The sequence below is a fragment of the Lampetra planeri genome, chromosome 30 (assembly GCF_965212315.1).
Source record: "Lampetra planeri chromosome 30, kcLamPlan1.2.h2, whole genome shotgun sequence".
NCBI lineage: Eukaryota > Metazoa > Chordata > Hyperoartia > Petromyzontiformes > Petromyzontidae > Lampetra > Lampetra planeri.
In genome coordinates this window covers 8,652,807-8,887,652 of record NC_136136.1, presented here as the reverse complement: position 1 = coordinate 8,887,652, position 234,846 = coordinate 8,652,807, and the positions used below count along the sequence as shown (strand labels likewise).

The following is a 234,846-nucleotide window of genomic DNA, read 5'->3' as shown; positions in this document are numbered from 1 at the left end:
ATTTAGTTGTTTTCATTTTATTTTTTACCTACGTGACTTTACAAAAAAAAAGTACGGACCCTTGCAGTCACGAAAACTTCAAATCGCTCATGATAGTGTTGAGGATTTCTGGGTCTGGGCCTTCAGGGGTTTTAGGCGGCTCCCTCCTCAAACAAGCACCGAGGTAACACCAGGGTCACCACCACCTTTGCCACGCGACTGAATCCGGTTATGTTTCTGAGTCGGCCCTCGTTCTATCAACACATTCCTGCGGAGGGAGCTGGTAGGAACGTTGGGTTGCTCGGTCAATGGCCAGGGTCAACGGCGGCGTGGTGTATTCCGCAAATATGCCCGACTGTGAGGGCGGGCACAAGCCGGCGTGAGTAGGTTAAACGTTGAGTTTTATAAGGGCACCACGGGGTGACCAGCCCCATCCCACCCAGCCCCTCCCCACCCAGCCCCTCCCTCCCTGCATGACGGGCACAATAATCCCCTGTGGGCTGGTGTAACCAGGAGTTTCCTACCAGTATAAACTGTGCAGTAAGGTGTTATGAAGTTCAATACGATGCCGCCAGATCTCGGCCCAAATTAACTCCTGCCTCCCAAACGCAGATGGCAATTCCCAGACTGTCCGGGTCAAATTTCTCCACGTGATGACCACCGTTATTTCCGACAAAGTGGGTTTTCATTTTAACGAATCAATCACGGAGTTGACCTCTGCCATTTGAAAATGCAGTCCTCTCAATTGCGCACCTAAATCTCTGTAACCACAGTGCTACCTGGGGCAGGATTTCATCATGTACATCACTTGGTCGATTCACTATTCACTGCTGGATGAGGGCCTCCGTAATCCGCGCGGGGTTATTTGACCATAGAGGTGGGGGGGGGGAGCACAAGACTTGGAGCAGAGACATCACAACAACAGCTGCCGATGTAGCGAGACTTCAGAAAACTACACAAAAACAAATATTTACTTATCGTTGGTCAGTAGATGAAAGCGAAGAAATGCATGAATGTGTCGTGTAAAAACCTGGGCACCACTGCCTATCCACCAGGGCATGTGTGCGCACATTTTTTTTTTACTGCTGTTACAAAAGTGATTTTAAAAAACCCAAGCAACTTGAAATTCGTTCTCTCCTTTAATTTTCATCAACCGCGTACTCTGCCATGTAAGCAGCGTGTGCACATAAATAATAACAATAGTAATTTAAATTTGTACTTGCAGATTAAAAAACTACCGAGATGCGTGAACAGGATTGTGCAATACAGCATTATTGTAAGATCAGAGTAATGCTGCGATCCTGTTTAACTACATTTTCAGGATGTAATCAGATTACTCCTCCGCATAAACGCATTTATCACTTTATTCCAATTGATTATACATTTCGACCCACTTAAATTATGGTGTCAGCAGATTTAATTAATGAAAACGGTAGCAGCTAATGGGTCACTCCACACAAGCTATGATCAGATCATCTTACTGCTGTTTGAGGTTTCAGCAAACTGTTTTTTAAGGTCAGCAGCGATCATGTAATCGATTACATTGCTTTGAAAATGTGGCATTACATTAAATTGGTTAGTAACGTAGTACATTACTAATAAATTCCGGCACGCATGTTCGCCTATTATTTCACTCTTGCATTATGGTTGGCACTGCTTCTGACCTTACTTGTGTTGGGAAAGTCATCAAGGCACAGACTCTACACCAGGGATTACAAAAGTCCAGTTGTCGCTCCCATTGCTCTGCAACACTGACCAATCTTGTGTTCAAATTCTTCAATTTCCCATTCCATTGAAATTTGCGAAATAAGTAGGTTTTATGAAGGATAGTAAGGGATCTTTAATGCAATTAAATATGAAAGTGAAATTAGCATCTACTGGCATTTACAATAACAATTAAAATTCTGAATTATAGCAAATGTTGATTCCTTTGCAGCCGAGAACTATAATAACAATAGTAAACACAATTGGGCATCACCGTTTTATTAATTATTGCAGTACTCAAGAGTGCAAGACATTATGGCACATTTATGTAAAAGGCTAAAGGTCAATACCCTAAACAGGATTTGAACAGCTCATACTCAATATGGTGCGGCGAAAGGCGTGGGCCCAAGGCTTAATCTTAAAAGGTGTTAGAAAGTGAGGGGCAATGATGTTGGCGACACCGCATCTTATCGCTTCTTTCCTTCTGCGAGATCCCTTAACTGTTACGCGGTCGAACACCTGATGTCCAAGGTTTGCTCTTAAGAGTGCCATCAATAATACCATCTGGTTTTTTTTCTCCTTTGCTGACCAACCATTGCCTCGGTAACCAGTCCTCCGTCCTGCATACACGCTCGCCCTACCAGAACCTCCTTTTCCTGCTACTTCTACAACGCTCTATCAGAACTTCCAAGTAGCTTACATTGTATTACACTGCCCAATAAGACAGACCAGGGAACTTCTGTAATACAAGGCAAGGCTCACAACTAGCTACATGTGCCAGCAGCCATACACACGTGCACTGCAAATTCCAAGGAAAACCATGTGGTTGAGAGGTTTGATATTTCTAGGTATTTAATTATGACCACGTTTGTTCATATAATTATTACATAATGGCTGTCAAATATTACCAATTACAAATCACGTAAGTGCTACACCGGATTTGGAAATAATATAAAGTGCATCTTCTTGGTTCTTTCGGTAAAGTCACGTAGAAGGGAAGTAATAAAATAATAAAAATAAAACATAATAAAACAATTGTTTTATTTTTATTTTTATTATTTTATTACTTCCCTTCTACGTGACTTTACCGAAAGAACCAAGAAGATGAATCCCTGCAGTCACGAAAGCTTTAAATCGAAATTTTATTATGTTTTATTTTTATTATTTTATTACTTCCCTTCTACGTGACTTTACCGAAAGAACCAAGAAGATGAATCCCTGCAGTCACGAAAGCTTTAAATCGAAATATAAAGTGCGTTTAAATTAGATTTTTGCATAAGGCACTGCATAGGTATCACTATAATATTACTATTATTATTATTAAATATTAACCAAGGCAAGTTACCCAACATTAAAAAGATATTGGTATGGAAAAATATGTAGTATACTGGTGGGAAGTACACGTGATGCGTTGGCAATCTGTGCAGGTAATGTTAGAAATGAATATAAACTAAAAATGTGATATTTTACCAGGTAAGGCCCACTGATACAACTCTTTTTTAGAAGCGACCTGGCCACAGATGACATCTCAAAAGTGTTTTTTTCACGTGGAAATTTATAGCAGCCAAATACTCTAAAAGCATGTTTCCAATGCGGAGAGAAAAACCCCAAAGGACCCGGACGAAAATCCACACGACCACGGGGAGAGAGAACATGCAAACTCCAAATATACAGCAGGCAGGCATCAGGGTCGGGATCGGACCCACGACTTCCTGCACACCAGGTGAGATAGTTAACATCTCGCCAACGTGGCGTCCATATTGGCGAGAGGTGCACGTCACGGGCCCTGCCCTCCCCATAGACACCCTGGGGTTCGTTGGTGGATGGGCCCGACCCAGTAGAGCAGGGGGGTCCCCAACCCCCGGGCCGCCGACTGGTACCGGTCCGTGGCCTGCTAGGAACCAGGCCGCACAGCAGCAGGAGGTGAGCGGTGAGTCCGCGTGTGTACACACTCTACACACCGCATAGTGGTGAGCGGTGAGTCCGCGTGTGTACACACTCTACACACCGCATAGTGGTGAGCGGTGAGTCCGCGTGTGTACACACTCTACACACCGCATAGTGGTGAGCGGTGAGTCCACGCGTGGCCCAGACCATTATTTTATTATTCACCACTTCCGTCCGCGCCTCTTTCCCGCACTGCGCACTTGTCTCGGTCACAGTGTTGGTGAGCCCACAAGCTGCTAACCCCTAGCCAACATGAGTCAAAAACAAACGTCGCTGGAGAGCTTCTTTGAAAAGGGGGAACGACCCAATGATGAACCCCCCCCCCCCCCCCCTGGTCCGTGAAAAAATTGTCTTCCACGAAACCGGTCCCTGGTGCCAAAAAGGTTGGAGACCTCTGCAGTACAGGATGCCCTGGGACTCATCAGTTCTTCCCCGGCTGCCCCTAACCGTCAATCTGCCCATCACCCCCTCCCCACCACCACCCCACTCTACCCCTCAGAGCGTCTTCAGATGCGGTTGCATTTAGACGCGATATAATTTGAAACGGTTGTTACTGTTGTTGTCGTCGCAGTGTGTAAGGAGCGCATGCAATGTGTAAGGAGTACTGTGACGTTGGTAAGAATTGCGGATCATCCGTTTCGTGGGCAGAAGGTGTAATGTGCATGTAGCGTGCGTTAATAAAGCGCACAGGTCAGGCGAGGTGTTAGCAAGTGGTGGGCGGTAATGTGTACGAGGATCAGCAGGTAGATATGGCGGGTGCCATCTTGAGAAAAAGATGGCACCCGCCAAAAGAAATAAGTCCTCCGAAGCAAGAAAGCATCGATGCAACGCACAAAGCGAGCGAGCGAGCTGCGTGGAGGGGCCAACCAGCAAAGCGGAGAAAGAACGAGGGACAGCCATGCCAAGGCAGTGCTGTAAGAAAAGTGGCGTTAAACCTCCGCACCAACTGCTTCTCCAAAACTGACTCGAAGTTAACGTTCACTGTGACCCACTAAAGTGGTAGTCAATCATGCGACCTCATTGGAGCCAAAACGGCATTCACAAAAGTCACGGAACAATCGCATTGGCTTGTCGACCTTAAATTGTCGAAAAATGTAAAACTACGCAGAGGAGTGGCATGGAGTGTTCCAAATGTTGATTCTATTATCACATCAGAGTCAAAGTCAGGCAAAAGTGAAAGTCTCTCCCTGCTTAGACAAGCCACGGGGTGATCCTGGTCTGTTGACAGCCCTGCACCAAGGTGTAAATTCCACGTTAATTTGTCAGGGGACCAGCTCTGAATAGGACGAGTGCTGTCAAACTCACAAAAGAAGTGACTTGTTTTAACCGGCCCAACAGCGATTATGAAGATTTGACCCCGATGTGAACCCTTCAATCTTCCAGTGCCGTGAGCACAGTGCCACCAGCTGCAGCAGCACTGATATATACAGTCGGCTGGCCGATTGTTTCGGATTTAGTCTGACTGAAAGCGAATGAGCGGGGGGAGGGGGCACAATGCAGTGGTTTTGAAAACGTTCACTTGCCAGTGCTGTGAACACGAGCAAAAAGAGAATAAACTCTAACAAGGCCGTGTTTGGAAAGAGGGGTAGATGAACAACCACGTGAACATGTGGAGTTCACTACCCAACCAAGCACAGTCTCTACCCCTAATCGATCTAATTGCAATTGAGACCGATCTGGTCTCTTGAGATCTCACCCGATGAAACAAAATAAACTTAAACGTGAATCCGAACGAACTCTCCAGACACGAGCCCGAACCTTATTCGCACTCGGCACTTTCTCTTATCATAACCCTCAAATTGTAACAAACTACCTCAACACTAACCTGACCACGCTGTAGCCAACCAGACCAGCACTCGACCCAGAGCACGAACTCGCCATCTACTTCCTCGCACTATCCCTAAACCTAACCACACTCGCCAACCAGACCCAAGTCCGAACCCGTCAGCGCGATGGACTGCATGTGTCCAGAAGAGCCTCATTAGGCATGTGAATACTGCCCACGAGTATCCAAGCAGGCTGAGCCGCGCGAAGCGTGCAACACCACGACGACCTGAGCGACCTACTTAGGAAGGAACTCCTGAACGCGGCTCCCACCTCTGGGGCAGTACGGCGGTGGTAGTGGCTCGTGAAACGGCGTCGGCACGTCAAGGCAGGCTGTATTAATATCATATTCAGATGCGATATGATGTAATATCATATTATTTACATTGTTACGCAACATAATATATATTCGGCCCTTTTTGTTAAGCCACTTCCCGATTAGGGCTTGCCCACGCCACGTCGGTTATGGAGGTTGGCAATACCTCACCCCGAAGGACAGTGTGGGATGGTGAAGGGAGGGACCGGTTTGAATATCACTCTCCATTGATGACAGCCGCGGGCTGGGAACCAGAATCGGATGTCCGGGTTTGTAACACTGTGCGTAAACCACTGCACCATCACCACTTCACCCCGAAACAACTAATGTCTTGATTTCTAATAATTTGTTGCATAAGAGAAGATACGCGTAATATGATGCCTGCGGTAATTACAATAAGTTCCATCATCCATTTTACTTCATCTAAATTGTATTTCGAGCGAACATCCTTCGTGGTGTAGCAAGTGCAGATGCTAGTTTGAATAATCACCAGACCAGCCGAATCTCAAGACTCGTTTTCAGTCGGGTTCTGCCTGGAATGGTTGGCCAATCTCATCAGAGCTTTGCATGTGGTAGGAAACCAGAGTACTGATGAGAAAAACCACATTTAGCGAGGGAACAGCAATTAATCAAACGTCCACACAGATGGATTCAGAAATCCTTTTGCTGTCCTGCAATTTCGTGGTCACCTTGCAACTCATCTAGTTTGCACGTTTCGCATCGTCTATATGATACACCGACCCCTTGTCTCCGAAAGCGGTGCATTAGAGGCGTGTGCCACTTCGCCCAGCAAACCCTATCCCTCACGGAAAAAAAAGCCTCTAGCCCAATCCCTGACGCATAACCCAAACCCCAGCCCCACCTCTGACGCTTCAACCAGCGAGTGGGGAGCACACCCACCCACCCCCCCCCCTTGCAAGCCTGAGAGCTGTGTGGTATTTAATTGATATTTACCAGAGAAAATACATTTTATGTTGGGTTTTTTCATATTTATGTCAGGCCCCCCAACTTTAAAATCTTGACATTTCAGGGACTGCCACCCCCCCCCCGCCCTGGGCTAACATGGGAAGTTTTTAGATCCACCCTCTGCAACCTGCCCCCCCCCCTCCCCCTTTTCATTTTGTTTGCTTTTCCCTCTTGGTATTTGCGATGCCCTCCCAATGCAGTGAGTGGGGTTCGGGCAGCAACTGGCTTTGCTGGCTTGACGGTGGTCGGTGGGCGGTGGGGATCACGTGACGGTGGGAATCACGTGACGGTGGGGATCACGTGACGGTGGCGATCACGTGACGGTGGCGATCACGTGACGGTGGCGATCACGTGACGGTGGCGATCACGTGACGGTGGCGATCACGTGACGGTGGCGATCACGTGACGGTGGCGATCACGTGACGGTGGGGCTGAGGATGGGGGTGTGCTCCCCGACGGAGCTCTCGCTCCACGACGCCGGAGCGGGCAGCGAGGAAAAGGGTGGCTCCCCGTGCACGCGGCCCCGCACGGCCAGAAGCACCACGCACCCCACCCACACCAGCAGGTCCACCCACACCGCCGTCTATGAGAGATAAATACAAGACACGCCAGTGGGTTCATGTATGTATGTATGTACAACTTCTTTCACACCGTACTTATCCAACCGGCAGGTCCATCCATACCGCCGTCTGAGAGACAGCGCCATACGGCATGCACATACACATGAACCGCACGAAGAAGCAGGTCCACAAATAAAGCTGTATGGGGCAGACACAACACACTTCTTTTCACGTTACACAATATGCCATGCACGCAATATGCCAAGCACACCTCCGATTAGCACAATTGGCTACGTACGGTGCAAAAGAAGTTCAACATATATACATATAAGTACACACCGCACCTCATATGTCAATCAAACCAGCAGGTCCACGCATGCAAAAACAGCGTGTACATTGTATCGCGAATTGGGACAATTAGTGAAGCCAAATAATGGACTGAAAATTGTGATCAACCCCCTTACTAGTCACGCTTAGCGTAATAAAACTGACCACGCCGATGATATCGCCAAGTCTTGCAAAACACTTCACGGTAAGCGGTGCACGCGGGAACAGAGGCGACTCGTTTGCCCCCAATTATTTTCCTGTTCACGGATTCGTTGAGGAATCGATCCGATAATTATGAGTCGTGTCATTAGTTACTTGTATATAACCAGTGTCACTCCAGCTAAAGGCATTGTCAGGCTTACAGACAGCACTGTGTGTACAGCAGGTACACACGCGTGCGCAACACCACCACCGCCATTCGCCACTAAGCGGTGGCGACGTCACCAAGGCACTTGTGCCAAGGTAGATGCGCTTTGAGGTCACGTGAGGTGTTGAAGGATTCACCGACAGCTCACAGGTCAGGCCCGCATACGTACCAGGTCGCAAACGGATTTTGATTCCTTACCCGTACCTGTACCCGGCCGCACCAGGGTCGCAAATGGGTATCGGGTAGGGTACGGGTATCGGGTACCCGATTGCGACCTCTGGGATGAAGCCATGTTGCAGGCGCGGGTGGGTTGATTCAAGGAACTTGAATTGTGAGAACAGACAAGACGTTGGGAAATGAGTGACAAACGGTTACTCACCAGTGACTCACGGCCTACCCGTACCTGGCCGCACCAGGGTCGCAAACGGGTACCCGTACCCGGCTGGGTACCCGGCTGGGTACGGGTAACAGAGTATTGGATCAGGTACGGGTATCGGGTACCCGATTGCGACCTCTGATACGTACACACGTACAGTCACACAAACAACAGCCACCATTCGGCACGAAGTGGCGTCACCACAGCGCACAGACACACACTCACAGCTGCCAAGCCAGCTCACCTCCCCAGAGATGACGTTATCGTAGAACCGTGCTCCATTGTGGCTGTCGGTCCAGTTCAACGCCTGTGCGTCCCTGCAGCTGTGTGGACACACGTGCATGCACCAACAGGCTGTTAAAGTCTATGCAGTGGGGGGGGGAGTTGTAGGGTGTTTGCCTTTGTTGCGCGTGTTAAGTGTGCGCACATGAGCGCGTGTGTGCGTGCTGGTGCCGTTACCTGTGCAGCGGGTGCACCTTGGCGGAGGCGGTGATGAGAGACTCGCACCAGCGGCCCAGCCCCACACGCAGCACACAGCCGCTCACCAGCAACAGCAGCGCCAACACCCCCGCCACCACGCTCGCCACACCACCCCACCACGCCGGCCTGCAAAGACAAACATTCCCCAGACAGCCTTTAACGAAACTTAAGGGCAAGTGCTGTTATCGAGCACCTATGAAGGCCGGCACACGAGGGGGTGGGTGGCCAACACCACGCCCCGGCGCCTTTTTCTCCCCAGTGGCGATGTTTACACACCACACCAGGTAGTCATTTGAGGCTGAATCGACCTAGAAGACCGGTTCAGATAATCGTCACTGGTGTTGGCTGTGAGCGGGAATAGAACTCGGGTTACTGGGTTCGTAGCACAATGTGCAAACTGCTCCACTACCGCTCCCCACACCGGCCTATGCACACGCACGCATGACAACATAAACCGAGACACGCCAACGCCTCTAACTAGGATTTGAACTCGCGACATCTCAATTCTGAGCTCAATGCTCTGACCAAAGTGCCACTGGCCGGCTATTTATCAAGTGGCACATTGATACATGAGCCAGCGAATGAGCTTTCATCGGCTCTCCCAGTTGGAATCTAGCCAATGATAAACTGTGCAGTTTGCCCAGATCACCGGACATCTGTGGAAAAATAGCTTCGTGCTCATCATATTTCTCCAGGATAAATAAAGATTCTGATTAAACATACCATGCAGAAGAAACGCAAAACACAATCGGCCTTTGTTCCGGCGTTGTGGCGCACGCATGTAACCCAGCCCAGAGTCGGAGGATCAATTGGAGATCACTGCACACTGCGAGACTCTTTACCTGCAGAGCTACGAGGCAGCCACGAGGTGGAAGTATGGCAAGAGGCTTCACGATCCTACGCATTATCTGCTCATATGCGTGGGATTTTCTCCGAACACTCCAGTTTCTCCCACAAGCATGACATTATCAAGAAGATTTTTTTCAATAAGTTTGAATAGATATTATTTATTGGTATTCAGGAGGTGCTGACCAAACATCATCCCCATTGTAACGACCGTCTGAAATTAGTCTTGAATCTCAGTTGGTATATCCTAGATACTTAAATAAATGGCACTACCAAAGTAGCGAACCCATGGAAAAAGAGACTTTTAGTCACCCATGGAAAGGTTATAATTAAAGGTCACTTAATTGCTCTTAAAAAAGTGTGTGAGGGGCACTGACCACCCCTGCATATCGTTATACGAACAGACACCGCCACAATACGTTGGCTACTACAATTGCAGCAGTACATCGGACATCGCCCTCTCCCCCAGTGCAAGCCCTGTAAACATTTCCCCGTGTTGGTATCATGTACTGCTGCGCTCGCAAGAGACAGAGTAATGTGGCAGCATCTGCAGGCATGCAGTGTAACACATGCACCGTGTGAGATCACAGGGTGGCTTAAGGGTCAAAACACTAGGCCAGCAACACTACTGATGTTTGAATCCATCTTTAAGCGGCGGCCTGCAATTAAACCAGGTTTAATCGCAATCGTCAATGACTGCAAATATTTCGCTTTCATTCGGTTTTTCACTTCACTCCAACAAAAAAAATATTAATTTCACTCCCATGCGTCAAACATTGATATATCGCATGACACGCGGGACTATTCAGCGCCACTAGTGGACAAGTGGTGAATTCAATCTCAGAACTAGTTCTGTGATATTAACTTCTACAGGATCACCTTTAGCAAAATGTACTCCTCTGCAAACTTTCAAATGTATACTTTCTCTCGTGATAAGACACCGATTTTGAGATTGGAAATAAACCGGGGTAAAAGACACTTTTTGTTCAACACACGGCGGCTGCACCTGCGTGCGTCCTCCGTGCAGGCGGCGTGCAGCCAGTAGAGGATGCTGCAGAAGGCGTAGACGGCACCCATGACCCCCGCCGCCAGCGGGAAGGTGCAGGCCGACACGTTCCCAAAGTGCGCGACGCTCGCCACGCCTCCCGCCTTCACCTCCGCCTCCCCGTAGAGAACGCACCCGCCAGAAAACGCTCCCTGCTCGCACACGCATGCGCCACAGGCGGGGAACCTTATACGTATGTTGAAGATTTGGAATTTGTTTACTTTTATTTTCACCAAAGGCGAGCCCGATATGCAAGCGGACAGCTTGCAAATCCGGGAATCGACGATCGTGGAGAACCGTCCGGACGCAGCTGAGCCGTAAATGGGGCGGGGGAGTGGGTAAAAGGAGGGGATATTGAACCAGGATTTGAACTCGCAACCTTCAAACTGCGATGCACTCACTCTGCCGCTGATCCACCTGGCCAGCTATGAATGACAAGCAATCTCCGACCTCACTTTGGCTTGTCGAGACTTGCACTTTTGTGCACTCTCGGGTATTCGTTAAATTCTGTACAGCCTGGCAGCATCCACAGTCATTACTGCCATAGGCATCTTCCCTGGGTGTCGACCAGGCGGTGCACATAAGTGTTGCACGTATGTTGAACTTCCTTCGCACCTTACGTATATCCAACTGTAATAATCGGGTGGTGCGGGGGAAGACCAACAAACTAAACACAAAAGCGGTTCTAAAGAAATTAGTTCTAAATCTATTTTTAAAAGTGCACATAGCTCCAGTGGCTTTCTAATATCGGAAGGAAGAGCGTTCCAGACGGTCGCGGAAGCGCATCTGAAAGCGCGCGATGCACTGGCTAGCAAAAGCTGCTTGCGAGGATGACTGGAGTTCCCTTAGCGGGCCAAATAGGGACTAAGTACCTTTGGTGAGACAGGCATTAACACACCTCAGCAGTGTCCAGTCTATAATATATTGACGGATACTTTTTTAACCTACCCCCCCCCCCCAGAGGGATGAATGGCTTGGTCAAAAACAAAGACTCTTCGTGGCGAGCTCTGAATTTAACCAAAATTGCAGGACGTGCACAGGTTTCCCATTTTGACCGCCATAACTGAGTCGACTCAATTTTTATTTTTAACGCAGGGTACATTCATCAGAAAATAAAGCCTACGCCAAAAACCTTCCATGCCGCAGGCTTGAAAAATATGTGATGTGAGCTAAGGCTGTGTTGCATGTGAACACAAAACAGCTCTTGTCCTGAAACAGGGCCGCCTCAGTCGGTCACATTGCGGCTGCAGTGTATGGGCACTCTGTTCGGCTTTGGGATGTGGGTGCAATTGGCCTATGAAAGTGTTATTAATTTTAAAACTCAGCTGAATGTAACAAATGTGGAAACTGCTGTCACAAAGTCAACTTCAAAATGTCTCCCTGGTGAAACGGGTGCTGCGGTGGTGCTCATCTCCACTGCCAGTGGTGGAATTCCACAATTCCTTGGTAAATGGACACGATGCTGTGCAGTACCCACAAAGTGGTAACCATTTACAATCCCCTGGTGGGGGGGGGTAATGTGCTCGTCTCGATTCATGGCTGGTATACGAACTCACCACCTTCCACTTGTGAGTCGAGTACCATAGGGCCACCCGGCTAGGTTAGTACCACGATGCAAATAATGTTCAGCCCTTTGTTAATCTAAACACATTTTTTTTATTTTACCAGGTAAGGCCCACTGAGCTACATAGCTCTTTTAAAGAAGTGACCTGGCCACACATGATAGCCCAACGAAGTGGCTTATCGTCCTGAAATTTATAGAAGCCAAATACTCTAAACGCATGCTGATTCTAAATCTGGAGGAAAAACCCAGAGGAAAATCCATGCGATCAAGAGAGACATGCAAACAGCAATGATACAGGCGTCAGGGTCGGGATCAAACCCACGACCTCCTGTATACCAGGTGAGGAAGTTAACGTCTTGTCATCGGGGCGCCCTTACTAATGCTGGATGCAGCCCTCACCATGTCACGTGGGTTAGGGAGGTCGTGCGACCATAGTTCACTACATTGCAACAATGCAGGTAGAATGTGGGGCCGAGGATTGGTTGAGATATCACTCGCCAATTATGTTAGCCGTCACTGGAATTCAAATTCAGGTCGCCGCGAAGATGGTGCACTGCACTGTCCATTGTGCCACTGCTCTGTTGCAAGTACCACAATATGACAACCAAACCAGGTTGTGAAAATGTTTTAGTTTAAGGAAAAGGTAACGAAATCTTAACTGTCAGATGTGGTCTTTGCGCAAGCCAGTTATCCGGAGCTTGACGGATTGTGCAGAGATTAGAATGTGTTGGAAGACTACCAATCGAAGGGGAGATAAAAGGGAAGAGGAGATAGCAGTAGGGCAAGTGGAGGGTTGTTAAAACATTGCTGCGGAGCCTTGAGTGTTCATCCACTGTTGGATGAAGCGCTCCCCCCACCCTGGGTTGATGAGGTGGGGATCAAAGACGGTGTAGTTGTTGCGGCGCAATGTATGAATCCGAGGCAGGTTTCGTTAGAGGCTCACCCCAAGTTTATCGAGGGCTCACGCAGAATCAAAACCACCCTAGCCTATAACTCCCCAGGAGACAGGGTACCGTGATCCCTACAACTCCGGCTAACTCGGCTCTCCACCCTGCCCCGGGCCGGGACTACCCCCAACCTCGGCCGGTCGGGCGGAGTAGCCTCCCCTAGCCTCGTGTGAGGATCAACTACCCCGAGTCCCCACTCCTACCCCCGACGAACCCCGGTTACATCCCGGGTCCCCCTTTAAATACCCCCCCCCGGGCATGACGTCACCATCCCCCAAGGCCCGCCTGACGTCACGTTTTGCGACGCCACTCTCTCCGAGGGCGAGCGTGACGTGACGTCACCCACTACTCCCCTACACAAGTATAGTTCAGCACAATGGGTTTTTCTGCACTGCCTTGGATTACAATGGAGCCTCGCAACAGCGTGCAATGCCTGTTCTATGCATCGTGTCGTAAATTCAAGAAGCACCAAGGCTCAACTCTGCTTAGCTTCTGAGAAGTGGTGAGATCAATCACATTCTGGGTGGTTTATTCACATTCAGTCATACTGATACGCCTTCAAATACCAAATTCTGGAAACAGCTATTTATGATGCTTTGTGTTACACAAGCGCAACAAGTCACAGTTTCCTCACTGAGCAATTCATACTGCGAGGGAAAGTCCTGTTAGAGAGTACCTATTAAGGTCAGCAGAACACATGTGGCCAGCACCATGCATACTCAAAAATGTGTCTATCATGTGATGATTTTCAAGCCATGGGGTTTAATATGGCCAGAAACACCACCTATGTCCCTGCCAATGCCCATTTTGTTTTCACTGCACCGGGTACTCGTTTAAGGTCGAGTCAATCTAAGGAAGGGCCAGATCTGGTGCTAGATCAGGGGTTGTAAACCCGTAACAGACCAAGAGCCAAAATGTACCCATAAGTGTATGTATATTGACAGTTTTCGGCACAGCACAGGAGACATTCATTATTCTTTGCTACTGTGATAGTAGTTTCTACATTATGCCACTTGGATAGAGCCGCACGTGGTGGATTACAGAGCCTCATGCGGCTCGGGAGATGCCAGTTGGCTACCGACATTGTAGATAATCACCACTAACATCAGTTATGACTGTAAATAAAACTCAAGCGGGCCGGGTTTATAGTGCAGTGTGCCAACTACGACGCTACTACCACAAAGACCGTCGGGGCAAGTACTGCTAGCGAGTCCCGATGAAGGTCGGAACGGCACACGAGGGGGTGGTTGGTCAACACCACGCTTGGCACCCTTTGTCAGCCTAGGAGAGGCCTAGGACCGATTCAGATAATCGCTACCTATGTTGGCTGTGAGCAGGAATCGAATTCGGGTCGCCGGGTTTGTAGCACAGCGTGCTAACCTCTACACCAGGGGTCCCCAACCCCCGGGCCGTGGACCGGTACCGTTCCATGGCCTGTTCGGAACCAGGCCGCACAGCAGGAGGCGAGAGCAGTGAGTCCGCGCGTGGTCTGCCCCCATTGTTTTATTATTGACCACTTCCATCCGCGCCTCTTTCTCGCACTGCGCACTTGTCTCAGTCACAGTGTTGGCGAGCCCACAAGCTCTCACCCCTAGTAGCCACAATGAGTAAAAAAACAAACGTTGCTGGAGAGCGTCTTTGAAAAGGGGGAAAAGACCCAAAGATTAACCCCCCCCCACCCGGTCCGTGAAAACATTGTCTTCCACGAAACCGGTCCCTGGTGCCAAAAAGGTTGGGGACCACCGCTCTACACTACCGCTCCTCACTACTACCACAAAGATCCCCCATGTAGCCATAACAGACTGTTGGGGCAAGTGCTGTTAGGGGAGCACCTATGAAGGCCGGCACGGCACAAGAGGGGGTGGGTGGCCACCAAACACGCGTACGCACGCAGACACGTGCACACGTGCGCACGTGCGCACGTGCACACGTGCACACGTGCACACGTGCACACGTGCACACGTACACACGTACACACGTACACACGTACCTGCGTTATCGCCATGGCCGTAGCCACGATGAGGCCGGATAGGAAGGCGGCGGCATAGAGAGTGTTCTCCAACACGAGGAAGAGGTGGTTCGTCATCCCTCAGTTCCTCCTTCTCCTCTTCTCCCCCAGGGAGAGCAGAGCCTGTCCTGGACTTTCCTGCCCAACCGCACCTGTCCACATTCAGAAACATTCATTGAGAGTATTTCGCTGCTATACATTTCCACATGAAGAGCCACTTTGTTGAGCTAGTATTTGTGGCCAGGGCGCTTCTGAAAAATAAGTTAACACCTCAGTGGGCTGTACCTGGTAAGAAAAAACAATTGTTTATTTTTTTTGTAAGCAATTTGTTTACCTTTCTTATACTTTGCACTCCTATCGTGTTTCTGTATCGAATGTTTCTGTAACGTTCTGACCCGCCCCGACTGGACATCTGTGAAAATCAGCTTCATAGCTCATCGGATTCTTCCAGTTTAAATATTCTGATTCTAACAATGTGAATTAAACTCCTCCAAACCGCAACCACCTCACCATATACTCTACGTCCTCCATTACTCAATGAAACCCGACCTTACTTGACTTGGCCATACCTGAAAGGCTCCTCAAATACCTGACCTGGTCATCTTTCTCTGACTTACTTCACCTGACCGGACCAAGCACTCAAAATGTTACTATTTTTTATTTTACCAGGTAAGGCCCACTGAGCTATATAGAGTCGCGCTTTTTAATAAGCGGCCTTTATTACAAATTATAGATGAACGAAGTGGATTCTCACGTGGAAATTTATAGTAGCAGCCAAATACTCCACATTTAGAAACATGCGTTTAAGAGGGAAAAATCTGAAAACCCAGAGAATAATCCACGCGACCACGGGGAGAACATGCAAACTTCAAATATACAGGCGTCAGAGGTTCGGGATCTAATCCACAACCTCCTGTATACTTGGCGAGGAAGTTAACATATCGCAAGTAAACCTCCCCAACCCAACCAAAGGCATTCCTTCCCTACATAACCCCACAACCCAACCAGATCAGACCAGTGGCCAGCAGCATAAAACACGCAAGCAATGTCTCTTCTTTTGTAATTTAAAGCTGTTACAAGGGAATTAAAAAACAACCACTCAAGCTTTTATGCAACGACTAGCGGTAAGGACACGGCGTTGCTCGGGCAAAAAAGGCAGACACACACATGGACTTACACACAGACATTAACCCACACACATAGAAACACATCGACTTAAGACGCACACACACACATATATATGGTTAAACCCAGGATGGATCGTTAGCAGGCCAGCCTAAATGTTTCTAACCGGCGAAGATGTTCCATTAGGGGGGTGCACGTTTCGCAACGATATCACCGGTTCCTCTTTTCATACCCTCAACAACACATGCATTTCTTTCAGCTACATACCCAAGCTATGCCTCGATTCATTTGTCAAACTAAAATATTTGACCGTGACGCCCAACGAAAACAACTTGCGTGTGAATGTGTGTACACACGTGTTGCCACGTGTTTGCGATTGCATGCGTCCATCGATCCCGTGGGATTTTTCAGCCGACATATCTTGAGAGAGAAAAAAAAAAGTACGTGTAACACGGTCAGCGCAGTGATGTCACTGGAATGATCGCTACTTTAAATAAATGTTCTCCTGATTAAGGAAGCTTCTAACTCAGGGGTCAGCAACCAACATAACAAACAATAAAACACTCAAAATGTCAAGAGCCACCATGCACTGTGTGGTGAATACGAGATGGTGGTGATCTTTTATAAAACAACGGCAAGAAGCAGTCCTTGAAGAGACGCAGGTCGCTGACTCCTGCCCATGGTAAACGGGACTCTCATGGTAAACTAGACTCCTATGGTAAACGGGACCCCCCCCCCCCCATGGTAAACGGGACTCCCATGGTAAACTGAACTCCCATGGTAAACAGAACTCCCATGGTAAACGGGACCCCCCATGGTAAACTGAACTCCCATGGTAAACAGAACTCCCATGGTAAACGGGACCCCCCCCCCATGGTAAACGGGACCCCATGGTAAACGGGACCCCATGGTAAATGGGACCCCCCCCATGATAAACTGAACTCCCATGGTAAACGGGACCCCCCCCCCCCATGGTAAACGGGACTCCCCCATGGTAAACAGAACTCCCATGGTAAACAGAACTCCCATGGTAAACGGGACCCCCCCCCCATGGTAAACAGAACTCCCATGGTAAACAGAACTCCCATGGTAAACGGGACCCCCCCCCCCCATGGTAAACGGGACTCCCCCATGGTAAACTGAACTCCCATGGTAAACGGGACCCCCCATGGTAAACTGAACTCCCATGGTAAACAGAACTCCCATGGTAAACGGGACCCCCCCCCCATGGTAAACGGGACCCCATGGTAAATGGGACCCCCTCATGGTAAACTGAACTCCCATGGTAAACGGGACCCCCCTATGGTAAATGGGACCCCCATGGTAAACGGGACTCCCATGGTAAACGGGACTCCCATGGTAAACGGGACCCCCCCTATGGTAAACGGGACTCCCATGGTAAACGGGACCCCCCCTATGGTAAACGGGACCCCCATGGTAAATGGGACCCCCCCATGGTAAACTTAACTCCCATGGTAAACGGGACCCCCCCCCCCCATGGTAAACGGGACTCCCCCATGGTAAACTGAACTCCCATGGTAAACGGGACCCCCCATGGTAAACTGAACTCCCATGGTAAACAGAACTCCCATGGTAAACGGGACCCCCCCCCATGGTAAACGGGACCCCATGGTAAATGGGACCCCCTCATGGTAAACTGAACTCCCATGGTAAACGGGACCCCCCTATGGTAAATGGGACCCCCATGGTAAACGGGACTCCCATGGTAAACGGGACCCCCCCTATGGTAAACTGAACTCCCATGGTAAACGGGACCCCCTCATGGTAAACTGAACTCCCATGGTAAACTGAACTCCCATGGTAAACGGGACCCCCCTATGGTAAACGGGACTCCCATGGTAAACGGGACCCCCCCATGGTAAACTGAACTCCCATGGTAAACGGGACCCCCCCTATGGTAAACGGGACCCCCATGGTAAACGGGACTCCCATGGTAAACGGGACCCCCCCTATGGTAAACGGGACTCCCATGGTAAACGGGACCCCCCCTATGGTAAACGGGACCCCCATGGTAAATGGGACCCCCCCATGGTAAACTTAACTCCCATGGTAAACGGGACCCCCCCTATGGTAAACGGGACCCCCATGGTAAACTGAACTCCCATGGTCAGGGATAGGCAACCAAAATAACAAAAGACATTTTATCGAATTCGGTAAAGAAAAAAAACCCTCAATATTTCAAGAGCCGCAATGTGGTCCGTAACAAAGCCCGCGGGTGTCCGCCGACCCCTGTTCTAACTCATCCGTCAGAGCACAGAACCCCGGTGTACTGGCTGGTGCAGCTGCGGAGATCATATCTCTCTTTGGGTGGCATCACCCTTTACCTAGGGGGGTTTATCCTCAACCTCTCAGGGACCTTGAGGCCACCCCGTCAAACCCTTGAACAACTTTTCGCACGCCAATATACAAGCTTATCAAAATGAAAACCCGTCTACACAAGCACCGCCAAATGTGAATTTTAAAAAGATCCGCGAATACCATTAGCTGATTAAGAATAGGGTTTTTACTTTTCTGGCAATAAAACAGGACGTGTTAAGATGTTCTAACACCAAACAGAAACATTTTGCAAGGAATCATGTCTGCATTAACCACACGTACTTGTGATGAACATGCAAACAAAAACATGCTCTGCTAATATGTAGAATTGTCTTTGAAACGGATTGGTCTACACCAGAGACAGTCTTCTTTAGGGCCTAGACCACATAACGCCAAAAGTAGAACAGCCATTAGGGGCCGTCCATAAATGACGTCACGCACCTGGGGGGGGGGGGGTCAGACATTTGTGACGATGTGACGAGGGGGGGGGTTTGAGAAATGTGATGTCACATCAAAATGCGCAACTTTAAATAAATATAGACAACACGTTCTACTTAATTAAATAGACTTTTTGATACATGTTTTCTCCTACAACATCAAAGTGCAGCGCCAAATTAAATACGCACTACAATGACAATAGTTTAAAGCGATTTGAAGCATGTTTTATTTTTTGGGGAGGAGGGGGCAGAGCTTTGTGACGTCATATTTGAGGGGGGGTCTGACTTTTTGTAACGCCGTGTGACGAAGGGGGGGGGGGGGTAAAAAAATCGTCCAAAATCACGTGACGTCATTTATGGACGGCCCCTTAACTGTTATTTGTTAATATTTGTACCTTCCGAGATGCTTACGGGGCCACAACCCAAATCCGCATGCTGATGACGCATAAATTGGAAAATCAATTAAAACTCTCCGGTCAGGTATGCAGAGGCTGAGGGGGGTAAACCAGTCAGAACAGAAACCGTGGAACAAAATACTACAGGACTCAAAAGCCCGATTTCCACCACGCTGCTCCGAACGCAATTACAGGTAGTCCCCGAGTTACGATGGGGTCCGACTTACGATATTTCGATCTTACGATGCGATACGAAAAAATTGTAAAATATTTTACATTTCACGCGGCAGGCAAACGCAGCAGCGTACGAGGTACGATCTTGTACGTTCAACGCATGTTAAAAGTTTTTTTTTATAGCAGATAGGATTGTGTTTCCTGAAAAAAACTTTCTATTAAATTGCAGTTCATATAGGCAGGCTAAGAATTTACCTTGTTTTTTTTACTTTACATTTTACTGTGCAATACAGTGTTGTAATTAATAAATACATGCAGTAAATAGTTTATACAGTACGGTACTGTAAATTGCTCTGTTTTGCTAAATTACCACCATTCTTTAAGACTCCTGGGTAGGCTAGGCCATCTTCGACTTACGATATTTTTGACTTACGATGGGGTCGTCGTAACGCATCTCCGTCGTAAGTAGAGGACTGGCGTCATCTGGTCCAACACCAATGGAGACTAGGCTCTAAGAAAGGCTGTCTCAGGTGTGGACCAATCAACTTCAAGGACAGTGCATATCATTATCATCATCAAAGTTTCGATTTAGAGCGTTCGTGACTGCAGGGATTCATCTTCTTGGTTCTTTCGGTAAAGTCAAGTAGAAGGGAAATAAAAAAATAAAAAAAATAAAACATAATAAAATAATTCTCACGACGTTTTGGCCACATGTTTTATTTATATTATTATATTATTTCCCTTGTACATTACTTTACCGAAAGAACCAAGAAGATCATCAGCGTTGTTTCTTTTTGTTTGCATTTTGACTTCTTGTGTTGTGGTTATTGCAAACATGATGCCTTGTATAAAGGTGTCAGTTTTTGTACCAGTTGAAAGGGTAAAACCTATTACTAGAGGACTACCTGTATTCCGCTCAGTAAACCACCTCGATGCAACACCGTGATGCTGCCGTTGCTGGCACACCAGGGGTCGTCGGGCATTAAAACACAACAAGCGGAAACGTTTGTTGTCGGAACGGGCATGCGAGTTTCGAGATAGCATGGTCCTTTAAAGGACCGCATGAGGCTCTGGAACCAACACGTTTCCCCGACGCCTCGTAGCCATATACACAACGACGGATCATAAATAAGAGCGGTCTAAATAGATGTACGCAATGTCGGCGAACCTTGCATGGGTGGTTTTGTGGTTGGTAGATACGACTGAACTTAGGAAAAAACGAAACAAGAATTGGGTTTTACCCTTTCTGGCAAATCAAACTCGGTAGGTGTGAAGACGTTCAAACGCCAAATCGAAACCTTTTGCAAGGAAACCAAGTTAGCGCATTGGCCACGCGGACCCGTGCTGCACGTGCAGACAAAACACATTGTCCTGCGGAAGGAGCTGGTAGGAACGTTGGGTTGCTCGGTCAATGGCCAGGGTCAACGGCGGCGTGGTGTATTCCGCAAATATGGCCGACTGTGAGGGCGGGTACAAGTCAGCGTGAGTAGGTTAAACGTTGAGTTTTATAAGGGCACCACGGGGTGACCAGCCCCTCCCCACCCAGCCCCACCCCACCCCTCCCCACCCAGCCCCTCCCCACCCAGCCCCGCCTCACCCAGCCCCACCCTCCCCTCCCTGCACGACGGACGGACACAATAATCCCCTGTGGGCAGGTGTAACCAGGAGGTTCCTACCAGTAAAACATGCTGTGATAAATATATGCACCGTCTTTTGAAAACGGGCTTACTGCCAGACAGGGTAAACATTCTTATGTTTCCATACTTTGATACTGCCAAAAATGTATCCCATGTTGACTGTACTTCTATGCTGCTGCTGCACCGAGGTGTGGACCTCCCTTCCCCTCCCAGCCCAGGTCCAGGCTCAAGAACCCCTTCCTCCATCAATCTCGATTTGAAGTTGTCGTGACTGCACGGATCCATACTCTTTGGTTCTTTCGGTAAAGTCACGTAGGTAGAAAATAAAATACATTAAATCACGAAGTTTCGGGCGCAACACAAGCGTCCGTCATCAGGTGGGAGGACAACCACAGCAAGAAACAACTGCTGGTGTTGCGCCCGAAACGTCGTGGTCTAATGTTTATTTTATACCTTCGTGACTTTACCGAAATAACCAAAGAGTCTGAACCACTTCCTCCTCTGGCCCATCGTCGCTTTCCCTCTAAAACAAACAAACACGCCGTGTCCACGACCACAGCTGCTGCTGCTGCCGCACCACGCTGTTACACCCTTCACACACACACACAATGTGTGTGTAGGGTTGTCCTACACACACACACCATGTGTGACCTACACACCATGTGTGTGTGTGTAGGGTTGCCCTTCACACACACACCATGTGCGTGTGTTTAGGGTTGTCCTACGCCCTCCATGTGTGTGTGTAAGACAACCCTACACAAGGCTACCTACACACACACACCATGTGTGAGCTACACACCATGTGTGTGTAGGGTTGTGCTACACACACACCTACACACCGTGCGTGTGTGTAGGGTTGTCCTACACACACACCTACACACCGTGCGTGTGTGTGTGTAGGGTTGTCCTACGCCCTCCATGTGTGTGTGTAAGACAACCCTACACAAGGCTACCTACACACACACACCATGTGTGAGCTACACACCATGTGTGTGTAGGGTTGTGCTACACACACACACCATGTGTGAGCTACACACCATGTGTGTGTGTGTAGGGTTGTGCTACACACACACACCATGTGTGAGCTACACACCATGTGTGTGTGTGTAGGGTTGTGCTACACACACACACCATGTGTGAGCTACATACCATGTGTGTGTGTGTAGGGTTGTCCTACACACACACCTACACACCGTGCGTGTGTAGATGTGTAGGGTTGTCCTACACACACACCGTGTGTCCCCTACACACCATGTGTGTGTGTAGGTCGCCTTCGTCGTGGGGCGCGGCCAATCCACTGCTGGATGAATGCCCCCCCCCCCCCCAGCAACAATCCGCGCACACGGAGGCGATTTCGCCGCTCCGTCTCCCTGGGGCTCGGACTTCCATCTCGAAACGCGTTCCCTTCTGCCCCCCACCACCACCAACATCACCAATGAATACTTATTTGATTGTCGGCCCCCTAAACGGTGCTCTCGCAACAAGTTAACGATAGTGTCGGCGTGTCGTGCCTCCCCCCCCCACCACCAGCAGCAGCACCGTCGTGTTTGTTGATCTACGACGGGGTGAAAGTTGCAACTTAAAAGTCTTCGTACAAACATCGCGGATGGCGTCGCCTTACCCAACAACCACCACCACCAGCAGCACCAGCACGAAGCAGCAGCAACACGGCGTAGACAAACAGCGGGCGGTTGTTGTTGTTGTTTAAACAATCGCGATGTCAATTCGCGTTGTTGTTGTTGCTGCTGCAGGGAAACTCGGAGGCCGAGCGATGGACGACGCGGTGGAGACGGATGAGGGTTGCCGATCCTCTTGGGAGGCCGCCAACCGCGGCGCGTGACCCGTGGGGGGGGGGGGGTGTATTTATAAAACGCGTTTTGTGTGGTTTTTAAACGTCACGACTCACGCGCTGCGCGGTCGCGTCCCTACGCGGCCACCGTACGACGTCATAGTCGACGTCCGGGACGAATTTATCAATGGGAGCCGGAAGTTGTTTTGGTTGAACAAATTGCGTTTTTTTAATTGGCATTTTAATTCGCCGAGACAATTATATATATTTTACGGGGTCTGCGGTGACTTGTTTGGGGTTTAACCGAACGAGTGGAATTGTTTACGGGGCCTGGCGGGTGGACAAAAACAAACTACTGGACATCTGTGAAAAAGAGCTTTATAGCTAATCGGATTCCTCGCGCAGTATTTGAATCAAGATTCTGAATGCCCCCAGGCTGACGATGCAGCGAGTGGACGCATCAGCACGTCGATTCGATTCCTCGAATCGTTGACAGCAACGATTCCTAATACTCGCCTTATTCACATGCATCAACGGCCGCAACACTCAAACGTACACACGCACAACTCCACTAACGCACGACTGTTGTATCAACTCACACAAACAACCCCCCTCCTCCCCGACATTCGCTGCGTACTGACAAAACTACAAAACGCCACCAACCGAGGCATCGATCCTCGAATCGATCCGGGCGATACAGGGAGGCAATCGACATCGGCGCGCTACGGGTAGCCGCGCTTGCCGCGACGCCGCCGTTTCGCGATTGTTAAATCGCTGCCTGCACCCCCCACGTGCCCCCCCCCCCCCACGTGCCCCCCACCCTCCTCACATCACGTCGCGAGCCACCCAAATGGCGCGGCTCCGTCTCAAGAGCCTCTTCCTCCTCTACTTCGTGGCGTCGTGCGGCGGCCTCCTCTACGCCCTCTCGCAGCTCGGTAACGGACACCAACTGCACCCCCCCCCACCCCCCCGCCATTCGCCACGAAGCGGCGGACAAACGCCGACACGGCGCCCGTGCCAGGCTAGGTGCACGTAGAGGCCGCCACGTGAAGTGTCCCAAGGTGTCGCTGGCAAGGAGGTCTCCTGCAGGTGTCGTGGGGTTAGCTGACTGAGATGACCGGTAGATGCACCAGCTGTACCCCCTACTGTGCCAGGCTAGGTGCAGGAGGTCTCAGGACAGACCCTGCAGGTGTCATGGGGTTAGCTGACTGAGATGACCGGTAGATGCACCACCAGCCGTGCCCCTACTGTGCCAGGCTAGGTGCAGGAGGTCTCAGGACAGACCCTGCAGGTGTCATGGGGTTAGCTGACTGAGATGACCGGTAGATGCACCGCCAGCTGTACCCCTACTGTGCCAGGCTAGGTGCAGGAGGTCTCGGGACAGACCCTGCAGGTGTCATGGGGTTAGCTGACTGAGATGACCGGTAGATGCACCTCCACTAACTGTATGTACCCCCTACTGTGCCAGGCTAGGTGCAGGAGGTCTCAGGACAGACCCTGCAGGTGCCATGCGTTGGCTGAGATGACCGGTAGATGCACCACCACCAGCTGTACCCCCCGACTGTGCCAACTTGGTGCGTTTTTTTCCGCCCGGCGCTCCGCTCGTTGTTGTGAGCGTCGCTCCTCTACCCTCCGTCGTTGCTGGAGGGCGACTGCTTCCAATTGCCCAGTAGCAGCAGCATCCCCCCCATAGGCGATACGCTCTCAATAAAGTCATAGGTCAGTGTGTCAAAAGGGTCATCTTCAGGTGCTGGCTAACAGCAGGAGACCCAACAACCTACGTAGACTATGCGAGAGATCGTTGTGGCAGTGGGGAGCACAGACGGTTGAATCCAGAGGTGGGACAAAGTCATTGTTATGCAAGTCCAAGTCGAGTCGCAAGTCATCAAATTCATGACTCGAGTCTGACTCGAGTCCAAGTCACATGACTCGAGTCCACATCTCATAGGTGGGACAAAGTCATTGTTATGCAAGTCCAAGTCGAGTCGCAAGTCATCAAATTCATGACTCGAGTCTGACTCGAGTCCAAGTCACATGACTCGAGTCCACACCTCTGGTTGAATCTGCTAGTGATCTCGCTGGGTCAAAAGGGTCATCCCAATCCACGTGGGCAGGTAGGTGGGCCCGGAGGTGTCCACTGCGAATTTCGTCATCTGTTTCCACTTTCCTCCTCTTGCCTTGCAGTGCCAACATCATACCTGTCAACTCCTTATCAGTGTCCTACCTTATTGCAGAGCAGTTCAGAACTTATTGGTCACCCCGTGCCCTGATGGATCTCAACGTTCATCTCGACAGTCAGTCCCATCACAAGGGAGAAAGACAACAAAATGTTTGCCCGTATTGAAACGGCTGTATGCCGTATGGACCTGAAAACTCAATTTCCCTGTACAAGAGTACGGAGTTAAACCGTATGGGTTGACAGCTATGCAATATTCTCAAGTAGTGCTCACGTCTTTCTTGCACCAATCTCTTATGTCGCCGTAAAGCCCATTCATTCTCTCTGTTAGGTCTTTCTCCCTCTCCGGATCGTTTAATTTTTACGAACAACACGCGTTTTAAATCCTTTATATTAAGTTAATTTGTTTGCTTGCTTGCTTGCTTACGACCGTGCAAATCTTTCGGTCGTTTTTTAACCCACTTCCCGTGATCCAATCGAGCTGACATTTTGCACACATACTCGTTGTGCGTGACAATTTATTTTCGTGAAACATTTTTTCCAAAATGTTCCACTTTTTAGGAATTTTTTTTTTCATATTTAATTTTAAATACCAATGTGATAAAAATGAAACTCTTACTCAAGAAAAACAGAAATGAATAATAAAATAAAACCGATGCCACGCATATAAAGGATTTATAGTGAAAAACTTTGTTTTTACGGGTTAATTTTTGATGTTTCTGTTGTTGTCCAATGGGTAGATAGCCAATAAACAATGACCAGCCGGCAATTACCGTAGACGGTCGCCGATAGGCAATAGTTTTAGCCAGTGAGCTTAACCATTTTGCGATAATCATAGCCAATTGTCGATCGGCAAGAACAAAAGCCGATAGGCAATTGCCATAGCGATATAGTCCAGTGTTCTTAATGCATTTTCAGATGGGGGCCACTTTCGCCGATAAGATATCATTAGTGTGAGGGAATATGCTACATTAAAGGAAAGCGAGGGTTGCCCAAAACAGTTATTTGCCTTCACGGCAGTGCACTCACTGCATCCCTGTGATGTGTCTTAGGTGGCACGGGTTTGAACTGGAAGCATCAAACCATATTTGCTGCAAGTCCCGAGAAAGTCACGTAGAGAAATTCTGTATGGCAAAACGTATATTTCTCCTGCTGACAGTGACCGAAAACCAGATTCGGATGTTGAATAGTTGGAACTCAAGACGAATCAATAGGCTGAATGATACATTGGGTTTAGTTGATCCAAGGTCGAATTGACGTTCGCCCTGTAAATTATGTCACCGTAGTCAACGAAGGCAAAACGTCGAACGAGGCGGAGCGTTTCCGAGCGCATTTCAAACATTGCGGCTGAACCCAGGGACGACATTCCGTCTCGCCGTCCGGTGCTGACTCGTCGTGCGCACCTTGTGCGCGCTCGCATGCCCCCCACCCCCGCCGCTCTCTCTTGCAGGCCAGTCGTGCGACTGCCGCACGCACCTGGTGGCGGCCGAACAGCGCGAGTCGGAGCTTCTCTCCGAGCTGCGACGCGTGCGCAGGGCGGCGCGCGCTCGCGACCGCGTCGGTGCCGGGCGCCGTGACGACGACGGCGGCGACGACGACGGCGGCGACGATGACGGGCGGCCGCTGCCCACGATCTACGTGGTGACGCCCACGTATGCCCGCCTCGTGCAAAAGGCTGAGCTGACCCGCCTGGCGCACACGCTGGCGCTCGTGCCCGCGCTCCACTGGGTGCTGGTGGAGGACGCGGAGGAGCCGTCGGCGTTGGTGCGGCGTCTGCTGGAGGGTACGACGGCGGGCGCTGCAGCTGCTACTGCTGCTGCAGCCGCAGCCGCCAATTGCAGTTTGGCGACAATTTTGTCAGATGACTCCAGTTGTGTTGCAGGCATGGTCACGAGATGGGCATTATGGTGACGAGATGTGAACTCCCTCGCCTGGTATGCAGGAGGTCGTGGGTTCCATCACAACCCGGATGCCTGTAATTTGGAGTTTGCATGTTCTATTTTTCCAGGTCCTCCGGTTTTCCCCTCCACATTTAGAAACATGCATTTAGAGTATATGGCTGCTAAAAATGTCCACATGATAAGCCACTTGCGCTATCATTTGTGGCCAGGTCGCTCTGAAAAAGAACTATGTAGCTCAGTGGGCTTTACCTGGTAGGTCGGCTAATTTAGTTTTGGCAGTCGGTCCAACTTTCTTTCCCAAATCTGCAGTTGTTCTGTCTGGTGCAGGATGAAATATTATTCCAGCTTCAGTTCCTGAAGAAGCTTCCCGGCACGTAGAGCAAAGTTTCAGACGTCGTGTGGAACAACACGCGGTTCAACCCGAAAATACATTGCAGAGCTACACAGCACCAGCAACAGAATCCTACGCAGTTGTATGATTCCAATTGGTCAAGTTTTTAAATTAGCAGACCTATTCACTATATTATTTCGTACAGAAATGAAATACCCCAATTATGGTCCCTCAATAACTTCCTCTGTCTCGTAAAGTAGACGAAATTGACTTGAATAATCACATTCAATTAGCCTTTTATCACATCGTCATAAATTAATCACAAATATTAACGGGAACTGAATTATGGATATTTTAAAGGCCAACTAACTTTGTGACCAAGCTGGATTAAAAAATTAAAGTTCACCACAAACTGTCAGGCATTTCCTAGAATAAGAAAACATGAGACAGGAAGGTGTTCATTCATCCCTGTCATTACCGAAATGAAGAAGTAATATAGAGCTGCTGTTTTGGGTCCCATAGGGGCACGGTAATGGGAGAAACACAAACATGAATGTGAAAACAGGTGGATGGATAAGGGTTGGGGTTAGGGAACGGATGTGCTCTGCTGATTGGCTGCAACATTGGTTTTTAGAGCGGCAGTGTTTTGCACTGCATTGCGCATGCATGAACACACAAACATGCAGAAACACATGCACCTGCTAGCAGACGCTTTTACAAACTCGTTCACAGAATAAGACATGCACGGACAAATCCACAGTCGCAGTCGTACACAAGCATGCAGACACACGCACATAAGCACGGACATATACAAGCACGATAACACACTGACACAAGCGTACAATCTTAAAGATGCAACGAAAATAAAGACAAAGATCCCCTGTATAGCCTTAACAGACTGTTGGGGCAAATGCTGTTAGCGAGCACCGATGAAGCCGGCACGGCACACGAGGGGGAGGGTGGCCAGCACCACACCACACCAGGTACTCATTTGAGGCTGAGTTGACTTAGGGGAGGCCCAAGACCGGTTGAAATAATTGTCACTAGCGGTGGCCGTGAGCGGGACTTGAACCCGGGGCCACCATGTTCGTAGTGCAGCGCGCTAACCACGACACTGCCGCCACCCCAAACATACAACAACCACAGATTTGCACGCACGCACATTATAGCGCGGTGCTTTTTTTTGTCGTCTTCTCCCACTCTCCGCCACCCCGACCAGGCTCCGGACTCGAGCACACGCAGCTGCACGCAGCGACTCCTTCGCGGATGAAGCTCGCGGATTCGGACCCGCGCTGGCTGAAGCCACGGGGGGTCCTGCAGCGCAATCGCGGCATCGCTTGGCTCCGCGAGCACCGCGCCGCCGACACCGGTGCCGTCGTCTACTTTGCCGACGATGACAATACATACAGCCTGGAGCTCTTCGAGGAGGTGTGTGTGTTTGTGCGCGTCCATACATCATGCCAGTGGCGTCAAGGTGGAGGAGGCTCGTTCGGGACGATGCTAGGCAGTGGAGGTGGCTGGCTGCCTTCTAACATCAAAAAGTAGGAGCGAGACGGACAGCGAGCAGAGATCTAAAACGCAGCAAGGTGGCACAATGGGAAAGACAGGTGGTGCATCTGTCATCTCGGTTACTCTAAAACGCATGTTTTTAAATGTGGAAGGAAAAACCGGAGGACCCAGAGAATAATCCACGCAACCACGGGGAGAACATGCAAATGACAAATATACATCTTCTTGGTTCTTTCGGTAAAGTCACGTAGAAGGGAAGTAATAAAATAATAAACCTGTTCTTCACCTGAGGACGGCTGCTTGCGTTGTGGCCGAAACGTGACAATTATTTTATTATGTTTTATTTTTATTATTTTATTACTTCCCTTCTACGTGACTTTACCGAAAGAACCAAGAAGATGAATCCCTGCAGTCACGAAAGCTTTAAATCGAAAGACAAATATACAGTTCGTCAGGGTCAGGATCGAACCCACGACTTCCTGTGTACCAGGCAAGGAAGCTAACATGTCGCCACCATGGCGCCCATGAAATATTATAACGACTGGGTCCCTGTGATCTCTTACTAACGAGCCTTCAATCCACCAGCTGCCATTTGCCACTAAAGTGGCGGTGACATCACCACCATACTGGTGCCAACTTGGGTGTACTTTGAGGCCACGTGAAGTGTTGAACGCTCGATAGCAGGTCACAGAACGGACCCAGTGAGATCACTGTGCTCCCCACTTCCACAAAGATCCCTCGTATAGTCTACTTAGGCTGTTGGGTCTCCTGTTGTTAGCGATCACCTGTAATTGGTGTACGAGGGGGTGGTGTGACCATCACCATGCCTGGCTCCCTTTGTCTGCTCGGTGCTTATGTTTACACAACCGCACCAGCTACTCATTTAAGGCTAAATTGACTTCGGGGAGGCCCAAGGCACAGGTTCAGGTATTCACTGTTAGCCATGAGCAGTAATACTGATGTTTACACATCTGTACCAGGTACTAATTTAAGACTGAATCGACCTTGGCGAGGCCAAGGGGCAGGTTCAGACATTCGCTGCTGGCCATGAGCGGTAATGAATCTCGGGTTGTCGGGTTTGTAGCGCGGCGTGTTAACCACCACACCACCGCTCGCTCCCCCCCCCACCGCCACACCCCCAGATGCGCTGGACTCGCGGCGTGTCGGTGTGGCCGGTCGGGTTGGTGGGCGGCCTGCGCTTCGAGGGCCCCGTGGTGGTGGAGGGCCGCGTCGCGTCGTTCCACACGGCGTGGCGGCCGGAGCGTCCGTTCCCCATCGACATGGCCGGGTTCGCCGTGAGTCTGAGCCTCCTCGTGTCGCACCCGCAAGCCGCCTTCGACCCGGACGCGGCGCGCGGGGACCTGGAGTCGAGCCTGCTCGTGTCGCTCACCTCGGCCGAGCAGCTCGAGCCGCGAGCGAGAAACTGCACCGAGGTGCAGGACGCAGCGCTCACCTGGAGACAACACACCCACGCAGAGAACACAGCCACGCAGAGAACACACCCACACAGACAACACACCCACACAGACAACACACCCACACAGACAACACAGCCACACAGACAACACACCCACACAGACAACACACCCACATAGACAACACACCCACACAGACAACACACCCACACAGACAACACACCCACACAGACAACACAGCCACACAGACAACACACCCACACAGACAACACACCCACGCAGAGAACACACCCACACAGACAACACACCCACACAGACAACACACCCACACAGACAACACACCCACACAGACAACACAGCCACACAGACAACACACCCACACAGACAACACACCCACACAGACAACACACCCACACAGACAACACACCCACACAGACAACACACCCACACAAACACACCCACACAGACAACACACCCACACAAACACACCCACACAGACAACACACCCACACAGACAACACACCCACACAGACAACACACCCACACAGACAACACACACAGACAACACACCCACACAGACAACACACCCACATGGGCAGCTACTCACAGGGTCACAGACAACACACCCACATGGGCAGCACACTCACAGGCATACAACCACCAGATCCCTGTGGCATGACCATCAAAGGTTGGACAGGCACAATCCACACACATGTACAGGCATGCACACTTCACTCGCTTGATGGCGCATATTTCACTTACATGAGCATATTCTTGCCAGGTCACATGGGTATAATCACATCAGATCACATGAATAATAACACGAGATGACAGGGAGGGATAGCACGAGGTCACGCGAGCATTAGCAACATGCTTGCATAGGCATGAAGCAACTCAATCGTACAAGTCATGTCTACACAGACACGCCACACTCGCCGTCACACAGCCCTCCCACACAAAGGCAGTCGCACTGCCGCTGACACGCACACACACACGCGCGCAAACCTTGCACTGACACACGCACAAACTAATACAGGCATAACCCCGCACTCACAAAGGCACACACAAATGCTGCGTGTTGGTGTATGCATGTTGAACTTCATTCGCACCACCGTACGTAGCCAACTGCTAATCGGAGGTATAAAGTTAGGAGAACGAACTCAACACAAAAAGCAGTTCTAAAGAAATGTACGCACCAGCAGGGATGCTCCATAACACGTCCGTGTAAAGGTGTTTGGACTCGCACAAGTACAAGTATTACAACGCGGAAAAGTGCACCTGCAAGACGGGGCGCGTGCACATGCACGCACTCCGTTGCTGTCTGGGGGTCGTGCAGGAGCAACGCTGTGTCTGTGTGTGGGCAGGTGCTGGTGTGGCACACACGCACGGAGCGGCCCAAGATGAAGCAGGAGGAGGTGTTGGTGAAACAGGGCAAGGGGTCTAACCCGGCCGTAGAAGTGTGAGGTCCGCAGGCGGCCGCTGCGGACTAGAGTAGATGTGTGTGTGTGTGGAGCGGCGGTGCGGTGGGTATCGCACCGCGCTACAAACCCGGCGAACCGAGTTCGATTCCCGCTCAAGGCCAAGATCACCGACATATATAAACTGGTCCTGGGCCTCCCTGAGGTTGGCTCGGGCTTAAATGAGCACCTGGTGCGGTGTGTAAACGTGAGCATTGGGGATACAAAGGTGGCCGAGTGCTGACCACTCAACCCCTCGCGTGCCATACTTGTAGGTGCTCGCTAACAGCACTTGCCTCGACAGCCTGTTAAAGGCGATACGGTGTTTAGCGCACCGCGCTATGATCCTGACAACCTTGTTTGATTGCTGGCCATGTTGCACGACTGGTGCAACATGGCCAGCAATCACTCCTCTAGGTCAACTCAGCTGTAAATTTGTATCTAAAGAAGTCCGTAACATACCAACAGACGGAACGAGGGTGACGACATGGTGTTGGCCACACCACCTTTTTGCCATTTGCCGCGTCAGCCTCAGCACTTGTCTGTACGAGACAAAGCAGAAATCCTGTCTGTTAACCACAGTTGTCAACATATATGACCAACAGGGGTGGCGGGGAACAGATGGCATTATTTCAGACATCGAGAATGCATTGTTGACATCCTGCGTTCACGCCTTGTATGTGGGTCTGGGTGGTGAAACGCCTGGAGGTGGGATTGGTGGACCATGCAAAGATCATGCGAGACATGAGGTGCATGACCATGAGGTGGTGCCTCCAAGAGGCAGTACAGAAAGTGGGCTTCCGACTTGCCACAGTATTGTTCTCTTGTAGATGTGGATTGTTTACCACCTGCATGCAACGATCCTCAAAAAGTAATTGGCTAAAGCTCCCATGCAGGAACCTTTTAGAATGTTTGTTTAAGATACAGGCCATGCTGAGTTAAGAGATACATGATTTAAGTTTGCACTCGGTGTGCAAGATGTCTCATGCGCAGCAAGTTCTGTCGCCGACGGCTTTGGAAATATTTCATGGGCGCCATGGTGGCGACATGTTAACTTCCTTGCCCGGTACACAGGAGGTCGTGGGTTCGATCCTGACCCTGACGAACTGTATATTTGTAAAGTCACGTAGAAGGGAAGTAATCAAATAATAAAAATAAAACATAATAAAATAATTCTCACAACGTTTCGGCCACAACGCAAGCAGCCGTCCTCAGGTGAAACCAGGTCTGTCGAGGCGACAGCGTCTGAATGAAACAGCACACGTGCTTGGAGCATATATATAAGCTGGGTTGGAAGGGGGGGAAAGGGCGCCTTATATATATGCTCCAAGCACGTGTGCTGTTTCATTCAGACGCTGTCGCCTCGACAGACCTGGTTTCACCTGAGGATGGCTGCTTGCGTTGTGGCCGAAACGTCGTGAGAATTATTTTATTTTTATTATTTTATTATTTCCCTTCTACATGACTTTACCGAAAGAACCAAGAAGATGAATCCCTGCAGTCACGAAAGCTTGAAATCGAAAAATGTATATTTGTAATTTGCATGTACTCCCCGTGGTCGCGTGGATTATTCTCTGGGTCCTCCGGCTTTTCCTTCCACATTTAGAAACAACGTGCGTTTTAGAGTATTTGGCTACTACTATAAGTTTCCACGTGATGAGCCACTTCGTTGGGCTATCACTTGCCGCCAGGTCGCTTCTGAAAAATAGCTCAGTGGGCCTTACCTGGTAAAATAATAAAGTTTAGTTTTAGTTTAGTTCGTCTTCACACGACGCAGTGCGCTACTGTCGTTGACCTTCGAGCCATTGATGACAATTTCACAATCTTATGCCAGGGACCGTTTCCTCCACAAAACCACGGTAGACTTTCCACATCGTACTTATTGTACCGACCCCAGAGAGATGATGGGCTGAGTTTAACCCCAACTGGGTCGTAACCCCACCAGTTTAAACACCGACTTTCTCCTAGTTGGATTTCCCGTGGTCAAAACACTCGACAACCAGGCTATAAAGTTTAACTCCTGCGAATTAACTCAACCCAGTGTTGCTCCAGGATCAATAAAACGGTGGTTGTCCTATAGGGCGATTGGTCTTCGCATTGGGAATGTGGAACTCCCATCATTAGGTCAGGGCCACTCATTTGAACAACAGGGGAGACGCTTTGGACTTGGTTACGAGAGCCCAATTGCTCATCTCCCTTGCGCGACCGTTCTGTAACCGAGATTACACAATCGTCTTCCTGCAAGCCGTGGAAGATTGCCCGTCGAGACGAGCCACGTGGAGTTTCAAAGACGCGGCAGCGCGAGAGGCGTTGCCGTTGATGCTTTCCTCGAAGGTGGCGAGTTCGTTTGTTGTTTTAAACCGTTTGCACTGCCGGGTCACGAATGCCATTCAAAAGGTATGCGTCTTGGCCGTGGCACTGGTCTGATTGCAATTTGTAAATACTGCACCGTGCTGTAATTTTAATTTAAGGAATAAAGTAATTGCTGAGTGGCTTTGTCAATTCAGTTCGTTTCGGAGCCAATGTGTCTCGGTGTTTATATGAACATTGGGCAGAGCCCATCTCTGTAAAGTGGCCGTCTCTTTTTATTGATAGGAGCACCACCTCGGATACTTTAAACAGAATCAATGCCACGTCGCTCTCTCTCTCTTGCACTGTCAAAGCATCGTTATACTGGGGGATTCATCTGCAAGGCATCACCTGGCATCAGAACACGTTGCTCAATTTGTTTTTACATCTCAGCTCTGAAAACAATTCCGAACACAGGTAACAATCATATACACCCCCCCCCCCATTACACATTTGTCCAACATGATGTATCACCAGCGACACTCATAATATCGGCTAAAAAACAATGTTCCTCCCAGTGTTTTCCTATTTTATTCTCAAAAGTTACGTCTCATCAAAGCGCTTAATGTTTTTATTCCTTTTAAGGGTTTTACGGTTAACTTTGAAATAGATTTTAATATTATTTATACGCATTACATTTAGCCTCGAGTTTGATTTATTTTGCTGTTCATTTTGTGTCCAGGGCCGACTTGCGTTGCCCGAGCTGTGGCATTGTGGGACCGTGACAGACTGGACCAGAGGGCAGACACTGGTTCGCCTATGACCCTATGTGGACCGTTCAGGGACAGGATGAAAAACAAAAGCTCTTACAAAGTAGACCGACAGAAGAAACTACCTTTAACTGGAAATTACAAACCGATTTTATTGAGCTGTGACCACAACGGTGCATCGACAGATTATTGGGGGCGGATCGGGGATTTGTAGGCAATTAAACAACTGGCATTGTAAGTGCCCATCTCCAGTTATGATTCTAGGAATAATAGATTGCAGGTGCTCCTAAATTAATCATGGCTAGAACCATATAAAAGTGAGGCTTCGGTCTGCAGCTCAGAGGACCTCGCTCCATTTCATGCAGGACACTCGGTGATTTCTGAAAACCTCTTATTGTATGAAACTCTGTTTCCGCAGCATTATGTGATGCAGGAGAATATTGGAATATAAAAACATTTTCCAAAGCCTACTTTAGGAGCTGCTGTTGCTGTTCGAAAGAGAAGAGACACAACTCGATAGCGGGTAAACTTGTATAATTAACAACTTTGACCTTGAGAAGGGTGTGAACTGAGATGTGTTGTGGTTAAAGAAAGATGGGAGTGGTAGTGTAGCGGTTAGCGCGCTGCACTACAAACTCATCGACCCGAGCTCGATTCCCACTCAGAACCAACACCAGTGACAGTTATCAGAACTGGTCATAGCCCTCACCTAGGTCGACTCGGCCTCAAATGAGTACCTGGTGTGCTGTGTAAATATCACCACTGGGGAGACAAAGGCGGCTAGGCTTGGTGCTGGACACACACCCCCTCGTGTACTGTTCCGGCCTTCATAGGTGCTCGCTAACAGCACTTGTCCCAACAGTTTGTTCAGGCTATACAGGGGGGTCTTTGTTAAAGAACGACTAATTGTGCTATGTGGCCGCTCAAAGCTGGGAGAATGCTCACAGCCAACAACCGGAGTCAAGCAGCAAAATGTAGAGGCAGCCAAGGAGCCGAGAGGTCACCGAGGAGACAGTGTCTGGAACGAGAGGCTGCGTCTATCCCAGAGGCAGGCTGTGTCCTTCAGGCCCAAGGCTGTACCGGCGCGAGACGACACGAGTTCTCTTGACGCTGCGAGCGGGCAAGCTCTCACTACTTTAAGTAGGGTGTGTTTCTCTGTAGCCAGGGTACCCCAAGCCATTTTGTGCTCTGCCCACTGCCTTAAGGACGTTCCCAATAAAACGCGGTTTTGGCCTCAAAAATGTTTGCGTCCTGGTCACTGAGCAATACCAGTCATCTACTGTGCATCTCCCACCCCACAGCCAGCTTGTAACGTTGACAACATAGGGGAGGCCTTTATTTAGCAGTGGATCATAGTGGAATGACGAGAGCACAGATGTAACTGACAGATTGTACAGCTTAACCAGCCTTGACACATTGTTGACCATCTGGAAAAATATTATTTTAATTTGAAAAACGTTGTTCTCTCTTGAACTTTGACAACTGTGACATCGATATCAATCGGACGGTTCAGCTTCCGCTTTCTCATCGTACGTTCCATCTCGCTACCTCCGATCTGCCCCCAGTGGCCTCCATGTCAAGCCCCGTCTCTCGAACCGGACGAAGCGAACGTCGTTTCTCCGTCACAGCTCGTCGCCTGGAATTAAATCTACTTCTCACTCGACCACACATTGGCGTTGGTGTTGTCCTTCTGTCGGAATCTGGAGACTTTGCTATTCTCCGTGCCTCTTAAAGTTCAATCCGCGAGCGTGAAAATTTTTATAATGAATGATTGTCATTTGATGAAATTTCGAATTTCTTGCTGCGTCATCGTATAATTAAAGCGAGCGGACCATGGCAAATGGGATCACGGAACTACTTTCTGAATTAAGTCTTGTCAAATCGCCTCATAAGAGGTGGACCTTCTCATGTCCTGCTAAAGAGGCACTTGTGGGCATGAATATCAAATCGAAATATTCTATTCTCAGAGCTGGAATCTGGAACACTGAATGCAAACCACATTGACCGCGATGGGATTAAAACATAAATGGTGACCAGGATGAAACCATGAGCTTCCGTGAATTATAAAACCTGGTTGAAATCGTGGGAAGCCTCAACCTAGACTTAAACCCAAGATCTTCGTAGCAGTGCCAGACGCCGAGCCTCCCGACCACGACCAGAAAGGGACATCTCTCTCTTGGCCGCTTTTTCCCTCCACATTTACAAACACGCACGCGTACTTGGCTCCTATAAATTTCCGCGTGACGAGAAGCCATTTTTGTTGAGCTATCAATTGCGACAGCCAGGTCACTTCTGAAACAGAGCTACGTAAGCTCAAAGTTGTTGTTATTCATATTCAACGTGGAAGCCCGTCGTCGTCAGGCCTGCCCAGCGGCAACGCCGGCGGAGGAATCGTCGCCGGTGACGAAGAGGTGCGTCTTCTTGGAGGAGGCGAGCATGTGAGCGGCGCGGGCGGCGCCGACTACGGCGGCCAGACGCGTCGCCTCGTAGCGCGAGTAGAGCACCGTGCAGGTCCACGCGGCGTCGGCCGCACGCGACTCCGCGTCGGCCGCCGACGCCACGCGCAGCATGTTGCACACCTCGCTGTAGAAGTGCGGGTACGTGGGCAGCTCGTAGAAGATGAGGTGGCGCACGCCACGGATCGAGTAGCTGCAGGGATTTGGGGGTGGGGCGGGGGGGGAGGAGACATCGCGCGTTAGCGTGGACAGACGGACGGTCGGACGGAATGGATGTTACGACGAATGGATGGAAAGGCAATTGGGCAGATGAAGAGACGGACGTGAACACACAGGTGCATGGATGTTGGTGCAGACAGATGGATGGAGAGATACGTGTGGCTGCATATTGAAGTTCAGTGCAGTGCACTGGTATGCGAGTGGTATTGCAGCGCGGTGCAGCAGATTGTGTACGTGCACACGCACAGTCCACCGCTAGCCGAGGGTCACCACGTCGGTCAGTGCGGAATGGTGAAGGCAGCAAGCACAGACGTGCGTGTATAGTAGAATACTACAATATATATTGCCACACTGCTGGTCACAGCATAGCCCCAGCGGCCTATTAAAGCCTATTTAATTGCATGGTTGGGTCGCCCATCCAAGTACTATCCCGGTTTAAAACGGTGTTCAGCTTCCGAGATGCGACAAAGTCTCGGGGCTCGTTGCGGGCGGTTTGGTCGAGGTCAAGGTAGGCACGGCTAAATTGGCGTGTGGCGTGCTGCGTTCTGCGCGCCGCGTGTGGCGAGCGGGTGCGGCTGCTTCGCCCCACCGCTTGTAGAAGTGGAAGCGCTCCGTGTAGAGCAGGAAGGGCCGCACGCCGCGCAGGAAGCTCTTGCGGGCGCGCACGACGCGCACGGACGGCGTGTACTCGCACACGTGCGCCGCGCGCACGCCCTCGCGCGCCAGGTGGTTTCGCAGGCGCACGTAGTCGAAGTAAGACGGCACGAACACCATCGTGTGCGCCATGACAGCGTCGCGGTACTGGGGCAGCACGTGCTCCACGAAGTAAGCGAACCTGCGGATGGCAGCACGTGACTATTGTGCTCCGCGCGACAGCGATTCGACGAATGCGTACACGTGCCCGCGTACGCGTACGTGTGTGCGTGTGAATAAACCTGTGTGACAAGTGTCAATGTGTGCGTCGTGCCTGGCGTTGGCAATCTCAGTGGCGCTGTCGGCCTCGATTCGCTGAAACACGTGCGGGAGCTGCACCACGACCTGGCTGATGGAGCCCAGCAATGGAGTGTTCCTCACTTGCACCTGCACACACACACACAGACCACGTCGTCATGTGTGTGCTCCTATTGTCTGCGTGCTCGTATCTGCATGTATCTGCCCGTGTGACCACGTGTATGCCCCAGCGTGTCCATGTTTGCGTGCGTCTCCATGTATCGTTATGCTCCCCCTCCCCCCACACCCCCGAGTGTTCGTGCGCATTTCCCCAAGAGTCCCCGCGCGCCCGCGTCACCTGGCCGCGGTAGTTGCTGGCGTGCCGTGACACGAGCGCGTGCAGCAGCGGGTGGGGCAGCGCGCTCAGCAGCAGCGTCTGGCGGTAGTGGCGCGCGTGGCCGTCCAGGCTCCAGGGCCGCACGCGCGAGAAGTCCACGCCGTGCGGCTCCAGCGGCTGCAGGTTCACGTGCGCTGCCAAGTGCTGCCGGAGCGGAGGGTGGGTTGGGGGGGGGGCACGGCGACAGTCACGTATGTGTACATCATGGAAACGAAACCAGAAAACTAAAATAACATTATTGGTACCGAGGCTCCCACAAGGCAATGCAGGAGGGCGTGTGGGGCACAGTTTGGCGCCAGCTATCGTAGAGTGCCGTCATGTCACTACGGTTCTCTGCGCCGAGTACAATGTCATCAAAAACCACGGCGCTAAGTCTCTCTAAATAAAATCAATGCCGAGCCGAGATTCAGGTGCGTCAGGCAGCTTCTCAGTCAGCGATGGCCATTCCACATTTCTGTGCCATGTTTTCGTGCCTCCTCCATAATCGTTGAATAATTACTCACAAACCACTCAAATGGGATTACACATTGCAATATCGCCCCCTTTTAGTAAAATGACTGCACTACTATCTGTGAAACACAGCGCCTTCACGAGAGCTAAGAATGACGCTCGTACCAACTGTACTCAATAATTCGTAACGTGCGTTTCTGCGTGCGTGCATAGGTGCGTGGGTCACCATGACGTGCTCCCAGTTCTGCATGAGGTAGACGTCGGTTTGGTCCAGCACGAGCAGCTCGATGGACGAAAGGAAGTCAAAGTCTCGCGTCGCCTCCCCCGGCGCCCCCAGCACCGTGCGTAGGCCCAGGGGCGACGCCACCACCACGTCCGACGCGTAGAATGGCGCGTAGAGACGCACGCCTCGTTTCAGCAGCGCCATCCCTGTGCGTGCGTGCGTGCGTGCGTCATCGGTCACTATATCATTTTTCATTTGTGGTTGCCGCGATAGCGAGATGTTAACGACCTCAACTGGTATACAGGAAGAGGTGGGTACGGTCCTGACCCGGACGCCTGCTGCTGTATATTTGGAGTTTACGTGTTCTCTCTCCCCGTGGTCACGTGGATTTTTCTCCGTGTCCTCCGGTTTTTCCCTCCACATTTATTTGGCTGCTATAAATTTCCACATAAGCCACTTCGTTGAGCTATCATTTGTGGCCTGGTCACTTCTGAAAAATAACTATATAGCTTAGTGGGCCTTATCTGCTAAAAGAAAAAAAAGAAAAGTTTTTTTTTCGTTTCAAATGGCAATGCGCATTTTTTTGCGTGTACGACACGATAATTTTATCGCCGCGATCATCGGAGGCCACGCACCGAAGCGGAAGTGGTCGTCGTTGTTGCCAGAGAAGATGGCGAGGTAGTCGTCGGGCCGGCGCAGATTGTGCGGCTGCTCCTCGCCGGGGTCGCGGCCGAACTCGCGGGTGAAGCGAGCGCGGTGGCTCACCTCGACGCGGGGCGCTCCCTCGCGGCCATCCCCACCCAGCAGCGCCACCAGCGTGGTCACCACACGCCACGCCGCGTCGCGCGTCGGCACCACCACCAGCACCTGCAAGCGGCGGGAGTTCGGACGCGTGCGGGAAAAGATGTGATCACACAAAAATAAAAAAAAAATTTAAAACAAAGATAAAAATTTTCCCATATAGCTTTAACAGACTGTCGGGGCAAGTGCTGTTAGCGAGCACCTATGAAGGCCGGTACGGCACACGAGGGGGTGGGTGGCCGACGCCATGCCGCCTTCGTCTCCCCAGTGATGATGTTTACACACCACACCAGGTACTCATTTGAGACAGAGTAGACCTAGGGGAGGCCCATGAGCGGTTCAGATATTTTTCACTGGTGTTGGCCATGAATTGGAATCGAACTCGGGACGCCAGGTTCATAGTGCAGTACGCTAACCGCGACACTACCGCACACATGCAAGCTCACATACACGCAAAAAACAAGGCTACACAGACATGCGTGCATGCCAAAATACATCAACACACTCGCAGACACACATATACACAGACACAAGCACACACATTGATAGGCACGGACACACACACACGTGCACACTGACACACACAGACACGCATACACATGGTGGTCACTTTGAATTGGAACATTCAATGTGGCCGTAATGGTGAATGGAGTCATGCATAAGGTGGAAGGTCAGGACTCGAATAAGCCGGGTTTTCTCGTGCAGTGAATTGACGGTCAGAATATTTTTGGGTTTTCAATTAATATGGCCACACGTCAGCTAGAGAATTGTACATGTAGCTTTGACCACTTTTCTAGAACAGGATACATTAGAAAGTTCAGTGGGCACTAAGAGGTCATTGGAAAATGTTTCTCATAAGAATATCAACCCGTTGATAAATTTGGCAGCTTTCAGTTGGGCAAGTCCCAAATAGCGACGCAAATTCACACTTAAGTTTGGTACGTATTGGATCATCTTCACGAGACTTATCATGGCCCTATAGGATGCGACAGAGCTAATGCATACACGCTCTCAACCTTAAGACACATGGGGTTCACTTTCACCTTCGGACGGGTGAGGCCCTGGTCCCGGAACTCATCATCATCATCGACGTCGTTTGTGTCTTCCGCTTTATCCTCAAGTTGTCCGGCACCGCCCTCTGCGGCGACGTCCCTCCTGGCTCCGCCGCCTCTCCGCTTGCGCCCGCCGCGGCCTCGTCTGCTGCTCTCGGCCTCGCGGCGCCGTTCGGCGCGCCGCTGCAGCACGCCGTTGTTGGCGAGCACGCGGCCGTTGGCCTTGAGCACGTGGTTGAGCACGTGCAGGCAGTAGAGGCGGCGCACGTCCTCGCCGGAGCCCAGCGGCGAGCGCTCGGGGTAGAAGAGGTCACGGTACGACGTGAACAGCGACCACAGCTCCTGCTGCAGCGGCGTGAAGAACGGCGCAGGAGAGTCCGGCTTCACCGGCTTTCCGTCGCCTACCGGGGAGAGAACAGATGAGGAATGCGGCCGAGTTGTTTGTCATCGCGGACCAGTGGCCCTCTCTTCTGCCCCTTATCTGCACGTGGCAGTACTCGAGTGCCCGTGTGTGCGTGATAATTCTCGTGTTTGTACACACATGTATGCGTGGGGAACGGTAGTGTAGTGCTCAGCGCACTGCGCTACAAACCCGATGACCTGAGTTCGATTCCCGCTCACGGCCATCAACACCAGTGACGATAATCTGAACCGGTCCTGGACCGCCGCTTGGTCGACTCAGCCTCAAATGAGTACCTGTGTGGCGTGTGTAAACATCGCCACTGGGGAGACGAAGGCGGGCCGGGCGTGATGCTGGCCACCCACCCCGTCGTGTGCCGTGCCGGCCGTAATAGGTGCTCGCTAACAGCACTTGCCACCCTACCAGTCTGCTAAAGGCTACGTGGGGGAACATTAGTCTTGCGCACGCACCGTGAGCCTGCGCGTTCACGTGTCTCCACGTGCGCTCGAGGGGGGGGTGCAGGGCGAGCGGCGCTGCCCCCGTTCCCAAGCGGGGGGCCCCGGCCTGCTTCTCCAGGCTCCACGAGCAGTGCAGCTGCCCCAGGCACGGCCACTGATGAAACACACGCACACGCACACGCACGCACACACGCACGCACACACACGCACACACACACACGCACGCACACGCACACACACGCACGCACGCACACACACACACGCACACACGCACACACACACACACGTACACACACACGAGCACCCACTTATCCCCTTCACCCTATTAATAATATAAAACACAATAATCATGAGCATAGTGGTGGTGTATATTAGTAACACATAAATAACCCCCCCTTCACATATCTGCCCCTCCACGGTGATTTTCTGTCTTGTTTTAGTTTGCGTCAAACTTTGACCCATAACAACTGAGAGCGGGTCCTTCCCTATAAGCACTTGGCAGTTCATCAGCATTGGTTCAAGCCAGCCTGACTTTGCTGACCAGACACTGAATGTTAAACCTGGTTCAGTTTGCTTGTGTAGAACCAATGCTGCTGAAATTACGTAATCCCAGGCCGTGTTACGGGAGGTGTAAAATCACTTCACGCCAAGAGACGGATGTGTGAAGGATGTGTATTGTCTGCTTATTTATTTATCAGAATTTTTAATTTGCGATCAGATGCTTTGCGCCTTAATAATAATAAACTCAGGCGATTCCCTGTGAATGCATCACACTTCCTGTTGACTCAACTTCTTTCTCTGGGTAATTCCTGGCCTCTAACCCAGGAGAATTCCAGAGAACCACCATTGACTGTGGTGGTTGATATGTTGGAGGTGGTGGTGGTGATAGCAGTGGTGAAACGAGTGGTGGCAATGGAAAGTGTTTGTGGTGGCTGTGATGACCGCAGTGTTGGTTGAAGTACGCTGTTCGGATCGGTAGCTCTGGGGTTCACGCGCTGTGCTAACACCGCAGCAACCCAAGCCATTGCCCGGGCCACGAGCACCAACACTGTCACGACCACTTGACAGGCTCCACCCAACTTAATTCTAGCTTTGAAGCTTTCGTGACTGCAAGCATTCATATTCTTAGGTTTTTTTCGTTAAAGTCACGTAGGTAAAAAATTAAAATTAATAAAAGTATTTGCGCAAGTTGGGTGGATATTCTTAGGTTTTTTCCGGTAAAGTCACGTAGGTAAAAAAATACAAATTAATAAAAGTAAAATAAAAATATCATTATTTTATTTTAATTTTACTTTTGTTAATTTCATTTTTTTACCTACGTGACTTTACCGGAAAAAACCTAAGAATATCCACCCAACTTGCGCAAATAAACGACGGTCCGTTTCAAGCGCAGTCGCAGCACAAACCTTCACGATCTCCGTGCTCCGGTTGCCTCGGTCGAGCAGCGTCTTAACCTCCCCCGGCTCCAGCTCGTACGCCAGGTGCTGCACGAACGGGTCTGAAGCCACGGCACAGCGTGGCACAGCACGGCACAGCGTGGCACAGCACGGCACAGCGTCAGGCTCCAGACACACGCTGCCGCAAGTCAATTGACTGGCCCCACCTTCCTGTGTGTCCAGTCGTGGTTACAGCGCTCAACTGACAATCGGAAGGTTACGGCTTTCAATACCAGTTGAGGGATTGACCCGTCCCAACACCGTTTTTCCTCTGGGGTCGATAAAAGAACTACCGCTTTGCGGGAGCTGACAGCAGTAGTCCTATGGAGAGCATCTCTTTGCCTTGTCATAGGAATGTGCAATTTCCTTCAATGGCTTAGGGCTGTGAGAAATAAAACGAATGCTATGACATATCAGCGGAAAAATACTATCCTGGTGCCTACCATGTGACAGCACGGAGCAAAAATTGAGGTGTAACACGAGGACACCTGTAAGGTGATCACTATATTTAATGCACATTTTAAAGCAGCAGGATACCATCATGTAGTATATGATGTACATTATATGCACGAGAATAAATTAAGTAACGTATCAAGTGTCTTGTACAATAAATGCATTTGGATACCTTTTGCCGTATAGTTACGTAGCATGGTTTTTCTGTGCATACCAGCATCTTTATGAAGCCACGTTAACAATTATCAATGTGCGCCATACCCCCTTCCCCACCTAGCCCCCCGCCCCCCACCAGCCCCCCCCACGCACGGTTTAACGCAACAGCCTCCTCCGCTCACCATCTGAAGACACCTGCATCACGTCTCCCTCCACCTTCTCCTCCTCCGCGCCACTCTGGACTGGGACGACCGTGTCCAGGCTGAAGGCCTCGGCGTGCACGCGATCCACAAACTGGCCCTCGAAGCCCGCCAAGTCGCCCGCCTCCACCTCTGGCGACTCCTTCTTCCCCTTCTGCTGCGCGGCCTTCAAGCTGCGGCCGCCCCCCTTTGAGTTGGCGACGCCATTTTTAGTTTTCGTGCTGCCCAGTTTCGCCTTGACGGCTTCATCCTCTGCGTCGGTGCTGCCCCTTTTTCCTTTACCGTCGCCTCGGTTGGCTTCCGTGCTGCCCTCTTCTGCATCAGTGCTGAGAACATCGTCCTCCTCTTCATCTTCCCCTTCATCTTCCTCCTCCTCCTCCTCCTCCTCAGCGGAATCGTCGACCTGCAGAGACGGTGTGCGTGACTGTTTACGGTCAAAAGCTGGAGGACGTTTAAACAAATTTTGGAAACCGCCTGATGATGCTCGTTCTAACTACCAGCAACACGTCCGTACCCAATAGTTGTGTGTGGACTGTTCTGCAACATACTACTGGTGGTGCTGCTGAAGCAGGAAAAATTAACCCGTAAAAACAACGTTTTTCACTATACATCCTTTATATGCGTGGCATCGGGGCGGCTAGAGTCTTCTCGTCCTCTGGCTTGAGATGGCTGCCACCTATGGGTCAGATGATTGTCTGGCAGCATTAACCAATTGGTAAATAAATATTTTTAAAAAATTCCCTAAAACAGTGTAAAATTTTTGAATTGTTTTTCACGAACATTAATTGTCACGCACAACGAGTCTGTGTGCAAAATGTCAGCTCGATTGGATCACGGGAAGTGGGTTAAAAAGAAAGATTTCCATGGTCCTAAGCAAGCAAGCGAACTTAATATAAAGGATTTAAAAAACGTGGCACGTTCATTCACGTGACAACTTTATTAGTTGTCTGTGTCAAAATAACATCCACCTTCAAGGATCTCCCCTGGTCAAACAAGTATGAGGTGGTGTTGATTCCGGTTGGAGACTCCCACCCCCCTGCCCCCATGCAGTGGTGAAAATTTTACAGTTGAGCCATACGATCGTGATAATAATTGTTACAGTAACAACTGAATAACTGTGAAGGAGACAGGGATACAGCAACATTTGTCGCTGCAGATATATTTCCAGCCCTGAAATTAGTGGCTTCCCACCATAAGAAACACTAAGACAAATGAGTGATGGACGCCTGGAGCATCTCCTCATCACCACTCACCACTGCCTCCTCCTCCTCCTCTTCCTCCTCCTCTTCCTCCTCCTCCTCCTCCTCGTCGCTGGTCTCGGGATCGGCTTCGTTGCCACCCAGCAAGCCGATCAGCTGCTGGTAGTGTGAGGGCGCCGCTGCTGCCTCCAACTCCTCGTCCACCTCGTCTGAAGCGCTCGAATCGCCCTCGTCCAAAAGTGTCTCCTTCATCCGTACACGCGGGTGAATCGGGGACGGAAGATAACCAGGGCATGAGTTAGCAGAAACAAAGATCCCCCGTGTAGCCTGAGACAAGTGTTGTGTGTGAACACCCTTGAAGACCAACATGGCTCACGAGGGGGTGGTGTGGACAGAAACACACCTGGCTGCCTTTATATCCCTAGTGATGATGTTTACACACCGCACCAGGTACTCATTTAAGGCTGAGTCAACCTAGGAAAGGCCCAGGAACGGTTTAGATAGTTGCCATTATTGGTCGTGAGCGGGCACCGAACTCAGGTCACCGGGCTTATAGCATAATCTTCCAACCACTGCACCACCGCTCCACCCGATCCGCCAATACAAAAAAAAGATCCCCGTATAACCTTAACAAACTGTTAGGGCAAGTGCTGTTAGCGAGGCCGACACAGCATACGAGGGGGTGGGTGACCAGCACCACGCCCGGCCGACTTTGTCTTCTTCGTGGCAATGTTTACATATTGCACCAGGTACTGATTTAAGGCCGAGTCAACCTATCCGCCATACACCCATACCAACAAAGACAAAGATCCCCCGTATAGCCTTAACAGACTGTAGGGGCAAGTGCTGTTAGCGAGCACCTATGAAGGCCGGAACGGTACACGAGGGGGTGGGTTGCCAGCACCACGCCCGACCGCCTTTGTCTCCCCAGTGGCGATGTTTACACACCGCACCAGGTACTCATTTCAGGCTGAGTCGACCTAGGGGAGGCCCAGAACCGGTTCAGATAATCGTCACTGGGTGTTGGCCGTGAGCGAGAATCGAACCCGGGTCGCAAGGTTCATAGCGCAGCGCGCTAATCGCTACACTACCACTCCCCATACCAACACACACACACCCAGCTGCAAGCTGCATGCATCCATTCCTGACAATGCCACCCCTCCATTCACTCATGTGTATGGCCGGGATTCTCATCACATCCTCACTGCTCCACATTTCCTATAAACCCAGCAGCATCCGGGCGCATGCAAGGGGATTTTATAAACCCCGACTAACTTACTCACCACTTTAGGGGCAGCATCAGAAAACGCTCGCTTGGAAGCCCTGGTGGGAAGAAAAAAAACAGCGGATGTTAAACGTTATTCTTTACAAGAGAAATCATTCGTTTGGGTATATCCGGGGGTCTTCCTGCTCACACGAGTAAAGGAGTCGTGCTCATCTCATTCTCTGTTGGCTACCCTGCGTAGTAGCACTGTAGTAGTGGAAATTCCACATTGTTATGGCAGGGCCAGTCATTCACTATGAAAGACAATTGACTCACGTGAACACATTTAAGTTGTGCAGTACAGTGTTGGCAGTGATGCTCAAGAACAAAAAAACCCCAAAAATTACACATTTGAACCTTATGTCGGGACCCCGGGGTCCCGAATAAACGAAAGTCAAAATCGTAATTAATTATTGTATTTTTGGCGACTCCATCCCACCGCGCACATAAACGCCGCGACCCGCTTGGCGCGGATCATTCTGTTGTCATGTCGAATGCAAGAATGCACAGAAGAAACAAAACTTTTAAACTTTGATTAGCGCATCGTGTAGAGTGCATCGAGAGGAACAGATTGCGATATTGCTTGCCTTCAACAGACATAAAATGCCGTCGCAACGCAGTTTATGTGAGAGCCGGGGACTTATGGGACCCTGGGGTCCTGCCATAAGGTTCATTTGTGAGTAACACTGCCCTAAGAAGAAGAAAATACGAAAGGTAACGTTTTGGCAATGTCTCTTCTTTAGGAATCTGAAAAGAATCTCTCAGAAGCCTAAGAAATAACCTCTCAGGACCCCGTACCTCCGATGAGGACAGATGGATACGTTCGGTTGCGAAAGAATTTGAACATACATACGTGTTAACTATAGTGTGGAGTTTTGGTTATCTGCCCTTGTAAGTGGACCTCGTTTGAGTTTGCTGGCGTTACCAAGCGGGGCTGTTGTACTACACGACACACACACACATGCTTCATGCTCACAAATCTCAAGAATGGTGCGGACCTGTACTGTTTTCCCCGCAACTTGCACTGCATTTTAACAACTCGTTCCGCTGTACGCAGCCACCATAGCCTACAATACACGTTAGATATGCTGGTCACCCATCAAAGCCCCTATCTATACAAACCTGCTTAGCTTCCCAGACATTAAAACTAAACAGTACTATGTTTTGAAATAAAGACTCTGTCTACTCGACAGACCTGCTCTCCACCTGAGGACGGCTGCTTGCGTTGTGGCCGAAACGTCGTGAGAATTATTTATTATGTTTTATTTTTATTATTTTATTACTTCCCTTCTACGTGACTTTACCGAAAGAACCAAGAAGATGAATCCCTGCAGTCACGAAAGCTTTAAATCGAAATTTAGTACTATGTTTATTTTACCAGGTAAGGCCTACTGAGCTGTAGAGATATTTTTCAGAAGCGACTTGGCTACAAATGACAGCTCAATAAAGTGGCTCATCGCGTGTAAATCTATAGGAGCCAAATACTGTACTCGCTTCAAATATGAGGTTTCTTTACAGAAAGTGACGGTAAAAAATAAATCTACGCAGCACACTGCTACATGCGTGCGTGACGTCACTGCACAAGAGCCCCCCCTTGATTAATAGTCATGCACCACGCGTGGAAATTTACATGAACGCAAAAGGTCGCGCACTCCACATGCTGCACCCCTCCCCTCCTTAATAATCATGAGCGGGTGACGTCACTCCACATGCCGCACCCCTCCCCAATAACCATTAGCGTTTGACGTCACTCCACATGCCGCACCCCTCCCCAATAACCATTAGCGGGTGACGTCACTCCACATGCCGCACCCCTCCCCAATAACCATTAGCGGGTGACGTCACTCCACATGCCGCACCCCTCCCCAATAACCATTAGCGGGTGACGTCACTCCACATGCCGCACCCCTCCCCAATAACCATTAGCGGGTGACGTCACTCCACGTGGGACAACACCCCCCCCCCCACCCTCATTAATAATGAGCTGAACAACTTATTTCCATTTAATATTTCAGACTTACTGCAACATACACCGGTCATAGGACGGGTAAATAAAGCTACTGTAGTTACAAATAAAAACCTCATCAACGACCCCCCCCCCACCCCACGATTTCCATGCTCGGCGTTGATCTTCCACGAAAACTACGGCGCTCCGTCCACCGTTTTGAGAACAGCACACCTCCTCCCAAGAGGAGAATTAAAGACGACCCACGGCGTGTGACTGCGGCCACCAAGAAGCGGACAACGAACGACCACGTTGCGAGCAAATACATCCTCCGCCGGGCTCCACGTGGAGGACTGAGCGGTCCAAGTCGCGCGAGTCGTGCATGGGTCACACGCAGACTTCAACTTTGACGTGCGATTTGCACATAATTGCCACACGCTCGAGCGAGAGAGAGATAACTCGTGATAGCAAGGTCGCTTCTGAAAACAGATGTATAATATAAAAACAAACTTTTGATCTAAAGCTTTCGTGACTGCAGGGATTCATATTCTTGGTTCTTTCGGTAAAGTCGAAACGTCGTGAGAATTTTTATTGTTTAATATTTTTTATTTTATTATTTCCCTACTAGGTGACTTTACCGAAAGAACCAAGAATATAAAAAAAAAATTTAGTTTTAAAGCGCTGTACTCAATCGGTATATGTTAGTGGGGGGGGGGGGGGGTGTGGTACGGCCACGCCGCCCAACTCGACGCACCGCAGCCCGGCCCGGAGGCGCTAGGCGAGGTCGGTGCTTCACCGCCGGCCTCGCAAAAGCGCCTCGATCGACTGACCCCTCGGTGACCGGGTGCTCCTCCCCGAACTGCTTGAGGTGCTTGCGCTGCCGCTTGGACAGCGACTTGACGATGTCCGCCCTCTTCATTCCCCGGCGGCGCTTCATTGTGAACGAAAAAAAACACGAGCGAACGACTGAAACCAACACAACCCTCACCCAGCCACCACGTGTCGCACGCGTGGTGGTGGTGAACGCGCCTTGAGTCTAGCGCCCCCTCTGGACTTGGTGGACACGAGTGGTATTGCAGGTAGTCCCCGAGTTACGACGGTTCGACTTACGCTATTTTCGACTTACGATGGGGGAGTCGGAACGCATCTCCATCGTAAGTAGAGGACTGTCTGTATTTTGATTTGAAGCTTTCGTGACTGCAGGAATTTATACTTTTTGGTTCTTTCGGTAAAGTCACGTAGGTATAAAATAAATCGCAACACAAGCGTCTGATGATTTATTTTAGATATATTTGTTTAATATGCAGGGTTGTCTCTCCCATAAGTCTGGAATCATAGGGAAAATAATACAATAAAAGGCAATAGCAACGCTTTTATTCACAGAACGTGCTCAACGTGTCAAGAGTATTGTTCCTGATACACAACTCCAGCGAGCACACGGTTTAATTGGCGACTATAATGCGTCGCCGCAAATGGTTCGACACTGAATTTGGATGCTCGCGATCTGGATGCAGTCTGTTCAAGTCAACGGAAACCTTCCTCTGACTCCGATTTCCGATGAGTAGAATTATCTAGACTCGTTCTTCCTTACTCGGAGGCATCTTGGGTTTGCAGTAACAAATAAAAAAAATATGAATTCGTTATTTCCCCGATTCCAGACTTACGTATGTAGGAGATTGAACAGCATCATCATCAATTCGCGTCGTCACAACATCATGAGCCGTCAATTCATGCCGGTTTACTCCGTATTCTTGTACGAGCAAATTTGAGTTTTCGAGTCCAAACGGCGTATAGACGCTTCAATTCGGGCAAAAAAGTGTTTTTGTCTGTTTTGTGTTTCTCCCTTGTGATGGGACTGTGTTGGATGAATATTGAGATTTATAAGTGCACGAGGTTACCAATAAAGTCTGAATTCGTCTGTAATAAGTTAGACATTGATAAGGGGTTCACAGGTATGCAACATCATCATCATCACGATCCATGTGGGCAATAGACCCGTACGTGTCCACTGTACATTTCGCAATTAGTTTCCACTTTCCTCCTTTGTCTTGTGCCAATGTGCTCGAATAGCGCCACGTTTTTCTGGCACAAATCTCTTGTGTCGCCAAGTCATTCACTGTTAGGTCTTCCTTAACATTTTTACACACTTTTCATTTTCCTGTTGTCCATCCTACGTGTGTCCAAATAGTGCCAATTTCCTTCTCATCACTGCCTGTGTATCAGCTCTTATTTGCGCAAACTTTGTCTTACCTTTACGTTGGTAACTCTTTGGGTCCGTCTTAGATGCAGTATCCTTCTGTAGCAATACATTTTGAGTGGCAATATCTATAAATAAATGTACTTCTTCTTCGGACGGCTGATGTAGATGCAGGAGCAACGACTACAGTTTCACATTCATGTGGTCTGAGCCAGAAAACAGCGCAACAGGAGTAATCGGACTGCATCCCTGTGATGTGTCTCCTTCGTAGTTGCGGATCGGGCATTGCATCGTGAAATGTTGTATGGTCTCTTCCGGATGACCACAGTCGCACACGACTGGAGTTTTTAATGTCCATGTGGGCATCAGGTATCCGCATCTGCCGTGGTTTGTGAAGTGGATGCGGTTTAGCGTGGACCAGAGTCCACATCCCGACGTCTCCGGCAGGAATCCTCCAGCTCCGCCTCTTGTCTCACGCCAGCCTCAAAACCTGGGTCATGTCTCTCCCCTCTAACCCCTCTTCCTCACCTGTCTCACCCCTCTCACTCCCCTCTAGCCCTCTCCCTCACCACACCCCCACTCTACCTGCCTCACCCCTATCCCTAAACTGTCTCACTCCTTTAATTCTAGATTTGAAGCTTTCGTGACTGCAAGGATTCATACTCTTAGGGTTTTTTCGGTAAAGTCACGTAGGTAAAAATTAATAGAAGTAATAATTGAAATAATAATAGCCCCGCCCACCACCCCCACGTTCCATTCCCTGGTTACCACATTCAGATAAGCCCCTCCCCCCTTAACTTGTATTTAAAGGCTGGTCTCTTGGAATTTTGCCTCACTTGATGCAGTAAATTTAGCTGACGGTCCCACCTGATGACGGAGACTTGTGTTGCCTCCGAAACGTCGTGATTTATTATTTTATTTCTATTATTACTTCTATTGATTAAAATTTTTACCTACGTGACTTTACCGAAAAAACCTAAGAGTATGTCTCACTCCTCTCACGCACAAGCCTCTCCCATCTCAAGCACCTCTAACCCTTCTCCCTCACCTCTCTCACCCCACTCCCACACTTGTCTCATCTCATGTACTCACCCCCTCCTCACGCCTACTCCTCTCACACCTCACGGCCGTCTCACGCGGTCTCTCGCCTTTCGAATAAAAAGGCAGCGGATAGCGCGCCAGTGGTTCAACACGGAATCGAACCCAGGTCAAGGATTTCTCAATCCCAAGGCAGCAGCTGGTCGGATCACGTGGATTCGCACACACGAGACATTACAACTGGACATGTGAAAAAGAGCCTCATAGCTCATCAGATTCCTCAAGACAGCTGACGACAACACAATCATTGGCGTCAGCGTAGACAATCGGCCTCCTTCCAATGTCCTTAAACACATTTAGCTTACAAATTCCATCAACCGCACGGCCTCATGGGAGTGCATATTTTCAACAGCATTGGTTCAACACAATCAAAACTTTGCACCGTTTCCACATTAAGTGTCTCATCATTAGTCAGGCTTGCTTGAAGCAATGATTGTGAACTGCAAGATGTTTATAAGGACCCCTCTGTTAGATATGGGTCCACGTTCAACAAAACCCCACGTAATAACCCAAAACACAAAACGGGCAGTCATCGACTTACGAACCAGTCTCGTTCAAGATATATGTTCGCAAGTCGATCAGTTTGTAAATCGGAATGTGCTGTATTTAAATGCATACGGTCTGTTATAAAATGTGCTGCGGTTAAACAAAGGGAAGCATTGTTAAACCCATAACTAATATTGCATTTTTGCATGTAATACTTAATACTGATGCTGGCTTGCTTGTAACCCTGGGCGTAATGAGTCTCCACAGATATCCCCCGTATAGCCTTAACAGACTGTTGGGGCAATTGCTGTTAGCGATCAGCGCCTATGAAGGCCGGCACCATACACGAGGGGGTGGGTGGCCAATACCACGTTCGGCCGTCTTGGTCTCCCCCGTGGTAATATTTACACAGGTACTCATTTGCGGCTGAGTCGACTTAGGGGTGGCCCAGGACCGGTGCAGATAATCGTCACTGGTGTGGGCCGTGAGCGGTTGCAAGGACGCTCAAACGCACAAAAGCACTCAAGCCCAGTGGGAGGCCGCGACTCATGACATCTCGCTCCTCTGAACATAATAGTTCACCGTGCAGTTCGCAAGTGCGAGTTTGCGATCGAAAGCCGATGTAAAAAATATATTTCATGGCAGTGCGGATGCTCGAAACTCTGGTGTTCCTATGCCGAGGACTGCCTGTAAACAAAACTACTCTTAACCGTGGTCATGTACTGAAACAATATCAAGAATCCTGCAATCCGTGGTGTTATGCTAATATTGGCGACTTGACTCCACTTATCTGCAAGGAAAACCACTAAGGCAGGAAAGGGACGAAGATAGTTTGCGGACCCCACAACTCCCACGGATAAGTCGCTCGTAATGGTCTAGTAATTCAATATTCGATGACCGTATTGTTGGGTGTTCTTGCCAGCGGACCATTAATTTTTATTCAAAAACTAGCTGTCGGAAGTGTTACACTTGACACCATTTTTACATTTAGCCATTGAACAGTTTTTTAAAAATTAATTGATCCACACGTTCGTGTAAATTTTCTCTATGAACATTTTATTGTTTAATTTGTGTCTCCGTTTCTTATCCTTGTCATGATGTTAGTTGCAGCTCACACAAATGCATTCCCAAGGTTCATAAACACCTGAAGTTTGCTACCGTACCTCCGATGAGCAGTTGACTACGTACGGTGTGAAAGAAGTTGAACATACATAGTCCATTATACTTTACCCCTCCTGTTCCCCCATCCCACTCCGTCTGACCATACGCTGTACCTTACCGTTTTATTCCTTTCAATAAAATACTTCTGGAAAAGTCAATTATGTATACGTTGCACTAGTGCATTAAAAATAAAACCTAACAATATGAATCCTTGCAGTCACGAAAGCTTCAAATCTAGAAATTAATAAAAACCTAAAATCTCGTTAGAACGTTTCTTTTAAAACATGTCTACTCCGAGTGAAAGAAACACTCTGTACGAGGTCAAATTGCAGTTTTGAATATAAATGTATTTCTGAAAACAATGCATATTTAGAGGTGCGATTGAGTTTTACATCACAGGACCCACAACAGAAGGTGGATGTGCCTGGGATTTTAATAGAAGTTTCAACATTGCAGACTTCAAATGCTCCAATGGCCACTTTATGAGCACCCCTAGCCATCCAACCACCCACGTGTGTACTTTGTACATGACCAGCCAGATAAATTGGGTTTTTATCAGCGATTAAGGTGGGTGATACATTTAGAAATTTCACATTCCCATTGTAGGGGCCAGTACGTATGGAGGGCAACCACAACTTCCCACAAACAGGGTATTTATTGACCTCAGGGGAATGGTGGTAGAGGCAATTCTGACCCAGTATATGAATACAACTTTTGGTTTGTGTTAACCACAAAGTAACAATATAGGATTAACTGCTACCTGTGGTAATCCAACAACAGTAACAAGTAACGCATTACATTTTACTCTCAGTACATCAGATAGTGTGCCGAGCCTGTACTTGGTTTTCCCATATCTCTCTGCAATAATCGCCGCGTGAATGGCTCATGCTTTAGCGGACTGAGCAGTCAGTGATTCTTGTAAAAAGACCCCTCGTGTGCAGGAGGGATGAGGCGGGAGAGGACTTGGCTGGGTCGGGGGTCTTCACGACACGAGTTCAGGTTTGGCGCCTTCTTGCTGTGCTCCTTTTTTCCACTCGGGGTTGGCGATGTGTTCCGGGATCTGCTCAATCGTGTGCTGCACAAACACGTGACACAACGAGAAAGGAGGACTTTATAATAATTCGAGTTGTGTCAGTGTCTCCCTGTAAGAGCAGGGAAATGGAATAGCACTCGTTTTCATTTACGGCTGTAGCTCAGCAGTTAGAGCGTTCAAATGGTAATCAGAAGGTCGCGATTACAAATACTGGGAGTAGGTCGACTTGGCCCATCATCTCTCTGCAATCGATAAAATGAGCACCACTTTTGGAAGTCAACAGCGGTAGTACTGTGGAGAGAATGACTACTGTCACGGAAAAAAAAAAAATTGAATTTGTAATTTCCACAGTTGGCTTATAGCTGCCAAAGGAGACACGTGCTGTCCCACTACTCGTTTGTGCATAGGTAATTTAACGTTTGTGTAGCAGGATTGAACCATTGACTCGGTATGCATTTTTTTAAATTAAATTCATAAAATACGATCACTTGTTGGTGGCAGGCCAGCTTAGCCTCGTAGATTTGCCCACCTTGGCAGAGCAAATAAAAACAGTGATCCACCAGGCTTAAATATCCCTCCACCAACACGTAAGGTTTTTAATTCCCACTAATGTAATACAATTGATGAAGCAACTGTGTTTACAAATTTAGGTATTTGTGAGTCATCACATTTGAAAATGCTGCATTCAACTATATATATCAAGATTCTGCCCGTCTATCCTAAAGGGCCAGTGCTAAAAACATTAGCTTAGATTGTATACAATTATAACGCAGTGATGACACTGATGATAATAATAATAGTAACAGATTTCACTTCTCCCAGAGCGAAGAACAAACTTGCCAAGTCTCACAATTTTTTCAGGATGTTCCTGCTAGGATGTTATAATGAGATTCCCCAAGGCTTTTTGTATATATGACAGTATTTTCAGCCCGTGAGTCTACATTCCCTGCAAACACAGGGGCCATAAATTATCTCCTGAGGTTAACCATGTGTGCGAGTTGTCCGCTGACTGACCCGTGTAACCTCCATGGCCACTCCCTCTGGCAGGTTCCTCTGGATGTACTCCAGGTACACATTAGCCGTGCTACCAGTCAGGTACTTAAGCTGAAAAAAAAAATAGAAATGTGTGGTTAAAATAACGCAACCATCACTACGCCAACAACAGACCAATTAAATCATCACCATTATTACAATTCCTAACATCGGCAGTATTCCCATAATCACCAATGTGACCATCATCATCATTACCACCAGCGTCAACACCAAAACAATGAAATCCAAAGAGCATCCTTTCATCAGCGGAAGAAAACAGGTTTTCAGCTTTCACTCATTGGGAGAATATAAATTATTTGCACATTTCCAGTTAGGAATAAACAGGCCGATCCTGGAAGGACAAGAGCTGGCTTGCCCGTGCAGTTGTTGCATCTGTAATGGACTGTGGTCACATCATGGCTGCTGACATTCCATTGGACAAGTCCAGTGGTTCCCTGCTCGATACGCATGCGGCGCCCGTCCCAGAGCTGTTGAAACCATCTCACGTCGTCGTAGTCCCGTGCGCTTACCCTCCACCGGTTATGATGGAAAACAAACTCGATTGGCACGTTTGTCCAAGTCACAGTTCAATTTGTTTGAATGTGTTGGGTGGTGGAGGAATGCGCAGCTCTAATTTATATTATACCGACATGATCGAACCCAAAACACGAATTAAGAATGACATTATTCGTCGAGAAAACCTAAGTATGGTCTTCTTTGAAAGAATGACGTTTGCGGAGTAAAATGATATATATTGGGGCACACCACAGGTGATTTGCCCGGTATTTTGAGGACACACGGCACTGTAGTGTAGCGCCACGCGGCTGTGAGCCCTGCGTACCTCTATGACGCGAAAATGCGTGCGCATCTCGTACTGCACGCGGTGCTTCTTATAGATGTGAACCGACTTGAGTACGGTGAGGCGCTCGATCTTGCGGCGTGGCTCATAGCTGTGGTGCATGGCAACAGTAGCAACAGTCAACGGCTGCAGCCCGTGGCAGCAAGACACATCAAAGCAGCATTCAACACTCAGTACCGAGTCAGTAATTCGTACTACTTGAGTTGTAGACTAGTGGTTGAATGTTTAAGTGAAATAACAGATGAGTGATCAAATTAATTATTGACCGTGTTAGCACATTGGGGGAGTAAGCGGTTATTAGCGGATAAGTTATTTCATTCGTGTTTTAATAGAAGAGTTAGGGAAGTGGTTATGTGGATGGGTGAATTAATTGGTCGTTGAGAATGTCATTTAGTTGAGTAGGGGGTTATATGACGAAAAGTTAAGGAATTAGTGTTTGCTTAGGTTAGTTAAGTAGGCATAATAGGTGATGTGGATGAGTGCAGGGTGAGTGCATCCAGCCAGTGTCCCCGCCCCCACGTACACAGTGTGGATCGGGATGTTGAGGAACTGCGCCGTGCGCGTGATGAAGAACTCGTAGCTGTCGAGTAGTGGGCGCTCGTGAGCCTTGACCCGCACGATGAGCCGCTTGTACAGCACATCCGGCTCCTCCGATACGTGCACCTACGAGTATGATACCATGCTTATTATGCACCCAAAACAATGCGTCAATTATTAATTAGGTGTGGCGCTGGCCATACCACCGCCTCGTGTGGTGTGCGGGTCTTAATAGGTGCCCCAACAGCCATGTTTGCTATTAGGGGAATTTTTTTGCGTGTGTAGGTGTGCGTATATGTGACTAGTCGACTCAGGTCGACTCAGCCTTAAATGAGTACCTGGTGCGGTGTAAACATCACCACTGGGGAGACAAAGGCGGCCAGGCGTGGTGCTGGCCACCCACCCCCTCGTTCGTGTACCGTTCCGGCCTTCATAGGTGCTCGCTAACAGCACTTGCCCCTACAGTCTGTTAAGGCTATACGGGGGATCTTTATAAGTGACTAGAAATGCATGTGAATGTGTATGGTATGGCTTACCAGGGATGTTGCACTAGACAGAGTGCGGACTGCTCCCAACGAGAACCCCAGCGGTGCCGATACCTGGGAGCTAGAGACAAGACGACAAAGAACTCGCTCACTCAAATACCCAACCGATCACCAATCCACTGAACCACTCCCTCAGTCAACCACTCACTTATGCATTCAGTCACTCCATTGCTCAACCATACAACCATTCAATCACTCTCATTCACTCAACCACTTAACTTCTCAATGACTACTACATGCACTCAATCACTTACTAAACCACACGCTCAAAATATTCAATCATTTACCAGCTCACTCACCGTATCACTAAAATCACTCACAAAACGACCTATCCATTCACACGTTTACTTAGCAATGTATCCATTTAATCAGAATAGCATCCACTTACTAATTTCCTCTTCCACTTACTTACTTACCCATACTCCCACTCATCCACTCACCCACCCAAGCATTAACTCACTCCGTAAACTGCTTACCCAACCAACCACTGAGCCCACAGTCCTAGTAACTACTTGGTCACCAACTCAAATTCCCACCTTCAAAATCAATTGCTCAGTTTACTCACCAACTCAACATGTCACCAAACCATCTACCCAACCACCACCAACCCACCGCCCATTTTAGTCTCTGAACTATTCACCCAGATACCAAATTACTTACCTACTCAGGCTCTCACCCACGCACTCCAAGTGGCTATTTGGCTGAGTGGGTGATTGAGAGCACGCACAACACTCCCCACTACCCACCCCCGTGAAGTGGGAAAGACCCACAGGTTGGTTCCCTGGGGTAACTCACGCAGGTGCAGGAGCCAGCGCCGTGTGAGCCACACATGTCCGCACTACCTGCTGCACACGTGGAGGACACATGCACACACACCGCGGATCAGCTTTGCAGACAGACGCAGCATGACGCCGTGCTGAAAGGTCAAAGGGTCTCTACTCAAGCACGCGTGAGACATTTATTCTGATGGAACTAATCCAGAAATGTCACATCCCGTAAGACAACCATTGTTGGATTCTCACAGTGACACTAATCACGAGTCATGTTTATAACGCGCACATAATTTGCGCATCTAATCGACGACACGCGTCAGAGGCTCGGGACTACTCATTTTATGCACCACAGAGAGAGAGAGATGATGGATGGGCTGAGATTACCTCCCCCATCACTGGGATTCACACTCACGTCTGGAGACGCCGTTCAACAACTATGGATCAACAGCGCATTCCATCGCCGTGAACTCGAGCCACGGCTGCCACCAACAGGGCACATTGGGTCAGCTGAACATCACATTGATAATGTCACAGACACACCACGTGACAGCACAGCATAGCAATGCGATACGCAATTACACACATGCACGGCGGGTTGTTTTGTTTGTCCAGACACTGTTTGACGGCCTTCCCGTGGGGGTTATGTGACCATACTTCACCAAGTTCAATTTCGATTTAAAGCTTTCGTGACTGCAGGGATTCTTCTTCTTGGTTCTTTCGGTAAAGTCACGTAGAATGGAAATAATAAAACATAATAAAATAATTCTCCCGACGTTTCGGCCACAACGCAAGCAGCCGTTCCTCAGGTGAAGAACAGGTCTGTCGAGAAGACAGAGTCTGAATGAGTTTTATGTTTATTATTTTTTATTATTTCCATTATACGTGACTTTACCGAAAGAGCCAAGAAGATTCACCAAAGTTCGTCATCGTAGGTTGAAGGCGGCGAGCAGAGTACAACTCAGTATCGTCACAGAAGATAACGGCACCTGCCACGACCCGCACGACGTCAGGAGGCCCTCATCCAGCTGTGGAGCGACAGATCCACGCCCATGTGTGTACAGTACTGCACTGTATACACTGTACTGCATACACAAACACCATGCGGCAGTACAGTGCGGGGTCACGACCTCTGAGGCATCGCTTGCACATGGACCGGCTCCGACGCATTTCACGGAAATATCTCCAGGAACATCTCTCACCTGTAGCCGGCTCAGCGCCACGGCTCCACGACCGAGCGCCGCGCTCGCCATTACGAACTAACACCACTAACAACCACCACCAACACCACCACGAAATACCACCAACACCACCACTACGACCACCACCACACGCGGCGCGCGCTGCGCATGCGCGTGATCGACAGACCCCACGGGGGGAGGGGCGACGACGGCAGGTCGTCTTCCGGAAGAGGTAGAAGGTCAATTACAAGCAGGGGCGGAAGCGTCTTCCAGAATAGGAAGATGCGCTAAAACCCCAGCGCGTCTTTCCCGGACAACACGTGCCGTGTAATCTCCCGGGTTAGAGTCATTAGAATTTACGAAATGATGATAAAATAAAGGTGATTTACTATTTCCGGCAATAATACAGCAGGTATTAAGGTATTCTTGGTTCTTTCGGTAAAGTCACGTAGAAGAGAAATAATAAAATAATATAAAAATAAAATAATAAAAATTATCACGACGTTTCGACAGCAACACAAGCGATCGAAACGTCGTGAGAATTTTTATTGTTTTATTGTATTATTTTATTATAAAAAAAAATTCTCACGACGTTTCGATTGCTTGTGTTGCTGTCGAAACGTCGTGATAATTTTTATTATTTTATTTTTGTATTATTTTATTATTTCCCTTCTACGTGACTTTACCGAAAGAACCAAGAATATGAATCCTTGCAGTCACGAAAGCTTTAAATCAGGTGTTAAGATGTTTATTAACACCCTAGCTTTCCTAAACTTTGTTATCAGAATCTGTATTTATTCTGGAGGAATCCGATGAGCAATAAAGCTCTTTTTCACAGATGTCCAGTAGGGGCGGGTAAGATCGTTACAACAACAAACAGTGAAAAAAACCACGACAATAGTGCAAAGTACAGGAAAGACAAACAAATGACCCAAAAACATGCAAATGAAACTAAACCATCCCCCTCCTACCAGACAAAGCCCACTGAGGTATTAAAATACTGGTAGGAACCTCCTGGTTTCACCAGCCCACAGGGGATTATAGTGTCCGTCCGTCGTGCATCAAAAAATGGGAGGGGTGGGGGGGCTGGGTGGGGCCGGATGGTGGGGGGGTGCTGGTCACCCCGTGGTGCCCTTATAAAACTCAACGTTTAACCTACTCACGCCGGCTTGTGCCCGCCCTCACAGGCATATTTGCGGAATACACCACGCCGCCGTTGACCCTGGCCATTGACGAGCAACCCAACGTTCCTACCAGCTCCCTCCGCAGGAATGTGTTTTTTTCAGAAGCAACCTGGCCACAAATGATAGCTCAACAAAGTGGCTTATGATGTGAACATTTATAGCAGCCAAATAATCGAAGTAATTTAAATAACGTTCTGACCCGCCCGACTGGACATCTGTAGCAAAAAAAATGCTTCATAGCTCATCGGATTTCTCCAGGATAAATATTCTGATTCTTAGATTCCTATTGTAAGGCATCAAGTGTGCATTAACCACACATTCTTGTGGTAAAACATGCGAACAGATATGCTTTAATAACATAATTTGTGGGCCAATCAGTTATAAGGACAATGCATAGATTGTACTGTATTATAATACAGTACATTTGATAATTATCAAAACATATATTTGAATGTTTCATCACAAGTATGTGTGGTTAATGCAGATATGATGCCTTGTGTTAAATTTAGTCTTGATTTGAAGCTTTCGTGACTGCAGCGATCCGTACTCTTTGGTTCTTTCGGTAAAGTCACGTGGGTAGAAAATGAATAGATCACGACGTTTCGATCGCAACACAAGCAACCGTCGTCAGGTGTGAAACAAAAACAGCAGGAGAACTGCTGACGTAGGAGAAAGAGCTGCTGCAACAAGAGTTTATATAAGAAATTCAACCCTTTAGCTAATACCGATTTTAGGCTGTCGGAAATTGGGAGGATAAGTGACAGCAGCAGATGTGCGATTGGTATTACCTTGGTGTCGCGGCATCTCTTCAGAAAGGTGAGAGTCTCAATCAAGTGAGCCTTCTTGTCTCGCAGTCTGTTAAAAGATCTAACTGCTGTGTAGAAACCCTCCCCGTAGAGGCTGTTCAATATTGATTAGAAGGTTTAGTGACTTTAGGAATCCATACTCTTTGGTTCTTAATATTTCCCCCCTGGCCTCTCTCCCGTGCTGTGAGCGTCTCATGCGGTTAGCCCGCTGAGCTTCTGTGCGCCCAGACAATGTTAAGCCATCTTCTTGGTTCTTTCGGTAAAGTCACGTAGAAGGAAAATAATAAAATAATAAAAAATTCAACATAATAAAATAATTCTCACGACGTTTCGGCCACAACGCAAGCAGCCGTCCTCAGGTGGAGAACAGGTCTGTCAAGTAGACAGAGTCTGAATGGCACGCCCCAGGCTTGGAGCGACTATTTATGCTGGGATGGAGGGGCGAAGAGCGTCTTGACAAAATAATTTGCATATCAAGAGGAATTTCGAAATTTAAATGTTAAGCCAATTTAAGGGGGGCCACAATGTAATTTGGGGGGGGGGGGCTGTCGGCCAATCTCCTGGCACCGGGAAACCGTTGCACATCCCTGCTAGGGGCCCTTCAATGAAAACCCATGGTGCCAGGCGACCCCCTACCGGGACCCTGCGTCAGAGGTCGCAACCGGGTATCCGATACCCGTACCCTACCCGATACCCGCCTACCCGTACCCGGCCGGGTACGGGTAGCCGTTTGCGACCCTGGTGCGGCCGGGTACGGGTAAGGAATCAAAACCCGTTTGCGACCTCTGCCCTGCGTTTGTGCGTGTTCAGGGCGGGGTCGTGGCACCACCACATTTGCCGTGAAACCCATCGGCCACGCTGTGCCATGGGGGCGCAGAACTTTCGCACCATTGGGGGGGGGTCAGACATTTGTGACGATGTGTGACGGGGGGGGGGGGTGAGAAATGTGACGTCACATCAAAATGCGCAACTTTCAATAAATATAGACAACTCATTCTACTTCATTGAATAGACTTTTTAATAAATGTTTTCTCCTACAACATCAGTGCAGCGCCACATTAAATATGCACTACAATGACAATAGTTTAAAGCAATTTGAAGCATGTTTTATTTGGGGGGGGGCATAGCTTTGTGACGTCATATTTAAGGGGGGGTCTGACTTTTTGTGACGCCGTGTGATGAAGGGGGGGGGGTCAAAAATCGTCCAAAATCGCGTGACGTCATTTATGGACGGCCCCATATACGATGAGCAAGTTGAACTAAACAACACACATTGTTTGGTGGTGGTTATGCTGCGTTAGCAGTGGTGCACAAACACAAATAACATACATACCTGTAAACCCATAGGGGTTACCCGTATTACTGTACAGGGAAATTGAGTTTTCAAGTTCATATGGCGTACGGCCGCTTCAATACGGGCAAAACATTGTTTTTGTCTATTTGTTTGTGTTTCTCCCTTGTGATGGAACTGTGTAGGATGAACTTTGAGATGTATAAGGGCACAGTGGGTCTCAATTGGTCTGTAATAAGAAAGGGCACTGATAAGGAGTTGACAGGTATGAAATAAGAAACAAATCTTCTTGGTTCTTTCGGTAAAGTCACGTAGAAGGGAAGTAATAAGATAATAAAAACAAAACGTAATAAAATAATATACGTTTTGTTTTTATTTTTATTTTTATTATTTTATTACTTCCCTTCTACGTGACTTTACCGAAAGAACCAAGAAGATGAATTCCTGCAGTCACGAAAGCTTTAAATCGAAATTTAAGAAACAAATGAACACATTCATCCATCGTACTGGAAAAACGTGGGGGGGGAGGAGGAATTCATAAATAAATAATAGCTGACGTTTCGGGAATCCTCCCTTTCGAGTGACACATTAAGTTCAACCGCGGCTCCACAACACAAACAATTGCACGGGGCCCTTTGAACTAACCATCATGGCCGTTCGCGTTTGTAAAACCCGGCGCACGTCATAGACTCGTCTTCCCCCCCCCCCCGCTCTGTCCCCCTCCGGCCACCGTCGTGACGTCGCCAGCACCACAAGCGAACAGGAGGCGATCGCTCTGCTCCATGGCGGCGGCTATAGCGGCCGAGGGAGCCGAAGAAACGGGAGCCAGCCTCTAACTCGGGGCCCCGCTTCCCTCTCCTCCTCCTCCTTCTCCTCCCTTCTCCACCTCTTCCTCTTCGTCGTCTCGCGCCCTGCTTGAGAGTCGCACCCGCCAGGCAGCGGCTGCTTTGGCAGCGAAGAGAGAGTGGGTTTCTTCAGGGCCCAGGAGGTGTGTTGGTGTCAACCTCCTCTCCCCCTCTCCACCCCTCTTGACGGTCGCTTGGGTGAGTGTCTCTCTCTCGCTGGCAGACAGACAGGGGACTTGGGAACATCTTCTAAGGTAGCCTCAGGCTGACAACAACAACAACAAATGCGTTGGGCTGCCGTGGTGGGGTTTGGCGGACGCGTGGTTTGCGTCGTGGGTTTTAGCATCTCGGTTAACATCATCATCATCATCACCACCATCATCATCATTACCACCACCATCATCGTCACGATTGTGATGATGGCTATCGGTGTCATCGTCGTCATCGTCGTCATTGTCATCGTGAGTTTATCACCATCATCACCGTCATTACTCTCCTCCGCCTTTTAGTAATCGTCGTTGATACGACCATGGTCACCACCACCACCATCATCATCACCATCATCATCACGATCGTGATGATGGCTATCGGTGTCATCGTCATCATTGTCATCGTGAGTGTATCACCATCATCACCGTCATTACTCTCCGCCTTTTAGTAATTGTTGATACGACTATTGCCACCACCACCACCGTACTCGCTGTCACCATCGTGATCATCATCGTCTCACTGTCTTCATCACAGCAGACAAATTAATCCCCAGTCGGCCCAGACACTGACATCGCCGTGGGGGTCTACCGGACGAACTCTTGTCGACGGCGCTCTACGTTAGTATGTGCCCGCAAGATGCGTGTACATCGAGGGTGTATGCGGAGAAACGTAATACCGCGTCTTGAATTACGACGATACCGGAGTGATGTATGAAGCGGTGGAAGGTTGAAAGAATGTGGTGAGTGGGATCTCGGAACAAAATACCTCGATCATGGGACCTTACTTGGCAGTATCAAAATATGAGAATTGTTTTTTCCTTCACTGGCAAAAAAAACAGGTTTTAAGATGTTCGATTACCAGATAGATCCCTTTTGCGATGATTCGAGTCTGCGTTAACCACACACGTACTTGTGGTGAGCATGCAAACACACACGCTCTGATAATTATATTTGATGCATTGTCTTTGAAACCGAGTGGCCTACACCAGAGACAGCCTTCTTTAGGTCCAAGTCTCACCAGTGTCAGACCAGATAATACCAAAAAGGCGAACAGTTTCAAAGACAACGCATATATTATCAGAGCATGTTTGTTCGCATGCTCATCACAAGCGTGTGTGGCTGATAACTTGCAAAAGGTTTCTGTTTGGTGTTTTAACATCTTCACACATTTTTGTATTGCCAGAAAGGGTAAAAGCAGTTCTTAAAATACCGAGAGTGGGCAGCACTGTATTGTAATAGGTGATCGCGGACTGTACAACTATTGGGTGGTATAAGGGAGTGGCATAGAAGTCGCATTGGCGTTCTGTACAATAATAGGTGGTTGCATCACAGTGAGAAGTGGTTAAGAGAGTGGACAGTTTTGGAATCGTAGTTCTACTCTACATCATCCTTAAATTACAGCACCTTAATAGGTGCTTGCCTGTGACCAGATCACCCGCAATGCGTCCGATCTTGTCAGATCTCGGAAGCTAAGTAGGGTTGAGCTTGGATAGTGTTTGGATTGGTGGCTACTGGTCAAAATACAGGCGTGATGGGCGTTTTGGACAATAGGGGGCAACGTAGCGGAATCTATTGTCATTCAAATCCCCCCTCGACTTTCATTCAACCCGCACTGACCAGCGTGGTGAAGTATGGTCACATTCCTTTTTGCCATGCAAGGTGTGGAGGGGCCTTTATCTGGCAGTGGATTATATAAATATACAGGTGATTGAAAAAAAAGGACATTGGTACAGATGGTGAAGCTTTTTATGACCCTCAAATGACAGCACGTTAATAGATGCAAGCAGGAGATCGCCGCTGATTAAGTTAAAAGCACAGATAGGGAAATACACAACAAAATCTTGAATGGCAGAGTTAATAGAGGCTCGCAACATCAGAAAAGTGATAGCAAATAGGCAAACAAGACACTTCCACCCCAAACTTAAAAAAATAACATCGAAGCACCACTGGGCCAGTTTATTCCAGCAAAATGTGTTAAAATTATTAAACTCTGGATTGCCTTCTATTTCGCTGAGGCTCATGAACTGATTGTGGAATGTTGAACAAACGCTGCTGGGTTGCCTGCTGTGATGGTCAAGAGCCATCCTAAAACAACACCACCATGGGCTCGATCATCTCAGGATAGCAGCAGTCCACAAAATGCATTATTGCACCATCTTGGAGGATTGTCGCATAATAAAATTAACAAAGGTTTGTATCAGGGTAATAATATACATGCTAGGTCATCTAAAGAGGTGTGATTGAGACCATAAGATCGATCCTTCCTTAATGCCTTGCATGTCATGTCACATCACCACACTGCATTTATGATGCAGGCAGCCTTTTTTTCGGCCACCAAACTGAAGAGTCAAATTGTGGCCAATGTGTTTATATATGGTGGCGAGATGTTAACTACCTCGCCTGGTATAAACGAGGTCGTGGGTTCGAGCCTGACCCTGACGCCTCTATATTTGGAGTTTACATGTTCTCCCCGTGGTCGTGTGGATTTTTCTCTGTGTATTCAGATTTTTCCCTCCCCATTTAGAAACACGTAGAGTATATGGCTGCTATAAATGTCTACATGATAATCCACTTTGTTGAGCTGTCAATTGTGGTCAGGTCACTTTTACCTGGTAAAATAAAAAATAGTTTCTAGTTTTACTACGGCGGTGAAAGTAAAGGTGCAGTGAAAGTAATGGTGACACTGTCCATCTTCCCATCAGACTTGAGAGGAGATTGAAGAAGAGAAGAACAAGACATGGGCTCCCAGGCGCTGCAGTTTCTCCGCCAGGGCCTCTGGGCATCCCTGACTGGGGGCTGGTGCTTTGACCCGCATCAGAGCAAATTCTCAAATGCCTTCCACCTGTACGTGTGGCTCTTCCTGCTCTGCTTCCCCTTCACGCTCTACCTGGTGAGTTCTCTGCATTGCCTGCTCACAGCATAGCCGTTGTGATGCATGTTTCTTGTAATTGTGTCGTGGGTTCAATTGAGGTGCACACTTGATCTTGGAGGCAACACGTTTATTCACTAGTTCCAACAGGTAACTCTCTACCTAACTGGATAACGACTAAGGGTGGTGACCACGAGTAACTATATACATACTGGATGGGATAACTACTCAATCGGACCAGGACAACCAACACGCTGCCTGGTCCACGTGCGCGAAGACCGGAGACCCAGGACCCATGAAGACGGAGGATTTCTTCCCAGAGATGAACCACCACCATCACCGCTGGGGGGACTCGGCTTTTATCTGCTGCGGCGTGGCTAGGCCCCGCCCTTGACCACGCCCCTTTTCCAGATCTTTCTCGACGATTCAGGGCCCACATAACGTGTCCCTCTCACCTCATCTCTGGTCCTCGTTACCACCTCATCCGGTCACGTGCCCCCTCGGGCTCACCCAGACTGTTATGTCCTCACCCAACCTCTTCTATGGTATACTCCCTCTGGTGCTAGAGAGAGGCTCCGCACATACAGTACCACTCACTCGGTACTGTCGCTACACTATATTGACATCATTTATGTCACTACAATTGTATTCTGAGACATCTCCTTTACCAGTGGCAAAATATAGTGATAGGTTTTTACCCTTTCAACTGGTACAAAAACTGACACCTTTATACAAGGCATCATGTTTGCAATAACCACTTCACAAGCAGTCAAAATGCAAACAAAAAGAAACAACTCTGATGATGATAATGATATGCACTGTCCTTGAAGTTGATTGGTCCACACCCGAGACAGCTTTTCTTAGAGCCTAGTCTCCATTGGTGCTGGACCAGATGACGCCAAAAGGCGTACAACTCAAAGACAGCGCACTATCAGAGTATTGAGAGCTCGGGGTAAGCATTTACACTGAGACATTTCCTTTACCAGTGGCAAAATATAGTGATAGGTTTTTACCCTTTCAACTGTACCAGTTGAAAGGGTAAAAACCTATCACTACAATTATATTGTTGTTTTTAAATCTTGGATCAAAGTCACAGTATGCCCTTGCTATTCATGGCCTAGTGCCTAAGGCTCATAATGGTCATGTCTTTATGGAGTTGCTACGACTGGGATTTAAATCATCATTAAGTAATTTAAAAAAATCCCTTATGACATCATAGTTGTGTCATGGAGCGGGGAAAGGGTGACACATTCGTTAGCTCAGTGTACCATTAACCTGGCCACCTAAGTGTGACTCCTGGTCACTGCCAGCATCAGTAGCAAGTGATGTTTGAGCTAGCCCTGGTCCTGGTCAAACAACTCCCATGACCAAAGTGTATGGGGAACCCTTGATCCAGCAGTGGGTTGACAAAGTAATTTAAATTATTATTTGTTATTAATTTAATTGGAATCATGTCATATATTATCTGTCAAATAAATGTCGATACAGCAAATAGGTTATAAAATTATCCGTACAGTTATTTTAAGTGTTATTTCCTCAAGCGTGCGTATCTCTGGTCGCGTGGTTCCTTACATTTGCAAATATATCCAAGCAGAAAATGGCCAAGCAAGATCTTATAAAAGGATCTTTAAATTCAGGAATGCTTTAGGGATAAATTAAAAGTCGGATTATTGCGTGTCAATGTGAATACATATTCTGAGTTGGCGGACTGTGACATGGTTCCAGAAAATGACCGTAGAAAATTACACCACAGGGCTCCTTCTGGTGTCACTTCATTTGGTCTTTCTACTCAACACTAGAGAGCATTGATAGATACTTTTATTACAGAATTCAAGCCAGGTTCCCAAGTGTAGCCAGATTGAGTGAATAGCATTGAAACTGGCACTAATATTGGGAATAATATAGTCCTGAACACCGTAAAACCTTTGCTGTAGTTTTCTGCTTTGATTCGTTCAGTGCCCAGCACATGGATAGCTCTTTGGCAATGAAAATGACCATCATATTCTATTTAGCAAATGAGAGTGCTGTTTTTTTGCTTTTTAAATCACTCGCACACAGTGGACCTTTTTGGAATAATACATTGGGAATATTTATCATTCCCGCAAATTATGATTTCAATGATGGTGTTTGTGGTTAATAAGTGGGTCGTTGGGTGCATTAGTGGCTGCTGACTATGTCACTAATCCAACCTCCGCAACTAGATAAAATACGCTTCATCTACGTGACTTTCAAAACAAATGTGCAGCCCCGGTGATCAGTATGGACTTACAGGATGACATTGTTGGCAAGATTGGACCACTTGGTGCTGGTGCCACGGATGAAGTTAAGGGAACGATGTAGACTTGTTAGATCACTCTAAAATATGTTGTGCTACAAACCATAACACTTGGAACTGAGAACTCATTATAATGGGTGTGTATTGAATCAATTTGGTTAAAACAGCTGCAAGCCCATATTTTACTGATGCATAAAGACCACAATGTTTTGAAAAAATATCTTGCGCTTTATTTAGCATAAACCATCCACAATCCTGTGAACATTATTGGAGTTAAACCCACCACCACCCATCTGTGTCCATCCTCACCACATTGGCTCCCCATGGCATTGTCTGCAGATGGTTCAATAACTTTGGCAAATCTGCTGGGCATTTAGTGCGAGTATATGTCACTCAAAGGCGCCTCCCTGTGGGGCATTGCTTGGGAATAGTGTTGCATCGAGAACCCTTTTCCTCCCCAGTGATCCCCACGTTTGTTTGTGGTGCCAGCTTGGTGCTTTTGGGGCTGCCTTTGTGTACGTGGTGTGCGTGTGTTGAAGCGAGCACAGTTGATCCAATTTTATTAATGCAAATGCTCTCCTGCTTGAGTGGCTTATGCTATTTGAGTGAGGGGTTTACCACAAACACAGTGGCATCGTGTTAGATGAGCATTCGAGTTGTGTTTGTGCCATTGTTTATATGCAGCTTCATGACATTTTCAAATATCACCTATTTTGGTTTTATAGTTCATCTTTGCAAACGAATAATTCAGCTTCTTCACACTCCCAATGAATCTGTGGTGTTGATAATTTTCTGAGCCAGTGGTGAAAATTCCACATTGCTCATGGTAGAGACCAATCTCACCACAGGACAAGCACTGTTGACTTCTCACAAAGAGGTGCTCATTTCATCAACCAGAACTTGGTGAGCAACCAGCTGAGTCGAACGCTCCTATAATTAGAATGTTGCTTGTTGAGCCTCAAGTATATTCACTCAAATCCTGGTGTTGTTTTAATTTAAGTTCATCTGCGAGTAGCATCTGGCATCCGCCTGCCATTATATGATGTGTGGAGTTGTTTACTGTCAGGGATCTGTTGCAGGTTTTGTGATCTGGCAAGGATTACATCTGATTGGAGTTTCAGAACATTAACTGCATCTTCCAGAATATCACCTGTTCATCTCCTCCCCCCACCGCTCCTCAAAATAAAGCTCTGGAGGGGTGACAGGTTCTGGACAGTGCAGCGACTCGTGTCGACACGTGCTGAGATGCATGGCAAGATATGGTCTCTTTGTGGCATGATTTGCGAAGAGGGCATTTGCGCGTTTGGTGGAGCATGTGTAGGGTCTGTGTGTGTGCGCTATGCGATACAGTGCATGCACACGCGTGTGTTTTTTTGCAGTTTGCGTACTGTTTTGTATGCGCGACATATTGACCTTTGTGTTTCCATTGTGGTAATTTTGGTGGTAATTTTGGTGGTAATTTTGACCATATCCTGAATGACCTTGGAAGAAAAAAACTAAGCGTGCATTACTGGATTTTCTGTCAGCGACGATGTTTTTTGAGTCAACCCCGATGTAAAACTGTCTCGGGGAATCGTGGCACAATCGCTCGCCTGTTGGGGCTGCTATCCAGGATGGGAGCTATTTCCTGACACGGTTTTGTCAGGTCGGGGATAATCGTGAGGATGGATCGTAGTGTGCACTTAGTTTAAGCAGGGGTAAGCTTGGATAGTGTGTTTATGGGAGACTGCCTGGGAATAGCAGTTGTTATAGGCTTGGATTGTGAGGTGGCCTGGCGATGGCACAATTCATTTTATGAATCTGTGTGGAACTTTATAAATCGTAACCCTGCATGGATGAGTGTTTTCTGGGTATTCCACTTTCCTTACACATCTCGTTAATGTAACTGCCCAAACACCCCATTGCAGTACCCTCCTGTGAGAAAGTCATAAGACTCAGTGGGGCTTTCCTGGTTGAAAAGTAAACTCAGTTTGGCCAGTCTGATATGTTCTGCTCTTCCTATTGATCGCACCCTGAATCAATCTGCAGGGCTTCCTATAACCCGTGCAAATATCTGCACTCAGCCATGTGTATGAGGAGTAACTTGGCAGTGTTGCCCTTCGAAGCATCAATTCCAAAGGGCCTCATGTGTCCATAATAACAATGCATGGTCATTACAACCCCACACAAGGACATTTGGCAGTGGTGGTCCCTGTGATTCTCGCAGTGATTCAAGTCGTGGTTCTAGTCATAGTTCTGATGTTCCCGGCAGTGATCCTCGTGATATCTGCGGTCTCGGTGGTAATCCCAGCCGGCCCAATAGTGGGTTCGAGTAGTGGTCCCGGTATTCAGGTTTTGGTGCTTTTGTTTCCGATGATCCTGGGAGTGACCTCTGCGGTAGTTCTGGTGATCTCGCCAGTGATCGCAGTGGTCTCGACTGGCCGACAGTGATGGCTTTGCGGTGGGCAATAGATGGCACTGGAGAGAAATATGTTGCACCGTATTTATGTGCTCTCTTGTCTACGCTACCAGCCTTTACCAACCCACATTGACCAGCATGGTGAAGTGTAAAAAAAAAAAACCCAACAACCCGCATGGTGTGAAGAGAATTGCATCCAGCGGTGGATTGTAAAGAGCACTGTATGTGTTCATAAATGAGCACAAGGTTAAATTTTGTCAAGGCGCCCAGCTTATATATATGCTCCAAGCTCGTGTGCTGTTTCATTCAGACTCTGTCGCCTCGACGGACCTGGTTTTCACCTGAGGACGGCTGCTTGCGTTGTGGCCGAAACGTCGTGAGAATAATTTTATTATGTTTTATTTTTATTATTTTATTACTTCCCTTCTACGTGACTTTACCAAAAGAACCAAGAAGAAGAAAATGAGCACAAGGTTGTGCTTCATCTCCTACTTACAACCATTAGGTAAAGGTGGAAATTCTTTGTTTGGCAGGTGTGAGTCAATCCATAGGGCACCTACAGTTGACTTCCTCCCAAGTACCACTCATTTCATCGATTCCAAAAGGATGACAGGTTGCATTGCCCTTTGACCAAGTTGTGAACTAGCAACCTGCTATTTGAGGGTCGCACGCTAACTGGTTGTGCTATTCACCAGACAGCGTGTCAATGATAAGGCCAAAACGTGCAGTTTTGTAATGCATTGGTGCCGCCGTATTCTACATTGAAGCATTAAAGCTCCCAGCACATATACACTTTAGTATAATCAATTCCCAGGGATGTGGTGGTCATTGCAACTTTGCATTTAGCAGGTTTTTGTAGTCCTTCAAAAAAAGCATTAGGGGTGCAGGGGGGGTAATGACCACCTAGACTTGGTTTGCAATTCAATGCTGCCACCATTGAAAATAGAGCCATTGGCTGTTCTTTTTATTATCGACAAGTAGGTACTGTCTCTTAGCTGTTTTAAACTCCGATACTTACAGACACGCACTGCCAGTCAGCAGTGGCTTAGTGGGCCACTGTTAAGTATTGAAAGTGAAAAATTGGACGCTTGAATGTGATGAAATGTCGACGATGAGTGATACTGGCCATTAAATTCTCATTAATATTTGTGGGTTTCTCTATTCAACTCTCCGCTTGTGTCTTAATTATTGGGCAGTTGTTCGCGATTTAGCAAGGTCGTCATGTCACTGTTTTATTGTTTAGTACGACAAATTAAAACTGGTGGCCTCGTGTTACGTGATTAATTTACTTCCTTCTTAAAGGCCTTATACACTCTTGTTAATGTCACTGTGTTTCACACCGGCCTTGGTTAGATCACTTTGCCTCGCAGTCACAAAGGTTGTGAGTTTAATTCCTGGTTGGGTTTGCATTTTAGTCATCCTATGGAGCTAGTGACCTCTGCCATGGTAACATGGAGTTTGCACCACTGTCCCAGGGTAACAATGGGCAGATTCTAATTTGCCAAATGGACACGTTGCCGAATGTTCCTTTTCATTATACTCTTTCGTGTGAAAAACGTTCCAACATCTCTCGTCGCAAACATTGTGCAATATTGTCAGGGTGATGATTCTCGGACATTCTTGCCAAGATGTAAAATCTCATCCTTGGACTTTGACTCTATAGTCCTCGGTGCCGCGCGCACTTATACATTGAACGTACTCAAGTAAAAACACAGCGTGCCGCCGGCAATAAAGGAAGAGGCTGTGATTTTGCATATTTGTTTAAAAAAAGACAGGTATTACTTGCCACCCGCACTGAATGTGTCTGCTGCAGTGGGATGTGTGGGTGGCTAATTTACCCGCGACACCCGTTGTTTGATCGTACACCCGTGGGAGCAGCACCGAGAAGACTGCTCGTGTTTCAAAGGTTCGCTCCATCATTTAGGTGTAAATGGGCACATGTGGTTGTCACGGTTATACAGACCGGAGTAGTGAAGCCATACTCTAAAGCAGGAGTTGGCAACCGAAATAACAAGAAGAACCATTTTTTCAAATTCGGAAAATAATAAAAAAATAAAAAATATTTCAAAAGCCGCAATGCATGTGAATACAAGGTGGTCCTCCATAAATAACATCACAAAACAGTCTCTCATGGGCCGCACGCAGCTCCGGAGCCAGAGGTTGCTAACCCCTTCCCATGGTGAACTGGACTTCCATGGCAATCTGAACTTCCATGGTGAACTGGACCTCCATGGTCAGGAGTCAGCAACTGAAACAACAAGATAGCCATTTTTACATTTCAAGAGCTGCACTGCAGTCTTTAAAGATCCAAAGGTTGCCACCCGCTGCTCTAAAGGAAAACGCAATCCAACAACGAAATCCAGTAGTGCTTTTCTTGTCCACGATCTTCGATGGAAATTTGGCAATGTGCATCTACTATGGCCACATCTGCAGTTATCATCCATTCTCCACAATGGAAGATTAATTCCTACTCAAATTAGGCAGTGCACATCTCCGGTTTATAACCCGGAGGCAGTGTTAGAAATTGCACTTTGTTATGGGGGTTACAAGTTTATCCATAGGACAACCACTTGACTTCCCCACAACCTTGTACTTATTTTATCAACCCCAGATGGGTGATGGGTTGAATTCACCCCTAAACTAGGATTTTAACTTGCAAACTTCCAGTTGCGATGCACTCGCTCTACCGCTGAGCAACTTGGCTAGTTTTGAATGATTAGCAATCTCCTTCCTCTCTTTGCCTCGTCCAGACTTGCACTTTTGTGCACTCTTGGGTATTCGATAAATTCTGTACAGCCTGGCAGCCTCCACAGTCATTACTGCCGTTGGCATCTTTCCTGGGTGTTGACCAGGCTGTGCAGAGAAGTCTTGTATGTATGTTGAACTTCTTTCGCACCATACTTGGCCAACCGTGCTCATCGGAGGTGCGGGGTAAGGATAACAAACATAACAAGCAGTTCTAAAGAAATTCGTTTTCAATCGAGAACACATTCCTGCGGAGGGAGCTGGTAGGAACGTTGGGTTGCTCGGTCAATGGCCAGGGTCAACGGCGGCGTGGTGTATTCCGCAAATATGCCCGACTGTGAGGGCGGGCACAAGCCGGCGCGAGTAGGTTAAACGTTGAGTTTTATAAGGGCACCACGGGGTGACCAGCCCCTCCCCACCCTCCCCTCCCCACCCAGCCCCTCCCCACCCTCACCACCCAGCCCCTCCCTACCCTCCCCTCTCCACCCAGCCCCACCCCTCCCATTTTTTTATGCACGACGGACGGACACAATAATCTCTTGTGGCCTGGTGGAACCAGGTGGTTCCTACCAGTATAATTTAAAAGTGCAAAGCTCCAGTGGCTTCCTAATATCGGAAGGCAGAATGTTCCAGACGGCCACAGAAGCGCATCTGAAAGCGTGCGAATAGCCAAAAGCCACTGCGTGGATGACCAGAGTTTGCATGATGGTTTATGCTTCTTGACCTAGATCAGCAAGGCTTTGTTCACCCCCCCCCCATCCTTCCACTCCTATCTACACCCACAATAGTGCATGGGGCTCGAGCAGGCTCACTTTTATCCTCTGAATTGGTGCTCAGAGAGCTTTTAAACTACGATTCTTGCATCTCGATTTATAGAGAGATTATTTGAAAACGTCAGCATGTCGCCTTGGCAGATTTTGCTGATGCCTCGTGCACAGAATTGTCTCAATTTCACCTCGGTTCTGGCAGCCGATCGGGCATAAAGGGAGGACTCTGGGACCTAGGCTGGACTTGTGCCATTACCTTTTAATCGTATCGCCCAGGGGTCAGAAACTTGCGGCTCTTGAAGCGCTGCTTCATGACGTTATTTGTGATGGAGCGTCTCATATTCACGTGCATTGCAGCTCTTGTAATATCGAGTGATCTTTTTTTTTGGACCAATTCCCCAAAAATGGCAGCTCTTGTTATTTTGTTTGCTGGCCCCTGGTATTGCCGATGCCTTGGTAATACCTGCAGCCCTAAGAGGTGCTGGTGGTGTTAGGCTTCACAGCGGCAATCCTGGAGGTGGAGTTTACTTAACTACGAATGCCACCGTTGCAGTGGACGTTGTTACATTATTTGAGACCACATGCTATGAAATCGATGCTCGCACCACAGGCAATCGAGGATTTACAATTGTGGCTGACGGACGCCAAACTGGCAGTGAGGAGTCTGTCGCAGGGGTTCCTCAGCTGAGGAGCTGAGGATTCCCGAATAAGAAGAACAAGACAACGTTACATTATAGAGAGTGAAAATTGGGAATCCAGTACACATGAGACGGTACAACCTCATACTATAGACAGCACAAATGAGACAAATTTACAAACAAACCAGACAAAACAACCAAGAAATGAAATGAATGTGTTCTTCAACCTACTCATGTGCCCACATGATGCTCTTTTTCCACTGCCACATGCGAAGCTGAGTCATTGCAGAGCCCTCACAGTGTGGGTGGTTTATCACTGGCTATTTGCCGTACCGTGCAGGATCTAAACCAAAATATACAATCCACACACAATGTCTGAAATTAGGCATGGGGCCAAGCAGGACTTAATGACAGATTCATTGTGTTTGACATCAGCCAGTACAACTCAAACACCGCATCTGCAGTGGAAACCAACCTGGCCCCTTTTGAGTGAAACTGAGCCGCACCAGGGCTGTGCTCAAGTCAGCCTGGCGCAGCTCAGTTGTACAGTGGAAAAGAGCTATTTGTAATATTTAATGGAAGCAGACAAGTGAGTTTGAATTTTTACATGCTTAGTGGTCGCTTTCGAAATAACAACCACAGGTAACTCCCATTATATCCAGGTTGCGGATTAATTGTGCTTGTGAAAACATAAATAACGTGTTCTCACTCTCGTGCTGGTTTAATGACTCGCTGTTTCTCAGTTGTGACCGTGTGGTCAAGTAAACCGATGAGTTTAATCGCCATTACCTGCTATGATCAATGTACTGCTAGATGAAGGTCTTCTCAAGTCGTCGTCATTCTGCGATGTAATAATCCACCTTGCACCTATGCACGACCAAATTACATCGCTTCAGCTCTCCCGGTGGACGTATTCTTGGTTGCATTCCATTCTTTGGCTGCCACTCCGTTATTCTTGATTACCATAGGAAACAATATAAACACATGTCACATTGCAGGTCTTCACATCCGTTCTACATCCATAAAAAATAGATATGCTTCATATATTTACGTGGATATGTTTCGTATTTCCAGTGTTCTTGTTTTATATCAGACTAGCGGGAAGTACCCGGCATTGCCTGGGTCTCAAATATTTCAAAACTACTCTTAAAAATCTAACAGTAGTGCGTACTGACTGTGGTAGTATCTGCTATGATTAGAGCAGTGCATACTGTGGTGGTAACTGCTATGATTACAGCAGTGCATACTGTGGTGGTACCTGCTTTCATTGCAGCAGTGCATACTGTGGTGATACCTGCTATGATTACAGCAGTGCATACCGACTGTGGTGGTACCTGCTATCACTACAGTAGTACATGCTGACTCTATAGCAGTATTTATCGCCTGTATAGCACAAAGAACTCACCTGATCGAGTGGCGTGGTTAGGCCTAGTCCCGTTCAGAGCCTCCGGCCTCGCCTAGATTGTCCAGCCGGCCGAGGTGGCACCTTGGCAGGCTGGGGCTGGGCTGCTACCCCCCCCACCCAGCCACGATCTCCCCGGCCGCTCTGCAGTAATATCTACGGCCTATAGTGGTAGCATCTAGCGACTGTATCGTAGTAATAACTGCACGCATCGGGGTGGGGGGGACATGACACAGTGAAGAATTAACGTCAGCTTTGAGTGTATTTTTATAGCATTTTTTACGCGAAAGAAAATGTCTCCCTCACTCCCACCGAAGGCGTGCGACTTGGCATGGGCCGTCTCCCCAACCAAAGGCGCGTGAGTTGGTATGGTCGTGCACGCGAAATAAATAATTAAAAGGGAAGCGCACAAAAATCACACTAAATCGGTAATTAAACGAATTTAAAGTTGACGGATGTGAAAAAGGAATAGCGCTTGCTCACCGCGGGGCTTACGGCGTGGTACCTGGCTATTTTTCTTTTTTGGAAACCCCACCGTTGGAGAGGCAAATCGTTCGCAAGCGCGCGAATGCACACAAACCCACAAACACCCACAAACAGACAATTTTTGACTTTTATATATATATAGATTGTCCGCCCGCCCCCCCCCACCTCCTTCCTCCCATTACCCTGGGTAATCGAGAGTTGGCTGTACTTCTGCTGGCTGTTTTGTCCAGGTGCTGCCTCCAAACATGGTGTCGGTGGGGATCTACTGCGGCGTCATCGCCATCTTCTTCACCTCGCTGAAGTCCGTCAACTACCGGCTGCACATGATGTTTGACCGGGGCGAGTTGGTGGAGCGTAGCGGCTGCAGCGGTGGCGGCGGCGGCGTTGGTAGCGGCGGCGGCGGCGGCATCGGAGGAGGAGGCATCGAGATGCTGGACCTCCGCTCGCGGCCTCCCGGCGCGATGCAGGACGACGACGAGACGCCGGTGGGACCCGGCCCAAGCAGCGGGGCCAGGCAGGAGTACAGCGGAGGGCCCGGGTGAGGCACACCCCACTCCCCCCCCCTCCATCCCTTCCCTACTCCCCCTGTAGCACCACAGTGCCGTAGCCAAGGGACGGTCGGCATGCTGCATCACCATTATACATCATGGTCGTCATGAGCATCATCAACCGTGATCATTCCACTGCTGGATGGAGGCCTTTCCATGCCGTCGGCATTAATCGCGTCCTGCGATGTAATAATTCACGTAGCACCTGCACACGCTCTTGTCTCCCTGTTATGCGTACTCTTCTATCCTTGGGCTGCCATGCCATCATTATTCTTGATCATGGGTCATCAGCCCTTTTAGCGACGTGGCTTGCCCAAGCCCACTTTTCTTCTAATTTATTTCCGATCTGTGTGTTTCTTTTTCTGTCTCTCAACGTTGTGATAAGCAGTATACCCAAACATATAAAGATGCATGAGTGGGCATACACATGGCAGGATATGGGTGAGCCATTTAGAAGTTCGGACGAGAATGTGGGTGGAAAGCACTATTCTTGGGAAGAGGATGTTGTCATGGGTGGGGAAACACATGTGCAAATGTGCATTGGTTGCTGCAACAGAGAGATCATTGTTTTGTCAGCTTTATCGTGTCCAGTGACTTGACAGGAAGAGAAATGATGATCGTGTTCGTGTCGGCAGTGACCCTGGCGGGGGCAGCACGAGTGGCAGTGGCGGCAAAGTGGAGGTGGTGGAGCTGCACAGGGAGGGAACCCCGCCTCTAGCGTGCAGTTCACGTAACTCCTGCGCGGGAGACCTGCATCGGGTGAGCTCAACGAAAGGACTTGTCGCTGCTGCTTTGCAATAAATAGCACTGGTCAACAAACAAAAACACATTTTTTTCCTGGCCTGGACTTTTGCAGCTGTTTTAGACTAATTTCAGGGTGCTGATTCCAAATCTGATCTCAGATGCTATCGGCATACCCCATTTTTATTGATTTTACCCGAAATTAACTCTGTCACTTATGATTGCAAGTTGTTGCGAGTCAGTGACTGCTTTAGTGTTAAAATATGGTGCTGTATTTTTAGGATAGTGTGTTTATAATATCATTTTATGTAGATATCCACATTTATTTAATATTTTTCCTCTGCAGTTTTTATTGAAAATGCAATATGTGATATCTCAAAACCCTGATGTGATAGACAAAAACTGATGCCAGATTTGGAATTACCTTAAAACCGTTGGAATACCTTATGCCAGAAAAAGTGTGTTGACCAGTGTAGTCTTGTCACATGGCCATCGTCAGCACCTGTAGCATGTATAAGCGGGCTCATTGGTATGTATATTAAAAGGCCAGCTTATTTTTATTTGAATGTGCTCGGGGCAATTACTGTAATGTGTTCCACTGATCAAGTTCCTGTTCTTTTTTTACCAGGTTGAGATTCTCCCAGTCCTCGAGTCCACTGGCAGTGCCAAAGGTTTGTTCACTGACATGACGCAACATCTCCCGCATCCGCTATTTCCTTTGCACAGCAGCTGCATAGCCTCTTGGTGTCAAATTTTGAGGATATGGATACTAATTGTTTAAAGTAAAAAATAAAGGATTTTATGGCTGGTGTCTTCGGTATTGTGTGTTATCACAAGCTGCTTAAGCTAAGTAATGCTTATGTAGGACTCTTTAGGGTTCCGTAAAAATGCACAAAACTCAAAAGAGCTACACTAGAGGAAACTACGACATTTGAGAGTAGCTGGAGAAATGCCAGGAGCTGGTTTTCAGAGCTTCCTTGTTTTAGAATTGCTTCTCATGTTTTATTCACAAACACTTGAATCATTCTAACAGTGGAAACAAGGGCTGAAGAGCTATTTTACACAGATGAACATGGAATAATTACAATGTTCTGAGCTAGTAGTGGAAATTGCATGTTCCTATGGCAGGGACTGTCATGAACATCAGAGTTCGAAAACTTTTTTGTGGTATTAAAAATAAATGTGTTTGTTGCGTCATTGAGTGTGCACGTCGGAACAGTGAATCCTTGCTGGCTGATTATTTCCCCGCTTAGCTGAAGCATCGCCGCCCCACTCACCACGACGTGCGCGCACGTCTCACCGTCTGCGCTCGCGGTATGAAAACCCCCACAGATGCGCTCGGGAGGGAGAAGCCACCTTTGCCGCCGCTACTCTCGTGCGACTCCCCCGCCTCGAGCCACGGCTCGGGCTCCCTCGACTCGGAGACGCAGACGCTGCTGGCGTCCGTGGGCAAGCGCGGCCGCGCGTCGAGCGGCGACGCGCCGGCGACTGCGTCCTCCGCCGCCGCTGCCGCCGACCGCGGCCGCCTGACGTGGTCGAGCGAGACGAGCGAGGCCCCCGCCCGCCGACGTGACGGCCAGGCGCCGCGCGCGTCGCTCAGCGAGTTCCTCGACATGCCGGCGCTGCGGGCCTTCGAGTCGCCCGACGGCCGCGAGCCCGGGAGCCCTCGCGGCGACGCGGCCTCGATGTCCGTCGACGACTCGCCCGGCAACGCGCCTGACGACGACGACGAAGACGGCGGCGGAAGTTGTGGCGTTGACGGCCCTCGGCTGCCGGACGGAGCCTCCCTGCGGCAGGAGGAGTCGCGGAACAGCCTGCGCAGCCTCAGCTCGGTCGGCTCGGGCCGCCTGCGCTTCGTGGAGCCCGCCGACGACCCTCGCGGCCCGCGGTGTGCCGCCGCTTCCGAGGACGATCGCGGCAAGTCCGCGCGGAGCCAGCCGCCCGACCCGAGGGCTGACGAGAAGTCGTCCGCCAGGGCGGACGCGAGGACTAAGCAGAAGGAGCGGCTGCCTTCGTACGGCGGCGAAACTAACGCGAACCCGCACTCCAACCTCATAGCGGCAGACGCGCTGGCGGCGCAGAAGGCGGCCGACGTCAAGGAGGGCAACGGCGGTCGGACTCGGGGTGGCAGGACCGGCGCCGAGAACCTGGACGGGTGCCCGAGCTCGGCGGAGAGCGTCGCGCCGAGCCTCGTGGAGTCCCCGGCAAGCAGGGGCGGCAGGCCCGTGCAGGAGAGCGCACGGGTGGCGACGGCGGGGGAGGGCGCGGACCCGGCGGTGCGGCCCAAGTCGTCGAGCTTCCTGCGGCGCGCGAGTCGCAAGCGGAAGACGAGGCGGAAACGCAGCGGTAGCTTTGAGCTGGACCGCCCGAGCGCGGGCTCCGCTCCGAGCCGAGCTCACGGCAGCGGCGGCGAGTACGTGACGGTGCCCACGCCGTTTGGCGTGCGGGACAAGAACAACGAGGACGACGAGGACTCGAGCGAGCTGAGCTCGCCGTCTTCGACCAACAGCTTCTTCCGAGAGAGCAGCTTCAACAGCACCTCGACGCACTCCAGCCCATCGCCGGACTCCGACTCGGGGCTTTTCCTCGAGGCGGTGGCGGCGGCGGCGGCCGCGGCGGCGGCTGCTTCGCACAAGCACGGGCGGGGGAAACGCGGCTTGTGCCGAGTGACGGGGGGGGGCGGCGGCGGCGGCGGCAGCGGAGCGGCCCCGCCTGCCGGCACCGGCACGCCAAGGCCCCCGCTGAGGCGGCCGCCGTCGCACTCTGTGTCGCACCCCCCCCGGCGTACGCCCAGCATGGCGAGCGCCAAGACGCACGCGCGCGTGCTCAGCATGGATGCCGGGGGGGCCGGGGCGGCGGGCGGAGGAAGAGGTGAGTGGCAGCGGTTCGGTTGGCGTACGAAATTAGCAACGAGAACATTCTTCCGCAAAGTTAAATTTTGTTGAAGCAGTCGATAACTCATCATATTCGACGGTGACTATTACTACACGACCAACGACGAAATTAACTAATTTGATTAATGGTGCAGAATCGGACAATTTAGTGCCCCGGCGAAGTGCGAACATGGCAATTTGATATTTTTGAATATAAAGAGTTCACCGATTATCTGATGCCGTAGCATTGGGGAGGGGGGACGTGCATGCCGCTCGCACCAATAATTATTAATAACTAAGAGTCGACAATTCAATGCACGACTAGGTGGGGACCTCCCCACACCGTGCAGATCGTTGGGGGGTTATTTGACCTTCCTGAATTGGTGCGCGTTGGTGGAGGCGGGGAGCGTAAACGCGTTGGTTGGAGCAATAACAGATATTCCCGCACCGCCCTCTACAGATGACGTAGCCAAAGAGCAGTCTAAAACACCAGCGTGTTGTGCGCAGTGCTCTATAGCAATCGATGAATCGTAAAACCTCTCTCCTTATATCGGTACGCACAGGCGCCGCGGCTAGTGGCGGCCCAGCGGACGTCTCGGCAGGAGACTCTGCGGCCGTGGGGGCGGCCGCCGGCCCGGCGGTCGAGGACCCCTCGTCGTCGTCGCGTCCCCTCACTTCGTCCAAGTCGGAGCTGGAGAAGAAGGAGGGGGAGGCGCTGGACGAGCGCTCGCTGCTGGGACGCGCCCGCCTGCTCGAGCTCATGTCGCGTGGGCACACGGGCGGCGGCGGCGGCGGTGGCGGCTCCGGCGGTGGAGGGAACGGCAGCCAGGCGGAGTGGCGCGAGCTGGTGACCAGGAGCCAGATCGCCACCTCGTCGTCCGAGTGGAGGGACCTGGTCACGCGAAGCCACTCGGATTGGCTGGAGCTCGAGGAGCAGGGGGCGGCTGGTGGGGGTGAGTGTGTGTGGCTATTTGAGAGTGTGTGGCTATTTGCGTGTGTGTGTGCATGCTTTGACCTGTTTTCGTTTGTGCAATCAGTGGCATGCGTGTGTTTTGTTGTGTGTGTGGGGAGCGGTAGTGTAGTGGTTAGCGTGCTGCACTACGAACCTGGGCACCCGGGTTCGATCCCCGCTCACGGCAAACACCAGTGACGATTATCTAAACTGGTCCTGGGCCTCCCCTAGGTCGACTCAACCTCAAATGAGTACCTGGTGTGATGTGTAAACATCGGCGGGCGTGGTGTTGGCCACCCACCCCCTCGTGTGTCGTGCCGGCCTTTATAGGTGCTCGCTAACAGCACTTGCCCCTACAGTCTGTTAAGGCTATACGGGGGATCTTTGTTTATCTTTGTGTATGTATGTGAGTGTATCACTTTATTGTTTGCTGCTCACGCTCGGACTCGGAGCTACTTGAAGCACAAAAGGGGATTGAGGGTGCTAAAATTAAAAACAGTGTTGCCAGTTCGAATAGAAATGTATATTTACATTAAAAACTTGGAGTAGTGAATTAATGCTGTTTGAAGGCCATTTTGAATTGGTAGACCTCAAGTGGCTATGGGCCATATGACATGCTGCAGTGGTCACTCATGGTTCTAGTACATGGAGGTTGCAAGTGGTACCTCAGACTTTCCAGTCTCAAGGGACTCGTGCAGGTGGATTCTTTGATATCATGTGCAGGCAGCATGGCATGATGATTTACCACAGCTAGGCACCGCATGAGACCAGTTCATCTGGTACGCTGCACGAGACTGCACGTGCCCAATCCGGTGGAGAAAACCGCCGATGATGGAGCCACCGCCATCGCAATGTGCAGCCTCTCCCCATCCCAGACCCAGAAGCATCCCCCCCCCCCGAGCAGTTTCTTTACCGGCGCGGCGTGTGGGCAGTGCCGTCATCGGTGAGCGAGGAGGGAGGCAAACCACGGCGGCACAGTAGCATGACGCGCGGCGCGGTGCGGAGGCAGACCGTGCGGCGCCGCCACCACGCCGGCAGCAACCCCACGCCTCCGCCCTCCATCCTGGGCTCGCCGCTCAGGTGAGAGAGAGATCCCCAGCCGCCATCGCCTGCGAGCGTAGTTTCCGAAGTCGCGTGAGCAGAGCGTGAACTCGGTAACCTTGCGATAACCCACGTCTTTCTTGGAAAGGAGACCTGGGACATATGTGACAAATATCTTATCGTAGCAGCGGTAACATTTTTTATTGCAGTGGTCCGTGATTAAAATAGATTCGTACACTTATGATGTGTGCGTTAAATCGTGCTTGCCAAGCATGGATTATTTGGGATTTATGCACATTAAATTGTGACCTACATGCGAATGCAACAGCTGCTACAAACAAAATAACAAAACAGAATTTGATACAAACAGTACAAATGAAAGAAGAGCAAACGACACAATTTTGTTTTTAAATAGAATCGTATCTGAGTCGTAACAAGTGTAGTTGAGTCGATTGAAACAAAACTTCATTTGCAAAAGAGACGTGGGATGCAAAAAATTATCCCGTAAAAACAAAGTTTTTCACTCTAAATCCTTTATATGCGTGGCGGCTAGAGTCCTCTCGTCCTCTGGCTTGAGATGGCTGCCACCTATGGGTCAGATGATTGTCTGCCAGCATTAAGCAATTGGTAATTAAATAGTGAATTTTTTTTCCCTAAACAGTGTAAAATTTAGGAAAATTTTTTTCACGAAAATTAATTGTCACGCACAACGAGTCTGTGTGGAAAATGTCAGCTCGATTGGATCACGGGAAGTGGGTTAAAAAACGACCGAAAGATTTGCACGGTCGTAAGCAAGCAAGCACGCAAGCAAGCAAGCGAACTTAATATAAAGGATTTAAAAAATTATAATACCACATTTTGCCCAAACAGCTACCGGTTGACTTTGATTCTCTGAAGCAAATACTTCTGAAAACAAATGCCTGTTCGAAAGCCTTACACAATCCATGCATATGCGCGATATTTCCACGACTTGCTCCCATCCGATCCTGGCCTCGCGCCACTCTAACCTTTGCCCTCTGCGCTGCTTCTCGCAGCCTGCCGGACGGCCCCCGCTGCCGCACGTCATCGCTGTTCAAGCCCGTGCAGAGTCTGCCGCTCTCCCTGGGGCCGTCCGTGCCGGGCAGCGGTGGCCCCTGCGGTTCGGGCGGCGGCGCCGGCGGCGGCGGTGGCGCGGGCGGAAGCTGCGGGGGAGGCCCTGGCGGGAGCGGCGGGGCGAGCTCCTCGTCGTGCGTGCAGGCCCAGCTTCCGGGCGCTCCGCCGCTGCACGTGGCCACGTCGCACGATGACACCACGTCCGGCGCCGTGCACTGCTTCGAGGATGAGGATGGTGAGAGGGAGAGAGACGGCGTCGCTCGTTCCGCCGATTGTTCTGCTGTGGTAGCACTGATATTTTGTACGGGGATAAAGTTCCTGGTAACCGTGACGTCCGTTTTGCAAAATCTCGTAATGTCGACATTACCGTTGCTCGTTTTACGTTATTAAATATATTGTTTTCTGACCAAATATTTACGAAACTCGCCACCACAATAATTAAAAGTTATAAATAAATAGCTGTTACTCACGAAATTGGTGCTTTTCAAAATGTTTTGTAGCGTAGTTGATGGTGGCTATTATACGCCATCATTTGCTTAGTCAATTTAACCATTGTATTTTCTATGACTGCATGGTGTGCGTTATAAATGGTTCACATTGTGAATGTGCAATTATTATAAGACTCGTGGCAGGCTTATGTTGAAGAACTTGTCAGTAGTCTTTATTCGTACCGGAAGTACAACAGCAAAATCATTCCATTGGAAATGCGGAATATAATGGAAAAGTTTTGGGGAATTGTTATCACAGTCATCATCACATCGTGAAGCTTTGTATCAGGGTACACACCTACTCATTTGCTCTTCCTTTTTTGCTTGTTCACTTGCTCAAATGTTAATATTTTAATTGGATTGAATGTATTTAATCTCACAGGTTTATTTTAAATAGTAAAGGTGCCTTTAGTTTGAAGTTATTTTCACATTTAGTAGTGCATGGTGATTCAGTAATTCCTCGCCAAACGTGGTTTTGTCTTACCGTGGAAGTTTTCAGGAACGCACGCACCGCGTTGAACAAGGGATTATTCAAAACTTAATTAGTTATTTGAACACACTCCTCTGTAAGATATGGAGTCTGTTTAGGATAAGGTAAGAGGGTAATCTTTGAGATATCTATACATCGATCACGCTGTATTAGCAGGTCAGCATACCGGTAGAATACTGAGAACACATTCCTGCGGAGGGAGCTGGTAGGAACGTTGGGTTGCTCGGTCAATGGCCTGCAGGGTCAACGGCGGCGTGGTGTATTCCGCAAATATGCCCGACTGTGAGGGCGGGCACAAGCCGGCGTGAGTAGGTTAAACGTTGAGTTTTATAAGGGCACCACGGGGTGACCAGCCCCTCCCCACCCAGCCCCACCCCTCCCACCCATCACCCAGCCCCACCCTCCCCACCCAGCCCCCCCCCCTCCCCACCCAGCCCCTCCCTCCCCACCCAGCCCCTCCCTCCCCACCCTCCCCTCTCCACCCAACCCCACCCTCCCCACCCAGCCCCTCCCTCCCCACCCAGCCCCTCCCCACCCCACCCTCCCCTCTCCACCCAGCTCCACCCTCCCCACCCAGCCCCTCCCTCTCCACCCAGCCCCACCCCCACCCCTCCCATTTTTGGATGCACGACGGACGGACACAATAATCCCCTGTGGGCTGTTGTAACCAGGAGGTTCCTACCAGTAGCAGAGCATTGACCATAGAAACACTATCAGGAGACCACAGAAGGCAACGTAGCCAACCGATTACCACAGTTGGCTCTGTACGGTTCGAAAGAAGTTCTACACACGTACATATAGAGAAGTGGGAGATGCAGGCTGAACCTGCTGGCGGCTTCGTTGTGCTTCCGTGCCTCAGGGAACCTGATGACGTACACCTTCGGGGAGCAGAGCGACGGCTGTGCCACGCTTCTCTCCAACATGGACGCCACCATCAACCCCAAGCACTCGAGCTGGTGAGGCCCTCTCCATCACCCACGTGTCACGTGTAGCCACGAAGACTTATTTTTTTCCACTGTACAACCGAGCCGTGCCCAGGAATGTCTTGCTAGACTGGCGCAGATCACAAGGATACAGGTTGTTATTCCACTGCAGAAGCTGAGCTAAGCCGTGCTGCTGACATCACACGCAGTGAAATAGCTGAGATGTGTGTTTTTGACGCGGTGTTTTATGTATGTATGTTGAACTTCTTTTGCACCGTACGTAGCCAACCGTGCTAATCAGAGGTGCGCCGGATTGTCCTCACCGAGTACTGACTGACGTCACACGCAGTCGCATTCAGAGGTCAGCGTATCGCGGTTTGGTTCTGGCTCGGCGCAACAAATAGCCCCGTGCTGGCTTGGCTTGAATATGCCGGTGGAAAAGTGGTAATCGGGTCTTTAAACTACAGCCTTGATGAAATGCCATTGCACGAGTCACCTGAATCCTCGTTAGGCTTCGCCCTGTACCACCCAGTCACTTTCATGCTTATCCAAATTGGCCAATGAATTAACGCTGTATTGCATGTGAGTGACCTCAAACCTCTGAAAGTTTTGACCATCACCTTGCGGTTGATGCTGCCCTCTCGTGATAGTGTAATAGGTTACGGGAGAGTCCCAGGTGTGTTGTGGATTAACTCGCCGAGACGACTGACATGCACCCACTCGCTGCTCGTGCTCCTCACTGTGCCAACATTCGCGCGTTCTCACACAGGGATAGCCACTCGTACTTTGACGCGCCCTCGGTCGGCTTCCTCGACAAGACGGAGGAAGCGGCGTCTCGCGACCGCGACCTCAACCCCTACGAGACGATCGAGGTGCCGCGTCCCCGTGAATCCGTCTTCTTGGAGCAGGTGCGAGCGAAGAGGTGGGGGTGTCGATGGAAGTGAACGGTGGCGAGATGTTAACTTCCTCGCCTGGTATACTGGAGGCCGTGGGTTCGATCCCGACCCTGAAACCTGCTGTATATTTGGAGTTTGCTTGTCTCTCTCCCCGTGGCGGTGTGGTTTTTTTCTCCGGGTCCTCCGGTTTTTCACTTCACATTTAGAAACATGCATTTAGACTATTTGGCTGCTATAAATTTCTACGTGTTAAGCCACTTCGTTTCCTGGGTTGCTTCTGAAAAAGAGCTAGATAGCTCAGTGGGCCTTATCTGGTGAAATAAGAAATGGTTTAGTAGTTTAGTTTAAAGTTTAACGGATCGGTCTATTTGTTCGCTTGCCACTCAGCCGACGCTGCGCGTTGAGTGCTCACTGTCAGTGCCCTGTAACAGAAGCTGTAGATCAGTGCCATGCACAGCATGTTGTGTAAAATAAAATAGTTTTGCTTTTAGTTTCATTACCATCTTAAAAATAGAAAATGCTCAACTCTAGTAGTTTACATGTACATTTCTAGTCGTTTGTTAATTCACTGCTGGATCAAGGCCTTCCCTACAACATGTGGGGGTGTGCGGGTTATTTGACTATGCTTCATGCTGGTCAGTGTGGATTGGCGATCCCTTAAGAGTTTATTCGCTATAAAACAGAAAATGTTTCTTCAGGCGGAACCAAATGATTGCTCTGACCCAGGGACTAAATAAAATTCTCACCCTCCAATTGTCTGCCTTCACTCGCCTCAATTCTGTCCGTAACCCCCCCCCCCCCCCCCCCAACGTCACTACGCTACGACACCTAAACCCGTTCTCTCTGCTTCCTTCCACCGATCTCGCTCCGCCCCGGCAGCGTTTGTTCCGGGCGCAGCAGCGATTCCGGGGTCCGGCGTTGGAGCTGCCGTTGCCAGAGGTGCACGACGGGCGCGGCGGCATCGGGGGCGGGATCGGCGCGGGGACGCTGGCGGACAGCGATCGGCCCGGGGAGAAGCGAGTGAAGCAGCGGTACAAGCTGCAGTTCTTCCCCGGAGCGTGGCTGGCCATCCGCTACGACCGCCTGGCGCTGCTGGCCCTGCTCGATCGGTGGGTTCCTCTGCTTGTGGAGGCCGGGCCTCGCTTGCGCGAGAACAGCGCAACGTCTCCTGGAGCTCTTGTGCCACGTACGGCACCGTTGTTAATCCGCTGCTGGACAAGGGAAATTTCGACTATCCTGTGCCACTAGTTTGTGCTGTATTGGTTTAGGTGGGGGACAAAAACACACGGGCATAGACGGGGGTTAGCAACTGCAATAACAAGAAGGGACCTTTTTTCGAATTCAAGAGTAGCAGTGCACGTGAATAACATCGCGAACCAGTCCTTATAGAGCCGCAGGTTGCTGACCGCTGGGCTTAGAGGTCCAGTTCAACAGTGGATTTTATTATTTAGTTACATTCCCCGCTATGACAAAAACTGTATGTGGTGGAGGAAAGTGCTCGCGCTATTTTAAACAAACGTTATGCAGGATGAATGTTTTCTAAATAATAATTGTTGTGATGAACTACGTTTTATAAAGCACTATTTGCATGGGGCCTCAAAGCACTGCACGTAAAGTTTAAGTTAAGGTGAAAGTTCCCCGGCTAACCCAAACAAAATTTTACTAATGAATGATTCGTCAATGACCTCTTAGATAGTTTCAAACACTGTTCAAAAACAAATCGCCGCTTTTACATAGCTACTGAAGCAGAACCATCTTTCATCGTGCTCCATGCCCTCTATTCTCACCCAATATCGGTGCACCTTAGCGTAGGTAGCTCACGAGACCGATCGTTGGTGGCACGTGTGTACGTTGGCACGCTCGCAGAAACCGGCAGTTGGGTGAGAACATCCTGGCCGTGGTGCTGGCCGTACTCGTCGCGTTCCTTGGCTTCGTGCTGCTCAAGACCGGCTTCTTCCACGACATCTGGGTGCTGCAGTTCTGCCTGGTGATCGCCAGCTGCCAGTACTCGCTCATAAAGGTGACGCTCGCCTGGGAACGTGTGTGCGCTTGTGTTGCCCCCCTTCGTCTCGCTGGCGAGACGTTAAACTACCTCGCCTGGTACTCGTAGGTTTTTTCGGTAAAGTCACGTAGGTAAAAATACATTTATTATTTTGTATTTTTACCTACGTGACTTTACCGAAAGAACCTAAGAGTATGAATCCTTGCAGTCACGGAAGCTTCAAATCTAGAATTAATACCCTCTACGGGGAGGAATTTCACCTATATTTTTTATTTTTATTACTTATTTTAACCTACGTGACTTTACCGAAAAACCTAAGAGTATGAATCCTCGCCTGGTATTGAGGAGGTTGTGGGCTCGATCCCGACCCTCTTGACACCTTCATATTTGGAGTTTGCATGTTCTCTCTCCCCGTGGTCGTGTGGATTTTTCTCAGGGTCTCGTGGGTTTTCCCCCTCCACATTTAGAATCGACATGCGTTTTGAATATTTGGCTGCTATAAATTTCCACACGATAAGCCACTTTATCGAGCTATCATTTGTGGCGAGGTCTCTTCTGGAAAAGAGCTATATAGCTCAGTGGGCCTTACCTTGTGAAAAGAAGTTTGAATAGTATATAGTCTCTGTGCGCCTGTGTGTTTGTGTGTGCGGGGAGTGGTGGTGTGGTGGGTCAGTGCAATGTGCTACGAACCCAGCGGACCCAAGTTCGATTCCCAATAGCGGCTAGGCTCACATGGGTTGGACCAGATGACGCCTAAAGGCGCCAACCCATGTGAGACTAAGCTCTAAGGAAAGCTGTCTCGGGTGTGGACCAATCAACTTCAAGGACAGTGCACATTATCAGAGTTATGTCTTTTGTTTGCATTATGGCTGCAGATATTGTGGTCTATGCAAACATGACTCCTTGTAAAAAAGGTGTCAGTTTTGTTGCCAGATAGAAGGGTAAATACCAATTATATTTTTTACTGGCAAATGAGGTTCCAAAAGTTACCAATATTTGAACCGATTCTGGGCCTCCTTTCTAGGTCAAGTTGGTGTTAGATGAACACCTGGTGTGGTGTGCAGACATCATCACTGGGGAGACAGGGGGTCAGGCGAGGTTCTGGCTGTATGTGAGATTTGTGAACGTGAGATTTGTGAACGTGAGATTTGTATGTTGTGATAATGTTTATTTTGTCTGTTGAGGCAAGTGCGCACAGCAAAGGGCATAGCAGGGGGGAGTTGGGTCAGTATTGCTCTGGGTAATATTAATTTGTGTTTTTAACGTTGAGGAAAGTTAATGATAAATTGTAAACCAGTAAATTTAATGTTAATCCAAATGTTCGTTTTATTATTTGTGTATAAAATTTCTGATAAACCTTTAATTTCCCCATTTTTAATTCCTGTTCTCTTGCATTACAGAGTGTACAACCAGACGCCGCATCACCAATGCACGTAAGTAAAGGTGGTCCTCTCCCCTTACTTATCATTTGACGTGCCGCCTTCAAAAGTTATGGATCTTGGTTGGTCCTGTTAGCAGTGGTCCCTTGTATGTAGAACATTCCACAGTTACCAACCTCAGGGTGGCTCTTTCACGGGTTGAAGATTGTGACTACTTAAACACTGGTTGTCTTTGACAGCCATTTGTGTCTTCCTCTCCCTCCCCTCTGTCTAGTGAGGTCACTATTTCACTATCGTACATTTTTATTGCATCTATTTTAAGTGCAATAATGACATAATCGTAGTGCTACGGAGGCATGCTTAACCGTGATTTAAAAGCATTTTTTCCGCTAATTACGTTTCCAACCATAGTCAAAACTCGTTATACGGCAACTCAATATACGGAAATCGAATTCGATAAGCGTTACGTTAAATTTGCATTTACATGGTTTTTGAATCTCTGAATTAAAATTGTTTTTGTGGGGTAAATCGGACGATGCACGGCTTGCGGATTGTCCTAGCGGGCATTCCATGCTGCTCCAGGTGCTTTGCGAGGCACGCTTTTCACACTGTGCTGGTTTCTCCGCACTCTACGTGCCACTCAAGCTGGGCTCGTTTTGGTTCCGTCCTTTGTGTTGATCACGCCTTGTGCTGGACTATACAGGATTTCACCCTTCGTTCAATGCTCTCACTTCAATGTAAGTAAGTCAAGATGTCTAGAAAATAGGCCATTAAGTGAAAGTAATTTAGCAGAAGTCCAAAAAGAGAAAATAAATTACCTTGAATGTAAGTCCTGTCCACTACTTTTGTTTGACGGACTTATTTTGAGGATTATAATTTTATCATAAAATTATACATTTCCATTAAATGTGCTTTAACAAGTTTGCTACATTCTTAAGTGTGATTTTATTACATCTTTGGGCCAATTTTTTTCCGTAGGGAAGCATCTCCAATTATACAATGTAAGTCAATGGGAATATAGGGTTTGATATACGGAATTTGGCAACTTTTCAGTAACCCATCTGTTCTGTATATCGAAGGATGCTCCAGTGTCGTACAACCTTGGACAAATAGCCTGGTTACATATTATGTATGTGCTCCCTAATATTTGGAATCCCCAGAATATACAAAAATCAGGCCTAGACATAAAATTTTGGATTGTCCAAAAATAATGTGTGTTTCGTTTCGATTTAAAGCTTTCGTGACTGCAGGGATTCATCTTCTTGGTTCTTTCAGTAAAGTCACGTAGAATGGAAATAATAAAATAATAAAAATAAAACATAATAACATAATTCTCACGACGTTTCGGCCACAACACAAGCAGCCGTCCTCAGGTGACGCTGTCTCCCCGACAGACCTGGTCTTCACCTGAGGACGGCTGCTTGTGTTGTGGCCGAAACGTCGTGAGAATTATTTTATTATGTTTTATTTTTATTATTTTATTATTTCCATTCTACATGACTTTACCGAAAGAACCAAGAAGGAAAAAAATGTGTGTTTCGGATTGCTCCAAAAACCCGAAGTGACTTTCCCAAAAACGGTGCCACACGTGGGAACGCGTGGCATCACTTACCACGGAGACGTTTTACATTCGTAGAAAATATAAACGATGCGAAGATTTTTTTTAGTCATCCAAAATAAAAAAAATCTGAAACTTGTCTGAAAACATATCTACAAGAGCTGTTTGATTTTAGGTGTGCATCTTTTAATTACGTGATATTGGCAGGCCAGATTCAGTTGCCATGCAACTGGTTATCATTGTTGCCATTCAAGTCCCATTTGCCGGTTCCATCGTGTGCTTTGTGGTTAAAACTACAACGGCAATGGCCGCTGATATTTGCCACCACCATCGCTCTTGAGTCTTATCTTTCTTCGTCTCCGACACGGACTACAGCTACCAAAGCCGGTCATCCGCACACGTCTAGCTGTTGCGCTTCGTGTGTGTGTGTGCGTGCAGGGTCACAACCGGGTGATCGCCTACAGCCGGCCGGCATACTTCTGTCTGTGCTGTGGCCTCATGTGGCTGCTAGACCTGGGCAGCCAGAGCGTGAGCCTGCGCGTGGCGTTCACGCTGTACGGCGTGCCCTGCACCGTGCCCCGGTTGCTCATTTTTGCCCGTGACCTCATCATGGGTGAGGAGCCGAGCAAGCGATGTCCATTTTCTTGTGCTTTCCAACGAAGGTTTCAACGCGTTGATGCATCAGATCTGTCCGTCGCTACGTCCGATTGTCAGTCGATCTCACTGTAACATGGGGGTCGTGTTAAATCCAGTAAAGATTACGCAATGTACATGCAATTTTTGTTTAAAGTTGTGTCGATAATTAATTAAAAGGGTTATTGAAAATGTGGGCTGTCTAAACCTCATAAGTTCAAATTCTGGTGATCTTACACAAGAATAAACGCAAGTGAGACCGTGAAGGATGTAATTAGACATCCAGAGGTACGATGCTCCTGGTCTTAACCACGTCTCCGTTTAGTGCGGTTGCCTGCGTACAGTGCGAAAGAAGATCGTACATACAGACAAGTGGTAATAGGATCTTGGTATAGTTTGTAAGGTTATTGTTTATTTTCAGCTCATACCACTCACATTATTTTCGTCACGCTTAACTCTTAGTTTACCAGAGTGAAGTAGCTTGTTTGTAAAATGTGATCTCGGCAGTGCCAGCCTTAAAAAAGTACTCCTGTGTGTTGGCTGTTTCGTCACTGCTGGGGTGATTGTGCTGAATGTCGTCGACTGATTCCCAGTCGATAATTGTTTGTTTACCCTTCTATCTGGCAACAAAACTGACACCTTTTTTTACAAGGAGTCATGTTTGCATAGACGACAATACCTGCAGTCATAATGCAAACAAAAAACATAACTCTGATAATGTGCACTGTCCTTGAAGTTGATTGTGTGCACCTTTTGGCGTCATCTGGTCCAACCCATGTGAGACTAGGCTGTAAGGAATGCTGTCTCGGGTGTGGACCAATCAACTTCAAGGACAGTGCACATTATCAGAGTTATGTTTTTTGTTTGCATTATGACTGAAGGTATTGTGGTCTATGCAAACATGACTCCTTGTAAAAAAGGTGTCAGTTTTGTTGCCATATAGAAGGGTAAAAAAACAATTATCATATTTTTTACTGGTAAATGAGGTTCCAATGGTGATTCCCAGTCCTCACTGCTTTGTGTCCTCCCCACTCCCCTCTATTCCCTCGCGTGTCTGCCCACCATGCAGTGTTTACTCTGTGCTTCCCCGTGGTGTTCGTCTTCGGCCTCCTGCCGCAGATCAACACCTTCCTCATGTACGTGCTGGAGCAGCTGGACATGCACGTGTTCGGGGGCAACGGTGAGTTTTGCGTTGGCATTGTAGACGGTGCAGCATGGCGAAGAGCGGCGTGCCGTTCCTTCGTGGGCAATTCGGCACGGTGCGGCGTGAAAGCGGAGAAAACGCATCGGGGTATTAGGGCAGTGGATGTGATGAGAGAAGAGGCAGAGAACAGAAGCACGTGAAGGAAAAAAAAATGCAAGCAGCCAACCCAATACTATTATACAACATTTGGCTTTCAAGAAGATCCCAGTTAAAATCCACTCATTGGGAGGGTGTTCATTTTCCTCTGCTGCTGCTATCATCTGGCACCCTCCCCCCCCCAACCTTCCGTGCAGTCGATTCTCTGCCCCTGTTCAAATCTATGCACGAGACCTTCTTGTGCGCCTATGAGTGACTGCCGGTCCTAAATGAATATGCCCACTGTTTTTGTACCACGTCTTGAGTTTTGGTTGCGTTTAAGCTCTTCTACATGAATCCACATTGTACTTTGCGTTGGGGGCTGTGCGGTTCGACCGAACGCCACCTTTTTCTCGCCGTCTTTGTTTCAGCTGCCACCAGTGTGCTGGCCTCTGTCTACGGCTTCGTGCGCAGCGTGCTGTGCGTGGCTCTGCTCTACGGCTTCTGCTACGGGGCACTGACGGTGAGCTCTCATGCGCAGCGTCGGCTGAGTGGCAAGTGAACGAACGGACCGATCCGTTGAACTATAAACTAAACTACCGAACTGTTTTTTATTTTACCCAGTAAGACCCACTGAGATTTTTAGCTCTTTTTTTTCAGAAGCGACCTGGATATTACAAATGATAGCTCAGCAAAGTGGCTTATCATGTGGAAATTTAGGCAAATTCTCTAAATGCCTGTTTCTAAATGTGGAGGAAAAAAACCGAAGGACCCAGAGAAATATCCACGCGACCACAGGGAGAAAGATGTGCAAACTCCGAATATATAGGCGTCAGGGTCACGATCGAACCCAAAGACCTCCTGTATACCAGGCGAGGTAGTTAACATCTCGCCACCGGTAAAGGAAGATACAGCTCAAAAATAAGCAAAAGGCCATTTAAATTAAATTTCTATTTAAAGCTTTCGTGACTGCAGGGATTCATCTTCTTGGTTCTTTCGGTAAAGTCACGTCGAAGGGAAATAATAATAAAATAATAAAAATAAAATATAATAAAATACAATTCTCACGACGTTTCGGCCACAAGGCAAGCAGCCCTCCTCAGGTGAAGAAAGGTGAAGAACCTGAGGACGGCTGCTTGCGTTGTGGCCGAAACGTCGTGAGAATTGTATTTTATTATGTTTTATTTGTATTATTTTATTATTTCCCTTCTACGTGACTTTACCGAAATAACCAATAAGAGGCCATTTAAATGGTTTAGAATCCATAATGCTTCACAACAATGAATGAATAATTTTGCATACAAAAAAATAAGCAGCTTTTTCATAGATATTTTACCAAGGCTGTTTCTCGTGCTGCTCGTCATACGTCCGTATCTTTGTTAATTAGCAAACACACATTACAGTTGCAGTCAAGCAAGTCGTCGTAACATTTGAATATGGTGAACACGGCAACGCCACGAGAGGACCCAAACATGGCTGAATGTGGCGCTGGCCACGCCTTAATTGGTGTTCGCCGACAATTTTCCCCCCAGCAGTGCTATAGGATGATGGTTGTGTGCGTGGGTGTTGATGTGTTTTGCATGTGCGCGCGCTTCCTGCAGCAAACGTGGGACTCGCAGCACATCCCCGTGCTGTTCTCCGTGTTCTGCGGGCTTCTGGTGGCCCTCTCGTACCACCTGAGCCGGCAGAACAGCGACCCCACTGTCCTCTGGTGCGTATGCCAGTGCCCTGGCCATTCCATAACATCAGTCGTAAGTCACAGGTTTAATGCTGGACCTGCCTGACACAAATGGTAGGATAGCCCAGTTCACAACTTGGTGCGAATTTGTGTCAGCATTTCCATAAGGAGAGTTGTGCTACATAAACGTGTGCGAGAGATGTCCTAGTAAATCGTTCTGCCGAATGAGGTGTTTCATTTCTCTTTAAACTATTCAGTTCTTACGGCAGCTGCTTTTGTTTTCACCATTGAACCCGTTTCTACGATGATGCCCACGGCTATTGGGCGCCGCGATGGGGAGATGTTAACTACCTCGCCTGGTATACCGGAGGTCGTGAGTTCGATCCTGACCCTGACACGTGTATTTTTGGAGTTTGCATGTTCTCCCCTTGGTTGTGCAGATTTGTCTCCAGGTCTTCCCTCCACATTTAGAAACATGTGTTTAGGGTATTCGGTTGCTCTACATTTCCACATGACAAGCCACTTTGTTGTTGAGCTATCATTTGTGGACAGGTCGCTTCTGAAAAATAGCTCAGTAGGCCTCACCTTGTAAAATAAGAATACTCTATGGTTCTTTCGGTAAAGTCACGTAGGTAGAAATACAACAAAATAAATCACGACGTTTCGGACGCAACACAAGCGCCCGTCTTCAGGTGAAAATCGCAATAGCCGCGATGTCTGCTGCGAGCATTAACTTTGCACTATAATCCAACATGCTAATCTAAGTTCATTTCCTTTAACATGGCACGCTATTTATTACCTTGACACTATAATACCCCATTAACACTAATTCGGCGTCCTTTGTTCTCAAAACTTCTATAAGCTCTTGCTGGTGACAGCTTCTCTTCACAAGGCAGCAGACATCGTGCTGCTCGCAGCAGACATCGCGGCTATCGCGATTTTCACCTGAAGATGGGCGCTTGTGTTGCGTCCGAAAAGTCGTGATTTATTTTGTTTTATTTATACCTACGTGACTTTCGCGGAAGAACCAAAGAGTATGGATTCCTGCAGTCACGAAAGCTTCAAATCAAGATTAAAATAAGAATAGTTTGGTTCAGTTTTTTGTCTAGTTTAGTCTGTCCAGTTCTAAAGCTCTCACCGTCTTATGAATCAAGTTTATGTAACCGTGCGGCGTCATACACAGGTCACTCATTCAGTCGAAGCTTTTGCCCGAAGAGCCAGCAGACAACCCCGAGGAACCACTGGAGGAGATGAAAGACCCCCTTCCGGACAAACTCAAGCAGTCTGTGGTGCGTTTGCATCGTCAACATCATCATCATCATTAATATCATCATCATCATCATCCTATTGATCATCAGTGCTTATGCACAGTGACAGTCTGGCATTGCCATTGCCCATCCTTGCCCTGTGTTGTCGCTCATCATTTTCTGCGCGTGTGTTTGGACACCTGTGAAACCTACTGGGTTACTTGTGAAAAAGAGCTTCATAGCTCATCGGATTCCTGCAATCTAAAATATTCTGATTCTGTATCTCCTGTAGCATCCCTCATCTGTTCCCACGTCTCTGCTGTGTCTCACCACTGACCGTGTTGTGTCCGCTGTATCCTGTGCTGTGTCTGTGTTGTCTCCGCTGTATCCTGTGCTGTGTCTCACACTGCCTGTGTTGTCTCCGCTGTATGCTGTGCTGTGTCTCACCACTCACTCACTGTGTTGTCTCCGCTGTATCCTGTGCTGTCTCACCGCTGCCTGTGTTGTGTCTCCGCTGTATCCTGTGCTCTCTCTCACACTGACTGTGGTGTCTCCGCTGTATCCTGTGCTGTGTCTCACCATTGACTTAGTTGTGTCTCTGCTGTATCCTGTGCTGTCCCCTCCACTTCTCTTACCGTCCGGCCACGCGTGTCCCTCGTGAGCAGAGCGAGCGCCTCCAGTCGGACGTCATCGTGTGCGTCGTCATGGCTGTGCTGGCGTTTGCCGTGCACGTGAGCACCGTCTTCGTGGCGCTTCAGGTTCGTTTTTCGGGACTGATTTGCGTTCTGTGTCGGCGGTGGCGCGCAAGCGGAAAGAACATCGCATTCGTGAATAACAGTCTTATAAGGAGCTATACATATATGTCCTGGCACATATATGTCCTGTGAAGAAGAGCTATTACCTGAAATGTTTCCTATTATATATTTTGACTTTGAAGCCACACACAGTGTTATCTATATATATGAAAGTGTTGAATATTGCGCTCTTGAAAACTGACCAACTTGATCTGAAGAGTGTTGCCTGAAAGCAGAGCAAGAAGTACTGTGAATGACTATTTAATAATTAGTCAAAAGCATTTCCGGCCTTTGGCCAGCAAGCACCCGATGCTCCGTGTAGAAGTTTTATCTTATATTATTATATTATTCATCATAGAAAGATAGATAAAGTGGTGCGCTTACCAACGTAAAGGAACGTCTGTCGCTGCGACTTGTTGATTGTGACGGCGTACGCGGGGAGAATGGGAAATATTGTCGTCATCGCAAAACAAATGGCAAAGTCGTGTCGGAGTGGGCCAATTCTTGTCTGGGAATCGGCACCGAATCACCTCGTTCTCTGTCTCTCTCAAGCGATCATCATATTAATCGTAGAAAGATAGATAAAGTAGTGCGCTTACCAACGTAATCGAACGTCTGTCCCTGCGGCATGTTGATAGTGATAGCGTATGCGGGGAGAGCTGGGAGAATGGGAAATATTGTCGTCGTCATTGCAAAACAAATGGGAAAGTCGTGTCGGTGGGGGCCAATTCGATTCTGGGAATCGATTATGGAAATCAACACTGAATCGACTCGTTCTGCAGATCGATTCCAACGTAATCGAACGTCTGTCCGTGCGCCTCCGTCGTTCAAACCTACGCGCCCCCTGCATGAAAACGACGGGAAGTGCAGCGTTCATCACAGATGAAGTTCGGCGTTCATATATATTTAACGAATGTGCAAATGCGCACCCTTTGTGCCCCGTCTGCTTCCGTACTTGATAATTAAATTTTACTGAAGACAAACCAACTACCTCCCCCGCCCCCCTCCGGCGCATGTAGGAAAGCGTTTCACAATCCATGCGTATGCGCGATTTTTCCCGGTGCTGTACGGACAGCCGGTGCTGAGCCTGGTGCTGTACGGGTTGACGGGCGGCGTGGGCTTCCTGGTGCACTACGTGCTGCCCCAGCTGCGCAAGCAGCTGCCCTGGTACTGCTTCGCTCACCCGCTGCTCAAGACGCGCGAGTACAGCCAGTTCGAAGTCAGAGGTAAGATGGTTGTAGCTCGGGGTGTCTTGTTTACCCCTCCCCCCCACCCAGATCCCGGCTGGACTTTTGGTAACGTGTTCAGCGGCGGTAATGTTAAAATGCGTGGATATTTTGACCTGCCGAAATGCGTCAGCGAATAATAAGGGGGGGGGGGGGGGGGGAGTATTTGGTGTATTAGTTTTATTGTGAATTGTCACCTATGACCGAATCATTGGGAATGCACCCAGTCTCATCAGATCTTGCAAGCGCAATCTCATCACATCCCTCAAATATATATAAAATAACGACAACAACAATAAATAAATAATAAATCCTGCATCGACTTTTTTTTTTATACGGAGCACTGGTTGTGTTAGTAAAGCGCGGGGGTCAGCGTTGGTTTGGCACTCTCGCGATCGTCGCCAACCCCACCCGTGTCCCCCCCGCACACTCTGTGTTTGCAGAACCAGCGCAGCTCATGTGGTTTGAGAAGTCACAGGTGTGGCTGCAGTTCCTGGAGAAGAACTTCCTGTACCCGGCCGTGGTGCTGAGCGCCATGACCAACGACGCAAAGACGATCGCCAGCCCCGACCGCCTGGGCCCTTAGTGCGTGAACCTCACAGACACGCCGCTCAACCTGCGACGGCCTCCGGTCAATGTGTCGATCCCAATCTATTACTAAGCGTCACTTTTTACATTTGCAGCAAGTGCGGTGGAACGTCACACTCTTACCCTTGCCGTAATTGCGATTGAACTTGTGTCATCGAGAATGAATTACAATCGCAGCGTAATTATGATTTAGGCTAACTGCCGCTGCTCTTATTTTAATTGAAGCCACGTCCAGCTGGGATAAATACAAATGGACAAATCTGAGCTTGAACGTCCAGCGGTCGGTTTGCGTGAAGCGAGTGTTTTATTATTTTCTACATCAGTCGGTGCAAGATGAGTTTTCACTCAGGATGTGAGATGTAACTTGATTCAACAGTTCAAATCACAACTGGGCTTTCGGAAGCAATGCAAGGGCTCTCTGTTCACTCAGTGCTTTCAGCTGTTCACCCACACTTTCAGCTTACGGCTGTGTGTCTGGGAAAGCATCAACCTTATTATCCCACCTCTATCAGGTGCTTTCAGACCTATGAGGGCAACGGCACAGCCCCGCTCCAGCATGTAAATAACCAAACTTCATCATGGGACTTCCTTTGCCAGTACCAAAATATACTAATAGGGTTTTCCCCCTTTTTTTCTGGCAACAAAACTGACACCTTTTGCAAGGAATCATGGGTTGTCTTTGAACTGTGCGCCTTTTGGCGTCATCTGGTCGAACACCATATGAGACTAGGCTCTAAAGAAAGCTGTCTCTGGTGTGGACCAATCAGTTTCAAAGACAATGCATGAATTATCAGAGTATTGTTTTTTGTTTGCATTTGACTGTAAGTATTGTGGCTAATGTAAGCATGATTCCTTGCAAAAGGTGTCAATTTTGTTGCCAGAAAAAAAGCGGAAAAACCCTATTAGTAAACCAAACTTCACTCGCCCCATTCGGGAATTGAATTGTCACGCCACTCACCCTGACAATTCATTGCGACCCAGCTCGGCCCAACCGTTAATCCCATTCGCTCCTGTGTGTGTGTGCCGCTTCCCCGTGCGTCCTGCGTGCGCCACCGCAGTGTGGGGGCGCTGGCGGTGGTGGTGGCCGGCATGAAGCTCCTGCGCTTCTCCTTCAGCAGCCCCACCTACCAGTACGTGACGCTCGTCTTCACCGTGCTCTTCTTCCGCTTCGACTACCCCGCGTACTCGGAGACCTTCCTGCTCGACTTCTTTTTCTTCTCCATCGTGTTCAGCAAGGTGAGTGCGCTCGGGTGCGCGCCCGGTTGCGTGGGCGCGCTAGTGACGTGCGTATGAGCGGGGTTTCACCGTGTTGTTATTAGACTTATGAATTTCTACCTATGACCGGATCAATGGCAATGAGTTCTCGGGAGCCCCAATCTCATCACGTCCCGCAAATATATAAGAACTTTTTAAAAGCGAATTCCTACTTCCATTTTTTTATGCTTATGACTGGTTGTTTTTTTAAAGTGGGGGAGTCGTGGAGGGGAGGAGGGGCAGAGTTTGTTTGGCCCTCACACGATCGTTGCCAACCCTACCCGTGTCCCTCTCGTGTGCCATGCCGGCCTTCATAGGTGCTCGCTAACAGCACTCGACCCAACAATCTGTTCAGGCTATATGGAACCAGCAACCTCCGGATTGCAAGTCCAGTGTCATAATCATTACATCATGGCAAACATCCTTATCTGAATTAATGTGCGAATGACTTGAGATATTGTTGATGGAGGAGAGTTTGTGGTTTTCTGGAGTGGCAGCTGATGGCGAATGTTTGTCTGCCCCCAGCTCTGGGACCTGTGGCACAAGCTGCGCTTCGTGTTCACGTACATCGCGCCGTGGCAGATCACGTGGGGTTCCGCCTTCCACGCCTTTGCCCAGCCCTTCGCCGTGCCACGTATCCTTCCTGGCCTCTCGCCTGTTCGTTCAACCTCTGGGCTAATTTCGACAGTCTTCCGTCAGCAGAGTCAGGCTCACTTGAATCAATGCTGTGGACATCTGAAAATTCTGGACATAGAGCTTCATAGCTCATCGGATTCCTCCAGTCTAAATTACTCAGATTCTGAATCAATGCTGGTGAACTGCCAGATATTAATGGTAAGGACCCATCCCTAAGATCCAGGATCGATGCAAAATGATAATGCATTACTCAATATAATCATAGTGTTCAGGTCAACTTATTGCTTGTCTGGGCTGTGAATGTAATTCACGTCCCTGAGAAATGAAAGTGGACCTGTGGAACTGATTTTATGTCATGTACATGCATGGGGGAAATTGTAACGGATAGTCCTGTGTTACTATTGTGGGGACCGACGTCCACCCCACCGCCCTCGCTAGGCAGGTGGGGCGTGACGTCCGCCCCTTGCGCTCCCTCGTCCGCCAGCTCCCGCCAGGCCCCCGCCGACCGAGTGATCGGCCCCCTGTGCTAGCGCCCTCTCTGAGGGACATATTCGTGCTTCTGGCGCACAGCCGCACGGAGTTAACCCACACACTCTCGTACACCACAGCTAACGCAGCGTTCAGCGGCACGTTCACGCCCACATCTGCAAGCGATTACCTCAACGAGCGCCCGTGCACACCGCAGCTATCGTTCAATAATCCAGGGTTACGTTACCCTGCGCGGCCAATCGTGCCCTACCTGTGATTCTCACTCGGTTTCCTTCCCTTACATGGAGCGCTGCGACGGTTACTTCTGCTACCTATTGTCTATCCACCCGTACTAATTCATTTCTTACTCCTCCTGTTTAATCCGGCAGGACGTCCGGCTGGTGAATACACACCCTGCTAGCGTGTATTCGGTCTGGGGCTGGGGGAAGTCGTGGCGCTGCGATCCCCTGACCTCATGGTCTGCTCTGCTCGCTTAATATTCCACCCCTCCCCCCCAATGTCGTGCATTGCACCCATACCATTTTAAGTCGACTCGGGCACCGAAATGTGACCTGTCCTGCGAGGGTCGAAATCGTGGTACTTTCCTCCTCGGGACCCTTCGGATTAAGACCCGTTGTGCCAGGCAATCCCCCGCCACGACACTTGGTGTGTGTGCTCAGTGTGGGGGCCAGGGGGGAGTCGCGGCGCTTGCAGAGTTGCTCCAAGGCCATGGCACCACACTCGCCACACTATCACTAAATGAGATATAGATCGGATAAAGCAACTTTGAAGTTGACAGCTGGTAGACGTTGTAGTTGGGCAAAGGGGGTGAGTATGTGTGATTGCACAGGGCAGGATGGAGGGAGGGCAGGTTACCTAGATGGGCATATTTGGAGTGACACCCAGAGGTCGTTGACCAATCAGATTTTGGAGGTCCGGTGTCAACATCTTGAGAGATCTAGCCGAAGTAAGGAAGCAATATCTAGGGTATGGTGGTCCCAACGATGTCGACTGTGGTGTGACCTCTTGATCTTGACGTGAGGTTACATATACGGCCACCTTGCGAAATAAAAAATCAACGCCGAGTGGAGGAATCCTGTCGCCAATAGGCATGCGAGAGATGCTGACGTTTGAAGAGAGTTTTTTGTTTGTTTAACCTTAACGTGCGCTCGCAGACTCGGCCATGCTGTTTGTGCAGGCCGTCATCTCGGCCGTCTTCTCAACACCATTGAACCCGTTCCTGGGCAGTGCCATTTTCCTCACGTCATACGTGCGGCCCGTGCGCTTCTGGGAGCGAGACTACAAGTGAGCGACTGCTGCCCGCTGCCTCCTGAGTTCTCTCTTTCACGGGAGCGTGTCCGGTGTAGTACTTGTTGGGCATGTCGTTTGATGCTCAAATACGACCACCAACCAGTACCAACGTCACCACGACGACCATCGTCACGGCCAATACTCAAAATACCACTGCTCCCGCCATGGTCAACACCGCCAACACCACCACCACTATCATGACCGCCAAATACCATCGCGAGCACCAGCACTATATCACCAGCACCACCACCACCAACATTACCCTTGTCATTGGCAGCACCAGCCCTGCCCCCAGTCCCACTGCATTCAGATTGTAATTGCACACAACCATACGGCGATTGTTGCAATCGCGATCGGGTGAGTACCGCGTTCACTTGCATCGTGGGTTGCGGTGTCTTAATTGCGAACCCGTTTCTATCCACGCTTCTTGAATGGCTGCAGTTAATGGAACCTTTGGCAATGGCTTGGTTATGTAAACGACCTGTGACGCGACATGGGCTTATGAGCAGCTCTCTGTTTCTCTCCCCCGTCTGTCTGTTGTCCACAGCACCAAGCGTGTCGATCACTCCAACACGCGGCTTGCCACGCAGCTTGACCGCAGTCCTGGTGAGCAGCACAGCCGCCCATTTTTCCCGCCCCCCCCCCCCCCGCCGTTTCCTGTCACTGGCACACGCACACGCACACGCACGTGCAGGGTGGTGATCGCCTGCCCCTGGTTATCCCAAAATGAGTGTAAATTGATATTTGCCAGACAAAACATATGCATTTTTATTTCCGTTATTTGGAAGCCACTGGAGATATGCACTTTTAAATATAACTTGAAAATGAATTTCCTTAGTACTGCTTTTTGTGTTTAGTTTGTTGTCTTTCCCGCGAACCTCCGATTGGCTAAGTACAGTGCGAAAGAAGTTCAACATATATACGTACGTCATAACAGTTGGAAATTTCTGGACCGCCCTGCCCAGTGAAGTTCGCAGATCCACCTCTGGCGGACACAGTCCACATGTTCATTTCACACAACCCGCGGCTGCATGAGGCCTACCAGTTTTAAACGGCCCTCACAATCGATGTTCATCCGTGACTGCGTTTTAGCCGCGCTGATCGGTGGTGGTGCACGCGCCTGTAATCGAGCACTCGAGGGGAGAGTTGGGGGATCACACGCAATGGTTGTGATGCTCACCCTTTCATTTGTTGGTTGTAAATATATGGAACATTGTAGCAATTCATTGGTTGAAATGTATTTTCACAGTCACGATGCATGCATCAAAATGTGTGTGTGTGTGTAGCATAGCTTTTTATTTCAGCCTGTCAGGTAAGTGCAAATTAAACCTTTTGACTAATGGGCCGAAGGAGATAGAATAACCAAGGTATAACATTTGAAACAGACAGTACAATCAAAGTATGTATGTTGAACATCTTTCGCACCGTACTTAGCCAAGCATGCTTATCGGAGATGCGAACATGAATTGTGACCAAATCTCGACTATTCATTGATCTTGGGGGATTGGAGGGGGGGGGGCAATAATTTGATATCTACCCATCCGTCGCTCGCTGTGCCCCATCCTGACGATTTACGCATTGAAATAAAACCGCAGGTGCGGACGATAACAACCTCAACTCCATCTTCTACGAGCACCTAACGCGCTCACTGCAGCACAGCTTGTGCGGCGACCTGACCCTCGGCCGCTGGGGAAACTACACGACGGGCGACTGTTTCATCCTGGCGTCCGACTACCTCAACGCCTTCATCCACCTCATCGAGATCGGCAACGGGCTCGTCACCTTTCAGCTGCGCGGCCTGGAGTTCAGAGGTCAGTTGTGCGTGCTGCGTGTGCTGTGCGCGCGCGCGTGCATGTATAAGTTCGTGTACTTGTGTGTGCTTGCGATAAGGAAGCGCTCGCAATATTTGAAGATTCGCGACGCCAATGTTGCGAGTTGAAGTTCCCAAATTGCCCTGGATAATAGGTTTAGTTGATTTTATGGACGTAGAATAAATGTAGAAACTCTCTCGGTCTTCAACCGCAATGTTTTTTTTTTACTCATTTAAATGTTAAACAAGCTTTGCGAAGCGTCTTGATTTGCGGCGGCACCTATACACTTGTGATCGCGTGACGGAGGAGTGGACCGTGCGCTTCCTCAGGCACCTATTGCCAGCAGCGGGAGGTGGAGGCGATCACGGAGGGCGTGGAGGAGGACGAGGGCTGCTGCTGCTGTGAGCCCGGCCACCTGCCGCACGCTCTGTCCTTCAACGCCGCGTTCGGGCAGCGCTGGCTCGCCTGGGAGGTGTCCGTGGTGAAATACGTCCTCGAGGGGTACAGCATCACGGACAACAGCGCCGCCACCATGCTGCAGGTGTTCGACCTGCGCAAGATCCTGCTCACGTACTACGTCAAGGTGAGCCGACGGCTGGGCCGGATGGGCCGGATGGGCGGCGGGTGGGGGTGGGGGGGCACAGGTGTGTGGCATACCTGCCAGGGGGGGGGGGGGGGGGGTTCGTGGCTTTCGAGGAGGGCGCAACACAAAAATAAAACCGCGTGGCTGTGGAAGCGTTAATCCTTTCCGGAAGTGAAAGGCCATGCTCGAGGGAGTGTGGCGCAGTTTGGTGCCTATCTGTCGTGGAGTGCAGTCGTGCCGCTACTGTTCTCTGTGGTGAATACACTTATTTAAAAACAACGGCGCGATGCGTCTCTAAATAGAATTGACGCGAACTGCTCGCGCGTTCCGAGATTCAGAGGTGAACGGGACCCCCACCCCCTGCAATTTGTAGTCGTCTTGGAACGGGAAAGTGTTAACAGCTGGTTTCTCTGTTAGCGATCGCCATTGGCCGCTGCCCCCTCCCCTCCTAAGCACGTGTCACCTGCGTCTCGCGTGCAGAGCATAATCTACTACGTGGTGAGCTCGCTGCGGCTGGAGGAGTGGCTGGAGAGCGAGGTCGTGCGCGAGGGGCTGCGCCCGTGCTGCGAGCGTGGCTACGCCGACGTCGACCCGACCTTCAACCCCAACATTGACGAGGACTACGACCATCTGCTGTCGGGCGTCTCGCGCCAGAGCTTCTGCAACGTCTACCTCGAGTGGATCCAGCACTGTGCTAGCCGGCGCGAGCAGGCGAGATTGCAGCCTGTGCACCCATTTGTTGATGTTTTCACCATTCGTGCTGATCTGATGGAGAACTTATTTAATGAATCGAAAAGCCTTGAAAAATGTAGTCCCGATCTCGATTACATTTTTCCCATCAGCCCTCCATGGTCAATACTACTTGTCCTCTGCAGATATTGGTCCACAGGAATGTAGAATTTTCACATGCAGTGAATTGGACAACACACAATATAGTACAAAACGAGACTTGTAGTATACAGGAGACGGCATGTGAGATAAAAAAAAAGTCCTGCTCACGAATGAATGGTTGATCCCAACTTCGTTATGGAGGCTGTTCACAAGCTCCACTCAATTCCATACACTCTCGAATTCCATGTTCCTGTCGCTGCCAGAAATCTTCAAAACTTAACTTGTGCTCCCCACAGGCACCGTTCTGGAGAATATAAACTAGGGCAGGGGTCGGCAACCAAAATAACAAGAAGAGCCATTTCTTTCCAATTCGGTACAAAATTCAGTATTTCAAGAGCCGCAATGCATCTGAGTACATACTGTACATACGTACATATTGTCAAGAAGCAGCCCGTAAAGAGCCGCATGCGGCTCCGGAGCCGTAGGTTGCCGACCCCTGAACTAGGGTATAGACTGGAGCGTGTAGATGGCCACCAATGGAAACCAGGCTCAGTGTAATCACTAAATCCTTGTAACGTGGCGATCTATTGAGCCTGGCATGGAGGACGACGAGTCATTACATCCAAAAGATTGTGGGACTTCTGATAAAAACCAATAATTATAAGCACGCGAATGAATAAATCAATGAGTAAGTCAGTGAATGAATGAATGTTGCCGTGTGGGCTGGAGAGCAGGCGGTGGATAGTGCCAAGGACTCGAACCTCGTGACTCTCTGCTTCGGGCTCTGCGTGCTGGGACGCCGAGCTTTGGGCACCGCCTCCCACCACATGTCCTCCAGGTGAAGGTTATCTGGACAATAGACTGACACACTGGTCCCACGTGGCATCTCTAGACAATAGACTGACAGACCGGACACTGACGGGGCCTCTGAGACAATAGACTGACAGACTGGCCTCACGTGGGATCTCTAGACAATAGACTGACAGACCGGACACTGACGGGGCCTCTGAGACAATAGACTGACAGACCTGATGCTGACAGGGCCTCTGAGACAATAGACTGACAGACTGGCCTCACGTGGGATCTCTAGACAATAGACTGACAGACCGGACACTGACAGGGCCTCTGAGACAATAGACTGACACACTGGTCCCACGTGGGATCTCTAGACAATAGACTGACAGACCGGACACTCACGGGGCCTCTGGGACAATAGACTGACAGACCGGACGCTGACAGGGCCTTTGAGACAATAGACTGACAGACTGGTCCCACGTGGGATCTCTAGACAATAGACTGACAGACTGGCCCCACGTGGGATCTCTAGATAATAGACTGACAGACCCGACACTTACGGGACCTCTGAGACAATAGACTGACACACTGGTTCCACGAAGGATCTCTAGACAATAGACTGACACACTGGTCCCACGTGGCATCTCTAGACAATAGACTGACAGACCGGACACTGACAGGGCCTCTGAGACAATAGACTGACAGACCGGACGCTGACAGGGCCTCTGAGACAATAGACTGACAGACTGGTCCCACATGGAATCTCTAGACAATAGACTGACAGACCGGACACTGACGGGGCCTCTGAGACAATAGACTGACAGACCGGACACTGACAGGGCCTCTGAGACAATAGACTGACAGACTGGCCCCACGAGGGATCTCTAGACAATAGACTGACAGACTGGTCCCACGTGGCATCTCGAGACAATTGACTGACAGACCAGACACTGACGGGGCCTTTGAGACAATAGACTGACAGACCGGACACTGACAGGGCCTCTGAGACAATAGACTGACAGACTGGCCCCACGAGGGATCTCTAGACAATAGACTGACAGACTGGTCCCACGTGGGATCTCTAGACAATAGACTAACAGACCGGACGCTGACAGGGCCTCTGAGACAATAGACGGACAGACTGGCCTCACGAGGGATCTCTAGACAATAGAGTGACAGACTGGTCCCACGTGGGATCTCTAGACAATAGACTGACAGACCGGACACTGACAGGGCCTCTGAGACAATAGACTGATAGACCGGTCTCTCATAAGTGCCGTTGCATTTTACAACGCGGTATGGTTGCAACTGTCACGAGTGCTTGTGTCCCAGCACTGATGCCGCAGTGCGTGTGGGCGGGTGCAGCAGCCTGGAGCCCTTCCTGTACGGGCTCCATGCCCTCTTCAAGGGCGACTTCCGCATCACGTCGCCCAAGGACGAGTGGATCTTTGCCGACATGGAACTCCTGCGCAAAGTGGTGGCCCCGGGCGTGCGCATGTCACTCAAGTTACACCAGGTCAGCAGACGAGGCCTGTCTCCTGGTCTAACACCTTTCTTTGAACCTGCTTCTTGGTTAAACTCTCACTGGGGATGATTGAAAGGTGTGTGGTCTGACATAGGAATTTTAATGGTGGACCTCACCTTAGTGAAACTTATTTCAAAGGCTTTTTAATCGCCAGCCGCAAAGATTCTTTGTATCTTGTTGGTTCTTTCGGTAAAGTCATGCAGACCGAAAGAACCAAGAAGATGAATCCCTGCAGTCACGAAAGCTTAAAATCGAAATTCCTTGTCTCGCTCATGAAATCACCTGGCCACAGCACACGTCCCCCTGTTGCTAGATCACCGCGCTTTCTCCTCGCCAGGACCACTTCACGTCCCCGGACGAATACGAGGACCCGGCAGTTCTGTACGACGCCATCTGGAACCACGAACGCGAGCTCGTCATCTCGCACGAGGGCGACCCCGCGTGGCGCAACGCCGTGCTCTCCAACCGCCCCTCGCTGCTGGCGCTGCGCCACGTGCTGGATGACGGCTCGGACGACTACAAGGTCATCATGCTCAACCGCCGCTACCTGAGCTTCCGCGTCATCAAGGTGGGGCGGGGGGGTGGTTGGCGGGGTGGGGGCTCGTCCGAGGTGGGACCGGGTGGCATGAATGACCGCGCGTGAAACCCATGAATTTATCACGAGTAGTGAGTGGCACATGAGGACGGCTGCTTGTGTTGTGGCCGAAACGTCGTGAGAATTATTTGATTATGGCTAGTTATTTAATTATTTAATTATTTCCATTCTACGTGACTTTACCGAAAGAACCAAGAAGATGAATGAATCCCTGCAGTCACGAAAGCTTTAAATCGAAATTTGGCACATAGCTATTGAGTTTACAGGCGGTGCAAGTGCACTGGTGGCACATGGGGGTTGGAGGGCACCCGATCATTGGGCTATGAAGAGGGAGGAACTTGGGCATAGAACCCAATTTAATACCTCACATCAATTCCTATAATAATGATAATTATATTTTAACGTGCACAGTAATTGCTCACTCTCGTGTAGAGAGAATGAGACTTGAGGAGCCACAGACAAGCAGGAAGCCGTTGCCAACAGTCGCCTAAGCTCTGCAGTCCTCTATATATTAAAGTGTTGTTGGCCAATTAATGAATGTTTACATGTGGGAGGAAACAAGAGCACCCGGAGAAAGCCCACGTGTGCAAGGGGGGAAAAACACTTTATCCCATACAGACGGAACAGGTGGGGGGGTCTGCATTTTTTCTGTGACGCCAACCTGCAGTGCGCCGCTGTTCACGAGCGTAAGGAGTCACTTTTCAAAATCTCTGAATTGCTGCGCTCCCGCTCGCGACGTCTCTTCCCGGCAGGTGAACCGCGAGTGCGTGCGGGGCCTGTGGGCCGGCCAGCTCCAAGAGCTCGTATTCCTGCGTAACCGCAACCCCGAGCGCGGCAGCATCCAGAACGCCAAGCAAGCGCTGCGCAACATGATCAACTCGTCGTGCGACCAGCCCATCGGATACCCCATCTACGTGTCGCCGCTCACCACCTCGTACGCCGGCACGCACCAGCAGCTCCGCTCCGTCGCCGGCGGGGCCATCACCGTCCGCAGCATCGGACACTTCCTGGCTGCCACCTGGCACAGGTGTGTGTGCGCGCGATTGTGTGCGAGGGGAGATGTAGTGCAGCGGTGAGCGCTGCGCTGCGCTACCAACTCGGCGAGCCGGGTTCGGTTCACGCTCACGGCCACCAACACCAGTGACGATTATCTGAACCGGTCCTGGCCCTCCCCTAGGTCGACTCAGCCTGAAATGAGTACCTGGTGCGGTGTGTAAACATCGCCACTGGGGAGACGTAGGCGGTCGGACATGGTGCTGGCCACCCACCCCGTTCCGGCCTTAATAGGTGCTTGCTAACAGCACTTGCCCCTACAGTCTGTTAAGGTTATATGGGGGATCTTTGTACACGTAGATTCGTGTTTGCGCGTGGGGATTTGTGCCGCAGTGGTTGGTTCACTGCACTCTGAACCTGATGACCTGAGTTTGATTCCCAACCACAGCCAACATCTGTGCCGAGTGGTATCCGAAATAATCCTGGGTTGACTTGGTCTTGATTGAGTACTTTGTTCATTGTGAGAACATCAGCACTTGGGATGCAAACACAGCCAGGAATGGTGGAGGCCACACTATCCCACTTAATAAGTGCACAGTTAAAGCACTTGCCCCAACAGACTATATAGGCTGTTATAGAGAATAATATGTCTTGGTATGTGTGTGTCAATGTGAAGTATGTATCAATGCGTGTGTGTGATAACCTATAACCATCTGTGTCTTTTGGACCTTTAGCAAGTATTCCTCCTCTCATGTGTCGTATAATTGCCTGGCACAAACACCATGATTACATCACTATTTACAGTGATAAGACACAGTGAATTGACAGTAGGAAGCACATTTGTGCATTTATCGGTATCGCTTATGTGCTTACCCATAATATCCTGGTCTCACGCATGACCTCATCCAGCGAGGCTACATCACTACACCTAGATTCAGTGCACCGAGCCTGCCCCAAACACCGTGTCGATGTTACCACAAATGGTATATCGGAAGCCCGTTGCATTGATTTTGTTGCATATGTTAGAGAGCCTTGACAATTCTGCCATTGACCCGATTGCTTCTTGGTCCAGTGTAAAGTTTTTTTTTTTACGTGGCTCGTGCCGCGCGCAGGATGCGGAAGGGGTGCGGCGCCGGGTGCAACAGTGGCGGAAACGTGGACGACTCTGATTGCTGCGTCGGGGGGCTCTCGTCCATCGGGGGAGGTGGCGGTGCCGTGGGCCCAAATCCCGGGGGGAACCCCTCCCAGGGGAACGCGGGGCACGCTGGCGTCAACGCCCCGCCAACCGGCAGCCACGCCGCCATGCAGCCCGTCATAGGGCAGCCCGTGCCAGGTGTGTGGAAGGGGCCGGTGATCCGTTTTAATGACTGCACACACAACAAGAAACCCTCGATAAAATATTTTCCGGCTCTTTGTTCTTCGGCGCGCGCGCGTGATGTTTCTCTGGCTCCCATCAGCCGCAGCTGCCGGGTGTTCACGCACTGCCGTCACTCGCCTGCGCTGCGCAGGTTCCCTGGGGCAATCCCTGCAGGCTGGGCTGGTGCGCGCCTCTCCCCAGCGAGGCGCGGGCGTGTCGCAGGGCAGCCAGACGTCCGTGCTGTGGTACGGCGCCGGCGGAGGAGCGGGCGGCACTGGCGGCGGCGGCCGGCAGCCCTCGTCGCTCCGTTCGGGCGTTGTCCCGGGCTCCTGGTGCCACTCGTCGTTCCGCAACGCCTCCGAGGGCGCCGGCCTCGCCTCGCTGTGCACGCCCGAGATGGTGGGCGGCGGCGGCGGCGGCGGAGGAGGAGGAGGCGGCGGCGGCGGTGGAGCGAACCGGTCGAGCCTGGCGTCTTCGAGCAGCTCGACGCTGAGCAGCGTGATCCTGCCGCTCGGCAAGCGCAGCACGTCCACGCTGGCCACCATCGCGGCGGGGTTGCTGGCGCCCGAGGCCAGTGCTAGCCTCGCGGGCAACGCCGGCAGCAACGCCGACTCGCAGTCCAATGCGAGCACGGGCACGGGCTCCAGCGCAGGCTCGGGCAGCGGGTGCGGGGGGCTGCCCTTGTCGGCGGCGGCTGCGGTCAGTGGTATCGGTGGCGGCGGTGGGACTGGCGGATCGGCAGGTTTGACTTTGGCGAGTTTTGGCGGAACACCGCCTAGGAGGGAAACCGTTGGTGCCAGAGTTCAGGTGAATGAACAGAAGGTGGTTTGGTAATTGTGTGTGTGCACGTGAGAAACAGTTGTTTTCTAAGGGGGGCGGTGTCCCATTGGTTAGCGTGCCGCGCTACGAATCCGGCGGCCCGAGTTAGATTTCCGCTCATGGCCATCACCAGTGACGATTATCTGAACCGGTCCTGGGCCTCTCCTCGGTCGACTCGGCTTCACATTAGTACCTGGTGAGATGTTGAAACATCGCCAGGAGGGAGACAAAGGCGGCCGGGTGTAGTGCTGGCCATCCAACGCCCCCTCGTGTGCCATGCCAGGCTTCATATGTGCTCACTAACAGCATTTGCCTCAACAGTCTGTTACGGCTATACGGGCGAATCTTTGTCTTTGTGAGAAACAGTGTTTTTTTGTTCTTAAATATTGCATGTAGTAAGTTCACTTAACTCGTATAGCGACTATGGGCACGACATTGACCACGGTGGGGTGGGGGGGGGTGGGTGTTTTTTTGTCTCCGTGCATCAGATTGTGGACGTGAGCCAGGTGCTGGACTCGGTGCATGCCTCCAAGCGCCGTGAGCTGCAGTGGCCGGACGACTCGGTGCGGGCGCGCGCTGGCCGGGCTGCCTGGCGCGACTGGAGCCCCCAGGATGGCATGGAGGGCACTGTACGTCAGCCACTGCTGCTACCGCAGCCGCCACCGCCGCCAAGGCCGCGGCTGCCTCCCCGCCACGCGGGCGAGGGAGACACCCCCTAGTCCCTCCCCCTCTCGCCTTTCACGCCCAGTTATTGTGTGCCGATCCGGCTGGTATTGACATGGTGGAAATTTGCCGCAAGCCGTTTCTGTTTGGAACTCTCGCGGCGGTCACCGATGTCACTTTGTCAGAGAGTGGCCCCCGGAGGTGGCGTTGAAAAGTGTAGCGTCCCCTCCATTGCACTCTTATCCACACTTGGTGGTTCACCCCTTTTTACGTGTGGGTAAACGAGTGTTTGTTGTTTGGCAATCAGACTTTCATTTTTGTTTTGGTTCTAAAAGCTGTGATAAGCCAAATTTACGTGAAAAACCAAAACCTTTGTATGTTTTGTGCAGTATGTAATTTATAAGCGTTTTTGGCTAAACCCAGAGTCTAACCTATGATCTCTGCACTGTTAGCGGTTTGTTTTTAATAATCTTAGGGACCATAAACAGTTATTCGTATTACCCCACCGAACGTTTTCTGGCACCCCTAATACTCCTTCCCACACTACCTCATGGCAGCCGTGCCCTTAACCCAATGGTTTACCCAAAGTTCACCTCTTCCCTAACGTTCTGACACTAACCCGCTTAATTGTCCACGTAACCTCTGTTCATAATGTGCTGTCTAATATAGTTTGCCCTCCTGAGCAATGTATTGAGATAACACGAGAGAGATATCCCACTAAACGACACAATGACATGGTTTGGTTTCATAGGCTGGCTTTGGGTCTGTCCTGTGTTTGTGTCTAATGGGAACTTCTGTGTTGTTTCACTCTGCTTTGCTGTGCATGCTTGATTGCTCGCTCTGCTTTTCCTTAAAAATCACACCTGGCCCTTACTTTTGCACGACCGCTGATCGATCATTTTTTCTTTTCACATGTTTATAAACACATCGCCTGGCCCCGTCTGAATTTTCTCAACTCTTTGCTCACGGACACACGCTTCCGTCCACCACTGACCTCTGACTGTCTACACGTCACCTCACCACTTCCTCTACTCCATTGTTTAATTTGCTGCACTCATCCATCGCGCTGCTCGCTTTCGTACAACCTCATCCGCCACCTCTCCACACCCTGACCTTTTCCCCTCGGCTGGTGGTCGCCCATCCTGCCCCATCGCCTCCCCCCCCCCCTCGACTTCCGCCATTGCCTCCCCGAATCGCTGCAATCTGAGCCCCTTCCCCGCGCCTCTCCCTCCCTCGCTGCCTGCCTGCATCCGCCACCGCGCGCTGCCTTCCGACGGGCAGGTGATCCATCGCTGGGTGCCGTGCAGTCGCGACCGCGTGAGTCGCTCGCACCTGGACCGCGCCATCCTGCTACTGCAGATCAGCGATAAGTACGTGCCCATCCTAGAGAGCGGCGTCACGGAGCTCGCCGAGAGCACGTAGCGCCACGATGGATGCCGACTTCCGACCGGTCCTTCTTGCCCCCCTCCGCCGCCACTATCAGCGCGCCATCAACTCCTCGGGAGACGCACCCTGCTCTGTGCGAAATGCTGTCTTCGCCCCCGGCCTATCCCTCCCACCACCGCTTGTGTGCTTGCCACCACCCATGCACTGGCTGTCGAGGATTATGGGTAGCCTCGGTAAGTGTTTGGTTATCGGCCGAGACCTCTTTTGAGCCACCTGCGGACGAATCGTTGGGAGGAAGCCGAGCCGTGCGCAGACTGCTGCTGTCATCGCCGCTGGGGGGAGTGGGGCTGCCTGCCTTCGGGTTGGAATCATCGAGCGGTGTGGTTGGCATTGAGAGCTCAGAACTGCAGGCATTTGGTGAGCACTACCCCCTCCCATGATAACGCCGAGACTCAGCCCTCTGGACGCAGCCCAGCGTCTCACAAAAACTCGCCCAGTGCTTTCAGACTTGTGATTTGTCAATATCGTTTTTATGTTTTCCAAACTACTGGCTGCATCCTGAGATGTTGTCGGTGTAGAAACAGGCTTAATATATATTTTTTAATTCCTGTACCAATCGCCATTAAAAATAGAAATGAATACCGAGTTTGTAAATAAGGCACCCAAGAGGGATGCAATAGGCAATTGAGTTCATGAATATTAATCACAGCACCTTCACATTTTGCGTATTTTTGCTTGAAGAAATCGGTTATTTCTCTTGTTGGTTCACAGTCTCAAAAGTTATGACTACGAAACAGCCTTAAATATTTTAGGGACAGCAAAATGTGGCCCCCAGGGTGGCAGGGCTTGGCATTTTGAGCCCTGGGTTTACACACTGGCCTCATATCTTGAGCGCGACGCTTATGTAAAACGTAAAAAAACATTGCTGCGTTGTCTGCCGGGCTATTTCTGTTTTTCAAACAAGCATGATGAACAACAAGTCGGCCTACTGCAGGCTATTTACATATCCGTTGGTCACAAACGAATATATGTTGCAGCCCTTAAGCATATCTGAGAAATTGTGGTATAGTTTAAGGAGACGTTGCAGTGAAGCGAGAGCTTGACACTTGCAGCATTTTGACCAAACGTTTAATTTCTCAATCATTTTTCGTGGATGGGTGGACCCTCAAGTGAGAGATTATGAAGGAGGGGGTCACCTCTACTTGTGTTTTCAGGCTTCAGTTGAGTGCTTTGACAGCAGTCGGTACCAAGAAAAGGTTAAGTTGGAGAATGAAAGATGTGTCGGTCAAAAAAAAGGCAGGGATTTTTATTTTACTGTAAATGTGTACCGCACGTTTGTGAGCTCTCGGGCGTTTCTGTGTTAAGATGTGCGAATTACACACCCAAGGAATTAACACCATTATAACTCGGCACCCCCCCCCCAATACTTTGTGAAACTGCTTGTTAAATCGTTTTTAAAAAGGACAAATCCATTTGATGGCTGGAATAAGGGGGGGTGGGGTGGGTTAATGTTACATGAAGTGAGAATGGCTTTATGTAATGCTCGTTGAGCCAGCTTTCCCACGCCAGCCAGGGGACTTGGTAGAGTCGGGCTTCCTTCACTTAGATTCACCACGATGCGATCTGCCGGTGAGCTCTCTGTTGCCTGTCCGTGTTACCCTTGGGTTGGGCAGGTAGCGGTGAATGAAGCAACTTTGCTTCGGAATGTAATGACCTCAAACCATGTTAATGGACATTCATCTTCAGTTTTCACTTTGGAAAAGCAATAATGTCACTTGCTGACACGCTTATCTTGAGCTCATTGAGCCCCCAGGGGCACCCTTCTTACTGCATCCATACAGCAGTCGGCAGTGCTCGTGTAGCATTTAGTCACTGGAGAGTAAACGACGACACAAAAATCCACAATTCGAGGTGTTATTCCAAATACAATTCACTGGTACTTTCACTCGTGACAGCGAGGTTGATAGCACCATCCGATTCGACCGATCAGAGATGAGTTTGGCTCGCAGAGTGAATGCAAGAGACGTGCGCGGAAGGGGCGACGGGGGATTGAGAGGAGCTTGCTCCAAATCATCGGAATCTTTATTTCGACTGGAGGAATTCGATGAGCTATAAAGACGTCCAGCATGGATGGATCAGAAAGCCTGGCAGGTGGCTGCGACGGGGGTGGAGCGCACGGCTCTACCGCACTTATGCGATACGCACAAGTGTAAAAGCTACTTGCAAGATGGGTAGGTGGATCGTGCAGCCATGTGAGTTCTGCCTCGCCTAATCTAGCAGCTTGTCGCCATGATGGTGTTTATTCGACGCATGTCTGCTAAGCAACAAGGTGGTACCTGTAGGGAGCGGTATAGTGTGAGGTTTGTGCCAGGCTGCCTGCAGAGGTTTGAGTGCAACACCGATAATATGCATTCGTATTCTTTGGGTACTCTTCATTTCACTCTACAAGCTAAATATTGTACTCATGGATTGGCCCATCTCAAACTGGATCTTACCGGAAATATTCTTGAGACTCAATGAGACTTTCCTGGGTAGAGCTTCCAAACGGATACGTGACATTCCCAGCGCATCGGTAAAATGGAGCATGTGTTTATAAAGCATCTAAATGTGTCCACATCCAAGAGGCTGTCCGTGGAAAACACATGCTTCATATGATTAGGGGGAAATAAGATTTGTTTTGGTTGAGGTCTTTTTTGGAGAGGGAAGTTATGGATAGGGTGGTATCAGACGGCAGAGGGGGGGAATGATGACACACGATAGAGGGACACGTGGTGGACAATAGTCTCAAGCCGGGTTCGTGAACAAGGGCTGTTGTCTGATGAGGATGCTTGTAATTACCGGCAGAACGTCGTGGGTTTACTCTCCAACACACGGTGTGCTGAACTAGTAACGAATTGGCATGTTTTGTTTTCCCTGACAAACCTTACTCATTGGCTGTGTCGGGTGGTGGTGGCGGCGGCGGGTTTCACTACAAATTTATATTCATGTGATCTAACCCAAAAACAACGATTGTGGGTGATGGGAGTTTATGCAGACACCAGGGCAGCAGCAGTAAGACAGAAGGGGATTGACCTCCCTGTGGCATTGTTTTTTAGATGAGAATAATAATGTTTGCCTTGTACCACAAGTGGATTGGCAGACATGGCAGCCGGAAAGATGATGGGCCTATAGCCTGACGGAAGGTGGTGGTTGTCCCCCTTCACATTTTTTTCTGGTGGAAACGCTTTGAGTCGTCACGATGCGATGGGATCTTTCTATGCATCCACCGACCACCGAACACAAGACCCCCTCGCCCTGAAGTGGACCGCTTCACTTGATTACTTATTTCTGAGGGTTGGGGGGGGGGGGTCATCAGATTTTTGCGAGAAAGTCAGGTTAAACTGGGCATTTAAATGAAACCTTTGCAAGCGGTTACAGGTCATGTCATGGTATATGTTTTCCGGCTGATGTGTACATTGGGAACACGTTTTCGCTCTTGGCTTATTGTACAAACTGTGTGTGTGTGTGAGCGACAAGCCAAGATGATATTTTACATTATGCTGGCTGCATAATTGTTTATCTTGAAATGAATATTGTATAGTTTTGCATTCCCGTTTGTTTCTCTTGATATTAATCTTGATGTACAAAAATAAGTAATCGGTCATTTGAAAATGACCGATTACTTATTTTTGCCCTTTGTCAATGCACCGCTGGAGGAATGCCCCTCCACACTCTTGGTCATGGAGGTTGCTTGACCATACTTCACCTCGCTGGTCCGTGTGGGCTGGTAAAGGGGGGGGGGCACTGTTCAGATATCACTTGCCGTCAATGTTAGCCCTGGGCCTTCGAATCGAACTCGGTCGCCAGGTTCGGAGAGCAGTGCACTAACCACTGTGCCACCGTTAAAAAATGTTGTGCCCATGATCTCTCACAGCAAGTTGGCCTGCAAGGGTCATTGGGCCTGGGGGAATGTGACACATTTAAATTAATAACCCGTGCTTTTCGCGTTGCTAAAAATGTTGATGAAAAGAAACGTTTATCTTTATTTGTTCCCTCTCCTGTTCCATGTATTTAAATGTTACTTGGATAATCTTGACCGAGTGTTGTGTAAGGGTTAAAAAGTGAAAAATTCAATTTATCGCAAGCTTATATACTGTAAAAACATATACACGAATGCTGTTCGTGACTATCGCATAAGATGGCGCATATATGATGAGAGCGTGGTGGAAAAGCAACTTTGAAAACGTTACCGCACTGCGATATATTTTTTATCTGCAGTCGTGTTAAATCCAGTAATTTTAAATCCAGTCCAGCTTTAAGTTCTGTCATTGGTTTCAGAGATCTACAATCTCTTACGTCACAAACAAACAAATACCTCACTTAGTGAAGGCCAATGAGCCCAAACGTTTACTTAACCATGGTCTTGTTCAGTCACTTATCGTTTGAGTTTCCTGCGTGTGCCTGGCTCTGTTTGCGATGTAGTTGCGTTTAGCACACGACGTCTGCCGAAACTGCGGTCCATTTTCCACTTCCCAAGTACACGAACCGCACCGGGTTACGTAATTAAGTGTGCACGCCAATGTTGCACTCTGGGGCATGCTCGTTCGTGCGGATGTTTGTAAATATTTGATGGAGAACCTTGATTGGCTCGCTAGCTATCCTTTTTCCCAAAGAGTTTAACCCCCCTTCGTCTAAGTGGAATGGACCGAGTTTTGCTGCATTTTTGGAACTAAATCTCACCTCGTTCTGAGCACGCACATTTGTGCACAAACGCGTCCGCGCTTACAGAACCACGTTCACTTGGCGTAGTTGCATATGTTACGAACAACCGCTTTTGATCAGAACAACCGCTGCAGCGTATACATATACAGTAGATATGTATTGTATATATGTATACAGTATACATTGTATATACAACCAATGGAGAACTTTGCCACTAGAAACGGGACTGGATGCTTGTCCTGGGAGTCTTGAGTCCAGACTTCACGGACTGTTACCCGGCCCAGATTTCAAATCTGTCACCGCTCAACCTTCATTAAATAACCCAGCATATGAAAGCATACAGGAGGTTGGCTGGCATGTAAAACTGGACTGGATCATAGTGTCTGGAGCATGAGTTGAGACTTAACTGCCTTACTGCACTGGTTGAATGAAAGCTTGTTAATAGACGTGTAATGTAATGGGTTTGTTCCTCTTTATGTGTGTATATAATTGTTTTACCAGTAATGCCTTCTGTGGTTTCCATACAGGCATATTTGATTTATGTGTTTGCATACACATGTGAGTGTGCGTTTCTATTTATGTACATTTGTTCCCATGTGTAAGTGCACCTGTGCACACACGTGTGTGTACATACACACACGTGTGTGCTCTGTGCATGCATTTCACGCTCACATTCAATTTGCAATCAAAACGTTTTTCATATAAAAAAAAACGTGTTTAATTTGGGTTGTCGCGTTCGCTGTTAAAGTGTATACATCGCTTTGAGATACAGCACATTTATCCTTTCCATTTGCATTGGCCAGAGGGTTGTGTGCATCTCGTTAATTATCGTCCTCTCTTTTTTTTGTCTGTTAACTCTTTTTATTTTCTTACCCTGTGGAGAGGTTGTGAAAATGTAGATTGTGTTTTTTCTCCGTATTTATTTATGCGCGGCACCTGGGTTCCTTCTACGCAGTGACAATGTTTCAGATTGTATAACCGGTTAAAAAGGCTTTGACATGCCCTCCTCCCCGCGCGTGGAGACACCAGTTCAGGAAATTGTGCAGTTTTATTCAAAGATTTTTTTTCTCGAGCGCGGCCACCCATTCTCTTCGCTCGGCTCCTGCTGAAATAAGACACCAAATGATGGTGGCTGAATGGCTCTGGGGGGCCAAATGCCCTATTGTCAGGGTTACTATTGAGCCAGCACATTTGAGATCTTTGATTTCAGGCCGCTGTTGGCAGCAGCTTAAATTGACGTGGCTTTCTTGGGGCACGTGACATCACATTGTTAGAAATGCATTGGTGTACGTCTGATTTAGTCAAGGGGTGAAAAAGTAAAGAAAAAACAAGCGATAACAGAACAAAAGAATATTCGCATTTATCCCCCACAGCTTTAATTCATTCTTGGGCCCTTGTATGGCTGGTGATCGGTTCCCTTTAAATCAGGACACCCAGTAGCATTCGTTTGAGGCTACGTCTTGCTGATGATAATCAGTGACGATGGGACGGGTTTGAATTACCCCAAGTTCATAAACAAATTCCATTGGGGAAAGGTCGCGTTTAAACGTTATTGATGAAACAAACCACTTATTTTTTTAAAGTAAAAAACATTTCCCCCCCTCTATTAAAGGACACCAAGAGAATGTTCCGATTGTATATCGGCATTATTTAGCTGACATTTCTATAACAAATGAAAGAGATAAACCACTTTTAAAATTAATCCACCTGTAATCTACACTCATTGGATTAAATGGCACACAGTGTGTCATGCCCACATGTTCATCAGCAAGACGTATTGGCATGTGCATAATGCGGTTATTCTCAAATTCCAGGTGGTGTCTTCATTTTCAAACGTTCCATTTCCCCCCTCCCCCCCCCCCCCCTCAGTCTTCCTATCCAGAGATAGAACCTATACAAACCATCATCACATATCACTTGACAGCCGGGTCGAATGTGCGTGAAGATTGGCAGATGTGGTAAACTGGGATCGTTGGACTACTGAGCAGAGGGAACCAGGTCTGGGGTGTGTAATCCACTGCTGTGTTCACACGGCAATGTTGTTCATATCCTCAATTACTTGGCAGAGCTCACGTCTATACTCGGGTATGCTTTCGTGCCGGTCTTAGGTGCAGCATCAGTTACTATTACTGTTCAACCACACAGCACAAATATATCTGTGGGGGAGCAACCTTCAAACTACTGTTGGCTTTCAACATGCCACCTTTCATCACGGAGTAAATCACAAGTGATGATTGCAAAAGAAAACTGAACACTTCATTTGCAGTGGTGTATTTACAATGCACAGACCTAAAACACATCACCACCGTATTAACAGTGCCTTGTTTCAGAAAAATATACAGCAGGCTAAAATGTCAGCCAGCGGCCCACGTGACATAAGGGTAATTCCCTGAACGTTTGGCCTACGATGTTTCTGTTTATGTGGTGTTAATGAAGACTGGTGGTGAAGTGTTGGTTGGCCTGTGTGACTGACACAAGCCGTGGTTTATTTGCGTTTGGTCACTTTTCGCTGCCTGTTTTATTTTATTGTTGCTACCATCGCGCGCACTGCGGCGCTATGCACCACGCCAGCCACGTGTGCCGATTTGAAACGTGGAGCTCCTCGGGCCTCATCGTGAACATGCCGTGGGCTCCACCCCATCCTCGCGGCGACTGATTTTCCAACTCGAAATAGGAGCAATGACTACGTAATAGGAATAAAACATCTCCGTATTCGCCTTTGTTGTGTTTTACATTCATTTATGATGAGTTTCGTTTTTTTTTAAGTTGCCAGATGTGAACACATCTTACCGGTTTGTGTGGTGTACATTTATAGAGGACGTTTTAATGTCGCCAGTTTTCCGAGCCCCCCCCCCCTCTCCACCTTCACTCGTTGAAACAGTACTTTATGCAAAACGAAAACATGAATTGGGAATCCAGCGGATTTATCTTTCATCACAGGCTGCCTCGAATCCTGATGTCAGTTCTCGTACTCCCTGTCTACGGAGTGACGATCCATTTGGGCTGTGTGCTCGCCTGGCTTGAGCCGTCCGTGTGGACACGAGCTACTGCAGTGGAGTTTGAGCGAGGAGGTTTAAAAGTGACAGGCGAGCACTTTTATATCCATGCTCTTTTTGTTTTTACCTCGCTGGCTGTCGATGTGGTGTTTCTTTCTGACTGGTCACTCTCGCCTAACTTCCTAACACTTAACTGGGGATTTACAGGCATGCAAACGCATGTTTTTTTTTTGCCAGATACAAATCTTGTCAAAGTCAAAATTAGACTCCCCACTCAAACGGGCATGTGGTGGCACCACTCTGCCGGTGGCTCCGAGTCAAGAGTAGAAATTGAACTTTTCTATGCTGGGACAGAGTGGTAGCTACGTTTAATGATCCAAGGGATTATATTATTGGTAGGCTGAGTTCAACCTCAAATGGGATGCGAACTTTGTAACCTTACGAATGTGAATCAGGAATTCAAAGCAATTTTCCACCCACACATCTGTATGCCATACATTGAATACATTCGGGAAGTTTGCAAAGCAACAATACTCTCGCTATGTAATTTTAAAGCTCAATCCTGTGGTGCTGACTGTGTTCACCCATTCTATCATTTACAATAGCTGCTGTTTTTCCAGTAAACGGCGGTCATTTCGCCACGGTGGCTGTCACCAGGCTAGGCGCACCGTTAAGGAATACAAACAGAAGATGAATACAAACACATGACATTGTGTTCGTACACGTGAACCGTTGTCCACCGTAAAGTTCCCCAGGCGTCGCGGGTAGCGGTGCGTGCAATGTGCCCTTTGATGGCAAGAGCCACCTTCGTGTAAATACAAATGTAGGTGTATGATTAAATACAGAAGAGGAACTGAATTCTGCACACGTGGAGCAAACGTTGCTATCAAATGTTCATTATATGCCATGCTCGTACATTGTGTATTGATTGACGCAACAAAACAAGCAGGACAATAAAAAAAAGATTTATTACGATTTGCCTTGTGGTTTTGAGTGAAGACACCGCCCATATTCACGCACACATTACACAATTGTCACTTGCATTGCCAGTGCAGTCGTTATCTGATGTGTTTATTGACCTCTTGAAGCTGTGGTCACAGTGCTTGGCTCACAATGATAAGGTTCTGAGTGCACATTTTTTATGGTTGGGTAGATAAAGACAATATTGTACTTATGCAAAACTCAACATGTTCGTTAATGACACTGCCTTAAAAGGAAACATAATCGGCGACGTTTTGGGCAAATGGCCCGTCTTTATGAGCATATTTGCCAGAGAGATGGTGAATACGCGTTGGAGGCTGCACTTTAAAACCATGAGGCCTGATAATTAACTTTTTTCTCTTGAGTTATTTCTGTATTTACACCACTGCCACCACAGTATCGCCCGGCAATTTGTACTCTTTCTGATGAGCACTGGCACTCCCCTGACGGCGAATGAAATTCATTGCCACTAAAAAGAAAACGCAATGGTTAGATCAGAGGTGGGAAACCAAAATAACAAGAAAACCCATTTTTTTAAAAACATTTATTATTCGGTAAAAAAAAAGTCAAGAGCCACAATGCATTTGAATACGAGATGGTGGTCTTGTATAAAGAACGAGTCGCATGCGGCTCTGCAGCCGAGATTCTTGTCCTAACACGTTGAAAGGTGGGTCCCATCAACTTCTCCTGCATGAGCTTCACATTCCACGAAGCTAAGGGCATCTTAGGTGGTGCACGTTGAAGATGCACGATTGTCAACGATGCTTTTAAATGTTCAATTCACAACTGACTGCCCATGTGTGAAGATATATCACCGTTATTCTAACCATCGATTTAAATTATGTATTTTACACACAGACTCCTGCTACGGGTGTATCAGGATTTCACTGTCTTCATTGCCTGACGGGGGCAAAGGCACTGAGTGTCCGGACATCCCCAACATTAAAAAATCTTTACTAGCTTTACTACCCGGCTTCGCCCGAGACTTGGATTCTTCTGGCTTTGAAGTTTTCGTGACTGCAAGGATTCATACTCTTTGTTTTTTTCGGTAAAGTCACGGAAGTAAAAAATAAAATAAATAAAAAATGAAAATAACTAAATGAAATCACGACGTTTCGGGCGCAACACAAGCGTCCGTCTTCAGGTGGGGACAACGTAGTGAAAGCACAACCGCTTAAGTGTGTCTAAGGGATGGCTGTGACGAGGAATTATATAGTAGCGGGGGAAGGAGAGGGGAGGGGGCATGGTGAGTGTGGGGGCGGTGTGTGGGCTGGGAGGTAACGCCTGGAGTTCAAACTGAAGCTTTGTGATGCAGGGGGCGGAAGTAGATAAGAAAGCTCAGTTAAGTCGAGTGTGGGGGTAGGGTGTGGGCTGGGAGGTAACGCATGGAGTTCAAACTGAAGCTTTGTGATGCAGAGGGCGGAAGTAGATAATAAAGCTAAGTTAAGCCGATTAAAGACATCCTTTATACTGGTAGAAGCCTCCTGGTTACACCTGCCCACAGGAGATTATTGTGTTCGTCGTGCAGGGAGGGGCTGGGTGGGGAGGGGCTGGGTGGGGAGGGATGGGTGGGGAGGGTGGGGTGAGGCTGGGTGGGGGGTGGGAGGGTGGGGCTGGGTGGGGAGGGGCTGGTCACCCCGTGGTGCCCTTATAAAACTCCACGTTTAACCTACTCACGCCGGCTTGTGCCCGCCATCACAGTCGGGCATATTTGCGGAATACACCACGCCGCCGTTGACCCTGGCCATTGACCGAGCAACCCAACGTTCCTACCAGCTCCCTCCGCAGGAATGTGTTTATGCTGTAGGGGTGGGGGGGGGTAAATCGGAGTTGTGCAAGCTAAACTTGCACGCTCGAAACAAAGTGTGGCAAATTTTTCAAGTGTTGGGAGTAAGCCGGGCTTGGAGTCAAATTTCATAGTGATGGTAGTTTTACCATCACTTGTAGTTTTAACGTAAAAGTGCATACCATTGAGGACCTCTACAGTATAGAGGCAAGCGACTGTGATAGCAATGCTCTGCACTGGAGTGGCTGGTGTTAGATACAGGGACTCCTCTACTTACGAACATTCGAATTACAAACTCTCAGAGATACAAACAAACCTGTCCGTATGTCCAGTTGCCTGTTCAGACCAAGAGTCGTAAGTTCAACCGCCGCGCAATAGATGGCGGTGGTGGCATCTACATCTGCAGAACTTGAAGAACCAGTGGCATCTACATCTGCAGAACTTGAAGAACCAGTGGCATTTACATACAGAATGTGAAGAACCAGTGGCATCTACATCTGCAGAACGTGAAGAACCAGTGGCATCTACACCTGCAGAACGTGAAGAACCAGTGGCATCTACATCTGCAGAACGTGAAGAACCAGTGGCATCTACACCTACAGAACGTGAAAAACCAGTGGCATCTACACCTGCAGAACGTGAAGAACCAGTGGCATCTACACCTGCAGAACGTGAAGAACCAGTGGCATCTACATCTGCAGAACGTGAAGAACCAGTGGCATCTACACCTGCAGAACGTGAAGAACCAGTGGCATCTACATCTGCAGAACGTGAAGAACCAGTGGCATCTACACCTGCAGAACGTGAAGAACCAGTGGCATCTACACCTGCAGAACGTGAAGAACCAGTGGCATCTACATCTGCAGAACGTGAAGAACCAGTGGCATCTACACCTACAGAACGTGAAGAACCAGTGGCATCTACATCTACAGAACGTGAAGAACCAGTGGCATCTACACCTGCAGAACGTGAAGAACCAGTGGCATCTACACCTACAGAACGTGAAGAACCAGTGGCATCTACACCTGCAGAACGTGAAGAACCAGTGGCATCTACACCTGCAAAACGTGAAGAACCAGTGGCATCTACATCTGCAGAACGTGAAGAACCAGTGGCATCTACACCTGCAGAACGTGAAGAACCAGTGGCATCTACATCTGCAGAACGTGAAGAACCAGTGGCATCTACACCTGCAGAACGTGAAGAACCAGTGGCATCTACACCTGCAGAACGTGAAGAACCAGTGGCATCTACATCTGCAGAACATGAAGAACCAGTGGCATCTACACCTACAGAACGTGAAGAACCAGTGGCATCTACATCTACAGAACGTGAAGAACCAGTGGCATCTACACCTGCAGAACGTGAAGAACCAGTGGCATCTACATCTACAGAACGTGAAGAACCAGTGGCATCTATATCTGCAGAACGTGAAGAACCAGTGGCATCTACATCTGCAGAACGTGAAGAACCAGTGGCATCTACGTCTGCAGAACGTGAAGAACCAGTGGCATCTACATCTGCAGAACGTGAAGAACCAGTGGCATCTACATCTGCAGAACGTGAAGAACCAGTGGCATCTACATCTGCAGAACGTGAAGAACCAGTGGCATCTACATCTGCAGAACGTGAAGAACCAGTGGCATCTACGTCTGCAGAACGTGAAGAACCAGTGGCATCTACACCTGCAGAACGTGAAGAACCAGTGGCATCTACATCTGCAGAACGTGAAGAACTAGTGGCATCTTCGTCTGCAGAACGTGAAGAACCAGTGGCATCTACATCTGCAGAACGTGAAGAACCAGTGACATCTACATCTGCAGAACGTGAAGAATCAGTGGCATCTACGTCTGCAGAACGTGAAGAACCAGTGGCATCTACACCTGCAGAACGTGAAGAACCAGTGGCATCTACATCTGCAGAACGTGAAGAACTAGTGGCATCTTCGTCTGCAGAACGTGAAGAACCAGTGGCATCTACATCTGCAGAACGTGAAGAACCAGTGACATCTACATCTGCAGAACGTGAAGAATCAGTGGCATCTACGTCTGCAGAACGTGAAGAACCAGTGGCATCTACACCTGCAGAACGTGAAGAACCAGTGGCATCTACATCTGCAGAACGTGAAGAACCAGTGGCATCTACATCTCCAGGTGATTATACAACTTTTAAAGCCATTCCCCGTGTTTAGTGTACATTCAGTAACAACACGTTTGAAATCGACAGGAGTAAAGTTGGACTTACGAACAAATCGACTTACGAACAGACCTCCGGAACATAACTCGTTCGTAAGTAGAGAATTCCCTGTATTGGCAAGTGAAATCCAGCACTTGTAGAACTCAGCTCTGCGCGTGGTGTCACGAATTCACCGCGACACACGACCGTAAGACTACCTTGGTTCATTCTCCACCAGTCACGTGATGCCCTCTTGGGTCTAACACCGGTGGTGAGACAGCCACAAAGAAGGCTGTCTCTGATGTAGGCAAATCAGTTCTTAAGACAATGCAGATATTCTTGATTTGAAGCTTTCGTGACTACAATAATCCATACTCTTTGGTTCTTTCGGTAAAGTCACGTCGATATTGTAATAGCATGTTTTGCCACAAGTACATGTGGTTAATGCACACTTGAGGCCTTGCAAAAAGGTATCTATCTGGCGTTTTAACATCTTAACAACTATTTTATTTTCCAGAAAGGATAAAACCTTTTCTTATTTTTTTCATCATTTTTCGTTCGGTTTGCCTCCTCCTCCCAGGGTCCAGGTCCCATTCCCACCTCTATCGCCAAAGGTTGCGGCACGAAGTCTCGCACCGACCCGGCCACTCGAGGCCGGAAGGTCGTTCCCGAAACGTTGCCTGTATTACGGCCTTGTTTTTTTTTTAAAGGGTTATGTGTATTGACAAATGTGTGGAATTTGATGTTGATGTTAACCGCGTTCGTGCACCGCTGCCAAGGCAGGTTTCACCGCCCCCCCCGTCCCCAATAATCTGCCACCAAAGATTCGTCCACGTATCTGTGCACTAGCAGGACCAGTCTCGAACCACTGCGTTACAGAGTCCTGTGATGAACGAGGGCCCCCATGTCTAACCGAGTGGGTTCCTACCAATGACATCTGGCAGTGTTCACCAGTGTTGCTTCAAGCGAGCCTGACTGCTGATGAGACACTGAAATGTAGACGAAGCTTGTCCACGCTGTTGCTTGTGTCGCATCAATGTTGCTGATGGAATGCGCTCTCAGTGGGTTGTGCGGCTGAAGGGATTGGTACAAATAGAACCGTACTGTTAGGTTTTTTCGGTAAAGTCACGTAGGTAAAAAAATTAATTTAAATTAAAAGTTAGCGAGTCTTTTCCTCGCTAACTTTTAATTAAAAAAAATGTTTTACCTACGTGACTTTACCGAAAAAACTTAACAGTATGAATCCTTGCAGTCACGAAAGCTTCAAATCTAGAACAAATAGAACCGCTTGCATTGATGATGTGGAGAGGCGACTTTGTGGAGGCTGTAGGCTCTTGCCTGGTGTCGGATCTATAGTGCACATATCCATCTCAACCCTTTAGCCGTAATCCTATAGACCCAACCCTATCCTGTAATGCCTATATATCCACCTCAACCCAACAGTCCTAACCATTAACCCCCTAAGTCTAAATCCTAACCCAACCCTAACCCTTTAAGCCTAACCCCCCTAAATCTAACCTCTAATCCTAAACCCCTAACGCCGAACCCTAAATCCCAAAGCCTAAACATATCCTTAAAACCCTAACCCTAATATCCTAAGCCTAAATCCTAACCTTAAACCCTAACCCCTACTTATATATGCAATACAGGCCAGAAGATAATCGTCACTGGTGTTGGCCGTGACCCGGAGTCATACCCGGGTCGCCGGGTTCGTAGCGCAGCGCGCTAACCACGACACCAACTCTACAAACCCCAAACCCTTACCGTAACCCCAACCCCTTTCTACTTACAAAGAGGCATCGCCTTCCCAGTTCTTTATCTTGTCTCTTTCGCCTTTAACTCCCCGGTTACCTCTCACCAATGGTCCTCCTTTCTACGCACGCCACACTAACATCCATTGTTTAAGGGTACCTTGTAAATCTAATTAAGTCTTATTAATGTGGTGCACCTGTTGATTTTCTCCCACTCCTGTAGCTTTGTGAATAAAGCCCATGTCACTGAAAGCACGTTCACTTCGCCTATACAACACTTTATTTTACAACGGTTAACACGGACGACTTACAATACACTAATTACAAAACACCCCACACCGCAATGTGTTGCATTTATTGCAGGATTTGTAGATTTGAATAGTCACCGATCCATTGCAAAAGCTCAAGGGAGGCTGATGTGGGGTTAGAGTTCGCGTTTTTTTACAGTAGCTTGGGGCTGTGCTAGATTAAGCAGGGTGGTTGAAGCATCTCTAAACGCTTGCATACAACAATTAACAAGCAGCCACCACTTGCTTCTAATTATTTGTACAATTTTTTTTTTTTATAGAAAAGAGGCCGACCGCTCACCAATAATACATTGACTTGACTTTTGTTCTCTAACGAGTGAATTAAACACGTGCTCGCGTCGCCATTGATCACAACATCCCAGGTGATGCTCACTGCCTGTCTGGGAGTGGAAAGGTGATGGTGGGTGGGGGGGGTGATGGTGGGGGGGGCGATGGTTGGTGGGAGGGGTGATGGTGGGGGGGGGGGATGGTGGGTGGGGGGGGGGGCGATGGTGGGTGGGGGGGGGCGATGGTGGGTGGGGGGGGGGCGATGGTGGGTGGGGGGCGATAGTGGGTGGGGGGGGGGGATGGTGGGTGGGGGGGGGCGATGGTGGGTGGGTGGGGGGCGATGGTGGGTGGGGGGGATGGTGGGTGGGGGGGCGATGGGGGGGGGCGATGGTGAGTGGGGGCGATGGTGGGTGGGGGGGAGGCGATGGTGGGGGGGGGGGGGATGAAGGAGTGGGTGCTGTGTACTTGTACGTCGGGGAAGGGAGTGTGGAGGATGCACAATTAGTGGGAGTGAAGAGCGATGGATGTGCAGAGAGAGAGAGAAGGCCCCGTGAAGAAGGAGGAGGGACAGACCCTTCCTACCTATCCCGACCGCGACTCAAGGGCCTCGCTGTTCCGTGAGCTGCGTGAGCACGAGTCGCTGCTCCGACTCGTCGGCGTCTCCGTGCGCCCGGCACGCGCCCCGGTGCTGCGACAGAGCCAGCTCCAGGCGGCGCCTCTCGCCGCGGAGTTTCTCGATGAGCGACTTGAGTCGCGAGTTCTGAACCTCCAGAATCTCCGACTCCTGCGGCGCGGGAGGCAAGAGAAGGAGGGGGGGGGGGTGTGAGGTGGTGAGACGGGAAGAGCGCCGAGGACCAGGAGTTTCGCCGAGTAATGATGATCACGGCGGTTGTGGGGGGGGGGGTAGCTCTCGAGTGTACAGGCGGTGCAACTGCACAGCTAACGGCGCGTGGGCTGAGAAGAGGAAGGGAATTGGACAGGAGGAACAATGTCATTCCCTGCACCAGGGCGCATGCCAACCATCACAACGCTGCTAAGCAGCCTAACTTCGTGAAGATGATGATGATGATGATGGGGAATTTGCATTGTGTTCATAATGGTGGTGATTATGATGATGGGGGGAGGGGCAGAAGGATCCTTACCTTAGAGAGTAATGATGGTTACGTTGATCAATATTATAAGGGACTGATATATGTCACATTTGACTGAAGCTCGCTTTCCCGCTACCACGTGGAGTGATGATATGTTTTTGATTGAGAGCTGCTGCTGCTAATGATGATGATGATGATTGATGTACTGATTTAAGTTTGAATGCAGCTGATGCTTAGGGATGGTGACGGTGTGATTATTCCTATGATGATGATGAGACTGATGATGAATGGCCGATGACGATTGCTACTTGAGCCGTGGGTCTCCGTCACCTGCAGTAGGAACTCTGTCCGCTCTTTCTTCTTGTTCCGACACTTGGCAGCGGCCACTTTGTTCCTCTCTCTGCGCCTCCTCCGTCGCTCCATCTCCTCCGCTGCGCTCTGTGGATCGTTGCAAATCCAGGGGTATGGGGCAAAGGAAAAAAAGGGGTACGATCCGCCTGGTGTCAAGATTTTAATTTGCTCAACAGACGGAGCGAGGTGGATTTTGTTCCCTCTGATCGATCCTCGGGGTTGGGTCACCTACACCGCAGTCTCGCGTCCCACCGCGGTGCAAGATTCCTGTGCCTACCACATCGTCTCACCAATCATTTACGATCGAGATGTCATCATGGCCAAACAACGCACCATCGCCTCGGGCAATCGCCCCGCAAACAACACACCCCACGAGACCATACACGGGCATTTCTAGCAGATGAATGAAAATACGAACAGTACGGACGACCACGTTGCAGCCTCGCACGAGACCAAGTGCCCATCCTCTTGAAGAAGTGATGACAACAAATTTCGATTTAAAGCTTTCGTGACTGCATGGCGTTTATAGTCTTGGTTCTTTCGGTAAAGTCACGTAGAAGGGAAATAATAAAATAATAATAAAAATTTAATATAATAAAGACAGCGTCCTAATGAGGACGCTGTCTTGCCGACAACCCTGCTCTTCACCTGCTGCTTGTGTTGTGGCCGAAGCGTCGTGAGAATTTGATCTTATAATGTTCTATTTTTATTATTCTATTATTTCCCTTCTACGTGACTTTACCGAAAGAACCAAGAATATGATGACAACAACATTAGCCGTCTTCACCCCGAGTGCTAAAGTCCGCCTGTCACCTTAGCAGCTCCGTCATACGTCGGCCCGTTCGTGAGCCAAGTCCATCAGAGGGTCCGTCCGTCGGATCCGTCCGTCGGATCAAATCCGTCCACGTGTCCGGTCCGAGTTAGTTTACCGCTCCGCTTTGCCGCTCCGTACAGGTCACGCAACCACGTTTCGTGTTGTCGCGTCCGTTCGATCCTCCTCGGTATCGTTTCAGTCCGTCCGGTTCTAATCCGTCCGCAAAGTCCGTCTTTACCGCAGACGTATCCCGCCCGAGGGCGGAACGCTGACAGCCGCTGTGGTCGAGATGACGAGGAGCAATCATCATCATCATCGTCGTCGTCGTCTTCTGTGCCGTCCCTCACTCGCCTGCCGTGGGCTGCTCCAGCTTCATTCAAGTCCGCGAGGCACAAGCCGCGCGCAATTTGTAGTCCCATGCGCGCTCTTATTTTGCGTGTGATCTTGACTTTTTTTCTTTCTTTCTTCCCCCTTCTAAATATCATTGACGTAGAAGTGTTAGCGGGCCGCGGTACGGTCGACCGCGCGTGTTTTTTTCCCTCCCCCTTCCACCCGCCACAATCGCCTCCCTATCTGATTGGTTATAATGTCGAGTTGGTTAAAGGTCTTTTCCGTGCCTCTTACCGTAAACTGTGGGATTCAGGGAGCATTTTCAGTCGCTCGGTTCCGCCCTCTCCTCTCCGCATTTCTCTCCTCTCACCACGGACCGAAGCCTCTATTTCCTCCGTCCCCCCTCCTCTCTCTTCCCCTCTCCGCCACGCTCTCCCTGCATCCCCCCCCACCCCATCCATTCTTCTTTCAATCTTCCACAATTACAGCCTCCTCCCTTGCCCGACTCTTCCCCATCGCACCCTCTCGCTTTCTCACGCACTTTCCCTGCCTCCTGCCCACGGATTCCGCGCTCTCTTCACCGCACGGCGCGCTCGTGTGAAGCGAGTGGGCGGGTAGGGGCACTGCGTGACAAACGCGGCGGCGATATTGCGCGCACAGCAGCCCACCCACAGACGCACGGGCGGGCTGGAAGGGACACGAGACCGTCGAATGGCGATATCGATGATCGTCGTATGTGCGGCAATTACGACGATCACGTGAAACACGTGGGCGGCGCGACTTTGCGACTCGTTGAAAGTCTAGTGGCGGTTTGGCTGTCCGCCTGATGGTGCCGGTGGTGATTGTTGGCGGAACGTCGTACTCGGAGTGTAAATGTTGTGGCTTTGCTCTCCAACACACCGGTGTGCTGTACTAGTATAATCCACTACACTATACACTACTACACTATACACTACTACACTATACACTACTACACTATACACTACTACACTATACACTACACTATACACTACTACACTATACACTACGACACTATACACTATACACTACTACACTATACACTACACTATACACTACTACACTATACACTACGACACTATACACTACTACACTATACACTACTACACTATACACTACTACACTATACACTACTACACTAGACTACACACTAGTGTTGTACTAGTGACTAATTGGCACGTTCTGTTTACGTGGCAACCCTCACTAGTTGGCTGTGTAGGTGGTGGCGGGTTTAACGACACATTTATATTAACGCGATCTCACCCAAAAAATACTATTTTATAATGGGATGTTACGTAAGGGACGGGCAACAATGAATTCATACAGAGGAAAGCGACAGAGTCACGGAGACGGACACAGGGACTGAGACGGAGAGACGTGGATCGAGAGACACACTGGACCCGGGGAGAGACGCGGAGAAAGACGAGGCAACTCATCATCATTTGGTCTGTGCCATGATCGTCTCTACTCGGTTATTGGTCGCGTCGTTCGATTCATTGAAAATAATTGAAGCAATGGCTAGATGCGGTGGCATTAACGGTATTGTCCGCGATGCGATCTTGACCAGAACCTAAATACGACATTGTACAGCCCTTTGTCGACTCATTGTGCTGAACATACAAGCCCTCTCCACGCCATGTCGCCAATGTTGATTGTTTGGCCATACTTCCCCACACTGGTCGGCGCGGAATGGTGAAGCGAGACCAGGATCCATTGAAAATGTCACATGCCACTAATGTTAGCCGTGGTCGGGGAATCTAACTTACGTCGCCGGGTTTTTAAGCAAGGAACCACAACTAAAATACACAAAATTACGCCACGTGTAGAACAGAATTCTAGTGAAGGCCAATCTCTTGAAATTTTGTTTTCGAGTTTACCGTTAACGTAATTTGACATTTACAAAAAACAACTTGGCCTTGCACGTGTTGTTACGAGTTGTGGGCTATTCATAGCCCGCACCGCCGCCGAGTATCCTGCCTGAGCCGAAAAGTCCCCTTGCCGAGCTGTGATTCACTTCTTCGCGAACCGCAAAGGGGAATTTCCGCATTGGTTTATTGACGTCTCTCGCCATCGAGAAAGCACGGCGCGCGCAGATCCTGGATTAACTCGGATGTCCGTGCGCCTTTCACCCTTGAGCAAATGATCGTTTGAAAATGACCTTTGGCTCATTGGCAAAGAGTAATGACGGATTCTAGATTAGAAGCTTTCGTGACTGCAAGGATTCATATTCTTAGGGTTTTTTCGGTAAAGTCACGTAGGTAAAAAAAATTAAATTAATAAAAGTAACTTTGATTAATTTTACGGAAAAAACCTAAGAATAGTAATGACGGAGTGGCAGCCCTCTGATGGGAGATGGAGCCACGCGATTGGCTCGTGTGTAAGTACTCGCGGTGGATTATTTCGTCGGAGGGTCGCGAGAGCTGGCGAACGATTTTCGGAGGGCTTCATACAGCGATGGATTGATCACGGCTGATGTTCATTAGGGTGTCCCGTGCCAATATTAAGGTTGTTAAACTCGTTGATTCCCCCAACTTAACTGATTTAATCGCTCAGTGGTGAATGCTCGGCTTGGTAACGTGAGGTTTTTTTTTCTCTCTATCTCATAGTTTCAATTGTCGATCTGAATTCAGAAAGTTATATTTTCTTCGACGTGGACATTGCAATCCAAAAAAGAAGGCAAAATATGTGCATTGGGCACATTCTCAGAGGTTAAAGCTTGCTGAAGGAAGGTCTGAAAGTATGTATGTTGAACTTCTTTCACACCGTACGTACCCAACCGTGCTAATAGGAGGTGCGTGGGTTGGGGAACAAACTAAAGGAAACGTTACAAATGCCAATTATATTAAACTTGGTGCTTCACTTTGGCTAGATTCCAGCTTTCAGAATGTAACTCGTCTGTTTTGACTGTAACGCAGTAGCGTGCTGGGTGGAAAGTGCTGCCCCTCTACTGCGCGAACCAGAAATCACTTGACGGAATCTCAGAGGTGGCCCTGTGATATTCCCTTCCGTGGACAGTTTTCCAACACAGGGGAGGTGGGTCGCGGGGGGGGGGTTACACTGCTCCAGAGAGATCAGAATTGATACTTTGTCTCATTAACCAATGGAATCACCGGGATGGCATTGAATAACAAGTATAACCCGTAAAAACAAAGTTTTTCACTATAAATCCTTTATATGCGTGGCGGCTAGAGTCCTCTCGTCCTCTGGCTTGAGATGGCTGCCACCTATGGGTCAGATGATTGCATTGCACCATTAAGCAATTGGTAATTACATATAATATTTTTGTCCTAAAAAGTGTAAAATTTTGGAAAAAATTTTTCACGAACATTAATTGTCACGCACAACGAGTCTGTGTGGAAAATGTCAGCTCGATTGGATCACGGGAAGTGGGTTAAAAAACGACCGAAAGATTTGCACGGTCCTAAGCAAGCAAGCAAGTGAACTTAATATAAAGGATTTAAAAAGACAACACTTCATGGGGAAGCCTTCATCCAGCAGTGGATCGATGCCTTGGTTGTAAAGGAGCCCAAGTGAATCAACGTCGGTCCCGATGGCGAGGATGGCAATAATCCCTAATCAATAATTACGTTGCAAGTCACAACAAAACATAAAACGAAGACACTTTATGAATTCATTTATTTCCACCAAAAAAAGTACACAAAATATAATCTCTCACAGTAGTTCGTATATTCAAATATCTCGCTTCGTTTGTTGCGTTATTCTCTATTAAATTATTACTCTTCTCGTTAAAGTATTCTCGTGCGCACACTCGCAGCTCGAGGCCGTACGCAGCTGTAGCAGCCGTGCGGACATAGGTCTGGGGCGAGGCGGCGAACGGCTGAGAGCTTCTTCACCCTTTACTGCAGCCTTGCACCACTTTTGGTTGTCATTCGAAAAACAATTACAATGTCAATAAATACATCGGTTTGGTGAAACAAAGTAAATTGTTCTTACGTACCCGTGCTTAATTTGCGTATTTCGATGATTTACCGTTAAACAAAACAACAACATCATCTGGCCGTGTCTCGCACCCCGAGGGGATACCGTGCATCCCAGGTGAAGAAGCCGCTGGCCGAGACGAATTGTCAACGCGGCGTCAGCGCTATGAGCTCGAGGGTTGAGTAAACGCTCACACCCCCCCCCCCTCTCCAGATCCTGGGATCGATCGCGCCGGAAGCCCCTTCGAGGCTCCCCGGTTGAGAGACGCGAACATGTGATCAGTAGCGCGCGTGCGAAGATGATCGCGCAAGCAACGCGTTAAAGCGAGCCCACGTGGGTGGTCGGTACGCGCGTGTTTGGAGGTTCGCGGTATTGCCTTGACGAGTTCGGTGAAGCCGACACGTGCTTGCATGCTCGCTTCTGTTGAGTCACTGGCTATTGTTGCTGCGTTTCGTTTTTTCTTTCTAAACGAGAGATAAATCGTAATTATTGGTTTTCGACCTGCAGCACACCGTGTACGAAGCTGCTGCGTTGCCGAAGGCTGCTTCATTGTCGGCGAAATAAAAGGCAGTGCAGCGAAATGCATAGTTGTGCTATACTTCTATGCCTCTTCGTCTATGCCTCCCGCCTTAATCAACCCGCAGTGACCGGCGTGAAGTTATGGGTCAAAGCTCCCACCCACCAAGACCCACACCGCGTGTTTTGAGAGGCTCTCCACCACTTGGCAATGGGGGGGGGGGGGGGTCTGTTGAGCTAGGAATGTTACCGAAACGAGCAGCACTTGATCTGCAACTACGCAATAAAATCACGAGGTGGCGGAATTCCACTGCCTTTACACAAATCCGTGGTGCGTTGTACTCACGAACAGATTGACGTAACGATCAGTAAACCACCGACAAAGACATCATCAAGAATTATTATCATACAAAGGAGCTGCTTGTCTGGACAGGAGGATAACACTGAAGGCAAGGCTGTGCGTTGGACACACAGAACAACATTTATTATTGATTGCCCTACGTTTATAATAAATACGATCTTTACTCAAACGACTAATCCTCAAAACGACTAAAATTAAATCATAATTTTCCAGCACAATCCAGTCAAATTCATTAAGCGAGTCGATACATCCCGCGTGCCAATGCCCAGACTCCCACAGACTCCGACCTCAACGAATGGACGGCACCGGCGCGTGAGACTCAGACGTTGATTTGAAGCTTTCGTGACCGCAGGAATCCACACTCTTTGGTTCTTTCGGTAAAGTCACGTAGGTAGAAAATAAAATAAATCACGACGTTTCGGGCGCAACACAAGCGTCCGTCATCAGGTGGACACAAGCGTCCGTCATCAGGTGGACGCTTGTGTTGCGCCCGAAACGTCGTGATTGATTTTATTTTATACCCACGTGCCTTTACCGAAAGAACCAGAGAGTATAGAGATTCAAACGACCAACAGGACATGGGCGAACGACGGGGCCGTCGCTTCTCCAGGCAGCGTTTCCACGAGATGCCACTCGAGCTTGAACTCGAGGTTCCGCCGTAATTACATTCATTTGTTCCCAACTTCAGTTGCCCACTCATTGTGGGCCTGCAGCCAGAATTTTCCTAGGGGGCCGTTTTCCGGCCTGGGATTCATTTCAGCGAGCGAGCTGGAACGCGGCCTCCAAAACTGCGGACTTGGGATGGCAGGCGCGCTCAACTTCACTTTTCGTGTAAACAATGACCACTTAAATTTCGATTTAAAGCTTTCGTGACTGCAGGGATTCATCTTCTTGGTTCTTTCGGTAAAGTCACGTAGAAGGGAAATAATAAACTAATAAAAATAAAACAATAAAATAATTCTCACGACGTTTCGGCCACAACGCAAGCAGCCGTCCTCAGGTGAAGACCAGGTCTGTCGGGGAGACAGCGTCCGACAGACCTGGTCTTCACCTGATGACGGCTGCTTGCGTTGTGGCCGAAACGTCGTGAGAATTATTTTATTGTTTTATTTTTATTATTTTATTATTTCCCTTCTACGTGACTTTACCGAAAGAACCAAGAAAATTACCACTTAATTTTGCCGGCCAACCCAGAGCTTGACATTTGACTCCGCAGGCGTTAACGAGAAAAGCCTTAACTTGCAATGACGTATTGCTGGGAAACGGCCTGGCACCCCCCCCCCGCCCACCGCCACCATCCCACCACGTGCGAAACGAGAGAACCGCGAATCGTGCAAACGTCACCGCCTCCTTCAGATGTCGAGTTGTCCTTCAACTCTAGTCGAGTTATCTCCTCCATGAAAACAATTTACTGTAGTTTAGCCGGGGTGGGGGTGGTGGGGGGGGGGGGTCACGCCGCGTGAACCCGTGGGTGGCATCACCAAATAACACTGGTCAACAAAAAAAAAACTTTTTTTTTCTGGCCTGGACTTTTGCAGACTAATTTCAGGGTGCTGATTCCAAATCTGATCTCAGATTTGCTCTATCACATCTCATTTTATGCTATCGGCATACCCCATTTTCATTGATTTTACCCGAAATTAACTGTCACTTATGATTGCAAGTTGTTGAGAGTCAGTGACTGCTTTAGTGTTAAAATATGGTGCTGCATTTTTAGGATAGTGTGTTTATAATATAATTTTATGTAGATATCCACATTTATTTAATATTTTTCTTCTGCAGTTTTTTTTATTGAAAATGCAATATTTGATATCTCAAAAACCCGATGTGATAGACAAAAACTGATGCCAGATTTGGAATCAGCACCCCCCCCAAAATCACCTTAAAACCGTTGGAATACCTTATGCCAGAAAAAGTGTGTTGACCAGTGTATAATTATTGGACAATCGTTTCTCTCCACGAACATATCCCACCGTTAATTAATACCACTTTTGTCCGTGAGCCTACTCTGGGCCAAATGCGAACGCCAGTCCGTCGACCTCGTGGCATTGCGGGCGACTGGTGTTGAATGACGTTGATCAAGACGGAGACAAAATAAAATGAAGAGGTTGACCAGCGGCCTCGTGAGCTTTCCCGCCAAATATTATTTGACATGATACAGGTTTTTGTTGGGTTAGATCGCGTATTTTTAAAATGTTCATTTTTAGTTGAGAGTTGTTTGTTAGTCAGTCTAGCAAATGTGTTAATGTGGTTAGTGTTAGCTTTGTTCAATACATTATCAGCCGATTGCTGTGTAATTGTGTCGATTCTATTCCAGTAATCTGTAGAGACACCGTTACTCATTTTTACGTGTAAGGACATTAGAGATTAAGAAATGTGACTTAGTTCACTTCGACTATGCTGCATTCTCTCTTTTAGCAATAATTCACGGGCTTTATGTAGTACTAGCGGAAGTACCCGGCTTTGCCCGGGTGAAAAATATATTTCTTAAAAACCTTACATATATATACACAGATACTAAGGTATTGTCAAAGCCCGGTGGGCTGTTTGTACATTTCTCCACCAACAAATATATAAGAGGCTTTCACAAGTCCAAAAAGTTGTAGAAAGTGTGGGGTATATAGTTGATGTCAAAAGGTTTCCGAAAATTGCGGTCTCCCCCCCCCCTCAAAAAATATCTTTACCCCTCGTAGGTATATATACTAACAACACCTTACATACAACAGAGGAAGTGGTATCTATTGACTCTGTAGTAGTATCTACTGACTGTACAGTAGTATCAACTGAGCCAGTAGTAGCTACTGACTGTGTAGTAGTATTTAGTGACTGTAATAACTACTGACCATAGTAGTATTTACTGGGCCTACAGTAGTATCTACCGACTATATACTCGTAACGACTAACTGTATAGTATCTGCTGACTCTATAGTTGTATCCACTGACTATAGTAGTAACTACAAAATCTATAGCAGTATCTACTCACTCTATAATAGTATCTACTGACTCTAGTAGCTACTCACCGTGGTAGTATGTACTGACTGTATAGTAGTATATACTGACTGTAGCAGTATTAACTGACTGTAGCGGTATATACTGACTGTTTTAGTATTTACTATAGCGGTATCTACCAACTCGATAGCAGTATCTACTATCGCTACAGCAGTGTATACCGACTGAGGTCGTACCTGCTATCACTACAGCAGTGCATACTGCTGTGTTGGTACCTGTTATGATGACAGCAGTGCATATTGTGGTGGAACCTGCTATGATTACAGCAGTGCATACTGCTGTGGTGGTATCTGCTATGATGAGAGGAGTACATATTGTGGTGGTGGTACCTGGTATGATAACAGCAGTGCATATTGACTGTACTCATCATTCACCCTCACCATTCACCACTCACAACTCACCCTTACCACTCATCCTCACCAATCACACCCTCACCAATCACCACTCACCCGCACTGCTCACCCTCACCACTCACGCTCACCCTCACCACTCACCCCTCACTAATCACCACTCATAACCGCCACTCACCCTCACCACTCACCACTCACCCTCAACACTCACCCTCACCACTCACCGTTACCACTCACCCTCACTACTCACCACTCATCCTCACCAATCACACCCTCAACAATCACCACTCACCCTCACAACTCACCCTCACCACTCACTCTCACCACTCACCACTCACCCTCACAACAACCACTCACCCTCACCGCTCAGCACTCACCCTCACTACTCACCCTCACCACTCACCACTAATCCTCACCAATCACACCCTCACCAATCACCACTCACCCTCACCACTTGCCACTCACCCTCACCACTCACCACTCACCCTCACCATTCACCCTCACCACTCTCCCTCACCACTCTCCCTCACCACTCACCAGTCACGCTCACCACTCACCCTCACTACTCACCACTCACCCTCAACACTCACCCTCACCTCTCACCACTCACCCTCACCACTCACCCTGACCACTCACCACTCATCCTCACCAATCACACCCTCAACAATCACCACTCACCCTCACCACTCACGCTCAACACTCACCCTCACCACTCATGCTCACGACTAACCCTCACCATTCACCCTCACCACTCACTAATCACTTCTCACAACCGTCACTCACCCTCACCACTCACTCTTACCACTCACCCTCATCACTCACCCTCACCACTCACCCTCACAACAACCACTCACCCTCACTACTCATCCTCACCAATCGCACCCTCACCAATCACCACTCACCCTCACTGCGCACCCTCACCGCTCACCACTCAACCTCACCCTCACCACTCACGCTCACCCTCACCACTCACCTCTCACTAATCACCACTCACAACTGCCACTCACCCTCCCCACTCACCTTCACCACTCACCCTCACCAATCACCACTCACCCTCACCACTCACCCTCACCATTCACCCTCACCATTCACCCTCACCACTTTCCCTCACCACTCTCCCTCACCACTCACCCTCACCACTCACCAGTCACGCTCACCACTCACCCTCACTACTCACCACTCACCCTCAACACTCACCCTCACCGCTCACCACTCACCCTCAACACTCACCCTCACCGCTCACCACTCACCCTGACCACTCACCACTCATCCTCACCAATCACATCCTCACCAATCACCACTCACCCTCACTGCTCACCCTCACCACTCACCCTCACCACTCATGCTCACCCTCACCACTCACCCCTCACTAATCACCACTCACAACCGCCACTCACCCTCACCACTAACCCTCACCACTCACCCTCACCACTCACTAATCACCTCTCACAACCGTCACTCACCCTCACCACTCACTCTTACCACTCACCCTCACCACGCACCCTCACAACAACCACTCACCCTCACAACAACCACTCACCCTCACTACTCACCCTCACCACTCATCCTCACCAATCACACCCTCACCAATCACCACTCACCCTCACTGCTCACCACTCAACCTCACCACTCACGCTCACCCTCACCACTCACCCCTCACTAATCACCACTAACAACCGCCACTCACCCTCCCACTCACCCTCACCACTCACCCTCACCAATCACCACTCACCCTCACTACTCACCCTCACCACTCTCCCTCACCACTCTCCCTCACCACTCTCCCTCACCACTCTCCCTCACCAGTCACGCTCACCACTCACCACTCACGCTCACCACTCACCCTCACTACTCACCCTAACCACTCACCACTCACCCTCACTACTCACCCTAACCACTCACCCTCAACACTCACCCTCACCGCTCACCACTCACCCTCACCACTCACCCTGACCACTCACCACTCTCCCCCTCATCACTCTCCCCCTCACCACTCTCCCCCTCACCACTCTCCCCCTCACCACTCTCCCCCTCACCACTCTCCCCCTCACCACTCTCTCCCTCACCACATGTTAAGGGCGATCCTAAAGGAATCTACAACCTTCGATGATTCCTTTGCGCGATTCAAAGAATCGATTCCTGGCGCATAGGAGGTTTCCATTTTTAATTACAGAGTTTTATTTTCATTCTTATGTTATGTTTTAAAGTTTTCAGGAGTTTTTAATTATATTTTAGCCCCGGTCAACGCCGGATATTTCCCATTCGTAGCAGTTTATATCAACTCTATAACCAACTAATATTAAACGGAAATAAGGCGATTCTAAATGAATCTACAACCTTCGATTCCTTTTCGCGATTCAGAGAATCGATTCTTGGTGCGGTCGGGTTTAGAGTTTTAATTACACAGTTGTATTTTCATTGGGATGTTATGTTTTAAAGTTTTCAGAAGATTTTAAATGTTTTTTTCCCCCGGGCAACGCTGGGTATATCGAGTTTATACCACAAAGTCGACGCCTGACAGACTTGCGTGTCGAGGCCTAGTACCGTGCAGAGCCTCCGGCCTCGCCTAGATTGCCCACCCGGCTGAGGCTGGGTACTGGGGCCGTTAACCCCCCCCCCCCCGCGCTACAATAATACTGTCTAATCGCTATAATTTTATTATCTACCGACCCTATAATAGTAATTGCACACATTGGGGTGGGGGGGGGAGTGAAGAGGACGTGAAACTTTGATGAATTTATCTCAGAGTCGCGTGTTATTGCGTGCGCATATTTTTAACGGGAATTAAAAATGGCGTCCACCCCGCAGCGAAGTTGTTGCTACCCGTTGCCAGGGGCAACTGCCGTGGTCCGCGCCGGTCGGCGATATTAAATAAATAAATAAAGCGTTAAATAAATAAATAGAAATCGCACTAAATCGATAATCGGTCCGATTTAAAGTTTAGACGAAAAATCGGAAATGCCTAAGTTTACCGCGGGGCCGGGGGCGTGCCCACCTGCAAAATTTAATCTCGGCGAACCCCACGGTCCGAGAGCTACATCCCCCGCAAGAGAGCGTACGCAGACAGACGGACAGACAGATAGACAAAAAATGAATTATATAGGTTAGAAGATATGCGATCTAACCCCCTCAAAAAAACCTGTATTATGGATGATACTGGTCGCGAAAGCTTACGTGTTAAACACGATTACATTTTTCTTGATGATGTCGCATTGGCTGACGGAGCTTAAGTGAACATTTATTTCGTCACGGAGATACAAAAACAAAGTTTGTGATGCCTCAGAAGGCGCGCCAGGAATACCGCGACGGCTTTCGACAAACTCGCCCTCAAAAATCGACGCACGCGGAAACGTGAACACCATCAGTTGCCAGTTGATCAATAAATATTGAATCGCTATCCTCATAAATAGATTTTTTCTCATTAAAAAAATAAGACACCTTTGCATAAACAACCAATGAGCCTCTCGTTATGCAAAAATAAAATAAACCGCGACGACGCGAGTTCCGAATGTAAACAGGACGGTGGATTTGCAGACACCGACAATGAAACGTCTTCCATATCTCATCGGGATCGTAGAGCTGCATGGACATCCAGGTCGTCAACGTCGACATCGCTTGCACATTTCCAGCGTGGGCAGCGTCCCGGTATAAAATGTGTGTGTGTGTGTATAAAAAAGAGGTTCACAATACGTACAGCACGAAGTCCGAACGCTTGAGTCGTGATCAAGAAAAAAATACAGAGGTTGGGAATGGTGGCGCATTGGTTCGCACACCGCTCGGCTCCGAACCCGGGGTGGCCAGAGCTCTATGCCCAGCCACGGCTAGCGTCGGTGGCGAGTGAAGGCTGAACCAATCCCGGGTGCGCTCACTTAATCATCAAGCTGCATTATCCAGCGTGGTGAAGTATGGTCAAGCGAACCCCACGGCCGATACGGCGTGTGGAAGCCTTCGCTCAGTAGTAGCAGTGGTCACAACATCAGCAATGGCAGTGCCGTTTAAGGAATGTTTCGAGACTTTCAATAATCCTGTGACGCGGCATAGACAAAACGCGATAAAGTTTATGTGTTGTGGGGGGCTGGGGGGTGGGCGTGGGGGAATGAGGGCCACTCGATTAACTTGATCCCCTCACTACAGCCATTCGACGACTTATCACCATTACGTGTGTTGAACTTCTTTCACACCGTACGTCGCCAACGGTGCCAATCGGGGGTGCGGGAATGAGCGTAAGCTATTCGACTCAATGCGGCAAGTCCTCGCTTAACGCGTGTGCACGCAACCGCGTCTTCACTGTGACGCGCGGTTCTTCCATTTGGGGAATGCTTCTTGGGCAACGCGGAACGCGCTCCGCTATAACGTGGGACGACGACGAACTACTTTCTTGAGCTGCGTGGCTGAGCGGTACCATACAGTAAGCGGAATGATACAGTAACGGTTATTTGTCCAGCCATCTTGCACCGTGCGTCCGTACATCGTGTGCCTGCGTCGCATGTCGCCAAACTTTATCGTGGCAATTATTTACGGGGAAATTGTTTTCGCCGAACGCGTTTTTCGCTCAGCGCGGCAACTTTTCAGGAACGCATCTACCGCATTGAACGAGGACCTTGTTGTAGTTTATATTTTTTGTAAATATCATCATGCTATTCGCGTGTATTATGTTTCAATGAAACGTTCGCACATTTTAAGCATGGATCCTGTATAGTCAACGGGTGCATCGCGAGCATAATGGGGGACTCCACGTGTTTCATTGACGCGCGCTGCCACCTCGACGCCCTGAAATCGTGGCGATTGGGCGGGGTCACGTGAAGGGATTACACCGTGTACGAATCTAAAACATCTATTCGTTAAAACACCCCTACCCGATGCGTGTGCCATTTGCTGGAGAAGGAGGGGGGGTGATAATCGATTAATCGTTACGCCCCTTACCATGCATTGAGACTCGCAATCAGGGTTCTTGGATCGCGCGGAATACGACAGCCGTAATTGACATCGTTTCATCGCACGTACAATTAATACGATCATCGATAAGGAAATAAATGCTGGTCAAGCAATGCCTGTTTTAAACCAGCAAATTACGTTTTGGTTCAGTTTAATAAACCATTGGGCTCATTGTCTTGCGAAAGAAGTCAGACAAAGAGGGATGATTCACATTTGCTGAACGTTCTTCCGCCCGAATTTGAGCGGAAAAACACGCCAATACCTCCGGAGCGACGGCGTCGTCCCAGAGATCGCTCGCCGTGTCAGTGGCGAGTGATATCTGGACCGGACCTTGGCGCCTACCATCATTCACCACACTGCAGCGGCCACCATCGTAGAGTACAAACCCCTGACACCGACGTGGCGTGGCTTGGCCTCCGTCCTGCAGTAGATTGACAAAAGCGTGGTACAGTTTTTAAATATCCATTGGCAGAAAAGGGGTTAGAACTTTAGGGCTACGCATTCCGGTCGTTTCATAGAAATGTTTGTGCGAATCTGGTCCCAAAACACCAAAGGCCACATCACGGAGCAATTTGTACGCACACGAGTTAACTAAAATCCGCAGAGACCCAGATATCTACTCCTGCGCGTGCATTCAAATCCAAAAGAAGGCCCCCTTTGACGCACAACTCTCCGAGAGAAAGAATGCCCGAGTGCGACCTGACGTACAAAAAGAAACGACGACCCCTGCACCTGTGGGTTCACCCAACGGCATGAAATGTGTACGCCACAGTCGAGAGGGCGATCGTGTGTAAAGTGTGGGTGGGGTGACGCCCCAACGCTTCCAAGACGTCTGTCCGATGTGGAAGAATCGAGCAAAACACAAAAATACACACACCTGGAGCGACACTCTGGAGGTACTAGTTGGAGGCCCTCTCCATCAGCGAGAAATTGCGAGCCTGCAACCTTTACCCTCGGCCGCGTCACAAGATTATTACTGACAGAGGCGACTTCCTCTCTCTAATCTCGCAAGTGTTCGTGCATTCATTCATGAAGGCGTTAAAACGCCGCGCGCGCGCGCGTGTGTGTGTGTAGCTAATGCCCAAGGTGTGTGCGATATTAAGTACAAATACTAAGACGTTAATGACCACAACGGCGCAATGGCCGGAGATAGCCGAGCAAAATGCCCGTGCATTTCTAAGGCAGTGGAGTGACTGTGTGAGTGTGCGCGGCCAATGCCAACCATACACATATTGTATTTACACATGCGCACACATATACTGTATGTATATCTAAAAATCATGTATATATAAAATAAATAGTAATAAAGCAATGATCAATACTAGTCACAACGAAGGAAGCGTTTAACGTCCGTTCGATCGTGAGCTGCCAAGGAATTTTACGAAAAATTTGGCAAAGAAATTACCCCGTGCCGAAGCTTGCCGCGAGTTGCATTGGTTGCAGAAAAGAAACATTCTCCAAAACCGCATCATCATCACCATCATCATCACCGCCATCGTCGTCGTCATCACTTTTGTCGGAGCGCGGCTGGGGGACTCGGGGCAACCGAGGAACAAAACAAAGGCAAGCTCATGCACCCCTTCCTCCCCCTCCTCCTCCTCCACGACTCCTCCGCTAGAGCGCGAGCAGCGTGGGCGAGCTGAGCGAATCCGACGACTGCTCCCCGTTACTGCTGCCGGGCGCGCGCTGCTGCTGCTGCTGCGACGGCGGCGCATCGCCACCCGCCTGGTTCCCCTCGTCCTGGCCCGAGCTGGCGCCCTGCAGCAAGAACGGGTGGTACCCCGACGTGGACGGGAAGGGACCCCCCACGGCAGTGGCGGTGCCCGCAGCCGTGGCGGCAGATGACGCGGACGAGGAGGGCCCGGCGATGGGCTCGAAGTCAAAGTAGTAGCTGCCTGAGATGTTTGCTCCGGCCGACGGCTCGGCGCACTCCTGCTGCTGCTGCTGCAGCTGCCGCTGCTGTTGCAGCTGAGAGGCGAGCTGCAGTTCCCCCTCGCTCTTGGAGGAGGGGGGCGGCACGCACACGAGGTGCGCGGACGCGGCGAGGGCGCAGTCCTCCACGTCGTCTTCGTGCGTGATCTTGCAGAAGCCCTTGTGCGCCGCCAGCACGAACTGCAGTCGCTCCTTCTCCTTGCTGAGCGTCTCGATCTCGGCACGGAGGCCCGTGCTGCGGTCCTCCAGCTCGTCCGTCTCCTGCGACCCGCACACGCAACGCAAGATGCGCACGGACAGGCACGCGCACGGAATGCGCAATGCTGCGCAGGCAAACGTTGCTGCTCCAACGTTTGCATGCATCGCCCTCCTCTCGGGGCCCCCCGCCCACCGTCCCCCCCCTCCGACCACCCGCCCCCGACAATAATGATCGGGCTGGTGGGGGGAAAGAGCCGGCAAATTCAATCGTTGTGGACACCGCAGCGTCACGCAGCGAAGGTTCAGCAGAGGTGGCCATTCATAATCGTCACCGTCGTCGTCATCATTGCCACCACTGAAACCGGCTCTGAGATGGGAGGGAGGAGGAGGAGACTTGGGGGGTTGGGGGTGGGAGGAAGAAAAGATGAATGACGGAGGGAGGGAGAGACCGGGGATGGTGGGGGAGAGGAGAAGCAAGATTGGCTCGGGAGAGAGAGTACACATCGAGGGGAAGCGGTCTATCAGACCATGTAATTGCGTGCGGGTTTGGGTGAGCGGTGGCACAGTGGTTAGCGCACTGCGCTGCGAAGCCAGCCACTTGGATTCTATCCCTGGCCACAGCTCACCCCTGTGGTGATTGTCTGAACAAGTTCTGGCCTTCCCCGAGGTCGGCTCAGCCTAAAATAATTAGTACCTAGTTGCGATGTGTAAACATTAGCAGTGGGGAGACAAAGGCGGCTGGGCGTGGTGCTGGCCCTACACCCCCTCGTGTGCCGTGCCGGCCTTCATAGGTGCTGCTCGCTGACAGCACTTGCCCCAACATACTCTTAGTTCTTTCGGTAAAGTCATATAGGTAAAAAATGAAATCTAAATTAATAAAAAAAAATCACGACGTTTCGGAGGCAACACAAGCTTCCGTCTTCAGGTGAAACTGTCACAGCAAAATGTATTGCCCCAACAGTTTGTTAATGCTATGCACGGGGGATATTCGAGTATAAATCAACCTCTTATTTTATCTGTGTAACGTCGCTTAAATTTACTGTGTCAATAGTAATGGAAGACGATATTGCACTTTTGAACCCAGATGGGTAAAACGACGTCATAAAACAATACAATATACTATTCCACACTTGTCTAAATGAGTAGCGTGTCTTCTATAATAGCCCAGAAATGTGTGTAACGCACGTGACGTCACTCCACATGCCGCACCCCCCCCACGTCATTAATAATTAAATAATCATGAGCGGGTGGATTTTCACACTCACGCGGAAGAAGGTTGGGCGGAGAGATATTTTTTTTTCGCAAAGTCGCTTCAAATATGGCGACGTTTCTTTACGGAAAGTGACGGTCAAAAATAAATCTCGCAGCAGCAGTGCTACATGCGTGCGTGACGTCACTGCAAAAGAGCCCCCCCCCCCCCGATCATTACTATGATAAGCAAGACAATTTTTTTTAACGCAAATTCGCTTTAAATTTGACGTTTTTTTAATTGAAAGTTACTAAAATAAATAAGTATACGCAGACGTTTCTTTACGTAAATATTACAGCTTCTGTCCTAGGACGGGCAAAAGGCGAGTATTATTATTATAATACAGCTGTTGTGTAGAGCTCACGCAGCCCAGCCGCTCTCTCTCTCTCTTCTTCTCGAGGCTTAAGCCAATCTTCACTCTCCTTCAACTCCCTTGAGCCGCCCTTATACTGACAGCCACGCGGATGTCCGCCAATCACACACCCCCACACTCACGTCACATCCACGTCACACCCCACGTCACACCCACGTCACATCCACGTCACACCCCACGTCACAAATCCACGTCACATCCACGTCACACCCCACCTCACATCTCACACCCCACGTTACACCCCACGTCACAAATCCACGTCACATCCCACACCCCATGTCACATCCCACGTCACATCCACGTCACACCCCACGTCACATCCGACGTCACAATTCAACGTCACACCCCACGAGGTGTATGCCCAGGGCTCCATCCACCCAGGGGGTGATGTTGGTGGTCACAGTCAGCGCCACGAGTCGGCAGTCCGTCCCCGTAGTTTCCCTGTTGTGGTGCCGCATTCCCTTCAACGGCAACCTCTCCCAATTCCCGTACACACGAGGCAATGTCTTCATGAGGATTGCGTTTCACGACACTTGTACCGGATGTACATTTCTCTAGTACAGCCATGGAAAGGTTCCTGTAACGTGGTCAAAGATGTTAAACATTGCATGGGTTAGAGGACATCGCTGTCACTTACATGGTTACGTGTTATGTCGTGGTCTCTTGAGTTATTATTCTGTGAAACAAATACTCTTGGCTTGAGGTGAACAGGAAATGGCTCTGACTCCTGGCCATGCAGTTTTATTGCGTGGGCATTTAATGTCATCAAAACACTCCGTCCCCTCAGCTCTCCACGATAAAACAGGGCAGCTATGGAAAGGGTGGAGGAGTTCTCATACGTGGACGGAGTGATAATGACCATCTCCGGTTTGGCAGCAGGAGGTTTAACTTCGAATCAGTCGAGTGGCTGGTGACCATCGAACAAAAGCGGTGGTCGCCGCTTTCAGATGCGCTCCTGTGGCCGTCTGGAACGTTCTTCCCTCCGATATTCGGAAGCCAATGGGAGTTGCGCACTTTTAAATCATCTCGATTGAAAACGAATTTCTTTAGAACTGCTTTTGTGTTTAGTTTGTTGACCTTCCCTCCGCACCTCCGATAAGCACGGCTACATATGGTGCGAAAGAAGCTAAACGTACATAGACACGAGTGACGTTACCTTTCCATCAGCTGTGCAATCTTCTGTGGAAGCTGCCCGACCTATTGCTCCATAAAAAGCTCCGGGTCTTCTCAGCCACAGTTACACATTCGCTAATACATTTATGCACAATTTTAACTTATTAAGGACATTCAAAGGCGTGGGAGAAAACAAAGGAAATCGGAGAGCCTTGAGAATCCGAAAGCATATGAAGGATGGCACCAACGCTGATGTGTAGAGTGGAGGGACACCATTCCAGATAATCACTGGAACTGAGTGGACTTGCCAATGGTGTCAAGATCGGTCCCTGCGGAGGAGGCTTGTGAAGGAAGCTACTGGGCAGTTGAAAGCAGTCGCTCTCCAACAACAGAGAAGGGCAGAGGAGCGATGCTCACAACAATGATGGCACAGTATGAGGGAAAGTTGATGCATCTGCCAGCCATCTCAGTCAGCAAACCCACGGCACCTGGGTCTGTCCCGTGACCTCCTGTCAGCCAGCCTTCCACACTTCACATGGGCTTAAGGTGCACCTAACCTGGCACGAGCACTGTGGTGACATCACTACTACACAGGTGGCGAATGTGTGTGCGTGTGTGAGTGTGTCTGCGTGAGTGTGATTGCGTGTGTGTGTGTCTGCGTGAGTGTATGTGTCTGCGTGAGTGTGTGTGTCTGCGTGAGTGAGTGTGTCTGCGTGAGTGAGTGTGTCTGCGTGTGTGTCGGCGTGAGTGTGTCTGCGTGTGTGTGTGTCTGCGTGAGTGTATGTGTCTGCGTGAGTGTGTGTGTCTGCGTGAGTGAGTGTGTCTGTGTGTGTGTGTCGGCGTGAGTGTGTCTGCGTGTGTGTGTGTCTGCGTGAGTGTATGTGTCTGCGTGAGTGTGTGTGTCTGCGTGAGTGAGTGTGTCTGTGTGTGTGTGTCGGCGTGAGTGTGTCTGCGTGTGTGTGTGTCTGCGTGAGTGTATGTGTCTGCGTGAGTGTGTGTGTCTGCGTGAGTGAGTGTGTCTGTGTGTGTGTGTCGGCGTGAGTGTGTCTGCGTGTGTGTGTGTCTGCGTGAGTGTATGTGTCTGCGTGAGTGTGTGTGTCTGCGTGAGTGAGTGTGTCTGTGTGTGTGTGTCGGCGTGAGTGTGTCTGCGTGTGTGTGTGTCTGCGTGAGTGTATGTGTCTGCGTGAGTGTGTGTGTCTGCGTGAGTGAGTGTGTCTGCGTGTGTGTGTCGGCGTGTGTGTGTGTCTGCGTGAGTGTATGTGTCTGCGTGAGTGTGTGTGTCTGCGTGAGTGAGTGTGTCTGTGTGTGTGTGTCGGCGTGAGTGTGTCTGCGTGTGTGTGTGTCTGCGTGAGTGTGTCTGCGTGTGTGCCTGCGTGAGTGTGTCTGCGTGAGTGTGTGTGTCTGCGTGAGTGTGTCTATGTGAGTGCGTGTGTGTGAGTGCGTGTATCTGCGTGAGTGTGTCTCCTCACCGACTGTAGCCTGTCCGTCAACTCTCTCCGCCTGTTTCGGCAGCGCGCGGCCGCCTGTTTATTCCGTTCGCGACGAACTCGGCGCCTTTCCGCCTCCTCCGGCGAGAGCTGCACAGGAGGGCGGCGAGATGTTAGCGGGGTGGTGATGTGAGCGTGGCTGATGGTAACATGAATGTGGTGATAATGTCGGGGTGGCGGTGAAGGTGATATTGGGGAGGGGGGGGGGGGGTGGTGATGTTGGGGTGGTGGTGATGTTGGGGGGGGGTGATGGAGAAGGTGATATTGGGGGTGGTGATGTTGGGGGGGTGATGGTGATGTTGGAGTGGTGGTGATGTTGGGTGGTGGTGGTGAAGGTGATGTTGGGGTGGTGGTGATGGTGATGTTGGTGGGGGGGGGGTGAAGGTGATGTTTGGGGGGGGGGGGTGATATTGGGGGGGGGGGTGGTGAAGGTGATGTTGGGGTGGTGGTGATGGTGATGTTGGTGGGGGGGGGTTGAAGGTGATGTTGGGGGGGGGTGATGGCGACTTTGGAGTTGGGCACAATCTGTTGCCTCTCACAGTGGCGATAACGCGTCATTGTTGTTCATGCTAATTAAATGCAAATATTTAGTTTTGGCCAAAGAACAAACAAGATAACTAAAAATATCGATTCTTGAATCGAATAGTAACTTCATGTTGACAATTCATCTTTTATCTTGTGGATGTCGTCAACTCGCAAGGAAATTGACAAATTCTGGACCATAAGGGCCGTCCATAAATGACGTCACGGCGATTTTGGACGATTTTTTGACCCCCCCCCCCTCAAATAAAAAAAAACACATGCTTCAAATGGCTTTAAACAATTGTCATTGTAATGCGTATTTAATGTGGCGCTTCACTCTGACGATGCGCATTTTGATGTGACGTCACATTTCTCAACCCCCCCCCCCCCTCGTCACAAATGTCTGACCCCCCCCCCAGGTGCGTGACGTCATTTATGGACGGCCCCATAACGGCGAGGCACACATTCTCCCGCTCTTCTTTGAGCGATGTCACGCGAATCAGGAACGCGCGCGGTGACACGGACTCGCTCCGTGTTTCGGTTTGAACACCCGCAGTGTTCACCGGCGAGGCCCACTCGCCTTCAACCGCGAACCTCCACAAGGAGCGGACAAACACGGGAATGGTTGCATACTCTTAGGTTTTTTCGGTAAAGTCACGTAGGTAAAAAAATAAAATTAAAAGTTAATAATGGAAATAAAATAAAACATCTTCTTGGTTCTTTCGGTAAAGTCACGTAGAAGGGAAGTAATAAAATAATAAAAATAAAACATAATAAAAAAAATCACGACTTTTCGGAGGCAACACAAGTCTCCGTCATCAGGTGGGACCGTCACAGCTAAAATTACTGCATCAACGGAGTCCTTGTGTTGCCTCCGAAACGTCGTGATTTATTATTTTATTTTATTTCCATTATTAACTTTTAATTTTATTTTTTTACCGACGTGACTTTACCGAAAAAACCTAAGAGTATGAATCCTTGCAGTCACGAAAGCTTCAAATCTAGAAACGGGAATGGTTGCCCGCGTCGCTGTCCCAACAATCGCCCAGCGGCTTAGTAGCAGCCGTCTCTTTCGTAAACATCAATCGTCGTCCTCATGCAATTTCACGTCGTGCATACGAGACTGGATTTTTCTTTTCTGCTTACCCAATGCACGACGGTGATTTGAAAATGATGTTGCAAAATGTAGGTCCGTAGAGCAAATCAAAATCGATTGTTGGCTAAATTCTTGACAATTCACAAAATTGCGAGGAGTGGGTGGGGGGGGGTCAGGGATAAACAGCTGCATTCTGGAGATGTGGCCCAGTGGTTCGTTTCACTGCGCCACCAACCCGGATACCCAAGTTGGATATCGGCCACGGCTCTAACACCAAATGTGCAGTGATATCTGCGGGGTGCGATTGATCGGGGGGGTGGGGGGGGATATTTGTATCCCCTGGACCGTGCTTACACTTATCATCTCCAGGGTGGATACATTTATCCCTTCCCACCCAGACAAATAAAGCACGTCTTTGTGTGTACAATGGCAGGGTTGAGCCTGGTTAGTTAGTTAGTACTTGAATGGAGACTGCTTGGGAGTAAGGTGGCTACGACAACAATGAGTTCTTGAATCCTGCTGCGGAGCTTCGAGTTATCACTCCCACCGATGAGCATTGGGTTTTGATTCACAATGAGTTTATTTTGGGTACGACCACGCAGGTATGTACCTCGGCCAAAAGCAACGAATTATGAGTCATAATATTAGTCGTTAAAGCCTACACGTGAAATGTTGGTGTGGTTTCTCCGGATTTTCTCGGCATTCTTGCATGTGAAGCCAAACACGTGATGATTGGAATTGGCCAAACACCCCAAGGAAGCTGGTGGCTGTGCACGTGGCCTGTGATCCGGCACTGCAGAGGATAGGACTTGGTGGATCACCGCACAGATCTTGTAAAACTCTCGTCACGTGGGTGCCTAGGAGGTGCCATACGCTGGCTCACCGAGATAAATAAAGACAGCCGGTGGACTAATCTCCATTTGTTTCCATGTGTCCGGGGGTAGATCCCCGTCACGTGCTTGGGTATTCTCTGGGTAATCTCCGATTTTCTCCCACGTTTACAATACCGATTAAATGGCTGAAAACATCTTGCAATAAAACAACTCAATTGAGCGAGACCCTTCCACAAGTCATTGGACCCGATGTGACTTTCCTGGATAGACGCGAGCAACAATAATTAATATTATTGTTGTCATGCATGTATGTTTTGAACTTCTTTCGCATTATATGTAGCCAACCGTGCTTACTGTTAATGTTGAGACTCATGTTTGCCGTGATAAAATGCATTATTATTATTATCATCATCCGTACAAAGTGCACGTAACACATTGAGGCGACGCCACTATTGTGTGTTGTCTCTATAATTTTTAGTTAAAGTTGGATAAATGCCTCCTGTTGTGTTGGTCACGGGCAGGGGTCGCCAACAAAAGTAACAAGAAGATTTTTTTTCTGATACTGGTAGGAACCTCCTGGTTACACCAGCCCACAGGGGATTATTCTGTCCGTCCGTCGTGCATCCAAAAATGGGAGGGGTGGGGCTGGGTGGAGAGGGGAGGGTGGGGAGGGGCTGGGTGGGGAGGGGAGGGGCTGGGTGAGGAGGGTGGGGCTGGGTGGGGGGTGGGAGGGGTGGGGCTGGGTGGGGTGGGGCTGGGTGGGGAGGGGCTGGTCACCCCGTGGGGCCCTTAAACGTTTAACCTACTCACGCCGGCTTGTGCCCGCCCTCACAGTCGGCCATATTTGCGGAATACACCACGCCGCCGTTGACCCTGGCCATTGACCGAGCAACCCAAGGTTCCTACCAGCTCCCTCCGCATGAATGTGTTTAATTCGGTATATATAAAAAAACCCTCAGTATTTTAAAAGCCACAATGCATTGTGGTGGTGAATACGAGACGATGGTGCTTAACACATAACCTCACGAAGCAGTCTTTAAAGAGCCGCATACCGCACAAGAGCCGGAGGTTGCCTATCCCCTGGGCATGGGGTTTGTTTGACCATTCTTGACCACGCTGCTCAGTGCGGGATTCTGAAAGCCTTTTTACCCCGTTTAACAGGTAGGCTTTGACGACCGATATTATTCATAATAAAGTTTTTTGATCAAGTCACGTAGGTAAAAAATAAATAAATTAAACTTTTTTTACCTACGTGACTTTACCGAAAAAAAACAAAGAGTATGGACCCTTGCAGTCACGAAAACTTCAAATCTAGAAAGGTTTTTGAGTTAGATCGCGTAAGTATAAATGTGTCGGAATCCTCCACCACCCGACACAGCCAATTAGTAAGGGATTTGATGTAATTACCAGCGAAACGTGGTACTACTCTAATTGTAAATGTTGTAGATTTACTCTCCAACACACCGTTGGGCTGAAGTAGTCACTAATTGGCGTTTTGTTTACGTGACAAATCCCTTACTTGTTACCGCACTAAACATTAGACAAATCGCACCCTGGAAATGTGAACCGGTTCTCGTCATCCCGTCCCTTCGCCGACTCACACTGACTGACCACCGTGGAAAAGTATGGCCAGACAGGCCTCTGTGACAGACATGGCCTCCGCCCAGCCGCGGGTCGACAAAGAAGCCGTGAACGTCGCGATTGTTGCTATTGCAGTCCCGAGCAATTTGCATGCCGTGATGCAGCATTGTGGAGCAGTGTCGTAGGAGGGGGGTGCATTTGTATTTACTATGAGTCAGAGGACGGCGCTGCTAAACCGGGACTGCGTCTCAACTCACAGCCCCACCCCCAGCCCAGACAATGAACCCGATCACCCCCCCCCCCTTTGTCCCTTTCCCACCCTTCCCTATCGTCTAGCCTCCTTTGCCCCCCGCCCCCCCGTTAAGGAGGAGATATCTTATAATTATTCACTGCTGTATACACTCCCCTAAACTCCTACCGAACAATTGCCATCTCTCGATTTAAAGCTTTCGTGACTGCAGGCATTCATCTTCTTGGTTCTTTCGGTAAAGTCACGTAGAAGGGAAATAATAAAATAATAAAAATAAAACACAATAAAATCATTCTCGCGACGTTTCGGCCACAACGCAAGCAGCCGTCCTCAGGTGAAGAACAGGTCTGTCGGAAAGACAGCGTCTGGCCGAAACGTCGTGAGAATTATTTGATTATGTTTCTTTTTATTATTTTATTATTTCCCTTCTATGTGACTTTACGGAAAGAACCAAGAAGACATTGCCATCTCATAATGACCTCGCGATGCCACAATCCATCTGGCTCCTGGTCGCGAGCTAATTTCATTGCTCCATCTCCACAGTCGGGCGTCTTCCGCCGTCACGGGCTGCCACTCTGTCGTCGGTCTAGAGCGGCCACCGCCAGAGCCGGAATCCACAACCCCAAACTTCTTTACTTTCCTTCACAGTCAAGAGGGTGACTCAAAGCAGTTGCCGGATTAAGCTAGTGCGGGGCTGGTCGAATATGTTACAAAGGGGCCCTAAATAAAAAAAAACACATCAATATTAAACACACAAATGTTGTACTTGCAAAGTAAAGTAATTGTATTTGTTCATGTAGCTATACAGGCAGATAATACGACAAATCGCTAACCTTAAACACCTAGTCGTCCGTAAAAGTTGAAGGCGGTATAGTACTATAGTAATAGAGCAAGTGCAGAATCACTGAACCGGAATTGATAGCTTGAAAGCATTTAGCGCGTGGCCCTTGAAAGTGCGGGGCCCTTAGCATATGTAGCTATTTTTGCTACTGGGATAATTCAATCCGGCACTGACTCAAACTGTTGTTTGTTCTCCAATCCACTCGGTTTTCCTTCCTGCGTCTCAGCGTCCAGGAGCCGCCAAGTCTCCCCCACTCCGAGCCTGCATCGTGATTGCTTTCGCTCGGCTCACGTTGTCCTAGGTCCTTGGTCGAGATCGCAAGGGGTTCTCACTGCAGCAGCCAACAAGCCCCTCTTTATGGAGGCGGATCAGGCGTCACCCGCAGATCCGCCCGTGGTTCACGTGGCCTGGTGGATGAGTTTCGGCCAATCGCAGATCTCATCTTAGAGGGTGATGTCGCTTGTATAGAAAAAAACGCCCGTATCGTGTAACGGTTTGGGCTCCTAGCCCGTATTTCTAGCCCCACAACGGTACCTGTTATATTTGTTACTTTTAGGGTAACGGTGATTGCCAAATGTGTTGAGCCTCGAATTATAAGCGAATATAAAAAACTAAATTACGAAGATGTTTTCCATTATTTGTGCTGATGACCTGGCAGAGACCATCTCTTGACACCTTGACAACCTCGATCGAATCGACTGCTCACTCACTCACGTTCTATTATATTCCGTTTCGCATTTATATAGCGGCCTTTCCGGGGCACTTTACAATGCACGCCGGCGGTCAATCTACTTCGAGATGAGGTCCTCTCTGCGACTTTCACGAGAGCGGGTTCGCTTTACCTGCCCACGCTCGCCGGTGCAGGTTGGTGGAGGGGTACAGCAGCAGGGTCCGTTCAGTTATCACCATCGCTAGCCGGGGCCGGGATCGAACTCGGCTATATCTGACTCAGTGCGCCCACTCACTACGCTACAATTCATGGGATCTTTCTGGCAGTGTCAAATATATGAAAAATAAGAATAGCTTTTGTGCCAATAAAGTCGGTGTTAAGATGTTCAAACACCAATAAAAAACCTTTTGCAAGGAATCATGTCTGCATTAAGGGGGCGTCCATAAACGACGTCACACACCTAGGGGGGGGGGTCAGACATTTGTGACGATGTGTCACGAGGGGGGGGGGGTGGGTTTGAGAAATGTGACGTCACATCAAAATGCGTAACTTCTAAATAAATATAGGCAAACACGTTCTACTTAATTAAATATACTTTTTAATAAATGTTTTCTCTTACAACATGAGAGTGCAGCGCCACATTAAATACGCACTACAATGACAATAGTTTAAAGCGATTTGAAACATGTTTTTTTTTTGGGGGGGGGGGGCAGAGCTTTGTGACGTCATATTTGAGGGGGGGGGGGTCAGACTTTTTGTGACGCCGTGTGACGAGGGGGGGGGGGGTCAAAAGTCGTCCAAAATCGCGTGACGTCATTTATGGACGGCCTCTTAATGCAGACATGATTCCTTGCAAAAGGTTTCTATCTGGCGTTCGAACATCTTAACACCTCCTGTTAATTGCCACTGTAGTGGTGGTGTTGACGCGCGCCGACAGTGAGAGATCACGGGGCGGCGCGGGGTGCGTGGTTGTGCGCGCTGACACAAGGTGGGAAAGAGGATCGTGGGCAGCGCGCAGTGATTGGTCAACTGGGGTGGGTGCTCTCAGCGACGTCCGCATGGAGGACTATAAAGGGGGACGCGCGGGAGCACTCGGGGAGTTGTTAACCAGTTGAAGATCGAAGACGGAGTTGAAGAGGTAGGGCCCTGAGACCCCTAGTCCCGCTGTCCTTGTAAGGGCCGGGGCCCTGTGTGGCTCGGAGGCGAGACTGTGGGACCCGTGGTCTGACGTCCATGTGGGACGAGGCTGTGGGACCCAGAGTCGAGACGGACACCCCAGCCGGGTGAGTTCCGAGAAGCTACGGGGCGTAAGAGCCCGTGTGGGTGTAGCCAGGGGAACCCCGTGGGTTAGGCTGCAGTTAGCCACCCGTGTAATATAAGTTGGTGTTAATAAAGAGTGTGCTACCCGCAAGGTCGTCTCCCGCCAAGTTACTACATTACACCACGAAGGCAAAAATCCTCTTCTTATTTATGACACAAACACCACAATTCCCCAACCGACCACAGCCGAAAACTCGGATCCGAACCCAAATGCCCCCCCCCCTCCGAATCCGCCCCCCCCCCCTCCTTCAGTGACGCCCTTCCTGGCCATCACGAACCCTTCGCTCAATGACGACGCTGCCCCACTGCCCAGCGCCGCGGTTCAAGTGACGATGACTCACTCGCTCACTCACCGAACGCGCCTTCCGAATGAAAGCTTTGCACACGGGCGATCGGACGAGACGCGCGCATTCCTGCGCCGTGACTGTGTGCCGAGAGGCGCGATGGAGAGACTCACCCATCCCATTCGATCGCACGTGTCGACCTCCACCCACACCCCCCCCACGCCGCCACCACCGCATTGTAATCTTGGCCGCCGGTTTAATATAACACTGACGGGTAAATGATCGGGTGAGTTGTGACTGGTGATGCAAACAATGGGCCGTCGTTTTGTGTAGAATAGCGGCATTCGTAATAATTGACAATTATGTTAGCAGGATGAGCGCAACTGAGTCTCGAAGACAATTTTTTTCGGTGGTGTCCCTGCTTACATTTGGGCATGAGGCCCACTACCGTGGGTTTTTAATCTTTTTTAACTCACTCCGTCTGTTGTCGTATCCTTAAAAAAAATTTTAACTCAAAATTTACACACTTCCCAATGTGATATCGAATGCAAACTTGGTATACTTATGTCATACTGATGGCAAGACTATATTTTATCATAAAAAATTTAAATATCTATTTTTAAACATTTTACACGTCTTTATTTAACTCTGTTGTATCCTCAAATCTTGTAACTCAATTTCAACCATCTTCCCAATGTCGTTTCGACTGCAAACTTGGTATAGGTGTGTCATACTGATGACAATACTATATTCTATCATTAAAATTTTAAAATATATATCTTTAAACAATCTTTTTTACGGGTCTAATTGTCCACGCTCAACTCACGTTGCCTGTAAATCACCACGGTTCCTTCTGCTATGACAAGCTGCGGGGTCACTTCCAGGAGTCGTGGAGTTCTGCCATTACGAGTACGGTACATTTCATTAAAGCGTGTTTTAAAAAAAAGTATTTTTAAATATTTAGTTGTTTAGTTATTTAAAGCTTTCGTGACTGCAGGGATTCATCTTCTTGGTTCTTTCGGTAAAGTTACGTAGAAGGGAAATAATAAAATAATAAAAATATGACATAATAAAAACATAATAAAATAATAAAACATAATAAAAGAACAGTTCTGTCGGGAAGACAGCGTCTCATTCAGACGCTGTCTTCCCGACAGACCTGTTCTTCACCTGAGGACGGCTGCTTGCGTTGTGGCCGAAACGTCGTGAGAATTATTTTATTATGTTTTATTTTTATTATTTTATTATTTCCCGTCTACGTGACTTTACCGAAAGAACCAAGAAGACAAATATGTTGTTGCTTTCGGTGATTGACGGTGCGGTGCTCACGAGGCGTGCCCGCGTGCTGTGCCCTGCAGCAGCAGCAGCGGCGGCGGGCAACGGAAATAACAAGAGCCATTTGTTGTTGTTGTTTCGAATAATTTAAGAAACTCAACGTTTCAAGAGCCGCGATGCACTGTGGTGGTGTATTCCAGACGGCGGGGTCCTCAATAGCTGACGTCACGAAGCGGTTCCTTTAACGATCCGCAGGCTGCCGACTCCCGACCTTGAAGAACGTTCCCCGCATTGATCCCCGATCTCACAAAGATCTAGAGAGCTAAGCATGTTCGAGTCTGGATAATGTTTGGATGGGCACCCACCACGCATAACATGTGCTGTGGGATTACGGGGCTACGCGTCATACTATCCATGCAATTTAATTGGAGGGGGTAAGGGGTTATAATTTTGATTTAAAGCTTTCGTTACTGCAGAAAATTTTCTAAATTTTCTTGCTGTGGATTTCACACTTGATGATGATTGCTTGTGTTGCAGTCGAAACGTCGTGAGAATTTTTATTGTTTTATATTTTTATTATTTTATTATTTCCCTTCTACGTGACTTTACCGAAAGAACCAAGAATATGGGGTAGGGGTTATTTCTACATTTGCTGTTGGGGCTACGGGCTTGGGCAGAGTATTGCTTTTTCACATCCCCATCATCAGCTATGATCAACCCACTGCTGGATGAATACATCCCAAAGGAAAAATCGGAGGTTCTGCTGGTTGGCACTCAGGTTCCGGTGAAAACATTTGAGGGGATGGGGGGGGGATTAGGTGTGGCGGTCGCAGACTCCAGGAGTCAGTTTCCTACTCATCTAAAGAGCCTCGGCACCAAACTCGACCAGAATTGTGTCGTTTGATCACCACGTGCAAAATATCGTCAGGTTCTGCAATTTTCATATCAGCGCTCAACGACACATTTGACCACAGCTGAGTCATGACATAGCCAACACGGTGGCGTGTAGCATCGCACCGACAAGGCTCGATTATTGCAACTCACTACTCTACGGGACGTCTGAAAAAAAAAACATTAAACAAGCTGCAGCGTGTAGTACATTCTTTGGCACGTGTCGTGACGGGGTACTGCCAGCTCCGATCATGTCTGTCCAACACTCGCCCGGCTGCACTGGTTTCCGGTTACCAAACGAAATACATTTTAAGGTCACACTCGCTACACACAAAGTGCTCGCCACAAACGAACCACAATATCTTGACGATCTCGTCAAGGAGCGTAAACCATCCCACGAACTCTGGTCATCCTCGCAGCGGCTTTGCCTAGCCATTGAACAAAGACGGTCACTGCATCGCGCGCTTTCAGATGCGCTTCTGCAGCGGTCTGGAACGCTCTTCCTCCCGATATTAGGAAGCCACTGGAGCTGTGCACTTTTAAATAATCTAACTCAATTGTTTGGAACTGCTTTTTATGTTTTCTTTGTTGTTCTTCCCCCTGCACCTCCGATGAGTGCAGTTGACTACATACCAGAGGTGTGGACTCGAGTCATGTGACTTGGACTCGAGTCAGACTCGAGTCATGAATTTGATGACTTGCGACTCGACTTGGACTTGCATAACAATGACTTTGTCCCACCTATGAGATGTGGACTCGAGTCATGTGACTTGGACTCGAGTCAGACTCGAGTCATGAATTTGATGACTTGCGACTCGACTTGGACTTGCATAACAATGACTTTGTCCCACCTCTGCTACATACTGTGCAAAAGTATGTCAACAAACATACAAACATCTCTCAACGCTGTCGTGTAACAACAACAACATCGTACTCTCGAAAAAAAACACGCGAACCTAAAATTACCGATCAGCGGCAATCGAGAATCGAACCGTCTCACTTTGCGTTGAGGTGGCACCACTTTGTGTCTCGTGGCTGAGCTGTAACTCAACTCGCGTTTGGGTGTCGCGAGACGCAACGGATGTCGCGGTCGCGCTGGTGTCGAGTGGGATGCGGTGGCCGATTCATTACATCTCATAAATTACTCACGGCAGCTCATGCCGCAGGGTGGCATTTTTGGTGGTCGCGCTTAGAGTTGTCTCGGATATGGAAATGTAACCGCGATCGCGCGTACAGTCGGTGCGCACGCACGCACGTACGCACGCACAGGTTGGACGCTGCACTGGAGAGAATGAAAAGCACAGCTGTGCAGCCGAGGAAGAAAGTTTTCAGTCAGTTCATATGAATAGTGATGCCAGATAAGTGCGGCCTGGCACAGACCGTTTCTAGTCCCAGAACTTTATTATTGTTCTTTATGCTATTCTATGATAAAAAAAAAAATCTATTCATTTTCTAAATATCCAATCTGTGTTGCTTGAAGTCAATACGTGACCTGAAGTTGTCATAAGTGAGAGACGCCAATCATGGTGTTGACCTTACGACATTACGACATCTTACAAGGTCAGCCCGGCTAAAGGCGAGCAGCTCCTTGTGAAAAGCGAGCTTCATGCACCACTTGACGTGGAATGGCGCAGCACCGTTGAAGCTCTCATGGCACAGTTTTCAAGTGGGCTGAGTCACTTTTCCTGGATCTCAATCTGGGCCCACGTGCTTTTCAGTGGTCTGCATTCTACCAAATGACCAGGTTTGCCCGGGACAGTCCCAGTTTCGAAAATGAGGATTTTGCCTTTGATTTAAAACACCTCTGACCTCAAGCTTGGCTCATGATACGAGCAAAGGGACTGGGCAGTGGGCGGGGGCTACCTGGGCAGTGGGCGGTGCTAGCAGATGGGTGGGTGGAGCCTAAGGGAAGTGGGCGAGGCTAACATCTAAATAAGCCGGGGCCGTCCATGAATGGCTGACGGAGGGATGGCCCTGCCAGCTTTGACGTGTGCCCAGTTTGAACCTCCAAGAAACGTGGAATTGGCAAACGCGCACTCGACGACAGAACAGCCCAGTCCTCCCTCTCGTGCAAACAATACTCACTTCTTCATCCCTGCGCCTCCGTCCTCCCAGAGAGCGAGCCTCCAACCCCACCTGGTGGCCCTGGTGGCGAGCTCCGCTGGGGCCTGCCTGCTGGGCCTGTTCCTCCTGCCAGCTGGGGCCAGGCGGGGCCGGATCCGGTTCCACGTAAGCGGGAGGTGGGACGCGGGGGTATTGGTGCGACGAGGCAGAGGAGGTGATCACGGTCGACTGGACCATCCACTGGAGGTCCTGGCTGGTGGTGATGGCCGTCACGGTGGGGACGAACAAGCCCTGGCTGGTGCTGGGCACGTCCACGCTGTAGCCCTGAATGGGAGAGATGTCCATGTTAGATTGGTGCGAGGGAGAGGAGAAGGGTGGGAAGCATGGGTGGGAGCACTATGACACGGCTAGAGTGATTAATATTATTTATTATTCGTCATCAGAAAAAGTAACGTACGTGGGGAGAGGCCATTCGGTCTATCTTTCTCGTCTGGGCAGGAAATCACAGACCAGCTGGAAGTCAGCCAGAAACTGGACACAACTGCCTACGTTCTGCGCTGCTATTAGGTGGGTGGGGGGGGGTGAGTAACTTATAATGTTTAACTCAAATTGAGTAATTTCTCAAACGTGGCAAATGTGGACAATGACATCAGCACACAATGGACTACTCAAGGGATCTCTGACCTCTATAACGAGAGACAAACCACTGGCCCATGTCACCTGCCATGAAGATGCTGCTGAGGAATGATTTCATGATGCTGGTGTCGCTGCTTATTGGTTGTCGACAGTGACTTCTCAATTTGCTTGCCAAGGAAGAATCACCAACATTATCATGTATTTATTTCTCTTTCTTCGTGACTTTACCGAAAGAAGCAAAGAGTAATTCCTGCAGTCACGAAAGCTTCAAATCAAGTATGATTAATTCATCCGTATTCTGAATCATTTACGTTTATACTTTTCACACGCCTTCATAATCAACGTCGCTCGCTCAAGCATTGTTTCACCTGCCACCACTTTACACGCTCCAGGTTTGCCAATGCACATCTGATGAGCACGCTTGGCTACGTATGATGCGAAAGAAATTCAACACACACAATGCACGGGCGATATCCACCTTTCAGAGGTGGGTATCGGAGTTGAGCGTTGGTGATTTGTATAACAACACGGATACAATCCAGGGCACATGTTCCTCTGGCATTTCCCTATTTTATTATTGAGCGTATTGACAATCTCACAACTCTACAACTAAAGATCAAAACCAATATATGATTTGAATGTACATGCGTGTGATAACGTGTGTGCATCAACTAGTGTTGTCAATATCACAGCATCCTGCATTGACCAATTTCGGTATCGGTGTTCCGCCATAACAAATTATTCGCTGTAAATGTGTCTACTCTGTAATAATATCATTACAGTAGATTATCGATTATCCACACAATTGACGCGGAGGACTGCTACGGATAATTCTAAATCGCCGATAATCCAAAAATATACATTTCCTGCAGATCTGTATGCCAATAAACACTCATATAGGTATAAATTATGTTTAAGGTGAGAAAATGGAGTCTGTTAATGAACAAAACTAAAATTGTAGTAAATAATGTATTGATCTTGTTTTATTACAAAAGTCCAGAAGCTTCCCACCCACTAAGTGGATAGCGGAGCCACGCCAATCAACATCAAACTCCGCCCGCCGTTGTAAAGATATGGTAACCACTGTACTGTAGAGACGATCACGTGGATTTAGGATTAACAGTAGCAACTTATTTGTTCGGTTGAAGCATGTGACTTGTAATACATTTTTTTTAATCAACAATGTGCAACTTGACTAAAAGTTTTAATGACTGCAGGAATTCATATTCTGTGGGTCTTTCGGTAAAGTCACGTAGATAGGTTACAAAAATAATAAAATAAACAAAAAGCTGCGACGTTTCGATCGCAACACGAGCATTCGTCATCAGGAAGAGGAACATTTCCTGAATGATGTACAACTGTTTTGAGATGAATCCGCAACCCGGATAAAGCTCACGCGGAAAAATCGAGGGTCTCTTGTACCATCATCCATTCACTCTTTAATATCCTCCTCGGCTTACACCTTGCAACGCTCCTCCACAGCTTCATTTAACATCACTACCCCACCGCCGTGACACGCTTTGCTGGCCCCCCGACTCTGCAATCTTCGTCCCCGCGTCCACTAAGGCTCCCCTGGTGTTTGTGTGCGCCTCTTTTCTGTTTCTCGTGCTTTTTCCCCCCCTCTCCTTTAGCCTGAGTCGACGTACACATTGGGGGCCACCCAACGCCACCTGGTCTCGGCCGCTCCCAGATATGCGCCTCCGACGCCGCCGCTGCTGCTGTCTTCAGTAACTTAAACGCGCTCCCGGCCTCGATTAGTCGGCCCCTACCCCAAGGAGTGGCACCTCTCAAGCCACTGGCTCCCATTGGGATCCTCAACTCTGCATCATTGAACACAAATCTCACGTGCATCCACTCTGCTCGTGCACCGGGTCATCTACGGATGGCGATTCCTCCCCAAAAAACTGGTTCTTACAAAGCCTTTCATTTGTTTTGACAACGTAATTATTTCTGGATTAATACAGCACTAATGAGTATAGGAATTAAATTAAAACAATGTTTTACTATATTGTATACCGTAGATACAGAAACGGAATACACATTAACTGACGCATCTGAATAGTTTGTGATAGCTGAATGTCTATTATACTTTAGGATACCACCATGTAAATAGTATGTTGAAAAAAACAATAAAAGTATTCACGTAATCACCAATAAATAATCAGAGTTTACACAGAATAACTTAAAACAAATCAATGAGTAATAGCAATCCACAACTTAAACAATGCTCTTTAAACCTAACTAATAAATAACTGACGTACTAACGACCTCAGCTACAGATTAATGCACAACAATCTCTTTGAGCAACAATGAGCAATAATTTGTTGACTTTTTAAATTTCAAATCCCAACATTTCGCATCAAGCGTGGGCATGGAGTCGCCTCTCCGTGCCGCCACCAAAACAGAATCGATTCCAGACCGCTCCGAGCCACGGCATGCGGGAATCGATTCCTCTGGGATCGACTCCCCCCCACCCACCCACCCCCCGTGTCATCTCCGTACGCGACACCCCCTCGTTGACTTTCGCATCAACCACCACCCACCACCACCACCCCCAACTTCACCCACCACCACCACCACCACCCCCAACTTCACCCACCACCACCACCCACCACCACCCACCACCACCACCCACCACCACCACCCCCAACTTCACCCACCACCACCACCACCCACCACCACCCACCACCACCACCACCCACCACCACCCACCACCACCACCCCAACTTCACCACCACATCGGTTCGCAACGCACGCGATATGACCGCGCAGGTGATCACGAGCGAAGGGAGCGGTGGCGCGGTGGTTAGCTCACTGCGCCGTGAAGCCGGCACCGATCAGTTCGAGCGGTAGCGGGATTCGTTTCGGTTGGGCGACCGAACATTTGAATGGGGTCCTCGATTTTTGACCGCCTTCTCTTGAGCAGTGCGGTGAAGTTGTTGGGTACCCCCTATAGCCCACACGGTGTGTGTGTGGGGGGGGGCTGCAGTGAGTTGACAATATCGTCTGTGCATTGTTATTAAACACTAAAGAGTGGTGATAATTGCAAGCACGGCACTAACAGCAAAGCCTCGCTCTAGTTCGTAAGACGTCACCACGACGGCCCGGCAAGAGGGATGTTTGTCCAGCTCGTGTTTTGAAACAAAGAGTTGCTTCTCGTTTCTGGGCGCCATGGTTGCTAGGAGATGTTACCTACCTCGCCTGGTGTGCAGGAGGTCGTGGGTTCGATCCTGACGCCTGCTGTGTATTTGGAGTTTGCGTGTCTCTCTCTCTCATCATCATCACGGTGGCTCGGAGATGTTACCTACCTCGCCTGGTGTGCAGGAGGTCGTGGGTTCGATCCTGACGCCTGCTGTGTATTTGGAGTTTGCGGTGTCTCTTCTCGTGGTCGCCTGGATTTTTCTCCGGGTCCTCCGGTTTTCCCCTCCACATTTAGAATCAACGTCACGAGTTTGGAGTATTTGGCCTCTTTAACAGCTTCACATAAGCCACTTCGTTGAGCTATCATTCGAAAAAGAGCGATATAGCTCAGTGGATCTTACATGGTAAAATTCAAAAAGAAATAGTTTCGTTTGGAAGCAACCAGACAACCCGGAGAAAACGTCACAATGACCTCACGAGCGCTGCCATCTGCTGGTCATCTCACAACCCCAAATGCAGCCTACAGTGCCTGGCGAGCCCTTAATGGTCACCCGTGTAATCGATAACCTGCCCCAATGATGATAATTGAATACTTGAATACGCAATTAATGTCTCGTCTTCAGCCGTCCTCGATCCGCACGTTGGCCGCACCAGGGGCAATCCTTGGCCCACTGACTTCTGTCTTCTGCTATCCTCACTGTCTGTTCCAGCGTGAGCCTCATCCGTACTTTGATGTCATCCATCCACTGTTATCCTTGGTCATCCTCGGGCACATGAGCCGGGTGTTGTACGCCCTGGGGCGTACTCAATGTGGTTGGTTTGTCGGAAGAGCGGACGGCACGCGGCGGAGCTTTGCATTTTTACATCATTTGGGGGGGTTCCGAGCGTGGCAGTTTCACGAATCTCGACGTGATTCACCAGCCCAGAGAACACCCAGCGTTGTCTTTGCCTCCGTGCTCACACTTGCATCCACACCTTGCCACCTATTACTGTGGCCTCCGGATCGTGTGCTCGTGCATACAGATATGGGGTTGACCTTGTGACCCTGATTAACGTTAAGTTATGCTCTTTCGGCTCTACATAGGCGTGCACGGCGGTCACTACATTTACACCCCGCGGCAAGATTTCACGTTCAATGGCCCTAATTAAGACGAGACGGATCGTCTCAATGTTTACACATCCGCACTCCTCTCGTACCCTGAGATCGCATTCATTAGCTACGAGCGGGATTGTGTTCGCGCTGCCTTCAAGTGCGAGCAACAACCACTGCACATTCACGAGACCGCCACATTTTTAGTCCCCTCACCTCCACCAATTGTCTAAGTCTCTCCACGTGCCTTTGTCTCTGTGTGGGTGTCTCTCTCACCGTCTCTCGGTGTCCCCCGTCTCTACGCGCCCACGCTGCGTCTCTCGGTGTCAACATCTCATCTCGTCGCGTCTCCCTGTCTTTCCGTCCGTCTGCCTTTCTCCGTGCTCTCCGTATCTCTCCACGTGTCTTTCTCCGGCGCAACTAAGTCGGTGTCCCCCTCTGTGTCTCCGTGCGTAATATACCAACACACACACACACACGCGCTCGCACGAGCCACCATAAGCGGCTCCTCTGGGAGAGAAGGAGATGGTGCTGTGTGTCACGCATGAATCATAGAGCGCAACTCTTAGTAACACAACAGCGTGGCCACTGACTCATCAATCAGGCCCGGCCGCGCTCTGCGCGCGCGCGCACGCGGCCACATGGAGGAGTCTCAGCGTCTCGAGACCGCGGCGAGGCGTCTCCGCTGCCTTGCCCCGGGAGTTCCATAGTCATGCGCGTGGTACGCGTGTGTGCCGAGTGCGGTGAATGTACGTGAGGCCCAGACACGATGTGTGTGAATGGATGTAGGCATTCATGAATGTGTGAGTGCGTGCATGAATGAGCATTATGTGTTTGAATGTACAGCGGATACGAAGGTGTGTAATGTAACGTGTGTGTGTGTGTGAGATTGTCTTTGGGGAGCGGTGGTGCAGCGGTTAGCGCGCTGCGCTCCGAACCTGGCCCACCCGAGTTCGATTCCCGCTCACGACCAACACCAGTGACGATTATTTGGACCGGTCCTGAATCTTCCCTCGGTCGACTCAGCCTCAAATAAGTACCGGGTACCTGGTGCGGTGTGTAAACCTAGTGCGGTGTGCGGGGAGACAAAGGCGGTCGGGCGACGTTCTGGCCACCCACCCACCCCACGTGTATCGTGCCGGCCCTCATAAGTGCTACTCGCTCACATCATTTGCCCCAACAGTCTGCTAAAGCTATACGGGGGGTCTTTGTACACTTATTTTGTACGTGTGAATGAATGGAAGGATGTGTCTGCTGTACGTACGAATGAACCTGGAATATGTGTATGTTGTACTTATGTGATGGAATAAACGTGTGTGTGAATAGGTATTTATACCAGCCCCCTAAATTGTGTTTCCGACCATAGCTCTCAGTGACAAGTAATATCCACGCTGATTCGGGTGTGTGTCTAAACGTATATGAGTGTATATACACATGTATATTAATGCGTTGTATACAACCTGGACTTCTTTCGCACCGTACATACCCAACCCTGATCATATGAGAGAAAACCCAACAGCATCATCATTTACTCCGCTTACACGCGAGTCCAACCCTCAATCAATCCACGCTCACACACCGTAGTAGGTGAATTCACTCGCCTGGCAGGTGCTTGCAGGGCTTGTCATCTGGTACAGGGGATCCAGCCAGGTCGGTAGAGGAGGAGGAAGAGGCGTTTCTGTTGCCGACGATTGGCTGCTGCCCGACTCCCTCTCCTCCGCCTCTTCCTCCTCCTCCTCGTGGTACATAGTCCAGCACGTCCCGTCTTCCCTGGGAGGATGGCTGGCCCGGCCAAATTTGGCCGGGCCGGCTCAACGGGCTTCGCGTGAGCTGGGCTTGAACGCCTAGAACACCTCTCGGATACAAAAAAAAAAACCTCTCTATCCGCGCCTCCTCACTCTCGTCCCGGTGTTGGTGAGTCACATGTGGCGAGCACGAATATATAGAGCGGCGAGGCGGGGCGAGCCGCTATTCCTACCGAGTGACGCGCGTGACCCCCCCTGTTCCGGAATTCCGCGCGGGGGTGTCGGAGCGAGATGGTGTCGCCCCGGCGGTGCCTTCTAATCGCATCGCGCACCGCACGACCACGGGAATCTTGACAATGTCTGCGCAGCAGCGGAAAGGGGCCGTCGCAATTGCAATCCCGCCGTATGCGCTGCTCGTGGCGATGGCGCGTTTTTGTTTTGTGCGTAAGAGTCCACATGTCGTTGTTGGATTTTGAGCGCATGACGACGAGCCACCACCGCTAACGCGAATGGTTGAGTCCTATGATGTTGTCGGCTTATGACCATACATGGTATTAGTGTGCACGTCTTAAAAAAGAAACGAGGGTATCCTTGATTTTGTGACGTAGGAGGTGGAATTCCCTTTCCGTCTCTGGCGACGAGAACGGTGAATTCTCGCGATGAAATACATTTAACGTGAAATCAATGTCACCCTAGTCCGTGTTATTGTTAAGCGTATTTGATTGGTTATATGTGTTTTTACAACTCTTTGTAACACTAATTGCGGTAATTGTGTTTTCGGCGCTAAATATTGGAGGGCTAGATTATACATTTCTTATTCGTGTCTAAAATGTGGCTTAATTATTCCAAGTTACATCAATGCGCTTTGATGGCGACCTGAATAACCATCCAGATGTTCATTCAAATACAAGCTGGAGAAGCGTTTACCCTTAATTTGATCGCAGATGAAATCACCTGGGTTGTTATCTGAGTGTGAAACAACGGGACACTAGGGAAGAGCTGGCTGCTGGAATCATCACGCACATGCGCGGCCTCCACTGCTACACGAGTTCCTTCCTACCTCGCGCGGTGTCGTGGTGGGTTGTCCATACTTCACCGCGCCGGTGCTTGTGGGTTGGCGAGATTAAGAGTGCTGTGTCTATGCTGTGTGTCTCTCTCTCTCTGTGTGTCTATGTGTTGTGTGTCTCTGCTTGTGTGTCTGTGTGTCTATGTTGTGTGTCTCTCTCTGTGTGTCCCTGTGTTGTCTCTCTCTGCTTGTGTGTCTGTCTGTCTGTGTGTCTATGTTGTGTGTCTCTCTCTGTGTGTCCCTGTGTTGTCTCTCTCTGCTTGTGTGTCTGTCTGTGTGTCTATGTTGTGTCTCTCTGTGTGTCTCTGTGTGAGTCTCTCTCTGCTTGTGTGTCTGTCTGTGTGTCTATGTTGTGTGTCTCTCTCTGTGTGTCCCTGTGTTGTCTCTCTCTGCTTGTGTGTCTGTCTGTGTGTCTATGTTGTGTGTGTGTCTCTCTCTGTGTCTATGTTGTGTGTCTCTCTCTGTGTGTCTCTGTCTTGTCTCTCTCTGCTTGTGTGTCTGTCTGTGTGTCTCTGTGTTGTCTCTCTCTGTGTGTCTCTTTGTGAGTCTCTCTCTGCTTGTGTGTCTGTCTGTGTGTCTATGTTGTGTGTCTCTCTCTCTGTGTCTCGGTGTTGTCTCTCTCTCTGCTTGTGTGTCTGTCTGTCTGTGTGTTTATGTTGTGTGTCTCTCTCTGTGTGTCTCTGTGTTGTCTCTCTCTGCTTGTGTGTCTGTCTGTGTGTCTATGTTGTGTGTCTCTCTCTGTGTGTCTCTGTGTTGTCTCTCTCTGCTTGTGTGTCTGTCTGTGTGTCTATGTTGTGTGTCTCTCTCTGTGTGTCTCTGTGTTGTCTCTCTCTGCTTGTGTGTCTGTCTGTGTGTCTATGTTGTGTGTCTCTCTCTGTGTGTCTCTGTGTTGTCTCTCTCTGCTTGTGTGTCTGTCTGTGTGTTTATGTTGTGTGTCTCTCTCTGTGTGTCTCGGTGTTGTCTCTCTCTCTGCTTGTGTGTCTGTCTGTCTGTGTGTCTATGTTGTGTGTCTCTCTCTGTGTGTCTCTGTGTTGTCTCTCTCTGCTTGTGTGTCTGTCTGTGTGTGTGTGTGTTTTGTCTCTCTCTGTGTGTCTCTGTGTTGTCTCTCTCTGCTTGTGTGTCTGTCTGTGTGTCTATGTTGTGTCTCTCTCTCTGTGTGTCTCTGTGTTGTCTCTCTCTCTGCTTGTGTGTCTGTCTGTGTGTGTCTGTGTTTTGTCTCTCTCTCAAATTTTGTTCTACCTGATGACGGTTGCTTGCGTTGCAATCGAAACGTCGTACTCTATTTTTCTTTTTACGTCACTTTACCGAAAGAACCAAAGAGTGAGTGCTGTTCATGCCCGTTTTTTTGTTTTAATGCAATCGACATTGACACCACGAAACACGACCACGCACCCACAAATCACCGCTCGTCTCATCCATCCAATTTCATCTCCCCGCGCGCAGTTCGCTCCGCGTCAGATCCGCCAACGAATTCAATCGCCCCCCCCCCCCCCCCCTTGTCCAACTCTCGCGCGGGAGAAACTAAACCGTGCGCGCCGTGTGAGCCCTGCGCTGTCGGGATCATCCCGTTGTTCGCTCCTCTCCTCTCCCTCGTCGTGACGCAAAGCCGTCATCATCAAGACGGTCGTGTCCGCGGCGGCCACTCGGTTCCTCTTCGCGCCGCAGATTCTTCACGAGGGATACAAGTGCGCCACCCCCCCCCCCTCCTCCACCACCCACCCATCGCCGTGACGTCGCTGCGCCTACCATCTGAACAAATGTGAAATTTTCCGTGCGGGGCGCGTGGCTTTGCGTCTGGAACTGAACCGTCGTTCGCCGTGTTGGCTGGGCCCGTGAGACGCTTCCGTGAGCCGACCGACTCATGCGGTGTTTGTATCTTGAGATGCGGGGGGGGGGGGGGGGTCTTTGCCCTGGACACAGGGACGCTTCGGGTTTGGTCGATCGGCGTGCGCCGGTCCGTGTTGTTCTTCGCAGAGACGCGCGGTTCTCGTGCCCGAGTTTGGGTGTTGATTGTAAAGCGCACGGATTCGACCTCTTACTTCACTGCCATCGTCATCATCAACCATCGTCATCAATCATCATCGTCATCATCATCAATCATCATCATAAACCATCATCATCATCGTCATCAATCATCATCGTCATCATCAACCATCATCATCAACCATCATCAACCATTATCGTCATCATCATCATCATCAACCATCATCATCAACCATCATCATCAATCATCAATAACCATAGATATCATCACCATCATCATCTTCAATCATCATCGTCATCATCATCATCAACCATCATCGTCATCATCAACCATCATCATCATCATCCTCATCAATCATTATCATCATCATTATCATCATCAACCATCATCATCATCAACCATCATCAATCGTCATCAAATCATCATTTAATCATCAATAACCATCATCACCATCATCATCCTCCTCCTCTTTATCGCCATCACCATCACGGTCTTGATCGTCATGGTTCAATGGTCGTCAGCACCATCACAGTCATCATCGTTCTTCCCCTTGATCCTGTTCTATCATCACACTCATCTTACACCGTTGCTCCAGCACATCACCATGACTACAGTATATACGCTACAAGTTAGATGTATTAGATATACATAAATAGCGTATACATCCTATTATCACGCGTTGCTGACTCATTTTGTCCGATTAATGATATGCTGATGGCGTTTAGTGTTCAGTGTCGGGTGGAGCGGTGGCGCAGTAGTTAGCGCACTGCGCCACGAATCCAACCGGCTGTGTTCAATTCCCGGCTGCGGCCACAAATCGCCAGTGACACGTTTGATCTCAACCTGTCCCGGCCAACCCTCAGCGTCCACTCAGCCCTCAAATGCCGCGGGTGAACATCCCGCAAACGACAGAATCGACGACCGGGCGTGGCGCTGGTCACACCGCTCCCCGCCGTGCGTGGTCGCGAACAGGTGCTCGCAAACAGCGCTTACCCCAACAGCCCTACGAAGCCGAAGGGAGAATACATTTGTTTTTTTTAGCCTTCTTCTTCTTCTTCTTCTCATGCGTTGTCTACGTCACGTCCACATGGTTCCTACAGCCCCGAGGTGGGGATGGCAAAGAGAGACGCTCGTCGCATGCGGTGCGCGCGCGCGCGCGGGTCGTGCGGTTAAGCGAGTGTGAGTCGGGTGCTAATGCGGCGTGGAGGGGACAGGGGAGGGAGAGAGGCGCGGTGTAGTGGATGGAGCTTGTGGGGATGGTCAGAGAGAACGTGGGTGTATTACGCAGGATGTGTGTGTGTGTAAGACGGCGCGTGTGTGCGTGCGTGTTCGTTGTGAGGAGCGGTGGTGTAGCGGTCATCGCGCCGCGCAACGAAGCTGGCGACCCGGGTTCGATTCCTGCTCATGGCCAACGCCAGTGACGATTATCTGAACCGGTCATGGGCCTCCTCTATGTCGATTCAGCCTCAAATGGGTACCTGGTACGATGTGTAAACATCGCCACGAGGGAGACAAAGGCGGCCGGGCGTGGTGCTGGCCACCCACCCCTCGTGTGCCGTGCGGGCCTTCATAGGTGCTCGCTAACAGCACTTGCCCCTACAGTCTGTTAAGGCTTCACGGGAGATCTTTCTTTGGTTTGTTAGTCAGGGGAGCGATAGTGAAGCGCGCTGCGCTACGAACCCAGCAACCAGTGACGATTATCTGAACCGGTCATGGGCCTCCCCTAGGTAGACTCAGCCTCAAATGAGTACTTGGTGCGGTGTAAAAAAAAAAGCACTGTGGCTGAAACGCAGAGCGTGGGGAGCACAGCGGGTGAATCTGCCAGGCATCTCAGTCAGTCCAACCCATGGCACTTGGGTCCGACACCTCCTGCAGCGGGCCTTCGACACTTCACGTGGCCTCAAAGTCCACCCAGCGTGGCACAAACGCCGTGAACGGCGGTTGTTATTATGTGCCGTTATGTGGGTATGATCTCGAATTCAAGTATTCCTCTCTCAGTGCAATTCCAATTCCACATCTCTTCGTGTTTCTTTGCGGACCGTTCGGATGTTCTTCCACGTTATCTGTCAATGTCCACGTCACAACAAGGGGTTGGTTCCCAGTCGCAGCAAACATTCGTGACCAACTGGGCTCCCCAGTGACCAGCGTGGTGAAGTATGGTCAAACAACCCCCACGGCCGACACAACGTAGAGGAGGCCTTCACCCGGCAGCGGATTGACAAAAGCGCTGCAATGTTCGCTGCTTACCGATATTGTAGTCCTTGCATGATTGAGCTTCCATAGCCACGTGGAGTTTGTTGTCTCTAGTTTAGTGTTGTTATGGACGTGTATCAATGTGGAGGCCACGCATACCAGCAGTGCTTTTAAACATCGCACACACATCTCCGTTAAGCGCGGTTGGCTACGTACGGCGCGAAAGAAGTTCAACATGGCAGCACATACATACGGTCCAAAGGTCGCCGGTTCGAGTCCAAATTCCGAAGCGGCAGTTGACACAACGACGTCTGAAAACGTGGACTGCTTCTTGTCCACGCAGCATTATGAATGAATACACCGCGTGTGTGTTTTACACACCGTGTGTGTGTCATTCGGCAGGCAGGGTCGCGTGCCGTGGGCTAAAACGTGGGGTAAATACCCATCTTATTCTTAGGTTTTTTTCGGTAAAGTCACGTAGGTAAAAAATTAAAATTAATAAAAGTAAAATAAAAATTTAATAAAAATCACGACGTTTCGGAGGCAACACAAGCTTCCGTCTTCAGGTGGAAGCGTGTGTTGCCTCCGAAACGTCGTGATTTTTTATTTTATTTTACTTTTATTAATTTAAATTTTTTACCAACGTGACTTTACCGAAAAAAACCTAGGAATATGAATCCTTGCAGTCACGAAAGCTTCAAATCTGGAATAAATACCCATCTCTTTGGTCAGCGTGGAAGAGTAGACCAAATCCCCTCTGGTGGGGGGGGGGGGGTTACTCGCGTGAACATCCCTCGCGCCAGCAGTTGCGTTCAGCCGCGGCGCGTGGCAGCGTGGCTCGGAGCTCTCGCAGGGAGCAGCTAAAAGGGGGTGGGGGGGGGGGGCGTGGAGATGGTGTGGGGGGCAGGGAGCACGCCCCCCCCCCCCTCTCCACACCTCTGATGCAACCTCGCATTGCTCACGACACGTGCCACCATAGCCGGCCACCACCACCAGCATCAGCATCGTCGTCGTCGTCATCGTCAGCGGCGTACGCAGAGAGAGACGGCGAGAACAACAACAACATCCTCCTCCTTGCTCGAGTGTCAGTCATCTCCGCGCTGTTGACGACATGAAAAGCGAGAGGCACAGAGCATCATCATCAGCAGCAGCAGCAGCAACACAAATGTCACGTTGCGTCACCCGCCCATTCAACTCGGTCACTCGAAGCAATGGGGCTTCTTAGGGTTCGCGTTCATTGCTATTCAAGGGAGGAGAGGAGGAGGAGGAAGGAGATCCAAAGCGAAGCTGACAACGCAAATAGGAGATAAATGCGGCGGCGCGTGGCGACGTCACGAGTGTGCTCACCACCACCGGGATGCAACGCGCCGAGGAGTCCTGATGCGTGCGTGCGTTGCGTGAAATTACAACGCCGCTCATAGAATGACGGTGGGGACGCATAGATGCACGCACCGCGAGAATGTGTGTGTGCGCTTTCACGCAATGATGTGTGTACGCCACATAGTCACATGTTCACTTTAAGATGTTTTTTGTTCATGTTTTTGTTTTTTTGTTTGTTGCGGTTGCACCCGATTCAAGAGCCGAATGGCTCACAGGGCTATACCTAATAAATGAACTTGAAATGAACTTGAACGTGTGGATCAGAGTATGTGTTAAACTAGCAAGCTATCGATCATCGTGATCACGGTCAAACCGCTGAATCCTCAACCGTCGTCATCATCATCATAATCTACTCATTACTTTCTATAATCACCCAGAAATGTCTGTCCGTCCCGCGCGTGACGTCACTCCACATGAGGCCCACCCCCCCGTGTGACGTCACTCCACATGAGGCCCACCCCCCTCATTAATAATCATGAGCGGGTGACGTCACTCAACATGCCGCACCCCTCCACAATTACCATGAGGGGGTGACGTCACTCCACATGCCGCACCCCTCCCCAATAACCATTAGCGGGTGACGTCACTTCACATGGGGCAACCCCCCCACTCATTAATAATCATGAGCTGAACATTTTTTCTATTGAATATTTCACATTTACTATAATATACACCTGTCCTTGGATGGGCAAAAAAGCGAGTTACATCAAAATTCACCATTTTACCAATCCCTCAAGATGATCAATCAATTGTCATTCAATTATTGTCAACTCTTGTCTCTCCACTGTTGGATGAAGGCCTCTCCATACCATCGCCATTCCTTACGATCCGTTAATGCCCATCATCCATCTCCCTCCTGCACATGGGCGGATCTCATCGCTCCATCTCCGCAGTGGTCGGCCCGCAGGCGCGTTCTCGCCATGCCCATCTGACACCAATTCCGTCACCAGTATCGGTCATCGCAGTCACTTTTCCTGCCCAGGGCCACTTGCTTTCGGCTCGACGTCAATGTCTCTCTGGCATTTTCCTCCCTGATTCGTGTTGATCTTTTTGTTATTTCTTGACTTAAAGCTTTCGTGAGTGCAGGACTTTGTATTCTGTGGGTCTTTCGGTAAAGTCACGTATATAGGTTCAAAGAAAATCACAATAAAAACCTACGACGTTTCGATCGCAAGGCAAGCGGTCGTCATCAGGAGGAAAAAAGAGAGGAAAGATGCTGAGGCAGAATGTCTTAAAGGTTTGAAATGGGTGTAGCCCAAGGGTCATAAACGAAGTGGGCGGAGCTATTTATGTTAATGTGAGAAATTAGCATGTTAATGGTAGATCGGAGGACGACCTCCACGACGAGTGCGTGGAGGTGGCTATGTCAATGTGAGATAAATTAGCATGTTGATGGGAGATCGCAGGAGCTGCAGCCACGTCGGCGCACGAGGTGGCTGAGGAATTGAACCTGTTCATGTAAAATCAAAGAGCCGCAAATAACAACTGACATCGGAAGGTAGGATGGGAACATCACAGCCAGTTATGACTTAAACTGGTTAATAAAGTCCTTCCGATGATTGCTCAGTTTGTACTCATCTTCTCGGTTGAAATTGTGTCTGTGTTTATAAATGTGGATGGCTTCATGAACAAATCTTTGTTGATAGCCAGTGGGTTTGCAAAGTACCTTCGTTTTGAAGAAATCTATTTCGTGTGAGCCCACCGCATTAAAACAATGATCAGCCACGGCCGAGGTGTTGGTCCTAAAGTGTTTCAGATCTGCCATATGTTCACGAACACGGTCCGAGACATGTCGCTTAGTTTCCCCAATGTAACTGCTGCCGCAAACACATCTTAGTTTGTAGACGCCGGGGTATTGCATGTCAGGGATCACATCCTTCACAGATGGGATCAGATCACGAATTTTACGTACTGTGTTAAATCGAACCTGGATCTTGTGTTTCTTCATGATTTTGGAAATCTCTTTGGTGATCCCTGCTATGTATGGCAAGGTGATGGTTTTAATCGGGTCCTAAGATGGTTATTTTCCAACGGTTGGGGTGATAGCTTTACGGATTGTGTAGTCTGAATATCCATTCATCTTGAGGGCTTGGTGTACGTGTTCCAGTTCACTGGCTAGGTGATGAAGGTCGGAAATGCATCGAGCGCTATGGTGAAGAGTTTTGATGAGGGAATTCTTCTGGGATGGATGATGGTGGGAGTCAGGTCTTAGGTAGGCATCCGTATTGGTGGCTTTCCTGTAGACAGAGGGTCCCATTGCGCCAATAATGGTAACTTGCCGTCCTTTTCCACCGCCATGGTGAATTTGATGGCTGGGTGTATGGAATTGATGTGGTTGAGGAATTGGTTCAGAGCTGGTCGGCCATGTGGCCAGATGACGAATGTGTCATCTATGTACCTCTTCCACAAGGACGGACGTAGAGTGGATGCCTGGATGGCATCTGTCTCAATTTTTTCCATGAAAACATTGGCTACAACTGGATTATTATATTATTACGCGTGTTAACGCAGGAAAGCCTCCCCCCCCCACCCCGTGTCTCAAAACTTTTTTTCAGGAGGGTCCCGACACATTTTCGCGGTAGAGGGCGATGTTGTTTCCACGTGTACTCCCAATGTTAGCAGGTGATTGTTCAATATTGGGATGTATGCCCAATACTAGTAACATTGTGTGGGTGTTATTAGTTGATGTTTCCTTTCAGTGCAATTCCCAGCGTACACAACTCCATGCTTCTCTGCGCACCCTTCAGCTTCTGTTAAAAGTTATCTGACATTATCCATGTCTGATACCACATTTGCTCCGATAGATATTATGAATGATTAAAAACACGGGATTTTTGACAGATACAGATTAATACAATCTGTGTTCATCCGAATGGGTTACAATATGAGTCTTCTCCTAAATGGCAACGTCAAACGCACGGTCAGAATAATCTTGGTCGCACCAGGGGCAGTCTGGTGTGTTTTCAGGTTGTTCGGCATCGATGTCCGACGTTTCTCACCACGTACTGAGAGAGTCTTTAGGGACTGAACACGCGCTGCTAACTGCACCCCAATCCTCACACCCACACTTCCACAGCGCTCTCCCACTCATCCCTCCCTCCCTCCCACCGAACCCTCTTTGCGTTCCGTTGCGATCCACGGCGTCCGCTGTCTCGCGGCGCCGCTCTCGTCGCCCCCCAGGTGATGGGTGTCGCGCGCGCGCGACGTTTCGCGTGAATTATTCACGAGGTGCGCGCGCACGGGCGCAGGGGGGGGTGGCGTGTTGAGGGGGGGGTCTCGGTAACGTAGCAGATCGTTAAGAGAGGCGCGCCGCGTCATTGAATATTAATGCAGCCTCGTTTATGGTATCCAGACCGCGTGTCGGCTGCGACTCGCGTCACCCCCAGTGCGCGCGCCAGTGTCCATCGACGCCACAAACACGCCGATGGACGCGCGGCGCGGAGCGTGCCCTGGAGTCAACGCGGTCGCTGCGCCGTGGTTCGCGCGTGCGTTGCGGTCGATGAAACACATCGCCCAGGGCTCGATTACCCGGCCACGGCTAACATCAGTTGGCGGGTTGTCAGGACCCGTTCCTGAACTCCACCGAGACAAATACTCAGGTTAGGAAAAATAATCTATATGAGCGAGTGCTGTGCGTAAATATTAGCACTGTGGGGAGACAAAGGCGGCCTGGCGTGGGGCAGTATACACCAGCTCTTTGTGACCCGTGACCGGCCTTCATAGGTGTTCATCAACAGCACTTGCCCCAACAGAATGTGCAGGATATCATGGGACCTTTTTGCCAGTATAAAAGTATGAAGAATATGAATAGGGGCTACCCGTTCTGGCAAATAAAACAACAGGCGTTCAGATGTTCCAACACCAAATAGAATTCTCTTGCAAGAAATAGTGTCTGCATTAACCACACGTATCTTCTTGGTTCTTTCGGTAAAGTCACGTAGAAGGGAAGTAATAAAATAATAAAAATAAAACATAATAAAATTATTCTCACGACGTTTCGGCCACAACGCAAGCAGCCGTCGGCTGCTTGTGGTGAACATGCAAACAGAACATGCTCTGATGATTAGAAATGATGCATCGTCTTTGAAACTGATTGGACTGCACCCAGACAGCCTGTTTTATGGCCTTGTCACACCAATGTTAGACCAGAGAGCGCCAAAAGGCGAACAGTACAAAGAAAATGCACGTATAAGAGCACTTGGTCCTTTGCAGAAGGTTTATATTTGTTGTTTGAACCAAGGTCGTAATTATAATATTTATTGGGGGGGGCACATCCCCCCCAATATTTAAATATGCTCAAAATGTCCCCCCCAATATATTGCTATAAAATAGATGTCTGTTTATATGATTGTGATTATGGTTGTACTTTATTAAATCCCTAATCTCTGCAATTACATACAATGAAACAAGAAAAGGTAAAAAAAGAAAAAAACAGAGCAATGTAATACAATACACTATTAGACATTATTGTAAAAAATAAAGTCCATCCTATATGTTAGTGAATTTTTTAAATAATTTAGGCAGGAAATTCGTTTTTAACTTTATATTTTTTCTGGGAAGATTTCCCCCCCCCCATGTTGACTCCAGGGCTAAGGCCTTGGTTTGAACATCTTAACACCTGTTTTATTGCCTGAAAGGGTAAAACCTATTCTTATTTTTCACATCATGCCACACGGAGATCTGTCTTGCTTAGGCGAGAATGTAATACCCGCATTCTGTAGACTTCGGTGTCAATGCTCATTTTGAGACAGATGTCCTATCATTCCGATGCTGTCTCTAAAGTAATTGCTTGGTGAGGAAAAAGTTCGAGATCGTGATTCTCCTCGTATATGGAATAGCAAACAATACATCTTTCTTGAGTTGAAAGACGAGTTACTCCAAGTCCGTTTTAAATGGGAACTAAATGAGTTGTTGTTGTTTGCTTAGCGCGCACAAATGTAATTTGTATCGAATTATATTCTGTGCCCCAGATGAAAATGTAACTAACTGGAAAAGAAGTAATATTTTTACGTTTTCTGCTCTAATTTTGTATTGCAACTGTATCACTCGTACTTTGCCCGTTCGTATTGATATCGAGTGTTACGATTGCGCGTTTATCCGCTGTGTAGTTTGCAATCGTGCCCTCTGTCGAAACGATACAACGGATAGGTGGCATTGTGGCAGGTCGGGCTGGGCGATGTTGGCGAATGGGTTTGCTGGTCGTCCGATACGCCCGCTGAACTCTCAAGGGGCTTCCCACTCGGTTGTTAGGCCACCCACGTCAGGCACACCGCATCCAGTGATAGCCCATATGGCTGTGGGTGCCACCAGCACGCCCGTCAACCCCTTGTCAGTGCCCACCTCATTACAGACAAATTCAGACCAATTATACTGGTAGGAACCTCCTGGTTACACCAGCCCACAGGGGATTATTGTGTCCGTCCGTCCGTCGTGCATCCAAAAATGGGAGGGGTGGGGCTGGGTGGAGAGGGGAGGGTGGGGAGGGGCTGGGTGGGGAGGGTGGGGAGGGGCTGGGTGGGGAGGGTGGGGAGGGCTGGGTGTGGAGGGTGGGGCTGGGTGGGGAGGGGAGGGGCTGGGTGGGGAGAGTGGGGCTGGGTGGGGAGGGTGGGAGGGGTGGGGCTGGGTGGGGAGGGGCTGGTCACCCCGTGGTGCCCTTATAAAACTCAACGTTTAACCTCCTCACGCCGGCTTGTGCCCGCCCTCACAGTCGGGCATATTTGCGGAATACACCACGCCGCCGTTGACCCTGGCCATTGACCGAGCAACCCAACGTTCCTACCAGCTCCCTCCACAGGACAATGTGTTTGATCACCCCGTGCCCCTCGTAAATGTCAACGTTCATCCTACAAAGTCCCATCAGAAGGGAGAAACACAAACAAATATATATTTTTTGTGCCCGTGTTGAAACGGCTGTACGCCGTATGGACCTGGAAACTCAATTTGCCTGGACAAGAATCCGGAGTCACCCGTATGGGTTGACAGCCATGTACGAATTTCTCTTTACTTGATACAGCTATCGTGCTGTGACGGTTCCACCTGAAGACGGAAGCTTGTGTTGCCTCCGAAACGTCGTGATTTTTATTTTATTTTAATTTTACTTTTATTAATTTACGTGACTTTGCCGATAAAACCTAAGAATATGAGCCATGTACGAGTTGCGTGCCACCGACCTGCTCCAGTCTACCATCGAGCCCGGCATTGTTCGGTGGGAGAAGTAAGTCGTAGCGATGACAGCTTGTGTTCACGCCCCTCCTCCACACGTGTGTACAGTGTTCACGTCTGTTCAGCCAACTCTTAAACGTTGTAGCCTGCAGCATGAATCACCTGCGACGGGCGAGAGCGAGAGAGAGGGAGAGTGCGCGCACAGGGCGCGCGGTTAGTTGGTGGGGGAATTTCCAAGTCCAGTCGGAGTTCGTTCGGTGGGGAAAGAAAAAAAAAATTCCGGAGATTTGTAATTTCGCGGGCTGGAATGCTCCACGTGAGACGCTTCCACGCTCGCAGCTTTAGCCGCGCGGCGCTATTTTGAGAGCGGGTGGGGGCTACGAAACGAACGGCGGCGGAGAAATAGGGGAAACAAAAATAGCGCACGCGTTTTTACCCCACGGCAATCAAGTGGGGTGGTGCGGGTGGTGGTGGTGGTGCCACGTCGCGGTGTGTGGGATCCATTTCCAGGAACTGGATGAATCGGCCCGACGAGGAAAGTCCGCCTTGCAGAGCCAAAAACACAAAGTGCGCGCGTTGGCCATGCCACAAGCCACGTGTGTGTGTTGTATGTACGTGAAATAGAGGCACAGGTGGGAAATTACACGTTTTATTTTTGTGTGTGTTAAGTGTCAGCAGAGAAAGTGATGATGTTTGGAATGTTTATAGATAGAGTCCTGATATCTGTTATTTTTGAGGTTTTGGGCATTCGTAGCAAATATAGAACACGCGGGAAATGACTTAAATAAAAAAAAAATTTTCACGTAAAATATCTCAAGAGCACACTGCACTGTTGAATGTGCTTACATTGCTGAAATGTTCTTTATAAATACATTTGAACTAAGTGGTGAAGTGTGCTCCAATAATCCCCACAACCCACACAGCATGGGGAAGCCCCTCAACCAGCAGTGGGTTAAAGAATAGCTGCACATTTACATAGGAATATAACATCTAAGATGCAAATACATCACACTATATACAGGGGTTATATTAAATTTCGATGTAAAGCTTTCGTGACTGCAGGGATTCATCTTCTTGGTTCTTTCGGTAAAGTCACGTAGAAGGGAAGTAATAAAATAATACAAATAAAACATATTATATAATTATATTATTTTATTATGTTTTATTTTTATTATTTTATTACTTCCCTTCTACATGACTTTACCGAAAGAACCAAGAAGAGGGGTTATATTCCTTTATACGGCATTATAATCCGTGTTATATGCTGATATATAATGCGCAATATTTCAGCATGGAGATGCGCGTTAGGCAAGTCAGAGTCGTCATACAACATTATACATACGATGTAGATACATCATACTTGTAATTCTCACGGAGAGGCGCGTGCTTATGGCAAGTCAGAAAAACGTGTGAAGGAGAGGTGAGGAGCGAGGGGGGGGGCAAAACGCGTGGCTCGAAGTGGTTGAAAGTTAACGGCGGAGTGGCAGCCGAAGGAGGGAACGTGCCCGCAAGGGCATCTACCACGGAAATGGAGCCATTCCACCAGCCCGTGTCGTTGTAGTTAGAGACGATGAGAGATGCTGACATCGTAATTCCGCATTGAATTGGTTTGTGCTTGGACGATTTGTTCAGCTTCCTTGTACTTTGCACTGCTGCCGTGTTTGTTATTTGTGCTGTTTGTTGTTGTGACGATCTTACACGCCCCTACCGGACATCTGTGAAAAATAACGTTGGAGCTCATCGGATTCCTCCAGTGTAAATAAAATATTCTAAAGACTGCCAATAATGAAACATAAGAATACGTGTTACCCTTTCTGGCAATAACACTACCTGAGGATGGCTGCTTGCGTTGTGGCGGAAACGTCGTGAGAATTATTTTATTATGTTTTATTTTTATTATTTTATTACTTCCCTTCTACGTGACTTTACCGAAAGAACCAAGAAGATAGTGTTAAAATGTTCAAACACCAATTTCAAACACCTTTTGCAAGGCATCAAGTCTGCATTAAGCACACGCACTTGTGGCAAAGCATGCAAACGAACACGCTCTGATAATTTTAGCATTGTCTTTCAAACCGATTGGCCTCCACCAGAAACAGCTTTGTTCATGGCCTTGTCACACCAATGTTACACCAGAGAGCGCCAAAAGGCGAACATTGCAAAGACAATGCACGCATCACAACAATTCGTAGCTTGGGTGGTGCAGTTATAGCTATGGCACATTTTTTCTAGTATCCAAAAAGATGAAAAATAAGAATTGGTTTGACCATTTTCCCGTTTTATTTTTTGTATCCTTTTGTATACTGGCAACAAAATGTCCCGTAGATAGAATGATTGCTATATTTAATAAATATAAATGTTACTTATAACCAAGCGTAAGCTCCTTGAGATTATATTTGTATCGCCCTTATCGAGAAGAGCCTCACTTCATCTCGAGGTTGTCTTTCAGGAGGTTCCTGCCACATTGGGATGTTTGGTCAAATGCCATTTAGAATTGGGCTCCCTTGTCGGAGGAGGAACCCCACCATGCATACCACAGAGGACAACACTCAAAGCTCCGCACAGATATATTCAAAGCAAACACTGTCTCTACCGCCATCTCTCAACTACCTCGCAGCCTCAAGCCTATCGTTTCATACGGTGTTCGACCAGATGACGCCAAAAGGTGCACAGTTCAAAGACAACGCACTATCAGAGTAATGAGAGCTCGGGGTTTAGCAGCTACATCATGGGACCTCCTATTAGTATATGTTGGTACTGGCAAAGGAAGTCCCATGATATAGCTGCTCAACCCGAGCTCTCATTACTCTGATAGTGCGTTATATTTGAAATGTGCGCCTTTTGGCGTCATCTGGTCGAACACCATACATATGAGACTAGGCTCTAAAGAAAGCTGTCTCTGGTGTTGACCAATCAATTTCAAGGACAATGCATAAATTATCAGAGTATTATTTTTTGTTTGCATTTGACTGCAAGTATTGTGGTTAATGTAAACATGATTCCTTGCAAAAGGTGTCCGTTTTGTTGCCAGAAAAAAGGGGAAAAACCCTATCAGTATATTTTGGTACTGGCAAAGGAGGTTCCATGATGATGCAGTGGGATGGTTTATTCTGCGGGGCGCACCTCCACAGCGCTGTCCATCGGAAGCCGGCCACAGGCATCGTCGCTACCGGGGTCCGAAGGCCACGCGTGATTCACATTCTTTTCTCACTTATCGAGGCTGCTACAGAGTTGTTTTTTTAAATAACTCGTCGGCCTGTTTAAGTGTTGAGTGCGCGCGCGTGCTCGTGTCTGTTTGAGAGTGAGCGTGCTGTGAGTGCGTGTGTCAAGGTGTGAGTGTGTGTGTCAAGGTGTGAGTGCGTGTGTCAAGGTGTGAGTGCGTGTGTCAAGGTGTGAATGCGTGTGTCAAGGTGTGAGTGCGTGTGTCAATGTGTGAGTGCGTGTGTACAGGTGTGAGTGCGTGTGTACAGGTGTGAGTGCGTGTGTCAATGTGTGAGTGCGTGTGTACAGGTGTGAGTGCGTGTGTACAGGTGTGAGTGCGTGTGTACAGGTGTGAGTGCGTGTGTGCAGGTGTGAGTGCGTGTGTCAAGGTGTGAGTGCGTGTGTGCAGGTGTGAGTGCGTGTGTGCAGGTGTGAGTGCGTGTGTCAAGGTGTGAGTGCGTGTGTCAAGGTGTGCGCGCGTGTGTACAGGTTTCAGTGCGTGTGTCAAGGTGTGAGTGCGTGTGTACAGGTGTGAGTGTGTGTGTCAATGTGTGAGTGCGTGTGTGCAGGTGTGCGCGCGTGTGTCAAGGTGTGAGTGCGTGTGTCAAGGTGTGAGTGCGTGTGTGCAGGTGTGAGTGCGTGTGTGCAGGTGTCAGTGCGTGTGTCAAGGTGTGAGTGCGTGTGTCAAGGTGTGAGTGCGTGTGTCAAGGTGTGAGTGCGTGTGTACAGGTTTCAGTGCGTGTGTCAAGGTGTGAGTGCGTGTGTCAAGGTGTGAGTGCGTGTGTCAAGGTGTGAGTGCGTGTGTCAAGGTGTGAGTGCGTGTGTACAGGTTTCAGTGCGTGTGTCAAGGTGTGAGTGCGTGTGTACAGGTGTCAGTGCGTGTGTCAAGGTGTGAGTGCGTGTGTACAGGTGTGAGTGCGTGTGTCAAGGTGTGAGTGCGTGTGTCAAGGTGTGAGTGCGTGTGTGCAGGTGTGAGTGCGTGTGTCAAGGTGTGAGTGCGTGTGTACAGGTGTCAGTGCGTGTGTCAAGGTGTGAGTGCGTGTGTACAGGTGTGAGTGCGTGTGTACAGATGTGAGTGCGTGTGTCAAGGTGTGAGTGCGTGTATACAGGTGTGAGTGCGTGTGTACAGGTGTGAGTGCGTGTGTACAGGTGTGAGTGCGTGTTTAGCGGTTAGCGCGCTGCGTTATGAACCTGGCGAGTCGGGTTCGATTCCCGCTCACGGCCAACACCGGTGACGATTACCTGAACCGGTACTGGGCCTCCCCTAGGTCGACTCAGCCTCAAATGAGTACCTGGTGAGATGTGTAAACATCGCCACTGGGGAGACAAAGGCGGCCGGGCGTGGTGTTGGCCACCCACCTCTTCGAATGTCGTGCTGGCCTTCGTAGGTGCTCGCTAACAGCACTTGCCCTCACGGTGTGTTAAAGGCTATACGGGAATCTTTGTCTTTTTGTATATTTGTTCGCGAGTGTATGTCTGTCATGTGACCGCATTTGTATGTGTGTGGCTCTGCATGTATTTGAGCAATGCGCATGAGACGGCGCCGTCCGTGACTCTGACTGGACACGTTCCATCAGTGAGCTCCTCCGGCGAGCGAGGCTGAGCTGGCTGGCTCACGTAGCCCGCACGCGCAGTCACCGCATGCCCAAGCAGCTTCTCTCGCTGGGAATTGCAGGTATGACTCAATCCATCTCCATTCCAGTTCCGTACCCCAGAAATCACCGAACCTTGGCCGTAGCCGCTCGATGACTATCTCATGGTCGACGGTGTCAAAGGTGGCTGAGAGATCGTGGTCAACCAACGCGCATTTCTACCGGAGAAGCGTCCGTCTTGACCCATCAGGTTACCCTTGCGTGGCCTTCAGGCCAATGTCGCAATAACTTGGAAGTGACTCAACACATCAATGCCAGGGTTGAGGTGAAGCGGTTAGCACGCAGCACCACCTGAGTTTGATTCCCGGCGTCGGCTAGTATCAGTGGCGAGTGATATCTAAAGCAGGCCATCGGGCCTTCCCCTTGGCCCAACAGGCCCTGGGCCAACTTGGCGAGGCACAGTCAGACGACCGAGATAACTCTAAGCGGGAAAGCCTTCATTCAGCAGTGGATAGGTCATGCTTCACGGCGAATGCGGCACTTTGAAGGCCGATGAGCTCGGATTTGCAAGTTGAGATGGACGAGAGAAGGCAGATCCGATGAAGCGAGTGCCACGAGGAGACATTTGTGTCCACCACATAAACACAGCAACACAAGTAGTAGTAGGTTTTTACCCTTTCAACTGGTACAAAAACTGACACCTTTATACAAGGCATCATGTTTGCAATAACCACAACACAAGCAGTCAAAATGCAAACAAAAAGAAACAACTCTGATAATGATTTGCACTGTCCTTGAAGTTGATTGGTCCACACCCGAGACAGCTTTTCTTAGAGCCTAGTCTCCATTGGTGTTGGACGCCTTTGGCGTCATCTGGTCCAACACCAATGGACAATGGAGACTAGGCTCTAAGATAAGCTGTCTCGGGTGTGGACCAATCAACTTCAAAGACAGTGCAAATCATTATCATTATCAGAGTTATCAGAGTTGTTTCTTTTTGTTTGCATTTTGACTGCTTGTGTTGTGGTTATTGCAAACATGATTCCTTGTATAAAGGTGTCAGTTTTTGTACCAGTTGAAAGGGTAAAAACCTACTACTATATTTTGCCACTGGTAAAGGAGATGTCTCACAGTGTAAACAGCAACACAAATTAGCCACCTACGCTCCATGGCAACGCCATATATAATCACACGCGCCCGCCACGCTCCTTTATTGACCGTAAGCACTCATTACTTCTCGCCACATTCACTTCCAACCTCCTCCTCCTCCTTCCCTTCTCCACCACCACCACCATCATACTGTTACATCTTCACCAGCCACGATCGATCCACTGCTACGTGAATGTCTCCCCCCCCCCCGCCGCTGCGTACACGACACGCGGTACGAACGCTTCCCATTCGTTCTCGAAGAATTACAATTTGACTACATTTTGATCCAATTTAAGACGTAGGAGGCTTTCGCGACCAATATTACCTAATAATACAAAATAATAAATAATTGGGAATAGATCGCGTAAATATAAATGTGTCGTTAAACCCGCCACCACCCGACACAGCGAGTTAGTAAGGGTTGTCACGTAAACAGAACGTGCCAATTCGTTACTAGGACAGCACATGCAAACTCCAAATATACAGCAGCAGGCGTCAAGGTCCGGATCGAACCCCCGACCTCCTTCATACCAGGCGAGGAAGATGACATCTCACCACCTTGGCGCCCCCTTAAATAAATAATTAAAATATACAAGTTTAAATTGCACCAAGCACATCAATTCACAAGAGCGGCAGCAAAACAACAGCAAACACAGTCCCAAATCACACCAAGACAACACACAGGCCCTCAACAAATTCGTACATTAAAAAGGAACTATCAATGTATTGTTAAGAATCTAGTTTACAAGTCACATTTGGCTATATCCAGCACCCATCTTTTGCCTCGGAATATTTCTGAGGGAAGATGTGTGATGTTAATGGAGGCAACGAGGTCGTTCCAAAGCGTCCGCACCGTAACGGGAAAGGCCCTGCCACCCACTCCAATTCCTGCTCTTAGGATCGCCAAAATGCAATCAGTGCTAATCGGAGGTGCGGGGGGGAGGACAACAAACCAAACCCAAAGAGCAGTTCTAAGGAAACGAGCGCTCAATAACGTGTTTTTTTGTGAGTGGGTAGGAGAGTGTGTGGGAGTCAGTGGATGGGTGGTGGATGGGTGTAGGGAGCGGTGGTGTAGCGGTTAGCGCGTTGCGCTACAAACCTGGCGACCCGAGTTCGATTCCCGCTCACGGCCAACGCCAGTGACGATTATCTGAACCGGTCCTGGGCCTCCCCCAGGTCGACTAAGCCTCAAATGAGCACCTGGTGCGGTGTGTAGTAAACATCGCTACTGGGGAGACAAAGGTGGTCGGGCGTGGTGCTGGCCACCCACCCCGTCGTGTACCGTTTCGGCCTTCATAGGTGCTGGCTAACGGCACTTGCCCCAACAGTCTGTCAAGGCTACACGGGGGATCTTTGTCTTTGTGGGTGGGTGTGTTGGTCCGTGGGTGGGTGAAGAGGTGAAAGACTGTGCAGGACAAGGAAGAGGTGACCAAAAACCTTTGCCGTTGAAGCACCAACGGGGTTGCAACAACTTTGTTTAACAAAAAAAAACCCGCAAGCAAAATGATTAGCCCTGGATACGGTCGCATTTGTGAAAGTGATTTGTAACTCTGATCTTTCCCCGCGTATCCATAGTTCAAATTTAAATGTGCAATCTATTAAGGGACTGTGTGTTGTCTGGGACTGCTTTTGCTGACTTGCCCAAGCTTGCGTTGTTGAACAATCGGCAGGAATTGATATACTTTTGCAATTTTTACATTCTGTTCTTTCTTTTACGTATTTGTTTTTCGCCATTTGCTTACCTTTCCGAAACCTTTTTGTATCGTTTGTTGGTGTGATCCACCCATACTGCACATCGAAGAAAAAAAGTTTCATAGCTCAACGGATTTTTCCAGGATAAATAAAGGTTAATACTTTTTAGTTTTTTTCTGTCTGCATCAGCAGTAGGCCATCCTTTCCCACCTGATGACGGACGCTTGTGTTGCGCCCGAAACGTCGTGATTTAATTTAGTTGTTTTCATTTATTTTATTTTTTACCTACGTGACTTTACCGAAAAAACCAAAGAGTATGAATATCCTTGCAGTCACGAAAGCTTCAAGTCTAGAATTAAATAAAGATTATCATTATGATTCTGAGAGGCTGGACGAGTGGATATGTCGGGGTAGGCGAGTGTTTCCGCGTGTAGAGGCTATGGGATACGTGTGGATGAATGGGTAGGAGAGATTGGATGTGAATGAATGTATGAATTAAACTATTTAAACTTTTTTATTTTACCAGTTAAGGCCCACTGAGCGATGTAGCGCTTTGTCAGAAGCGACCTGGCCACGAATAATATCTCGACGAAGTGGCTTATCATGTGGAAATGTATTGCAGCGAAATACTCTAAACGCGTGTTTAGAGAAAAATCCACGCCACCACGGGCAGAGAGAGACAACGCACACTCCAAATATACAGCAGGCGTCAAGGGTCGGGATCGAACCAGGCGAGGTAGTTCACATCTCGCCACCGTGAAGTGGGTGTCTCTAGGCAGAGGGGCTGGGTGGGTGTCTACGGTTGTGATGGCTGACGAGGGAGTGCTGCTATGCGGCTGCGAAAGCGAGTCGAGGTGGAACACCGAGTACACGTGGCGAGAGCGAGACGCCTCACACCCATCTCACTAACGTCCGTCCACTCATCACGCCCGGCAGGGAGGGGGGGTGAGAGACGGAGGAGTTCATGGTGACTCAGCCCCTTGGGAGCCGTGTTTGGCACGCAGGCATGTTTGCCGAGTGTGAGAAGGCTTGTTCACAGCGGGGAATTCACCCTTTCACGCATTTTTATTCATCACGAGTCTGCTCGCTGCTGGATGAAGGCATTTTTCACGCCATCAGAATTCTTCACGGTGCCGGGATGCCACAATGGGTGGATGCAACAATGACTCGTGCACATGAGCTGATGCCACCCGGCTCGTGATGGTTTTCTCATTTGGCGACGATTCTATTGGCAGTCTAGTCCATGGGTTGTGATCTCTCCTACCCCATGGTGCGTCCTGCTCAAGCCCAACTTCCTTCGTAGTCAATATGATGATATGTAACTTGCGTATGCACTGTTGTTACATGCATTTATTTACCTGTTGCACGATATAATTTAAATCACGCACCACTCCTTGCTTCTTTGCGCACTTTTCATTGCTTCTGTAAATGGCGATTCACTTTACATCCTTAGCTTTTATTTAATTCCTCGTGCACCAACTATGTCTTCAAATATCCATGTGTATATCAGTATATGTAATGACTTAAAAATTACCCCAAGGCAATATTCAGTATAACAGCCATTTGAATATAAACAAAAGTCACCGATTGGTAGAAAGAGGCCTCTGCGGTGATTGGTCGGGAGGCAGACTTTTAAAGGGATTGGAGGAAAAACATTTGAACGGGATTAAGCTGAAAACAGAGTGGATCCGTTAGAGTGAAAGGACAGGGATTGGCCCAAGCAAAAAAAAAACAAAAAACAAGAATAATCTTGATTTGAAGCTTTCGTGACTGCAGGAATCCATACTCTTTGGTTCTTTCGGTAAAGTCACGTGGGTAGAAAAATGAATAGATCACGACGTTTCGATCACAACACAAGCAATCGCCATCAGGTGGGACAACCACAGCCTACTTCAGCAGTTTTTTCTTGCTGTGTTTGTCCCACCTGATGACGATGTGATCTATCAATTATTTTTCTACCGACGTGACTTTACCGAAATAACCAGAAATGAAGGACAAAAAGGTTCGAGAAAGGGGATTCGAGTATAAAAGGGGAGAGAGCACGAGGAGTGGGGACCCCGGTCGGAGGAAGATGCAAGCTGGAAGATAATCACGAAGCCGAGGGTCCTTTATTGTGGCTGCGTCCAAATAAAAAGTGGCTCTTCTTACGACTTCGTCGTCAGAGTCGTTGCATAGAGACGCCCAAGGGTGGATCGGCAGTGCAGGGGGTTGGCACAGTGGAACCGGCGACCTCAGTTCGATCCCCAGTAACGATCAGGAGCGAGTCATACGGAACCAATGGTGCCCCCCCCGACTCCCCAAATTCCTTCACAATTCTGCAATGAGCAGCGTGGGGAAGTATGGTCAAATTAGAGCGGCGTGAGGAGGCCTTTATCCGTGCATCAACGGTTTAAAAGGGGATGAAAATGAGTATTTAATTAAGGTCGACCTTTGCAAGAAACGCGCGTTGTCTTCACGGCGTCTCTCCGGGTTTCCAATTTCCAATTAAAAAAATATCGCACTTTAGCTGACTCACGTATTATCTTTTACACGAGTGAGTGCATGTGTACGCATCAACACCACAACAAAGATGCCCCCGCATAGGCTGAACAGACTGTTGGGGCAAGCGCTGTTAGCGAGTGGCGCCTATGAAAGCTGGAACGGTACACGAGGGGGTGGGTGGCCATCACCACGCCCGACTGCCATTGTCTCCCTAATGACTATGTTTACACACCGCACTAGGTATTAATTTGAGGCTGAGTCGACCTAGGGGAGGCCCAGGACCGGTTCAAATAATAGTCACCGGTTTTGGCCGTGAGCGGGAATCGAACTCGGATCGCCGGGTTCATAGCGCAACGCGCTAACCGCTACACTACCGCTCCCCATACGTATTAACACCCCAAGTACATTGACACGCAATCTTGTATCGTCGGCACATACAATTAGAGCGGCACAACTTGAAGGCTATAAAAACAACATTTAACGAGCTGCTCTGTAAAGACCGTGATTAACATTCGACTCCTCGCAAAGCGTCGCCACGGGTCGCGCGCGCGCGCCTGACCCATCACCCCCACGAACTCCTTCCTCCTCCTCTCTCCGTGTGTGGCTCCCTCCACTCCCTCCACGCTCGTCGGCTGTCCCTCACTGGTCTTGAACGCCACCCCCCACCCCCCCTGTCACCCGCGCTGTCCACTCCCAGCTCCCAATCAAGTCGAGGCGCAATACGATGCGCTTCCTATTCTTTGGGCCTTTTCGGTAAAGTCACGTAGATAGGTTGAAAAAATTAATAAAATAAGCAATAAACTACGACTATTTTTTTTTCCAACTGATGACGGTCCCTTGTGTTGCGATCTAAACGTCGTAGTTTTTTTTTAAACCTATCTACGTGACTTTGCCGAACGACCCAAGAATATGAATTCCTGCAGTCGCGAAAGCTTCAAGTCAATATTTAATGTGCTTCCTCTGCCTATGACTTACTTCCCCCCCCCCATCTCAAACGAATATCCCCAACTTCCTGTACGGCGTCGTGAGATGCATTGGCGTGGGGTCGCTGTTTAGCTTCACGGTGCATCATAGTGGGTACCAATTTGTGAAGAATTCAACCATGGTCGACCTTTTGGGATAGACTCGCCCCGCCATAGGAATGTGGATGTTTTACCACGGGCTCGCGACTCTACACAAGAGATGTATTGCAAAGGGCCCCTTGCATCTCCTCTGCGCAACATTGATGTTCCTCTTCTCTCTTCGCCTCTCCCCACCCACTCCCCCTTGTCTATTCTCCCCTCTCTGCTTTCTCCCCCTTCCCATCCCTTCTATTTTTATGATTTCCTCTTCTCGCACTTTCACGCTGGCGGCTTCACGCTTTATTCCGCGTCCCTTTCACACACCTCCGGCCTCCTCCCTTCGCACGTCGCAGCCCTCTCGCCAGTGGAAAATGCCGTGGTTGACACGGGTCCCGGTGCAGTTCCTAAAATATTCCCTCCTCCCGGTCCAATTCCCTCCACCAACCTGTTCGTATCACGACGCTTCATGGGCCGCTTTGTGGCCCTTTGCCCCCCGACGCAGTTGCACCGCCTGCACACTCGATAGTGCCGCCACACAAAGACAAAGATCCATCGTATAGCCTTGACAGACTGTTGGGGCAAGTGCTGTTAGCGAGCACCTATGGGTCGGCACAGCACACGAGGGGGTGGGTAGTCAGCACCGAGCCCGGCCGCCTTTGTCTCCTCAGTGGCGATGTTTACACAACGCACCAGATACTCATTTGAGGTTGAGTCGACCCAGGGCCGGTTTCAGATAATGGTCACCGGCGTTGGCCGTGAGCGGGACTCGAACTCGGGTCGCGAGGTTCGTAGCGCAGGGCGCTAACCGCTGCGCCACCGCTCTCTCTTCCCCCACGGCCACCGCGCGCGTTAGCCCAGCGCAGGTGGTGGGGCACGAGGGGCGGAGGAGATGGAGGCGTCTCTGCGACTCACAGGATGTCAGGAATTCCTCTCCCCGTGTGTGTCACCCGCGTCGCCTCCACCGAGGCTCGGAGGCGTCATCCCCGATGTCTCGCGAGGATGGAATGCGCCGCGTCGCTTTGCGGCCGCTGCAACTGCTCTGATCGGTTCGTGTGGTTTACTGGACAGATGTCATTGCTGTTTGATCATCATCAGCAGCAGCAGCAGCAGCCATGGTCAATCCACCGCTGGATGAATGCCCCCTTCAAGCTGTCCCCACCTCTCACGAGCCTGCGATGTAACAACGTCCACCTTCACGCGAACTTTGTTTCATCGTCCACCTGTTCGCTCGCTTTCAGACGCGGCCCATTGCTCGGCTTGCCACTCCGTTGTCATTCTTGAACACCGTCCCTTCCAGCCGTGAGGTGTCGCTTTCGTACAATAGCGTTTCAGAATTGACACTGCATACATTTTGAACGAAAACAAGTGTTCAAGTTAGTGATTGATATTGTAGTGAGTCCAACTGAGTCCCAGACGTTATTCTTCAGAGGCAACACATTTATTGTAACACGTAAATACACAAAGGGGTAACTGCCCCTTTACCAGATACAGCCTGGGGTGGTGACCACCCAGCTAACTACTCTATACATTGGAGTTACGGCTACGATGAACCGGACTCTCACTCGGGTCCCTGGCCACGTGTTGGTGTCTCTTCAGACGTAGGACGTGGAGCTTCCAGCTTGTAGACGTGGAGCTTCCAGCTTGTAGACGTGGAGCTTCCAGCTTGTAGACGTAGAGCTTCCAGCTTGTAGACGTGGAGCTTCCAGCTTGTAGACGTGGAGCTTCCAGCTTGTAGATGTGGAGCTTCCAGCTTGTAGATGTTGAGCTTCCAGCTTGTAGACGTGGAGCTTCCAGCTTGTAGACGTGGAGCTCCCAGCTTGTAGACGTGGAGCTCCCAGCTTGTAGACGTGGAGCTTCCAGCTTGTAGAACGAAGCGACCCCAGTCCCTCTCAGGGACTCGCCTTATATCCCCCCGGGGTCGGGGCTGGCTCCTCCCTCGGCCCCGCCCACCTTCTCGAGAGTTCCAGCTCCCTCTCAATCCCTCTCGAGAGCTCTCCCCGGACACTTGATCACCCCCTAGCCCCCCCCCCCCCTGGGGCCCTCTCTGTGGACACTCCGGATCACGTGTCTACGGGGTCAACCAGAGTGCCACGGCCCGGGGCAACCCTGCCCCTGGGCTGACACTCTCCCGCTCCCCCTTGTGGGAGCCCGCACTGCACGCCATGCGTGGTGCCCGCACGCCATGCGTGGTGCCCGTGCTATCCCAGCGCTCACCAAGCCCTAGCTAGAGCCGGCCTCACACAGCAACCCACCCGGTAGGAACATCGCACGCCACGGCCCTCCCGGGCCGGCACCGTACAGTGACATCCCCGATGTCACTACAATATAATGGAAAAACTTGATGGCACTCTGCAAAATAAATAATAATGCACAATCTTGTTTCAAACCACTTTTGGATGAAGGCATCCCCCTTCCCCTGCCGTGTGCCTCATGGGGGTTGTTTGGACATACTTCGCTATGCTGGGGAGCGAGAGTTGATGGAGGTGGTCGGCACGACCAGAACAGGTACAGATATTTTACTCGCCCACTCATATCGGATGTGACCGGGTATCTCTACACCAGCGGTTCTTAACGTGGGGTGCACGCACCCCCTGGGGGGGCGAGATGTCCTTCATGGGGGTGAGAGACGTGGCCAGATTTGATTAGAAAGTAAATTATCTAAACACAAATTAAGCACGGACACGTGAGAACAACTACTTTATTTCATTAAACTTTTGTGCTTATTAACATTTTTTTAATGTTTTTGTTTAAATGCTTGAGAACCAAAGGGGTGCAAGGCTGCAGTAAAGGTTAAGAATGACTGCTCTTAACGAAATCCATCCTCGAAAGCAGCCGCATCACACGCAATTTTCTCTGTACTCTTTGGTTCTTTCGGTGAAGTCACGTATGAAATAAATAAATAAATATAAATTGACGTTCAAAGTAAATGAAATCACGACGTTTCGATTGCAACACAAGCAATCATCATCAGGTGTGAAAATCAATTTATTTTTTTTACCTACGTGACTTTACCGAAAGAACCAAAGAGTATGGATCCTTGCAGTCACGAGAACTTCAAATCTAGAATGAAGTATCCCTGTCCCAGCGTGACAAACGATAACAATTAAACCATCGCTATGCGTAAACATTAGCCACTGGTGCCCTAGGGAAGCTGGAGGGGCACAGGGTGCAAAGGAAGACAGAGTATGTATACAATGTAAACCAGCACACACACAGAGAGAGGATCGCGTTCAACCTTCACAGCACGTTGATAGAAACCGTCGCGCCTTGAAATGGTGCTCAAAGCGACACTTGCGCCGTGCTCTCAATGTCCTTAGAGTAATTTTCTTCCAGCTACGTTACTCTGGGGAAGGGCCATTTCTCGAAACGTCGTACGTGTATGCACATGTGCGGCCCTTTCATCAATCCAATTTTAGATTTGAGCCTCCCCATACAAATCTCAGCAGGCACAACGAGGGGATAGGGACTCAAAGTTCTAGATTTGAAGCTTTCGTGACTGCAAGGATTCATATTCTTAGGTTTTTTTCGGTAAAGTCACGTAGGTAAAAAATTAAAATTAATAAAAGTAAAATAAAAAATAAAATAAAAATCACGACGTTTCGGAGTGATTTTGGCTGTAACCGTTCCACCTGAAGACGGAAGCTTGTGTTGCCTCTGAAACGTCGTGATTTTTATTTTGTTTTTATTTTACTTTTATTAATTTTAATTAATTTTTTTTACCTACGTGACTTTACCGAAAAAAACTAAGAATATGTAGCCACTCAAAGCTCTACACAAACGAATGCACAAGCCCACTTGCTTTCTGCTGGCTACATTGCATCTCAACGGGTGTGTGAGCTTCAGAGATCGTTTCGTTATCCACTAACCCTCACCACCACATCCGGGTTCATGGAACAACGTTGTCAGCAGGTGACAGTGCAGACAATTATATTATTGTACTGTGCTATGCTCCCACGTCTATGCTCCCCACCATCACCAACGCGCACTGCCCAAAGTGGTGAGGCACTGACAAATGATCCCCCACGACCCACACGACGTGGGAAGGGCCTCTTGTACAAATGTATAATCATTCACGTCCAAAGCCTCCTGCAAGCGACGAGAAACCACGTCAAAGAACGGAGAATGCGTGAGCGCACTTGTGTTTGTGTTACTAAACCCAAGTGATAACACTGGTCAACACACTTTTTCTGGCATGAGGTATTCCAAAGGTGTTAAGGTAATTTTGGGGTGCTGATTCCAAATCTGGCATCGGTTTTTGTCTATGAAATCAGGTTTTTGAGATATCAAATATTGAATTTTCAATAAAAACTGCAGAAGAAAAATATTAAATAAATGTGGATATCTACATAAAATGATATTATAAACACACTATCCTAAAAATACAGCACCATATTTTAACACTAAAGCAGTCACTGACTCGCAACAACTTGCAATCATAAGTGACAGAGTTAATTTCGGGTAAAATCAATGAAAATGGGGTATGCCGATAGCATAAAAATGATGTGATCGAGCAAATCTGAGATCAGATTTGTAATCAGCACCCTGAAATTAGTCTAGAACAGCTGCAAAAGTCCAGGCCAGAAAAAAACGTGTTTTTTTTGTTGACCAGTGTAATCACTCAGGCCCCTCTATGTCAAACCAAAAACCCAATGGACGTGAACGCGGTCTCACTTGGTTAAAAATAGGACCTGGCTCTCCTGACTAATTGTGCGGGAAACTGAACACGATTGGGCAGCTCTGCCCTTTGCTGCCACACAGTGCAGCTGCATTCCAAATTTAGAAGGAACAAAAAGACACGCATATGACCGATCAAAATTGTAAAAAGTAAAATAAAAATCACATCAATACATCTTCATCCACCGCAATAATGGGGAACGCGGCTTCTGCGTGGGATTTTGCGCCGCTGTGAATAATTCTGAAACCGCCAAAATTATCTCTGCTTCTTCACGTTTCCGGCGCCCTGACCAATGAACTACCCCACGTGACCATTCCAGTTAAAGCCCCCAGAGTTGAAGCACGCGCGGTGACAACCAGCGTCACGAGCATCAACAATAGCCCGCAGATGTGACCCGCGAAAGGCACTTTGAGTGGTATGGGGGAGGGGAAATGGGGGGGGGGGCGGGGGAGAGAGATATGGCCCACGCAGACGAAAGAGAGATAAAGCAGAGAGATGAGAGAGCTGTAAAATATCGAGATTAGTGGACGGCAGGATGGTGGCAGCGCAGAGGCAATGTGCTCGCCTCGCAGCAAGACGACTCATGGTTCCATTTCCGACTCGGGTGCTTTTCCGTAAGGAGGTTTCAGTTTTTTAGTTTCATTTATTAGGTATAACGCTATTAGGTATAACCCTATTAGGTATAACCCTATTAGATATAAGCCCATGGAGGTTTGTCTGTTCTCTCTCCCTATCGTGCGTGGGGCTTCTTCGGATGCTCCCGTTTCCCCCCATCGCTAAAACAAGTGATTCCACGTAACTGGTATTGGCCAAACGTTCCGATGGTGAACATTGAACAGGCCAATTTGCTAATTTGCGAACACGTGGCTTGACCCTCTTGAGAGCGAGTACTGAGACTCAGTGAGACATTCATGGGAAAGTAAGGGTCTTTGTTATGGATTGCCATATTATGGAGACATACCGTATGTAATTATAATTACTACTCCTGATAACAATACCAATATAGACTAATAGCGGCATGTTTCATCCCTTCGTCAATCCACTGCTGGATGAAGCCCTCACGCTGTCTCGTTTATGGGGGGTTGCTTGACCACAGTTCACCACGCTGGTCAGTGCGGGTACATCTGTTAATCTAAATTAAGTATTGGTTGTACATCACTGCTACCCCACACCCCCCCCCTCTCTCTCTCTCTCTCCCATTGCCTCCTCCCCCCTTTCTTACCTATATAACCTCTTGTCACGGCAGCTCTCTCGCCAACTTCAGCATTTTCTTGCTGTGGTTGTCCCACCTGATGAAGATCGCTTGTGTTGCGATCGAATCGTCGTGATTTGTTTTATTGTATTTCATTTCTACCTACGTGACTTAACCGAAAGAACCAAAGAGTATGTAATAAGTAACTAAACAACAACTTCTTTTTTGTTTTACCATGTAAGTAAGTAATACACAATTCAAGGTCATCTGCCTCGGGGTCTTGTGAATCATTTTTGTTTCTGAACTATGTCAGGGCTGACAGCTTCTGCACTGATTGAAAACCCTCTTCATCACTTACATTGATACGCTGCCTTGATAATTAATCACATTATTTGGTGATGCGTTGGCAGTGGGAACAAAAACAACTCAACACGTTCGTCAATAACAAGGCCATACAATTAAAAATAAATAAAAATTCAGTTTCAGTTGCATTTATTTGGTATAGCCCTGTGAGCCATTCGGCTCTTGAATCGGGTGCAACCGCAACAAACAAAAAACAAAAACATGAACAAGAAAACATTTTCAAGTGACTATGCGCAAACAGAAAAATCCAGGAAAAAACTGCAAAGTCTTCCAGAAAAAAGCACCGTACACCAACGCTGTGCAAAAATCCCAGTGGGGTGCAAGTCAAACAACAACAACAACAACCACAAGACAACTTAGATTAAAGCCATCATTCTAACTCCGTACTACAAAAATAAGCGACGTTTCGGGAAATGACCCATCTTCATCGCACATTATTAAGTTCAGCTGTACTGAAGCACTCCGTACTGCCTTTGTTCAAGCACTGCCACATGGAGGACTCTGAAACACGAGAAGAGCTGCCGTCATTAGAAGACAGTCACTGAACCAAACTCAAACAACAATTGGTGAGATATAACTACGCTACATACAAAACAGCAGAATGTGTATACCGAGGGCAACTATTAAAGGTAGATCGGAATCAAACACATGTAAGTGATATACAGTATTTTCAATAGTTTTCTCAAATTGACATTCAGAACATATATACTATATCAAATTAGTCTTACTGAAGACATTTTCCAGAAATTACATTAAACTCGAACATTCCCTTATTTTGCAAAACATGACACATTTTCCCCATGACTAACCCCTAACCCCAAGCCCAACACGCGTGTATAGAGCCCTGGGATATATCAGTAGATCTGTATCATTACCACTGGATATGGCAAGAAAGCTTCCACAAAGCAAATTCAGGATGCAAAATGTGTCGTCGGATCTGGCGTGGAATGTGAGTGATGTTTCCTGAACCTCGCGGAGACGAATGGCGGGGTGGGGGGGTGCGGGTGGGGGGGGTGAGGGCGGGTGGGGGGGTGGGGGCGGGTGGGGAGTGAGGGCGGGTGGGGGAGTGAGGGCGGGTGGGGGAGTGAGGGCGGGTGGGGGTGGGGGGTGGGGTGGGGGAGTGAGGGCGGGTGGGGGGAGTAGGGTGGGAAGTCCAAGCCCTGCCTCTTCAACAAGGGTTGGTGGATCACGAAGAGATTTGTCAAACTTCCAGACGTGCTGGGGTGCGAGGCAGCCAGGAGATGGCGATGGCAGTAAAGCAAATAGGTTCGGGAAAACACGCGTGCGTAAGAATGAGTGTCACGGCCCTCGTGTAAAGAAAGCGTCGTGGATTTTCTCCGGGTTCTCTGACTTCCTCCCAAAATGGAGTTCATAGGCAAGCATCTCAATGTTAGCAGGAAATATAGTCTTGAGACTCAGCGAGGCTTTCCTTCCGGATCACACTTCATCACACTTCACAGTCTTACCACGAGCCGACTCGGACCAAACCACTCGAATTGCGTCCGATCTGGTCGGATCTCGGAAGCTAAGTGAGACTGAGCTTGAGTCAGTGACCAGTTTGGATACCTGTTAACCTCTTATCAGTGCCCTACCTCATTACAGACAAATTCAGACCTTACTGGTCACCCCGTGCCCTTATAAATCTGAACGTTCATCCTACAAAGTCCCATCACAAGGGAGAAACACAAACAAATAGACAATCACCACCACTGCACTCACCACTAGTACACCCACCACTACAAACCTGTCAACCCCTTATCAGTGCCCTACCTCATTACAGACAAATTCAGACCTTACTGGTCACCCCGTGCCCTTATAAATCTCAACGTTCATCCTACAAAGTCCCATCACAAGGGAGAAACACAAACAAATAGACAATCGCCACCACTGCACTCACCACTAGTACACCCACCACTACAAACCTGTCAACCCCTTATCAGTGCCCTACCTCATTACAGACCAATTCAGACCTTACTGGTCATCTCGTGCCCTTATAAATCTCAACGTTCATCCTACAAAGTCCCATCACAAGGGAGAAACACAAACAAATAGACAATCGCCACCACTGCACTCACCACTAGTACACCCACCACTACAAACCTGTCAACCCCTTATCAGTGCCCTACCTCATTACAGACCAATTCAGACCTTGCTGGTCATCTCGTGCCCTTATAAATCTGAACGTTCATCCTACAAAGTCCCATCACAAGGGAGAAACACAAACAAATAGACAATCGCCACCACTGCACTCACCACTAGTACACCCACCACTACAAACCTGTCAACCCCTTATCAGTGCCCTACCTCATTACAGACCAATTCAGACCTTATTGGTCATCTCGTGCCTTTATAAATCTCAACGTTCATCCGACAAAGTCCCATCACAAGGGAGAAACACAAACAAATAGACACATTATTATTTATTTATTTATTGCGCCTATTGAAACGGCTGTACGCCGTATGGACCTGGAAAACGCAATTTCCCCGTACAAGAACAGGGGTTGGCCGTGTGGGTTGACACGGTATGAGTTTGTGGTGATGGAAAGTGCGCTTCTTTGTTGCTGTTTTTCGACGTTCACGTGAATCCCCCGTCACTCTTGCAAAGTGACACTCGTCCCTGCCACCTCTCGAGGTCTCTCTGCTCGTGAAATAAACTCGCAGCCCGTACTCGGCGCAATGAAAGTGAGTGCACGATCGCCCCCAGTGGCCAGTATTAGTATAGCAGTAGAAATGTCGACGTCGTCGAAATCTGAGAATAAGTTTCCCCCTATTTTTCTGGTAACAAAACAGCTGTTAAGATGTTAAAACACCAAACTGAAACCTATTTACAAGGAATCATGTCTGCATTAACCACATTGCTTGTGGTCAGAATGCAAACAAAAAAACATACTCGGATGACACTGGTCAACAAAAAAAAAACATTTTTTTCTGGCCTGGACTTTTGCAGCTGTTTTAGACTAATTTCAGGGTGCTGATTCCAAATCTGGTCTCAGATTTGCTCTATCACATCTCATTTTTATGCTATCGGCATACCCCATTTTCATTGATTTTACCCGAAATTAACTCTGTCACTTATGATTGCAAGTTGTTGCGAGTCAATGACTGCTTTAGTGTTAAAATATGGTGCTGTATTTTTAGGATAGTGTGTTTATGATATAATTTTATGTAGATATCCACATTTATTTAATATTTTTCTTCTGCAGTTTTTTTTAATGAAAATGCAATATTTGATATCTCAAAAACCTGATGTGATAGACAAAAACTGATGCCAGATTTGTAATCAGCACCCCAAAATTACCTTTAACCCGTTGAAATACCTTATGCCAGAAAAAGTGTGTTGACCAGTGTAATATATGCATTGTCTTTGAGCATGATTCGTCCACACCAGAGACAGCTTTCTTTGGAGCCTCGTCTCAAACGGTGTTAGACCAGAGGACGCCGTCTAACACCGGAGGTCCCATGATGCTGTCGAAATCGTAATGCTTTTACATGAGTAATACACTCCAGCACTAAAGTACTAATCGTAATAACAGGTCCCTGCGGGGTGGGCTGGTAGGAACGAACAAATGAATGGCTATAATAAAATGAAATGGCGGGGGTACGATATGAAGGGAGAGTTTGAGGCCTAGTTCTAGGCTTTAGGCCTAGCTGTAGGCTTTAGGCCGCTGTGAGTTAATTTTGAATTTAAATGTTTTAATTAAAAACTATCTCAGGGAATTCTAAGGGAATGTTACACTTGTTTAGCCAGGAAAGCGTCACTGAGTCTAAAGGTTTTGTAGGGTCCTGCCAAGTGTTTGCAGTAGGGGGCGATGTTGCTACACCTAATCGGACATCGGACGGACGGACGATATAATCTATTGGAGGCTGGTTTCACTTCGTTCCTACCAGTAATAACAACACTAAAGACACCGGAATGCATCCGATCTCATCAAATGTTGTAAGCTCAGCAGGGTGCAGAGCATTGCTTGGTGCACGAGCGATCACCACCCGTAAAACACGCGCTATAGGCTGCGCGTTTGTTGTTGTGTTTAGTTTGTTGTCCTTCCCCCGCACCTCCGATTAGCACGGTTGGCTACGTACCGCGCGAAAGAAGTCCACCATACATATACTGTAAACATCATACAGGCATACTCTTAGTTTTTTCGGTAAAGTCACGTAGGTAAAAAAATGAAATGAAAATTAATAAAAGTAGTAATAGAAATAAAACAATAAAAAATCACGACGTTTCGGAGGCAACACAAGTCTCCGAAACGTCGTGATTTTTTATTATTTTATTTCTATTATTACTTTTATTAATTTTAATTTCATTTTTTTTACCTACGTGACTTTTTCCGAAAAAACTAAGAGTATGAATCCTTGCAGTCACGAAAACTTCAAATCTAGAATCATACAGGCAGAGAGAACATTGGGAGACAAATCGATTATTCTCCAACGTCTTTGTTTACCACCACCAATCCGCACAGACCGGCGTAGGGAGGCGTGGATAGTCTCTCATCCAGCAATGGATAGAGAAGGCTGTACGTGTACAGAGCGTCTAATACATGCGATTGTATATGAAGGTGGTGTACAGGAACAGCGGGCATGCAGCAGTACGTCGTTTATATCAGCAAGCCAGGCAGTTAATAACATACATAGGACACATGGAGTTCAGGACGGACGAGGAACCGATAGCGCGGGAGGCAGGCGGCAGGGAGTTCCAGACAATGGGAACAGCAGAGGAGAATGAGCGAAAACTGAAAATGCAATAAAAGTTGAATAGTTCGCAAATAAACAGGAAGAGATCCACGCTTGTGATTGCACCGTGGGAGATAGAAAGGAACAAGAAAGCTGTCTCGCGTGTGGACCAATCAACTTCAAGGACAGTGCATATCATTATCATTATCAGAGTTGTTTATTTTTGTTTGACTGCTTGTGTTGTGGTTATTGCAAACATGATCCCTTGTATAAAGGTGTCAGTTTTTGTACCAGTTGAAAAGGTAAAAACCTATTACTATAGAAAGGAACACTTTGATCAGGGGCATCGAATTCGACTTTGGGAAGTGTGTTTGTGCAGGACAGGCCCACAGCATGAAGTGATGATGGCAGATGGGCGAGACTGGTGACGAAATGGCAGCCAAAGGGAAAGGAGAGAACGCGCCTGCGAGGATGACCACTGCGGAGATGGAGCGATGAGATCAGCCCATGTGCAGGAGCGACGTAGATTGTGCCATCGCCGGACCGTACGGCGATGACACAGGGAGGCTTCAATCCGGCAGTGGAGCATTCGTGATTGATTCATTGATAGTACAAATTGAAAGCATGATGGATGATTATTATGTTGTACGATGATGATGACTGGACAATGTTGATGAATGAGTGGTTGACGATTGATGAGTGTGATGATGATGATTGAAAAATGGATGATTGATGGGTTCGTTGATGATGGCCGATGGATTATTGATGATCGGATGACAATAGATATTGATGAATGACATTGATTGGATAATTGTTTATATATCTCCAGTAATCGTGTGGATGATTAAGGAATAATGATGGAGATTGATGTATTGTCGACGATGGAGATGACGATGATGGTGGTGATCATAATGATGATGCTGCTGCGGATGATGGAATTGTCTGTTTAGTCCCCACGTACTGACGTCACGCCAGGCTCGACTCTCGAAACACATTCCTGCGGAGGGAGCTGGTAGGAACGTTGGGTTGCTCGGTCAATGGCCACGGTTAACGGCGGCGTGGTGTATTCCGCAAATATGCCCGACTGTGAGGGCGGGCACAAGCCGGTGTGAGTAGGTTAAACGTTTAATGGCACAAAGGGGTGACCAGCCCCTCCCCACCCAGCCCTACCCCTCCCACCCCCCACCCAGCCCCTCCCCACCCAGCCCCTCCCCACCCTCCCCACCCAGCCCCTCCCCACCCAGCCCCTCCCCACCCTCTTCTCCCAACCCAGCCCCACCCTCCCCACCTTCCCCTCCCCACCCAGCCCCTCTCTCCCTCCCCACCCAGCCCCTCCCCACCCTCCCCTCTCCACCCAGCCCCACCCCTCCCATTTTTGGATGCACGACGGACGGACGGACACAATAATCCCCTGTGGGCTGGTGGAACCAGGAGGTTCCTACCACTATAAAAATATATATATATATAAATATGCTGCTGCGCCGGATATTTTGGGCAACTGTGTTGACAAGTCGAGATACATTTATTTGCCCAGATTGAGTTGAAAAACGAAACAGGTTTTCCCATATGTATGTTCACATTAGTTATTTGCTTGATGAATGTCTCCTGAATCTCTTCTCAAAAGAAATAACAAACGTATTGTTTTCGTTATCTTTTTAAACTCCGTATGTGATCGCTGAGACAGTAAAATACGTACCATGGTATACGTCTCACAACTAAATGGATGTCACAATTCAATCGCAGTTCACTTCAATAAATATTGTCTATTTCAAAAAACGATTTTAAAAGAGCACAATCAATATCACAGTTCGATCACAATTCAGTGACGCAAGCTGACAGTGCAAAAGCAACCTCACAATCAAACGTTCACATCCTTAAGAACTTCAACCAGTATATATACAAGGACTGTTTTCCTGGAATTTCTCTTACTTGATGCAGCAGTCGTGGCTGTGACGGTTCCACCTGAAGACGGAAGCTTGTGTTGCCTCCGAAACGTCGTGATTTTTATTTTATTTTTTATTTTACTTTTATTAATTTTAATTTTTTACCTACGCGACTTTACCGAAAAAACCTAAGAATATGAATCCTTGCAGTGACGAAAGCTTCAAATCTAGAACTTCTTGTTGTGTTTAGTTTGTTGTCCTTCCCCCGCACCTCCGATTATCACGGTTGGCTACGTACGGTGCGAACGAAGTTCAACATACACAAAACTGGCCCCAGACATGGGAATGTGGAACTTCAATCGCTGACGTAGGGCCGCCAAGGGAACAGAGGGCTGCCGCATTGCTCGTTCGAGAGGTCAGACCCCATTATGATATCAGCTGCGGTCAAATAAATTCAGATAATCGTTGACCAAATCATCCTGAATGCGACCGATCTCGTCAGGTATCGGACGCTAAGCTGCGTTGAGCCGGGTTACCACTCGGATGGGAGACTGCTTGAGGACACCGGGTGGCGTAGACATCAGGGACGTGCGGTCAGGGGAGGCAGGGGAGGCAGAGCCTCACCTGTCAAACTCCAATAAAAATAGCTGTTGAAAAAGAGAATATAGTAAAATAAATATTAAGATTTTTCCACTGATCTGTGTTATAAATGTCATTTCTTTACGATTCCAATCATTTTTATAGTGAAAATCGCCAAATTTACGGAGCTCCGCTGCAAATACAGGAAGAGACGAGCGGTGAAGCAGCGACGAGCTCAGCCTCCCCTCTGATTGCGCAACCCCTCAGTAACTGGATGGAGCGCGGGCAATGTTACTATGTCACCAATGTAATGTTTGTAGACCCCTTCATTTCATGTCCTCGCCTTCCATTCTCCAGCTAACTTATTTCACGTACGTGTATAAAAAATATTTAGGCTCGCTGGTCTCGTCATGAAACTGCAATGAAAAAGCACCAGGGGAGGCAGCTATCACATCTGCCTCACTGAGGGGGACGTGGCTAACACGCCCTCCTCCGTGAGGCCACGCCCCCTCAGTGAGACCACGCCCCCTCAGTGTGTGACACGAGCCAGTGCCTCCCCAGCCATTGACCTCACCGCACGTGACTTGTTGACATGCGCTGCGAGGTAACCATCCGATGGCAGCACAGCAATGGATTTTCAATCCATCTGTGTGGAGCTGTCCGTGTTATCCCCTCGCGTTCTCCGGGCTCTCTGGGTTTTTTTGCCCCACCTGCACGCGAATTCACCGCGACGTAGCAGCGGAGGCTCTCCCGAAAATACTCTCGAAGACTCCAGAGGAACTCATTCCCATCACGGCGATGACCACGGGTTTAACGCGGCAGCAACGTTAGTCGGTGTGCTTTTTGTTGTTGTTAAATATCTCGCGAGCCACATTGCGAGATTTCATTGCGTGAGACGTCATCCGCCTACAATTCACGCGCGCGCACTTCGAGCGCCGGCGAGCGCGCTTTGAAATGCGAATATAGCGGCTGTTTTGTCATTGTGGTGGCGGTGGTGGTTGTTGTTGTTGTTGTCGTGAAGAGCCGGGAAGTGGTCCCAAGCGTTCGACTTCCCACTCATCCTCCCACCCTTCCTCCAGTGCGTGGACCGGTTGAGTCATAGCCACTGTGACTCAACACACGCGCTCACCACTCATTCAGACTCGTACTCTCACGCGTACCAACTTACACACAACACAAAGGTCCCCCGTGTAGCCTTAACAGACTTTTGGGGCAAAGTGCTGTTAGCGAGCACCTACGAAGGCCGGCACGGCACACGAGGCGTCCAAACGCATTCACCGACACACTCATTTTGGATGTATGCCGAACTTCTTTCGCACCGCACGTAGCAAACCGCGCTAATTGGCACGAGACCACCAACTCACATCCCGGGAAGCTGATTCGACAGTGATTCTCAAGTTCCGGCTCGAAGTTCTGAAATCGGGGTGAATCTTAAGACCAAGTATGTATCTGTTAGCAGAGAAATACTTAACAGAGATTATACTTAAATTTTGATTTAAAGCTTTCGTGACTGCAGGGATTCATATTCTTGGTTCTTTCGGTAAAGTCACGTAGAAGGGAAATAATAAAATAAGATAAATATAAAATAAAAATTCTCACGACGTTTCGACTGCAACACAAGCAATCATCATCAGGTGATGATTGACTTTACCGAAAGAACCAAGAATATAGAAATACTTGCAACCTAGCCTGGGTCTTATCCTGCATCTGCTCTAGTGCTTCCAATCTGCAAACGAATCGTCACCATCATCACCATCAGCGACGATCTATCCACCGCTGAATAAAGGTCTCCCCAAGTTTCGCCATCTCTCACGCTACTAAAGATGCAACACTCTTTCTGCCACCAGCGTGGACGGCACCATGTTTGCCACGTGACTTTTCTTTCGTGTTGTGCGCGGTGCTTTTTAGTACCACAGCGCGTGGATTTGCAGCGTTTATTTTCATTTGTTTGCTGGTGACTTTGTGTATTTCATATCGAAATTGCCTCCAGTGCTTTTGCTGCTGGCGGCAATAAAAGTTGTGTTAAAAGTCAAAAGTCTTGCACTTGCTCCCGAGCCGATCCATCGCTCCATCTCTGCGGTGCACCTCCTCTTGGTCGTGTTCCATCTTTCGGCTGCCACGCCATCGGTCGTCTCGGTCGCCAGGCCATCATTACATCAAGCGAAGGGTCCCCCTACCCAAACAATCAATATTATACTCTTTGGTTATTTTGGTACAGTCACGTAGGTTTAAAATAAAGTAAATCACGACGCAACAAAAAAGTGTGGATTCCTGCAGTCACGAAAGCTTCAAATCAAGAATCAATGTTTCTCAGTTGCGTTTGTCTGATCTGTTTCTTTCTCTAGCTCGGCGTATTTGCCAAGCATGCATCCCTGCCACGAGATACTTCCCACGTTTTTCAACGTTTGCTCCATTTTGTGTCAGTACCCATATTACTCTCTGATTGAACAATTGTCAGTGAAGCAGTGCTCTGCCGATGTCATTGCCACGTGTGTCTGCAATACACAGGGGCGCCCGTGTGACGACACCGCGTTACGTGTTTAGAAATGATCAGGCGCGTGAAGCGTGCACCTTCATTTGTATTAGAATGGAAATAAATTACAATATAATTTTAGTATCATTACGCTTGTTTGCCCAGGTAAGTAGCAACGAGTCTCAATATTGATCTCGTCTTTACAGTCGAGGGTGATGGTTGTCTCCCAATTAATGTTATTTGCAAGTCTTTTACTGGTAGGAACCTCCTGGTTACACCAGCCCACAGGGGATTATTGTGTCCGTCCGTCCGTCGTGCAGGGAGGGGCTGGGTGGGGAGGGAGGGGCTGGGTGGGGAGGGGCTGGGCTGGGTGGGGAGGGTGGGGCTGGTGGGGGTGGGAGGGGTGAGGCTGGGTGGGGAGGGGCTGGTCACCCCGTGGTGCCCTTATAAAACTCAACGTTTAACCTACTCACGCCGGCTTGTGCCCGCCCTCACAGTCGGGCATATTTGCGGAATACACCACGCCGCCGTTGACCCCGGCCATTGACCGAGCAACCCAACGTTCCTACCAGCTCCCTCCGCAGGAATGTGTTTTAAATGTGGAAAATTTGGACCACTACACACAATGAAATCTTTTTTTCGAACATCACGGGGGTCTGTTACGTGCAGCGTGGAGCAGATGGAGCGCCGTGTGTACGGTGAATACCCTCCCCGTTCTCCACACTATGAACCTCTGAAACCAGTGGCGACGCCATCTGATATATCGTTCCTCTATACCAGGGGTAGGGAACCTTTTTTTCTGCCAAGGGCCATTTGGATATTTATAACATCATTCGTGGGCCATACAAAATTATCAACTTAAAAATTAGCCCGTTTTATTTGGTCAAGCATTTCATTAACTCACCCCTAATGTGATGGCTGGAACTGCTTCTCTTTGGTGAGGCGTGTGATGTTTGCTGGTGTTGATGATGTTGCTGCTACTCGCAACTGCTTTTCCAGGTTTGCTCCTAGTTTTATTGAATTTCGAGTCCCGCCTGCGGTTGCCTTGGCAGGGCCACACCAAATGATTTCGCGGGCTGGACGTTCCCCAGCCCAATCGTGTCCTCACTGCTGCCTTTGTGATGCTAGATTCTTGTGAGAGGCGAGAGAGATGGAAGCGAGCGAGGAGGGAGGAGAGGCAACAAGGATGAGGATAAGAGACGGGAAAGCGGGAGAGAGAGAGAGACCCGCATTATTTTTTGCGTAATAACAACACGCAGCTCGCCGGCTTCCTGCTGATGACAAGCGCCTCTCAGCGCATCACGGCAAAAGGTTAAGTGCGTCCACGCACATCTCTCCCAGAGAGCGTCTCGGCCGTGCGTGTGTAATGTGTCGGTGTGTGCTGGTCCTGGGCCTCTCCTAGGTCGACTCGGCCACAACAGGAGCACGTGGCGCAATCTGTAAACATCGCCACGAGGGAGACAAGAGCGGCCGGGCGTGGTGCGAAACGGGGGATCTTTTTCGTTCTGTGCGCGTTTAGTGCGTGTACTGTATTGTGTGTGTACCGTTTAGTACGTGCATGCGATGTGTGTCGTTGTAATGAAATATCATGGGCCAAGTTTGACGTGGCCTCTATGGTACAAGAGTTGTTAGCAACACAGGACTGATGGAGTGGAACGTACACTTCAGATGAGGAGGGGGGGGAAGGGAATTGAGATGGGAGGTCTCGCTGTTTGTTGAATGGCTTCGGTGCGTACAAGATGTGACTATTTCGACGTTGGATTAAACAATGTGTTATGTTGACTGAACAGCGTCGATCAGGTGAGATTGGGTATCGGGTCATCAGCCTCACCGGCACAACGGCGTCAGAGGACGCACCCACTGGGAGGGAGGGCCAGGTGATTGATGAGGGGGCAAGGGGAGGACAAGGAGGTCAGAAATCGAGAGATGCGATCAGCAGCACTGGGGCTGGACCGGCAGCTCGGACTGTGAATCCTTAATCTTATTTCCTTTGCAAATACATCCCTTGCCCTACGACCGGTAACCAGCGATGTCAAGATCGGCCTCGATGGAGGTTCATACTGGTAGGAACCTTCTGGTTACACCAGCTCACAGGGGATTATTGTGTCCGTCCGTCGTGCAGGGTGGGGCTGGGTGGGGAGAGGCTGGTCACCCCGTGGTGCCCTCATAAAACTCAATGTTTAACCTACTCACCCCGGCTTGTGCCCGCCCTCAGTCGGGCATATTTGCGGAATACACCACGCCGCCGTTGACCATGGCCATTGACCGAGCAACCCAACGTTCCTACCAGCACCCTCCGCAGGAATGTGTTAAAGGACGCAGGCTACTGGGAAGTTTGAGGCAGTCGCCCTCCAGCAACAGCAGAGCACCGGGTGGATAAGACGCAGAAAGTTGGCACATTGGGGAGGACATCTGTTGGGTCCGTCATCTCAGTCAACCGAAAGACACCTGCGTGTCTACCGTTCCCTTCCGACAACGAGCCTTCGACACTTAACGCGACATGGAAGTAGTGCATCCAGCCTGGCACAAGCAGTGGTGAAGTCACCGACACTTCGTGAATAGCGGCTGCTGCGTGCTTGTCGTCACGTCCATACGTTACATGCATCACGTTCTCGCATAAAACACGAGCGGCAATCACGTGTCACCTTTATTATTGTACATACAAGCGTGAGCTCTGTTAATGTACAGTGGGCAGGAAGTCGCTATACCCCATTACCTATGAGTCACGACAGCTCTTAAGACAAGGGTATATTGACTTCCCACTCGGTCTCTGTGCGAGCCTCATAACGTGAAGCCTATATTCCTTTATACACGGATTTGTGGTGGACATTGACCCAGGCTGCACTTGCTTGGGCTCGTTAAAACAAGACACACAAAACTCACGGTTATAAATACAGAAGCGATAAGATGAACTGTGAACACACCGAGGGAAATACACGAGAGAACGCAAGAGACGTGATATTGACCGTGAGATGAACGGTGGCGTTCGGGTGGAACAGGACACGTTCATGCAAAGTGTTGGTCGCTGGTTGAGACTGACGATGGTTTGCCAGCCAGGCAGGTCATCCTACAAGCAGATGGAGGCGTTGTAATCGGCTCGTGTGCAGATGCTTCCCAGGACCGTGAGACACGATGGTGGCTTGGGGAAGCCTACATCCATCCAACAGTGACTCGACCATGGCTGATGACGATGAAGTCAGTGGAGCACAGCGTTGATTTCGGTGGTTGTGCAGACGTCCGCGGCGACGGTAAATGAGCGGTGTGGGAATGGGAAACAGTTGAATGTGGACACACGGGTAGATTAAAGAAAATTCACATCGTAATTTGGGTAAATGGTCATATCGATGTTATTTCTTCCTCCCCGTTGTGGTAAATGTGCTCTCGTGGCTGCAGGGTTTATGGGTACCCAAACATACACCAAACACGAACCAACATAATCAAGTTTTAACGCGTGTATCGTTAACTGAAGAACGGATACTACCAGTGAACTAATCGATGCTATCGTTCAATGCATAAGAGGATGAGAAGGGTGGCCTTGCAGCCTGTTGTTACGTGTGTGTGACCTCTGTGGTGGCTAACGTTTTGCACGGTGGGTGTGCATTTGAATTTGAATGCTTCCGTCCACTCCACTCCTCTTCTAAATTGATCGTATCTTCTTCTTCTCGAAAAACAGGACGTGCTGATTGACTGCGAGCGGGTGGAGAGATGGCGTAGAGAGGGGGGGGGGGCAAAGGTGTGGGGGGGGGGGGCAAGGGGAGAGAAATGAACGCTGTCCACCCAACGCAATTACAAGGTAAAGTGAGCGCCGCAGTGTGACTCAGCAAGCCCCACTCAGCCCCACCTCCGGTCGAGGCTCGGCATTCTAAGAATAACAACGACCAGATTAGTAATCATCCGCTCAAACAGTGTGACCGATGCCTAATACAAAACCGCATGTCAAAGAATAGTGGAGAGTGCGTTCTAATATAATGCGTGCGTACATAAAAAGAAAAACCTCAAAGTGATTTGTTACTTAAAATAAGCAATGAGGTGGCACTCATCTTCTGTTTACAGCTCTGAGCTAGTGGTAGAAATTATACATTCCAACGGCGGGGGTGAGTCTCTCCACAGGACAACGACGGTTGACTTCGCCACAAATTACTGCTAATTACATTACAACCATTGGCCAAGTCGCGCCCCACTAGCGCACAGCTACGAATGCGTTAACCCGGCGTGTGCGGTCACTCGACCCGGGGGGCGTGGGAGGGGAGGCACTTTCGAGGAATCGCGGAATTGGCGACGGAAGCCCGCACGGTTGGGGGTGAATTAGTCCCGGGCGCCGAAAGAGCGCTACCATGAACGCTGCATCACAGCACAACACGGGCGTCTTGAGGTCACCGCATAAACACACTTGGCCCGCATTACCGCTATTAGGATGAACTGGCTCCCACCATGGAAATGTTGTATTCTATCCAAATGGCTCAGAGACACCAATAGGGATGATCACTACCTGTGGTTTGTTAGAGGAAGCAGACACTTTGGATACTATTGTTTTTTAACAGCCGTATGTTACACCATTGGAACCTCATTTGCCAGTAAAAAATATGATAATTGTTTTTTTACCCTTCTATCTGGCAACAAAACTAACACCTTTTTTACAAGGAGTCATGTTTGCATAGACCACAATACCTGCAGCCATAATGCAAACAAAAAACATAACTCTGATAATATATGCACTGTCCTTTTTTTTGGATTATGGCTGCAGGTATTGTGGTCTATGCAAACATGACTCTTTGTAAAAAAGTTGTCAGTTTTGTTGCCAGATAGAAGGGTAAAAAACAATTATCATATTTTTTACTGGCAAATGAGGTTCCAATGGTGTAAATTCTTACCCCGAGCTCTCATACTCTGATGGTGCATTGTCTTTGAGTTGTGCGCCTTTTGGCGTCATCTGGTCCAACCCATGTGAGACTAGGCTCTAAGGAAAGCTGTCTCGGGTGTGGACCATTCAACTTCAAGGACAATGCACATTATCAGAGTTATGTTTTTTGTTTGCATTATGGCTGCAGGTATTGTGGTCTATGCAAACATGACTCCTTGTAAAAAAGGTGTCAGTTTTGTTGCCAGATAGAAGGGTAAAAAAACAATTATCAGCCGTATGTTAGTTAGCTGGGGGGCCTTGCTTTTTAGGAGGGTTCTATCCAGACTGTTGGCCCAGTAAATCACAGTGTGGGTCACTGTGTGGGTCGCAGTGTGGGCTATAGTGTGAGTCACAGAGTGCATCACAGTGAAGATCTCAGTGTGGGTCACGGTGTATGTGGTAATATGAGTTGTCGTGCAGGTTGTGGTGTGGGTCATGGTGAGTCATAGTGTTGGTCACAGCGTGGGTTGTAGTGTGGGGTGTAGTGGGAAAGTGGTGTGGGTCATGATGTAAGTTGTATTGTGGGTCGTGGTGCATGTCATCTTGTGTGTGGTGGTGTAGACCACAGTGTGTGACATGGTGTGGGTCAACCTGTGAGGAATAGTGTGCCATGGTGTGAGTGGCGGTGTGGATCACGGTGGGTGCTGTGATGCGGGTCACAGTATGGATCACGGTGTGGGTCATGGTGCGGGTTACGGTGGGGTCGTGGTGTGGGTTGCGGTGCGAGTCACAGTGTGGGTCGCAGTATGGGTCACGGTGGGGGTCATGGTGTGGGTCAGGGTGTAAGTCACGGTGTGGGTGAACTGGGCCGGAAGTTACCGATGGGGTCATTCTTGCGCATCACCATCTTCTCAGAGAGACGGTTCCTCTTGGCATTGAAGCAGTAGCCGGTGCCGGCAGCGCTCAACATCTGCACCAGCACCATCCTGCAAGCACGCGTGGTTAAATCATATCCAACTGAATCTTGACTAGTTGCTCATTGGCCATGAGAAGGTTGCCCCCAGCCTTGCGATCGAGCTCACGAACACTGCAATCAACGTACGTGTGGAGCACACACCCAGACAGCACGTAGTGGCATCCACCCTTCGCACTTTACCCCTCGGGTTGCTCCTGGCATGGCCCCCAATTGAGCCCCCTTGCCCAGTGGTGTCTCTCGTGGCAAAACTCCAAATCAAGTCTGAATCAGAATTTTACTTAGACTGGAGGAATCCGATGAGTCATGAAGCTCTTTCTACAGATGTCCAGTATGGGCAGGTCAGTCCAGTATAGATCTGATGTAACCCCAAGAACCCACTGGGGCTGAGCCCTGGCCTCCTCTACCCATGTGCACAATGTATAAGACTCGTACGGACACACGTCTGTGGCGTGCATTCAATGTGAGCGGATAACGGACATGGTGTGCGGTGTTCGTGCAAGGTGACGGTGAAAGTAGTGGACACGTTGGAGATGGACAAGGTGGTGGCGGCAGAGGAGGTGTTAGACATGGCGGTGGTCATGGTGCTAGGCGTGGTTACAATGGCAGTGATGATCACAGTGGGGGATGGTGGAGATATAAGTGGTGGTGGATCGAGTGGAGGTGGTGGACACGGAGATGGTGCTGGTGGCGGTAGAGGCGGTGTCTCTCACTTGGATTTTGCTTTCGCCACTGCAAGAGAGAAAGACAAGAAGATGCACATTAGCGGGCGGCGGGCGCTAAGAGCACCCAAGTGAACAAGGGGTCCTGCCAAAGCGCCGGTGTGTTCGGGGTAAGAATTAAGAAAGAAAAATCTGGCATTTTCCTGGCTATTGTGGTTCGGGTCGTCGGCGGGAGGCCTGGTGGGTTAAGCTGGTTCAAGCTCGCGAGGTTATTCCGCCCCCCCAAAAAACGGCCGGAGACCCCTTCACCATTTCGAGGTAGTTCAATCTGGATTTGAGGTTTTTGTGACCGCATGGAATCCATACTCTTTGGTTCTTTCGGTAATTTATTTTATTTTATACCTACGTGACTTTACCGAAAGAAGCAAGGAGCATTGTGACTTGCATCCCACTGGGATTTTTGCACACAGCGTTGGTGTACGGTTTTTTTTCTGCAATATTTTGCTGTCTTTTTTTGGATTTTCTGTTTGCACTTAGTCACATATTCACTTTAAGATGTTTTTTTGTTCATGTTTTTGTTTTTTGTTTGTTGCGGTTGCACCCGATTCAAGAGCCGAATGGCTCACAGGGCTATACCTAATAAATGAACTTGAACTACTGTACTTGTATTTCCATCCACAAGTCTTTCAACTGGGCCAGCTACAAAGTCACCGTCTCGTCCTCCTCCTCATCACTGAGAATCAAAGCACTCCAGGGTTGCGCTTTGGGCCACACCACGGGGCGACACGGGAGGTCAGGGCAGCAACATGCAATGTCCCTGAGATGTGTTTTGGGTTATATCGCGTAAATATAAAAGCGTCGCTGAACCCGCCACCACCCGGCAGCCAATTCGTAAGGTGTGCTCGCGAAACGTCTGACTCAAATTGTAAACATTGCGGATGTACTCTCCAACACACGGTGTGCTGCACTAGTAACGCATTGGCGTGTTCTGTTTACGTCACCTTACTAATTGGCTGTGTCGGGTGGTGGCGGGCTTTACGACACATTCATATTTACGCGATTTAACCCCAAAAAAAACCCCTCTACTGTGGATATTGACCTTACTACGTGTTAAGCTAACACACATTGGACCTAACCTGCACTTTCTACTATCGCCCTCACGTCTATGCCGCCCTCCTTCACCACTCACACACAAGACCGCCGCGGTGAAGCCCGGGCCAGACGACCACCCCAGGCCCTCACCCAGCAGTGGATTGAGCAAGGCACGGGGCAGCACGTGAGAGGAGCGCGACCCGCAACTCACAGTTGGCCGTAGTGATGAACATGTTCCTTGGCTCGGGATGGGGGCGAAACTCCTACTACTACTCCTACTAACGCCTCCTATTATACAGCTCGAGGCGACGTCCGCTGAACGTCGCAGCCGAAGGGCACGGGGTGTCTACGGACGCGAGGAGGCCAAAGGGTTGAGTGGTTAAAGGGTTGAGTGGCTAAAGTCAACTCTTAATTAAGAAGAACCTCGCGTTCGTCCCAGCAGGGTCAAACGCGCACTGTCGATTCAATAATAATCGATGCAAATGGACTTGTAGATCGGTGAATCGATTCGTGCGGGGGGTGAACCTATCGTCTGGGACGAGTACGAATATGCGTATTTGGTGACATCGCGGGCGAAAGAACGAATGCGACAACAAAACTGGACGGACCGTACGAAGGAGACAGTCAAATGTAAATTCTTAAGTTGCGTTATTTGCGCGGGAATCGAACCAAATAAGTGGAATTGTGGGGGTGGTTGAATCGACCCCCGCACGTGGCTGCCCGGGGTGGGGGGTGGGGGCTGTTGGGGGGGTGAGTGGGCGGGGCGTGAAAACCTCTCACCCCGGAAGTGAAACCGCCTTCACGTTCATAAAAAAAATGAACATTCAACAACCGTCAATTTTTTAGTTTTACAAAACGATAACTCCAATCTCACACCCCTTACACGCGTTTAAACATTTTTGTAAGAAAGTTATAAATTTAGTTGTAGGTTTTGTGTCACAACGATTTGGTGACGTAGCAGGAAGCGGCGGGTCGCGAGCGCGCCACGTCAGCTCGTGAAGGAGGCGAGCGATGGCGGCGCCGCGCGCGTTCTCGCTGCTGCTGCTGCTGCTCGTGCTGAGCGTGGAGCTCGCGGACGTCGCCGCCATCTCCTTCTACCTGCCCGCCAACTCGCGCAAGTGCCTCAAGGAGGAGATCCACAAGGACGTGCTCGTCACGGGCGAGTACGACGTCTCGGAGCAGCCCAACGTCAAGGCCGACTTGAAGGTAGCGACAGTTTGGGGCGAGGTGGAGAGGGCGGTGGGCTGGGGGGTGGGAGGCCTCGATCGGGACCAGGGAGAGACGGAACGCGCCAGAGATTACGGGGAATCTCCCCACCCCCTCCACAGAATACGCAGCCACCGATTTGCGAGGTTGGCTACGTACGGTGCGAAAGAAATGTGCAGGTGCTCGGTTGATCACCGCATGGCAGCGGCGGCGGCGGCTTGCAAGGCCTTCATCCAGCATTGGCTTGAGCTTAACTGATGTATAATATAAATAGTTTACAGTCTGAAGCTCGGTAGGCTTCAGTAGAGTTTTTGAAGTGAATTTGAAGAGTTTGCGGGAGTAACTGGACAGTTAACTTGACCGGAATTGTGGCAATTGTATGAGGTGTCCCGGCAGCCTCCATGTGGTGCACTTGATCACAGCTGGAGTCAATTCTTATTCTGTAGCAGCGTCATTAGCAGACATTACATTTACACTGCGATGGTGACCCATTGAGTGGCAGCATTACAAATGCCATTGGTCCCAGGTCTGCTCCTGATTACGCTTTTCGGAGTATCCACTGCCACCGCCCCCATGTTCAAATACGCTGCTGGATGAATGCGTCTCCAAGCCCACAGCCGTCACGATAGCAATACATAACAACACCCTGCACACACGAGATCCTTTCATATCCACAATCTCCGCTTTGGACGTGTCTCTCGCACTCCACGTTCCTCGGCTGCCACTCCCCCGTCGTTCAAATCAATCTCGAGCACCGGCCATCATTCATTGAGGCCGCCACGTGTCCATCCCAAGGCCCACCTTTTCTGACACGTTTAAAGTTGTGTAATTCACCTTCGTGTGTGTGGTGCGATCCCACACAAAAGATTGCTGCTTTCTTACAGGTCAAACATGGACATGGGGCTCTCCTATTTTGGATTTCCCAGTCTGCACAAGCGCGGCGGCGCGCACCGGCGTCTGTGAATGGCTGGATAGATCATGCGCTCTCGGCTTTGACCAATGGGAAGCTGTGATGCGCGCCCCGCCGCTTATCCGCTTTATAGTTTACAAAAAGTGATGGATTCACGTTCTTAGCGTTCTAGTACAATTGTAATGCGGGTTTATACGGCGTCCAACTGCATATTAACATGCTTTACATACATAAACATTGGAGTTGATTATAGCCCATACAGATGCAGTCATAAGCCTGGGGCTTGAACAGAGGGAGTCGTGAACTTGGAATGACGAGCATGGTGAAGTATGGTCAAATGACCGCCATGCCCCACCCTGCGTATGGATGTCATCATCCAGCAGTGGATTGACAAAAGGGCTGTAACATGTGCCGAAGCACACACGAGAGACTGCCTTTGCAATGGTGTTTAAACGTGTGTAGTAGACTTAACGATTTTTGGGATCGGCCCTTAAAAGCAAAGAACAGGTTACTCCAGTCAGAGATGGGAACTCTACAATGTGGTGTTAGGAAACCTAAAGGCTTGAATACCGACCATTGCGTCACTGTCATTGTGCCCCCATCTGGTGTAGTAAGTTGTTTGACGAGTTAGGTTTAGGGAAACATTTCCTAATACGTCTTGTTAATTTGTTTATTTAGTCTATGCGTAAGATTTTAATGTTGTTAATGTCGCAAGTTCGTCCACTTGTGGAATTGCTCTGTGTATTGTTACAAAGTGTTGAGTGGTTTGCCCCTGAGATGGTGGGATGCATGAGTCAATAATGACACGTGTATTCTCCAGCGCTCGAGTCGAGTGGTACTGCTTATCCGGATGGTTATTGATTGTAATTTAGATTCATTTCAACATCGATAATCCTGGGGGCCATTTCATGTTAAGCTAAGAGTGGCCGATGTTTGAGAAACGTCTTTCACTACAGTGTTCTAACATCATGATGAAACACAAACATGCTTTTGTTTTCATTTTTTGCTCATTGTGACCATCTCTAACTTTTCTATTGGCAGGTCACCGACTCTTCAGGGCACACTCTTTACTCAAAAGAGGATGCTTCCAAGGGAAAGTTTGCCTTTACAACTGACGATTATGACATGTTTGAGATCTGCTTTGAGAGCAAGCTTCCAATGGGTAAGACATTTGTAAGTTTTGTCCCACATTCACTTTTTTGTTCATGTAGGATATGTTTACTATTAAATGCAAACTATATATTTATGTTACGTAATATTTCCCCAGTTTTGTGCCAGTTGTGCTATTGACACCATGTCATGAAACACAGTATTTGTTTTTATCTCTTTCAGAGCACCGCAACCTTTCCTGTTAGAGAACGGCCCATATAAACTGATACCACAGAGCTACTATTGAGATCTCTGGCCCACAAAGTAGGGGGCAGGACTTGCCCACTAGCCTTGTTAAAAGCAATACTGTTCATCTCATGACGAACGGTTTTTTTATTTTCAGGTTTTTAAATGTACACAAATTAAGTGCAGAATTAAAATCTGTGTGATGTTTTTTTACGCATTCATTGGTGACCAGGCTGAGAGACCATCAACTGATTAGACTTGAAAATCCACCTTAGTAACAGGAGGTTGAAATTGAATTCAGAATCTCAACAGAACCAACTCAACAATTGGACCTCTTGAGTCACCTAGCCACCTCCATAAATGTCAAAACCAAGAGTTTAATATTCTACGAACACGAGTCGGTGCTGAACTCACTTCACCCAAGTGGCTAGTGTTTGAGTCAAAACTTAATGGCCAGCTCGCTGGCAAGTGCATTGATATGTTAATCTCTGCAGTTGCCTCTAAACAACTCTACTGCACGGTCATAACATCTTGTGTTTCACTTAACGTTTCCCAGGAATTGGAAGAGTCCCTGATCAGTTTGTGACGCTCAACACCAAACATGGGGTGGAGGCCAAGAACTATGAGGATGTAAGTTCACTCCAAAGTTGTCTCGTCTGCTCAGAACTGCTTTTTGTGTTTAGTTTGTTGTCCTTCCCCCGATTAGCACGGTTGGCTACGTACGGTGCGAAAGAAGTTCAACATAAATGTGTTCAATATTAGGTAGACGATGCACCTCTCGAGTTCTCTGCACAAGGGCAGGTCCGCGGTTAAAGCTCCCTCCCATCTCATTCCACCCCCCATAGTCACATCACAATGCCCCACTTAACTCTCAAGTCTTTGCACCTTTATTCGACAAGGGTCGTTAAAGTGGTTTCTCCTTTTCTTCCTCAACAGTGTTTTGTAGGCTACACCATTTAAACAAGTAAAGACATTCTTATGCTTTTGATATATGAGTAAACACTTGGATGTGGAATTGTGAATAACGTTTTTTCATTTCATTAAATGTAATGTTCATTTGTACAGTAAATGGATGATGTGTTTATGAATATTGGACATTTGGTTCAATCGCTTAAACAATCTTGCATGGGCTTCGAGATGTCAATGACCTGAAGAGCTATCTAATGGTGATTATGATCAGATTGCCAAGGCGGAGAAGCTCAAACCACTGGAGGTGGAGCTGCGGCGACTAGAGGATCTGTCCGAGTCAATTGTCAACGACTTTGCCTACATGAAGGCCCGTGAGGAGGAGATGCGTGACACAAACGGTGAGAGAAGATCGGTGCTGTACACTGGTCTGTCTAAATTTGAAGCTTTCGTGACTGCAAGGATTCATACTCTTAGGTTTTTTCGGTAAAGTCACGTAGGTAATTTTTTTTTTAACTTAACGTGTATTTAAGAGCTTGTTTCTTGGAATTCTGCCTCACTTGATACAGTAAATCTAGCTGTGACGGTCCCACCTGATGACGGAGACTTGTGTTGCCTCCGAAACGTCGTGATTTATTATTGTATTTCTATTATTATTTCTAATATTTTTTTTTACCTACGTGACTTTACCGAAAAAACCTAAGAGTACTGGTCTGTCTCCCAGATCATGCCCGCGCCCAAACAAAGATTTGGGCGGGCGCTGCCTCTTTTAAAGGGGACCTAGTACTTGATGACAAAAAAATAATATGCATGAAATAATTCACTACTTGATCGACTAATTCTTCCAGATCTTGTTTAACTCATTTGCATGAAGGGCATGTTACAAGCTTTCAAATGATGACTCGTTCACTGAAATTGGTGGAATGATCTGATTTCTGTGCGCAGAGATGCATGTATACAGATTAGACACTTGAATATCATTAATAAATCTGGTATTGTAGATGCGATGATTGAAGTTTAACACTTGTCTCAGAGATGCGTTTTCGATGTATATGCACACTTACATAAAACAGCATATGTAGAGTTGTTCCTGAGATGGGGAATAGAGCAGTGATGTAGCGCTTAGCGGCACTGCGCTCCGATCTTAGGTACTTGGGTTCAGTTCCTGGCCATGGCAAACACCAGTCGCGAGTAATACAGGATTACGAGATCTCGCGTGAACGCAATTAACAAATTTTGGACACTTTTCAATGAGCGAAATCGAATTTCTGCATTCACGAAATTTCGCATGGCAAGCGCCACGGCATCATCAAACAAGAAGCACCCAGGAGGCTGCGTCATCTATCCACGACAGTGTCGTTGTATCCCTGCAGTGCAACAGAAACACCTCCACATCACCTTTCTAGACATTCCAAAATGCAGATCTTTGGGTGAGTTCCCCCAAAAAGGTTAATTATTTTTAAAATTAATTATTATTCAATTGTTTTAATATGTATGCTCTTTGTACATTTGTGGAAAGTGATTTACAGGTGTATATTTTAGGTTAGGGGGAGAGTTCGAATGACTGTCCATAACATATCCTACATTTTTATAATTAAATTAATGGGAAAAGCCTTTTCCATTTACGACATTTCGTTTTGCACGTGTTTTTCGAAGAACGCATCCCTTTCGTAAATCAAGGAACACCTTTGTCAGAACCGATCCTGGGCATTCCTCTTCACCATCACGCACTGACCAGTGTGCTGAAGTATCCTCAAACAACACAGTGTACGGGATGCTTTCATCCATTTTGCATAAATGGATCTATTTTGTTACGAAGATATAGTATCTGCTTCACACTTTGATGAAAGCCCAAAAAATTCACTTTGAATTTCTTCCCTTTCGCAAATGTTCAGCTTGTCACATTTTTGCCAAAAGTCAAACAAAAAGGAACAATGTGTTAATCGTGACATGAGACTATTTTATGTCAGCCACGTGGTAGTACCACATGTTCAGCATGGTGATCCTCTGCACGTGGAGTTACAAGTTGGCTGCCGTGTCAAACAACCGAAAGCTGTACAGCACAACCACAAAAACCTACGCAGTAGGGACGTGTGGATATGTTGTTGAGGGTCTCGCGTGATGGTTTCTGTCTTGCGTTGTACGCTTTTTCCTCTGCAGAGTCGACCAACTCTCGCGTGCTGTACTTCAGCCTCTTCTCCATGTGCTGCTTGGTGGGACTCGCCACCTGGCAAGTGCTGTACCTGCGCCGCTTCTTCAAGGCCAAGAAACTCATCGAGTAGCGCCCCGAGAATTTTGGCGAAGTCCCACCACCCGTCGCCACCAGCTGTTGTATTTATTTGTGCCAGTTGTACCAGGAATAATATCAGTGGTCTCACTCAGGCAAGTGCTCAGATGAAGATGCGTCTTTTGGTTTTCAAATGGTGGTTTGATTTGTCTCCCTAGCTTTTTGGCAAAACACTGGGTATTTGTTTTAGCTTGTTTACCTTTCAGCTTGTGTTTGTACTGCGGTAGATTGTGGCACAGCACGTCGAGTGTATGACCACTTTGTCATGTCTGGTGTTAGAACCTCATTTTGTTTTGCGCGTTGCAAGGGTATGGCCTACAGAGCAGTTATTTTTCCTTCCGAATTTTTTTTCCTTCCAATATTTTAAGTTCTATAATTGTGGAAAGCGGTGCAAAAATTGTACTCATTGGAATTTGATTGCACCCGGCAAATGTTTATTATTAAAATGCAGCCAAAATTCTAAATCAACCCCTCGTCTATATTTTGTTGCTTATGGAATCAATTTTAGACTGCTGGGTTGAGATCTCATTAAGCAACCCTGAAACAAAAAAAATAACAAGTTGAAGCTTTTTACAAGTTGCTTGTACAGAGTTATTTTATAAGAAATAAGTGATTCTTTCCAGAGTTGTGGCACAGGTGTGATCTTCATTCTGAACGTGCTGCATGGAGAAAGAATGTTTTCCTATGAAGGGGATGAGAGTTGCATTTGTAACTTAATCAATGCAGGCTGGGTGAATGATAGATGTACTTGAGAAAACGATAAATACTTCCAAGTGATCATGTAGTTTGGCGTTTTTATTTAATTTGTTTCGTGTGAATTAGTGGTATGTTTATTGTGCACATCTTGCAAGTCACATCCAATTACATCACACTTATAATGCCATGTGCATGACCCTGGATGCTCATTATGGGCCTTTTACTGTAATGATAAGTGAACATGTATTGATCATTCAAGCTTCCCTCCACTCAAATCTTCCCATCAACGCTGCTTTCGCATGCGTTAAGCTAAACTGTACATAATTGTAATTGCGAACTTTATCTGTGGCCGATTTGAGTGCCGAGTGATATCTGAGCTTGCTGTCATCTTTAGCAGTGCCTCCTCCGTGTTCTGCCTCACTGCGATCTTAAACGGCTCAAGCCGTGTCTACTTAATACACTACATCAGCAATGGACCATTGAGAATGACGTCTTGGCGTCCCTTTTCCTGAAAGAATCATCCATCTCTGCTTCCGCAAGTGAAGAACGCCTATGCTGTGGCAGATTATCTCTGATTTCCTTCCCCGTGTTCTTTTAACTCTGCCTGGATCCTCCCCAGCAGTTCGCTATTGTCCTCACTGAGCAACGTCGGCTTCATCTCCCGAGGTCTATCGCTTCTGAAGCTTGAGCACGTATCTGCTAATTCTCCTTTCTTTAGGATCGAGGATTTCACGCTGCTGCCTTAACTACAGCTGCCTTAAACCCTTACCAGAGTGCTTCTGCTTCTGGCTCTTCAAGTCGTTCTATCATGTTTGCAAGTCCTGCAAACCGGCCTCAGAAATGTTCTCGTCTCGGAATAAATCCATTGAATTGAAGTGGACTTTTTTTGAAGTTTCAAATTATTTAATAGTGCCCAAATTGTAAAGGAAAAGGAAACATTCCTGCTGAGGGAGCTGGTAGGAACGTTGGGTTGCGCAGTCAATGGCCAGGGTCAACGGCGGCGTGGTGTATTCCGCAAATATGCCCGACTGTGAGGGCGGGCACAAGCCGACGTGAGTAGGTTAAACGTTGATTTATAAGGGCACCACGGGGTGACCAGCCCCTCCCCACCTTGTCCCACCCCTCCCTCCCCACCCTCCCCTCTCCACCCAGCCTCACCCCTCCAATTTTTTGATTCACAACGGACGGACACAATAATCCATGTGGGCTGGTGTAACCAGGAGGTTCCTACCAGTATTAGCCATGCTTATGCACAGTCGGATGAAGCGGCGCACTCGATTTTCGAGTCCAATACCTGATGAAGCTCAAAGCAGTTTGGGCGACACGTCATTGCATATTGATGTTAAATTCAGTCCTCAAGTCACCGGTGAAGAGCTTTATTGGTCACAATTTGATCAATGCATTACCACCTATAAATGTTTGATAACGTGACGGTCTTGTCGGATGGAGTGTAAGTTACAGTTTTGTAATAAAACTACCACGTGACCGAACCCAAAAACAAATATGGATCCGGTTACAAGTTACGACTTCCAGCACTGCATTCACAAGGTCCCTGCAATATGTTTTTCACAATTTACAAAAGAACGTCGCCTTTGCATTGCTTCGATACAACCAAACGTATGTACCGGTATCGACAGGCGAGTTTCTCATCGGGCAGAGTACGCGTCGAGAGATTTAGCATTAAAGCTCCCACGTGGCCTTTCACTCCACGAAAAAAGTACTCGCTAGCAGGAACCAGAGGTGTGGACTCGAGTCATGTGACTTGGACTCGAGTCAGACTCGAGTCATGAATTTGATGACTTGCGACTCGACTTGGACTTGCATAACAATGACTTTGTCCCACCTATGAGATGTGGACTCGAGTCATGTGACTTGGACTCGAGTCAGACTCGAGTCATGAATTTGATGACTTGCGACTCGACTTGGACTTGCATAACAATGACTTTGTCCCACCTCTGGCAGGAACCCGCGGAACTTCGGCGATCGAGGGATGGCAAAATACACACGTGTTGCCCATCACTGCCCGTCGTCCACATCACACGTGTGGCGTGACGTCATCAACCACCAGTGCGCCTTGTGACGTCACCCCCCTTTCACACGCGCTCTTGCGGCCGTCTGGAACGCTCTTCCTTCCGAGATTGACAAACGCATTTCTTTAGAACTGATTTGGTTTGTTTACACTAGGAGACCTCATTTACCAGTGGCAAAATATAGTAATAGGTTTTTACCCTTTCAACTGGTACAAAAACTGACACCTTTATACAAGGCATCATGTTTGCAGTTGAAAGGGTAAAACCTATTTCTATATTTTGCCACTGGTAAAGGAGGTTTCATAGTGTAAATGCTTACCCCGAGCTCTCAATACTCTGATAGTGCGCTGTCTTTGAGTTGCACGCCTTTTGGCGTCATCTGGTCCAACACCAATGGAGACTAGGCTCTAAGAAAAGCTGTCTCGGGTGTGGACCAATTAACTTCAAGGACAGTGCATATCATTATCAGATGTTGTTTCTTTTTGTTTGCATTTTGACTTCTCGTGTTGTGGTTATTGCAACCATGACGCCTTGTATAAAGGTGTCAATTTTGTAACAGTTGAAAGGGTAAAAACCTATTATACTATGATTTGGTTTGTGTTTAGTTGTTTTTTCCCTGTACCTCCGGATTAGCACGGTAGGCTACGTACGGCGCGAAAGAAGTTCACCACACAGTACATCCGCCTCAATCTAGCGTGACGTCAGCACCCTCCCGTCGGTCCTAAAGGATGACGTGGGAGGGTGGGGCTGGGTGGTGAGGTGAGGGTGGGGCTGGGTGGGGAGGGTGGGGCTGGGTGGGGAGTGGGAGGGGGGAGGAGGGGCTAGTCACCCCGTGGTGCCCTTATAAAACTCAACGTTTAACCTACTCACGCTGACTTGTGCCCGCCCTCACAGTCGGGCATATTTGCGGAATACACCACGCCGCCGTTTACCCTGGCCATTGACCGAGCAACCCAACGTTCGCTACCAGCTCCCTCCGCAGGAATGTGTTGAACAAAAATGTCTTAAAAGGGGGGAAAATACACAACCACTGTAACGTTTTGGATAGTCGTACAACAACAAACTTCATTGTTTCACCACGCAGTGTTCGCCCGAAAGGTGGAATTGAACCACTCTGTCGCTAAACAGCTACAGGTTTGAAGCCTGCACCCCGGACCACCGAGGCTCATCCGGGCAACATAAAGCAGCGTCTCGATAGCCTTTTAAATTACCCACTATGCGACTACATTAACGCTATGGGATACTCGCTTTTCGCGGCGCGCTTCGCTTGTTAGTTTGAGGCTCAGAATCATACAGGCCGTACATTTGTGAGTGACCTTTACGTGGACTTGATGCCGGGGATGGCAGTCTTTGTCTATTTTAAGCAAAGAGCAAGCATGCGAGCGAAATGTTAATTATCATAATTTATTCTGCAGTGGTACGTCATGGGGTGGGTGTGACCAATGGGAGACTGTAGATAATTTCTGTTGTCAGGGTTTCTCTTTCATCATGGGACCTCCTTTGCCAGTACCAAAATATGAAAATAGGTTTCCCCCTTTTTTCTGGCAACAAAACAGGTGTAAAGATGTTAAAACACCAAACTGAAACAATTTACAAGGAATCATGTCTGCATTAACCACAATACTTGTGTTCAGAATGCAAACAAAAAACTTACCCTGATAATATATGCATTGTCGATTTTTGTTTGCATTATGATCACAAGTATTGTGAATAATGCAGACATGATTCCTTGTAAAAGGTTTCAGTTTGGTGTTTTAGCATCTTAACACTTGTTTTGTTGCCAGAAAAAAAGGGGAAAACCTATTCTCACAGCGTTTCTCTTAATATTTTCATTCACTTGTTTTATTCGAGAAAAATCGATACGACAAATTGAAATGTATGCAAGTACGTCCTTCCAAGAACAGAATGCAACTGTTCGATTCAAGCATAGCGCCGTGCAATGGTCAATTTCAGAGCTGTGGTTACCATGCGGAACAATTTACGGTCCTACAGATGTTCACAACCACTCGATCTCACCACATACTGGACATACAATGTCACCAACACACCCGCCGTTCGCCACCCAGTGACCCACGGCGCCTGTGCCAGGCCAGGGGGCCGTCCATAAATGACGTCACGCACCTGGGGGGGGGTCAGACATTTGTGACGATGTGTGACGAGGGGGGGGGGGTTGAGAAATGTGACGTCACATCAAAATGCGCTACTTTAAATAAATATAGAAAACACGTTCTACTTAATTAAATATACGTTTTAATAAATGTTTTCTCCTACAACATCAGAGTGCAGCGCCACATTAAATACGCACTACGATGCCAATAGTTTAAAGCTATTTGAAGCATGTTTTATATATTTGGGGGGGGGGGGCAGAGCTTTATTTGAGGGGGGATCTGACTTTTTGTGACGCCGTGTGACGAGGAGGGGGGGGGGGGTCAAATTTCGTCCAAAATCGCGTGACGACATTTATGGACGGCCCCCAGGTGCACTTTGTGAACACGTGAAGCGTCGAAGACTCGCTGACAGGAGGTCTCAGGACAGACCCAGCGGGTGCCATGGGTCGACTGATTGAGATGGTCGGTAGATGTACCACCTATGCCCCCTACTGTGCCAACTTTCTGTATTTTATCCGCCCGGCGGTCGGCTCGTTGTTGTGAGCGTCGCTCCACTGCCCTCCGTTGTTGTTGGAGGGCGACTGCCTCCAACGGTCCAGTAGCGTCGTTCACGAGACTCCTCCACAGAGGCCGATCTTGACACCGCTGGTGCCAGTCATAGGCAAGTCCACTCAGCTGTATAAAAATACACAAAGATCCCCCGTATAGCCTTAGCAGACTGTTGGGACAAGTGATGTTAGCGAACGCTACGCCCGAACGCCTTTGTCTCCCCAGTGGCAATGTTTACACACCGAACCAGGTACTCATTTGAGGCTGAGTCGACCTAGGGGAGGCCCAGGACCGGTTCAGATAATCGTCACTTGGTGTTGGCCGTGAGCGGGAATCGAACTTGGGTCGCCGCCCAGCTCTATCAAAGATCCCCCATATAGCCTTAACAGACTGTAGGGGCAAGTGCTGTTAGCGAGCACCTATGAAGGCCGGAACGGTACACGAGGGGGTGGGTGGGCCAGCACCACGCCCGACCGCCTTTGTCTCCCCAGTGGCAATGTTTACACACCGAACCAGGCACTCATTTGAGGCTGAGTCGACCTAGGGGAGGCCCGGGACCGGTTCAGATAATCGTCACTTGGTGTTGGCCGTGAGCGGGAATCGAACCCGTGTTGCCGGGTTCATAGCGCAGCGCGCTAACCGCTGCACTATCGCTCCCCACTAGCTCTATACCCCCTTGCAGACACACACACAATCTCACACATTGCGCCTGTTGTAGCAGCGGACATCACTGGAACAGATTGCGAGGAGCGAGAAACACGGAGAGAGAAACATGGACGGGGAGAGGAAATTGGATGCATGGGGAGAGAGATAGGGAGGTATGGAGGCGGAGGACACATCTGTAATTGCAATAACACACACAAAAAAACCTATTTCGGATGTAATTCAAGTGGAATACTTCCGTGGCTGACGTGCGTTTGCCTAAATTGCCGATGCGCAGATGCGAGGGCTGGATTTAGAGAGGACGCGCGTCACGGTGTTATCCTCTCTGTTTTAGGAAGCACCCGCGGATGTTTTTAAAAAATAATCATTCGCAGTGTTTTTTTTAATTATTATCACGGATACTAAGCCCAAAAGGCCAAAAACTCGAATCGAGCAGCAACACACATCACTATTTAAGCTTTAATAAATAACTGTTAAGACGTTTATTGAATTGAGCAAGGTTATAATAACCTCTTCTTGGTTCTTTCGGTAAAGTCACGTAGAAGGGAAATAATAAAAAAAATAACAATAATTAAAAAATTCTCATGCTGCATTTTATTATTTTTTTATTTCCCTTCTACGTGACTTTACCGAAAGAACCAAGAAGATGAATCTCTGCAGTCACGAAAGCTTTAAATAGAAATTTATGAGAACCTGATAAAAGCGGCGGCGATAGGAGGAGCGTTGATCAGTGCGAGAGAAGAGGCTGAAAGAGAAATGTGACCTGCAGTGTGGGAAGACTGAGTACTCCACGTGGATGATGAAATCATCGATTGGAAGTTCACGGGAACAGAGAGTGCCCCAAATAAGTATAACCCGTAAAAACAAAGTTTTTCACTATAAATCATTTATATGCGTGGCGGCTAGAGTCCTCTCGTCCTCTGGCTTGAGATGGCTGCCACCTATGGGTCAGATGATTGCATTGCACCATTAAGCAATTGGTAATAAAAAATTATATTTTTGTCCGAAAAAGTGTAAAATTTTGGAAAAATTTTTTCACGAACATTAATTGTCACGCACAACAAGTCTGTGTGGAAAATGTCAGCTCGATTGGATCACGGGAAGTGGGTTAAAAAACGACCGAAAGATTTGCATGGTCCTAAGCAAGCAAGCGAACTTAATATAAAGGATTTAAAAAGTAATCTCGTGTGAGCGGATTTCACTTCAGGCGGTAGTGGCCGCGGAAATTCCACATTTGCATGGCGGGGTAAAGTCTTAACTTTACGTTAACAACCACTTCGATCCTGCCATGGCGGGTTTTTTTTCACTTTCCCGGTCGCTTGTAGGACTGGAGTGGTAGCACGTGACTACTAGCCAAATCCACAACGAGAGGCTTTACTCGACGTGGTGTGCCGAGTTGGGAGATATTTTTTTTATCGACACCCGGACAGATACGGCTGATATGAAGCCCTGTGACCTAACCCTTTGGAGCACATGGGTTGTCGGATCATGCACAGATATGAAAATCTCCCACAGCTACTGCCGGGCATTGCAATCACTCACGAGGTTGCACTGTTAACAGGGAAACGCCACCGAATCTGTTTAATTGGAAATGTAGTGAATTCAACTGAGTCGCAGACGTACTTTTCGGAGGCAACACATTTATTTAACACCGACACTGGGTTAACACAATAACAACCTATGGTGGTGACCACCAGGCTAACTACTAATTACAATGGACCGGACCACAGCTTGGGTCCGGGTCCACGTGTTGGAGACTCTTGTAGGACGTAGAACGAAGAACGTAGGTTTATTCAGGATGACAACAGCCGGTCCCTCTGGGGGACCCGGCTTATATACTCTGTGGCGTGGCTGGCCCCGCTCCTAGCCACGACCACCTTCTAGAACCCTCGAGCAAGATCTCGACCCTGACACGTGACCACCCCTGGCCCCCACTTGGGGCCTCTGTGTCGACTTTACCGGTCACGTGTCCTTCGGGGTCAACCCCCTTCCCATAGCCGGCACTCTCACACCCTATCCTGTAGGGGTCGGCACTGCACGCAGAGCGTGGTGCCATCCAGCACTGCCAGTCAGTGCTCACCGAGCCCCTCTAGAGCCGATATTGCACCCACATGTGAGTGATGCCCGCGATGTCAATACATTGCACGCCGTGTCTCTCTAGGGCCGGCATTACACAGTGAGATCCGCGATGTCACTACAGAAATCAAAAATAGTTAGAATGCCGCACAGCCCTTTTGTCACCCACACTGCCAGTTGGGGCTGGTGAAGGGACACTCAGGACCATTTCAGATATCAGCCATCACTTATGTTAGCTCTCGACGGGAATTCAATTCGAGAGCATTGCGTGAACCACTGGCTCCACCGCCCCCCGATAGCTACTTATTAGACAGCAATTAGAAATTTAAACACCCATGCGGGTCGTCACGACCTTGAAATCACTATTTTGCCAATCTTTTCAATGTGGCGTGACCCTGCCGAGAAAGTATTGAGAGTCAGATCATCTTATCTGCGGAAAGGGCACGATTATTATACGGGCATGTGAATGCGTGACTTCAGTGTGACCTTATGTTGCTAATAATTATCACTATTTTGGTGATACTGAAATAGTGATAACAAACACTCAATACATTCCTCAATTACACTGTCCTATAAGGAAGAACATAAAACACGACGTTTTGGGCAAATGCCCCTTGTTCATAGCACATATGAAGAAGGGTAATTGCCCTAGTTTTTATGTACATTTTTTCAAATGTTACTATTGACAATTCTAGATTGGAAGCTTTCGTGACTGCAAGGATTCATATTCTTAGGTTTTTTCGGTAAAGTCACGTAGGTAAAAAATTGAAATTAGAATTAATAAAAGTAAAATAAAAATAAAATAAAAATCACGAGGTTTCGGAGGCAACACAAGCTTCCGTCTTCAGGTGGAACCGTCACAGCACGATAGCTGCATCTTACTTGATGCAGCAGTCGTGCTGTGACGGTTCCACCTGAAAATGGAAGCTTGTGTTGCCTCCGAAGCGTCGTGATTTGTATTTTATTTTTTATTGAACTTTTATTAATTTAACATTTTTACCTACGTGACTTTACCGAAAAAACCTAAGAATTTTCTATTGACAATATCAGTAGCTGACTTGCTTTTCAGTTTCAGTTTCATTTATTTGGTATAGCCCTGTGAGCCATTCGGCTCTTGAATCGGGTGCAACCGCAACAAACAAAAAAACAAAAACATGAACAAAAAAACATCTTAAAGTGACAACGCGCAAACATGAAAAATCCAGGAAAAAAAACAGCAAAAACTTCCAGAAAAAGCACCGCACACCAACGCTGTGTGCTCGAGCATGCCTTCATCCAGCAGTTGCGTGATCAGAGTTGCTGTCACGATGACCACACCAACTCATAGCCGCCCTCAAACATCGGATCGGGTGTGTTGACGGAAACGAGGATTTTGCCAATTAACAATGTTCGCCAATTACCACCCCCGACTCGCCTCTTGAGTGGGCGAGTGGCCTCTTAATGCGACGTGGGTCGGCGCGAGAGACAACCCCCTAAGTTGCATTAAAAAATAAAGCTCGTTAACATTTCTAATTTAATCACTGCCCACGGAAACGAATTAATACGAAGAAAAAGTCCAAATCTATTTAGAATTTGCCTTGTTTTTCGGTTCTAACCCTCCCCCCCCCTTGCTCATGACGCGCTCGAATAAAAACAACGCCCACAGATCGCGCGACACCATCGCGACCTGGGTACAACCGCGACCTCCCGCAGAATGGAGGATTGGCGGGTGGGTGGTGACTCGTTTCGCCTTTAATCACTAATATGCTATATTTAGACTGGAGCTGCTTCGCTCGTCTGTGCGTCACGGGTACGGAGCATCCATCCCTTCCGGTCTCGGAACAGCGCAGCGTGCAACGAAAGGGTGCGTTCACGCGGTTGTGGTAGCGGTGTTGAATCTCAGGATGGGGCTGCGTTCACACAGTTGTGGTGGATTTCATATGAAGGGTGTGATGATGGTGTAATGCCTTCAAAGGCTGTGACGATGATATTGTGATTCTAAAGGTGTGCGAGTGATAGGGTGAATCTAAACGGTGTGCTCAGACAATTGTGGTGCGAGTATGAATTTAAATAGTCTGTATAGTGCAGTTACATGAATCTAAAAAAAAATAGCTCGGGGAGTGGTGGTGATAGCGAGAATGATAAATGAAAATAACAT

At 48.9% G+C, this 234,846-nt stretch overlaps 9 protein-coding genes and 1 non-coding gene across 12 annotated transcripts; 3 read left to right on the top strand and 7 right to left on the bottom strand.

Moving 5' to 3' along the window:
- Positions 1-2,733: 2,733 nt before the first annotated feature.
- On the bottom strand, positions 2,734-23,719 carry TMEM179B (transmembrane protein 179B). 2 transcript variants are annotated; one of them, XM_078608695.1, is made up of 6 exons: positions 22,983-23,719; positions 15,239-15,408; positions 10,699-10,889; positions 8,826-8,972; positions 8,611-8,689; positions 2,734-7,319 (listed from the first exon to the last, which is right to left on the bottom strand). In XM_078608695.1, exons 2-6 carry the CDS (start codon positions 15,332-15,334, stop codon positions 7,152-7,154), a joined length of 681 nt encoding a protein of 226 aa, XP_078464821.1. In that variant the 5' UTR covers positions 15,335-15,408; positions 22,983-23,719; the 3' UTR covers positions 2,734-7,151. The 2 variants fall into 2 exon arrangements, with proteins under 2 accessions (XP_078464821.1, XP_078464822.1); XM_078608696.1 differs by lacking the exon at positions 22,983-23,719 and adding an exon at positions 16,738-17,068.
- A 238-nt stretch (positions 23,720-23,957) lies between these two features.
- Positions 23,958-33,119, top strand: B3GAT3 (beta-1,3-glucuronyltransferase 3). The gene is made up of 5 exons (XM_078608692.1): positions 23,958-24,085; positions 26,777-27,109; positions 28,778-28,986; positions 30,210-30,500; positions 31,847-33,119. The coding sequence occupies exons 1-5, from the start codon at positions 24,001-24,003 to the stop codon at positions 31,943-31,945; spliced, it is 1,017 nt and encodes a 338-aa protein (XP_078464818.1). The 5' UTR covers positions 23,958-24,000; the 3' UTR covers positions 31,946-33,119.
- A 712-nt stretch (positions 33,120-33,831) lies between these two features.
- UTP25 (UTP25 small subunit processome component) lies at positions 33,832-50,073 on the bottom strand. Its single transcript, XM_078608691.1, has 13 exons — positions 49,868-50,073; positions 47,112-47,151; positions 45,883-46,074; positions 44,612-45,032; positions 43,791-43,882; positions 42,397-42,538; positions 41,518-41,927; positions 40,309-40,540; positions 39,677-39,879; positions 38,962-39,144; positions 38,641-38,753; positions 38,263-38,508; positions 33,832-37,647 (listed from the first exon to the last, which is right to left on the bottom strand). The coding sequence occupies exons 1-13, from the start codon at positions 49,972-49,974 to the stop codon at positions 37,356-37,358; spliced, it is 2,673 nt and encodes an 890-aa protein (XP_078464817.1). The 5' UTR covers positions 49,975-50,073; the 3' UTR covers positions 33,832-37,355.
- Positions 50,074-54,305: 4,232 nt separating this feature from the next.
- On the bottom strand, positions 54,306-60,152 carry LOC144728926 (small ribosomal subunit protein uS10m-like). Its single transcript, XM_078608678.1, has 7 exons — positions 59,958-60,152; positions 58,781-58,830; positions 57,977-58,046; positions 57,427-57,566; positions 56,886-56,994; positions 56,027-56,116; positions 54,306-55,054 (listed from the first exon to the last, which is right to left on the bottom strand). The coding sequence occupies exons 1-7, from the start codon at positions 60,006-60,008 to the stop codon at positions 54,962-54,964; spliced, it is 603 nt and encodes a 200-aa protein (XP_078464804.1). The 5' UTR covers positions 60,009-60,152; the 3' UTR covers positions 54,306-54,961.
- Positions 60,153-63,954: 3,802 nt separating this feature from the next.
- Positions 63,955-115,941, top strand: LOC144728925 (pecanex-like protein 1). Of its 2 annotated transcripts, none has more exons than XM_078608677.1 (37): positions 63,955-64,260; positions 66,974-67,161; positions 78,082-78,389; positions 79,035-79,158; positions 79,769-79,811; positions 80,473-82,011; positions 82,577-82,966; positions 83,898-84,045; positions 85,041-85,333; positions 86,936-87,032; positions 87,769-87,907; positions 88,775-89,004; positions 89,762-89,915; positions 91,298-91,330; positions 93,273-93,447; positions 94,537-94,647; positions 95,178-95,269; positions 96,348-96,457; positions 97,608-97,713; positions 98,337-98,429; positions 99,541-99,691; positions 100,135-100,276; positions 101,338-101,515; positions 102,059-102,167; positions 103,813-103,942; positions 104,496-104,554; positions 105,544-105,759; positions 106,089-106,342; positions 106,823-107,053; positions 107,908-108,011; positions 109,337-109,484; positions 109,831-110,061; positions 110,841-111,115; positions 112,194-112,414; positions 112,590-113,245; positions 113,746-113,886; positions 115,202-115,941. In XM_078608677.1, exons 2-37 carry the CDS (start codon positions 67,009-67,011, stop codon positions 115,340-115,342), a joined length of 7,725 nt encoding a protein of 2,574 aa, XP_078464803.1. In that variant the 5' UTR covers positions 63,955-64,260; positions 66,974-67,008; the 3' UTR covers positions 115,343-115,941. The 2 variants fall into 2 exon arrangements, with proteins under 2 accessions (XP_078464803.1, XP_078464802.1); XM_078608676.1 differs by having other exon boundaries at positions 109,334-109,484.
- A 14,755-nt stretch (positions 115,942-130,696) lies between these two features.
- Positions 130,697-133,231, bottom strand: LOC144728722 (jun dimerization protein 2-like). The gene is made up of 3 exons (XM_078608329.1): positions 132,766-133,231; positions 131,693-131,800; positions 130,697-131,055 (listed from the first exon to the last, which is right to left on the bottom strand). The coding sequence occupies exons 1-3, from the start codon at positions 132,841-132,843 to the stop codon at positions 130,870-130,872; spliced, it is 372 nt and encodes a 123-aa protein (XP_078464455.1). The 5' UTR covers positions 132,844-133,231; the 3' UTR covers positions 130,697-130,869.
- A 9,897-nt stretch (positions 133,232-143,128) lies between these two features.
- Positions 143,129-164,309, bottom strand: LOC144728747 (fos-related antigen 2-like). Its single transcript, XM_078608355.1, has 3 exons — positions 163,986-164,309; positions 152,320-152,427; positions 143,129-148,178 (listed from the first exon to the last, which is right to left on the bottom strand). The coding sequence occupies exons 1-3, from the start codon at positions 164,307-164,309 to the stop codon at positions 147,600-147,602; spliced, it is 1,011 nt and encodes a 336-aa protein (XP_078464481.1). The 3' UTR covers positions 143,129-147,599.
- A 48,696-nt stretch (positions 164,310-213,005) lies between these two features.
- Positions 213,006-218,616, bottom strand: MRPL33 (mitochondrial ribosomal protein L33). Its single transcript, XM_078608675.1, has 4 exons — positions 218,155-218,616; positions 216,903-216,921; positions 216,096-216,202; positions 213,006-214,063 (listed from the first exon to the last, which is right to left on the bottom strand). Exons 1-4 carry the CDS (start codon positions 218,174-218,176, stop codon positions 214,014-214,016), a joined length of 198 nt encoding a protein of 65 aa, XP_078464801.1. The 5' UTR covers positions 218,177-218,616; the 3' UTR covers positions 213,006-214,013.
- A 137-nt stretch (positions 218,617-218,753) lies between these two features.
- Positions 218,754-225,364, top strand: TMED10 (transmembrane p24 trafficking protein 10). Its single transcript, XM_078608674.1, has 5 exons — positions 218,754-219,149; positions 221,101-221,221; positions 221,951-222,024; positions 222,575-222,701; positions 224,461-225,364. The coding sequence occupies exons 1-5, from the start codon at positions 218,955-218,957 to the stop codon at positions 224,580-224,582; spliced, it is 639 nt and encodes a 212-aa protein (XP_078464800.1). The 5' UTR covers positions 218,754-218,954; the 3' UTR covers positions 224,583-225,364.
- A 3,037-nt stretch (positions 225,365-228,401) lies between these two features.
- TRNASTOP-UCA (transfer RNA opal suppressor (anticodon UCA)) lies at positions 228,402-228,488 on the bottom strand. The gene has a single exon. It is a non-coding gene; the product is annotated as a tRNA-Sec (tRNA).
- Positions 228,489-234,846: the final 6,358 nt, after the last annotated feature.

Coding starts and splice junctions, on each gene's coding strand:
- LOC144728722 (XM_078608329.1), bottom strand. CDS start 132,843: ATGATGATGATGATTGCTCCTCGTCATCTCGACCACAGCGGCTGTCAG. Junction 131,801..132,765: donor TCGGGCGGGATACGTCTGCG/GTAAAGACGGAC, acceptor AACGATCCACAG/AGCGCAGCGGAGGAGATGGA. Junction 131,056..131,692: donor GGACAGAGTTCCTACTGCAG/GTGACGGAGACC, acceptor CCCGCGCCGCAG/GAGTCGGAGATTCTGGAGGT.
- LOC144728925 (XM_078608676.1), top strand. CDS start 67,009: ATGGGCTCCCAGGCGCTGCAGTTTCTCCGCCAGGGCCTCTGGGCATCC. Junction 85,334..86,935: donor CTGCTTCGAGGATGAGGATG/GTGAGAGGGAGA, acceptor TCCGTGCCTCAG/GGAACCTGATGACGTACACC. Junction 103,943..104,495: donor TTCTGGGAGCGAGACTACAA/GTGAGCGACTGC, acceptor TGTTGTCCACAG/CACCAAGCGTGTCGATCACT.
- B3GAT3 (XM_078608692.1), top strand. CDS start 24,001: ATGGCGCGGCTCCGTCTCAAGAGCCTCTTCCTCCTCTACTTCGTGGCG. Junction 24,086..26,776: donor CTACGCCCTCTCGCAGCTCG/GTAACGGACACC, acceptor TCTCTCTTGCAG/GCCAGTCGTGCGACTGCCGC. Junction 27,110..28,777: donor GGTGCGGCGTCTGCTGGAGG/GTACGACGGCGG, acceptor CACCCCGACCAG/GCTCCGGACTCGAGCACACG.
- LOC144728926 (XM_078608678.1), bottom strand. CDS start 60,008: ATGGCGAGCGCGGCGCTCGGTCGTGGAGCCGTGGCGCTGAGCCGGCTA. Junction 58,047..58,780: donor GCGCTGGCTCCTGCACCTGC/GTGAGTTACCCC, acceptor TCTTGTCTCTAG/CTCCCAGGTATCGGCACCGC. Junction 55,055..56,026: donor TGGCCATGGAGGTTACACGG/GTCAGTCAGCGG, acceptor GTGTTTGTGCAG/CACACGATTGAGCAGATCCC.
- MRPL33 (XM_078608675.1), bottom strand. CDS start 218,176: ATGTTCATCACTACGGCCAACT. Junction 214,064..216,095: donor GCGCAAGAATGACCCCATCG/GTAACTTCCGGC, acceptor ACCCGCTCGCAG/TCAATCAGCACGTCCTGTTT.
- TMEM179B (XM_078608695.1), bottom strand. CDS start 15,334: ATGACGAACCACCTCTTCCTCGTGTTGGAGAACACTCTCTATGCCGCC. Junction 10,890..15,238: donor CGGCCATGGCGATAACGCAG/GTACGTGTGTAC, acceptor GTGTGCGAGCAG/GGAGCGTTTTCTGGCGGGTG. Junction 7,320..8,610: donor ATAACGTCATCTCTGGGGAG/GTGAGCTGGCTT, acceptor TATCTCTCATAG/ACGGCGGTGTGGGTGGACCT.
- TMED10 (XM_078608674.1), top strand. CDS start 218,955: ATGGCGGCGCCGCGCGCGTTCTCGCTGCTGCTGCTGCTGCTCGTGCTG. Junction 222,025..222,574: donor AGGCCAAGAACTATGAGGAT/GTAAGTTCACTC, acceptor GATTATGATCAG/ATTGCCAAGGCGGAGAAGCT. Junction 222,702..224,460: donor GGAGATGCGTGACACAAACG/GTGAGAGAAGAT, acceptor TTTCCTCTGCAG/AGTCGACCAACTCTCGCGTG.
- UTP25 (XM_078608691.1), bottom strand. CDS start 49,974: ATGAAGCGCCGCCGGGGAATGAAGAGGGCGGACATCGTCAAGTCGCTG. Junction 40,541..41,517: donor AGGGCCTCACCCGTCCGAAG/GTGAAAGTGAAC, acceptor CGCCGCTTGCAG/GTGCTGGTGGTGGTGCCGAC. Junction 39,880..40,308: donor CGACGACCACTTCCGCTTCG/GTGCGTGGCCTC, acceptor ACGCACGCACAG/GGATGGCGCTGCTGAAACGA.
- LOC144728747 (XM_078608355.1), bottom strand. CDS start 164,309: ATGGACATCTCTCCCATTCAGGGCTACAGCGTGGACGTGCCCAGCACC. Junction 152,428..163,985: donor GGAGGCGCAGGGATGAAGAA/GTGAGTATTGTT, acceptor CCTCCTGTGCAG/CTCTCGCCGGAGGAGGCGGA. Junction 148,179..152,319: donor TGACGGACAGGCTACAGTCG/GTGAGGAGACAC, acceptor TGCGGGTCGCAG/GAGACGGACGAGCTGGAGGA.